This window comes from Rutilus rutilus (genome assembly GCF_951802725.1).
Source record: "Rutilus rutilus genome assembly, chromosome: 9".
Lineage (NCBI taxonomy): Eukaryota > Metazoa > Chordata > Actinopteri > Cypriniformes > Leuciscidae > Rutilus > Rutilus rutilus.
The window spans coordinates 23,212,330-23,500,687 of NC_140223.1; the positions used below are offsets into that span (position 1 = coordinate 23,212,330).

The 288,358-nt window shown below is 37.9% G+C and overlaps 7 protein-coding genes across 35 annotated transcripts in view; 5 read left to right on the plus strand and 2 right to left on the minus strand.

Moving 5' to 3' along the window:
• Positions 1 to 60,243: 60,243 nt before the first annotated feature.
• LOC311297669 (class A basic helix-loop-helix protein 9) lies at positions 60,244 to 61,162 on the minus strand (the record flags this gene model as incomplete). Its single annotated transcript, XM_084420055.1, has 1 exon — positions 60,244 to 61,162. The coding sequence occupies exon 1, from the start codon at positions 61,030 to 61,032 to the stop codon at positions 60,244 to 60,246; it is 789 nt and encodes a 262-aa protein (XP_084276181.1). The 5' UTR covers positions 61,033 to 61,162.
• Positions 61,163 to 74,326: 13,164 nt separating this feature from the next.
• Positions 74,327 to 84,314, plus strand: nufip2 (nuclear FMR1 interacting protein 2). Its single transcript, XM_084419527.1, has 4 exons — positions 74,327 to 74,718; positions 77,683 to 79,377; positions 82,384 to 82,416; positions 82,618 to 84,314. Exons 1-4 carry the CDS (start codon positions 74,574 to 74,576, stop codon positions 82,668 to 82,670), a joined length of 1,926 nt encoding a protein of 641 aa, XP_084275653.1. The 5' UTR covers positions 74,327 to 74,573; the 3' UTR covers positions 82,671 to 84,314.
• A 10,213-nt stretch (positions 84,315 to 94,527) lies between these two features.
• On the plus strand, positions 94,528 to 170,619 carry nlk2 (nemo-like kinase, type 2). Its single transcript, XM_084419768.1, has 11 exons — positions 94,528 to 96,255; positions 130,998 to 131,127; positions 131,356 to 131,411; positions 147,352 to 147,458; positions 147,978 to 148,063; positions 150,262 to 150,471; positions 152,943 to 153,044; positions 165,759 to 165,845; positions 166,539 to 166,737; positions 168,139 to 168,232; positions 168,959 to 170,619. The coding sequence occupies exons 1-11, from the start codon at positions 95,789 to 95,791 to the stop codon at positions 169,011 to 169,013; spliced, it is 1,593 nt and encodes a 530-aa protein (XP_084275894.1). The 5' UTR covers positions 94,528 to 95,788; the 3' UTR covers positions 169,014 to 170,619.
• A 4,103-nt stretch (positions 170,620 to 174,722) lies between these two features.
• On the plus strand, positions 174,723 to 175,763 carry lyrm9 (LYR motif containing 9). 2 transcript variants are annotated; one of them, XM_084418202.1, is made up of 3 exons: positions 174,723 to 175,027; positions 175,154 to 175,246; positions 175,333 to 175,763. In XM_084418202.1, exons 1-3 carry the CDS (start codon positions 174,731 to 174,733, stop codon positions 175,348 to 175,350), a joined length of 408 nt encoding a protein of 135 aa, XP_084274328.1. In that variant the 5' UTR covers positions 174,723 to 174,730; the 3' UTR covers positions 175,351 to 175,763. The 2 variants fall into 2 exon arrangements, with proteins under 2 accessions (XP_084274328.1, XP_084274327.1); XM_084418201.1 differs by having other exon boundaries at positions 175,154 to 175,701.
• Positions 175,764 to 177,746: 1,983 nt separating this feature from the next.
• Positions 177,747 to 190,302, plus strand: nos2b (nitric oxide synthase 2b, inducible). Its single transcript, XM_084418177.1, has 26 exons — positions 177,747 to 178,013; positions 178,956 to 179,032; positions 179,112 to 179,213; positions 179,380 to 179,528; positions 179,745 to 179,907; positions 179,998 to 180,089; positions 180,196 to 180,337; positions 180,537 to 180,676; positions 181,348 to 181,522; positions 181,624 to 181,725; positions 183,654 to 183,848; positions 184,007 to 184,089; positions 184,250 to 184,394; positions 185,054 to 185,158; positions 185,322 to 185,371; positions 185,457 to 185,631; positions 185,743 to 185,863; positions 186,201 to 186,279; positions 186,456 to 186,646; positions 186,728 to 186,894; positions 187,832 to 188,042; positions 188,180 to 188,267; positions 188,367 to 188,488; positions 188,591 to 188,739; positions 189,174 to 189,368; positions 189,530 to 190,302. The coding sequence occupies exons 2-26, from the start codon at positions 178,970 to 178,972 to the stop codon at positions 189,566 to 189,568; spliced, it is 3,243 nt and encodes a 1,080-aa protein (XP_084274303.1). The 5' UTR covers positions 177,747 to 178,013; positions 178,956 to 178,969; the 3' UTR covers positions 189,569 to 190,302.
• Positions 190,303 to 190,332: 30 nt separating this feature from the next.
• mrps23 (mitochondrial ribosomal protein S23) lies at positions 190,333 to 192,791 on the plus strand. 2 transcript variants are annotated; one of them, XM_084420208.1, is made up of 5 exons: positions 190,333 to 190,515; positions 190,808 to 190,987; positions 191,831 to 191,908; positions 192,000 to 192,123; positions 192,205 to 192,791. In XM_084420208.1, exons 1-5 carry the CDS (start codon positions 190,472 to 190,474, stop codon positions 192,346 to 192,348), a joined length of 570 nt encoding a protein of 189 aa, XP_084276334.1. In that variant the 5' UTR covers positions 190,333 to 190,471; the 3' UTR covers positions 192,349 to 192,791. The 2 variants fall into 2 exon arrangements, with proteins under 2 accessions (XP_084276334.1, XP_084276333.1); XM_084420207.1 differs by having other exon boundaries at positions 190,353 to 190,515; positions 192,202 to 192,791.
• A 31,466-nt stretch (positions 192,792 to 224,257) lies between these two features.
• msi2b (musashi RNA-binding protein 2b) overlaps positions 224,258 to 288,358 on the minus strand; it is a 265,052-nt gene continuing 200,951 nt past the window's right edge. Inside the window, exons 9-16 of one of the 27 annotated variants that reach the window (XR_014628590.1) lie at positions 277,039 to 277,153; positions 270,714 to 270,788; positions 254,807 to 254,872; positions 239,019 to 239,198; positions 234,090 to 234,244; positions 231,022 to 231,088; positions 230,831 to 230,907; positions 224,258 to 228,036 (exon numbers count right to left, since the gene is read on the minus strand). Coding sequence is in view for 20 of the 27 variants with exons in the window: in XM_084418187.1 (XP_084274313.1) it covers positions 230,866 to 230,907; positions 234,090 to 234,244; positions 239,019 to 239,198; positions 254,750 to 254,872; positions 270,714 to 270,788; positions 277,039 to 277,153 (690 nt within the window). In the remaining 7 variants the exon portion in view is untranslated. Of the gene's footprint in view, positions 228,040 to 230,830; positions 230,908 to 231,021; positions 231,089 to 234,089; positions 234,245 to 239,018; positions 239,199 to 254,749; positions 254,873 to 270,713; positions 270,789 to 277,038; positions 277,154 to 288,358 lie in introns of all 27 variants that reach the window. The other 26 variants (XR_014628591.1, XR_014628593.1, XR_014628587.1 and 23 more) reach the window with 26 other exon arrangements.

Here is a 288,358-nt window from a genome sequence, read left to right on the forward strand (position 1 = left end):
CTACATTTTTAACAGTTAAAAATGAAAACACACATCATGTGCTCTCTCTCTCTCTCTCTCTCTCTCTCTATTTTATATTGCTTAACATTTTGGTGTAATTGCGATCGATTTTTTTCAAGATTCTTTGACAAATGGTCAAAAAATTGCACTTCGAAAGTTCGAAGTTCGAAATAGAACTTTTTTTTCGAAATCACTTTTGATCAATTTAATGCTGTGTTACCCTGGACTTCTATTTTTTTAGTCCTTTGTAGTTTTTCTTGTTGATTAGCTCTTTGATATTTATTAGGTGTGTCTTGTTTGCCTCGAGTCTTGTCTTACACGGACGTATGTTTGGTGCACTCATTCTGTTCTCTGGTTCCTTGGTTCCCCATGGTTCCCTTTCAGTCGAGAACGTCAGACGTAGTCGACGTCGACTGAATAGGCTCCCTAGCGTGATCCCATTCAGTCGACGTCGACTACGTCCTCCGTTCCCTCCTTCAGGGAACCAAATCAGCATATTAGAATGATTTCTGAAGGATCATGTGACACTGAAGACTGGAGTAATGATGCTGAAAATTCAGAATATATATATATATATATATATATATATATATATATATATATATATATATGAAGAGTTCAGATGCAATTTTCTTCTAGAATGATCATTTTTATCAAGCTCGTATATTTAAGTTCAATAATTTCACTTAAATGGCAATGCAAATTACCTATTAATTGTCATTTAAGTGAAATTACTTAAATTAAATATCAGGGCTGCACGATATATCGCATGAGATTGTTATGCGCATCTCGTCAGTAAAGCCGGTTCCTTGATTAGTAGTAAATCGCCATCACCTGCTTTCAGATGGAGCGGCATTTACTACAAAGAGCCGTAGTTACTGACAAGCTGAGCCATATCGCATTAATTATCGCTGGCGATACGTCCGCGATATTAATGCGATATGGCTCAGCTTGTCAGTTAACTACGGCTCTTTGTAGTAAATGCCGCTCCATGAACACGCAGCGCCAGATCGGATATGGGAAATGGAATGAGATGGAGCATCAAATAATTATATATAAGGATTGATTTGTGAGGAAGAGGCAAGTGAGAGTGAAAAAAGAAAAAAGGAAAATCTGATTATAAGAAATCATGACTGCATAACAGCAAAGGTAGGTGGCGGTATGCACTGAGAATGCAATGCGCCAAAAAACGAAAGAAGAAGAAGAAGAAGAAATGCCGCTCCATCTGAAAGCAGGTGATGGCGATTTACTACTAATCAAGGAACCGGCTTTACTGACGAGATGCGCATAACAATCTCATGCGATATATCGTGCAGCCCTAAAGAGGCACTAGAGGCTTTTGCATCTGAACTCTATATATATATACACAGTACACACACACACACACACACACACACACACATATATATATATATATATATATATACATATATATAGCCCATGCATATCAAACAGACTATGTTGAAAAGGCCAGTTAGCAACCACAGAGAATACCATAGCAACCACATAGCAACACCCTGGCAACCACTTAGAAAATCCTAGTGTTCGGCAAGCTTTGCCCAGACAAGAACCATGCACATAAAAAAAAAAGGAAAAAAAAGGGTATTGCACCCTCAGGAGCCATCTCTGTCAACAGAACAACTGAATCCAACCACAGAAAAGCCAAAGCCTGCCAGTAGCACAACATATCAAAGGCTGACTAATTTAATCCCTAAACCTATTGTGTTTAGACTGGCAGCAGTCACACAAGGATTATCATGTCATTGTTCCACGATCTGTTCCATTATCTGCTTCTGTTGTTCTCATGCATAATCCATAATAAGCCGGGCTTTGCATTAATTACCTTACAGTGATCTGTAGCTTTAATTAAATTCTGCCATGTAAAACTATAAACAGAATCTTTAACTTTATGCATATTTTTTCTCAGTTATGAGTGTCTTTTTTTTCTGCAAATTAGAATACTGATGTTTCTCCTGAAGTTCAAAATGAAGCAAATGATATAGCTCATATTGCTCTGAATATTGATCTGATATGTTTGCTGAATAGTAACTATTTAATGGTATCTTAATCCTGTAGCTCCTTCATCTATAAATCATAAAAAAGCAATATGATTTTTAGCTATTCCTACTGAACTTGGCCCACTTTTTAGCCCAGACTTGTGGTAGTTGTAGTAAGCCTTTTATGTTCTGGATATTCCCATGACAGCTCAGTTTAGTGAAGAAGCAACTTCAGAGAATTATGGCTATTTTCAGACATACAGTAGACCTTTCATATCTGTAAACTGTGTTTCTCAATATGCAGACATTTTAAAAATGTATACATTTTTGTTAGCTGACAAAACATTATCTACTAAAACAGAATGTCAAGAGCTTTTTCGACATCATTATTGTTAGCCACTGATGCCCCACAGCTTCTCAGGAAGTGCATGTACTCTCAGCGCCATGCTCTGTTAAGCTTGGTTCACCCGCCTCGGGGTATCATTTGTAAGGCTTATTAGAGATGCTTTGTGTAACTAGATAAAATTATCCTGCCTGCACTGCTTTAGCAACAAAAAAATAAATCAGTATCTGCATGTCAATTATACCATCCTTGTGTGTGTGTGCGTGTGTGTGTGTGTGTGTGTGTGTGTGTGTTTGCATTAATTCCTATGATGCTTCAGGAGATTATATCTGTTGTTCTATATATAAATATATATATCAAGCAATGACTTTGCACACAAAGATACATATATTGGACAGGCTTCTGAGGCAGCATAACGGTTTGATGATCTACAACAAAATAGAGAGAGCTTGGTAATAACTGAGCGCATTTTTCATTAATATTTCATTAATCCTTTCTTATTATAAAAGCTGGTCAAAAACATACATTTACACACAAACTGATCACCAACCGCAGCTTTCAGGTGCCATCTTTATTTTTTAGTTCAACTGTCATGGAATCGCACACACAGATAGTGGGATCTTATTGGCTGCTAAAGATACATATGCTACCATCAAAAATCAGTGGACAGGATGTAACACGATCATTTGACTCGGACATGCCTTGTTGCCTTCATACCTTCGTATACACATACAGTGCAACAAGTATAGTCCGGTTACCTAACAAAAGATGAGCGAGCTCTTAACGCATTATAGACCTCCATGTCTATTGCGATCTCAAAATTCCGGCCAGTTGATATTTAGAATATCAAAATCAACTGCTGGCGGTAGATCCTTTTCCTATTTAGCACCTAAAACTTTGGAACAGTCTTCCTAACATTGTTCGGGAAGCAGACACACCCTGTCAGTTCAAATCTAGACTAAAAACACAAATTCTAAGTTGATATTTGACATAAACTCTTGCCAAGGTTTGTAATGTTTATAATGTGTTAATCAAAAAACATAACGTATTAAACATACTGGAGACATGCATCGACTTTTTAGTTTTGTCTATAGGCTATATTCAGGTTTCAGCAGTTCTCAGCTCAGCGCACGTATACTGCTACAGCAGTTCTCTGATCACCAGTACAGAACCGAGAACTGTTTCTTTCGGACACGTTCGATACAGAGAACCAATGAGCTGGAGATACTGAGCATACGTGATAGCACCGTCTCTAAACCGAACTTTCTTTCGGCCAACTGTATGCTGTGCTGATAGGCCTATATGAGCACAGGTGAACCGATGACTTAAATGAGGGGCCGAATTCGGCGAAATGTACGTTTATTTAATAACAAATAAAATAAAATTGATGAAGTTTATTCACTTTATAGGCTATCGTTTAGACATGTAAAACATCCGCGTTTGCACATCGCCTTCAGGGTTCATTTGCAAAGCGTAAATATAAGAAACTTATCCAAAATGATTATGACGATGATTACTATTATTTAAGTGACGTTATGATTGCAAATGCCTTTATCTGAATTTAGTTTTATCTGCCGGGATAGAATTGACGTCATTACATGAGGATTTGTTTTAACCTCTTCATTGAAACGAACTGTCCGAAAGAACCAGTTCGCGGAAAAGAACCGGACTTCCCATCACTACCTCCTTCCCTTCCCTTTACCTCTGTACAGATAAAACGTTGTTGGGATAATTCTGGTTCACGTGGCTACACGGAAGCGATAAATAATTATTTATTATAAATTCTTAAGGCCAGACAAGTAGTTTGTAGAGGGTTGGTTTGTAAAGAAGGACTAAACGCCCAAACGTGCATACCTATAGACTAAACACGTGATTCACATGTGCAAGCCGTCTGCGTTTTCGTGGGTTTGCGTTTTTTAGGTTTGCGCAGAGATAACCTTTTTTTCCCAACAATTTTTCAAGGCTTGCACCTTGGAATCTATTTCAGGGTTTGCGTTCTCGAGCCACCAGGCACTGTTTTGTGTGGATGAGTGGGCTGGAGTGCATTGAGTGTTTTCTGTTAGAGTGTTTTCTAAGTTAATAACTAATGATCTTTGCAACTGAAGTGAATCAATCAATCAAAACTAACTTTAGCCGGACAATAACTTTATTCTAGAGCTGCTGTAAAGCCAAAACTATCTCTGTTACTGTAATTTCCTATTATCACTGTAAAAGTGCTTTGAAATCTATATTGTTAAAAGCGCTATATAAATGAAGTTGACTTGATTTGACTTGACTTAATGCTGACATATAAAGCATTGCATGGCTTGGCTCCACATTATTTATCTGAATAGTTAAATTCCTATACCCCAAATTGTAGATTGTGATCTTCACAATCCAACTTGTTGGTTTGTTCCTCATACACGCTTAAGATCTTTCTCTTCATATGCTCCTGCCCTTTGGAATTATCTGCCTTTTGAACTTAGGGAACTTCATTTTTAAAGGTAGACTTAAGACATATATTTTTAAACTAGCATTTGTTTGTTGGTGTTACTTTTATTACTTGAGCTATGCATTGCTTATTTTGTGTACCGCGCTTTGAGAAGCTACTTTTAAAGGCGTTTTATAAAATAACGTTTTTATGATTACTATTATTATTAATTCATTGTACTGCAGTTGACTGTCTGTGTGGAGTTAAAGATGCACATACGCATTTTTTTAAAATGAACTAATTAGGCCTAAATATCTTACTGAATTGTTGTTTGTTTAGTTTTGTTGTTTGATTTAAAGTTAGTTTAAAATAAAGATAGTTAAATTAATTTAGATACATTTAAGGTTAGCTTAATTCTAAGAAAGGCTTGTAAGATCATTTGGGTGCCACTTAATTTGATATTTTATCTAATGCAATGACATTCCTACTATTGTAAGTGTGACTTAAGTGTATGTTTTTTTTTTTTTTTGCACACCAAACATATTTTGTTTTCCATTTTGTTTGAGCTCAGCTGTATGATCTGGTTGAGATTTAATCAGAAAAGTGATTCTGACTGTGTTGATCCAATCTTCCACCTGCATTTTAAACCCTCCTCTCTTCCTCAGAAGATGGAAATGGCATAAGATTTTAAGGCATTTTCGTATATGCCAAAGACCACACAATGTGCAGCGTGGCCCACTGTTTCCCTCGTTCCATATCTGTGGAGATCCACAATGTTCCATTAGAGTTGACATCGCTCTCCACTGTAATTCACTGCTGCTCCTTCTCGGCTCTCATCTCTCTTTGAGTGGGCCATGGGAACAACGTCTGAATAATACATACATGGAACACTTTCTCCTGTGCCACTGATATGCGCTTCTCAGCTCGTCAGGCAGAAAATGAAACCTCTCCTTTTCCACTGTCAGCTCCTCCTCGCGTACATAAGAACACTGGATTGCTGTGAAGGGCCTGAATTCTAATGAGGAATCATCAAACGTGAACGTAACTCTTGAAGTACTGAGTCCTTCAAGAGGTTTGCCTGAAGACTTGTTCAGCTTGACACTGACAATGTAAAAAATTATTAATAGCTTGTGACTCTAATTTTCCATTAACTTAGCTTGGTGTCACAGAGAAGTGTTTGTTTGCTGTGGAAGTTGTTTTGCCATTCAATACTCTATGTTTAATGGTCTACTCTAGACAGAGATTCGGTAAACCTTCCAAACATGTCTAGACCTAGACCCAACTTCCATTTCGTTTTGCACATAGTCACAAGGGCACTGGCAAATTAGCATTCTGTATCCTTGAGTCACGTAGGATGCTCCAAGTAATTAAAGTGAAATATTGCAGTGTGGAGGCGGAAGATGTGACGTACCCTCCTCTCCGCTTGAGCACAAATCCCTCACATTATAGACAGTGCAAGCTCCATTAATAACCCTGGCAACAGTTGTCAAGAATTTAGGTAGTCCTGTGGGAAAAGCTGGGGAAAAAAAACGTCAGGAAGACGGAAAGAAATAAAATGCAGACTAGCATTGATGTGCAGCCATATGGCTCTGCATATTTCAGGACGATAAAGTCCTCCACTGAGGACAGAATAATACAGAGATGTCTCCACTAAGCAGGCAGAGGCACAAGAGGTAATGAAAATGGCGAAGCCATGAATTTTGTTCTTCAAAGCAAGCATGGACTTTCCAGTGATACAGATGCATTAATGGAACATCATAATGCCCATATATATATATATATCAAGTTGTGTGTTTTGTATTTTATGTCAGCTGTTTAGATTCAGAACTAGTCTCATTTCAGAAGCTATGCCCTAAGGGTGGGTGATAGGGCAAAAATATCATATCACGATTTGTTTCAGGAAAATCACGATGCACGATTTTATCACAATTCTTTTTTCACGGACACCCGTCACAGACACACTGACACCGGCACGTACACTGGCACGGGCACGGACACACCGACACCAGCACCGACACACTGACACCAGCACAGACACACCGGCACAGGCACGGACACCGGCACGGACACAACAGCACGGACATCGACACTGGCACGGGCACTGATAAGGACACCGGCACAGCAACCGGCACCGGCACGGACACCGGCTCAGGCACGGACACACCGGCACGGACACACACCACCACACACACTGGTATGGACACACTGGCACGGACATCGACACTGGCACGGGCACTGATAAGGACACCGGCACAGCAACCGGCACCGGCACTGGCACGGACACCGGCTCGGGCACCGGCACGGACACCGGCTCAGGCACGGACACACCGGCACGGACACACACCACCGGCACGGACACCGGCTCAGGCACGGACACAGCAACCGGCACGGACATCGACACTGGCACGGGCACTGATAAGGACACCGGCACAGCAACCGGCACCGGCACTGGCACGGACACCGGCTCGGACACCGGCTCAGGCACGGACACAGCAACCGGCACGGACACCGGCACGGACACAGCAACCGGCACGGACACCGGCTCGGGCACGGACACACTGACACCGGCACGGACACCGGGCATGGACACCAGCACGGACACACTGATACCGGCATGGAAACTCGCCATGGACATCCAGCACAGACAGCGGCACATACACCGACACAGACACACTGACACGGAAACCCGGCAAGGACACACCGACACAGGAACGGACAGCGGCACGGACACCGGCATGGACACACGGACACTGGCATGGACACCGGCACGGACACCGGCATGGCATGGCACGGCACGGACACCAGCACCGACATACTGATATGGACACCGGCACATACACCGACACGGACACACCGACACTGGCATTAGACGGGCACGTTAGACACGCATGGACATCGACACACTGACAGCGGCATAGACACCGGCACGGAAACCCGGCACGGACACCGACACACTGGCACGGACACCAGCACGGACAACAACACACTGATATGGACACCGGCATGGACACTGACACCGACACAGACACACCAGCACCGGTACGGAAACCTAAATGTTTGCTTTCACTTCGTGGACACATCGACACGGACACACCGTCACAAAAAAACGTGAATTTGACTTGGTTTTACTGTATGAGACTCGCCAACATCTGTTACACAAACAAAACTAGGCAATATACAATGGAAGCATGAGGGTTATTTATACACCAAGACTAATGACTAATAAGAAACACCTGTGAACAATCAAGATGATCAATATGACTATGACATGCCCCCTCACATTTGTTGGCCGCGTACGTCATTGAGGCGGACTCATTTCAGTAAAGCAACTGCTATTCCTCAAGAGGGATAATTACTGTAATTTATTTCTTACTTTGGAATTTCTGAAATGAGACAGTCTTGATGACGTACTGTATGCAGCCAACAAATGCAAGAACGCAGCCTTCAAAATGACACACAGCAAGTAAAATTCTTGGGTAACTTGAAAACACTGTGATAGAATCAATTCAATTGTAATAATTTGGTATAGCTATGTTTTCTAAAATAGATTCAGTTACAGCTGACTAATTTTTATTTTTCATATTTGTAAAAAAAGAGCTTAGCATATGGCTTGTGGTGTGACTAGCAACTACTAGACTGAAGCCAAGCACTCATCTGGTAATTGAGTTGTAATCAACAATATGACACACGCTGTCCATAGTTGTATGTTTAACCCAGGTCTTAACAAAACCAAACAAAAACCAAACAAAAGCAGGTCACCAGAAGAAAGTGACAAGAGCGAGAGAATACAAATTAACGAGAATCAGAAGGTGAGGTGTTAGAGACCAGCTTTATCTTAAATGCTGACAGCGTTTAAAATGAGTACTTGAAAGTGTCTGGAGTTCAGCTTTCCTGTTAAGCTAAAAGCTTCTCACAAATAACAGTGTCTTTGTTGCTGATTCAGTGTCTCTTGGACAGTGTTCCATTGTGTTTCATTGAAATGCATGCAGCAAGAAGGAACATCCATACTGAATACTATGATGAAAAAGATGTATGTACATAAATAATAATGAGTTGTGTTTATCAATGATTATGCAGAAAAATCAGTCCTTTTAGCCATTTAAAAGTGAAAGCTGCTTGATAAGAAAATATGTATGTGCATGTGTATTGTGCTTCTCTTTTATTAATCCTCTAGAGGGAAAAAAATGTAATTACTGAACAATAATTCATACTTCTAAAGCTTATATGGTGTTGTAAAGGAAATTCATCTATTTATAGAGAAATGTCTATGGAAGATCTCTGAATGTGAAGCACCTGTAATGTCCATTAGCACAATCATATTCCAGTGTTTCCCATATGACTAGAGGAACATTTGCTGCAACCAGCTAACAACCATATGTTCTAAGAACGTTTTGTTAACGTTGCCATTAAGTTATGAAAACATTATTTCTGACTGAGAATATTGATGTAAAAAATACTGTGGCAAAAAAGTTATAGATAATATGCTACATTGTGCAGTGTTTTGTTTATCTCACTGAAACACAGTTGCTAAATCATTAACAAGTCAAAATGTACAATGTATCTCTACATGCTGTATTTGGATTCACAATTAAATCACATAATCATAACAGCAATCAAATATTGGGTACATTCTACAGCGAGAAAATCTGCCCACGTTGTGCACATCAAACTAAAAAGTAGTTTGTCTCTTCTACACACCCACACACAAGTAAACACACGCACTGTGGGTGGACCCCAAGGTAGTAACAGAATGGTTAAATTTATCCAACAACATCACCTCGTGGCAATTATATTTTTAGTATTCACTGCTATTCAGCCTTATTATTGAAGTTACAAGAATGCTCCGACTTCCAAACTCCTTCCAGTATTCATTGTGTAGTTGCTCAGTGTTGTTACCAGTAATATTTGGGTTCTTTGCCACCACTGCAAGTACACATGGGATTCGGCTTCTCTCTTAATCAGAATTTAGGTCAACATTGGAAAATACACTGAAAAAAATTTGGAGTAGGATTTACTTGAAAAAAGCTTGCTAAGTTTTTTCACTCAGAAAATGCTATTAAATTTACAAAGTTTGCCAAGTAAAAACCTAAACATATTTATCAGTAGATTTAATAAGAAATCTTTAAGTTAAATTGACTTGGAATATGGAATTAACTTAAGTAAACTTTACTTAACCTAGTTAAGTGAAAGTGTCAAAGAAAAAAAGTAATTTTAACTTGGCTAGTAAAAGGTTGATTAATATCGATTTAGTAGAAATTTCCTTTGCATTACATTTCACTTAAACAATAATATTGAATTATACCAGTCATTTATAGTATGTGGTTTACTTAGATTATCTAAGTAATTTATACTACATTATGTCAGATGTTAAGCCTCATGTGAATGCAAATACCTCAATACTTGGTAGACAATACACAATGACGGTAACATTTGATGGATCATTTTTGTGTTTGAATGTGTCATTTTGAGCAGAAGATTTACTCGAAATGTCACAAAATGGCAAGTTACTAATCCTGACAACAAAAGCAATGATAAAATAGTGTAAATACAGCTGGAAAACAGTGACAAATGAACCTCATTAATTATTCAAGGTCCAGTGCATGATGGGAACCCCAGTATCAGAAAAGTTGAGTAATTTTTACTTAATTTTATTGAGTTAATATTTACGCTTTCATTTCTACTCGCTTGAATTAAGTACTGATATGGAATTTACTTAGTTTTTATAATTCTTGCCTGAACTAACTTTTTCATGTAAATTACATTGTTTTTTTTCAGTAGTATTTACTTCACCAAAAAATCATTTTTTACAGTGTACACAAAGCAAATGAGATTAACACTAATCACGATGGAGGTATAGATACACATAAACATCTCAAATCCTCTAACTCCACCAAACTTCCAGCCTCTTTTCTTTGCACTTCATGCACATCTCAATTTGCATATTATGACTTGCACTAATTACAGGCCTCATTAAGGCAGCATTCCTCTGAGGTTAGCTGAAGCATGTGCTTGTCTGCCATTGTGAGCTGCCACTGAGAACCGCTCCTGCTAGCTTAATGATGAAAATGTGTCCTGCTTCATAATTAGACATAAAAATGATCTAGCGATGACAAAAACTCCACAGATGTGTTTGAAAGCGGGCATGAAAAATCACATTATGAATTATTTGTCATTTACATTTTTTATGAGGCATGAATCCAAATGTGTATTCTAATGAATTAACACAGCTAGATTGAGAAAACACAACAGAACAGCTGTAATTATAATGCCATCTTTCTAAATCATGTCCTCAAAGTTATCATTAGCATACAGGATTGCTTATGTTTACCGTAAGGGAGCTGGTTCACTCAGGAATGTGAATGTCAGCGGAGAGGATTCTGTAATTAATCTATATTTGCGGTTGACATTTTTTCATATTTCTAAGATAAATATGTTATTAAGAAGTTTTGTGGGTCCAGAGAAAGAAGTAATCCTGTTCAGTGGAGTGCAGCTGAGTCACGGGCTGCTGTTCAGCTCAATCTGTAATATCACTACACTAATGCTCCAAACTCAAACTACTCATGTTGTACTTGAATAAGCATTTATCTTATAGAACTGGGTCCAGACACAGATGAAGTCTAACCATTATTTTGACTGCACAACAGGGACATTTCATCAACAAAACAAATGCAGTAAAAGCCAACAAGTAAAAAAATTACTTATTTTACAAGGACAGTCAGTAACATTTCAATTATTAGCCTTGTTGAGCCTTATTAAACCTTATTATAGCCACAGAATAAAAAAAAAAAAAAAAAAAAACAAGTATACCGTTACACCTGGCATTCGGACTTGTCCAATTCTAAAATTATTGCAAGTCTAAAAACACATTAAGATGAAGCGCTGAACCAAACTGTCTCTATTATCCCTTCCACATCATTTGCTTTTTCTCTCATAATAGAGTTTAAAAGGCCCTTTGAAACATTCCATGAAAACATGTTATTCAGTGGCAGTTCATGCTGTCAAGAAAAAATTCTGAATTTTTAAAGGTTATAAAAGCTGAACTATTCAATGCACAGTTACTATATGGGTCACCCACACACTCTTTTTGACATTCTCTGTGGGGCATACAAAATATTTTTTTGAGGCTAGAACTCATTATCTCCCCAATGATGCAGTTAAATTGCACCTGTTTTAAATTCTGGTGTGATTTCTGCAAAATTTGTACAATTTGTCATAGTGGCTCCACAATTGAATGCTGCATGTGTTTGAGTCTATTCAAAGAATCGACTCATTAGAATCATTCACCAGGAAGTTGCACTACACTGGATGCGCTGTATGTTTTTGATTCAAAGAACTGATTCATAAGAGTCCTTTGTTCTAAATCCGTCACACTGGTTGCACTGTTTTTGATTTACCACAAAGAACTGACAAATTAGAAAAATCCGTTTTGTAATCAGACTACACAGGTCATGCTGTATGTTTCACATTCTAGCTTCTGTAACAGTGTTGTGTCGCTTTTCATAGAAGTATTAAAGCGCAGTCTTCCATCCGCATAGTTTCCAGTCAGCTGGTGTTGCGAGACGTCATTCTATGGAGGCGTGTTATGGACGGGTTTTAGGCTAGCGCTGCAGGACTTTGGCCCAAATGGGGAAACACAACTTGATTTTAGCTTTGGTGCTTGAGATCCGAGGCTATTGGCCCCGCCCGGCACGCTGTTAGCCCTGGCTCATACTGGCCCATCAGTGGAAAAGCGGCTATTAAATGTCTAAGTTAATCACTGTTTGCAGATTCCACAGAAATGAATGAGAATCGCCATAAACTGAATCATACCCGTCACAAAATTGTCAGTGACTTCTCTTATTTAATAGTATTTTTTAGGTGCAAACTCAGAATAAAAATAGATAAATCCAAAACAAATGTTTACAGGCAAAAAATGTACCGATAGGCTGAAGATTAATTTAAACATAAGCTGTTTTCCCACAAAAGCAGTTTATTCAACACAGTAAAGGTTCTCATCCATTGACAACCTTTAAAAAAATAGCCTCTGGTCTGCTTGCCTGCATTTACTAACCTTGAAGGCTTGCCTTAAAACGGCTTTGGGATAATGATAAAGAAGTTGCAATAGTCTTTTCTTCCCTATTGTCAAGAACATCGAAGTAAAACAGCTTCTCAAAAAAAAAAAAAATAGTAGACTTCATTTTGTACATCAGGAATTGATTGGACAGTTGTGGTTTGCTATTGCTACAATCTCATGTGAGTGACAGGTTGTCTTGCCCTCGGCTCGCACACATAAACACATTATCAGAAAAGTAAAGAGATGTCGCTGCAAGTGGGAGGGGAAGTTATATTATGAGGGCACATAAAAAGAAAAAAAGAAGAAAAAAAAGAATGATATCCAAGGATAAATCATTTTTAATAAATACTGCAATAGTCTGTTTAAAAAAAAAAAATTCCATTTTAATTTCATGGTGACTTTAGCAGAACCCAATCATTCACATTCACAAGGTAAAGTTACTCCACAAATTACATTCTAATTAAGTCTATTTCAATTTGCAACGTGCTGCCGATCTTATTTCAGCAGGCTTTATAGGACAGAGAATCAGAGTGAAGAGTCATTTCATCTGTCACCCCTTCCATTATTAATCAGTAAGTGTGACAGACCTCTGAGAGAGTCGGTAGGTTTGACACCACCCACTAAATGTAGTAGTTACTTTGAGTTGGCTATATCTTTATTGGTGAGAAAATAGAAAGAGAAATGACACTGAAAACTTTGTGAATTTAAACTAGAATTGCTGAGAGAGTTTTATTTAAATGAAGTTCCTTTGACCACCCCCTTTATCTGCTTGCATGACGTACTGCAAGGCTGTGCTTCTTCCGATTGGCAGTTCGACCTCAGAAGGACGAGTGAGCAGATACCGAAGCTGATGAGAAACAGCATTTAGCTGACTCCAGATCGTCTGTGGGGATAATCAGTGCTGAGAAATCAGGCAAAGTACCCATTGACTGCATTTTAATGGTCTGTCACTCAGATTGTGACCTCACCACAGCGCACTCAGAAGTCATATGCTTTCATGTGAATCACAGAAACTAAAATATCTCTCTATTTTAGTGGTGAGGCCAGAAATCGCCAAGTGGGTGGACCCCTATTGCCTCCTCTCAAATTTCATTTGAAATATTATTAAGTGCACCCCTTTCTTCAGCCTTTATGAGAATGTTTGCTTATTTTACACATTTATAAGGGCACACTAGAGTATTAATGCTGGAGGAAGTAGAACAAACACAATCCTGTTGTCCAAATATCCCTTCTTCTTTACTATTAACTCTTTACTTATATTTTACCCATTCATGTTAGAAAGCTATGTTTAACGCAGGTCTCACGATCACAAGCTAGCCAGCTTCGGTCACTAAACAGAGGTACTTGGCTATATACTTGAGATGGCCACATTCACGCTTACACAATCAAAGATACTTTGGTATAGCCCCCATGGTTTTGCATAGTACTTGAAGTTACTTCAGGCAGAGGTATGGCCACTAATACAGATATAAGTCGACCAATACTTATCTTATAATAGCTTTGGATTGGCCATGCCGTGGTTTCCCACGTACACTTATCTAAAGTAACATTAAATTAAAACAGAGGTAAGACACACCCACATTTAGGTTGGTCAAGCAGCATTTTTGCTGTCCTAAACGGAAATTCATTTCTTGTCTTTTTTTTTTTGACGCTTTTATCCAAAGCGACTTACAATTGCTATATATGTCAGAGGTCGCACGCCTCTGGAGCAACTAGGGGTTAAGTGTCTTGCTCAGGGACACATTGGTGTCTCACAGTGGATTCGAACCCGGGTCTCTCACACCAAAGGCATGTGTCTTATCCATTGCGCCACACCACCCCCTTTGCGAACCAAGTACACTTGAATTAGTGCCAAATATTAGTTGTCACTAATCTGACGCAGTACTTGCGGTAACATACAAATCCGTTTAATCTACTTGGGAAAACAATTTCAGAGTCAGTCAGAATAAAATCAAATGTAACAATTTATTATGTCAGGTACATGTATCATGCCAATTCATAATCAGTTCAAATATAATAATTACAAAACATCAAATCCTCTGGAATAAAGAGAAAAGATGCGAACCTGACATTAGAAAATACACTTATTCATTTAGCAGACGCTTTTATCCAAAGCGATTTACAAATGAGAACAATAGAAGCAGTTAAACTAACAGTAGGACAACAATATGCAAGTGCTATGACCCTTCTCGGTTTAGTCTAACGCAGTACATGTTAATTTCTCTCTTTTTTTTTAAAATAGAATAGAATAGATTAGAAGAGAAAGTGTTAGTATTACTGGATCAAGTGCTGTCATGATGCTGAGTGTCTTGCCCACACTCCGCATCACGGGCTAATTTTAGCTACAAATCGTGCTCAGCCTCTCATTGCATTTCTTTATATAGCCAGAAACTTCTTTCACAAGGAAACATTTGCTAACAATGGGAATTTGCATTCAGAGTTTACACCTTTTGGGCAGGATGCCATTTGCCTGGAAGACACAAAATCCTCTGTGTGCAAGTTATCTCTAAACTCTTAAGAGCTGTTTTACCTTTTGGCTTACTTTTTTGGGACAATGAGACATTTGTACCAGTCGCACTGAGACATTTCAAATGATGCCAAACATGTATAATACTGTATGATAATTATTCACATCAAACCATATAGATTTTTGGGTGAATTTTGGTGATCTCAGCATGAGAGAGAGAATGAATGGGGGAAGAGGTAAAGATATGTAAATTAGGATGATTCTGAGGTGAGACTCGCGTCTCAAATGGTGATTCTAACTTAACAAGAGAGTTTAGGCTAAATGTTAATTTCCTTTGTTTTCTCAGAGAGTTGCCCTCTCTTCCAGTCTTACAACTATATAGTATAAAAAATGTAATTTCTTATTATACAGTATATATGTAAGCAATAAGGTACGAGAGGCTGTGCTGTATCGTGAATAAGTCACGGCTGAAGAGCATTGTTGGGCCTTGACTTATTCATGATACAGCACTAGCCGGTCAGGGACTATTTTTTCCAGCGGAAGAAATGCTTTTAGTGATTTTACCTCATGAAAGTTGCATAGATACATATTTTTCGGCTTTAATATTTGTATTGCATGTGGTAACAGTTTTATAAAAGCAATAAGGTACTCGAGGCTAGTGCTGTATGTATCGTGAATAAGTCACGGCTGAATGGGTTGCTGAAGGGGGTGATCAATGATCAATATCATTGATCATCAACTAACAAGGACACATAAGTCTAGGTAGATTATAAGGGCCAAATTGTTATGGCAAGGTGACTGAGTCAGAGTACCCCCTATCTCTGAAATGGTAAGGTTTGTGGGTTGCTCCCAGTCAGCAGTGGTGAGAATTTACTAACAGTGGTCTGAAGAGGGAGAAACCACAAACCAGGCGGTGTCAGGGTGTTGGGCGTCCAAGGCTCATCGATGCACGAGGGCAACGAAGCCTATCCTGTCTGGTCCGAGCCAACAGAAGGGTCTACTGTGGATAAAACTTTAGATAAAAGCATCTGCTAAATGATTAAATGTAAATGTAGTACAATAGCGTACACATTTTAAAAAAAAGAAAGTTTCTAAATCATTTCTCATGCTTACCAAGGCTGCATTTATGTGATCAAAATGAAAACAGTAATATTGTAACTCTATTTTAATTTTAATATATTTTAAAATGTAATTTATCCCTGTGATGGTGAAGCTGAATTGTCAGCATCATTACTCCAGTCTTCAGTGTCACATGATCCTTCAGAAATCCTTCTAATATACTGATTTGCTGCTCAATGAACATTTATTATTATCAATGTTGAAAACAGTGCTACTAAATATTTTAGTGGAAATGACGATACTTTTTTTTTCAGGATTCTTTGATGAATGGTAAGTTCAAAAGAACAATATTTATTTGAAATAGAAATGTACAGTGTCTTTACTGTCACTTTTAATCAATGTGTCCTTGCTAAATAAACTTTCCTTCCCCCCCCCAAAAAAAACTCTTACTGACCCCAATTTTTTATATGTAACAGCTTAACCTGTTTCTAAGGACATTTCAAAATTGTACAAATAGAAAACAGGAATCATGATTTCTGTGTGAAAACGTTCCCACATTGTTTGTACAAATACATGCAAAGTTACTGAATGAGAAAAAAAAGAATGCTAAAATGAAAGCTCAGTGATACATGTACATCATATCAACCCTTGTGTCATTAACGTTTGAACCAGAGCCAAGCTATTCCTCTTTAACAGCACCAGACAAAGGCATCAGACGTCAGCACTGACTCTAGAACACGTTTGATGAGACAAGGATGAGTGAATTAAAAGAGGTCACTTTTGCTTTTTTGCTCAAGCACATTTCCCACAAACCCCCATGTGCATTTAGATATTGTCTCCATGGCCAAACCAAGCAGCGATATTCAGCCCGACTGCTGCCATATTTAGTTCTGTGCTGGATGTTTTTTTGTTCTGTCCTGACACTGGGTGTCTTAACAGATGATTAGCATGCCACAGAGATCTAACTTAATTGCAAATATTAATGTTTTACAACCTCCATCTCCTCAGGTGACACATTTTACTGTGTATTCCCTTCCTGTGTGCTGCAATTATTCACAAAAATTACGATGCTGTAAAGAGAATTTAATTACACATTCCTTTCGTCCTTCTGCTGGCTGTTGGACCACATCAGGCAATTATATAAAGTATAACTTATTGTATTTGTAAGCTGCAATTGCTTTAATGCTCGGCAGTCTTGTATCGGTTGTGCCCACCCTCCAATTAAAACATCACATTGAGAGAAGATTTTGCAAATGCCTGAACAATCTTGCGATATTGAGGCAGTCTGGCATATAATTGAGTATAACACAATTAAACTGAACACATCATTTATTTCAATGTTTAACAAACAAGTTCTAAAATTTGAGGCTGACGGGTTTGTAGAGAAATCTGTTTCTGCCACAGCTGAGTAAAAAATGTGATTCTGTAAATCATAATAATAAGAAAAGTTCTCATAATTATGATTTAGTTCTCATAATTGAAAAAAAAAACTATTTTTACTACTTATCTCATGAGAAACTTTCGCATAATTAGGAATAAATATGTCAATACTAAGAAAAAATATAATAATTAAGACTCATAATGAAAAACATTCTTATAATAATGAGTAAATTACATTGAGAATTTTTTTTTTGATCATATATTTTATCATATATGTGATTTTAGGTCATTATTACGAGAAGGTTTATGATTACTATAATAATGTCAAGTCATTATTATGAATATTAAGTCACTAAATATGAGAAAGTATCTCATAATAATGAGAACCTTTCTCGTAATTAGTAAATATGGTAGTATTGAGGGAAAAAAATCTTATAATTATGACCCACTATCTCACAATGAGAAACTTTCAAATATTGTTTTTAAAAAACTGAACTAATCTATATATCAATCTATCCAATTGAAAAATTAAATGCAAACATGCCAAGGGTTTAGACTGGTTTTGCAATAACATCTCTAATAGCTATACATGGTTTTGTGAGGTTTCTGAAAATAAAATTTCAGACTTTCTGCAACTTTTTTGCAAAGTAGGCTACAACGTGAGAGTGCAAGGCTGATGCGCTGTAGTGGATTCACACATACATGAGCGTCGCGAGGCAGTTTCATTTCGATTGAAAGTATGCAAAACACGCGAAACTGCACAGCACACTCCCATAATCTTTATGGTGCGTTTCCACTAGCCTATAGCGCGAGCAGAGAGAGCGTTTTCAGATCATAGACGTTTAGCCTCGCTGAAAGCTCAACTTCCACTGGAATTAATTGAAAACACTCGCTCTGCTCCGTGCCAATGGACACGCTAGTGTAATATGGGCGTTGAAATTAAATGCGCGTGCTCACGCAGTAGCCTAATGTGAATCTGGCGGTAGATCGCGCGTCCACAAAAAAAAAAAAAAAAAAAATTTAAATAATGAAAATAATAAAAGTAGGCCAAGGCTAGAAATACGTTTGAAAATGAATCGCTTGTTTTAAAAGAGAAAAAAATATTTGCGTGGTTCCCCATGGCACTTAGGCTCATAGATATCATATATAAACGCTAGATGTCTTATGGCGCAGTCACTTCCGGCATCATCGTTCGGCCATCTTGTGACAGTGCTCTGTGCATTAAGGTGAATGATCAGCACGCACACAAATCCTCTTATCTCGCTGAAATCTTGACGGATTTACAAACGGTTTGGTTTCTTACAAACGTTATTAACGTGGCTATAATTCCGAATGCTTGAACATGTATGTTATAATTTTTCATATGTATGCAGTGTATGTATGCAGTGTCATAACTACATCTCTGACGTTTATAACAAACCAAACCGTTTGAAAATCGGTAGAAAAATGAGCAAGTTATGGTTATTTAAATGTACATGCACCATTGAACTAGTGAGCGAGTACACTGTGGCAAGATGGCCGCCACGTGCGGACGTCGACCTCCATTGGCCAGCAGTGCGCACGAGACATCTAGCCTTTATATATGATATCTATGCTTAGGCTACCCAATTGCCCATGGTTAATCCGCCTATGATTTGGACTCACTGCCCCATTATGAGAAACATTCTCATAATCATGTTATGTCAATACTGAGGACAAAAATATAAGTATGATGACATATAGGCTACTTCATTTTGAGAAACTTTCTTAAAATGACTTAATATCTCATAATTTTGAGTCACCAAGTCATTAGGATAAATTTATGAAAAAGTTTATGATTATTAGCCTATAAGATGCTATGTCATTATTATAAGTTTCTCATTATTATTAGATGCTAAGTCATCATAATGAGAAGGTTTCTCAATATAATTAAATGCTTATTTATTACTATGAGAAAGTATCTTGTAATAATTATAAAGCTTCTGATTAAAATATGACTTGAAGAATCACATTTTTACTCACCTGTGGTGGAAATGGGTTTCCATAGGGTTGTGCATGCCTATTGTCACACTCTGCAGTGTGGCGAACTTAATTGCAGTGCAACACAGAAAGAATTGCCAGTCTATAGAGTGAATCATTTGTAGCCTGTAGCACTTGTGAGGTGTGGAAATCGCTCTTCTTTAAAGACTCAACTCTATATCTCTAATTATCGCTTCCCTTGTGAGCACTAATGTTTCTAATTAGTCAGTTTTACATTTTACGGCTCATTGAGACTATCGAACGCATGGTGCATGTGTACGGCCTCCATGATAGAGCAGATGTAGCGTTTCCCCTGGTGGTCTCACATCTGTTGTGTCACAGGTACACACACACACACACACAAATCAATAGAGGCACTCGAAGTGAGATGTTTGAAAATTGCACAATATTGCAGGCGTTTGCCAGTTACCGACATAAAAGCTGCCCTGTGGTGAGCATTGACCTGCCTGTTTGCTGACGGAGACAAGCAAGATAAAGTTGGCCAGGGCACCGTGACCTCATCTCAGAGGCTTATCTCCTCAACCGTCTGATGCCTGGGACTTTATTGATCAGCCATGTGGGGATCCATCATGCCTTGGGACCAACTTAGAGCCAACCAAAGAGGTAAAGATTGAGAGGAAAAAAATACAGAGATAAAGAGAGAGACAGAAAGACGTAGGCAGAGAGGAGAAGCAAAGTGAGGAGATTTATCATGCATCGCTGGTCACCGCTGTGTTTTGGAGGCTGGTTTCTAGCATATTGGTGTCCCTATCAGACTTCTTAACTAATTTAACGAGCCAAAAAAAAGAAGAAAATCTCTGAAATATATTTCTAATAGACGTGCACAGACCTCTTATGGGTATGGGTGACATCGCGTTCCGGGGGACACTGCAATATGACCGAAAGGGCACTTTACTATTAGCGATTAACCCTTAAACTCATAACTCGGGTCTTTAGTGACCCGGGACGTCATTCACTACCCTCCTCCTCATTCATTTTTTAAAGTTAGACATTAACCTTCTTAGTATTCCTCAATCAATTCATTACAAACAATACAACAAGAAAGCCTGTTTTCCCATTCATTTTTTGTAAAAATGGTATAAGGTCACTAACGACCCAAGATGCGTCACAGTGTAAGTATATTTTTTCTGCACAACAATAATTTCATTTTTGATGACTTTATTCCACAAGGTGGCGATGTCTGATACACAATGAAGTGATGTTTCACTCATAGTTACCGCTGGCAGAAAACAAAAGCATAGGAAGTATCATCAGCAAAACTTGAAATGGCTCCGCAATTTACAGCAGAGCAAGAACTGAATGCAATCAAATATTAGTGTGACTGTCACTTGATGGTGGATCTGGTGAAGAAGCTGTCAGCGATCAAAATATACATTTTGAAGAGGTTGAAAATGATAGTTTGGGAATATATTTTAGATCGTGAATATGAGCCAGATGCTGAATGTACTGGGAAATGAACTCTTGACGAGGACAGTGATGATGGTATAAACGGAACCCTTCCAAGCTCTAAAAGTTAACAAAATATGCTTTATGTTATTCTTCTGTAATTGTTACTCTAATATCAGGAGAGTTTTATGTCATCGCGACAGGTAAAGATCCATCCGTGTTAGATCGTATTTATGATTGCATTAAATTCAAAATACTCAAAACAAATTGGTCATAAGACACACGTAAGAAATGTTTCCTTAAATGTACACTATGTAACCTTTGACCCCTCTAGCGGACCCCACTACAAAACTGAGTGCATTCATCGGAAGAGTGTTGTTTTGGTTGCGCTTCGGCTCTGCGTGACAATCATTATGAAGTCATTTTGTGGTATAAGCTCCATATGCCTCCATAGCTCTAGGATGTGATGTGTCCAGCAATACAATATTGAAGATGATAACACAGCAGACAGAAGAAAGAAAATAGAAAATTCAATAGTGATATTGTAGACTACATTACAGAAAGTAATAACTGCTTCTCTGGGCTTAACACCGTAGCAAACATTCCTCAGACTAAATTGGATCGAGGAATGTAATCTTTCACAGTTCCTGGGTAGCTTTGGTTTTAAAGAAATCATTTGCTGCTGTTTTCCTGTTTCTCATTTTTATGTCACAAAAGATTGACATAATTTTTAAGAGTCTGACTCTTTATTTATTCTTTTAACTGTCAGGCAAAATATTACTACGAAAATAAAAAGCTTTTCTCAGTAATTTGGGGATTTTAAGGATCGCCATTCTCAGTTTAATGAGGCAAGAGAAAGGAGCGTTTGCAGACAGAGGCAGACTCCAATTATAAGTGAAGGACTAGGACAGAAGAGGTTTATCTCCACGTTAAGGTAGGTAGAAAACAAATGGACTATAACAAATGTCCATTGATTATGACAATTTAGTGAGAGCAAATTAATTCAGTGTGTGAATCGCCAGGATTTCAGGTGTTCCAATGAAAAGAGCAAGGTTTTCTCATGCTGTAAGAAATATTTCACACTGAATTTATGATGTTGGGAACAAAATCAAAGGCACACAAAGCCATTATTCAGGAAAACAAAAATTGCCTGACACATTGGAAATTTGTGCTGCATATTAAACTCTCTTGCAGCAATGTCTGCAAGAATGAACATTAATGAATTCTGTCATTTATGTAATAAACCTCCAATATTTACAAAATGTAATTTCCATTACATCTCAAATTATGTATTGAGTTTAATAGCTTTATGAGGTGGAAATGACAGTGATGGATACAACATTTTAAACATCTTTGGAACAAAACAACTTTGTATTGCTAAAGCTAAATTTCCTCTTCACTGTCACTGATGTCTTGTCATTCTTGTCACCACCATGAAAAAAAACATATTAGGGGCAAACCTGTTTGTAGTGCTGTAAATGACACAAATATTTAATAAAAATATGCACTGCTGTATAGCCAGATCCTATATATATATATATATTTCGACATTGATAAAAATAATAGATGTTTCTTGAACATCAAATCAGCATATTATGATAAAAGATCATGTGACACTGAGGGCCCTATCATACACCCGACGCAAAGTGTTTTTCGCTAGTTTCAGCCTGACGCGATTATAATTTTCACGTCTTGCGCCACGTTGTTTAAATAGCAAATGTATTTGCGGCTAGTTGTGCGCCCATGAGTGTGTTGGTCTGAAAACGACGTGTGTTCAGGCGCATTTTTGGCGCGTTGCTATTTTGAGGCAACTGAAATAGACTGCACCATTGCCCAACTGAAACCTGGTCTAAAGTCAATGGCGCAATATTTTTTTTATTTAAAGAGCGCGTTAGTAATGTGCGCCAATAGGCGAGTCCACAACGCACGTACACTTTGTCCCGTAGATGGTCTGCTTGCACGTTTTAATCTCGCACACGAGCAAATCCATTTCCACTCTAGAGAAGCGTTCAGTTTTTCCGCTTGCAAATTCCGCCATGTAAATAGCAAATCCACCATGGCACGAGCGCAACTGGCTTTTAAAGGGAATAGGAGATGAGACTCTGATTGGTTTATTGCATGTTATGCCCAAAACACACCCATTACTCATTAAGAGAATAGGGACAACCCTTTTAGACCATGGACCAAGCACGTCGACCATTTTTGTTGTTAAACTAGCAAAAGTGATAACACTTTGCGATGACGGCGACAGTGATATCAATAATAATAATCGCAAAGTGTTATCATCATCGCCATCTTTAGCATTACTATTATTAGATAAAAAAAAAAAAAAAAACTTTATTATTACTATTGTTGTTATTATTATTATTATTACTATTGTTGTTGTTGTTGTTATATTATTATTGATATAACTATTGCAATACAAAATATTATCATTATCGCCATATTTAGTATTACTATTATTACTGTTATTACTGTTATTATTATTGATATACATGTTGTTATTATTATTGTTATTATTGATTTTATCAATATCAATAGTATCTTTTTTTTGTGTTAGTATGAGTACCAATACTGTTATTTTTTATCATTATCAATGTTATATATTATTATTATTGATATTACTATTGCCGTCAACACAACTTATCACCATCCTTATTATCATTATTGTATTATTACTGTCATTGCTATCACTGATATTACTGTTACCGTCACCACAAAATATTATTATTATCATTATTATTATACATGCTATTACTATTTAAATACTATTTAATACTTCTACATATTACTATTATTATTTGTCGTTGCTGTTTTTTTTTTTTTTTTTTACTGTTATTATTACTGCTGTTTTATTGTTGTTTTTGTGTTCTGTTGTTGTGTTCTGTGTTTACCTTATGTACTGTATAATAATAAAAAAAAAATAAAAAAAAAAAAATTTGCAAAAGTGGATTCGGACACGCTCTAAGTGCACTTGTGCCGTGCGCTTTATGTGCTTAGATTGTTAAAATAGGGTCCTGAAGACTAAATGGTTGCTGAAAATTCATTACATGTTAAAATGTATTAAAATGTTTATTCCTAAATTATAACAATATTTTAACAGTTTTTATTACTTTTTTTTCTTGATCAAATAAATGTAGCATTGGTGAGCATGGGGTCAAAAATATTTTTGACCCCAAACTTTTGAACAGTTGTGCCAATATAAATCATAAAGATAAAAAAAAAAAAAAGTTGTTTTTTCCCCAGTGGATTTTCATATCTTTCAAAAAATATTCAAATTCCCCAGGTGGATCTGCACAGGAGGATTGTGACAGTAAAGATGACGCTGTGGTTGTGGGAGGATCGTGGTGAATATGACGACAGAGGAGCAGTCCCCACAACCCTCACATCTTTAGCAACAGCTGCTTTCAACCGGAAAGATGAGAGCTGAAGCCTGACTGAAGTGACAGCACGTCTGGAAAAAAAGCACTTTTCTGTGTCCTTGGGCAGCCGGGAGAGAAAAGTCCCTTGATGTCTGAGTAGGCAAAACTCATACTCGTGCACACTACATTGCTGTGAGAGGTGTCTAAGTGTTGCTCTGATCGCCCGGTTCCTGTGTGACAACATAAATATCATTAAAAAAAATTCTAGCATAAAGTATTTATCAGCCAAGAAACTAAACAACAACAGCAGCTCATTTGTACTTAAGAATGTGCGTTTCAAGGCTGCTTCTGTATTCCCGTGAACATCACAGCGCCTGTAACAAAATCTAAATAAAATGTGATTTATATCCTCAAATTTCCATTCAGACTTGCTGCATGTGGGTATTGGCATACAAAATGAATATGCACGTAATGCACAAAACAATCATGTTTCCATAATCTGGAATGGAAGATGAACTATTAATTTATCACACCTGATTATAATTTTTTTGGTGTATGATCACCTGTGGTGGCTGACAAAACAATAAGCAACAAGAGGTTAATTATAATGATTATATATTGATATCATTGATTAAACAATTTTTTAAATGAGCATTTGAATTCCTCACGAATAAAAGGCCTACATTTAAAATGTATATATTTGAATTGCATTTAAATTCTATTTGGATTACACATTTTAACATAAACAAATTAATAAACTTAAAGTATTTGTCATAAATGAAACAGGTAACAAAGATTTCTGTAATAGTAGCAAAAAACTGAATGTGTTTTAAATACACAATAAAGAGGATATTTATCATCATCAATATATCCAATTTCTTTCAATCTCATACATTTTAACTTACTGAAAATTGCTTGTTCCACAGCTAGTCGTATTTGAACCATTTTCATACTTTTTAACTGTAGCTATTTGAAGAATATGATTATTTACAGTAAATTAAATTAACTAGATCCAAATAGTTAATAATAAATATGCCATGATTTTTTTTTTTTTAATGTAGAAATCTTAGCTGTTTAATTTATGTATGACTGACTAATATTCACATCACATTAAGTTTATGTGTTTTTTGTTTTTTATGTTGAAACTGTCTAATCCAAAATGGATGGAAATTTTATATGCAATTCAAATACATAAGTCTTAAATTTAGTTGAAAATTAACTATGAAATGCTTTCAACATAATTGTGATATTTTATGTGAGTAACTGTACAATAGTTGTATTTGCCATTGCCATCCATAAGTGCACGTTCACAGCACAAACATTCTGTTGTGTTTCCTCCCCAGCTTTAGTTATTTGCTGTGAGTGGAGATGTGCCATGAGAGATAGCGTGCAGTACAGGAAGGCAGCGCAGATGTAATCATCAAACAAATCTCCTGCCTTCTGTTATTTCCTGCCTTCCTTTGATCATTTTCCCTATAAATATGAATGGATGTTTCCACACAAGATTATGGCGAATGGTATAGACAAGCTATCAAACACACTAACATATCACTGCCGCAAAAACGGTCAAAGCAAATGTTTGAAAACACTGGGGGTGGATTTGCAAAAAAAAAAGAAAAAAAAGAATAAATGATCAACTCTTTTGCATGCAGTATTTTGACGTAAAAATTTGCTTTTTATTGAATAATCGCATGCAATACAGTACAACCATGTGGTCTATAAACAATGACTCCAGTGCAAACACACTTATATGTAAATTAGGCTAGCTTGCATCCTATTCACAAGCACTATTTGCCTTGATGTTAGCGCCAGCAGAAAGCATGGACTGTTTGTGTACATTTTAGTGAACACGGCAGCAACAATTCATCAAATAATGATCAAAAGATGGAGAGCAGCATTATAGCTATTATTACTACATTATAACACAAATAATGTGAGAAAATAGCGATATTCTTAGCAGACGTGTTTTCCCTACGTCCACTAAGAGTATTTAGTCAAGGACGTATTAGTTTTAGTCATGTTTATTATGTGTCTTTATACTTCTATATTTTTTTATTCGTAAATTTTAATATAGACAAATACAAATGTTTTGTTGTATTTGTAGGCTATATGTTAACAGGAAGATCAGTACCAAGAAAAATGCCTTGTGTGTGCAAGCAAGCACACTTGGCAATAAAGCTCTTTCTGATTCTGAGAAAGGGTACACTCCTAAAAGTTAGGGGGTGCTGCTCAGAGGTGGCATAAATCCATTTACATGGCAATTATAACTGTAAACTTTGATACTAGGGGCTGAAGTGGGTCAGAGCAGGCAGCTATGTCAGTCTTTTATGCAGCATTATGTCTTAACAGAATTTTAGGCAGACACAGAGCAGCCTTAACTCAGCTGTGTAAATGTAACTGGTCCTACTCGAGCGGGACTCGAACTAGCGTCTCCAGCGTGGGAGCACGCTAAAGGCCCCCGATATACTTCAAGTGAAATCAAAGGACGAACCGATGTGACATAATTTCCAACAAAATCAGGCCGCGTTTCATTTGTTTAATGCGGTAAAGCTGCTTGATTTTAAGCAATCTATTGTATAAAGTGCGATAAATAAACATGATGTGACTTCACTAGAGTGCCGAATTGCAGCAGAGCTCGTGCAGACAAACATATACATGTTGCTATGATCAGTTGCTTTTCTTATACTTTATTTTAAATGCTTGCCGTTTTCTCAATTTTTGTTGGGTTTATTTTGACCTCGACTCGACCCGCTCCAAACGGGATTCGAACCGGCGTCTCTGGCATGGGAGGCAGACATGCTAACAAGGACGCTAAAGACCACAGCCGCTAGCATCAGTCACTAGCGCACCTCTTGAGGCCAGGGGAGTGAGGGCTCCTACTGGCCTACGTCCATTACATAAAGATACCTTTAAAAGAACCGTTTTTTTCTTCGTTTGAAGAACATTTTAATCTAAAGAAGGTTTTTTGTTCTATTCTTAAAAATTATTTAATGTTCTAAAAAGTTTTTTGCAGCAATGCCATAGAAGCATTTTTGGTTCCTCAAAGAACCTTTCAGTGAACAGTTCTTAAAAGAAGTGCCCTTTCGAATGGTTAGTCGTACTGCATCTTAGCTTAAGACGCTAAGGGAAAACTTTCTCCGAAATACTGAAGCCTTTATAAAAATAACGCAGTGCTATTGCACAGCCATACAGTGCTGAGGCTTACTCGCATGCTATTGGCTGGTCAGTGGGAACTGCGTGAACCAATCGGTGCGAAGCCCGCCGAACTGAATGCAGGGGAATCCCCGGGGGGATTCCAGGGGAATCCGCCTGTAAAAGATGCTCAAATTGCCATGGATTCAGATTTAATCTCCTTCAGCGACGATCTTCGGACCTTGCTGATCCTCTCTACATCGAAGACTACACCTTCTCGCCGAGTCAAGTGGAGGCTGCAGCGGAACAGCAGCGAGCCAGCAGCCGGCCTGATCCAGTAGCGAGCCAGCAGCCTGACTGATCAGCGCGCTCAATTGCCAGCAATCCCGCGAGCTGTCACACTGTCTCCCCTGCGCTCTCCGGCGAAACACCGGCGTATCCTTTTTCATTATAAGCTTTCACAAAAAGAGCAAATGTGGCACATGCAGAGCCTCTATGATTGTCCGCTACCTGAAGGGAGCCAGGAGGCTTAACCCCCCACGGCCCCCTACGGTGCTCTCCTGGGACCTATCAATGGTCCTTCGAGCACTGAAGGGGCCCCCGTTCGAACCATTGCAAACGGCCGAATTAAAACCACTTTCGCTGAAAACTGCGCTACTGTTAGCCAGTTAACTACTGTTACTGTGCATCAGTTAAGCGAGTTGGTGACCTACAAGTGCTCTCTGTGAGCGCTTCCTGTCTGGAGTTTGGCCCAGGTGACTCTAAAGTCACCCTCAAACCAAGACACGGCTATGTGCCCAAAGTGCTTTCACAGGTGATCCCGCTCTCTGCTCTCCCCTCCACGGAGGACGAGCAGCAGTCGCACCTGCTCTGCCCAGTCAGGGCTCAGAGAATACATTGAGCGCTTCGACCAGTACAGGCAGTCGGAGCAGCTTTTTGTAAGTTTTGGTGGCCACACCAAAGGGCTTCCGGTTACGAAGCAGAGACTATCTAGATGGTTGGTGGATGCTATCGCTTTAACCTACGCTTCTATGGGCCTGCAGTGCCCCATAGGCGTCAGGGCCCACTCCACGAGAGGCATGGCCTCCTCCTGGGCATGGTCCAGCGGGGTATCCATTGGTGATATCTGTAGAGCGGCAGGCTGGTCTTCGCTGTCTACTTTTACCAAATTCTACAGTCCTCTACGAGCCCAGCCCTTCACAGTTAGCCCTGTACTCCAAGTACATAACGCTTCACTAGGATGGTGGCTGGCGTCAGTGAGCCCGGCCCTTTACAGTTAGGGTCCATACTCAGACACCCCTGCGCTGCAAGCACACAAGCCCCTTCATCACGATTGTGGCTGGCCTCGGTGAGCCCGGCCCTTCACATTATGGGTCTTTGCCCCCTTATATGATATGTCAATAAACTCTAGCTTGGGACCCTTATTAGCGTCCCAACTTGGGTGGTGTACATGTCGTTGCACTCATCATAGCATGACGTGACTGAATAGGTTCCCCTAGCATCTTAAGCTAAGACGCAGTACGACTGACCGTTCAAAAGCCTCAGCACTGTATGGCTGTGCACTGCGTTATTTTATAAGGCTTCAGTATTTCAGGGAAAGGAGTTTTCCCCTAGCGTCTTAAGCTAAGACCCAGAACTCGTTCCCTTATCTCAGGGAACCGAGGTTACGTTAGTAACCGAGTACGTTTTTCTTAGTGTGAAGAACCTTTTTCCACCATAAAGAACCTTTTGTGGAATAAAAGGGTTCTTCATGGAACCATAAATGCGAAAAAGTAAGTTTATCTTTAAGGCTATGTTCAGACTGCAAGCAAATATCCTATTTTTTTGCATATTCCAGATTTTATCCAGATGGGTATTTGAAAATCTGGACAGCAAAAAACTAAAGAAAACAAAAACATGAAATCTGATTTGTAATTTTGTAATTTTTTTATCAGATTCAAATCACATTTGGAGGTGGTTTGAATTGCGATTCCAATCAGATTTCTACAGATGCGTGTCAGTCTGGACACTCTGGCTGTTTAAATCGGATTTCAAATGGTCTTTTGCATCACACTTAAGGTGACACACAACAACAATATCAAAACCGGTGATGGAAATGCGGGAAGTATTCATACATTTATACATATAAACATTCAGACAGAGGGGTTCTGCACCACAACTCGACGGGGCACATATTTGGAGAGTGAGATGATGCACTTCCATTTTTCCTGCATCCGTTTTGAAAGCCTCGTCACATATGGTACGTCTATGTTGTTCCCAATGCAACCCATACAGAAACGTTAGTTATGTCTGGACACGCATCTTATTTTTTCATTTGCAATTAATAGTGCAGACAGTCTGCCTGAAAAAAAAATCTGATTTGCCTGTAGTCTGAAGCTTTTATGCAATGGAAAGTTTCCATAGATGATAAAGGTTCTTCATGGAATCATCAATGCCAATTAAAGAACCTTTATTTTTAATAGTGTAGAAAGAACATCTAGAAAGTGCAATGCATTTCATAAAACAGTTCCACATAATTCTTCTGTTTCTTTTGCATAAATTTGTATGATTAATTGGGTATTAAGTTGTAAACATGCAAAATTTAATCGCATTATCTTCTTTTGTAGCAGGAAATTATCTCAAGCAGTGCACACATTATGAATCAGTTCATTTCCCATAATCCCCAGGTGTCCAAGAACAGTAGGAGCTTGATGTGGCTCCAGAAACTACCACAGAGTGTGCCAGTGGCTCATGGTGCAGCGCAAGCGTGACATGACAAGAGCAATTTATCAAACTATTACTCACGTAATGTGCTCTTAACTGGAAGCGGCATGTGCATACATATCGTCATAAATGTCTGGAGAGCGAGGACACCGCGTCTGCCATCATCACTGGAGGAGCAAGAATAACTACCCTCATCACTGACGAATACAAGACATTTAGATTTATGAGTCTGACTGAAGCTCTCTCAGGAATAGTGATGTCTTTGTGGAAATGAGTGGACTTCTGCACGTGTGAACGTATTCATGCGTTGCCATGTCTCGCTGATGCCATCCTTGTTTGCATGCAAAAAATGAGAAGCAAGAAAATGCAAGCCTGAGGACAAGAATCTGTTGTCCCTGATCATCTTGACATCCTGCTGTATCTGTAATGGTGTGATAAAGTAAGTGTTATGTGCCCACACTGATCTGATTATTAGGCTTTTTACAACAACAACACAGCCCCTGCTGTGAATCTGCTTTATTGTAATGATGCGAGTGAGAAGAAGTTTTGCTGATTTATATCATCTGAGAAGAGCTGAGGTGATGTTTTTTCTATGATGGCTTATATCACTAATGTTATTCCCCCCCAGCTGTCCTTTTGTTTCCGAACAAGGAAGCTTGAAACGGCTCCGTTCTCACTGTGGTGCATGAAGAACATCTGCCAGGACGTTCCCTGCCTCATAAAAAATTAAATGCTTCCTAGATGTTTTTCTTTCAGGGGTATCATCAGAAATTAACATTGACAGACATGTTGGCGTAGAGTAGAGACTGTAGAGTAATATTATAACTACAGTTTCAATGCATGCTTTTCAATAGTCCACGTCTACAACTGCCGTTCTGCTTGATACCACCTGTCAAAAGTTTCATCCACACACACACACACACACACACACACACACACACACACACACACACACACACACACATAAGCATATATACAGTGAGGAAAATAAGTATTTGAACACCCTGCTGTTTTGCAAGTTCTCCCACTTAGAAATCATGGAGGGGTCTGAAATTGTCATCGTAGGTGCATGTCCACTGTGAGAGACATAATCTAAAAAAAAAATCCAGAAATCACAATGTATGATTTTTTTAACTATTTATTTGTATGATACAGCTGCAAATAAGTATTTGAACACCTGAGAAAATCAATGTTAATATTTGGTACAGTAGCCTTTGTTTGCAATTACAGAGGTCAAACGTTTCCTGTAGTTTTTCACCAGGTTTGCACACACTGCAGGAGGGATTTTGGCCCACTCCTCCACACAGATCTTCTCTAGATCAGTCAGGTTTCTGGGCTGTCGCTGAGAAACACGGAGTTTGAGCTCCCTCCAAAGATTCTCTATTGGGTTTAGGTCTGGAGACTGGCTAGGCCACGCCAGAACCTTGATATGCTTCTTACAGAGCCACTCCTTGGTTATCCTGGCTGTGTGCTTCGGGTCATTATCATGTTGGAAGACCCAGCCTCGACCCATCTTCAATGCTCTAACTGAGGGAAGGAGGTTGTTCCCCAAAATCTCGCAATACATGGCCCCGGTCATCCTCTCCTTAATACAGTGCAGTCACCCTGTCCCATGTGCAGAAAAACACCCCCAAAGCATGATGCTACCACCCCCATGCTTCACAGTAGGGATGGTGTTCTTGGGATGGTACTCATCATTCTTCTTCCTCCAAACACGTTTAGTGGAATTATGACCAAAAAGTTCTATTTTGGTCTCATCTGACCACATGACTTTCTCCCATGACTCCTCTGGATCATCCAAATGGTCATTGGCAAACTTAAGACGGGCCTTGACATGTGCTGGTTTAAGCAGGGGAACCTTCCGTGCCATGCATGATTTCAAACCATGATCGTCTTAGTGTATTACCAACAGTAACCTTGGAAACGGTGGTCCCAGCTCTTTTCAGGTCATTGACCAGCTCCTCCCGTGTAGTTCTGGGCTGATTTCTCACCTTTCTTAGGATCATTGAGACCCCACGAGGTGAGATCTTGCATGGAGCCCCAGTCCGAGGGAGATTGACAGTCATGTTTAGCTTCTTCCATTTTCTAATGATTGCTCCAACAGTGGACCTTTTTTCACCAAGCTGCTTGGCAATTTCCCTGTAGCCCTTTCCAGCCTTGTGGAGGTGTACAATTTTGTCTCTGGTGTCTGGACAGCTCTTTGGTCTTGGCCATGTTAGTAGTTGGATTCTTACTGATTGTATGGGGTGGACAGGTGTCTTTATGCAGCTAACGACCTCAAACAGGCGCATCTAATTTAGGATAATAAATGGAGTGGAGGTGGACATTTTAAAGGCAGACTAACAGGTCTTTGAGGGTCAGAATTCTAGCTGATAGACAGGTGTTCAAATACTTATTTGCAGCTGTATCATACAAATAAATAGTTAACAAATCATATATTGTGATTTCTGGATTTTTTTTTTAGATTATGTCTCTCACAGTGGACATGCACCTACGATGACAATTTCAGACCCCTCCATGATTTCCAAGTGGGAGAACTTGCAAAATAGCAGGGTGTTCAAATACTTATTTTCCTCACTGTATATATATATATACACACACACACACATTCATACATACATATACACACACTTTATATACTTTATATATAAGCTGCATTTATATATTTTTATGTAAATGCAGCTTAAAGAAAAAAAAAATTCAGATTGAAAATATGTGATAAACCTTAAAATGACTAAATATATTATATACATCAAGGATCAAGAAAAAGAGAATTACATTTCCAATCTCTGGAAATTGGATAAATGCAAAACAAATAAATAATTGGACCATAAAAATATATTTCAGTTGAAAACATAGATACATTTTTAGTTACTTACATGTTCTAATATGTTTCGCCCATTTTCTATGTTAATATAGTTTGAATTATTTTCCATATGGGATGAAATAACTGAGAATTCTTCTTGATAATTTGAGGTTAAATGTATTAATTAAAAGTTATTATTAAAAGTATTATAATTGAGGAGAAAGGGAATTCTTGTCATTTTTGTCACCACAAAAAGAAAGATGTATCCTAATTTAAGGTAGCCTGGCTAACGTCAGACCTCGTCTCATTGAGACGTGGTCTGGGAACCACATGTTCATTTTCTCGTATTTGAGGCGTGGTTTACGAATGCCCAGAGCCGTTTATTGGGCGCTACGAATGTCTATCAAATGCGCCTGTACGTAGCTCATAGCCAATCGTTTCAATTATACCAGATGACGTATGTAGAGCGAAAGAAATTCGACGAGGAAGAAGACGATGGGTCAGAGATGTATGTGTACACGATGGCGTTCAGCGACTAAACTACTTAGAACACTATCTAAGGCTGCATCGAAAGGTAACTTCGCGTCTGCTGCCATGTTGGATCCATATAAACAAACTGCTTCGGTGTGTCGCATAGACGTCGTCATCGTCTTGCTGCTCCCTCCCCGTTCTGTGATTGGTTCCCTTTTTGAGGGGAAAATCTGGTCCATGGTGTCCAGGCTGCCTAGCAGCGTGAATAAAATCGCGCTGCGCTCAGGGCAGCATGGGGAAACCCAGGCTAAATTTAAGGTGTAAAAAGGGCCAAATTGTTTGCAAGTAGCGGATACATTCTGTTATGTATAGCCAACTATGACAGATCCAATAAAACATGTCAACTTTATTCTTCTCTGCTCATTATTTTTTCACGCCGTGGAAAAGGCAGTGATGGTCTGGATGAAATGCAAGCTAAAAGATTTGGGTGTCAGCCATTCCACTGTGTTTGTCCACTTGTCATTGTGAGTTAAAGCTCTCTGCTGGTTATCAGGAGAGGGGCCAGGCTATTTGTCATCACCTTTTTTGGCAAAATATCAGCCAATTTGCCAGTTCCACACTGTCTCGGACAATCGGGTCATGTTGTCCCTTGGACCTCTGGGGAGGGCATTAATGAAAACTCAGGGGAGTGCCAGATTAAAGTGCAGCCATTCTCCATCGCCTCCACCGAAATGATTTATCGGCGACAACACTAACCCCACAAACTCCTACTGAACTAATAGCCTTTGCAGGAAATAAACCATGTCTCAAAGTAGATAAAAATGCTTGTGGTGTCAGATAGCACTTTCCTATCTGCCAGATTCTGTGCATGACAAATATATCACTGCCTCAACAAATAACAGCCTGATGATAGCAATTGGTTCTTTGAAACGTTACACTCTTCCTCTTGTAACATCCTCTTGTATCTAAATGACATGTCAGCTGTGTGAGTCTGGAAGGAAAAACTACAATTGAACCCATTCACACCAAGGACGATAGCTACAACGAAAAATATATTGCTCTAAAAATGTTCTAAATGTAAAAGAATAACCACACCACAACTAACGGTAATGGCACAGAGAAATTATTTAGTTTGAATCACTTTCAGAATGATTTTTCTTCACCTGACGAATGATAAAAAATATTGACAGCCAATCAGAATCCATCCTACTTTAAAGAGCTCGAGCATTTAAAGCATCAGACGACAAAACTGCAGCGTGTGCTTATAATAAACTGAACGATATTGTCCACTGGTATGGATGGTAAAAGTTATCATTATATTTACAGTTATAGTGTGAACATTTTTACCAAAAATCCTCTCTACTCAGAGAGGATATACTGTACTGATACTGTAGAACTTCAGTAAGGACAACTACATTAGAGCTAAGATAAATTCATGTTGAAGACATAATTATAATTAATTAATGTGACCTGCTACATCATTTTGTATCAGTTTAACCCAGAAACACATTTTGAGACTTATGCACAAAAGTAAAAAAGAAAGTCTTCTAATATTTCTACTCCAACCCGTTCCTGAGATACAATCATTGGCTACAATTTTTCTTTTTACTTTAGTGCATAAAACACAAACCGTGTGTCTGGGTCAAAATGACTCATTGATTCAGGTCATAGAAGAGGTGCCAGTACTAGGGTTCACAGTAAATTGGTTGTAGAAACATTAGGAAGCAATTTCTTCACTTATCACTTGTAATCACTTTTAAATTAGGGTTTTCTCTTTTCAGCTGACGTGGGAAGGAAGCGTTTGCCTCTCCAGTTTTAATCACATTGTAATGTCACACTTAATTCCAGCCCATGTGAGGATCATGTTATCACTTTACGCGGTTTGTGAAAATCTCGATTCCTTCTGTACTGTAATGCTTGTCTATCCGAACGACAGTAAGAGGGTGGAGCTTAGCAAAGGGACGATTATGAAAATGACAACTTGGCATTGTGCTGCATGCATTCTATGAGAATCTGTACATTGTGCCAATTTTTGAACAGCGATAGAATATGTATTGAATTGCTCACTTTAGAGTCCAAATACATATCTTTGATGTTTGTGATAGAAAGCCTGGATAAACCTGAAAAAATTATATCTTGTTTATATCTCTACCATTATTTGGCAAAATTGAGCAATTTCACCCAGAAAGGTGTGATTGAGTTTAATGGGATATTACTGAAATGCTTTTGGACAATTTTCTCTCTCCCCCGCTCTAAATCCTGATGCACTTTTTATTTTATCCCATGTCTGGCTGTTGATGCGGAAAAGAAGTTGAATATAAAAATTTTGATGAAGAAGAAAAAAAGACCAATGGCGCCTGGTGTGCATAGAGAAATTAATTGTGTTGCTCAGCCAATCTCTGTCACTAGGTCCATTGAGCTGTTAGCAGCTAGCCAATGATGTCATCCATTCATTGACAGGCGCTGTAAAAGCTCTGGATTTGATGGAAATGCGGCCTAATTAATAACAAAATCCTTTGAAAAGACTAAATGCTGGCACAGGTTCTTAATCTTTTTATGAAATAACAATCATGTGTGCCTTTTTGTGCACTCTGACTCATTTAGTTTTATCAAAAAGTTCTTGTTATTGCTGCTACTGAATTGAAATCAAAAGTGTGTGTGTGTGTGTGTGTGTGTGTGTGTGTGTGTGTTTGTGTGTGTGTGTGTGTGTGTGTGTGTGTGTGTGTGTGTAAAATTTTACCTCTCGATTACATTTAAACCACTTTGTTTATCAATTCTTGAGTGAAGTGTTACATTTCAAAATTGAACAAAAAAAGTAAACTCGTTATGTGGACTGAACTGGCCCCGGTTATGACCAACGCTAAAGACATTATTTCTATACGCTTAGCCTCGGGACTGCCGTAAACCCCTGATGATGCAATCAGGAAATGACACAGACAGACAAAGACGATAAAAAACATGCCACAAAAGTAGTTGAACTGTGGCTGACGAGATCTTAATGACCCTTTGCACAATAGCTTTAGATTTCACATCCTAAGAGTTTACAAATGAGAAACTCCCTCTGATTGGTGTGAATGTTCCTTCTTAAAAAGGAGGCGTTAGCTTGCTGGAAAGTAAATGGGTGTAATCAAGTCTCAGCCAATCCATCTGTGCTGCTTGATGTATTCGATGAACATACACACCCACCTCTAAATATATGAATCAGTCTAAATGAAAGCATTGCTCTCCCTCTCACTCTGTCTCCCTCTTAGTCTCTTGATTTTGCAGATATTTCATCAGCAGCTATAGCCTCAGGTTTGTTTTAAAGATTTCCTCATAACTTGCATGCACCATGGTTATGGATATTAAATGACACTTTTTTAGGTTATTCACAGATCACGTATCCACATGTTGCTATAATTTTGCCTGAAAGCTGCCTATTTTAAATTCAGCAGGTGAAACACACAGACAGTTAGACAATTCGTCTGTGAAGAGGAACGATGTGTCTTTTAAAATGTGTGTGAGGTATTATATTCTTTTTTTTTTCTGACAGGGGCAATTTACATCTTGTTTGGAAAGACTGTTATTTGTCCATTTTTATATCCATAGTCATTTATCCATTAAACACAATACCAGTCAAAAAGTAATAAAAATGCATAGATACCTGTGGCCGACTGCGACACGGCAAGTTTGACGCTGAAAGCTATCTAAATAATAGTATAAATATAATATAGCTACTACTAAATGTTCAGTAAAATATACAGTCATTATCACAAAATAAAACCACTGAATAAAAAAATAAAATATATATATTATTCGAGTTGAAATTAACAAACAAATGAAGACTGCAACAATATTGCACTAATATTAGCCTAATACTGGAGTCTTCTGTGGTCAGTTATATGATATATATCAATATCAATAACTGATGTGTTTGAATGGAACAAGAGAGAGTGAGTCCACAGTGTGATACAAGTAACATTAAAAGAACACAGATTTCACAAATTGTCAGGGAATATCACGAAATATTTTACCTCCGAGTGCTGTGACTCACCAATCAGAATTCAGTATTCCAGAGAGCCATGTAATCATAATATAATAAAACAGATTGTGGTTTAAGCCACTTCTGTGCATCAGAATCTTCCGAACTGACTGTGGTGAGAATGGCACAAGACTACTAATACTATTACAACACAGACGTCTTCTTTATGAAACGGCCCTGTTCCTGACACATTTGAATCGACAAACAAATTAACAAGACCATCTTATTAAATTACATATTTTGCCAGTTCCTATGTTCCCAAGTACCTGTTTCATGTTAGCTGCTATTTAGAATCAGTATTTACTCTTGTGCCTGAAACCAAAATCTTGTACTCTTATTCCAAGACTGATGTCTTTCTGGGAGCATAAAAACATTTGACTTTGATATGCATCTATGTTTTTCTCTGTTTGTTTTTTATCACTTGCACATCATAAACTCTGCCAAATTTAGAGAACTTCACAAATGAAAAGCAGTTAAGGGCCCTAGGGATAAATAAAACACAAGAAAGGATCTATCCATCTAAAACCACTCTCCTGCAAGATACAGCTATTGAACCTGAAATCTTACTATATCAAAAACATCACACTTAGCTGCTGTTTATTGCAGTAAACAGGCCAGAAGCGCCTGCAACCACACAAGAGCTGCATACTCCCAAAATGAATGAGTCTGTTTACAGAATAATTAAAATTTAACTGCCTGATCGATGGCTCTGTTTGTGTGTTTGATAGGGATGGTCCTGAGGGGGGTTGCTGGAGCCTAGAGCAGCATGCAGAAACCTATGCGCCTCAGATATTAATTAATGCATGGATTTTCTGTCAGCCACAGCAACAGTATTATAGGAGCCCAATAATGCTTTTAAATACAGTATTTTACATCTCCATTGATCTCTGGGCTTGACTTGATCAGCAGAACAACAAACTTAAGAGTTAGGAAAGTTTTCACATTAGATGAGAGTATTTAGCAGGGGGGCAGAGATCGTCTCTGCATTGCAGTATCTTCTAAGGAAGAGAGAAAGCATTGATTCTGCACCATTTCAACATCTGTGCCTGTCCAGAAAATGGATTATGGCAAAGAACTATAGTATTATAATGACACCAGTGAAGATGGTATAAAACATCTGCTCAAACTGAACCCTTCCAAGCTCCAAAAGATAACAAAATATGCTTTATTTTATTCTTCTATAATTGTTACTGCAATATCAGGGGAGTTTCATATTATTGCGAAAGTTAGCGAACCATCCATGTTAGATTGAGATCCGGGTCGCTAAAGACCCGAATATGTAATAATGACTGGCAAAAACATTCATGCATTTATGGGTTAAATAATAACAATATATATATATATATATATATATATATATATTTTTTTTTTTTTTTTTTTGTGAACTATCCATTTAACTTATATGTTGTGCACATAACCAGTGGGTTTCAATATGAGTCCAATGAAAATCTGGGATTTAAAATATAATTTTAACAGAATTTTTTTTTTTTTACGTGAACAGACATTCTACACTAAAATAATAATAATAATAATAATAATAATAATAATAATAATACGACTGGGGACGGGCCAAAAAGACACCCTTCATGATGAAAGAATAAACTGAATCTAAAATATAACATAAAAATATTAAAGGGATACTCCACTTTTTTCGGAAATATGCTCATTTTACATCTCCCCCAGAGTTAAACAGTTGAGTTTTACCGTTTTAGAATCCATTCAGCCGAACTCCGGTTCTGACGGTACCACTTTTAGCATAGCTTAGCACAGATCATTGATTCTGATGAGTCCAGTAGCATTTCTTTCAAAATGACCAAAGAGTTTCAATATTTTTCCTATTTAAAACTTGACTCTTCTGTAGTTAAACCGTGTACTAAGATCGACGGAAAATGAAAAGTTGCGATTTTCTAAGCCTATATGACTAGGAACTATACTCTCATTCCAGCGTAATAATCAAGGAACTGTGCGGCTGTACCATGAGTGCAGCAGGCGTAATGATATGACGCAGCGCCTGAAAATAGGTCTAATAGGTTAGACAAACTTAGTCCCGGTCACGTTGGAAGAAGTTACCGAGCTGGGGACTATTTTCAGGCGCTGCGTCATATCATTACGCCTGCTGCACCCATGGTACAGCCACACAGTTCCTTGATTATTACGCCGGAATGAGAGTAGTTCCTAGCCATATAGGCTTAGAAAATCGCAACTTTTCATTTTCCGTCGATCTTAGTACACGGTTTAACTACAGAAGAGTCAAGTTTTAAATAGGAAAAATATTGAAACTCTTTGGTCATTTTGAAAGAAATGCTACTGGACTCATCAGAATCAATGATCTGTGCTAAGCTATGCTAAAAGTGGTACCGTCAGACCCGGAGTTCGGCTGAATGGATTCTAAAACGGTAAAACTCATCTGTTTAACTCTGGGGGAGTTGTAAAATGAGCATATTTCCGAAAAAAGTGGAGTATCCCTTTAAACATTCTACACTAATTCTAGGTCCAAAATGGGTCCAAAAGTAATTAAAAATTCATATCTCATAATGCAAGGGGTCTAGGTAGAAGCAAGGTCCCATATCAGCGGAGAAGGCCAGCAGGGAAATAACACTGGCCCAGCCTGTGTGGGCAATATCTCCTCACTGCCATCCAAAGAGCAGTCACATTTCCCAGTCCCCATCTGTTACATTGAAAAAGCCATTGGATGCAGGATACTGGCTGCAGTGGCTGACAGTGCGGTCCCATTTCTTTCGATCAGCACATTACTCAGATAGCTCATCAGGGTGACAACTAACCTGCTCGCAGCCGCCAGGCACAACAAGCTGAGACAGTGATAAAGATGCACTTTCAAATCCCTGCAGTGGTGGTCTGCGAGTAGAGGTCTTAGTTGTCATTTCACTGATGTTGATATACGGACTGCTTGTGTGTCATGTCTATTTTTAACACTAGGGACATTTTTTGAAAGTTAGGTCACGGACGCAGAAGGAAGGGTTGATGAATATGTTCCGCTGTTTATCTTCTCTGTGCGCCGCTGTGTTTTATCACAAGTATTGCATCTGGATGGGAATGCCTGAAAAGTCAACGGAGCTTTTGGGTCATTCTATAACACAGTGCCTTTCCAGTTTGATGAGGTGATTTTTAAAGTAAATGTTTGTAAGATTTAAAAAATTCTATAAGATATAAAAAAGAAAGTGTTTAAGTGTTATTAAATTGGTATGTGCCAACTCAAGCTAAATGTACCAATTATAAATAATTTCTATATCTGCTGGCACATAATTATGGTTGACAATTTTCCAAATAATATGTATAATTAACTATAAATTGCACACATTTGTGATGGTTGTGGAACTAAAAGTTGCTTCTTAGAAATAATAAATAAAATAAAATAAAATAATTGTTGCTGCATTTAGAAAAATGTCTAACACACTGTAAAAGTCATTTTTATACATGTATTTATGGGAAACATAGAATGACCCTTATAGCGTAAAAAGCAAACTTTTCCAAAGCTTACTAGATTGTTTTGTGTAGAAGAGCTACACAGCTTCTGCACCACATATACTGTATATGATCTATAAGAAGGACAAACACCATGACCTCCATCTGATTACATCCGTCCAGGCATTTCATAAGCTGCCTCTGCTATTTGAGCTGAAATTTCATGGCTGTCACTTTAAAATGACTTTTTTTTTTTTTTTACAGCATAAGAGGTCATCAACCTTTATAAGCCTGACTATTTTCCCAATGCCAAATCGCAGAGCCTGCATCAACGTGCAATGCTGAGAGAGCAGCTGCGGGCCACATTTCATTACAGCTGTTTGCGGAAACAATATGTCAAGCAGGACATATGATGGTGGCGGGTGCTATCTGAGAGCTGAAATATTCCTCTATCTTGGTCCTGTTGGATAAGTAGATGGAAAGGCAAGAACGTGTGCGGTGCATGTCGCAAAAGACATTAATGTAATGGAAGAAGTTGAGGGCCCTCTGTCAAACTCAGTGCTCTTCGCGTCTTCCTTTCCTGCTGCTTGTCTGTTGATTCATGCCAGATGAATTGCCTCTCTGCCAGCCTGCCCTCTCTAACTCGATGTAAAAGCCTTGAGCTCAGTGCATAATTCATTAGCAATGTGATTAGCTTCAAGTGCTACACTGATCGGTTGAACTGAGCTGGAGCTAGAAAAGAGCAAGGCAAGGAGACTTTCAAATAGCTCCAAGCTTAAACATTAAGCATGTTCTTCTAATCTAGGTCCTAACCACATAATTAACTAATGCAAGCATTTCAATATTTTGTTTCTTGATGCACGTAATACCAACATTATGGGATGGATGTTATTATACTGGTGCTGCTCTGTTTTGATAGAGGCCATAAACTATAATCGCTCTTGAGTACCAGCCTTATTAACCTTTTCTTAGATGGATTGGTACACAAGTCATCAATTTGCTCCAAGAAAACTTGCTTTAAGTTCGCCATCCGTCTTTGTCAGGAACAATCGCCCACTTCATCACTCAAGCCAGGGAGCCAAGCGAGCAGGATTGGCACACCGGTTCTTGTGCCTTTCTTACTCTTTGTTGCCAGATTTGGTCCTCTCCCCATCCTCTGTCAGAGGGGTTCCTCCAGAAGGTTGACAAGGGCAAGGACAGTAGCCATGCCCCAGTGATAACATTTCTTTGCCAACCCGATTATACACACTATCTGCAAGCAGTCAGGCCTCATCGGGGTGTCCTATCCAGGACCTCTGTAATCTGAATGTGTGTGGTCATTGATATACGGACTGCTTGTGTGTCAGTCTATTTTTAACACTAGGGAGATTTTTGAAAGTTAGGTCACAGACGCAGAAGGAAGGGTTGATGAATATGTTCCGCTGTTTATCTTCTCTGTGCGCTTTTTTATCACAAGTATTGCATCTGGATGGGAATGCCTGAAAAGTCAAAGGAGCTTTTGGGTCATTCTATAACACAGTGCCTTTCCGGTTTGATGAAGTAAATGTTTGTAAGATTTAAAGAATTCTATAAGATATAAAAAAGAAAGTGTTTAAGTGTTATTAAATTGGTATGTGCCAACTCAAGCTAAATGTACCAACTATAAATAATTTCTATATCTGCTGGCACATAATTAACAGAGAGAGGTCAGGCTTCAATGCCTTGCAGAAAAAAAAAAGAAGGTACTTTGGAAGAGACAAGCATGCTCATACCAGGGTGGTGGACTATTCAGAATTGTATTTAATTTGAATTTTTTTAATACATTTTGAACTGAATTTGAATTGAGCTAGCAAACAGGACACATAATTGGAATTTAAATGTAAGGAAGTAGAAATAAAATGATATCAAAGAAATCTTTAACTTGAATTAAACCATTGAAGGCTTATCAGCCTGATTACGGATGGGCGAATGGACGGACGGACGGATGGACTGATTGACTGAAAGGATGCCAATTCTTTCATTCTGAATTTTGTGCAACCCTGGAAGAAGGAAGATACAAACAAGAAGGAAGACAAATGCCCCAGTCATCTTTTTTCGTGCTCTCAGCCTATTGTTATTACAATCTCTGATTGAATGCTTCAGTTCACACCTTATTGAGTTTTGTGCAGTCTTTGCAATTTCCTGCAAAGTTTCCTCTCCCTCCATTTCACCCTGTACGAGCACGAGTCTGTCTGGAGCTGTCCATGGTGCTGAAACATGAGCTTTGCCAAGCTAAACTTGAAGCTTTCCACTCTGTTCAACTGCTTTTGTTTCCCTCCGCAAAACTCCTGGTGTGACTGCTTCTATTTTGTCACCAAGTCTTCTGGGATGACATGCAATACTCCTAACCTCGCCTTTAATCCACAGTGCAACAGTAAAGAAATACAACTCAGAGCTGCACTAAGGGCCAATTTACACTGAGTCTGACTCTTGAGGTTTTTAAGCTCGGGGAGCAAATGAGCCAAATCGATCAGGAATGCCGTCTTCTTTAGTAATGAGAAGACACAGGCCTCCCTGTGGGGAGAAGAACCTGGACTGCACGCAGGCTGGAAGGCAGCCTATTCACAATGAGATCCCCAGAGAAAAGACAGTGGTCCAAACAGCCACAAAGGGCTATACTGGAGACCAATTAGGGACATTGCAATGTCAGGTAGAAAGTAGGTGAGCTGAAAAGGTTTCATCTTTAAAATCGACAATAACAAGACATAGTGCATTTTTGGGTTTATTATCTTTTGACCAATGTCTATAGTTTGTACCGTGGATTTCGATCACTTAATACATCAGAATTAAGGCAACTAATGGAGTTTCGCTTGGGTTTTGTTTTTAGTTACCTCGCCGAGTCTATTGTCACAGAGACTAAAGCTTGAGAGGGTTACACTCGCTCTCCTCCACACCCCCTGCCATCGCACCGGTGGAGAAATCAGCAGGAGATGCCGGCTTTCATTTTCACATCCTCGCTATCTGACAGGCCTGAGGGCACTATGTTTTAATAACAAATCAATAGCTGAGAGAAACTCCATCCTAACAGCAGCCAGAGCTGACAAAGTATCAACAAAACCCAGTTTTCCTTTCAAACGTTAATCTATCCTAACATGTAGCACAGGAGGAGGCAGCTGAGAATACAATCTATGAGAGAATGGGTGCAGCGAAACAAGGTTATTCCATCAAATGTGAATGGGAGATGTAATGATGAAGATAGCAGGAAATTATTTCTATGCATGGGAAGCTTTTCACTCGCAGATATAATATGAGTGTTTAATTGAAACATGCAGCGCTCCCCGCGAGTTCTGCTTTCTAATCGATAGTTTTGCTTCAGGCTGACTTCACATTTGCTGGAGAATAGGGAGGTGGGATGGGGCAAAAGGGAAAGGAAATGTGCACGCAATTAATTATAAATGGAGCTCTGCAGATTGAGCAAACTGCACGGGTCACAGACTTCGCAAGAACGCAGTTCAGCTGCCGTTTCCCCCTGTAGATTGAAGCCCTCCATCTTGGCCATGGGCTAATGAACGGCCTGATTGCTTTCCCTAATGAGAACCACACTCTGGGAAATAGGTTCCTGCATCAGAATGGAACAGTGGGTCAAGAATTAAGAAGGAAAAAAAAAACTAATTTGTCATTGATACAAAATTGCATTACTTCCGAGTCTCCCTGCTTTGGATTTTACAGGCTAAAGCCAGGGATGCACCATATATCTGTACAGCCCGGTCTCACCCCAAAACGTCACATACTGACGCGTCTTGACCAAACGGCAATATACGACGAAAAGGGTACCCCTAAAACGTCCATATGAGACGAAGACATAAGCGCACCAGCAGCGCCTCTTAGCGGTACCCTAACGCATACCTAAACCTACCCATAACCCGAATAGTCACATACGGACGTTTTAGGGGTACCCTTTTCGTCGTATATTGCCGTTTGGTCAAGACGCGTCAGTATGTGACGTTTGGGGGTGAGACTGTGTTGATCTGTACCACATCTGACTGTTACTGATTTATACTAAATTAACATATCGGCTGATACTGGATATTTTATTGTGCATGAACATCACCGTATTACAATGATTTTTGAAGGATCATGTGACACTGAAGACTGGAGTAATGGCTGCTGAAAAATCAGCTTTGCCACCACAAGAATAAATGACATTTTCAAATATATTAAAATAGGAAAGTTAACTTAAATTGTAAAAATATTTCACAAAAATAGTTCCTTACAGAGCCCAAGCCTTTGAACAGTAGCTTACATTGCCATGCCTCTTTAATGTTAATCATTAAAAAATATATACTTTTACAATAGAACTCAATATCTCAATATCCAAATCTCAAAATAAAAATATTTTTTATATTGTTTGATTATGTTTTCCCTATATTCACTTTACAATTTAAAGCTATTGATTTGAGTGATTTTAGTGTTTTATTAGTAGAATATAATTTTTAAATCATACCATAAAATTACAGATCATCACATGAACATAATTATCAGCTTAACTGTATGGACCAGAACTGTCATTTCAGTGCATCCCTACAGGCAATCAATACTGGTAATGATTGACAAATGGGGACCCTACATTGGAATTGGGTGTATTTTGAGCCTTAGGCCCAAATAATATAACACAGATCTTATTGTCTTGAAAGTGAAGGTAATATTGGGATTTCATCTCTGGAGAGTCAGTTGTTTGTTCTAGCAGAACAATTTACCAGGCTGGAGTCATGAATCCGGTTGTGCATTAATTGACCTGAGAACACAAAAATAACCACACCATGTCTGCACTGGTTATTGTCAATTAGACGATTCTACATGACTGCATCTCAGTTCAACCTTGCTTACAATTACAGATTGTGTCAAGCAGATGACCACAACCCTTCCACTTGCCCTGTGGGTATTAACAAGCTGATTTTACTCTCTGGTTTTAATTAACAAAGACATACCATGCTGTAGACAGTAACTCTGGGGAACAGCGGCATTTCATGGATAGATGAGGCACAAGCTACTTTTCCCTGAGCGCTGCGTGTGCTTTACTCTATAAGGATGCAGTAAAAGTCAAGTGGATATATGTAGCAAATGCTCTAACATATCAGGCCGGGCACAGCACATGCAAATGAGAGACTGCAGGAAAATTGGATTGCAGAGCTTTGAAGGTTATCACTGCATGTCTGGCCACTGGCAGCTCTCTAGTAAATAAGCATTGAGAAAAGACTGAGAGTCTATCTTAGCAAGCAGGAAGGTGAGTCACTTGAATCTAATAAAGAGATAGTGTCAAAAACTCTCTTTTCTTGAAATGCATTGCATCATCTGCGGCAGCTGGACTTGTTCAGGGATTTATTTCTTAGATATCTCAAGGGGGAAGATTTTTATTTCTTTTGGCTTTTTTATCCGTTTTATCCATTATATAGATATAGTATACAGTATAGAGAGTATGGGGCCCAAATGTGACACTCAGTTTTCATTTGAAAAACTGATGAATCAATTAATAGCCCAATAGTGCACAACACAACAAAATGTACAAAGTAAACAAGCACAAGGCACAACACGGACCTGAGACCCATCAAATACTGTAGATAAATCCATCTAGAAATCAAGTGAGAAAACCAACACTACATCCAATCAAATAAGCAATCAGCACGTGGATCAATAGATGAAAGAATATGCAACTGGATCATCAAAAATAATACATTAATTAAAATGTAGACATTGTACGTTGTATTTTCAATCTGTTAATTTTCTGTTTTTAATACATTGATCATTTTTGATTATCAAATTGCATATTCTTAAATCTATTTATCCACAGCTGATTTCTTGATTTGATTTCTCAGTTTTCAGCTCAAATTCTTTAAAATATGCAACTACATAATGACCTCAACTCGTAGTTAAACGTGTGAATGTACACAGTTGGACATTAAAGAAGCAATGACATTGAAAGTTTAGTGATATTATTTAGTTTTTCAACTGCAGGCTGTTAATATATGCTACCCCAGTTGGCATATCACAGTTACAAATAACACCAAGCAGCTGGGTTCATCCCCTGGTGTTGCCTGCCAGGCAGATAGGCAAAGCTTGATGTCCCCAGGGAGGAAAAAGAGATAAGAATCTGCGCTTGAAGGGAGGCAGCAGGAGGCAGCACACGGCGCCTGAGAGCACTGGGCTCAAAACCTTTACACCTGCTTCCTCCGAGCAGCGCATGTCACCAGGCAGCCTGAGTGGCAGCTGATACAGTGGCCCAAAAAACTCATTAGTAACTAATAAAATGTCTGAATGTCATATGACACTATGGCTCAGAATTGCCTCGACTTTCCTGAGCCATTGTTGCAATTAAACCATAGTTGTCTATTACATTTATATTACAAATAAATGCTGTCCTTTTGAACTTTCTGTGCATCAAAGAATCCTGAAAAAAACATGTATCAGCTTTCCACAAAAATATTAAGCAGCACCACTGTTTTCAACATTGATAATATTAATAAATGTTTCCTTGAGTACTAAATCAGCATATTACAATGATTTCTGAAGGACACTGAAGACTGGAGTAATTATGCTGAAAATTCAGGGTTGCCTTCACATGAATCAATTACATTTTAAAATGTATTAAAATAGAACACAGTTATTTTAAATTGCAATAATATTCCACAATTTGACAGTTTTTACAGTGTTTTTGATTAAATAAATGCAGCCCTGGTGAGCATCAGATACTTCTTTCAAAAATCTTACTGACCCTAAACTTTGGAATGGTAGTATATAATAAAAATGTAAATGTAAAAAATAATATACATCTATATATATACAGTGCTGGTCAGAATTAATGGCACCCCTGGTAAATAAGATCAAAAATGGCTGTAAAAAATAAATCTGCATTGTTTATCCTTTTGATCTTTCATTCAAAAAATTCGCAAAAATCTTCAGTACTTCATTGAAGTAAAATAATTGAAAGTGGGGGTAAATCACATTATGAAATAAATGTTTTTTCTCCAAAACACGCTGGCCACAATTATTGGCACCCTGTTATTAAATACTTTTTGCAACCTCCTTTTGCCAAGATAACTGCTCTGAGTCTTCTCCTATAATGCCTGATGAGTTTGGAGAACACCTGACAAGAGATCAGAGACCATTCCTCCATACAGAATCTCTCCAGATCCTTCAGATTCACAAGTTCATGTTGGTGCTTCTTCTCTTCAGTTCACCCCACTCATTTTCTATAGTGTTCAGTTTAGGGCACTGGGACGGTCATGGCAGAAGCTTCATTTTGTGCTCAGTTACCCATTTTTGTGTTGATTTTGATGTTTGTTTTGGACCGTTGTCCTGATGGAAGATCCAACCACGGCCCATTATAAGATTTCTAGCAGAGGCAGACAGGTTTTGATTTTTTATCTGTTGGTATTTGCTAGAATCCATAATACCATGTATCGGAACAAGATGACCAGGACCTCCAGCAAAAAAATAGGCCCACAACATATAAGATCCAGCAGTATATTTAACCGTAGGCATGGGGTTCTCTTCATCCCTGTTTGCACCAAACACATCTGGTGGGTTTGCTGCCAAAAAGCCCTTTTTTTGTTTCATCTGACCATAGAATCCGGTCCCTTTTGAAGATCCAGTCATGTCTGACAACTGAATATGCTGGAGTTTATTTTTGGAGGAGCGAGGAGGATTTTTCTTGAAACCCTCCCAAACAACATGTGGTGATGTAGGGGTTGTTTGATCATTTTTTTAGGCTTTCCGACCCCCAAGACTCAAGTAATCTCTGCAATTCTTCATCTGTGATCCTTGGAGAGTCTTTGGCCACTCAAACTTTCCTCCTCACCGTCCATTAAGACAATATAGACACACGTCCTCTTCCTGGCAGATTCGTAACATCTTTAGTTGATTGGAACTTCTTAATTATTGCCCTGATGCTCAAAATGGGGATTTTCAATTCTTTAGCTATTTTCTTACAGCCACTTTCTATTTTGTGAAGCTCAACAATCTTTTGCTGCACATCAGAACTATATTCTTTCGTTTTACTCATTGTGATGGATGATTAAAGAAATTTGGCCTTTGTGTATAAGGTCATATTTAAACTCCTGTGAAACAACAAGTCATAGCTAGACAATTTCATGTTCCTAGTCACCCTGCACTGTAAAAACTAAAGGAGCCTCAAATATCCTGTCAGATACTCAAGGAACTTCAAAATGTAATTTAAGTGCCTCAAAGCTCTTTCTCCTATAGTAGGGTTACTGGAGGAGCATTGACAATCTTTGAGGTTCTTGCTGGAACTTATGGGATACTTTAAGCACTTTGTATTCAGTTCAGAGGTTCTGGAGTCACCTTTTCATTACCATAAGACCTCGAAGTGCTTTGGGGGAAAATAGAGGAACTTGAATGCGATAAAAGGGTTATTGGAAGATCTTTTAACATTTAAGTGGTTCCTGGAAGATCTCTTATGTTAAAGCCAGCATCTGGAGGAACCCAATGGTTCAGTGAGGCCAGAATATGATTATTATTATCTTATTATTATTATTATAGGCTGCTTAAGTTTGATTCAGTATACATACCCAGGTGAAAAAGACGTAGCCTACTATTAAATGTATTAAACATGTACTTGAGTGTGTTTTTAGTAGACCTAAAATACAAATATAGCCTACTGTAATGCATTTTTAATACATTTAACAGTAGCCTAAGTATTTTTCACCTGGGTAGCTTACATTAATTTAGTATAGGCCTATTTTATTGATTAATTTAAACCTTAAACAACAACACCAAATAATAATAATATTAATAATATGAAGAAGAAGAACCAGGAGGAGAAAAGTTGTATTCTGTCACGAAACTATTCCTCTGCTGTCGTTGCTTCAGAGTATATACACACATATATACTATAAATTTATTATACATTACTACGTTTTTACAGTGTTTACCACTCGTTTATTGCACAATGTATCTGGTATGAAGGTTTTAGCCGCGATGCTAACTACGTTGATCCAACGTAATGAACAAATGGAAATTATTGACTTATTGTCTTAGATTGATTTAGTCATTCAATTCAACATATTCTGTACAACTGTGTCTTCAAATTGCTGATATAACGTTAGCCTAACTAATTTAGCTGATTCCTGCTGTTGTCATTGGCGTTTGTTATGAATAACAAAAGCAGGTTAATACAGTTTGGTCTGTTTTTGTTTAGCCTAACTTAACTTCACCCACTACAGGTGCCCTCATTCTCTCAAATACCATTTTAAAGCCATTTACTGGTCAATAAATATGATGTTGTGAATAATCAGCTTTGTTCTTTTGTTTCCCCAGAACTACCAGTAACGTTACATTTCTAAAATAATCTGAACATTTCAGTGGCAACATTGAATTACAGTAAGTTACCTGCACCACATGCAAGTTCTTTATTACTATGAACTTTCTCTTTGTGAAATTGTATTGTTTGACTGTGTACTTGTGTTTTTTAATCAGTTATTCTCTGAAAATCTTCCCTCATGCTCTCAAATCTCATTCATGTTACTCAGAAAAATAATATCAGGTCTGGCGCCAATAATGCTATGCATTTTTTCTTATATCTTTATCATTTGCATTTGAATATAAGACATTTTAAGTCTGAATAATAACTTCAAGTTTAGTCTTTTTCAACAACAAAAAAAGAAAAAAAAAAAGCTATTATATGGCTTCAGAAGACTTACAACACAACCCATAACACATGAGTTGTGAACTCATTGATTATTTTTAGGATCTTTTTTGGGACATTTTTGGAGCTTAACCATTTTTACATAAATTGTTGCATTGAATTGAATTAGACAAGTGTACATATGAATGGTTTAATGAATGATTTACAAAAAAAAAAATTCTGCTTGTGTTTCATGCAATGAAATTGACAGGGGTTGCATTATGCCTGAGATCTGCTTTTGGGTTCCACAGACAGAAAGTCAAACAGGTTTGGAACGTCACAAGGCTGAGGAAATTATTAAAATTTCACAACTATCACTTTAATAACCTTACTAACAGTGAATTTTGTACTTTGCAGGGATCTCGGTAAGCTGAAATACAAGTTTGAACAAGAATAAAAGTCCTCCTGTAGACCTGAAAATCACTGAAGTGCCTGGACCATCCACCAGAAAAGAGGAAAAACAAACGGAAAACGAATCTGCTGTACCTTTTCACTTTTCTAACTCTTTAAGTACCTCACATGTCCCTTGTGAAGATTTTATTGTTGATTGCATTTTATGTTGCAGCGAGCAAAGGTGCGGTCACATTTTTGAATTTCGTGAAATTACACAGGCAAAAAAGTCCATTGACCATTGTCAGGAGTGTAGCGACGTAATGTATGAAGCACAGCTCACACAGGAGTCACTTTCAAGCAACTTTCTGTTGGTCAAATCTAGCGAATTCCAGTGACCACCTTGGTCCCATAGTGACATTTTTGACCACACACGAAATTTCTGATCGTGTGGATTCTTATAAATGACTGGAATTCACCAGTGAACATTCACAGAACAACAGATCATTTTACTGCACCTTAATACTGTTTCCGGGTCGAAGCCTCTACTTCCTCTATCTTGTTTCATACTCAACAACCATTTATGAACACTGTTTATTCAAGTCACACATTTAAGCTTTTCAAAAGACATTACAGTCTCCAGTCTAACGGCATCCCAGACTTCAACATTTTATGATTCAAAATGAATAACTAACCATCAGAGATTTCGGTATAGAGATAAAGGTTAGGATCATAATTTTCAGGAATATTACAGCACAATGAGTGTATATTAGCACTGTTTGTTTGTTTTTGGCATCTGATAGAGCTTTTGGACTTGGAAACAGTGATGTCAGACTTACCATCGGACTGAAACACAAATGTTTTAAAGTTAAGTGAAGATGGACATTTTTAATTAGTCAATACATTTTTTTTACATTGATTTATTTTGTGGAACATATGTGTTTCCATGCATTTTGTTGAAATGTCTTCTCTTGTATAGCCTATTGTATATACATGGTTGATTATTCATGTTGCTTATGTATTATACAATTTTTTTGTGTATTCATTGATATTAATCTATAATTAGCTTTTTTTCCCATGTGCATAGAAGTGTATGTATAAAAATGAATATAAAATATGTAATAAACAATTCTTATTTTGTATTTGGTTCAATTTGTTTATTATAATAGAAGTCAAAGTTACCATAGTAACAACATGAAATTAAATATAAAAAAAAATGAAATTTGGTTCCTGGAGGCACCCAAAGTGGTTCCACATAGTGCCTAATATAAGAGTTCCTCAGGAAACCTGTGTGGTTCCTCAGAGAACCGCCCCTTTTTAAAGGGTGCCTAGAGGATCTACAGACGGTTCCGCCGGTGTGGCAAAGTGAAGAACCCCAAAAGGTTCCTCCAGGCACCTTTTATTTTTACAGTGTGGTGTGCTAAATAAAGGTAAATATTAATGGGAATATACTTTCAAGGGGTGCCAATATAATATACTTAAAAAATTCAAGGGGTGCCAATAATTGTGGCAAACGTGTTTTGGAGAAAAGCATTTATTTTATAATGTGATTTCCTCCCCACTTTCAATTCTTTTACTTCAATAAAAGGTTACATTTTCGTGAATTTTTTGAATGAAAGATCAAAAGTATAAACAATGCAGATTTATTTTTTTACAGCCATTTTTTATATATATATATATATATATATATATATATATATATATATATATATATATATATATATATATATATATATATATATATATATATATATTACTAACAACTCTAATTCCTATGTATTAAGGTTTGCAGGAATAGTCAGATATTCAAAATCTTAAAACCTTTGTATGAGATATTATTTCAAAACTTATGCTTTTTTTAAAAAGACACTTGGTTTTATATTTTATCTAATGCAGTGACATTCAAACATGAAGTGTGGCTTCAATATCCAAATATTTTTGTACAAATATTGAATACTCATGCTATCTGAGTAGCTGTAAAACACAGAACTAAACAAGAACGAGCTATTTTGAGACATGGGAGAAAGGAAGAGAGAGAAAGGAAACATTAGATTCAAGGACGGTGCATTTATAGTTTGGACGGATGGCAAAACCTCTTAAATGCCCCTGAAAGATAAAAGGTAATGGAGAAAAAAAACGTAATGATATCAGTCAGGAGCTCTGGCAGGTTGATATAAGATCAGGTGTCAGCTTTCTTTGGAGCCACGGCAGCATCTTCCCCCTGCCGCGCTGCTCTGAACAGACTGTGACTGAGGGATGGATGACTCCGGCTGTCTCTGTGATTGAATCGACTAATGCTACCTGGAGCACAACGCAAGATCCCATAAAATGACTCGATGAGCACAATTTTCTTTCCTGAATCCTGTGCTGACGTATTTACTGTTGAAATGGGAAGATGGGACTTAAAGTAACTATGAAATCAAAATGGCTATTTTTTTATGGAATATTCCAGTTTATTATAAATGATTTACCCGTGCACATCAGTATTTTTTCTAATTATGTGCCCTCATAATCTTTAATCAAAATAACTTCCCCTCCCTCTTGCAACAACATCTCGGCTGTGTCCGAAAACGCATACTCTCTTGAGTAGGTGGACTACTTATTTTAAATAAGTAATTACTTCACGATCGCTAAAAAATTATGTTGTATATCATATTAATGCGTGTAAGTAATCCGGACGTACTAGATTAGCCATGTTGTCATTATCATGTGACCTACCAGTGTCAGTTATGTCGCCTCACTGCCATTCACAAATCCTCTCCCATGGCCTCATGGGATAATAAAGTGTCCATTATGCACACTTCAGAATCTCGCCAGAAGTAGAAGGTCATCCGGGTACTTACTCTTTTATGAGTACCGTGAATTCGGACATACTTCTTTTGTCACATACTGTTTTTTTGCCTACTATATAGTAGGGAAGTATGCAATTTCAGATCCAGCCCTCATCTCTTCTCTGATGGATGTGTTTACTGGCGCGAGGGCGGGATAACCTGTCACTCACATGACATCACAGCAATAGACAACAATCCAAACAATTCCTGATGGACAAAATCAAGTCCCACCCTACATTTTTTTCTAGTTTAAGAAGCTTCTTCACTCTAATGTTCTTCACAATAGAGAAAGAAATGTCTATCACAACTTCAGTTTAATGCCGACTTTAAATTAAAAGTGCATGCAATAATCTTTTATGCAATTTTTTGGATGTAAAAGCTCATTTTATATTAAATTGTATACCTTTATCAGTCTCTCAAAATGCTTCACTGCCAGGGAATATAAATTGAACATAATTTGCCAGACAATTTTTTTAATGCAAATGTGACGCTTTTGCGTTATTAATGACAAAATGAATTATAACTGATTCCATTGATGCTTAAACCAACGCTATCTCACGACCAATTCGTACGAATGATAAAAAGTTGGCTAATTCGTACTAAATCGTACGACCTCACTCGTACGAATTTGTACGATTTGTCTAAACCCACGTGATGGGTAGGTTTAGGGGCGGGGTCAGGGGTAGGTCATTCGTATGAATTCATACGAATTGGCCAATTCGTAAAATATGTACGATTTTGCAAAAATCGTACTAATTCGTACGAGTCAGGTCGTATGAATTCGTACGAATAAGCCACCTCGTAGAATTTGTACGTTTTCCCGTGAGATCGGGCTGGCTTAAACACATTTCCTCTACCTCCTCCTATATGCCTGCCACATCACACTGGCATTGGAATCACAAACCCAGTCTAAATTTCAAAGAATGAGATGTCATGTTGAAATAACATGCTGTCCGTTTCCCAGTACAGAGCATAACTAATTCATCCTGTCTGTCAGTCCAGATCTGACACGTCTCTGTGGATTGGCCATGTGTTTATGACACTGCTATTTAATGATAAACAGACCCTGTCTTTATTGTGATAGGCCACAAACTGGGCTTTTGTTGTGCTGACAGGCTCACTTATCTCTCAGTGAGTGATCAGAGGCAAGTGTAACGGGTGGTGAGTTTGCGACTATCAATACAATTTGCTCTTTATGTTGGACTAAGGCCTGTTGCAGAACGCATGCGAAAGCAACATGTAATTGCCTCCATTAAACCCGTTCACACCAAGAAAGATAATGATAACTATATTAGAGTCCACACCAATGGATAACAACATTCTGTTTATTATAAGCGCACAGCAGTATTGTCAACTGCCGCTTTAAATGCTCAAGCTCAGGCTTAAAGTCAGGTGGATTCTGATTGGCTGTCAGTGTTTTTATCATTCTATAACCCTCCTAAAACCAATAAATCTATAACCTATAAATCCTAACCCTACACTTAAACCAAGTTTTTAATGTAGCACGCTACTGTAAGAAAAAACGTTCTGTAAATGATTCCAACAATAGTGTTCCTCTGCATCATTTTCAATGTAGTTGTGGTGTGGACTTCTAATAGAATTATAAGGATTATTAAAACGTTATAGTTCTATATTGTTCTTGGTGTGAACAGGCCTTTAGCAACTCAGAAAATAAATAAACACACCAAAAAAAATAATCCATAAAAATAAGGCCTAATGTATTATGGATTACGGAGCCCCTAAATGGACATGGTGATGAAAAAAAAATAAAAAATTATGGGAGGAAAAAAATTAATTTCAATGCTTTTGCGTTCTCTCGCAAAGGTTTTGCGTTCCCCCGAGAAACTTTTTGTGCAGGCAAAGTTTCTCAGGGGAACGCAAAACAATCGCCTTTTTTTTCCACCTCATATTTTTATCCATTACCATGTCCCTTTAGGGGCTCCGTAGTGTGTGTACTGTACTGGAGGATTAGGGTTAAAAGAAATGTCCGTATACTTAATGGAAAATGTCCTGGCAGAAAATGACCAGTACCATTTTTCTACAGATTGTTTTTCTTACAGTTTATATGCTGACATGAACTTTAGACTTGAGTTGATATTATTTTATAATATTGCCTGTATAATATCTTAATGCAAAAAAAAAAAAAAAAAAAGAGTCTAAAACAACTTCAAAAGAAATCAGCCAAGTAACAAAATGAACACTGCAATAGTATTACAGTAATAATAATAATAGAGGTTATTTTCACTGTAATCGATAAATCAGGAAACGTCAGAACAATGAATGCCATGATTTATCAATCAAAATATAATTATTTTATTTATAAAAAAATAATTGATTCAAGTATCAAATGTAGTGTAATAATATATAATAAGAAGAATATAATAAAATAGATTTTGCATTTACTGATTGCATTTCTTTCTTCTTTCTTTCTTTCTTTCTTTCTTCTAAACGCAAAAGAAGATATTTTGAACAAAGTTTGTTATCCTTTGTTCCACAAACACACACACACACGCACACACATTTCTCAAAAGAAAGTCATACTGTTTCAAAATGACATAAAGGTGAGTGATATATAATAATAATAATAATATGTAATATAATATAATGTAATCATTTAGATGTTAGCAAGCTTTGCAAATCATTTTCAAAGCGATCATCTGGAAATGATAAAGGTTAATGTGGTCAGCAAAGGGTAAGATCTGGGTAGGCAGAACAGGTTGATGGGCATGTCACCTCCTTCTCCTTCTGTCATCCATCTAGCACTGAAAAGTTCTCTCTGCATTTTTTTTTTTTTTTTTTTTTTTTTTTGGTCTTAACCTCAAGGCAATAAATCAAAGAATTAACTATGTGCAGTGTGGGAATAACTGCTGATCTGTCACAGGAGCTCAATGACAAGAGTGACTTTGTGGGAGGTAAAGGAAGGACACACACAAAATATTGCAGCAGAACAGTCTGGGATTTTGTGTCAGGCTCTCACACAAATCTCCTGAATGGCCTCCACAAATGCGTAGAAGGGGAGCTGGAGGGGGGTTGTGAAAAAAAAAAAGAAAAAAAAAAACCCAGCTGAAAATACCTAATATCTCTCCATGGACACGCCACAGCCTTGTTCAGTTATCTCTCTCTATTCAACCATGCATTATTTTTGGAGAAAATTTCAAATTAAGTTAGACCTTGTGCCAGAACTGCAGTCAATGGCATTGAAAATACCTTTTGATTTTTAGGTGACCTCATCTCCCAACTGATTTTCCTTGATGCTTGTAATGTATTGTTAGCTTTCAAAAAAGGTCCCCCATGGTTACACTCTATTTTGATGGTCCACTTTAGACATAAAGAACTTAGCAATTACATTCGGTGTTGTTCAATTCAGTGGTTGCTCAGTAATTTGATTATGAATTGTTTCGCGGGGGGTGGTACACTTCAGGTTTAAGGGGTTAATGCATTCTTGTCTGACCCCAAACTTTTGAGCTGTAATGTGTGTGGGAAGAGGCAAATCATATAGAACAGTGAAATTGCTCACAGTAACCATCTTGCTTATACACTCAGCTGGCATCTCACAGGAGATAGATCACATTAGCTCCACTGACTTCACCACAGCAAATTGCTGCTCATTTGCATAAAGTAAAACATTTCTGAACTTTGTTGTGTCGTTGAACATGATCACAGGCGCTGTCGCTCATGTCCTTAGAAATAAACTCCTGTTCTGCAAAATAAACATAGCTGCAAATCCCTATCTTCCCTATATTTCCATTCAAGCAGTTTCTTAGCAGTGTCACATGGGTCATTTTCCTACTCTTGGGCTCATTAGACCAGATTGGACGAAACCGCCTCCTCTGTACAAGACAGTGATCATCTCCACTGTCACTGTGCAATCTGTCATTTAGCTGGCTAGCGGTTAGTCTTTGCCCAATCCATCAGGGAATGTGTGCGCTCCAATGTCAGCTGGACTCTGAAAAACGAGACTCGCTGCTCACAGGGTTGTTTATGCGCCGCTGGAATCATCGGTCTTGTGTGCCGTAGTAGCTGGCTTTTGTTAGCCTTAAACTGTTTATGCTCGCATTGACATGCTGTATTAGTCATTTGCAACGTCTGAAAGAAGGTGCTGAGAGAACAGACCTAAAACGAATTCATGGCAGAGACATGAACATATTCCACACTCGCATTTGATGGAATGATAATAAGCTTTAGACGTGTGGGGGAAAAATAAATGTTAACTGTGCTGATGGATTTTATGGGATTCAAGTGTGAAGGCTTAATACAAGTTAATGGTATAACTGAGGCATTGGTAATGGATTTTTGGGAAGGGGAAAGATAAAGGTCAAAGGAATAGTTTGTGTTCACCTCGTAGGCAGCGCTCAAACCTCATTGCTGTTTGTGTACATTCAAATAGATGTAACAGGACACGCTTTCACATCAGGTTTCATATTAATCACAGCAAATAACCTATTTTTTGTTCCAGATCAGAAAATGACATGAGGCTGAGTAAATTCTAACAGTTTTTTGATCCATCAATAGGTTAAGAGTTCAGCAAGACTAACCCAAAATCTACAAGTTAACTGGGTTTGTATTCTGCTAAAAAAAACTTTTTAGATAAGAAAACATCTGATAAATTCAGTTTTGACATTGCAACTGGTCTTGTATGTAATTGCTGCCCTCAAGTGGCCATTTTGTGCAACGACTATGTAAAAAAAAAAACATAGTAACCTTCAGCCTGCAAGTCAAAAAAAGGACAGATTTCATACATTCCCACAATCCTTCCTTGCAATTTGAACCTGTTATTAGTTCAATCTGACTGAACTTGAGCTCTTCTGACTCAAATGGCAAAGCTTTTGAAATGAAGTTTGGCTGCTAGTTCTGTCAATAACGAGAGAAGTGTCTCACATCATGTGATGGGGCGGAGAGGAACAGAATCTGACAAAGTTCCAAGGACAGGACGAGCTCAAGAGACACAGCTGAGTCATATCTGCCTTGAGGGAGCGCTGAGCTCCTCCCTGTTCCTGTTCCCCCATCTTACTGGAATCAACTCCCTCAATCAGTCCTGAGGGGGGAGAACCTCCTGAGACAGACTATCACTTCCCCCTTTCTGCTGGAATAAGTTCTCTATTAAATACATTACTTTTTTTTTTAAGACACTATTGCTCATTTGCAAATCTCAAATGGTTAAAAAAGGACTTTTGATAACACTTAATGAGTTAATAGCCCTGCCATGGCCTAAGGAAACTGGGATTGGCTCCACCCCATGACCCTAGAATAAGGTCGTATAAGGAATAGAGAGAATAAGGAGATCTGTTTTGCTGCTGAACGGCATAAATTGTCTTTAAAGTCAAATTTCTATTTGCTTATAATAAGTATTCTTTGCAAAGACGGACAACAAATCCTATTAGAATAATTACAGAACATTTTACAATAGAAACCTGATTGTGACACGTAGTAATCATTCAGTCATCAGTAATAAAGCTTTATACTCATTTATTTTAGGCTTCACATTTATACCATTTTGAATCTGTATTTTCATTAGATATAAGACTTGCTGTCATTTTCCATATTCAAACCATTGATTGCCTGCAGCCACTTTGTTCAACAGTAAATTTGGAAAGGTTTGCAATAATTCCAACTAATTCACTAGCAGAACTCCTGCTTGACTTAAGCAATAATTGATGTTGACAGCAATTATGCATGTGTCAGATGTTTTAACACTTCACAAGGAATTTTGCAGATTAACCAGTTTTGCTCTACCACCCACAAGAATTTCAAACTGCATTACTACCACTTTTGACTTTTCTACACACTGTAGTAATGCATGACATATGGAATCCACTATCACCTCAAAGTACTAAATAAATAAAACAGGTAATAAGAATAACTTTAAAGAAATACTCACATAACATAGAGGCGCAATTATGAGAAATAAAGTTTATGAAATAAAATCATGATTAGATATCACTGTAGAAATAATGTGAATCTGATTGAATGTTCTCATGGTTTAATCAAAATGAATCGGATTGCACTTAATACTTTATATCTCATTGGTAGTACATGAATTGCATTACATTTACATTTAAAAGATACTTGTACTTTTAAGGACAGTGGTTTGAAAAGAGCCAGTGTCAGTTTAATAAGCTGCTTTATTTGAGGGTTTGAGCATATGACAAAAACAAAAGGTGGTAACAAAATCTTGAAGCCAGCCTAAATAATTCAATTTCGTTTTGTGACACATTTTTCTTTTTTAATATTATTTACAATATACAATAAACTAAAAGACCATTTTTACCAGGCATTTGCTGTAATATACAGTATATTGTCTAACCTGAGAAATGTATCCAAATACACTCTTAATCTACACTATTATATTAAAACATTTCTAATGCTTTTCAACATAACTAGCATAAGAAAAGTTAGTGCATACTGAGAAACTGCTGGTATCCATGACATTGAAGGTAACTCAGCTGCAGAGCCAGAGACGGGTTAGCAGAATCTGCATAAGTTTCCATGTGGTTCTGATGACAGGTGACCCTTGTCCCATGTTGATATCCAGGTCCTCCACTGTAGCAATCACTGCTTGGGTCCTCCCAGTGGTGACTAAAGTGTCCCTGACTGTTGGTTGCGCAGTGGTTGTAGTGTTGAGATGGTGTCGAGTTTGATGAGTCCTGATACATCTCTGTGGAGACTGTGAGCTCCGGCTGACGGGGAATGTAGTTATCCATCGGTTCCTGGAAAGTTCCGGTCTTCCTAGACAGGGAACTGTTCTCTCCTGGCTGCCGGTAGCACTCCATATGGGTACACGGAGGTGCGTGTGGTTCTGTGGCTGAATGTGTCCTCAGATACAAAGACAAAGTTGAAATGTGGTGGATGGCACGGCGGAGCGTGGAGATCTTGGACAGGCGCTTTCCGCTAAGATCATGTTTGAGGACAGTGCGCAATGCATTGAAGGCCTGGTTGTAGTCCAGGATGCGCTTCCGTTCTCGGACGTTGGCAGCGACTCTCCGTGCTTTGGACCGCTTGGGCCGAGTACGGCTCTTAACTGCTTTGACGTCCTCCGCGTCACTTGGGCCGGATGACATTGAGCGCTCTGAACAAAGCTTTCCGGGGCTTTCGTCTTCACAGTCGTCATCCTGACCAAAAGGACAATCTTCCGTCTCATCCTCTGAAACTTCAGATTCTGTACTGGTGCTGCCCAAACTCATTGTTGTTGACTTTTGTCTACTTCAAAACACAAATCTTGGCTTTGGTATGAGAGATGAGATCTCTTACGGTCCGTGTGAACTACAAACAGTTCTTTTTGCAAAACATCCACATGTTGAAATCTTCTCCTCACCTACCAGTTCAGATCTGTCAGTCTCAGAGAGGGTGAGAGGGGTTTTTAAACGCAATCTGTAGATGTGTCACGTGAGCAAAGGTGTATTCTGTGTTTACAAGTGCCCTCCAGGCAAGCATACACATCAGTCAACAGGCTTTGACACACCTCCTCAACACACAGGATCTGATCTTTCCAACTGTGCCATGCCGAAAACAAGGAATGACAATTGCAGAGTTGACAGATGCACGTAACTGCGGTGTGTGAAAATGAAGCGCTTTATATTTGTTTTTGACGCTTTGACAGTTAAGTATTGATATTGCAGACATGATTCTTCCTTGTAAATATTATGGAATCACAGTTCATTAATTATTTATTGTAAAATGCAAAAACATCTCTCAGAGTGATACACTCTTAAAAATAAAGGTTATTTATTGGCATATAGTTCCCTGAGGAAACTTTAACATCCGTATAAGCTTTCCATTGCACAAAAGTTTCTTTATATATATATATATATATATATATATATATATATATAAAAAGGTTCTTCGGATTATTAAAATGTTCTTCACACTAAGACAAAATATCTTTTCAAAAGGTTCTTTGGAGATCCCAAAATGGTTCTTCTATGGCATCCCTGTGAAAACCTCCTTTTGGAACCTTAATTTTTATTATCCATTAATAAAAAATGAATGAATGACACTGGGGTGTGCAAATTAAGACAAAATATTTGGGAGAACTACATCTTTAGGAAAAAGGGTTCTAAAAAGAACAAGATGGCGTTTTTTCAGTTTGCAACTTTACCATTTAAAAGTTAAAGGTATAGTGGAGGATTTTCCCGAATTTTAGAAAAGAACCGCCCTCTCCACTTTTTGAAAAAATGCACATGCGCAACACTCTACCTGCTCCCGAGAGGGAACGCCTATTAAACGTGTGCACGAGAGAGCATGCACGAGCTAATCATAGCTTACATTAAATTTTACTAGCAGTGATTTTAAATGGATTTCTCCAAATAGCATGCCAAACTTTACCTGTCAAGTAGAAACTTCGCGACTGAGGCATCAGTGGGAAGCCCAACCTGTGTTTTGAGCGCACGCCATCGTGTGAATCGTGTGCACGAGCACGTACGACGGCCTTACGTAAACATATCACCAGAATGATTGACACTTAGGAGGACCAATAGTCTTGATGATCCACCCGGAAAAAGAAAATCCTCCTCTATACCTTTAAAATCTAGAGAGTGTGTTGACAGTTTGTGTGGTTGAGCTCGAGAAAACCAGTCAAAAGAAAAAAAAAAATTGACAGTTTTACAGATTTTAAAAACAAAAGGGCGGTTATAAAGAACCCTAATCCCCAACACAAAGAACCATTTCAGCATTCTTCAATAGAAAATGGTTCTACATAGAACTACAATTACAACAAGTAAAGAACCTCTGCAGAAGACTGTAACTATGAGTGCTGAGAAGCCTGTAGTATAGAATTCCCAATTCTGAACCATTCAAACACCGATCATTCATAATGCATAAATGACAACAGAGTAAAATAATTTCATTGCTAGTTTTCCTTCACCTTTATCCAGATAGATTGTCTAAGCCGTGTCCTGGGTGTTGAGAGAAAAATGGGAACATTTATGACAAATTACAGCTTTATCAGATAAGCCTCTTTTACCAATTTGCCTTTACACCTCTTCTCTGCCAGAGGGATGGAAAAACACTTATCATGTGTCACATAAACTCTGTATCTCTGATAAATCTAATGTGCGCTTCCTACGGGCAAGAACAGACAGTAGCCACCTCACTTCAAAGCTGGGGAAAAGGAACACAGATAATTTACAATTATTACCTGTGATGACTGTGAGTTAAGGGCTTTGGTGCTGTTGCCTTTTTATTCTCACTCGCAAACGGCTTGTGTATCCCCTACTTGAACTCTCGGGTTTGTTCTGTTTGCACTGAAAGTGGATAATAGTGTGAAATATTAATTAACTGATTCAGTATTTTGAGCCATCCATTTTAAAACCATCCAACTTTTTGATCCCTACCAAATTTTTTCTATTTAGATGCATTGACATTTTAATTTACAGTCCCACTCAGTGAGGAATATTGCACAAATGAATCCACAGGTTCGATGCTAATTAACTAGTACAAAGTCACAATCAAATGAAGAAGCCACTAGACAGACCGGTCATAATGGCAAAAGCGTTCCATCTTCTCATGGGCTGTGCCTATTTTACAGTCAACAAGCCTCCAGTCAAACCAATGGCTCAAGAATGCCATCTAACAGCTAAGATCATATCAGCAGTGGGTGGTGGTGCAATAACCTTTAAACTAGAAATAAGGCACCATTTCGGACATTGCTTCCTTCCTGACCAGCTTTTACTGCCTAGTTATGACTTCAGCCATCTAGGTTTATGGGTTTGACTGTCATTTTACAAACAATACAATAGATTAGCTCATATTATACCAAAACTACTGTGATAAAGTCATTTTCCAACCAAGTTTTTAATGTAGCACAATATTAGCAGAACAATTACCTGTACCAGGTCTATTCAAACATTCATCAAGACCGATCTTATTGCACCTTAATCTGCATTGTTAAATTGTAAAAAAAAAAAAAAACAGACAAAAAGCACCTGAAGTTATACAAACCCTTAGTTGCTGAGAGGGGTTAGTCATTTAACTACTGTATAACTGTAAAACTACTGTTTTTGGCCAATAGATGTGTTGACTTGATGCCCCTCATGGGCGTTGGGTGTTTTCCAGATACGCAGTGAAAGGCAAATCGGTTTTTGTTAGTGGAAAATATAGTTGCTTAAGTAGGAATTACAACATCCTCTTCCTTTTCTTGTTGTGCAATTATAATCCAAAATGCAGGTTTGTTTAAACACAGGGCTCTGTATTGTGTCATACTGCATTTGCTCTATAATTTGAAATTAGTTGTAAAATGCCACAACCTTTGCATGTTAATTATAGGCTGCTTTGGGATTTTACAGTCGAACAGGAATAAAATCAATGAGAATTTGGGTGTTGGACAGCGCTGTTGACCTGGTAAACATAATAACACTTTTGGGTAAAAACACCAAGGTTTAGTAAAGACGAAAACAGGACTGCCACAGCCAGACAGAGGGAGCGTGGGAATGTCAGTGTAATTGTTTTTGCCGCTTTTTCTCAGTGGTTATGAGAGAAAAAATTAGGGGTCATGAACACAGAAAGGAGAGACTGATGTATTTGGTAATTAAGGGGTTTGTTTGCAAGGTTTGGGAACTAAAACACTTAAAATAACCGGATTTTTTTTTGCAGGTACTACTAAAAATAACAATCACAGACCTTTTACCTAGATCTAAAATGCTTATTGAATTAAAAAAGTTACATTTCATCAATGTCCACTTTTTCTCCCGATATCTAAACTGTCAGCCAAAAAGTCATTTATAAATGGTAACTGCTGATGGTCGAGTCAAAGGTTAAAGAGCACCCTTGAGCTGGACACTTAACCTGAACTGCCCCTCAAAACAATAAGAATGGATTCCCAGCTCATCAAATCCATTATTAGCAAAGCAGGTTGGGCAAAATTCAGAACTGAATTGAGAATGCCTTTTAAATTGATTTTGAAATAAGTTAGCAAACAGGACACAGAATATAATTTAAACATAAGGAAGTACAATATATTAACTGTATGGCTGTAATAACTATAAAAGCAAAGTCTGAATGCTGGCATGCATGACAGAAAAAAAAGACCTGATATTTTAAGGTTTAAAGACTTTGTCCAGGAAGACGAACGGATGGACAGATAGATAAATACTTTTTAGCCATCATCCGTACGGAATTTCCTTTAATCCTAAAACACAACACAATGCAATGCAAAATTCAAAATACGAGTGAAACACCTGTGAAAAATCAATACATTCATATTAATTGCCTTTTTTTTAAGAGTGGGTTGTCTGATTCAACTCAAGCAAAAAAATAAATAAATAAATAAATACACTCAAATTAAAAAAGGAGACTGTAGTGAAGCAGTATTTGCACCAGGTCACAAAATAAATGTGTGTTTCATTTTCTCTACGACCTTGAATTTATATTTAGTCAGTTGTTCCACTCCATGACTCTGACTCTCTGCACTCCACAACCAGCAGTGTGTGATTCATTTGTAATGGAAACATTTGCACACTTAAAACACCTACTGCCCCAGACTAACTGATGTAGTCCAACACATAAACACTGGTGATTTACAAGAATTGTTGGCAGATTAATTGTCTTGTACTGAACTTCAAGCATACTCCTAAAACCCATCCCCATTGGGTGTTTTTTTTTTTTTTTTTTTTTTTTTGACGAATGGTTAGACACTAGTAATTATCAGTCGCCATGTATAAATCAAGGTCCTTTTAGATAGCCGTACACTTGCTGGGAGAACTAGAGATAGCTCGGCCATAACTGTGAATTGTCTAAAGATTTGTAAATCTTAAGTCTGAAGTTAGATAATGAGAAGCTGCTTTCTGGCAGTTATTAGAAGTCAGTGACACAGTTATTTGGATACATGGTTTTAAAGGGGTGGTGAGGCTTGAGAAGTATGCAGGGAAATTAGAGGTCCACGTGGAAAACATGAATTTGTTACAACATTCTTTGGAAAAATGTTTTAGCTGTATGTCACTGTAGGCTACTGGCCACTAATGCTTTAATGAAAGTGCTAGTATTTGTGCTATTCTATTTTTTTATTTGTTCACGCCTTTCACAACCAGTGTTGATAATATACACTGTTAAAGAAAAAAACATGAAAACAACTGGGAAAAACTGAAGCTAAGCTAAATAAATACATGACTCCATGAAGGTATTATACAAATTTAATAGTAAAGCAGCTTTAACCCCCAGGTGCTCTTCGGTCACTTTTGACCAGAAACTTTTCTGTTTTGAATTGTTTTTTAAATCACAGCTTCATCGGAATGGTAAGAAACTTGGTGACTTTTATGGCATTTGGAATGTGAACACACAAAAAAATTGAGGACATGATTCGAGCAGGCTAAGTGGTCGTAAATAAAATGACCGACCATATAGGAAATTAATGGGAAATCGACAAAAACACAAAAATTCTATCGCCCGCGATGCAGAAAAAAAGTAATCCGCAATGAAGGGGTGAAACTCTAAAACATCAATAGTGCAAAACAGACCCACCCACTCACACACACACATACTGTATACAATTATAAACAAAAATGCAGGCATCTAGTGGTAACACCATGAAATGACATGTTTTATTTTATTTTCTCTCAACAGATGGCGCTAATCTGACTTCAAAAATTGGATTTTAAAGGCCTAGTCAATAGCAAGCGGCAACATTCTAATCTGAAAAATGAAGCCTACCCGGAAGTGCGAAAAACTGCAATACATCGAAAATCTGCTAGGGGGAGGTCCCAAAAGGGAGCAAATGTCCATAGACCACCATGTTAAAATGTCCGTTTTCACAGCATAAATTCATGTTTTTACAGGTTGGTCCCATGGACTTTTATTGTATTTTTCGATAGGTTCCGAGTGCCTGACAACTGTGAGGGGGGTGAATTTTTTTCTAACTCATTAGTTTAGATCGTATTTAGATATAAAATGTATGACAAATAAGGGCCTGGTTAACTTTTATTGACAGCTTGATTGACAGCTGATAACGAGCATAGGCTGCTCCAAGGAGAATGACAACATAAGAAGCGCCATTTTTTAATATACAGTTGCAATATAATACTACTGTTTTTGTATCATGAAATGTAGTTTTAAGAGTTTTTCAGGCGAGAATGTAGTTGTTTAAAGCTCAAATCTGTGGTTTATTTATAAAGATTTATGAAAATTGTATCCAGGTTGTGAGATCCAGACGATCACCGGGCGCTCGGCGCGAATGTACCCCGTCTGGAACAGCCTTTCCTCGGCTAGTCGTTCTGACATTTGCCGCTGACTCTGGCGTCTCTGTAGTGGTTAAACATGAGATATAATTCGTCTTGTGTAGATCTAACGGGCGATTTTTGGTCTCGTGAATCTATCATTTGTTCCCTGGCCAATCGTTTTGGCTGAGGGGAAGTTTCATAACTTTATAAGCTATTTAACTTTACCGTTGTATGGTTAGAGAGCGCTGACTTTGTATGTTTGACTGAATTGTTTGCTTTATTTGTATAGCTTCTTGGTACCATTTACTCATACTTTTATAATGGCTAATATTGATAAAACTGAAGTTTAACAAAAAGAGACTGGGTTGAGTTTTGTCATTTTAAATTTTAATACAACGAAGATGATCTGTATAATGTTGTTTACTGCAACATCTGTTGTTTAGTACAAATAGACATATTGCCTGGACCATATTAAAATGTTTAATATTTTTATATTATATTTAAACGAAAAGAGGCAGGTTTGTGTTTTATATTTCGTTTTGTTAGGCAAACGTTTTATGCAGTGAATATAATCAATACGCGTTGCCTGAACCACGTTTGTGTGGCTATAATGTTTAAGATTTCTTTAAATGAAAACGAAAAGAGTTAGTATGGTGTTTTATAACATATTTCGTTGCCTAAAATATACATACAAAGATAACCGGAGTAGCAGAGCGAGCTGAGTGACGCGCGCTGTTCTGTACTTGGAATAACCGGACTCGCGTCCTTTACCCATATATGGATTGGCCAGAAGGTGGGCGGGGTTAGGATTTCCCAAGATTTTCCAAGATGGCGCCGCCCATACCCCCCATAAACGGCTTCAAAACCGTTCTTCAGAAAGTCTATGGGTGACGTCACAGACGCTTTGTCCATATTTTTTACAGTCTATGGTCTATAGTCTTCATCAACAACACGCGCTTTTGCACCACCTGCTGTTGGGGTTGACTAACAGCAGATGGAGAGTATGCTCGGTAATCTACTGCTTTTCCTGCAGTTCCTGGATGTCAATGTTGAATTTACTGTCGAATTTGAACCACTGAATTTGTGGAAGCGAATTTGCAAAGCGAAATAAAATGGACCGAAAAATGCCTGTTGAATATTATAGGTTGTATTTTTAAACAGTTTGAATATTTTGGAAGTGAAATATGAAAGGTGAATATGGATTATTGAGTTTTTAATAATAAAAATATGTTTGAAATGTTTACAATTGAAATATTCACAGCTTGTTGAATTTCAGCCCATAAAAATGCAAGCCCTAAAAATACAATGCATTAAAATGCAAGCATGGTTAATGCAATGCCTATTTTTTTCAAGTAGTGCAATTCAACTGGCTTTTTTGTTTCAAAAAACATTTGACATTATTTTACTTCCATACTAGTCTCTATATTAATCTGAAATGAAATACTGCATTAAAGGGTTAGTTCACCCAAAACTTCTGTCAGTAATTACTCACCCTCATGTTGTTCCAACCCCGTAAGACTTTTGCTCATCTTCGGAACACAAATTAAGATATTTTTGATGAAATCTGAGAGAGCTACTAATACTCTAATGAGAGTTATTTGACATGTAGTTGCAAAAGTAAAACCAAATACTACAACTAAGATAACTAAAAATAAGATAAGAGTCAAAATCTGCAAGGGGTTATAATGAAACAACAGGTTTAAAAAGTGTTGTTTTTTTCACTATTATTTACAACAGAATCTGCATTTTCATGGGTTTTAATAAAATATTTTTGTTATAAGAGACAATAAAAAACAACTTTGTGCATTAAAACCACTCCTTTCATGGTAAAATTTTTTTTACTTGATTCTCAAAAGTCAACGAATTTGCGACAGCCGAATGTAAAAAATTGTCAAAAAAATGTCAGTCTCTGATTAACATGTAATTTATTTAAGCCACAAAATAAACTTTATCCCGTAAAACAAGTATAATAATACGCAAACACATTTTGAACGTCTCTCCAGCATGTTTTATGATTACTCAAAACTCAAACATGGTTCACCCCTCACGCACATTATCACGTCCGTCAAAAACTTAGCCTGGCAGTCGTTTGGACTATATTCGAACTAAAAACATCGCCATAAACACACTCATGGGCATCAATCACTTCACTGAATAATTGCTGGCTAAGAAATAAATAAGTATTACCTTAAGATCCATCTGTTTTCAAATCCACATCATTTGAATAACACAACATCGATGTCTGTCAAAAAATAACGTACACAATACACTGTAGTATTTACGAGAAGCAGAGATTGAGGGAGTGCACACATTTCCTGGAAAACCCACATTACTGGAGTCTTCGCTTTCCGAGAAGAGGGTGAAAATTGTGGCCTGAGCGGCTTCAACATGCTGTCTGTCAGAGACAATACATAACACACACAAGTATTAATTTGTTCTTCACTCGCTGAAATTGAATCGGACTGATCGGGGAACTGAGTGAAATACTTCACACTGCATGCTAATGAGAATAAACGCCAATCCAATTGAAAAACTTCGCTGGGTTAGTGAACATCATTCAACGAGTTGGTTTTGACAGACATTTTTATGCACGAACTACACATTCTGATTCTGACATTCCTGATTTGAATATTTTCAGTCTTATTCTTGACTCTTTTTTTTTTTTTTTTTTTACGAATTTTGGCAATAGATGAACTGTTAAATGGTTGATCTTGAGACGACTCCCTGTAGTCATCCAATTTTACTCATATGCTAATGTAATATATTATAAACTTGACGTGATTTTTATAAAATGTAGTTTGACCACTATCTTCTCAGTTGTGTAAAAGACTAAAAGGCAATTATCAAAGTTTGATCAAATGTAGTTTTACTTTTACATGATTTGTTGCATTTAATTAGATCTTGGAAGATTTTGACTCATAAATAAATAAATAAATAAAATAAACTGACATCTAAACTAGAAAGCTCAGAAAAAGCTAAAACTAAACTGAAAATTTAAATTAAATCCTAAACTATAACCCTGCCCACAACTACCTGCAAGTCTATCTGGAGGACCAGGGCTTGAAACAAATGCATTTACAACATTTCATCCGCTCATATGCATTCCTGAAGCTTTAAGAAACATCACAATCGTTCTTTTACATTACAGTACAATAATTTCAGGGGGTTCCCAAACTATATTCTACAATCGCTGCAGGCGCATGTAACAGTGCAATGGAAATGTCTGGGACCTCCTTGGCCCTTCATTGAAGCCCTTGTAAAAGAGTACAGCAGTACATTGTTGACACATGCCTCTTGATCTGCACTCACCCTTGTAAGTTGGCATGGTTGCCTGAGGTTTGATGAGGTTGTGTTAGAGATGGGTGTTGTGTCTTGTCAGGGGAGGATGGGCTGATCTCTCTTCGTTCCCTGACTCACCATCCACAGCCCTGGCTGCCTGTGCTCCATCTACAGATGTAAAAGTAAGAGGCGGCCCAGAAAAAATGAATCACTCTCAGACGGAGTTAGAAAAAGGAACCAAACCGAACTAAATAAACAAGCTCTCATTCAGTCTTCTACCAAGACAGAGCTGTATGAATATATATTTTTAAAAGGCATTATGCACAATACATTACATTAACAATTATGCTCTTAGAAAATACTTTTATCCAAAACTTAAAACACAATTCGGCCCAACAATATTTGTAATATGTAATGGCAGGTTTATTAGACAACTATTATGAAGCAAGCTAGAGAAGAAGAGAAATGCAGAGAAGACACAACAGTTTTGTGTGTGTTATACCCTATGTATCGCTTTCAAAAGCCTTATTTTTTTAAACGTTCTGCTGTAAAACGAAAAATCTTGCTCATCAAAATAAATGCGCATGAAGACAATACTACCTGAATAAGATGAAAGTTGTCTCAGTCAGTACTGCTATATTTGTGATGGGCTTGTCTCCATGGTGACAGTCAGCGGGTGCAAGAGTCAAACTGACTTTTTACAGCCTGCACCTCATTTTTTCCACATTTAACATCAAGTAAACAACCCTAATGATTTCCCTTTCAGGTTTACCAAAGCGAGCGCACTTTAACATCAGACTACAAAAGCCTTCACAACAAGCCAAAGACATTATAATCATATAATCATGTTTGCATTGATTCATCCTGAGGCAAATGCTTAATATTCACATTTGTTTTTGAGAAGGTACCAGAACATTCCAGAAGAGTGAAATATGAGCTGTTAATGATACTAACTGGAGTTCAGATGAAAGCGTGTTGACAAGACACAGGGGATATGAAATCACTCGTGGCCTTTCAGGGGTAAGATGCCATGCTCAAGGCTAGTCGCCCTGATACCTGTATAACAGCATTACAGAGACAGAGGACTAGCATTATTTGAGCCAGCTCTCTGCAATTAAAAGAGCCAGTCTTTCACTCAAGTTTTGCTACTGCTAGATTAATAGAGCCGAGTTATGTGATTTATGCTCTGGCTGGAATCTGTTTTGACAGAACTTAAAATGCGATGACATGGCCTGTAGGTAATACTTGTTATGGTCTAGGAATGTAAAGCCGTAACTCTTTTCTCGTAGGTCAGACTGCCCTGAAGATATATGCATTATAGTAAGGTTCAAAAACAATTGTACCTACCTAAAACATTTCATCTTTAAGCATATTACATTTTTTCATCTTTCCCATGAGAATGATTTACTACACATCTAGATGAAAAGTTGTACATTATCTGTTTTCTTTGAAACTTATAAAACACATAACCTATTATTTTCAGCTGGTATAGTCCAAGAGACATTCCGACAAGCTCAGCCATAAAACAGTTTTTTGAATAGACTATTAAAACTGCTCATCAATTGCTATTTAACTGCTATTAAAACAAGTCACATCAGTGTCTGACAAACATAGAGTTGGTTTGCTCAAAGGTCCACCAATGCTGATTACACAAGCAGTACAGGAGGGCAAGAGAGCCCTCCTAAACATGTAAAAGAAGGGGAAATGCAGTTTACAGAGATTACGAAAGGGACATTTTGGTTTCACCTTGGAGAGGAACTTACAAAGTAATTATTTTTTGTGCTTTTGACAAGTAACACAGTGCAGGAGTTCAAACGCCCCCAGATGAGTTCACAGAGGCTGTTGTCCATGTCACTCTATCCTGATAAATCTGACCCCATCAAAGGATTTGGACGTTCTAAACATAGTTAAGGAATTTCCCCTGCCTTATTATTATGAATGGGATAACATATTAAATTTTTTTTTAAAACAATGTCGTTTCATGATTCCATGTTCTTAAAACTTATTGTATTTATATATATAACTACACTAAAGATACCGATTATCTTAACAGTGTTTGTCTGCCCCCCTCTGGTTAATTTCAGAGAATGCATGGAATGCAGGCTTGTAGTACACTATGATGCAAAAACATATACACTACAATTTATTATAAAGTAAATTGTGAGACTATCTGAATATTCAAGAGGTTACTTTGATGGTGCGCTACCGTTCAAAAGTTTGGGGTCGGTAAGATTTTTTAATGTAAACCTAGGCTGCATTTACTTGTTCAAAAATACAGTAAACAACAGTAATATTGTAAAATGTTATTACAATTTTAAATAATAATTTCTATTTTTTTTTTATATAGGGTATTTTAACATCATAGTTGTGCTGCGTAATATTTTTGTGGAAACTGATACTTTTTTCTGAATTCTTTGAATAGAAAGTTTAAAATAACATCAGATCTGCAATCTACCCCCACTCTGCTAAACGAGAGTTAGTCCAAAGTGCAACATTCTAGAAGGATATCCATGGCTATCTGTGGTTTATTCTATCCCCTTGACCTCTTCGAGTTTAAATAGACATGCAATTGCTTTTGATAAGCACACCGAGCGGTCAGAAGTTGGAGGTTCAGTATAAGATATGTGCAAGTGTCGACCAAACTACCAAATGTACCAAAACTGTACACACCAACAACCGTGTTGGTGTTTCATTTGTGAACAAATTTGTACTTTAAAATTAATATTTTAAGTTTAATATTTTAAGTTCCACGCATTTACCCCTTCACTGAACGAGTCATTGCTTATGTCGCCCACACACTACATGATTTAAGTCATGATTTTACAGTCGGCGACAGTGATTGGAGACAGCAGACAAAAGCCCGAAATTGGGTGCAAATCAGTGCTCGTTCACACAGGTGATGATCGACAAAAGACAGTTGTGTGGTGTGAAAAGAACAGCAATCCGACAATTTTGAAAGTCATGTAGTGTATTGGCGGCACTAAAGGGTTCACCCAAAAAAGAAAATTCTGTCATTAATTACCCTCATGTCGTTCAAAACCCGTAAGACTTTCATTCATCTCTGGAACACAAATGAGGATCTTTTTAATGAAATTTGAGCAATTTCTGTCCCTCCATTCACAGCTACGCAACTACCACTTAAACTTCAAAAAGTAAAATAAAAAAATAAAAGCCTAAATTAAATCTGTTCATCATATAAGTGACTACACCGCTCAATTCATATGGATTAGATTTAAGATCTCTTTATAACTTTTTGAAGTGTCAAAGTGGTAGCCTAGTTGTGTGGCTGTCAATAGAGAGTTGTCCGATTTCATTAAAAAGATCTTCATTTGTGTTCCGAAGATGAACGAAAAAGTCTTACGGGTTTGGAATGACATGAGGGTGAGTAATTAATGACAGAATTTCCCTTTTTGGGTGAACTATTCCTTTAAGCCGCCTTTCCACTATTTCTATCACCCTCGCATACGACCAGCATACGACTAAAGCATTTCGCCCCCTAGTGGCAGTCGCTTGGAACTTTCAAATTGGTCATGAAGCAGCAATTACCTTCCATATTAATGATTCTCACTTTGATTGCGCTCATTCCTTCGATTAAAATAAAAAAACATTTGGTTGGACTGCTTCATTCAGTTTAGTCGCAAAAGATTTGAAAGCATTCAAAGCTTAAATTTCTTCAAAAAATTCAACATACGCCACACAGCTCCCGTAGGCTACTACTCTCCATTGCTAATAAATGACTTCCGTTTGTGGTTTGTTTTTTGACAAGAGAAAAAGTAAACAAAAGTAAACAACCTAAATGAAATGAGACATCTCGTTCGTGCAAACTGAATGAACACATCTCACATGAACTGTTCAATTCATCTTATGAGTTGGTCTAGATCAGAACTAAGAGAGAAAGATGGCAGAAGAATTACGAATGTTAAAAACTATATTTATTACTCCTGACGGGAGCATTCAATAACCAATTCAATGACTCGCTCATTAAGTCGCCACCCACTGGCAGAAATTAAGGGGCACTAAACAAATAGATTCGAGACATTTCCAAACTCCCCTACAGTGTAATAACAGACAGGACTAACTGACACAGCACTGACTAGGGTGATTGCACGAGTTTGCGTGACAGCTTCCTGTGGCCTTGACTGGGAAGCATCCACGCCTTGTATCGCGACGCACGAAACACCGCCCGCCTCTCACTGGCACCCCCAAACGCAGGCTGTGATTGGGCAGTGCAAATGTCTCAACTCCCCTCGTCCACCGAGCACCGGTTGAGCACATTCTGTCACTTGCGCTAGCGTTAAATGGAGGAACGTCCCTGCGAAGGGGCAATCGGAGTATATATCAGTCATGGAGCAGAGAACGACCCTGATCGATCGAACATATCGGTAAACAATGATCAGAACCACAGTCAGTTCCAGAACGAGAAAACGCAGACGAAGAAAACAGGTTGGTGACCAGCAACGCTCATTGTTTTTCCTCTGACAAGCTTCAAATACATTTCGTAGTATGTTTGTTTGCAGTAATACAGCTTGAGTTAAGTCAAACGCGGAGCATGTTTTGCTGACGGAACTGTTTTAAATAGTTACATCCAGGGTTAGCCGCAAAGCTAACTAGCGTGAAGGGACATTGACCTTGTGCACCGGTCTTTCAGCACGCATTACACATTTCCCTGGCTTATAATTCATTCGCAAACATACCTCTCAGTTTGGGCCGTTTTAAGGGGAACGTGTCCATCAGAGACCCAGAATAGCCTGTTAGCTCTATCCTGGTGCTGCCACAGCAACATGAACCGGCTCCTGTGGAATGTTCCTGCTCGTAGCTTAAGCTTGTTCTGTTATTTCCTGTCCGCCATGATGGACGGCCAGATCTCACAAACTTCACCGCTGCCCGTTTTTCATGCAAAACCGAATATTTTGGTGATACAAATCCGGAAACGTAGTCAGCTCTGATAGCTTTTGTAGTCCGAGTCAGTATTAATGGTGTATGTTTGGCCAGCTTAACTCGAAACGCGGCCTATTGCTCTTTGACAGTCATGTGAGTGGGCCTGGCAGTGACTGCCTGGGCTCGCGCTCACCGCCGATTCGAACTCGACACCGAGTGGCCTGAATAGAACGCGTCGGAACATTCTATAACTGTAGTGTACTAATACAAACGTTCTAAAAGTGTAAAGAGATGCAGCCGGGAAATCCTATACATTAAATGCATAGGCTTGTATATTTACAGCATATATTGATCAAATAATTACATTTCTGTCATTTTTATATTAAAGTGCATTTTCTGACCCTGTTTAACCTGTCCTGTGTATGACTGTATGCAACGTCTCGAAAAGCTCATGGCGCCTTGCGACGAAGGCTGCCAACTCTATAACCCTCACATTTTCTATTTCAAACGAAGTGACATACAGCTTTATTGTGTGCATAGTGACCTATAACTGTGGGCATATGTGTTCAAACGCACCGCAAGCGTAGCTGGGTTAACTTTTGATATTAAGCCATTTGTTAGGTTCTGCTGGCTATTGTGACATGTAAAAGGTCTCACAGGAGTACACCGCTACACATCGCCGAAACTGTTTATATTTGATGGATAAAAACGCCTTGTGTGTTTTATAGCCCCTCTTGAAATATGTCGTTGCAGTTGTCACTTCACAAAATCGTTATAACCTATAAACAATCACAGCTACCTGCGGCTAATCATTCAGGCTGGCCACTTAGCATGCTAAGCTAGCTGATGACTTGGCCGGTTTGTTGACCGAATACGCACAGATAGTCAAGTCGTTCAATCTAAACAGAGTAAAATTGGTCTTTAAAACAACATAGCTAAACAATTTTGTAAAATATTTCATGGAGTATAAACGTTGCTGACTGCCATGTTGCGATTAAACATCCCACCTCAACTACTGTGGCTTTGCCACACAAATGAGAGCTCACGTCAGGCATGAAATGTGTTAAAGGGATTTAAGGTGTATTCAGCTCAGTGTTTTTCATTAATTTCGGCATTTTAAGACATGTACATCAATGCTGGGGAACTACCCAAATATGACTGAGTACTCCATTTTGACACGTCATACCTCCGGTTAAAAATAGGGCGATGCCAGATTTGAGCCGGCCGATGAAAGCACACTTGCATGGACTACTCTCTTCACGCCTCATATTTTCAGCCTCAAAGGACAGATGTCGTGCAGACCCGATTTAGATCTCAAACCTCTTTTTACCGCATTAATGTATTACAACATTGATTTGAGTGTTGCATTGTCCTGCTAACTTGTTGGTCCAACTTGTTTACATAAACTGTACGAAGACATATTTTCTCCTGTGTGAATTCATTTGAATCTGTATACCAGGTTGCCAGCCCAGAATGGTATTGTTACTGTCTTAAGTTCCTCTGAGGGCATTCCTTGAGCTGCCATAAATAGTTTCCACAGAAATCATGAACTCAAGCAGACCTTGCTATACACTTGCCTGACAAAGAACATCTATTTATTTTATTCCAATGACCTCCAATATCATGATCGTGTTGCTAAGGACCCCCATGTATACATACCTGTTTATTCTGTTTGAAAATAGTAAGCGAGTGAAAACTTATATTGTACATTGTCATGTTGTGTATATTTATTTCCACAGAACATTCACTTATGTTTCAATCCAAATGTTTTTATAGCGCTTACACATACAAAAGATTCTATTTCAAAAATAGATTTAAAAAATATTGTTCTTTTGAACTTAATGTTTTCAACATTGATGAAGAAAAAAAATGTTTCTTGAGCAGCAAATCAGCATATTAGAATGATTTCTGAAGGATCGTGTGACACAGAAGACTGGAGTAAAGATGCAGAAAATTCAGCTTTGCCATCACAGGAATAAATTACAGCTTATAAAACAGTTATTTTAAATTGTAATAATATTTCAAATGTATATTTGATCTGAGAAATGCAGCCTTGGTGAAAGCCTATGGAGAGTCCCCATAAAGCACATATTTAAGAGTGTGTTAGTGTGTGCGTGTACATTTAAAAAAAAAAAACAATTTGAAAACCACTGATCTCTGTTTTCAGTTTATTGCCAGCAGTTTAATTTTATACACTAGCTCTGTTCAGAAGATGTGGAATTTATGGCTATCAAATCACAGATATTCCAGCAGTTGAGTCATTTTAAACTGGCTTTAATTGGAAGTACACTGAATACTCTGCAAGTGAGCTTGTCATCTGCCTGACCCTGGCTTGGTTCAACTGAACATACCTAGTCTAAATATTCCTTGGTCTTATGCAAACATTGACTAGACTTGACCTGTTCTCTTACTGGAACTTGAGATCTGATCTGGATATTTGCCAAAAAATGTTGGTTCTGTAGATCAATTGATGCAAATGTGCCATTTGCATTCCACTTGTTTATTGCTTTTTTTCTCTTCTCTGTGCAGAAAATGGCAAAATAAATGGAACTTTGAAGGAGGGAGAGGTGACTCCCATTTCCTTTAACCCTGACAGCTCCCTGCACCCTGCAAACGGCAATGGCGACAGACACCTGCTAGACATTAACTTGAAACAGAAGCCCACTCGACGGGCCTTCACCACTGACTCAACTGGGGACAGAAAAAGTAGAAACACTAGCAGAAACAGAATGGACTTCAAAAATGACAAGTCCTCAGAGTTGAACACACTTGAGGGCAAAAAAGAGGCTTTGGCTTCTCTGAACGGTGTGGTGTCGCTCAACTCTGTATCACTTACCAACGGTTACCCTTGCAAACCCGGGGCTGACAATGATGGCAGTGGCTCCGAGAGTGGATACACTACTCCCAAGAAGCGCCGGGCCCAGAGGAATGGCAAATCCGGGGACAATGTGACTGCTCCTGCCCAGGGAAAAGCCATGCAGCAGGGCGGCAAACAAGACCACGTAGCTGTGGCACCGGAGTCTGCCTCTGGCTCTCAGGTGGAGGGTGGCAGAGCCGGCTCAAAAGCCGAGCTGCACCCAAAAGCCAAGGATCCACCTGCCTCTGCCACCCCACCTCCTCTGCCGGTGGCTGAACTTCAGCGCAAGAACTTGGACAGCAAAGCAGCTGGCAAACGGTTTGAGGATCGCTCCAGCAAGGTTAAGGTGGCTACCTCCACCAAAGAGGACTCATGGACCTTGTTCAAGCCTCCGCCTGTCTTTCCTGTGGACAATAGTAGCGCTAAGATTGTGCCTAAGATCAGTTATGCAAGTAAAGTGAAGGAGAACCTCAATAAGACTGCCCAAGCTGGCGGGGAGGCTCTTACTCCTGCTCCCCAGGTGCCTGGGAGACCACCACAGGTCCCTATGTCTGCGGTGAAAACCATCACCTCTGCTAGCTTTACCAACGGTCCTCTGCCGGGAGAAGGGAATGGCTGTCCCCTGCCTGGCCCCCATTTCAGCTCTGGTCCTCTGCTAGCGACCCCAGCTGTTGCCGCTGAGAATGTAGCATCACCCCCTGGTAGCGGCACTACGGCCATCGGAAGTTCCATCACCTCTGTGGCTGAGCCCAGGAAGCCCAGCCTGTTCGTTTACCCCGTCACCCCCTCCAATATGCAACTCTCACTCCCTAGTGGCCGCCAAGCTGATCCCCCTGCTGTTGCGACAAATCAGAAGTCTCTGGGGGACATTTTTCAGAATCAGTGGGGCTTGTCCTTTATCAACGAGCCTAGCGCTGGACCAGAGGGCGTGGCGTGCTGCTCGAACGGAAAGGACGTGCCAGTAGAGGTGAGCTTTCAGGGAGGCTGTCCTGCTACAGTGGCCACTCAGACCTCCAGTACCTCTCAGAGACCGGATCAACCACCCTTCCCCAAGGCTCACGAGCCAGATAAACGGACTAACGCTCAGAATCTTAGTCGAGGTGTGAGCGGCGGTGCCACGGCAGCAAGCAGGGCCGTACCCGAGATGCCTGTCTTTAGCTTGGATGCTCAGAGAGATGAGACTGGGGTTCATGGTGCAATAGTGTTTTGTTCTTCCTCTAAGGACATTTGTGCTGAGCTGCCTCCCACCTCCCCAGCTGCACCCAAGGTGGCTTCGACCAAGGAGCAGGGCCATACTAAGGGCTTTGACCGGAGGTCTAGTTGGGGATCATTTGATCTAAAAGCTGCTGTATATTATCACACTAAAGGTAAGTCACTATTTTATCCTCTTGCTAAGTACTTTCACTTGTATTACAAGTATATTCTTTATTATGAACAGTGTTGGGTGTAATGCATTACTATATAATTAAGTAAGAGATTACTCTTTAAAGGTTATAAATATCGTATAAATATTATAAATACTGTTATAAATAAAGTATAAATATCATCCAATAATTTACTCACCCTCAAGCCATCATAGGTGTATATGACTTTCTTCTTTTAGCCAAACACAATTGGAGTCATATCAAAAAATATCCTGGCGTTTCCAGGCTTTATAATGGGAGTTCATAGTAACTGAGATCAAAGCCCAAAAAAGCGCATCCATCCATCATAAAAGTATTTCACAGTGCTCCAGGTGGTTAATAAGGGCCTTCTGAAGCGAAGTGATGTGTTTTTGTAAGAAAAATATCCATATTTATTACTAGCTTGTGGTAACGTCCGTCCACACATTCACGAGAGGGTCAAGTTCTGGCGTATGACGTAGGAGTAGCGTAAGGTTTAGGTGAGAGTAGACGCCTCGCGTGGTTCAAACAAATAGGGCTGGGCAACAAACTCAAGCTCCTCTGACATTTCTCTTTAAAAAAAATCTTGTTTTAGACTTCTAATTCATGACCGGTGTTTTATTTTGCTTTGTCCTCTGCGCTTCCACGTTCGTTAATACGTCATACGTCGGTCAGAGTTCACTCTTCGGCTGAAACTCGACTTGCGTACAAAAATGCATCGCTTCGCTTTGAAGGACTTTATTAACCCCCGGTAGCCGTATGAATGACTTTTATGATGGATGGGTGGATCACAATAATCAATATATCGACTAATCGCACAATAATTGTACATGATCTCAATAGTTTTTGGTTATATCGCCTATTATGTTTACATAATGAATGTCACCAACAGCGATGCTCTGGCAGTTCCTTCATACACAGACCGGTCATCGACATGGTGAAAAGGGCGTCATTTGAGGCGTTATCATGTTTTCCTGAAAACTACAGACCATTTAGAAGAACTAGTCCAAATGCACTCAATTTCATCCACTGTTCCTCTGCAAATATAAACGTTAGAGCGCAAAATGGTGCACACTAAAAAAAGACAAACAGTTTTAGCAGCAGATATGGCCTGTTGAAGCTTCTGTGTCTTTGTTCATATGGACATCTGACTGCTAAGTAGGGTTTGTGTTTTCAGCAATAGTGTGCACCCTATGTGCACCTTTCACAGAGGACGGGGGAACTGGAAAATCTCCATAAGTGCCTTTTGTGCATTTGCAAGTGTGTTTTTAGGGCCCGAGCATCGATGGTGTGAGTACCCTATTGGAATTGCTCCGTTTATTTCTACTTGTTACTTAAAAAAAAAAAAAAGTTTATTTACTACTTATTCAAGTTTTAAATTTATTCACATTTTTTGACTCTTAAAGAAGTTAAAAAGTTGTTGTTATTTGAAAGTGTGTAGGCCTACTTGCATTGTTATGCTGTTACTGTATATTATGATAATATTTTCAGTGGCATAAAATGTTCTTAAAATGACAATAATATTGTTTAGCGCAATTATTTCTGGGACAATATATCGCACAACAAAAAATAGTTATCGTGACAGGCCTAGATGGGTGTGCTTCAAAATCTCAGTTACTATTCACTCCCATTATAAAGCTTGGAAGAGCCAGGATATATTTTAATATATGGCTGAAAGAAGAAAGTCATACACATAGAATGGCTTGAGGGTGAGTAAATTATGGGATAATTTTCATTTTTGAAAAGGGTGAACTAACCCTTCAATTACAGTTTCTTCTGATATAACTGCATTAAATACTGTATAGACTAGAACAATTCTATAAACAATAGTGGATTTAACATCAAAATTGAACATCTAGTGATAAAATGTATGTTTTTAATGTAACTTTCTCCCTTTAAATACTTTGGTCAGTTCAAGAATAATTTATGCAATTTTATATTTATTTGAGATAATTAAGAGTAGTTTCATGTCTATCCTTGTATTGTTCAACTGGTCAAGGTTAATATAGGATTTAGAAATTAGTGTAATACTTTTTTTTTTTGAAGATGTAATTAAAAGCTAGTAATTAATTACTTTTTTAGAGTAACTTACCTAGCACTAATTATGAATGTGTACTAGAGATGGATGTCTGATAACCAACATGCAGAAATTATTTCTAATTGTTTTATTTCTGATCATTAGACTACAATGATCAAACATTCATTTATTATATTTCACTAGTACTGATAATTGTTTATTTATGCCATTATACTATTGCAGAGTTGTTTGCCAAATTTATTTTCTTCTTTTTTTGATTGTCTGATTGTTAAAGTCAACATGAAATGAAAATTAATCCTATCTATTATGTAAATGCATGTCATAGTTCTTACTGTGAATGATTTATCCATGCATAGTTTTCTCTTTAAAAAAAAAAAAAATTTGATCCCTTAAATTTTAATCAAAATGTCATAAATCAATCTACCTGTGAAACGACAAACTTCTCTGGTGTCGTTTTGTCGGGCTTCTCTAATCATTTGGTCTGCTTTACCTTTTGTACAATCGACTGCAAGCTTGCATTCAGATCCGCCTCCCATATCTCAATATTCAATCAACAACAGACCGATGGATCCCGCCCTACTTTTTTTTTTTTCCTCTTGGATGTTCATCACAATTCAAAAGAAAAGGTCTGTCGTTTCATCGCGACTTTAAATTGGAAAAAAAGCGTGTTATCAGTTAGTGTGCTGCAGATAAATTGGTTTAGACTAGATCTAAAGAGTATGTTACTTAGCCTTCTCAAATTAGAATGTTACTTGTTACTCATGCACACAAAATGATACCGTGGGACTGAATATATATATATATAAATGTTTATATAAAGCAACAAAATAGCAGTATTTTGAAGCTTTCCTGTTAGTGCGAGTTGAAACGGCTTAGTTATTTAGTTCTTTCAAGTCAAATAAAAATGATAGATCTATTTTTACACTGAACTTTCATCTTTCTCTTCTTTGCAGAAATGGAATATATTTTGAATTTGCAAAAACAAGGTAAGCTTCCATTTACCTCTCGTGTTTGTTGACGTGGTTGTAGACAGTTCTTGCATCAGCATGTAATTAAACCCTTAAATGATTCAGCATTTAAATATTGAAACCCAGTGCCCCATCTGCTCACATCCCTTAAATATTTCCATATCATTTTGTTTGTGGTTTTTAAAGTTCCAAACTCTCACCTTTCTCACTTTTCCGTAGATCCAAATCGAGTAGTCCTCTACAGCGAGTCATGGGACGGACCTGCTCAGTGAAGCTGTGTCTGGACACTATATCTCAGATGAACACTGCTGCAAAAAGATGTGCTCGAGGAACCATGGTTGCTGCCTCTGAACATCCTGAATCAGAACCAATCCAATCTTAAGATGGTTTAGAAAGGACCTTGTTACCTGTTAACAGTCAAGGCTGAGCACAGAGGAACAGACGGGTTAGCTGGTTTTAGAATATTAGAACGGGAGCTGTGGAACTCAACTCTAATGCGGTCTAGCGGATATGTTGCTGAAGACAATTTAAATGACTTTGGGGACATACAACTCACACGTCAAACACTCATGATAACCCTGTCATGACATTTGGTTGGGCGGAAGCTTCTCATTTGAGTACTCACGGACCTAAAGAGAGCGTCCTGGAGAAAAGCATGTCACCATGTGTCCCCTCTTGAATTCAAATAATCATGTAGACTCAAAGTGGTCACATCGAATTCATTTGGGCACAAAACCGAAGAGTGTCGCTCTCCAGTGAATTAACATACTGTAGCCAGAGGAACTACATTGTGTGTTCTTTTTTCTTTTCTTTTTTTTTTGAGATTCAGGGGAATCAAGCTCCATATATGTGTGGGGGGCAGTTAGTTCAAGCCTTTGGGATTAATTAATTGTCTTAATTTAATTGCTGGACAAGATTTGGTCAGTCCTGTTCGTGACGCATCTCCATTTCTTTTGTTTGTTTTTTTTTCTTCCTTCTTATACTTTTCATTGAAATACTTAAAAACTCCAAGGGCAGGTTATGAGGTACACTCGGAATGGGAAACCGTACGCCCTGTAGTGTGCATGTGCAGTATGCTGCTCTGTGTGTCCTCTTTTGGAAGAGTTCAAAGTGCTATCGTTTAATAGTCTTATTGTCGTCTCTTCACGCTTCTGTCACCTGACAGCCGTTCGGGTCTCTTGCTCGTTGTGTGAGAGTGTGTAAACGGAGGGCAGAGATCGTGCTATACTCTTTTTCTCTTGAGTGTTTTATGTTTTTAATTTTTTAAGTAGCAGTTAGAACCCACAACTAATCGATAAGATGTGCCACACCACACAGTTGCTTTAACTTTAATGCTAATAAGGTACATTACGGATATTTTCGTTTTGGTTTAGTAATGTAGAGCTGCTCTTTGAAATGGAGAGCAATCGCTGGCAAACGATCTGGACTTTTTATTTTTGCTTGAGAGACTAGAAGCCCCTAGCTTTTTTTATTGAGCGCCACAATCACACTTTTATGCTTTTAATTTCCGTTGTTTTAATTTGTTCCTGTTTTTCCATGCTTATTGGTTAAGTTTGCTACAGCACACATGAGCCTCATCAATAGAACCGCTGTTGACAGGAATTCTGCTGTTGTGTAAATGTTTCTGTTTCTAATGTCAGAAAATGCATTCTAAACTTAAAGTCTATCCTCTGCTTTATCATTTCACAGATTAATTGATTTATACGTAAGAATCAGTAGCACTTTATGTATTATGTTCTTGAATTGTATTTCCTTAAACATTGACATATCAGTACATATTTGAAATTCTAGTTATTAATCATAGGCTACTAACTTTAACCTCTACCTAAGGACTGTCGGTCCACAATCTCAAAAGAAATGTATACGAAACAAAATGAAAAAATGTAAAAAATAAAAATAAAAAAAAAGTGAAAAAGGAAAGAAAATAAAAAGACACTCAGGTAGAATTAGGGCAGTGTTCTTCTATCTAACAAAAAAAATGCACCAACAGTGTTATTGCCAAAAACGAAATGAACGTCCCATGTTTGTACCAGCTGTTTTTTTTTTTGTTTTTTTTTTTTAAACTAACCTTTTGAGGGGTTTAATTTTTGACTGAAAGCCAATGTTTGCATCTTTACAGGTATCATTTGGCATCCATGTTTTCTGTACATGACCATGAAACACTGCCAGGTGAAAAGATTTAAGTACACATGGAAGAAGTTAACCACACTACGTATCTGTATGTCTTTCCTTTGCAAGAGTTTTCAGGTTTTAAATGCAGCATGTAAGGGTTTCCAATGTGGTCCGTCTTCTTCACGAAACGTGGGATGTTTTGCAATAGTTCTTATCTGTTTCTGTTCTTGAGGTGTCTGAAGCCTGTTCAGTGTCTTAGTTCAAAAAGATATTGGGAAAAAGAACTCGAAACAGATGTAAGGTTGTTAAATTCTGCTTCATCTTCTCTAATTCCGTTTGGATTCCACTTAAAAGCTTTGTGCAATGTAGAGAAATCATGCGATCGATAATTAGCTTGTTTCTTGGCTTTTTAGATGCACATCTCTTCATTGCTTCACTTGAGTTTTATTGTAGTTAGCTAAATTTTGTCTTTAAACAGCTCACATAGAGCATTTTTCTTTTTCTTACGTTTTTTTTTTTTTTGTATCCAAGGGATTTGCTTAAGGAGTTACTGATGTAAGCATAATTTATAACCATCTGTTATTAGATTAAGTTAATTATGAAATACCTCTGTGAACACATTGTCCCAGTATCCCTGTTTTCCCATTAAAGGGATTGTTCACATAAAAATGAAGATTCTGTCGTCATTTGCTCAACTTTATGTTGTTCCAAACCTGCAAGACTAAGGTCTCATTGAGTGAAAGTCAATGGGGCAAAGTGCTGTTTTGGACCCCACTGACTTTCATTATATAGACACAACCAGTTTAAATGGGTTTGGAACCTGAGGGTGAGTAAATAATGGCATGATTCTCATTTTTGGGGGAACTGTTCCCTTAACTCAGTTACATCTTTGTAAACGCTCTCAGCAGAATGAACTTAACCTGGTCTTTGTTTTCAAAACTCAACTCCAGGGTTCAAATGCACATATAGAGGTTCTATGCACAGAATGCAAACAGAACGAAGTTTATATTTTGGGGGGTTGCACATTAGCTTCATTTCCTCAATTTAAAATAAGCACTTACTACTCCACAAATGATATAATTGCAATATAAATTATTTACATAAATCTTAAATGGTGCCCCTTAGTGTTTAAAGCAATGACAGAACGTACGGATGGGAGAGAGGTACAGTGATCTTTAAATGGTGTGTTTGATTGCGAAATCTGTACCAAGAAAATGCATCGTTGTTTGCATATTCAAATTTCATGTGTTTTCTTGATGTATGAATGATTCTTGTCCTGTCCTGACAACTCAACTTATGCGTGTGGATGCATATGTGTGTTCGTGTGCAAGCATGTGTATTTGTCTTCATTCATGCGCTCAATTATATGCAAAGTTAATAATGTGAACTTTTCAAGTTCAGGGTGCCTGTGTTAAGTGATATATTAAACGGAATCACATCAGAACATGAAAAAACTCTTGCTTTTATTTTGCCCCCGTCCCCACACCCCCATTACCCCCAACAATCTTCAGTTGTGCCATGTTTTGACTGTTAAAAGTTTGAATTAATATGTCATTTTTATGTTGCTCTCTCTGAATTTCCTTGTGGTCATGAAGAGGGGGTTACATTTTGTCTCAAGAATCTTTGTCACTGCTAATAAACTTGTTGAAAAAGTTATTGCTCTCTTAGTCTTCTTTTGAATTAGTCTAATTAGTGTAATTTGACTTAAATGTTTTTCCTGCTTAAAGAAAGGAATATTCAGTTCACTTAAACATCAGAATCTGTGGCCAATGATGTTGATTACTTCAAACATTCATACAGATTACAGTGAGCACTTACAGTGGAAGTGAATGGGGTCAATTGGTAAATGTTTATCCTATACGTAAACCTATGTAAAAAATGATTTTAATTTTAATAAAATTGCTTACTAACAATTCCTGCGTTCATATACATACACATGGCTCCATTTAATTCCATTGTAAATGCCTCACCGTAACCTTGAAAAGGGACACTATTATGTTTGTGGTAGGCCTAATCGTTTTGCCGCCGCCGATGCTGTTGAACTCGGAATATTCCTTTAATACTCAAGCCATAAACTCCTTGGATTTACAGCAGCACACCCCACTTTCTACTTCCGTCTTCATTTTATAACCCTGACTTACTGTTATTATAACATTATAAACAGGACTTACGGAACCTGTGTTTTCCCAGGGAAGTCCCCGCACCCCTCTAGCGTCTCTGAAATGGCACTGGTGTAAAGGTGAGTCAAGGGAAGAGAATGCTGGAGGAGGTCGAGCTGTTTATGAGGGCATCGGGATGAGAACTAAATAAAACATTGGTGGCTTTTTGAATTGACTATTTCTTATCAGTCTACACATTTAGTTATTGTTTGATGAACTAAATTTAGAAACCATACAATTTAAGCCACCGCCTCGAGTTCAATGTTCTTGGCGTGTGCATTTGTTATGAGAAGTCCTCCACCTCCGAAGCAATTTAGATCTGCACCACCAGATGTCGCTGTTGGCCATCATAAAGTGCAAGATAAGTACATAAGCCACCATTCAAGAGTGAAAAGTGAACTACAAGATGATTAATGGAAGACAAATAGGCTTACGTTCAGAAATCCCTCTAAGCGTATGCAAAAACATTCCGCTATATCAAATAGAAATAATTATTTTTCAATCATGCAATCTATTTAGAAAATATTGGATGAACTTTGGTAACGAAATACAGCTAATAAACATTAACTCATTAAATGATATAATATGATAACTTTATATTAAATTCGTTATTCGTTTCATGGTATTACCACTGTCAACTTAAGTATTCTTGAAATGAATAGATAATAAGAACATCTGTGTAAAACTGACAGGATGAAGTGAGTGTTGCTTTATTTTGACCAATACTACAGAGAATCGGGTCAAACATAATGGGGTAGATTCAAACCAACTTTATTAAAAAAATCATTAAAAATGATCAACATTAAATACATTAGACTAAATGGTGTTTTTTGCACTCTATACGTATACATAGGCATCAAATATGCAGAACAATAATGGCTGTGTAGGAAAAAAAGTCCAGCATGATTTTGATTCTCATGCCTATAGGGAAAATCCACAATGAACTACATTAATGATGAAGGTACGAAGCCCCCAGGGGGTCTGATGTGTCCCAGCATCTCCTGTGAAGATCTGCAGATGATAAAAGTGGAACTTAACGCTTCAGTCTTTCTTAGTTTCTAATAATACCATTAAACATCGCACAAACCTACTTGCGTCGAAACAGCACTACATATTTGGACCGTGATTGACACGTCTAATAAAAGCAAAGCGTGCTTCCTCCAAAGTGATAGAATTGTCACAAACGGCAGTGATTTCAGTCTCCTACCCCCGTCCCCCATCAGAAATATGCCCAAGACAGGAGCGTAAAAATAGACAGCAGAAAGATTCCTAGTGCTTTAAATAGAGCTGACTCTCTGAGTATGAGGTCAGTGTCACTGAATTTCTTTGTAGGCTCTATTCTATGCTTCTGTGACTAAAGCCGAGCACATACTGCTCTCTTTCTCTCTGACGCAGGAATTAGAAATACTTCAGTCTCTCACCAGTGTAACACTCACAGCCTTTACACAGTGTGGCGAGAACGCAGCGTTTCCCTCTGAAAGAAGGCCTGAAGGCTTCTGTGACTGGAGCTGCATGAACGGTGACATTTTTTCATTATACAACCTGATTTTGCAATTAAAACTTGTACCTAGAGTATTGGATTCATTAAATCCAATCATGAATAATTTACGTGCATATCATTTAAAAAAAAGAAAAAAATCAATTACATACTTCCATGACATTCCTCATGTGGTCTTTTCTTCATTTCTTAAAGCCGTGTATGAATTATGTTCTTTTGTTCCGCTCTGTAATCTTTATGTTTGAACGGCTTACATGTACAATACTTGGTCAAAAGAACATGTACAAGCCATAAAACAAGAAGCTGGGTCCCCGACGTCAGTGCCTGACCTCAATGGGATAGGATCAAATCCCAGCTGCCGCTCCAACTTCTAGTGAAAATCTGTCCCATGAGAATGTTGGCGGTTATAGCAGCAAATGGATGACCAGCTTCTTATTAACGCCACTGGCTTTTAAATGAAATGTTCAACAAGCTGAGGAGTTGTGTTTGGGTGTCCTCTTACTTTTGTTAATGTTTTGTATAGGACAGATTACAGCAAATATAATGGACACACTGACTAGCCATCAGTTTATTAGCATTTCTTCCTAAAATCTTAATAACTGAGGTTTATCAGTTGAACTGTGGTGCTGATCGAACACATTGGGAAACAAGAACTGATCTGGTTCTTATTCAGAATCAGAACTGGTTTTAATTTTAAAAACAATACTCAAACCAAGCAATGTTCGGTTCTCTTAACAGTTACTGGTGCTGCAGTACTACTGAAACTACAGCACAACCAGTGCAGTTTGATGATAGAATGAATTACTCTTTTGAGGCAATTCTTTTTAGTGAATAAAAAACAAACAGCGCGATCAGTGTATTCTGACTCCAGAGCAATTGGCAGTTTCTTTAGTAAATAAAAACACAACGCAACCAGTGTAGTACCATTCTTGAATGCATGACTCTTAAGAGTCGGTTCTTTTTCGTCAGTCAAACACACACACACACACACACACACATGTCTGGTTTACTATCTTCGTGGGGACTCTCCATAGACTTAATGGTTTTTATACTGTACAAACTGTATATTCTATCTCCTTACACTAACCCTACCCCTAAACCTGCCCATCACAGAACACTTTCTGCATTTTTACATTTCCAAAAAAACTCATTCTGTATGATTTATAAGCTTGTCTACCCATGAGGACCTCTATTTAGGTCCCCACTGTGACACGAGTCCCCATGAGTCTGTGTGCATTCAGGTTGAAGTCCCCACCGGGATAGAAAAACAGGTACACACATCACACACACACACACACACACACATACGCACGCACACACACACACACACACACACAGTAAAATGTCCTCACTAGTCAGTTTTCGTAATATTTCACTATATAAGTGGGGACATTTGGCCCGCACAAGTGTAGTCAAACTTGTACACACACACACACACACACACACACACACACACACACACACACACACACACACACACACACACACACACACACACACACACACATAATACGTTTAGCTATCTAAATAGGGACATTCCATAGACTTTCATTATTTTTATATATTGCTACTATAACTATAAATATACTACTACTACAACTGCAGTATTTATAACTATTATATAAATACATTCATATCATATCTCTAAATACTACAACCAAATCCTAACTTTAACCCACACCCTAACAGAACATTTTCTGCATTTTAACAAATAATAATAACAATACTTAAAAAAAAATATTCACTTTACTTTTATACTATTTTCACAAATGAGAATGTCTCCAAATAGACTTGTCTGATTTGGCTCACTTTTGGATACAGTTTGACCCCAAAATATGGTTGAGTGGGTACGCACACACACACACACACACACACACACACACACACGCACAGAGCTGTCAACTAACTGCAAGACATAAATTAGTATCTGGTTGTTATTTATGACAACATGTAGTTAAAGATGCGCATTATAAGATTTGACATTTAATGAAATATGTTACTACGTAGGCTATGTTGTTTGTTTTGTTGAGTGGTGCAATGCCAATTATTGGTCTGCATTAATGCTAGCTGACAGGATGTGGTTTCAATGCTGTATTCACATGGTTAGAAAGTTATGATTAGAGTTTGGGGCTTAACAAAGACTGATTTGTTATCATTTCATTATTCAGAGGACTGCCTATATAAAGACTATAAAATGCCTGTGTAAACACATTTTGCAATTATTAAATGTATTTGTTTTTGCAAATATGAAATTGCTTCTCTTTTTTTTCAAATATAATTCTTTACAAGTACTAAAAGAATGGAACCGTTAATGAACTAGAACTGTTAAGAGGAGACGGAACCAAACCCATCATGTTCTTTGCGATTTCCATCCCTATTCATGATGCACCAACTCTCGGGACGATTATATCTACTGGGCTTCTCTGTGTTTTGATGTGTTTTCTTTTGCATGCTCAGGACCATCTGTTTTCTGCTCCACTTACATACTATGGTCTGCCTGGAGTTATTCAGCACTACATTCCTGCAGCTTCCCCTCCGCAGTGCCCCAAGCAGTGCTCACTGTCAATGCCAGGGTCTAATTAGGACACCGATTCTCTGTGCAGATCCACACGTCTGGGTTATCCTGAACCATTCACTAAATCCTTGTAGTAAGAGAATAATGCTAAGTGTCCACATTAGATTTATGTGCATGGGTACAAGCTTAGTATGGTCAAAAGTGCAATGATGTTTTTCTATTGCATCCTTTATTCTTTCATCAGTTATTTGAATCTCTATATGTGTCTGAGTAGCTGATCAAACTGAACGGACGATGAAAAATGCATGTTATTGAATTATTGATCTTGCGTGGTGTAGCAAATTATGGGCTACACACTGTTTTGCACTCTTATCTCAGTCAATATGTCAAACCTTGCTCTCATTAACAAAAAGTTTTAGCCCTAAAATGTATTATGCAGAATAAAGGAACCATGCACCCAAAAATATGCCTATTAACAGAGTATTTCTACAATGACATCAGGCAACTTTGCATCCGTGCTAGTACTGTAAGTGTCCATATAATATCTAAGACATCAGTAAAACATAAGCTGAATTCACATAAGCATACTACTCTTTAATTCTTTGTATTAATAGTATATTTAAAAAAAAAATGCATGCACCATGAAAAAAAAAGGACAATTTAGTCAGAATACAATTTTAAAAAGTTATGGGTGAAGCTGTTTGTTGCATTGTGCTTGCAAACGCACACAGGAAGACATTTTCTTGGCACGTGCAAACATCTAAAACAGATATCTTATGCATGCAGAATGTCCAAAATGGGCTGTGTAGCTCTTATCAAATGGACACAAGAGCTTGCTTTTTTGCATACCACTAAAAGGCAGTTTAATGCATTTCAACATGGTGCGTACATAATATGGTTTATTTAAACCACAATAAATACCAAATTAAAAGCATAAAACCAAGCACACATTCAAGATGTCCGTTAGTGCATCATTAAAAAGCAAATTCACATATCATAAATGTCTTAAAGGCATCCACTGAATGTCCTTACACTTTACTGAACGGTTTACAGACATAAAACAGCTTTTAAATGAAAATACATATCCGTCAGCATATTAGTGCTATGGGGAAATAAATGCCCTGTTAAACTATTGTCTCAGTACATATATTTTGTATTCCATTGCAATAAAAGCAAATATTACACTTTAAATCACTCCCTGAAAAAATCACACATATTGCGATGTGGAATTTATATTTGGTTGGGACCCCAACAGCGAGTCAAATTTAAGCTACTTTTGAATTTTACAGCATACAGTATATGGATGCTGGGTAATATCACTCCTGCTGGTGTGACAAAACGCTTCTTATCTCCCTCCTTCATTACTTCATTAATAACCTGCCAGCCTAAAAGTTATGTCAGGCTGAGATGCGTTCACTTAGGAACAACCATGCGTTCGTCAATCTCCACTTTTATAGTCGTGAAGTTTATTACAAAAGAAATCTATCAGGAAAAGCTTTTTTGCTGTGAAAGCTTAATAAGGGGAGGCTGGACGCGTCTCATTCATCAATGTAGCCGATGAGTTGACAATGTTAATAGCAGCAAGCAGCCTAAGAAATTGATGTATCTTCATCTGTATAGTAATAATAAGCAGGGTTCCACTATATGTCCTTTAATTCAGTTTATCAGCGCTCAGATGCTGCACTCTCAACCATAAATATTCACCACAATCCAATGGTTATGGAAAACCACCTAGTTTCAGGCAACTGAGAACAGACTCTTTCTTTTGATAGCGGCATATAATATTATGAAACGTACTTGATTTTTAGTGTCAGCTCTAGTTGTTTGCATTGACAATAAAGTCTGATTTTGAAGAGATAAAAGGATACAAATAAAATGATATGAAAATTAGCTTAATCTTACAGTGTTAACTTAACACAAATATATAATACTGTGAAGCTTTCGGGGTCATGGGTGAATTGTTGAACAGACAGAGATTCAATTAATTCATGCACGTTGTGGCCGAGAATGAATCAAATCTCTGGAAGTTTTCATGTGCCATACGCTGCCTGATGAAAAGATGAAGAGCTGAGAAAGATGACTAAGGCAAGATGCAGAATATGGGCATCATCATAATAGAGTATAATTCAAATCTAGCATTAATTATATTCAAAGCTCAATTTAATTTGAACAAATCGTGTTGTTCTTTTCATGAAAAGCTACATTTTCAGGATTCTATACCAACTGGGTGATTTATTTATGTAGATTACATGTGTGCAAGGGCAAATTCAGTACGGTATTTTAAATGAAAAGATGTAAGGCAACGTGGATGATTCCTTGCCATTATTGATTAAGACATTGCAGAGGCTACATTTGATTTTCAGAGGGGTAAATGTCCAAATCAATGAGGCCTGATTCAGTTCTGGGACTGTTAGTATCCTCGCGGACTCGATGTAGAGCACGTCCCACTCATCCATAAGAACTAGGCCTGCACTTAAAGGAGGATACCAGTTTATTTTGGACCTGAGCGAGAGATTAATTATTCTGTTTAAAATAATTCCAGTGGATAATTAGACACGTAGGCCTACTGCATTCACTCTGTCTGGAAGATTCTACAGCGAATCAATTTGGTTTAGTTTCAGACTTTAATGTCCTGGTGGTTAAATTCAGATGTAAACTCAGATGCATCATTGTGCATCACTACCAAAACATTTTAAAAGGCCTTAAAAGCAGTTTAAACAAGGTCTATAAGGTCCACTACCATGCTATAATTGTTGAGAATTAATCAAAGATTCTGCATTTCAGTGGACCCATGGTTGATTTAATGCTTAAACAGAGCATCACAAATAAACACCTGCATGCTTCAGTACACTGCCAGTGCTGTGAGTGTGAGATCCTGCTGAGATGAAGCATTTATCCTTATGCAAACACGTAAGACTTGAGGTCAAAGGTGTGGAATGTACAGCTGTAGACTCTAAACTGCTTAAGTTAACTTGATTAAGTTTTCCAGTCTCACAAACAAACCTACTCTAAAAAAAAGATGAAGAAAGGAAAAATGCATGTAAAATGTGCGTGCATCCTGCACATTAATTATTTAGAGCATATTACATTATGTTAGTTAATGTTTTAATAATAGAGGAGGCCAGGGCTAAATGTCACACTTTTTTTTACCATGAATATTTCTCACAATGTTAATTGATGTTTAGGCACATACCTTAACATCTGCAAAATAATCTGTTGACTAGGAGAGAAAAAAAGAGATACACTTGACCACATAGTTGGGCATGTTCTGCCCCAAGATGGAAAATATATACAAAAATATATATAGTTTTTGGCCAACAGAAACTGAAATGAATAAATTATAACATTTTAAACATTTAAAAACAACAACAACAATGTCACTAACATTCCTACAGATTTGCTAGGTGTTGAACTTAATGGTGAGAAACTGATTTTTTTATTATAAAGTATCCTACAAAATAAAAAAATAAAATAAAATAAAAAGCATTCTGACTGAATCATTCTGAAAAAAATATTTATAAACAATTCTCATGATGGACTGCAAAATTAAACTTTACACTTCATAAGTAAAACTTATTTGAATGCACTGTAACAACAAACTATAAAGTTTATAAACTGTTTAATATATTTCTATAATATACTGTATATTGTATAACGTTTGACAGTCCTTGTTACTGTGCATTTTTCTTCGATTTGAAAAACGATAGGACAGCGAATCATGGCTCTCCTTTCAGGCTAGGGACTCACTTCAATGGCAGGTGCTAATTGGATGGCATGTCTCGCGTAATAGCTCTGGGTAAGTGGGGCCCCTCGCTCTCCATTCCGGCTCAAGATCTCCGTAGACTGTCACTGTCTTTTACAGTATCGCGTAGCCGTAATGGCGCCAGCTTCCACATGCAACAAGGGCCTGTTTATTATGGCTGGACCTCCGTCTCTTCCTCTCGTCCGCTGATTGGCTGTGCTACTTCAGAAGCGCGACGTGATTGGTTCAGAGACCTGTCATCGGACGCGGACTAGACGGGTACCCAAGACGGCAGGGTTGCGCGTGTGCCTTCCCAGGTCCTGGCAGCACCATCCGGCGAGGGGGTGAGGACGCTGGCCGCCTGTTTTATGACTGCAAGAAACACTGGATGTTCTTATTTTGATTTCTTCTTCACTGGATATACATGCCCACGATACTGAGAGCAAGCACGCGGCACGCCGGTGAACGAGCACATCGTTATCGATGGGGAAAATAAGTTGAAAGCTTCGGAAGAATGTTTCCAGGAAAACGGATCGCTCCGTTGATCAGCGTGATGGGTGTTTCGAGGGGATTTTGACATTTGGAGAGGATCTGGAGGTATCCATCTACAGCTTAGAGCTCGAGCGCAACAGAGCGCCATACTGCAAAACAAGCTTTCCGGATCGATACAGTGTAGCAGCAGCCTTTTCATGCGGGGGAATTGTGCGTTTTAATGGAAATGTAAACAAGTAAGCTGGCGAGCAAGTACCAAGTCAGCAACGGTGGCCTGATTGAGATCCACGTAACTTCTGCAAACTGCATGCAGCCCTGGCGGTGGAAACAGGGCTGGATGAGCCCAAAATGGCAAATATGAGGAAATCTAAAAGATGAATGTTGCATTCCCCACGTAACTTGTACTATTCGCCTAATTTCCCTTTCCATACAAGCCCGAGTTCAGAGCAAAGCAAGGTGCTCCTCATGCCTCCAACATGAGGGAGATTTAAGGCCGTGCGGAATTGATTTATTATGGGGGGAGCGCATTATTTTGATTTAATCCCTCTCTCCTCTTTTACTTTTCTTTTGTTTATCCTTCGCGAGGTTTTTCTTGGATGTCCGCGATTGTCATTTTGCTAGTCTGGAACGTATAACGCAAAAGATCCTCCGAAGTAGGTCAGATCAAAGCTGGAGAGTTGTTAGTATGACACCTTTTCACACTCATCTTGATGTAGGCTATGCCGGACATTTATGCTTTGATTTTTTTTACCCGTCGTTTGGCTCTATGACAGCCAAATGAGAGTTTGACATCTTGGCAGCCTCCCTCTCCATCTCGTTCGCCTCTTTGTTTTGTTTTTCCACCTCTCATTTTCTGGCTGTTGAGTGAGTGAATGGCTCTGTGCGGAACGACGGCTTCCAATGCCGCGAAAATGATGGCTGCGTACAACGGCGGAACCGCGGCAGTGGCAGCGCATCACCCGCACCATCACCACCAGCTGCCCCATCTCCCGCCACCCGCCCACCTCCACCACCATCACCACCCGGGCCAGCATCACCTCCAGCACCCCGGCTCGGCCGCCGCCGTGCACCCCGTACAGCAGCACGCTTCCACGGCCGCAGCTGCTGCTGCTGCTGCCGCGGCGGCGGTGATGCTGAACCCGAGCCAGCAGCAGCCGTACTTCCCCTCGCCCGCTCCTGGTCAAGCTCCGGGGCCGGCGGCCGCTGCAGCCCCGGCGCAAGTTCAAGCCGCCGCCGTGAAGGCGCATCATCATCACCACCACCACTCGCATCACTTACAGCAACAGCTGGATATAGAGCCGGACAGACCGATCGGATACGGAGCTTTCGGTGTTGTTTGGTAAGTGATTAAATCACAGTGATTAAACAACTTCTGTAAATGAAAGTTAATCGTTTGTTGCTGCTGACGACTTTAATTTTGACTTCGAAAGTGCGCTTTAAAAGTAATGTGCAAATAAAAAAGTTACAAATAAAGAATGCATCTTTGGGAAGTATAATTAAAATGATGTACACTCTCATGAGATGAAGACTCGAGACACATCAGACTAATAGAAAAAAAAAGCATTATTCCACACAGAGCTGGTCTCCCCCCTCATGGGTGCCGCCATGTTGATGTCACATGACCAGCTGTGGCGTGCAATTGACCAATTTACTTACAGTAATGTTGCCTTCACGTGCCATCGGAATAATCGTAAATACTAGTTTCCTAGTTAAAAAACTGGACATGAGTGCTCTCGCAAGTTCGTAATCATGACTTCAGAAGTGACACGTGAAAGCAGCATAATAAACCACTAATACTGACAATAATTAATATGTCTAGTCAACTTAATCCCCAGAGAAAGCGTAACTATTTTACGGAATGGCGATTTTGTATGAATTTGTACGGAATTGTACGGTTTGATTTTTAGACAAAAGGGTAAGCATGAAGGCCAACCCCAACCCTTACTGATTGTACGAACATTTTAAAAATTAGATTGTATGAATTATTCACCAATTTGCAGAAATGTAAAATTGTTATGAATTGCCATGAGAGTGTGTTGGTTTACTTTATAAAATGTGTTACTTTATATATAAGTGCAATATAACAGCTAAAGAGTGATTGTATGGATCTGCATGTTTACAATTTATCAAATAGAATGAGTGGACAAATAGCATAACAATGATCATTTTGCCCATTGTAACTAGATCTGTCTAAACCTAAACCAAAACGTATAGAGTGCACCTTTAAAGTGTTTTACCTGTCAGGTTTGTTAGGATGGAGAGGTACCATATTTTTAGATTCCTGTGTGACAGTCCAAGGGGAATAAGGGACAGCTTTTGGCAAAGAATTTAAGATGTACACTAAGGGAACATCGCTCTACTTAAGGGATAAGCTGTCTTAAATGCTCAAGATTTAATTCATGTCAGTTTGAATGTCTTGAGAATAGTTCTCAACACAGGTGTTTGCTTCACTCCATGTATAAACCTATAGGCACTGAACCTATAAATATAATGTAGTAAAGTAAAGGGATCCTTCACCCAAAAATGGAAATTCTGTCATCATTTACTCACCCTCAAGTTGTTCCAAACCTGTATGAGTTTCTTTGTTCTGTTGAACAACACAAAATAAGATATTTTGAAGAATGTGGGTAACCAAACAGTTTCTGGTCCCCATTGACTTCCATAGATTTTTTTTTTATACTATGGAAGTCAATGGGGACTATCAACTGTTAACCATATTCTTCAAACTATCTTCAAAAAACTCCTACAGTTTGGAACAACTTGATAGTGAGTAAATGATAAAAAGAATGAATTTTTTTGGTGAACTATCCCTTTATGTAAGTGCCTAGTAAATAACTTTTGAATTTCTTCCTGCCACAACCAAACCAGTTCACAGGGCAATACAGACCAAAGATGAAAAGTTGAGTAATATGTGTAATTCTTTAAGGAAGGAGAGTGCTGGTTCTCAGAATGAGTTTGCAACTACAAGGAAATGCAATATCCTTTTAAAGCACACACCCTCCTGTCCTTGTAGAAGACTCAGCCACAACTTCTGTTCAGAGGTTAATCTGAGAGTTAATTCCTGGGACAAGCAATATATTAAGCAAAATTAAAATAATGGGCCATTTTCATTCTTTGACTTTTTCTAGCACACGTATCTTGGCTCTCTGTGTGTTTATCCAAAGGAATCGCCTGTAACTGGTGCCTGAAGAGGGGCCACAAAACTAGGGGAGCTCTCATCAACAGCCACCCTACCCCCGCCCATGCAATCTTAGCCTGACCTTTCCTCAAAATCGCTTCCTGTTGCTCATTGTCTGCTTTTAATCTGCACTGTTGCCTGCTGGTATATTTATAGCTGTCCTCCAGAGGCACGACCATAGAGGAAAATCATTTAGGGTTTGCACCCTCTTAAAGGGGGTGTTCAGACTGCAGAACCATGGGTAATTAAATGAATAATTAACCCAAAAAGTTACAAATTGACAATTCTGTAATCATTTAATAATACCTCTCATGTTGTTCCAAACCTGTATGACTTACGTTTTTGGAATACAGAACAAGATGTTTTTAAAGAAAGGTGCTATCTTTTACTTTTAATTACAATCAATGGAACCTGGAGCTTTCATGATTTTGCATGAAATCATGAAAGCTCCAGGTTCCATTGATTGTAATTAAAAGTAAAAGATAGCACCTTTCTTTAAAAACATCTTGTTCTGTATGACAAGCCCTTAATTTCAGTGCATAATAACTTGTCACACAAAGCTATTGTTTAGCTTCTCAAGGCATAAGATAAAGTCATATGCTCATATTTTTTTATACTTTATGATGCTTTTGCACCCTTTTTGAACTCGCAATGCGTAAACAAACATAATGGGAAATGTACCAACACAATGTTCTCTCACCATTCGTGATTTTTTAACACAGACTCGCAGCGTTCGTCTTGGTCTTGCAGCTATCAGCGCAGAAACGAAAGCTGCTGCTCTCTGTGTGTTTTCTTAAAACTCCAGGTGTAAACGAGGAAGTGTCTCCTTCATCTACTTGTGATCTGATCGGCCAAAACGTATCTTAATACCCGGTGTAAACAGGGCCAGAGACTTCGTAGGGATCCTGTCTATTGGAACGCAGATCCTGTGCTGGGATAAAGGAAGAGTTCAAAAAAGGAGAAGTGTGAACTTGGTCCTTGTGTTAGCTATATAGAAGGCTGTTTTGGATGGTGTTTTACATTCTAGTTAGTGCCCTTTCATTCGTGCAGCTGCAAAAGTTTAGATAAATTGGTTTTGGCCCGGCCACAAAGTGTGTGTGTGTCACATTCTGGTTCTGATGCAGATGGAGATGAATTGAATTATCTGATATTCTAACTATACATAACCTATATTATCTTTTTGCATTTGCTTAATTGCAGGAAAAAATGCTTTATTAAAGTAAGCATATCGTGCAGTGATTTTGCAAACAGGTTTATATCCTGTCTTCAGAATGAAAATGAAAGCAAAATGAAATGGAATAGAATTGGTGGTTTATGCTTAAGAGACCCTGCGTGTGCTAAGCGTTACTCGATCATATTCTAGTCTGCAGGAAATGAAGTGCAAACTGCTGGGTCTGATGCTTTCTGGGAAATATCCCATATCTGTCATTAATAATACCCTCAAAATTGTCACTCTAGTATGATTTTAATAGCGTGGAGTGCTTATGTGGAAGATATAATGGCATAACTCTCTCTTGATGCTCAGTCAAAAAGTTTATTTTGAAACCCCTTGGCCTGCATGTACGCTTGTAGTTTGAGATTGACTCATAGTGTACGTAAACAAATTTACGGGAAACAGGAGCGCTAAATGCTAAACCGCTGTAATTTTAGAAGGCTTCAGTTGATGGTGATGCCTCATTTGTGGGTTCTGGGAATTCCATGTGTGTCCTGTATTATGTTTTGTGTGCCTTAATGTGGCATGTCAGGTTTAGGATGCAGCTTTGGTCATTTCTTGCCTCTGATAACTTTACATTACATTACTTAACATTTACATACATTTTACATGAAAGAATTTGGCAGACAATTTTATCCAAAGTGACTTGCATTGCTTTCAAGATAAACGTTTTATTAGTTTCCCTGGGAATCATACTCATGAACATGGCGTCCAAGACAATAAGTCTTTAATTTTACATTATAGTGCATATGTATTTTGTGCATGAAATAATTTGTTTGCTATTCTCAACCTGTTCCCTAATTCAGAAGCCCCAGGGAGTTCTAAATTTCTAATGCTCTCCTCTCACTCTCAAAATTGTTCCAGTAAACTTAATTTTGCACCCTAGAAATTCCCAGAATGCACTGTAAAAGCTAATGATCATGGGTTTCTCAGTGTATTTGTTTACTGAAAATGTTGTAAAGTTATCAGAGGATAGACACAAGTGTATATATATATATATATATTAGGCTATATATATCCTTTACTTAAAAATGTGTTGGTAATGTACATGAAAGGGATTTTTTTTAATTTGATTTAATATTACGTTAAAATGAGTTTAGTTGTTTTGTATCATGCAGGATATCATACAGTTGTTAGATTTAAAGAACCACTTTGTTCACTTTTTTATATGTATTTGTTCATTGTTCAATTTGGTAATTCTTGTGCTGTCAATCAATTAAAACAAATTAACTAATTATTGCAAATTAATGTAGAACAACATAAAGACAGTATCTTTTAAATATTTGTTTAAGTCCAGTATATCACTGATACCAATACTTTTTCTCAATTTTAGCCATTAATTATAGCCATTCAACATTATAGTATAATTGAAAGCTATTGATTTTAACATTTATTAGGCTTTAAAAAAATATAACAACTTTTAATTTAAAGGTATAGCGGAGGATTTTCTTTTTCCGGGTGGATCATCAAGACTATTGGTCCTCCTAAGTGTCAATCATTCTGGTGATATGTTTATGTAAGGCCGTCGTACGTGCTCGTGCACACGATTCACACGATGTGCGTGCGCTCAAAACACAGGTTGGGCTTCCCACTGATGCCTCAGTCGCGAAGTTTCTACTTGACAGGTAAAGTTTGGCAAGCTATTTGGAGAAATCCATTTAAAATCACTGCTAGTAAAAGTTAATGTAAGCTATGATTAGCTCGTGCATGCTCTCTCGTGCACACGTTTAATAGGCGTTCCCTCTCGGGAGCAGGTAGAGTGTTGCGCATGTGCATTTTTTCAAAAAGTGGAGAGGGCGGTTCTTTTCTAAAATTCGGGAAAATCCTCCGCTATACCTTTAAGTGAACTTAAAACAATCGTCACACAAACCCATTATAATAAATGTCACATTTGCCTGTGCCCTTTATTATATCAGTGCTCAATGCTAAGAATTTTTTTCTGTTGGTGTTAGACCGGTTCAGATTTTTACATTCCCTGCCAAAATGCACAAAAAAGTTATTGTTTTTCTTTTTCTTTTGCTCATTAACATTAGCCTAATGACAGACAGCAGCAGGTTTATCAGGCTGCTGTCACTTTAAGACCTTTTGTACATGACTCTGACATGCATCCCATTTTCTCACGTTCATTTAAGACTTAATTTAACTTATTTAAGACTGTGCTTTTAAGGATACTCGACAAAACAGGCATGTTGGCATAAACTTGCGTGCACTGTCTGAAGCGGCTTTCTGCGCGCACAAGTCGTGTGTGTGTCACACCATGAATGTTAATGTTAATGTGATGTAAAATGAATGTTAATAATTTTCACAGCCCTAGTAATTTTTTTTTTTTTTTTTTTTTTTTTTTTTTTTCATAATTTTCACAGCCCTAGTAATTTTTAATTGTTCATTATTTGTTAATTATAATCTGCAATTTTTATTCTATTTATTTATTATTTATTTTCCGTTTTATTTGATTAATTATTATATTTTACTTTATTTATTTGTTTTAATTTATTTCCTTTGCTTAGAAAGATAAACTGCTTCACGACAAGGAGAACTTAGGAGGCGAGCGGAATGACACAGTCTGTTGCCAACAGTTTGCTCGTATTTATATTAACAAACAATACATATCATAAAAACAGATTTGTCCTGTTCAACCTGCGTCCCACAGGCCTCCTGCTGCTCAAACCAGATCCAAAAACAGAGACCTACCAGATAATCTCTGTCTCAATCTTAATCACAGCCCTCATGACTTACTTGTATTTTTACACGTGCGGCCTCCATCCGTGAGCTGTTAGAGCCAGTGCTGATAAAGACGAAATGCCAGAGACATGCATTCGCATCTCATGGGTCCCGTATAATAGGCTATTGTTTATTTTCCATTGGGAGTTTAGTTGATTTAAAAAAAAAATGCGTTGAACTGTGGTTCTCCACTATGCCCCCATAGGCCCCTGTCTCTCAGGGAAGAGGCATGGCTCTGCACAGGAATGTATCTGAGTCTTCGCTGTCCATTAAAGTGTCAGCCGGTCTCTGTTGCGCTCACGGTTTGATCTGTGCGGGGAATGCTAGCATGGTCACGGACAGCTTGAATTAGGCCTGATGTTCTTAAGATCTCGTCTGGCAGATTGTCTTTGCAAAAATATGCAAAGTCTCTTTCTTGATTGGCATCACTAAACATGACACTTGTCAGTAATTCTCTGAAGAGCCCTTATATATATATATAATATATATACACACACAGTGACACACACACACAAAACTGAATGGTAGTGTGTGTGGAATAAGTGTGGTTATTAGTAAAAGATTACGCAATAATATTAAGGCTTGAGTTTTAAAGATGTATGACTACTTTAAGATTGCAGATCTCTGAAGATCACTGAGTTTTCTTTTCTAGAAGTACATATGAAGTTGAGTTTTGGGAGAACTACAGGAAAATGAGCGCTAGCTGTAGCTGCTATTGATGTAATGATTAATGTATTCCCTTCTCCATTGTAAATGTACAATTTAAATGAAATGTGAATGATTAAAGTTGGATGTTTTTTTGGAGAGGAACCTCATATCCTCCTCGGATGTCTCCCTGAAATGAACCAAGCTATTTAGTTGCTGATCAAACATGCTTAAACAACATTAGAATATTAAATATGATTTATCATGCAGTGTGTGTTTTTTCCCAGTGTAATGAGCAGCACGATTGAACCCGAAACTCGTCATCTATTATCTAAAATCTAATAATGTCTTAATTAGTCTGATGTGATCATTTATCAATATGACCCCCGTAATTGAAAGAGTCATTACATGATTGTTGAGTAGATTTTAACTTTCTCTTTTCAACCCGTGGTTTTGGTGCAGCTTTGTGTGTGTGTTTTTTAGGCGAATTATAATGGCAGGCGGCCTGGTGCTTTTATACTCTGAACTTGAAAGGCTCACGGACGGGACAAGCTTTTTTTTTTTACAACCACAACAGTCAGAAGCAGCTCTTAAGAGGCTCTGGGCTTGGCAGATGCACAGACCGAGCAGAGAAACAGCTTACCTTTGAAGTGTTGGGGGTGAAAGAGTGCAGGAGTGTGTACGTTAACCCTTCACTCACCTGCCTCTGTCAGCCTATTCTGGGCATTACTCATGTTGATCTTGACTGCACTGCTGAGAATAAGTCTGTTTTGTTTTCCTTGTTGTTTGGATGAATGCCACAATGGAATGTGCGGGTCATTTCCCCCCTAAATCAAATCAAATCAAATCAAAAGAAAAAAGTAAGAAATTGCATATTAATTCATTTGTTAGTTCGTTCATTTATTCATTCCCAGAACAAGTTCTGTCAACATGATTGATGTATGCATACATGCAATTGTATGCAAATGTGCTTTCCAGTTTAACCTGCTAGAAAATCAAAGTGTATGTCTATGTCTAGCCAAGGTGTGTTCCAAATTTGAGGTTGATATCACAAACATTGAGCCCACCAAAAGGATTTAAATGATAATTTCCATGGTATCACAGATGAATTTGAAGTGTTTAAGCTTTCAAATGATGACTATTACTAAATATTCAATAGGGAAAAGCCAATAAAAAAATCGTACCAAGTCAAGTGTCCCTGTTTTTGATAACTGGACACTGACAGTTATCAGCCTATATAATATATCTTCTTTTGAGAATTACATTTTTTTTCCACATTACAATAGGCTAGCCTTTAGATCTGTTATACTGATTAACATGTCTATGGATTCAGTAATTCAGTTTCAATAATTTGCAATTTTGTTTTTGTAATTTATATAGTAGTAACACTTTACTTGCATATGCTCAGATGTAAAATAGCTATTTACAAATACTTTCTTTACAGTACTTGAGTACATTTTAAAGTCTTGAGTTGAATTAAGTTGTGGTTCTTTTATTTTTACTTGAGTTGAATAAAGATAAAGTCTTCAACTTCGCTACATTTATTTTTCACCAAAAGTACTTTGACAAAGGTGCCAACGGAGCAACTGGGCGAGCTGGCATTTGACAGGCCCTTTTCAAACTACTGTATTGGAACCTTGCGCTTCAGCCAATAAACAGACAGGTCTGACTCGGGTGCAAAACCAATCAAAACTTCAAGTTCAGTTGGGGAGCGTTAGGTCCATATTTTAGTGAATGTAGGTGAGCTGTGCTCATTTTCTGATTTTAAATTGTAATTTTGGCAGCTCCTGAAATGGGTCGTACCATCGATATTACCAGAGCACTGAGCAGTTGAAGTAAATAGAAAACCCGGCTCATACAAGGACACAGTTATTGCATGCATGTGTCTAAAATGCATGTACGCAGTTCAGTTTAATGGTAAAGCTTGCCCTCTTTAACAATTAAGTTAAACTAAATGCATGAAGCAAACTTTGTACAAAGCTGAAATAACCTCAACATTAGCAATAACGGTGAAATAAGATCGCAGGATTTATCTGTCAATCAGATACACTGTAAGTGTTGTTCGTTACTATAGCAACAGTCAGTGGACAAAAAAGAAGAGCATCATGTTAACACGTACCACACTTTATTTTTTTACTGGTACTCTTGTATTAATGCTGTTTTAAACCCTCATTTTGCCCTTCTTAAAAAAAATTCTAATGACTTAAAATGGACTTTTCAAAATTAGTTATAAAACAATCGCTCTTGACAACTGGGATAGCTAGTATATTTGTTTAGAACAGCGTCAAATGCAACAATTCATCATATTTTGCTCCAAAATCACTATTTATACATGTCAGTCGTGTTTATAATAACTTCTGTGGTCCTATGTTGCTTCTTAACACAGTGTGAGACAGAAAATATTTTATTTAGTAAAATTCTATGATACAGTCTATGTTGATTACCGTTGCATTACATCATTCTTATGAAAATATCTGCAATAATCTGCATGTTATTCAGCTGTCTATTATATCTGATGTCCATATAAGGGATTTCCGTCATAAGTTTAATACTTCTATGAATCTCACTTGTGGACGCCCTCTGGCTTCCAGTATGAATGAAACAAGTGTTTAATGCTTCATATTGCTAACATCTCCTCATTTTGGGTAAAAATAGAAAAATAAAGTACTTTGTAACGTAGTAACTTGAGTAGTTTTTCAGGAAACTACTTATTTACTCTTACTTGAGTTAGATTCTTTTTTATGGAAGTAAAATAATGACAAATGTTTTTGAAACAAAAAATCTTGTTGAATTGCACTACTTGAACAAATATGCATTGCATTAACCCTGCTTGCATTTTAATGCATTGTGCTGAAATTCAACATGGTTGTATATTTAAGATGTGAATATTTCAACTCAAAACATTTCACACACGTTTTCATTATTAAAAATTCAATAATCCATATTCACCTTTCAGATTTCACTTCCAAAATATTCATTCAGTTTAAAAAATTTCGGTCCATTTTATTTCGCTTTACAAATTCAGTGATTCAAATTCGACAGAAAATTCAACATTTGACATCCAGGAACGGCAGGAATATCAGTAGATTGCCGATTGATAATCTCCAAAGATGTTAGTCGGCCTCACCAGTAGGAGGTGCAAGTGCGTGTTGACGAAGAAAACTATAGAGCGACGGGTAAGAGAGTCATTCATTCATAAAAACGGTTTTACAGAAATTAAGCAAGCGGTAAGTATTTGTGATGATTATCAGGGCCAGTATATATATGTGGAAAAGAAGTCTTCGCAGTTAGTTTTGTACATGTAAGCAGCTTTCTCTACCGTGAACGAGATTATAATGTTATTCCCCGATGCTAATGTACAGATAAATCGTTAAATCTGAGGTAGTAGACATATATTTCTCTCGGTTGTTTAGTTTTCTTAACTTTATATTGCAGCTCTATGCTGCACAACTGGGGATTCCCTCAATATGTCATTCTCCAGGATTCCCCTGCGGTCAGGACACTTTAAGTAAAGTACTTTTTTGTTTTTTTTACCATGATTTTTCACATAATTTACCATAATACTTTTACTTAAGTACACTTTTCTAGTACTCTTTCCCCCACTACAAATTACGTTGTTGCGGCTTTCCTCTAATCTCACTCTCATGTGTGTTTTTGCAATATTTCAAACTTTTCATTGATTTTCCAAAATAATTACACTGTAAAAAGTGCAAATAACTTTAATTTAGCTAAACATCCCAACCGGGTGTACAAAATCTTACATTCTTTCAGATCTGTTGTAAATTTATGGTACTTTTAAGTGCTGGTATATCATCATGAAAATATTATCAGTGCATAAAATAAATAATACAGTTAAAATTTAGTGAAAGACTTAATGGTCTAAATATAGGCTTCATTTACTTCATGCATATTGCAAATATAATGTATTTTGATCTTGTGGTGAATATGACATTTCTTAATAGTTTTCAGTTTCGCCCTCTTTGGCTCTTTTTCGGTTCCTACCTCTATTTCTCTATGCTTATTAAAGTGTAAGTGTTTGTTGTGTTATTTCACCAGTGTTCCTCAGTCAAAACGGGAAACGCATGAGACTTTCAGAGAGGATGTGGCTGTGTATTGTGTCTGCTGTGGAGCAGAGGTCCAGCTGCTTTAGCTTTAATACTGTGAAGACCACCTCTTCCTCAGAGAGCAGAACTGTTAATTAAAAAGCCCTCTGCTCAGACTGAACCGTTCCATTTAGAGCTCACACCCCTGACACTTTTTGTGCTTATTTATAGCTGTCCTATTAGCTGCCCGGTCTCAATTCTGCCTAAAAGCTACCTGGATTTCTTCTGAAGCATATGTGTGTGAGTGTTATAGTGTGTGTTATAGATTTGATTTGGATCTCCCTCTGTCAGATTTGAATATAGAAACAATATCCACAGACAGGATGTCTTTAAAACAGAAATTTGAATATATTTCTGGCCATCTGTCTGGTTTGTTTGCCATCCATTCAAAACAGACTTGTGAAACACACCCTAAGTAAAACCAGCCCTGTTTATGTACCCTTCAAAATTCAGACAAACGCCTTGAATGTGATTTTTATTTTATTGTTTTGGTTTGAAAGGAATTTTTTAAATGCTAGGCACTAGTAGGCAGTAAGGCTGCACAGAATTGAAAAACACTGACATTACGATATCTTGTTTTTCTGCAAAACGTATTGCGATATAAAAAAAAAAAAAAGGATTTTTCGCTTTCAAATTACTTGGAGCGATATTTGGAAATAATTAATAATTTGTTAGGGAGTGCATAGAAAGAAAAAAACGGGGGGGAAAAGACACTGAAAAAGCAAACCATCATCTTAGGGTTGAACAATTTGGGAAAAAATGTCAGTGTTCACACTTGGGTTTACTCATTAAAAGAACCAACAAGTAACTAGTTTTAAAAAATACAAAAATCTCTTTCCACTTGATTTTTCATAGTCCACATTCTCACCATTTTTGACCCATTCAATATGACTTTAAAATAATATGATTTTTATTGCAAATTTTTTTTAAATAAACAAAATAAGAAATATATTGCAATAATACTATTACTGTACAGTCAAAAAGTTGAGGATTTAATAAGAATAATTAAAATAATTTTATTCTATAATTCAACTGTAAAATGTAAAACCTTAATTTTTTTCATTTTCAAACGATAAACCATCTAGCTTTTATTTCGAACGTTTGTAAGTTAATGCAACTTTATTGTGTTATCTTTATTGCTCCTTTTTATCTCAAATAAACCCAAACTGGCGGTTTTCAATTATCTCATTACTCTTTACATTTCACAAATATGTAGAATGTGAACAATATGATATAATTTGTGATATATGCGAAATCATGTATGGAACCGGCTATTTTTAGCGATACAACAAAACTTATGCAACACTGCATTATTTGAGGGATGACATCACTGCGCACACCAATTTATCAGTATAAGGCCAAATGGAAACGGGTTTGAGACAGCAAATTTTGCAAAAAATACTTTTTTTTACGCATTTTCACGTTGTCAAACAGGGCAAAAACTGGATTGAAACTTGGCTAATAATGCTAAAATAATACTGCTGCATGCGTGTAAATCAACATAGTGCCGCGCTTCACTCTGGAAACCAGCAGCACATATTTATTTAAATCGCAGACTTCGCGATCGCATTAAATGTACAATATGTAATTTTTTCGCCGCTAGGGGTCGCTAACCTCTTGCAATAACAAAGGCGTAGTTTGATGACGCAACATTTACTAAGAATTATGGATCTTGTCGTCAACACCAAGCCGACCGATCTAATAATGTTTATGGATGAGTAAATACATCAATGTTTTTATCATGACTGTGATATGAAGCAGTTCGGGATTGCTAAGAGACAGCTATCAGCTCCACACGCGACGCGAGTCCCGCGGATATAAAGGGAATATAGACATTTCATTCTACCGAACTACACGCAAGTGCAGAATTACAACTCACAGGTCAGTTTATTAGACAAATTAAACTTGTGAGGTAACGCAGCGCTGTTTCACTTGGTCTAACATTACACTAGCACACTAAACTGCATTTGAATGTGTTGAAATTTATGTTATTCTATGTGTTAGTTTGTATGAGACTAGCATAGAATAACATACAGATCATATTCTAACATTTTATATGTTGAACTATATAACATTGATTAGTTTTATGTAAATGTGCTCACCTGTTTAATAAAGTACATGTAGGAGCGGTCGAAGTCTCGGACGTGGAGCTCTAGACATCTCGAAAACACCGCGCTGATATTGATTCTCGTTTTAGTTCTCCTTTTTTATCCAAAGTCTGCTTGCCATGGTCCATAATGTTTGAACGAAACAACAACAGTGTGCAGATAGACATTACGAACTACACAGTTGTCCACGTCAGTCGCCTTGGTTACTATCAGAGGGCTCTGGTTACTATGGCAGTACGAGCGGAAACCAGGGAGAACCCGGATATGACGCCATTGACAAAACGGAAATAAAGAAACGGTCCGTGTCTTCGAATTAAATTACAAATTTCTCCTGGTTTGAAAGTTGTTGGAAACAGTCGGGATAATGTAAGTACACAACTAAAAAAAAGATATAACAGCTATAGTGATTTTTGCTATTTTTAGAGCAAAAAAACGACATATTGTACCTTTAAGGAGTTTGGAAGCAACAGTGGCTGATTTACATGAGTGTCATCCCAGTGAGGTTTTTTGGTTACAGGCTCACACCTGTAAGCTAGCTTTAGCTTGCTACTCTGAGCTGCACTGATGACATGGAAGCGCAGGCAAACGGTTGCTTGACTCAGGCTTGAGTCAGTCAGTGTTTGCCTTAACACTCTTTCTGAGTGTGGTGGCGAGAGGCCAGGGATGCCCCCACGCTGTGGGCAGTGGGCCGCTCAAGCATGACTGTCCTCAGGGCATCACCACTGTTTTTTCCGTGATCCTCAGGCTTGTTCTAGAGTCCTAATAGCAGAGATGCTCCGGGGGAGTAAAAGACGAATATCCGGGAGTGTTATTGCAGATGGGAAATGTGGTCAGGGACTGTAGGAAGTCGGGGAATGTATGGGTGGGAGTGTCTCTTTTGTCGTAATTATCTCTTCAGCCATTTCCTCAGCACAACAAACACCACCCTGTTTTTGGCCCTGTCAGTATACAGTTTGATTAAGAGCTCTGGCTTTTCTCAAGCTACTTCTAACTGGACTGAGCGTGATTGGTTCTTGGCGAAAGCGGGAGGAAGTGGCCACGGCATCTGCCATTACTGGAACCATCCTCAATAGGAGAACTCCCCGGATAATAGCATCCATTTGTCTAGAGCATGTTTTGGCCTTCCTAAGTGGCTTCAAAGGGTGATTGAGAGTATTGTTGTTATCTGGGCTGATTTGTTTTTTCTTCATTCCCTAAAATTAAATTAACCACAAACCTCACTTCCACGCATTACTGAATTTTTAGACTACATTTAGACCTGGTATATAACATTATAAAGGTAGAGATTTATGCATAAGAAAAAAAAAAACTGTTTCTGTTGTTAGTGGTTGTGGTATGTGTGTTTTAAATCAGAATTTGAGATTGTATTTTTTTTTAAATGTTATTTTTACTGTTGAGAGTGTTTTGTTTGTGTTTTGGTTGTTGAGGGTTAATTTTTAAAACCACTAATAATCTATTAAAATCAAATTAAAAATGAATATCCATTTTAACGCCTAAATTCACTTAGCTTTCAAAGCATTTAAAACAGTTGTTTATTGGGTAACACTTTATAATAACGTTCAGTTGTAAGTCATTTATAAGTCGTTAGTTAATGATGAACTAGTCATTTACAGAACATTCATAAATGATTAGCAAGTGATATACTAACATTTTATGTATGTTTTGTAAATTCCGTTACAAGTCATTTACATGTGATTAGTTAATGATTAACTAATTATTTACGAAACATGACTATGCGTTCATAAATGATTAATAAGTGATATGTTAATTATTGGATGTATGTTTTGTAGATTCAGTTATAAGTAATTTACAATTGATTAGTTAATGATTAACTAGTCATATACAAAACATGAATATGTGTTTCATAAATGTTGAATAAATGTTTGTTTTTTTGTATATATGTAGCAATTAGAGGGTGCAAAAAGTGTTGTAAATGCCTTGAATACACATACAGATCATTTGTAGGTATATGTAACACATTTACAAGTGATGAATAGTTTACACTTTAGATTAGGGGATGCAGAAAGTGTTGTAAATGATTTACAACACTTTCTTCATCCCCTAATCTAAAGTGTAAACTATTCATCACTTGTAAATGTGTTACATATACATTCGTAGATAACATTCGCAGACCTTATGCCTTTTTGATTCTTGAAGTGGTAATCTACAAATGAAGTGTAAGACATTTACAAGTGATGAATAGTTTACACTTTAGATTAGGGGATGCAGAAAGTGTTGTAAATCATTTACAACACTTTCTGCGTTTACACATCTATAACAGGTGTTGAACACTGTAGTGTGTAATGTAGTGTAAGTGCTGACTGGTGAGGGTATAGACAGCTGTCTTCTCTGAAACACATGGAGTCTTTAACCACTGTGCACCTGATGTGAGCAAAACATGCAAAAAAATGTAACATAATTTATTAAACATTTATGAAACGCATAGTCATGTTTAGTAAATGATTAGTTAATCATTAACTAATCAATTGTAAATGACTTATAACTGAATCTACAAAACATATAATGAACATCTCACTAATTAATCATTTATGAATGATTAGTCATGTTTTTAAAAAATTTGTTAATCATTTACTAATCAATTGTAAATGACTTGTAACACAATTTACAAAACATACATAAAATGTTAGTATGTCACTTGCTACTCATTTATGAATGTTTTGTAAATGATTAGTTCATCATTAACTAATCACTTATAAATGACTTACAACTGAACATTATTATAAAGTGTTACCTCCTGTCATAATACTGTACTATACTATTCAAAAGTTGGGGATCATCAAAACAAATTTTTTAATGTTTTTGAATGAAGTCTGTTATGCTCACCAAGCCTGCATTTAGTTGATTAAAATGCAGTAAAAACAGTAATATTGCGAAATATGTTTTGTTTTAATGTATTTTACAGTCTGATTTGTCGCTGTGATGGTAAAGCTGAATTTCTATCATCGTTACTCCATTCTTGTCACATGATCCTTCAGAATTCATGCTATGATAATTTGGTGCTCAAGAAACATTTCTTATTATTATCAATGTTGGAAACAGTTGTGTCATTTTTAGGATTATTTGATGAAAGGAAAGTCTGAAGAACACCATTCATTTGAAATAATAATGATAAAAACTTTTAATTAATGTCTTAAGTGTTACGTTTGATCAATTTAATGCACCCTTGCTGAATAAAAGTATTAATTTAAATTACTTTGATATCATGATATAAGATTTTGTCACACCCCCAACTTTAACCAAATCCATAAGTCTGAGTTGTGTGTAACCTGTCTTAAATACTAAACAGTTAGTGTCCATTTTTCGGTGTAGTCAGAATTCATAGTTCCTTTGGGCCTCTTTTCCAAAAGTTAGCCTTCACAGCTAAATGGTTTGGATATAAGAACAGATAAATGCTCATGTTTTAGCCATATCCTGTTGTGAATCATCGTTTCTATTATGCTTTCAAGGTTGGGATCTGATCTAACCCAGTTAAATACTGTTTTATCAGTTTATGACTATCCTTGTACTATGTCCTGTTAGCAAAGGCTCACAAATGGGATCTGGGATTCGATGTTGTGATGGTGAAAGAGTGTGAGCGGGCTCAAGTGTCCGGACTCTCCACCTTAGGGCGTGACCTAGGGCGTGAGCTTGTGCGAGCACTGCCTCTGTTATCAGCGTTCAACACATTCTCCTTCTTCGTCATTCACAGTTGCTGCACACGCAAACACACACCCACTCCAGAGCGTGGACAGATCTAGAAGCAGAGCCCAAGTCTTCGCTGGCACTGGGTCTAACGAGTGCTTGGGGCCTCTGTGAGGAAATTAACCGTGCAGTTTCACAGCCAAACAAGCCACAATCAGCCTCTGATGATAACTCATCTTTTAGTCTCTTTGCTTTCCCATGATGCACTAAAATGTTCCAGCAGTGCAGACTGTGCCTGGTCCCTGTATGCTTTCCCTTTTCTCTCCCAAGCTCTATTGGCAATTTGGCACAGCATGGTATGCTTTCTGCTTTGTTGGATCGTTGCACGCCAGACTATTTTTAATAACTGATTTATATTTGATTATTATTATTATTATTATTAATCATAATGTAAATCATAAACTGTTAGCCTATTATTAATGAAAATGTGTTATTTTATATACTTTATTATTGCTTTTTTTATTTATTAATAACAATAATATTAATAATATATTATTTTGTTGTTAAATAAAAACATAAAAAGTATATATACTTTATTATTATTAATAACAACACTGACAGTATAACAATAATAATGTATTGTTATTTTAGTTTTTGCTAAATAATAGTAATAATAATAATAATAACGTGCTTTTATTATTTTAATTGTATATTCAATGTATTTTTAGTAGTAGTATGACTATTATTATTATTATTGTATTGTTGTTGTTGATGATGATGATGATGAAATTCTGATAATTTTAATTTATATTATATTTAATTTATTATTATTATTATTATTATTATTTATTAACACATTTATCGACAATAATAATGTATTGTTATTTTAGTTGTTGCTTGCTACATAATAATAATAATGTGCTTTTATTAATTTAATTATATATTTAATTTATTAGTAATAGTAGTAGTACTATTATTATTATTGTATTGTTTTTGATAATGATAATAATAATAATAATAATAATAATAATGAACTTTTATTATTTTAATTTAATTATATTATATAAATAATATTATAGTTTATATTATATTTAATTTATTTAATGTATTATTGTTATTATTAGTAGTAGTAATAGTTGTGTATAGTAGTAGTATAAATGGGACTCCAAAAAGAAATATCCTATTTTCAAATATATTTTATATATATTTAAAAAATCTTTTTTTTTTTTTTTTTTACAAAGCCTAAAGTTAACATTCATTGATTTAAGTTCAGTATAAATAAAAGGCATCTGTTTAAGATGTGTATTTGTTAAAATAACACTGGAAGTGACATGAACAAAACAGGCCTCTCGTATTCCACCATGCACTTTTCTCTGTAGTCTGTGGCTCGCTTCGCCTCCCCCCACCACCTTCTTTCAACCTGAAAATCCTCTCCAAATCACTGCTGTTGTTAGGCTACCATATGTTCGTCTCTCTGATCCTATTTGAATGGGTTTACCTGAGGGGTTGAGTGGGGTTGGGGGCAGGGTGGTGTGGAATGTGAGCGGCTGGAGGGGCAAATGCAGGACTTGCCCTCAGCCTGGCACGCTGGTGTCCTTCTCATCGTAGGCATGTGAGTCCCGCAGCACAAACACATCACAGCAGAGCCGCCGGTTACTGCAGCTTGACAGTGGCCCCTTGGATGATCCTCTGCGCACACACACACACACACACACACACACACACACACACACACACACAGGAACCCTCAATGTATATGTAGTATAGCCAGAGGGGCCTGTAATTCAGAATCTGTCTAGTTCCACTAATGGGCTCGTGAAGGTTTCAAGCTTCCGGCTGACTGGAGGAAATGTCTAGATTGCTGGAGAACAGTTCTGATGGCAAAAATAGAATAATAAGCCCATTATTATGGCAAACCATTTATGAGTCAGTTAAAGTGATAATTCACCTAAAAATGAAAAATTGTCATATACTCACCCACTTATCGTTCCAAACCCTTCAGACTTTCTTAGGACACAAAAGGAGATGTTAGGCATAATGTTCATGCTACTGTTTTTCTTACATGGAATGGAACGGAATGGGGATGAACGCTGTCCAAATGACAACTTCAAGCCTTCTAAAGCCATATGACAGCATTGAGTGAGGAAGAGAAGATGTACTTTCATAGTGCCTTTTTGTCATTTGACCTTGAAAACATTCATCCCCATTCATTTTCATTGTATTGCAAAAGTGTCATTAAAAGATGTACGCCTATTTTTAAATGTTTTGTCAGTGTACACAACAGTACAACATATCAAACAGGCTGTACTTTTCACATATAGCCTCGATTCTGACTAAGGTTTATGAGCAAACTAAGGGCCAGATTTACTAAACAGGGCAAATTAGCATGAGAGCGCAATTCCAAAAAAATGCAGATGGGAGTGGAATGTTCTGCACGTGATCTACTGACGACGCGCAAATGAAAAAACACAGACACAGCCGAATAATTTCCAAAATGACTAACGCAATCTACCAAGAGCAGAGCAAATTAGTTTAAGACATGCTTTTTTTGGCCATTAATTAATGGCGCAAATACCGATAAATTGACGAGCGCAAACCTTTGTAAATCACCTTGCATGATTCATTTAAATACACTCCTACAAATGTATATGCATATGCAATAAGGTCAGCGGCAAAATAACCCTGTCCAAGCCTTTTCAATGCAAATTTTTCACTGCGTGTCTGAAGTAAATCCTGACAGAAGTTTTTTTTAACGCCAAAAGAAGGTTTACGCTGGAGCAAGCTGTTAGTAAATCTGGCCCTAAGATTGCATGATGGGAAAATTTCATTTCCTAGTCATGTTTTGCTAGTTTGTTGTGCTGTAGCGTACAGCACATGTTATAAGCTCAGCCATTGCGCATTAAGAGCTTTTAGAGATGAAGGATAGGTGGTTAAGTCGTTCTATGTAAAACGGCTCCAGTCACACTACAGGGAGCAGCGAAAGAGCCTCACATGTAAGACTTTGTATTTAATGTCTTCAGAGAGCCACTGTGCATATGCTCACTCACTCTGCCTCCCTCCACATGAGCTTTATTTTCTCATCCTCTGGGGTGCTTTGAAGAGAGATGAAATAAAATATTTGATTCTGGTTGGAAGGAACAAAACAAATAAGTACAAGTATGGATTAGAGAAGCACTTTCATGTCTCCCTTACTGTTAATGGCTCCCCTTAAATTAATACTTCCCCAAAATTTTCCAATGGCAGCAAGCCCTCCCATTGTCTTGCTGTGTATTTCAGCTGCAAAGCTGGAGGGAACACAAAAGAGTTGCACTATAATCCATTATCTGCCATCTTCCCCTTGGGCCTCCACCGTCTCCCTCTGATCGATTCTGACAGTGCCACTGTCGTGTGGACGTGTGTGTGTGTGTGTTTGTCAGTCTGGGTGTGTTTTGTGTGTTCTGTCACTGACTCGCTATACTTTAGTTAACTGTTTGTCCAGCATGTTTGTAGTTTAAAATTTAGAATTTGAATTACCAGATGAGGAAATATTGCTGATTTTACAGTTTTATCATAAATTATTAGTGATACACCAAAAATGGATGCATGATATATCGGTATTATATTCGTTACCGGCTGATATTTGAGTTTATGTGTATATGCATGACAGTTTCCATGTCCTTAAAAGACAGAATGCAAGATGCTCCGCAAATTAAAGCTACCTTTAACCACGGCATTGACTTGTTTATCAAATTTCAGCTTCGAATCAAAAATTACTCCAAGGTTCCTCACTTGAGTGTTGACATTAGTGGCTATGGGGCAAGATGTACAGAAAGCTGTTTGGCTAACTTTGGGGGACCAAAAATTACCACTTCAGATTTTGACTCAATGAGCTGCAAAATACTTGCAGCCAACCATGCTCTTATTTCATTCGAACACTCAAACAAAGTTGTGATGTTGGAGTCTTCATTACATCTCAGGGGCAAATATAGCTGGATATCGTCAGCATAACAATGGTAAGCCTCATTATATTTTTGACAGATTAATCCCAGAGGGAGCATATATAGAGAAAACAGAACTGGACTAAGACGTGAACCTTGAGGAACCCCTGAGGAAATAGGGTGGGAAGATGAAATAGAGCTTCCTAGTTCCACCGCAAAAGGTCTACCATATAAATAGGAGGAGAACCAGTATAAGGCAAGCCCCCTAATCCCACCCCACACCCCAGAAGAACCCCATTATCCACAGTGTCAAAGAAGATCAAGAAGCACTAAAACCTACAGACAGCAACAGATCATTTTTCACTTTGAGAAGAGCAGTTTCAGTGCTGTGTTGAGACCTAAAACCGTACTGAAATATATATATATATATATATATATATATATATATATATATATATATATATATATATATATATAAATACCTTTATTAAGAACCACCTTCTCCAATAACTTAACCAAAAAAAGGCAGTTTAGAAATCAGTCGAGATGTAGAAAATAAGATGAGACCATGTCTTCTACGAGGCTCTGATTCACAATGGACAAGATCATAGAGAGGATAACGTCAAGCGAACAATAAGATGTCTTAAGACGTTGAATAACTTCTAGCAGATAAGATAGAGAAACAGAAACAGGGGTTATTGCTGCTCTCCCTGCTCTTATCCATGCTAGGCTGCAGGGACTTCTTGCCCAGAACAGAACCATACCGCCAATCCAAACTGTATGCTAATTGTCAGTTGTATTTGACGATAGTGATCCTGACAGAATTAGATATATTTGCACTAGTGGCAGAGATCTAATCCACAAAAAAATTGCGAAAAGCTTCCACAAGCTCTCAGAATTATCAACAACAGCTGGGACAGTGTTCAGGATTGTATTTATGGCATTCTCTAATGCTCATCATCTAAACACTAATCATTTAATAACTGTAATATTTTTTTTAAAACATTGCATTATAATGTTGTGATGCCTTCTTAATTTATTATATGTTTGGTATTTTAATATCAGCAGTTAACTGGGATTTGCATCAACCACTTTTTAAAGGTTTTTTATTTATTTAATGTTACTATGTTTTACACGTATAAATATTAAAGTCCATTGTTTTGTCAGCTAACATTTTCAAGGTCGTAGTAGATCAAATAAATTGACAACTCAAAGTTTCTTCAAGTTTCAGCATGCTGTATAATTCTTTCAAGACTATTAGCAAACATTTCTTTTTCTCTGCCAGTGTGGAAAATGACACTTTAAACATCTTTTCAGAAAGGGCAATTCTATTCCTCAAGGTTTGTACTTCTACCGTCTCAGATCCACTCATGTTTATCTAAAAATACAAACCTGAAAACGCTAGGCTATATGTTGTTTAATCCAAATGGTCATTTATCAGGCAACATGGTTGAAGCCTTATATAATTGAAGCCATTTTTGCTTGCAATTTCCAATTCATTTAAAACACACTGAAGAGAACAAAACCGATTAATGAAACAAGAAAGACAGTCAGTGGTATAATTTAGCTGATTGCAGACTACACACTAACAAAACAACAGAACAAAGATGCAAATCAACTGAACAGTGCTTGAAGGTTTTCAGGTGTCTGACAACAGTATTGTGTAAACTTTCAGGATTTTTTTTTCCCAAAAAACAAAACGTACAATAAAACCACCTAAATAATTGCCACAGTCTCCACTTGATGATTATTGCATGATTATTTCATATAATGTTTTGCTGATTTGATGTTCAGTTTGATTGTGAAGCAGGTTTTCTTGTCAGTATTGTTTTTTGATAAATATAACAACAGACCCTTTCCAAAAAATTAGAATATCATGGAAAAGTTTATTTATTTCCATAATTCCATTCAAAATGTTAAACTTCCATAGATTATAGATTCAGGACCCACAACTTAAACGATTTCAAGTCTTTAGTTGTTTATTTGTACATAATTTGGGCTTCCAGCTCATAAAACCCACGAAAACAGGATTTCAAAAAATGTGAATATTACATGAAATCACACAGTAATTACACAGTGATACCATGGTCATTGAACCAGGTTTTGGTTATTTTGGCAGTGTGGGCAGGTGCAAATCCTGCTGGAAAATGAAGGAAGCATGAAGTGCTCTGAAAATGTCCTGGTAGACGGCTGCGTTGACTCTGGATTTAATAAAGCACAGTGGACCAAAGTCCTCTTTTCTGATGAGAGCAAATTTTGCATCTCATTTGGAAACCAAGGTCCCAGAGTCTGGAGGAAGAATGGAGAGGCACACAATCCAAGATGCTTGAAGTCCAGTGTGAAGTTTCCACAGTCTGTGTTGGTCATCGGCTGGTGTTGGTCCACTGTGCTGTCCACTCAACGCAGCCGTCTACCAGGACATTTTCAGAGCACTTCATGCTTCCTTCAGCAGACAAGCTTTATGGAGATGCTGACTTCATTTTCCAGCAGGATTTGCAATTACTGTGTGATTTCATGTAATATTCACATTTTTTGAAATCCTGTTTTCGTGGGTTTTATGAGCTGGAAGCCCAAATTATGTACAAATAAACAACTAAATACTTGAAATCGTTTAAGTTGTGGGCCCTGAATCTATAATATAATAAATAAACTTTTCCATGATATTCAAATTTTTTGGAAAGGGTCTGTATATATATATATATATATATATATATATATATACTTTTTAAATACACTGCTCAAAAAAATTAAGGGAACACTTAAACAACACAATGTAACTCCAAGTCAATCACACTTCTGTGAAATTAAACTGTCCACTTAGGAAGCAACACTGATTGACAATCAATTTCACATGCTGTTGTGTGAATGGAATAGACGACCGGTGGAAATTATAGGCAATTAGCAAGACACCCCCAATAAAGGAGTGGTTCTGCAGGTGGTGACCACAGACCACTTCTCAGTTCCTATGCTTTCTGGCTGATGTTTTGGTCACTTTTGAATGCTGGCGGTGCTTTCACTCTAGTGGTAGCATGAGATGGAGTCTACAACCCACACAAGTGGCTCAGGTAGTGCAGCTCATCCAGAATGGCACATCAATGCGAGCTGTGGCAAGAAGGTTTGCTGTGTCTGTCAGGATAGTGTCCAGAGCATGGAGGCGCTACCAGGAGACAGGCCAGTACATCAGGAGACGTGGAGGAGGCCGTAGGAGGGCAACAACCCAGCTGCAGGACCGCTACTTCCGCCTTTGTGCAAGGAGGAGCAGGAGGAACACTGCCAGAGCCCTGCAAAATGACCTCCAGTAGGCCACAAATGTGCATGTGTCTGCTCAAACGGTCAGAAACAGACTCCATGAGGGTGGTATGAGGGCCCGACGTCCACAGGTGGGGGTTGTGCTTACAGCCCAACACCGTGCAGGACGTTTGGCATTTGCCAGAGAACACCAAGATTGGCAAATTCGCCACTGGCGCCCTGTGCTCTTCACAGATGAAAGCAGGTTCACACTGAGCACATGTGACAGACGTGACAGAGTCTGGAGACGCCATGGACAACGTTCTGCTGCCTGCTTTCATCTGTGAAGAGCACAGGGCGCCAGTGGCGAATTTGCCAATCTTGGTGTTCTCTGGCAAATGCCAAACGTCCTGCACGGTGTTGGGCTGTAAGCACAACCCCCACCTGTGGACGTCGGGCCCTCATACCACCCTCATGGAGTCTGTTTCTGACCGTTTGAGCAGACACATGCACATTTGTGGCCTATTGGAGGTCATTTTGCAGGGCTCTGGCAGTGTTCCTCCTGCTCCTCCTTGCAAAAAGGCGGAGGTAGCGGTCCTGCTGCTGGGTTGTTGCCCTCCTACGGCCTCCTCCACGTCTCCTGATGTACTGGCCTGTCTCCTGGTAGCGCCTCCATGCTCTGGACACTATGCTGACAGACACAGCAAACCTTCTTGCCACAGCTCGCATTGATGTGCCATCCTGGATGAGCTGCACTACCTGAGCCACTTGTGTGGGTTGTAGACTCCATCTCATGCTACCACTAGAGTGAAAGCACCGCCAGCATTCAAAAGTGACCAAAACATCAGCCAGAAAGCATAGGAACTGAGAAGTGGTCTGTGGTCACCACCTGCAGAACCACTCCTTTATTGGGGGTGTCTTGCTAATTGCCTATAATTTCCACCGGTCGTCTATTCCATTCGCACAACAGCATGTGAAATTGATTGTCAATCAGTGTTGCTTCCTAAGTGGACAGTTTAATTTCACAAAAGTGTGATTGACTTGGAGTTACATTGTGTTGTTTAAGTGTTCCCTTAATTTTTTTGAGCAGTGTATATATGACTGATTTGAAAAGTTAGTAATAAAATGAACTACAAAGTAACACTACACATTTCATAGAAAAAAAGTTCTATTATTTAGCATTTTCACTTCAGCACTTAATGCACAGATCATTTGACAGTATCAGATTGTTTTTTTCAGCACAGCATTAATCAGAATACATCCTTCATCCAGGCCACTTGACATTTTGTCGCTCTGTGAAATTGAGGCTGAAATGGGTAAATGTACTGAGAATAGCTTGCGAGTCAGTGTGTTTTTGTTGTGGGTTGTGAGTCAGTCATGGCCTGGCGGTTAGTTAACCTGCTGCAGGCATGTTGAGCAGTAGTGCTCATGTAGGAAACGCAGGCTTGAATCCAGCCTGCAACATTTCTTCTTTCTCAGCTGTAAAGTGACATAAACGAACATAAATGAGGCGAATTAGGAAGTAATATTGGAAAGCTGTTACCTGCAGATAATGTATGCTTATTTTTAGAGCATTTGATTTGAGTTTGCTTCAGAAGCCTGTGAGAGAGAATAAATGATGTGACTCTTCAATAATCCCGTCTTCTCATTTCTGCTTTGATGTCACTCGCGTCGCTTCTTTTTAATATTCTTTATCTGTCACCTAAATTACCTCTTTAATCTGATTTATGTCCAGATTAGATTTGAAAAAGTGAGTCTGCTCTGTTCTATTGGGCATGCTCACATCGTTATGGCTCTAACACTTTTAATTTCCCAAATAACTGGGTCATCGACCTAAATCTACTGCCAGCCAGCGAACGATTTGTCAAAGCCACTATCTGCATTCTAAAACCCCTATTTAAATAGCGGAGGTCGAGGATTGTGGGACAGATGCACTGATGTGTGTGCGATCTGGTTATCACACATCTTTTGTGTGTGGGTCCTCGGCTCATACAGTTTCTTCAGCAAATCTGTTTCTCTTAGAGTCAAACTGACATTTGAAAAGCTGGCATTATATAAAGATGTTGGGTTATTCAGATTGTGTGTAATTGGGTAGTAAGTGACAGTGACATGCTATACTTCTTCTAAAACTAGTTCAAACTGTTTTTCAATTCTTTTTATAATTACTGGTTATTCATTTACCAACTTTTCAATGTAAGTCTGAAATTATACAAGGTTACAAGACATGTCCCACTATTCATTATAAATATAATTTAAGCATAAACCTTTAGATTGAAAGGCTTTTAAATTCAGTCAAATTTGTCCAAACTTTTGGACGAATTCAGATCATATTCTAAAGTCTTGAAGTTGAAAATAGGAGTTCTTTCACATTCTGTATTTATTTCAATATACAAATATAAATTTGAGCTCTGTAACACTGTGTCTTGTAACAGATTGCAATTCTCCCCATGGGAGTTTGACAATACAGGTCTTTATTTACTCACATTTAGAGCTAAAATAAAGTTTTACCTCCTTTTTCAGTAAAACCAAAAGTTGTTTTGTCTGCAGTGTGAGGAAGGTGAAGTTTCACACTGGCGCTGGTGGAAGTGTCACATGAATCGTGCAGGGGACTTCAGATCGTCTGACACGATGTGCTGCTTTTTGATTCATTATGCAGGCATATGCTAATCCTTGCTAGGCTAATTCAAACACAAAGTTCAGACCCCCCCCACCCGACACCTCCAGGGGACCGGCGTGTTAAAACAGTCAGCGTGCGTAACAACTCTGTGACGCAAACCCTGACTGACGTTCTGGTTTGAGCTCGCGCCCGCCGCTCCCCTCGACACCCCTCTCTGACAGGAAGTGTACATCAGTGGATCAGACGCTGTGTTATTTGAGGTTGAGAGGGAAGAATCTGTGCAGAAGGCTGGAAAAAAGGCCGGGCTCTGTAGATTAATTAGGAAAATCAAAGTGGCTGGGGACGGAGAGCTGTGTGGCACTGCCAAAAACCCTACAATCACTCTATCCTCCCAGGGCTCAGAATGGAAAAGCCAGATTCTCTTAGCGCTTTTCCTCTGCGACTGCAAAAAAAAGGCAATGTATCATAAATCAACAATGTCTAGTTCCTCATCAAAATGTTGCCCATGAAGTATTCAGTCTGTGATTTCCTGAGTGTGTGCACAGCGTCTGTCATCTCTCAACATGTAAGAAGCAATTAAGTATTAATGCAGTTAAGTAGTTTATTGTCAAGTGACTCTGCATGTGTTTTATCCCTGCCTGCTTTTAGACCTAAGGGTTCAACATCTTGGTCCTATGGTCCAGGATGTTGACGTACTGGCCCAGTCCTATGCCTTATGACCGAGAGGATTTCAGACCAACAGATTGAACGGTCACTGTCCATTCAGTGCTGCACTGTCATCTTTTCTTGCATTTGTTGACCGTGTTTTAACGGAACTCTTCTTGGTTTTCATTTGGATTTCTGAAATTTAGTGCAGTTAAAGCTGCACTGAAATGTGAAAGTTTGTGCAGTGATCCATTAAATCTTTTTGTAATGCTTTCATTTTGGTGTTCAACAAGTATGAGATATTGTTTGTTTGTTAGTTTTTTACAATATACTTTGCCGTTCAGAGTTTTGGGGTTAGTAAGATTTTTTTTTTTTCCTGTGATCAAAGCTGAATATTCAGCATCATCAGTCTTCAGTGTCACATGATCCTTTAGAAATCATTCTGATGTGATGATTTGATGCTCAATAAATATTTATCAACATTATCAATGTTGAAATCAGTTGTGCTGATTCGATTTTTCTCAGAATTCTTTGATGAATAGAAAGTTCAAAACTACAAAGTACAAAGTTTTTTATCTATTTACAGCCATATTTATCCCTAATTTCACAGTCACCAGATTTGTTGCCCAAGGTTTTGATTAAGTATATACACTCACCTAAAGGATTATTAAGAACACCATATACTAATACTGTGCTTGACCCCCTTTCGCCTTCAGAACTGCCTTAATTCTATGTGGCATTTATTCAACAAGGTGCTGAAAGCATTCTTTAGAAACGTTGGCCCATATTGATAGGATAGCATCTTGGAGTTGATGGAGATTTGTGGGATGCACATCCAGGGCACGAAGCTCCCGTTCCACCACATCCCAAAGATGCCTTATTGGGTTGAGATCTGGTGACTGTGGGGGCCATTTTAGTACAGTGAACTCATTGTCATGTTCAAGAAACCAGTTTGAAATGATTCGAGCTTTGTGACATGGTGCATTATCCTGCTGGAAGTAACCATCAGAGGATGGGTACATGGTGGTCATAAAGGGATGGACATGGTCAGAAACAATGCTCAGGTAGGCCGTGGCATTTAAATGATGCCCAATTGGCACTAAGGGGCCTAAAGTGTGCCAAGAAAACATCCCCCACACCATTACACCACCACCACCAGCCTGCACAGTGGTAACAAGGCATGATGGATCCATGTTCTCATTTTGTTTACACCAAATTCTGACTCTGCCATCTGAATGTCTCAACAGAAATCGAGACTCATCAGACCAGGCAACATTTTTCCAGTCTTCAACTGTCCAATTTTGGTGAGCTCGTGCAAATTGTAGCCTCTTTTTCCTATTTGTAGTGGAGATGAGTGGTACCCGGTGGGGTCTTCTGCTGTTGTAGCCCATCCACCTCAAGGTTGTGCATGTTGTGGCTTCACAAATGCTTTGCTGCATACCTCGGTTGTAACGAGTGGTTATTTCAGTCAAAGTTGCTCTTCTATCAGCTTGAATCAGTCGGCCCATTCTCCTCTGACCTCTAGCATCAACAAGGCATTTTCGCCCACAGGACTGCCGCATACTGGATGTTTTTCCCCTTTTCACACCATTCTTTGTTAACCCTAGAAATGGTTGTGCGTGAAAATCCCAGTAACTGAGCAGATTGTGAAATACTCAGACCGGCCCGTCTGGCACCAACAACCATGCCATGTTCAAAATTGCTTAAATCACCTTTCTTTCCCATTCTGACATTCAGTTTGGAGTTCAGGAGATTGTCTTGACCAGGACCACACCCCTAAATGCATTGAAGCAACTGTCATGTGATTGGTTGATTAGATAATTGCATTAATGAGAAATTGAACAGGTGTTCCTAATAATCCTTTAGGTGAGTGTATTTGATACCGAAATGCCAGATGCTGGTATCATACCAAAACCAAAATTTTGGTATCGACAATCAATTTACCGACACTACAATCATCCCTTCTTAATCCTGAGGGACAGTTTAAGATCGACGGCTATGTCGATTTCTGCCATAGTCAGAACGACAGTTTCAGTTCAAGTTCAAACAACTGCATTGTTTGTGGCTTGAAATGACTTCTTCACAGTAGATGACTTCTATAAAGTATGTTATTAGGAAGTCTTGAATACACAGAACATACAGCTTTATTTTTTCTGTTCACAGAGTTCTGTTTTGTGAGCAATTTCTGGGACTGTTCGCAGTTTGGAGTTTAAGCTTTTATTCTCACAAAGCACTGTGCAATTTACCAAACACTTAAGGACAGTTCCTTTAGTGACAGTATAAGCAAACACAAAGTTTTGCTCCTCTAAATTGGTCTGTATTTGTTGTCCGTTAAATAAGCCTTTTGGAAAAATACATCCTCTCGTCAGCGGCCTGAAACCTTGTTGGGTTTCTGAAAATACAGTTGTTGTTTTTTTAAACGTGCCATTGTCCCTCAGTACCAATATGAATATGGTCGATGTTGAATTATTAACGACTGAGGTAAAATGGCTGGCCTCAGATTACAGAGCGATCGCTATAGGTTTCTCACAGTTCAGAAAGCCCAACCCAAAGAATAACACTCCAAGAGAGAGGCTTTTAATCACAAAGACATCCTTCAGCAGGAATTACCCACTTATACGTGACTCCCGTTCCCCTGGTTAGGGGCAGATTTTCATCAGCACATTGTTGTATCCACTAACTGGTGTTATATAGATACAAAACACAGCAATCTGCCTGCGATACGAATCCGCATGTGTTAGCCAAGCAGAATCAATAGCCTTTGAGACTAAAACAAATCTTCAAGGAGTGAGACTCGGCTACGCGAAGTGTATTCGGCTCTTGTAGTATTCATGAGATGATCTGCTTTTTTTTGGGCTCATGGATTTTTCGCTGGCTTTGAGGAAAAGCAGAATTCACCTTGAGTTTGGCTTTGCACCAAAAATGTTCTTTTAGATTTTGCATTTGAGGTTATTTTAAAAAGGTGGGAAATTAAACAGTCTACACTATTTTTTTTTTTTATATATATTTAAAGTACATTTCAAAGTTTGGTGTTGATTTATTTATTTATTTTACAAAAAATGTTTTATTGTTATTGTTACTCTTATGATCATCAAGGCTGCATTTATTTTAACTATAGAAAAATACAGTAAACAAGTAACGTGATGGCAAAGCTGAATTTTCAGCATCATTACTCCAGTCTTCACATGTCACATGATTATTCAGAAATCATTCTAATATGCTGATTTGCTGCTCAAGAAACATTTCTTATTATTATCAATGTTGAAAAAATTTGTGCTGCTTAATATTTCCACTATTCTTTAAGGAGTAGAAAGTGAATATAATTTTTTCTGGGCACAGTTATTTATTTAACAATATCTTTATTATCTTTAATTAGTGATAAATGATTAACAGATCATTTATGAACAGTCAAATATATATGATTATATACGGTACATGTAACCTGTCAAAGGCTGCGTTTATTTAATCAAAAATACAGTAACAACAGTAATATATATATGTATATATATTACTTTCATAACCATGAGATTTATATGTATTTAACTTTTTTTTTTTTTTTAATAATGCTCTTTAAATGTTATATAAATGTGATGGCTTTTATCAGTGATAGTTATTATAAAGGGATGATGAAATATCTTGTGTGAGGAGCTCTTAAACCACCTCACATTTTTTACTGGTGATATCTGTGTACCATAATTTATGTTAAAGTGAAGGCTTTGCTCATGAAAATAATTATAGTACATAAGGTTTGCCCATAGGCTTAACTTACTGAAAGACATGTTACAATATGTGTACACTAATTGCATGGCATGGCTAATTTTTGCATTCGAAAATATAGACAGCGTGCAATGAAATGGAACAAAACACAACAATCCCGAAAGGTGATTAAAACGTTGAATTATTTTGAACTTAAAGAGATAGTTCACTTAAAAATGAAAATTCTGTCATCATTTACTCACCCTCAAGTTGTTCCGATCCTGTCTTAATTTCTTCCTTCTGCTGAACACAAAAGAAAATGTTTTGAAGAAAATGGTTAACCAATTAGTTGCTGGCCACCACTGACTTCTATAGTAGGAAAGAAACTACTATGGAAGTCAATGGGGTCCATCAACTGTTTGGTTACCAACATTCTTCAAAATGTCTTATTTTGTGTTCAGCAGAAGAAAGAAAGTAATACAGGTTTGGAACAACCTCTAGCTTACTTTTTAGAACGTCAAACAAGATGTTAAAAGGAGACTTTTTTTTTTTTACTTTTTTTTGGAGGACATGTTCATGTGCCCTTAGAGAGAGAAAAGCCATGTTTGAAGTACATGGATAATATTTTTCCTTTTCAGAAAGGCTTTTCATCTTTGAATAGCCACTGATTAAAAGTGGATGGGGAGAGAGAGTGAGAAAGAGATGGAGCGATAGACAGAGAGTGAGAGTGCGGCATATCTTTCTATTTTAGACGTTTTGCTCCGTTATCTCCAGGAAGTAGGTCCTGTGTGTGAGTCCTGAAGAGCGTTCCGGGATCTCGGGTCCATGCGTCAGGCGGGCTCACGTGGCCTCGTGTTGTAGTTTTCTTTGGCACCTGGAGACGGTTCAGGGAGGGATTTTGCGGCAAGGCTGCTGACACAACTAATGAGTTAAATTAGACGACTCCCCCTCATGCACGTCTGTGAAATTAAGCCTAGAAAGACACAAAAGATAACAGAACTAATAACAGGTTTTAGCACAATAAGGCAACTAATTTACATCACAAATATGATTCATATATATTTTTAGCACCATATTTTTATATTCAAAACTTTGAATCTGAAGTGTTTCCACTAGCATCAACAAACTGAATTGGAAAAATGATTGTTTTCAAACAGTTTTTAAACACTCCCCAATCTGCCCCCCATTGGTCAGACATACAGATAGTCCCGCCCCTAAACCCACACTATTGGACGAGTCAGTGTTGCTGTGACAGGCTGGTCAGGATGTGCAAACAAACTCAATCCTTGTTGGCCCTGGTAACTTCCTGTGCAAATGTTTCTGTTGCATTATCAGTCACATACAGTTCAGTGTGTATATCTATACTGAGTCTGTCTTTCTTTATTGCTCTATTTTACAAGAAACTTGTCTTCATTTCATGCCTCCTGCTTTAGTGTTTGTTTTGATACTGAGGAGAGATGGCAGTGCTGTAGCGATTTGCCTTTTTATCAAAGAAACATCTCTCTCTTTCTCTCTCTCTCTCTCTCTCTCTCTCTCTTTCCTCCCCCTCTCCCTCGTGCTGTTGTCTAATCCAGCTTGTGAATCACATGCCGTGACCAGGCGCGTGTGTTCGAGAGTGTTTGTGTGTGTCATTGTGCCGACCCAAGAGACTCCGTTAATCATTCATTTTACCGATCAATGTTTCTTCATAACCTGAATAAACACCTCATTTGTTTTTGTTCCCTAATATATCTGCTAGAAATCTGTTCCACCTTGTCTTACTTTTCCCCCATATTGTTTCAATAATTGTATCAAGCACATTGTGTGATATTGTTTGAAAATATTGGGATTATATATACATTTAATAAATAATATATAATATATTTTGCAAGGATGTATTGCATTTGATTAAAAGTGACATTGAAGACATTTCTATTTCAAATAAATGCAGATTTTTTTAAAACTTTCTATTCATCAAAGAATCCTAAAAAAAAAAATGTATCCTAAAAATCCTAAAAAACTTTTCCACAAAAAAAAGGAGCAGCACACCTTAGCAGTAACATTAACTGTGCCCAGAAAAATTCTATACACTTATTAATCATTAAAGAATGGTGGAAAAATGTATCAGTTTTCCACAGAAATATTAAGCAGCACAAATGTTTTCATGGATAATTTCTTGAGCAGCAAATCATCATATCAGAATGATTTCTGAAGGATCATGTGACACTGAAGACTGGAGTAATGATGCTGATAATTCAGCTTTGCCATCACAGGAATGCATTACATTTGAATTTTTTATTAAAATAGATATTAATGTAATTACATTTCACAGTATTGCTGTTTTTACTGTGTTTTTGATCAAATAAAACAGCCTTGGCTATAAGAGACTATTTGGATAAGAGATAATTGGTACTTTAATAAGCATGTTTTTCACTGTCAACCCTTTAAGACCTGTCGTCATTTTCTCCCCCTTCATTGTGATCCAAAAAACTTACTCTCTTATGGAACACATAAGAAGATATTTTGAAGAATGTTTCTTATACAATCAAAGTTAATGACTTTGGTTTTTCTATGGACAAAATGTAAATATATATATATATATATATATATTTAAATATCTTCTTTTTAATCTGTTATTATCGGGATTACATGAAACTGTGGTATGTTTCCGTGAGCATTAATTGTTTTTCAGTCAGAATGTTCCATTCTGTTCCAGGTGAGGTGTACAGGGACACACTTACTTGTGTACAGTGATCACACCTCTGAGGTTTATGAGCCACATTTGAGACAATTATTATAAGACAAAAACAGCTATTAATATATATAACGCCCTAAGCATTTTGTGTTGTGAAAAGCCTATACTGTACATACATTTTATGACAGGTCTATGTATTGGTTTGAGACTTAATGTGCACTTTGTAGTTTGCATAAATATACACAAGATGCATTTCAGAATCATTACCATAATATTTCCCTCTTGAATTGATGTAGTCAATGCATAAAAATGAACAGGCATGGTTGCACAGTGGCAAGTTGAAATGACTCTGTATGCCGAGGAAAGGATAGTTGCATTTGTGTAATGTGTTTAACATTGCTGTGGAAAATGTGTTACTGTTCAGGGAAGAAGGAGAGGCACTTATAGCAATTGGCATCTCTCAGTAAGGTCACATCAAGCTGCTCATAGCAGAGTGACGACAAAAGATGTTCACAAACATTCAAGGCCATTACTGAGGGCCCCTCAGCGCTTGCCTTTTTATCAACAAATCATCTCTCGCTTGCTCTCGTCTTCTTTTCGTGTCAAAATTCAACAAAATGTATGATTAAATCGCAGAATAGTTGTGGGCGATATATCAAATATTCACACTGTACTTGCAAAGATTTTGCTGACAAAAATAAATAAATAATCAACAGTATGAGTATCTATTATTTCAATGCACGTCTTATTTGTACATGTAGAATGTATCGTGACTCCTTGTATCGTGACTTCCAAGTATTAGCATTGGATTTCATAGATTCAATTCATTTTTATGAATCACTTCAAACTGTCCATTTCAGTGAACTGATTCAAAACAATTAATTCGTGTCACCAACAATGTAAAAAAAAAAATGTGCTAAATTGTTTTGTATTACTATATATTGTGTTATTGGTGAAACTGGTCACATTTTATTGCTTTCGATCATTTGAGTATAAAAATCAGTGTGGAGAACAAGCCTTTATTATATTTTAAATATTGTTTTACTTTATTTTACTTCTTGTATTAAACATTTTGAATGATGGTTACAAACTTATATGTATACATATATATATATATATTTATATATATACACACTACCGTTAAAAAGTTTCGGGTCAGAAATATTTTAAGAAATTAATACTATATTCTGCAACAATGTGACAGTAAATACACAGTAAATACATGTGACAAAAATTGACTGTAAATAGTTTTTATATTTAGAAAGCTTTATATTTCAAATAAATGTTGTTCTTTTGAACTTTCTATTCATAAAAGAATCCTGAAAAAATGTATCAGTTTGCACAAAAATATTAAGCAATATTTTTAACATTGATAATAATAAGGAATGTTTCTTGAGCACCAAATCAGCATATTAGAATGATTTCTGAAGGATCATGTGACACTGAAGACTGGAGTAATGATGCTGAAAATTCAGCTCTGCCATCACAGGAATAATGAAATAATGATTTAATTATATAATTAATTTGTAATTATATTTCACAATATTACTGTTTTTACTGTATTTTTGATCAAATGAATGCAGCCTTGTTGAGCATAATAGATTAACACACTACCAAAAAAGAATGTAGACATACATTTTGGCTATATCACCCAGCCTAATCACTTATTTCTCATCTTTTACTTTTCTCCTCAGGTCGGTGACAGACCCCAGAGATGGCAAACGTGTGGCCCTTAAAAAGATGCCCAATGTCTTCCAAAACCTCGTCTCCTGCAAAAGGGTTTTCCGCGAACTGAAGATGCTTTGTTTCTTCAAGCACGACAATGTAAGCTCCCCATCCTCTGTTTCTTTTTTTTTAATCAGTTAGTGTTACCTAACTCTCGCTATCTACGTGCCGTCCCCATGGTGCCATTAGCGTGAGCCTGGCTAGCTCTCGCTGTCCCTGGGCTGCTGGTGCCTGGGAAACGAATGTCATGTGAAGGCTGGTGTCAGTGCCCACGTTCTCTGGCGTCAAAGCTGACCTCTGGCGCGCTCTGTCTTTGTTTCTCCACAGGTGCTGTCAGCTCTGGATATTCTACAGCCTCCACACATCGACTACTTTGAGGAAATGTATCCTAAACAGAAAGCTACTTTACCAGCTGCTGATTATGATTATGATCCAACCAGTTTGGATTCCAAAGAATTCCAAAGAGTAAAAAGTTCGGCTGACACAATAATTATTTTGGATCGAATCCGGTTTCTCCCTAAATATAACTATTGTAATATTTCTCTGTAAAATAATGAATTTTTTTTATATATATAATGGTGTTTTGCAGTACAACTGTAAAATTCCAACACTAATATTTATGGCTGCCTTAATTTTTTTTTTTTTTTAACATTAAACTATCAAGCTTTTGTTTTGAGAACTTAAAGGGATAGTTCACCCAAAAATGAAATTCTGCCATAATTTACTCACCCTCAAGTTTCAAACCATAGAATAGTTTTTTTTTTTTTTTTTCATATTATGGAAGTCAATGGGGTCCATCAACTGTTTGGTTATCCATATTCTTCTCTTATCTTTTGTGTTCAGCAGAAGAAAGAAATTCAAGGTTTGGAACAACTTGAGTGTGAGTAAATGATGACAGAACTTTCATTTTTGGGTGAACTATCCCTTTAAGCTTCTCTTTTGTTCTCAACAGACGTATTATAAATGCTTCTCATGCAGAGATGAGTTCATGTGGAGCTGCATTTACTGAGAACCAAGCCGCTCTTAGACACTAAAAACACTGGATCATGAGCTGCTCGTGTGTAAAAGAGCACAGTGCTGCGATACACTCAGAATCACAAAGTTGATTTGATTTATTTAATTCAATCACGGCATTTGCGATTTAGTAATCACACTAAACCATATCACAATTTTGGTTTTATTTCAATTAATCATGGAGGCTTATTTCTTTGTTTACCTGTTTTTTTTTTTTCCAGAATCCTCAAGCTTTCTGTTTATTTACAGATTTAAATGCCATTTTAAATCACAGATTTTCTTTGTGGTTTTTAGACCTTGAAAGCTAAGAGCTTGAAAACAATTAAAAAATTGTAAGTAGCTGAATGAAACAATAGCCTGTAGATTTACAGAGCTCTGGTGTGGAAAGGGCATCTGACGTCTTATTTTAAAGTCTTAAATCGCGCATATGCTTTTTTTGTGCCTTTTGTGGTTGCTAAAGTGGGATCAAGCTGAACACTATGTTTAGAGAGGTGATGGCTTGCCTCACGCTGTGCTTGAGTGTTTTTGATGGCAAGAGATCCAGTGTACTTATGAGAGTTAGTGTTCCATTTACATTATAGACAAAACAGGTCTGATTATTCTCCTCATTCTTTCCTTTGCCTAATGGGTTTGTTCTAGTGGAATATGGATAAAGTTTCATTTGGATTTCAGAAAAAGCTGACATGTTATTTTTAAGGCCTTTTTTATTTTTAACGCTTTCTGATATTTCCTAGATGTGGTCTGCAAGACGCTAAAGGCAACCCCAGCTTCTTAATTTGGTATATAATTTAATAAGTGGAATTACACGCTTTCCCCGTTTGCCGCTCTTGCCCAGTCACCCGATATGCACTCTGTAAGCCACTTTTCTGAGAGTTTTTTTTTTTTTTTTTTCAAATACCAAGAGGCTTTCTATGATTTGAGCTGGAGAGTCTTCCTCTTAAATTAGCTGGATTTTTAGCTTTTTCAAAATCAGGAACAAAAAAAGGCTTTTGTGTTAATTTGCTTGGAGATTTATCCTGCGCTTTTGTATTTTTAGATGTTTCTCATGCAGCGTGACCGCTGGCTGTGGTCTGGATCGGGCTTCGTTTCACAGTGTTTGGAATCATCTAAAAGACATATAACATTACTAAATAATGCTGTGTGTGAGTAAATCCACTAAAGAATGGATGAACATGCCAAGCAACATACATTTTAAGCTCTCTACAATGATAGATTTTTTTGGATTTAAAAGTGCTTTGAGATGTAATGCACATTCAATCATATTGCATGCTTGCATTTCTCCATTTCGGCTCCAGGATTAAGGGGGACATATCGTGGGAAACAGGATTTTCCTTGCTTTTTTAAATACAAGAGTTTAATGTTATAAATGTGGTAAAAATAACATGAAATGAAGATATTAACATATGGTTGGCAAAATGAGTGTAAATGTAAACTACACCAGTACACAGAGGTTAGCCAATCATAGTAAGTGGTCATTTACATACTGAAATGCAAATGCTGTTTAATTTTAAGGCTCAGGTAGAGGAGGGAAAAATATCACATATAATTTAAGACCCAGGGCCCTATCTTGCACCCAGCGCAATTGACTTTGTACACCGACGCATGTATCATTCCTATTTTGCACCCGCGCACAGTGGACTTTTCCCTCCACAGACGCACGTCGGTAAATTAGGGAATGAACTTGCGCTCCCGGGGGCGGTGCAGCGCAAAGAGGAGGCGTGTTTCGGCGCAAACGTTCCCTGATGCTATTTTGCAGGTTTAGAAAACAGCGTTGCACATGTTATTCAGATGCTATTTTAAGGGCGCATGCTTGGCCATAATCAATGTAGCGTGTGCACAACGCGCATACACTTTGATTCTCTCATCTACACAGCAGCAGTTTTCATCTTTGCAAATCATACATTATTACAAGGAAAAATATTAACACACGAGGGAAATCATTGTTGTGTCCATGAAGATGTGAAAAATAGGCATAAATCTAGCTTACAAATTTACCCAAATTATTATACGCCTGTTTAACGAAGCTAATTTGTGTGGGTTTCTCCCATCCCCAATGTAACTTCTCTGTCTTTTATGGCCCTGACGAGAACGTCGGTCTCCTCGGCTGTGAACCGCTCCTGGCGTGCGCCTGGCAAATCCGCCATTATAATAGCAATCCGCCATGGAACAAGCGGAAGGGAATGTGAGATGTCGCTCTGATTGGTTTATTTCACGTTACGCCCAAACCACACCTATGAATAATGAAGCTACTTCAGACCAACCCATTTTAGATTTGCGTCGGACGCAAGAGTCATTTATCCCGCCGGTATAATAGCAACAGCGCCCAAGACCCGCCCACAAAGTTACTTGCGTTTCGCGCTTGATACTTGCGTTTCAGATCGTTAAAATAGGGCCCCCAGTGTTTTTATATACAGTGTTATGATATGGCTATAGTTATTTTACTTAATTGAAATAAAGCTGAAACAATATAAAGTATAAATATTAGAAATTACAAAAGCACAATGAAAATATATGCAAAATTAAACTTAAATGAAAGCTGAAAATATAAAAAATATCACATTACGTTATAAATATTCATATTCAAAATATTAATTATTAGTATAATTAGAGATGCACCAATTGCAATTAATTGAAATAAACACAACTTTAAGGTTTTCAGGTCGGTATACAGTATATTCAGGTAAGAAATTCTACAGAAATGAAAGTAATCAAATGTAAAATAACACTGAATAGATTTTATTGTTAAAATTAAATACAGATCAATGCTTACAATTAGTTACACAAGTTATTCAGTCAAGAGCAGAGACAGAGAGTGATTTTCTTTGTCTTTTGTTCTTTTATTAACATGACAGACAGCAGCAGGTTTATTAGGCTGCTGTCACTTTAAGAGCTTATGCACGGAGCCAATATACTGTTACACAACATTATCTCTCCACTATTTATTTTCCAAAATTGACTGTTTAACTGAATACTCGCCAAGACGGGCATTCTGGCATAATTTTGTGTGTATTTAACCATTTAAGCGCATTTAAGGCTTATGTAGGCTCCACTTACTCCTTATTTACACGTGGAAAATCAGCTGATTCCGGTCCCTGGCCAGTCGATCGGTGCATCTCTAAGTATAATAGTATATAAATAATACTAAAATAAAACTTGACCAGGCCCACAAGGAGTCTGTGCACACAAAGTTTGAATGCTCGTCGTAAACTTTGGCAGTTGTGCAAGAAATATAATGATTTAAAAAAGTGCAATATGTCCCCTTTAAAGTAATAAAAAGGGAGAAGCTGTGTCTCTAAAAATGTTTCGGTTTGTAAAATTATCTTCATCCTTTACAGTGTGGTGAAGGCTTTTGCATTTTCCATTATGGTCTTCTACAGAAGCAGCATAATTAGAGATTGTAAACACTTATAAACACACACACACACACACACACACACGCACACACACAGGTGCAGAGGAACATTCATATTCTGTGTGATAGGCTAATATTCCCCCTCAGTGCCACTATCTTTGTTCTGCTTAACGTATTTATTTACTCAATGGATTAAACAAAAAATCATATCCTTCTGCTTTCGCACAGCACAGTAGAACCTTTGTGCGCTCATTTGAATGGATTAAGAAACAAAACATCAATGCGGTCGGCTCCTTAGTGTCGTGAGTCGTATATTCGAAAACCGCTCGGTTAGACATGCAAAAATGTGTGATCCTTAACATGTACATGTACCATTCACACACAAATTTAATAAAAAAAAAAAAAAATGTTCTAGAGCCTGGGGTTCTGGCTGGCCCTCAGCAGACCTGTTTGGAAAGGTTATTTCATACATCACTGCCACTGTGTATTCCAGGCTAATTATATCTTTTGCTGAATTGTGTCTTTCTGAGTGACTGATGTGTGAATTGTGCTCGATGCTCCTTGTCATAATGGCTGTTATTTCTTTATTTGACTGCTCGACTGCAGTTTCATATACGCTGCATTTTACCAGACGCCTGCGGTGAAAGCATTTCGGTTAATCAGTCACTGTTTGTGTTATAAACGTTCCCTTTCTCTTCGGGAATGTACTTTTTGTCTCTTGCTCTTTTTCAAAACCTAGTGTGCTGCCTGCAAAGGGAGCATTATAAGGCATATAGGTGCACTCACAACAATATGAAGGCTAAGATAGGCAATTATATGCTAATTATATTGCCTAGGATGCATCATTTTGCACAAATTCTGAAGTCTGGTATACACTACTCAACTTTAGCCATGATTTGCAGTCTGGATGAGTCAATGCTAGTTGCCAAAAGTCAGAGCCAGTCTGCAGATTCTGGACAGTCCAAGTTGACAGATTTGACTGAAAATCGCATAGTGACTTTTTTAGTGATTTTTTCCCCCGATTTGTTTTCACATGTTTCTGCTTTAATTCGTTATTTTCAGAACGACTTAAAAGTCTGGTAGTGTGTGATCCTCAGTCGTTTAGTCCACGATGCCCAGTTTTTTTCTCTAACCAAAAGTGAATGAAGCCTTGTGTTTTAAAACCTGTTCAGATTTAAAAGTCATGCAGTGTTTTCCAACCTCAAGCAAACAATATATTTATTCTTTGTAAAGAAGAACATCCGTTAAAAAAATGTGTTGGTCAAGATGAGAGAAATGTCAATTCTAAATAAATTTATGTCATTGAATACTTAAAATACTTAAAAAAAGCTTAGTGTAAATGAGCTATTTCACTCAATGGGCCCTATCTTGCACCCAGCGCAATTGACTTTGTACACTGACGCATGTATCATTCCTAGTTTGCACCCGCGCAAAGCGCGCTTTTCCCTCCACAGAAGCACGTCGCTAAACTAGGGAATGAACTTGCGCTCCCCGGGGCGGTTCAGCGCAAAGAGGAGGCGTGTTCCGGCGCAAACGTTCCTTCATGCTACTTTGCAGGTTTAGAAAACAATTGCGCCACTAACCAGGAAAAAATTGTTTAAAGTCAGTGGCGCGTTGCGCATGTTATTCATATGCTATTTTAAGGGCGCATGCTTGGCCATAATCAATGTAGCGTGTGCACAACATACACTTTGATTCTCTCATCTACACAGAATCAGCAGTTTTCATTTTTGCAAATCATACATTATTACGATAGATAGATAGATAGATAGATAGATAGATAGATAGATAGATAGATAGATAGATAGATAGATAGATAATTTATTATAAAAGCATACATCTAGCTTACACATTTACCCAAATTATCATACGCCTGTTTAACCGAAGTTAATTTGGGTGTGTTTCTCCATCCCCAACGTCCCTGACGAGAGCGTTGCTCTCCTCGGCTGTGAAGCGCTCCTGGCGCGCGCCTGGCAAATCCGCCGTTATAATAGGAATCCGCTTTAGAACAAGAGCGCCTGCTCTTAAAGGGAATGTGAGATGTCGCTCTGATTGGTTTATTTCACGTTACGCCCAAACCACACCTATGAATAATGAAGCTACTTCAGACCAACCCATTTTAGATTTGCGCCTGGCACAAGAGTCATTTATCCCGCCGGGAAAATAGCAACAGCGCCAAGACCCGCCCACAAAGTTACTTGCGCTGTGCGCTTTGACACTTGCGTTTCAGATCGTTAAAATAGGGCCCAATATTTATAAGCGCTCTATTGAAATCGGTAGGACGTAGCATAGAACTGTATTTGTGCAGACTTGCTAAAATGGTCACTTATGCGGTTACATGGCCTTTGGAATCCCTATAGGCAGTTCACTAGATTTCGCAACAGAACCGACTCTTGTTTATGTGGTTTTATGGTGCTTTGAATAGGTTGTTTTTTGTTATATTTGTGACTTTCTTCTACTGTTAAACTTAGCTTAGCTTCAAAGCTCTTTCAGTGGTTTAGTTACATGACCTGGGTTTCACACTCAAATATGCTTCAACTATGTACAGTATATGAGAGCATTCTTCCCTATATTTTATTCTATATATACAGTATGCTGTATAAGTAGGAGATTTTTTTTGCCACAGTACATGTGTGGGTACACGTGCTCTTGTGTTCTTGTGTCATAACAGAATCCCCAGGGATGGGATGTGCTGGCTCTCCTCCACTGGAGCCTGCGCTCGCTTTTCTGGAACACGGTCCTGCAGGAACACACACAAATGCATCAGGGATGCGCATTTTGGTCGGTTCGAGAACTAAGCGGATAAATCAGCAGAGTACTCGGGGTAGGACAGGGGGGCGATGGAGAGAGTTCCATCTGCGCTTATTTTAATTGTACATGTTTTGGACAAACATCTTTTGTAGTTGCATTGTGACTTTTTCATGAGAATCGCTATTTAGAGTCTAGTATTGTAGATCAGTAAAGCTGCGCATTCCTAAAATACCAGGGTTCAACTGTATTATTTTTTTTTACATTAAATTCCCTGCCAACGTTTTCTTTGGCCGCACCTTAAAAATTGTGCTTTTAATTTCAGCAGCATACATGATTTTTTAAAAAAGTGTCTGAGAATAAAATTTACTTTATTACTTTTAATGATTGTTTCCTTTCAGAATAAAATGACAACAAATACATTTGTATTTATTTGCACCTGCATTAATATTATAGGTGTGTAAACCTTTTGTTGAATAAAACAATTGTTTGTATTCAATTACTTGTTTTTAAAGAACTTAACATTTAAATACATAAAATGTGTTGCTAAACATAAAATGTGTCAACTTTTGTGGTGGAGCCAGTGGTAGTGTTGGCTGGACAGGCAGTTTGATCAGTTTGATGCTATGATCAGTAGTAAAATATCCATACTTCAAGCAGTGTTCAGCACAACCTCTTTCACACTGAGGGCGAGTGGACACCACTGCTGTCTTAGCAGGCTATTTATAGCAAGAACAGTTCTGTCAGTACCTGCCAAGCTACTCGCTGCCCTATCATGCATCTATTATTGAATAAGCTGAGAATGTCAAGAGAAGCAACCTTTCGAGTTGTGTGCTGAACACAAGTCAAGCTTGTTTTTAATGCATCTGCAACTTTCTTGTTTCATCTTCCACGTCTTTGATACAGTTGTCACGAGGTTGCTAGTTTAGGAGGATGTGGATTTCTCTGTGGTATGTCTAAAAGAGTGCTTTTTAACCAGTGCCAACGCCACACAAGGCTGTTTCAAAAAATTTGTAACAGCATTTAGATGAGGTGATTCTGAGTTTGGTCGTTTTGGTACAGGTGAGACAGGTACGTTTTTAAAGGAGAATTTTATTTCATTGCATTATTTTATTTCGCATGTGAAGCACGGTACGCCAGTGAGCATTTGTGTGGTATGATCTGAAATGTTTTGGCTGGGCATCATGCGGCGGGTGTTTTTTTTCTTCTTCTGGGTTTCTGGGAAGGTGTGAGAAGTCTCAAAAAATACAGATTGCTTTCATGATTAGTGAATGAGTCATGTGTGCTTTAAGGACAAAGACATCGATGATTCAATTTTATTGCCAGTGACTGAATTCGCATGGCTGTTTGTGATACGCCTTTTAAAGTGCGTTTGGCATGTGTCTGCTTTGTTACCTACCATACAGGTATTCCTCATCACTTTTGACATCTCTATAGTCATCTGTGTTTTGTTCTGCTGTTCTGCAATGATTCCTTAGAAGCTTAAAATGTGACTTCACCTGCAGAACCAGTCCCGTTTCTCTGTGGCTGTTGCTGAGGCAGGAAGTTCAGGATGTGGAAGATAAAAGGCTACAATGGCCAATGGGCTGACAGAAGCAAGGTGCGCTGGGTTTAATTACCGAAAAGACTGTAGCAGCAGAATTAGCACTACCCCCCTCCCCCCCAGGTCTCCGAGCAGGTCAATTAACACCCAGCAAAGCTGTGAAATACGCCTCCCTCCATCTGCATCTGGCAACGATTACACCTAGCTATTATGTGAGGGGACTTTGTGAAAGCCGTGTTCAGTCTCGCACATGGCCAAGCCCCCCTTTCTGTGTGTGTTTGGTGCGTGTTTTTACGAATTCACGAAGCTATGTGTGTGTAGGCCTAGTGTGAGCTGCATTTGTATGTGTGCATGTGCAGCATGTTTGTGGGTGGGCTTGTGTGTGTGGCAGAGAGAGAATAGTCATATACCATGTTTTAAAGCATTAATAATGATGGATTGGTGTGTCTGTGGACTGTGAAATTAGAGAGACATTTGAATAGCTATGAATTGTTCGTTGAAGAAACATATCGTACACTTCTATTTTTTCCTCGAAGTTCACTGCGCCGGAGAACTGGCTGTTTGCCTTACTGTACCTTTAAGACATCTTAGTGTAAATGGTTTTATGATAGGCTAATGCCTTTGCATGTGAAGACACAGTACCTGCCATATTTAATGTGTTAAAAAAATAAATGTATTAAATCATGCTAATACAGTGAGCAAATATTTCACTATACTATACATTCGACAAATAGCCTTCCAAATATAGTCAAAATACACCAGCTATAGTATATTTACATATAGTATTAAGAGTCTCATGTTTATTTACCAAGATATTTTCTGAAAGCACACAATGAAGCATTGTGAATATTAAAGTAATTTTTTTTATGCATTAATTCTGATTTCGGTCTTAATATAGCAAAGTGTGTATGTGTTACACTATACATGCAGGTGTCTTTTTGTTTACTGCTACTTGTTTAGTAGAATCACTCCACTTCCTTCTGTAACCCTCAACTGTCAAGTTAGTCATTCTGAAGGGGAGCTCCAGACCACAGGTGCCTCTCCACCTCTACCCACAGTCAAGCTGTGCTAGCTGGCAAAGTGATCCGGCAACACTGGTTAAATGCTAATTTAGTGGGAGGGAGACAGAGAGAGTCACGGGAGAGAAAGAAAAAGTCACGGGCCACAGAGAACCGACGGAGTGCCACAGACTTCACTCCTGTAGTCCCCATTCATCTCTTCAGTATGTGTGTGTGTCTGCGGAGAACCGAGCTCGGAGGATGTGTAATTTGCATTTCAGTGAAGCAATCAAGCATAGCCGTCATTTGCATGAGGCTAATTAGGCACGTGACAAAAGCCCTCTGTTCTCAGGCGATTATCGAAATATCGTGTGGAGGTCTGCCTGGAGCTCTCCGCAGATCTGCTTTTGAAAAACCCTACCTGGTTAAAAAGTCTCAAGGGTGTGATTTTTAAAGGGATTGTTCACTCAAGCATGACAATTTGAGCATTCATTTACTCATACTTATGTCATTCTAAACCTGCAAGACTTATGCTGGGTTCAGACTACATGATATAAGCCCGATTTTGGCGCTGTCTGTTTGACATGGGGTGTCTTGGTGAGGCTCGACACACACTTGAAGATTTTTTGCTCAATCAGGAGGAGGAGGGGGAGCCTGAATATGTGGCCTGATTCAAGGCTTGTCGGAACCAAATTTTTATCCAAGAAATTCCTCAAATGTGTGGTGTCATTACAATTATTTTACTGCTCCCAATCGAGTCGGTGCCTTCCCAATCCCAAATCGTAAATATCAAACATGCCTCCGATGGGATACCCGCAATAGCCAATTAGAGAGAGCAAGCTTCACCAACCAGATGATGTGTGCTTTTATAGCTGAAACATGAGAGGAGAGGTGTCATGCCCATTCAAACCAAGGGGCACGTGCACCCTCAAATTTTTGAACAAGATGGATTTTGAATGCAGCTTCCAAATGACAAAAATCTATATTTTCACATTTGACACGATCACACAGGTGTGATTAGAACGTTCAGTGCATCACGTCATCAGCTGCTAAATTTAAATCTGTGTTCGCACTTTTGTTGCCGCTGAGCCAGATACGGACGCTCTCACTTGTCATGTATAACAACCACAGATCACAACTGCTCTGTGTTTTCAACTATATCATGTTTATTTTATGTTTCTGATATTTAAATACACATAGTAGGCTACTAGAAAAAATACAAAATTACACACTGATTTCTATATGGAAACGGCAATAATAATCCTTTAGTTTCAAATACAATTTGACAACGTGTTTTATTGATATCTGATGTAATTCAAAAGTTTACTCTATTCTTTTCCCCACCGGCCACTTACTTTGAAGTGGCTGGCTACATGTTGTAAATCCCACAATTCTGATTCTGAAACGCCTGTAATAGATCAACTACATACAGTTGTAATCTAAATCATTCAACCCCCACTGCAAATCAGGTGTATTGGCAAAATGTACAGACTTTCAGCTGTTTGCAGTGAACATATCAAACAAAATTCATTGAAATAGCTCAACACAACTGTTTAAAGTGGATTTCCCAAATTGAACTGAAAAAGCAACGTTTAATGACTTATGCAGTCTCAAAATTATTCAACCCCTTAATGGCAAGCATCTTAAGTTAGAACACTAAGCATTTAGCATACTTAGTAGAACACCATTTTGCTGTTATTACGATGATATCTTCTCTAAACTTTTTGGACCATTATCTTGGCCATATTTCTAACATACAGTCAAACGTGACACTCAACAAACCTAGCCAGTTCAGGTATTTCATGTGTTCTAGCTCAAGCAAACCTGGTGCAACTAATGAAGCCCTTTATTAGTTGCATCAGGTGTGCTTGAATATATGAATAGTGATTAATTATTTGAATAGTAATAAGATGAAGTAATGGATTTATTATAATGTTTTAGTGGTTCGTGTTGTTTTTATAGTGTTGTCTATTGTATTGTCTATGATATGAATGAGAAACAGCCTGAACTTGTTCACTGAAACCTAATTTACCTACGGGTATAAAATAAAGGAACCTGAACCTGAACCTATTTTACAGATTTGTGCTGTTGTGAGGGATTCTATTCAGGGGGTTGAATAATATTGAGACTGCAGAAGTCACTAAATTTTTTTACATTTTTTAGTTGAATCTGGCAAAACCACTTGTATTGAGCTGTACGTGTAGTCTGACGTGTTTCATGTCCACGACATGACAAGAATTTAGGAGTCAAAATTGCATAATCTGACACAGTGACTATCGTAACAGACAAAAATATTGTGTAGTCTGAACAGTTTTGTGTGTGTCCCTCATGTAAAACCATAAGGCTTTTTTATTAACCACTTTTGAATACTTTTGTGCAATTCTTTTGTCCTTTTTAAGCTTAAAAAGCCCTAGTTCTCATTCACTATTGTCATAATATTGAAAAGAGCTGCGAGGATATTCTTTAAAAAAAACGCCTTTTGTGAAACCACCACAAAAGAAAGTCAGTCACATAGCTTTGAAACAACATGAGGTTGAGTAAATGTCAGAGATTTAATTTCAGGTGAATTGTCTTTTCAACATTGAATACTATTTTACCTGCTGTCATGCAGTATAAAGTAACTTATTTTTAGCATGCTGTTACTGACTTGTTAATTAGTAAATGGTGTGGTTGATAAGTTACACCACGTCTAGCAAGTTACTAAGTTTACTAAATACTCCAGAAATCCATTTTGTGTAGCTGCCCTTTTGCAGTGTAGTAATGTTTTATTACCCAACAAAGAGCTGTGAAACAAATATTGCTTTTGTTTAATAGTGGATGTGAAAATCTCAAATAGGAAAAAGGGAGAGAATTGGCTATTTATAGTCCATAAGCTGTCAAATTGTTGGGACATAACTAGATTTTCTGAAGAGAAGGTGCCGCCACAATGCTAGTTTTCTAGTTTTTTGCTCAAGTATCCTGTGGAGTCTAAATTATTCAGTGTGATCACATTAGTGAAATGTTGGCAAAATTTGCTAAGAGCAAAAAAGTGATTGTCAGATGTTAAAAGTGTAGTGATATATGAAGCACAGCTTGCAGACAATTCTCTTTCAAATCAAGCAACTTTGTGTTGGTTAATGTGGCAAATTTGTGTGACCAACCCATTACAAAATATCGCCCTCATGCTAAATTCCCGATTGCGTGGATTCCTTTTGAAATGACTAGATTTCGGCTGCAGTGTGACCACACCTTTATTGTAGTGTTTTAATAAAGAATTTAATTAATCTTTCAATTTATTTTAGAGTTTGTTAGTTTTAACTCTTAAATTGTTAGTTTTGATTAGTTATGTGCTATCTGGTGTTAAAAAAAGTTTCATATTGTTAAATTTAAACAAAAATGATTATTAAAAACTAATTTGTGGCCATTTTCAATTTATTTTTGTTAATTTTGGAGTTATGAAAATGGTTTTTAGTTTTTTTTAGTTATGTTGCAGGATGTGAATGATTGCAAGATTAGTTACTTGCAAGTTTATTATTTTAAAACACTAAGTCCTGGTTTCACAGACAGGGCTTTGACTAAGCCAGGACTTGGCCTTAGTTAAATAAGGGCATTTAAGTAGTACATTTTTAAACAAACAAACAAAAAAACATTACTGGTGTGCATCTTGAGACACATCAATGACACTGAAGTATTTGAAGGTATATTAGTGCAAATTGCTTTCAGTTCAGAAAGCTCAAACATGCATTTTAGACTGTAAAGCCTTGTCTGTGAAACAGGGCATAAATGTGTAGAGAGCACTTAAAAAAAAAAACTGCCTAAGAGACACAAAAAGAGGAAGAGAGATGCATCCAAGGCTGCGAAAAGAAGCCGTGTCAATTTGCAGTGACACTGTGAAAGATGGCATGAAAATACTTGTGACACTTGTAGCTGAGAATCTTAAGGGGAAACCGAGGGGTGGGTAGAAGATGAGCTTGTCCCAGCAGACAGTCAATCAAGCAGTCCTGCATGCTCAGCTGTAGTTATCTCACACATACACACACACACACACACAGGAGGGTTGCCTCTGCTGACTCGGCCACAGTGTAGATGACTGGATGGGCTTTTTTTTAACCACAGATCTGCATCTGTCAAACCCTGTGTAGCTTCGTGTGCATGACTCTCTACCAGCGAGTGCGAACGCTCAACTGGACCGAGTGGCAGAGAACGGCTCATCTTTATGTGTTTATAAAAGGAAGATCACAGGCGGTTTGTCTTTGCTGGAAGTCCTCCTACGCTTTCTCCATCACTCGTATTTTCTGACAGCAGACGTGTTGAGTCTGCGCTCATATGTGTTGATTGCCGAAGTTGGTGTTTGTTTTGAGAGACTAGTAGCTCTGAAGCAGATAATTGCTCCTTGTTCGTTCTTTAGCACATGAATGAGTCATAATGTGTGTCTCCAGGTGAAGATTATTCAACATAATATTCATATTATGCCACATAAAGGTCAGACCTAGATACTCGCAAGTGTCAGTTCTCCAGTTTGTGTTTATTAGCTGGACCATATGTCAAAGAGTAGCTCATCTTTGTGTGCTTTATATTATGGGAATTATAATAGAGGTCTTATATGTTCTTTTGCCCTTAGACATGGAAATGCCACGTTTTTTTTTGAGCTTTTGATGGTCACAATGAATTATAGTAAATGTAGTTGTGTTGATTGGATTACATTCTCTCTTGGATTCAGCTCACTCATTGACTGTTTTGTAACACTTTCCATGTGTGTTTTCAACATCTACATTCATCACTGTGTAATTGCCACATCATCACACCCTGATGTTTCTGCGAAACCTCCCAGTGCCATGTGTTTGGCAGAACAGGTGTTAGGACCTGCTGTCCGTCTTCAGAAGAATGTAATGCCACTTTCTTTTTTCTGCAGGTGTACAATAGCAATAATGATACTTGCATTGCTTGTTGTAAATTCAAAGTAACTAAACAGTGTTGGAGATTTTGTTCTCAAGAATAACTATAATAAGATGATAAAAAAAAAAAAGTAAATTATTAAAAAAATCCCCCCCCCCAAAAAATACTTATTTATATTTTAATAATTATATTTAAATATATGTTTTGGGGTCATGGTTCGATACAAGTTTGGTACAACAGGAAAAAGCAACAAATTCCCAATGCTAGGCTTCCTTTCATTTATTTTGAACAGACAGTAGTGCAAAATGTATTCCACCTAGCAGCATTTAGTCCCCCTGAGGTAGTTGGTACAGTACAGCCTCATATAGTGTATATAGAGTGCACTATACAGAATGCACTCTTGCATAGTTTTTTTTTTTTTTTTTTGTAGGGCAAAAAAAAAAAAAAAGTATTTGGTCACAATCAGCTCCAAACCTGAAAAGCATCCCATGTGTTATAAAAGTACAAAATAAATAGAATAATGAAACTTAAAACTTATGTAGAGATTAGTTACTAGATTAGTAACATGCGGTGGCAATGGCAGATGCACAAAGTTCAATATTATGCTTATTCAGGAAATTACAGAAAGATGAGCTAGAGAAAGTGCCATCTACATCTGAGCCTACTTCACCTTTCCACAACACAAATCGGCAAAATGCCAAATGATTTTGTCTCAGGTCATACAGATAAGACATCATTAGAAACTGTAAAGGGTCTATTTTTATTTGTGTACACTCACAATAAAAACAAACATTGTGCTTTTTTTAAAATAAAGAAAACCAACACGATCCAGCTTTCTACCGTCCCAGTTTCCTTTCCGTGAAGTTTTGGAGGGCGTCACAAAAATGAATAGAAACTCAGCGTATAGGCTACTAGCAAGCTCTTGCATCTGAACTCTTGTTTTGGGTTGCTTTGGGTTTAGATTGTCTCTTCTTCTGCTTTTTTTTTCCTGTTGCGGTGGTTAGCAAACAGCGTTGCATTATCATGCGCTTCTGGATTGGAGTGTGGATCGCCTGAGACTGTATTTGCCTTCTGACTGTATGCTCCGAACCGCGACGTCCGTACTCCGTACCATGACCATTCGGAATTAATACATGTACCGTTACACTCCTAGTCTGTGTGTATATATTATAAACTTTGCTGAAAAGTTTTCTAAATATTAAAAGTAATTTTCGTATATATTGACACATATGTAGTTTTATTTAATGATTAATTGATGGCTCACAAACCATCCAAAAAATGATTCACTAAAATGAAGACAATGACATGAATGACAGAAAAGATCATTCTAGAACAGGGGTCTGGTCTGACATTTTGCCATATTAAACTGTAAACTAACAAGTTTAACAAAGAAAACAGTAGCTTGTTACTGTTTTGAAAACAGTTATTTTTTTATTGCTGGTTACGCCACAAAGCCGCAACTAAAGTCTACTAAACAGCTCTAAAAAAAATGGTGTTGGAGTATAATGTATGCCTCATCATCATATTTTGCATGTGTAAAATCTGTGATTAAAAGAAGTAGCAATGTGTGACTAATACTCCTGACTGTGTGCTCCAGTTTAGGAGAGGCGCTTTAGACAAATGCTAGTCCTCTTCACATTCACCCTCTCCACTTCCCCATGACCTCCCTATCCATTGGCTCTGTTTTTAGATGAGTGCTAAAACTGCCTATCATTCGAAGCGCTGCTGGTACTGTATGTGTGAACTTCCTGCTGTTATTTTTGGCATGGTTGTTTCCCTTGACATAACCGCAGTTATGTGGTGACGGAGTTGATGCAGAGTGACCTCCATAAGATCATCGTGTCTCCACAGCCCCTGAGCTCTGACCACGTCAAAGTCTTTCTCTATCAGATCCTCAGAGGTGAGATACACACACACACAAACACACTCACTATGCCCTTTATTTCAAATCTTCAAACTTCACCTTCAGAGGTCAGACACACATTCTCCACCCGAGTCTTTTTTCACCAAGATCTCATGGGTAGAGAAACGTGCAGACAATCACACACACTTAATGTTCCTTACTATCATATTCTCACCAGAGACATTGAGGAGGAAGAGTGTAAGAATGGGAGTGGGAGAACCAATCAATCTCCTTCCTGATATTTTGTTTACTGTAGGACAACTGACATGTTTCAAAGGGACCAGTTCACCTTATTCCTAATGAATCACATGAAACGCGTATAACAGTGTTTTGAAGTGACACAAAGCTCTATTACATCCTAGAGTGAAGTTACCACCATAGGGCACAAGTCTGTTTATATGTAAACTGGATTAGATTTCAAAGCAAACAAGAAACCTGCACAGCATATGCTTCATATCAATACAGTTTGTGTCCACAAAATGTCTTTGATGACTGATGTATATGTTGTGTCCACAGGATTGAAGTATCTACACTCAGCTGGCATTTTGCATAGAGACATTAAACCTGGTAACCTACTGGTCAACAGCAATTGTGTGCTCAAGGTTAGTGAAATACTAGTCAAAATGTACATTTTGTCTTTTCTGATAGTTCAGCTTGGATGTTGGATTTAATTTATTATTTCTGAAATTTTACGCACGTTGACCCTGACAGGTAGTCGGACTCTTAAAGGACAATTTCGGTATTTTACACTTAAAGCCCTGTTTTCAGATCGTTTCTGATGAAATAGAACGGTTAAGATTGAAATTTGTTTTAGGAAGGATTGTTCCAGTGCACCTATGCCGCCATTGTGGAGGTGGGGGGGGGGTGCTACCACAGAAACCGAAAATTCTCGGGCCAGCAGCATGTGTCCAAATTTGAATCTTAACCGTTCTATTTCATCAGAAACGATCTGAAAACAGGGCTTTAAGTGTAAAATACCGAACTTGTCCTTAAAGATAATTGTTTATAATAATTTAGTGATTTCATTTTTATAAAAAAAAAAGTAATTAATTGTTCTGTCATTAATCACGATTAATCACACCTAATATTCATATTAATATTAATTATTTTCACACTGAATCTCCAAATTAATTTAGCAACAACATAAAGATATTATAGATGAAAACCAGTATCTACCAATTCTGCAACTAATGTCTCTATTAAATGGATTATTTGGTCAATTTCTGAGGATGAAATGAGTAATTATAGCCTTTCAACATAAAAAGCCATCATTAACTTAAAACAATCTTTACATAAAGCACTATAATAAATGTCACATTTACCTGTGCTTTTACGTGTAATATACTTTTTGTTGGATAAATATGAGATTTTGACTGTTTAAGCTCTATTGCACTGGCTTCTTTTGTCTCTGTGCTTTCCTGCTATTTTAGCATTATACACTCTAGCCTATGGGCCTTGAATTCTGCTTTATAATTCCTTTCTTCCGAGGACGCTTCATATCTATCTGGCCAGGCCAGGTCTACAGCATACACACACACACACTAACACACAATCTCTGGCTCCAGGGGGTCAGGGTCCTCTTGGGATTGATTCATCTGCTCAGTTCCTGACATAAATCTTCATTTTGGATCCCATAGCAAGAGCTCAGCTACAAAAGAGAAAGCAAAGGTGATATGGGAGATATAGGAAGAGAGAGAGAGAGAGATAAAGAAAGAGATAAATTCTCGATGTATGTGCGTGCTGACTTCACCCAACAGCAAGAGAAGTGCGCTTGAGGGGAGAGCAGGAATAGATTATGCTATTGGACCACAGAAAAGGATGCGTTGCTTCATTTAGTCCTTAATCCCCATTTCCGAAAATCACATAAAAACTTACTAAAACTTATCAAAAGTAAAATGAAAACTGAAAATATAATTCAAAATATGAATAAATGCTACAATGGTAATAAATAATGAACTTTTGAGTGCACATCTAGGAATTTATTTTATAAATGTGTTTCGATCATAATTTATGTGTTTTGACATCTAGCATTCTTTATGCGATTTCACTTAAAATACATGGATGGAGTCCTGACTATAAAATGGGAAACACAGGCTCTTTTGACTTAACCACCTAGCAACCACATAGCACCGCCTTGTCACTCATTCAGTGGATGGAACAAGAAAAAACAAGAAATCATTTCAATAAAGTGCATGTTTTATTGTTTCTTGCAGGATTTGAATATGTCTTATGGGAAGGCCTAAAATTATCCCACTGGGATATACTGGGTGGAGCTGCTTGGGTAAATTGTTAGTAATGCATGTTAGGCTCTTATGTGCCTTCTTTCTGAGAGAGGGTGGAGAGAAAAGGCAGAGATATTTTTCTCATTTATTTATTCCCCATGAGCACTCAAGCAGCTCAAGATGATGGAAAATTGGGTCTTGTGTTTATATAGCGCTTTTAGTGTTTATCTTTTTGGTTAAAACGTGAATGAGCCTCTCCACCTAATTTCCTCAATCTGAATTTATTTATAAAGCTCAATTAAAAACAACCACAGTTGACCAATGTGCTGTACAATGTTCTAAAAAGAATGATAAATTCACCTAAACCAATAAAAAAAAAAAACAACAGACAACGAAGGACATCATGTTATAGGCTAGAGTGAAGAGATACTAGAGTAAGAGGTTTTGTTTTTATTGCTTGATTTATTGGGGAAAAAAAAGAGCATTTTTCAACATCTTCTCCATCCCTGTCAATACATGCACACTGCAGACTCCACGTCAACCTAATAAGCGTGCGAATAATGGTAATATGCACACAGATTTGTGACTTTGGCCTGGCGAGAGTGGAGGAGCTGGACGAGTCGCGTCACATGACCCAGGAGGTGGTGACGCAGTACTATAGAGCACCAGAGATCCTGATGGGGAGCAGGCACTATTCCAACGCCATCGACATCTGGTCTGTGGGCTGCATCTTTGCCGAGCTGCTTGGCCGACGCATCCTCTTCCAGGCCCAGAGTCCCATCCAACAGGTATTCACCTACGCTCATGCTCAGCACACGATCTGTAGGCAGGAACGGGCCCTTTCACACAGCTCAATGTGATTTATACAAGTAGAACATGTTCCTGTCAACATTATTTATTGTTCTTGGAACAACATTCTTATCAGCCAAATAGAGCTTAATCTAGGAACATATTCTACTCACTTTGTGTCTTTTGACTTTTTCCTCAGCTTACAGTCTGCAGTATTACATGTTGTAAAAGGAAACTTCTAACTGCTCTCATTGCAGTATGATTGTGGATGATTTGGCATCTCAGATGTGTGAAATAGAGACGAGTTCAGCAGCATTTGCCAAAATTGACTAGGGCGACTCTGCGAGTAAGCAAAACATTGGGCAACAGGTTTCCAACAGGTTTGGCTAGGAACCGCAATGTATTGTGTGGGTTAAATTGCAAGAACCTTCAAAACAAATGCATAAGAAACTCTCTACGAAAAGATCCGTGATTGTAACAACTTGTGTACATTCTGACGGCTTTTACCTCAATGGAAAAGTTACTATTTAAAATGTACTTTATAGGATATTTTATTCTACTGAAGTCATGTGTTGACACGTGAAATATTTCGGTAACACTTTACAATAAAGTTCCATTTGTTAACAGCTAACTACATTAGTCAACATGAACTAACATTGAAAAATACTTCTAAAGCATTTATCATTCATTTTAACATTTACTAATACATTATGAAAATCGCAAGTTGGAACTGTTAATATTATTTAATGGGCTAACATGATTAGTTCTATTTTTATTGACTAATGTTAACTAATGGAGCTTTAGTAAAGATACTTATTGTAAAGTGTCACCAATATTTGTCACATTAAGTCACTAAAAACGTTGTGCATATGATGCTGCTAGTAACAGCAACTGGTGCTGTTTTTCACAAAAATGCAATGGTGAAAATATATTTTTTTATTGCAGAATACAGTTTTTTAAAGATTTTTGCCTATACATTTATTCAATCCAATTCAGTTCAATTAACTTTTATTTGTATAGCGCTTTTTTACAACACAAAGCAGCTTTACAGAAAATGTATCTGCCTACATTACAATTTTTAAAAGTAATTTGTTATCAGAGATCAAATGGTATTATGGTATTAAATATTTATTTATTCTCAATTCACTTACCATTCATTTTGCTATTAACCTTTGCTATATCCGGTACTGTTTTTGAATGGAAAATATATTGTATCTTCGTTTTTAAATTCTAAAAACAAAATTTAATCAAATGGATCGGTATTTCAAAATTCAAGAAAAGTTACATTAGTAGTGTTATTATAGATTCCCAGCTTTGTAACATTATTAGTGAAAACAGAAAATCCTGGACACTGATGTTAAGCGTGTGACCTTAACGTACAGTTTTTTTGGCAAATGAAGTACTGCCATGCTAATGAGAGAGTGGCGGCAGCTCAAGGCTCTGTTGTCCTGAAGCCCCAGTGTGGCCGCGACCCAGAAGCCCTCTGTCCTTGAAGGCTGTGTGCAGGCAGAAGCAACACCACCACGGCTTAGACAGCATGTCTCTAGCATGTACACGGAGGCCTCTATTTTGTGTAGAATCTCATAGATCTCATGACATATGATGGAGTAACATGAAACAATGTCTTGAGAAGTATGACTATAGATACAAATTTCACACAGAAAATTATAAGCCATGCGTTCTAATAATACTGGCCCTGCAGTGTGTCAGAGGCTCTGGGACTGGTTGTTCCTCTGGCTGTGTGTGTGTGTGTGTGTGTGTGCGCGCAGCTCCGTCCCCACAGCCCTGAATGTGCACCGACAGCACATCGACATTCCCTTTAAGGCTCATTAAATTCTCTCCAGTAAAGAATTTGATTTACTTGAACATGGTTCTGCTCTAGTTTGTTTTGCGTACAGATCATGAACATGGATCTAGTCTCATATTTTTCCCTTCGTCCTTCTCCTCCTCTTTTATTAAATTGAGTTATTTTCTGTTTTAAATCAGGACTTTCTATTTGTAATTTATTTACATATATGTGTATGCTTTATCCTTCTGAGATCCGTAATAAAATGTGTTACTCACTCTCTCTCTTTAAATAAATTTTGCTTTAAATACGATGTTGAACATATTTACAAATAAGAACAGAGGCCATTGGCCTGATGAGTGATCACTTACCCAACATGTTATGTGATTGGTGGATGCCATACCATCTGACTTTCTTATTGGTTATTTAAAAATTTGAATTTTGTCTTTGCTTGCTTAAATGAGTCTTTGTGCTCCTTCAATCTTTTAGTAAATCATATACTTTTAGATAAATTAGTACTTAAAACAACAAAAATACTACAGTAGCTAAAAACGAATTCCTGGATCTCAGGTGTGTATTTGCGTACAAAGAGCTTGTATTATGTTTGCAACTTTTACAGATGCTGTTCTATAGTCATTGTATATACAACACTTATCTACTCTTCTTTTCCTTGTTATATTCTAGCTGGACTTGATCACAGATCTGCTGGGGACTCCGTCTCTGGAGGCCATGAGGACGGCGTGTGAGGGGGCCAGAGCTCACATCCTGAGAGGACCACATAAACAGGTGAGTCTGACATCGAACAATGCTCCAAAAACCAGGCACAGGTGTTCGAAGCGGCATCGTGAAAGACAGTGACTCGTTAGTGGATTATATGCTGTGCAATTCTCCCTTGCACTGATATTTTCGGTCCCAGTAAGCCTGATTATAAACAGGCCCTGTGGCGCTGCCATGGTGACTCGCTGTTCCCGCTGAGTGACGGAACCTATTGACCGATCCTGCACCTTGTTTATGGAACCGAGTCGCTCCTGCTGCCCCCCGGAGCGCAGAAATTTCCCGTCAGCCTTTGCTCCAGGATTCCCGGCACTCCACTCGCTCCGGCTCCCTCCCGCAGCCTCTCCATTTTCTGCCCTGCATCATATCCACTGACAGACTGATTGATCAGTTGGTGAGAGCGAGGAGAGAGAGACAGGGAGGGAGGGAGGGAGAGAGAGCCATGACAGCTATCATTGACATATTTGTGCACAGCAATATTTTATTAAAACAGAAATACTTGTGATGAATGATATAAATTCCATATTGGTTATCAGCTGAAATTAGATTACATTTTTTATTGATCAGGATTGAACATTTCATTGTACCACTACTTATTTATTTATTTTACATTTGCCATTAATCTGTAAAAGCACAAATAATATAACACTGTTAAATGTAATTTTTAGCAAACCTCAAAATGAACATACAGTATATTATAATGTTATATAATATAATGTAAATTTGCATGTAGCATTTACAACAATTAATTTTATTTCTAATTATTTTAAAATACTAAATCATTTTAATGTCAGCCATTTGTTGGTTATTGGCCATAACGTAATTATTGTCAAGTCTGTGGCTTTTTAAGTGTTAAGACACTTTCTCCTATCCTAGAGACACTAGGGCGGGACTATCTGTTTGTAGAACCAATGACGGACGAGGGGCGTGTCCTGGAAACCTGTTTAAACAAAAGTCAATATTTGTGCAATTGTGGCTCAGAATTCACACACTTCAGATTTTATCTTCTGCTGTATTCCTTCAAGATGTCTTTATTCATTTATGAAAGGTTAGAAATAGTGCCTTTTGGTCATTTGAAAAACTGAAAGGCTGATGGTTTTGAGTACATAGAGAGTTGTTCTCGGCGTGTGAGTGTGAATATGTGCGTGTTTGTGAGGGTGCATGAGTGATTTGGCGCTGGGTGTTGGCTCTGTGGCTCTAGACAGCTACGCTGAGAAGGCGATACCCTGCAGAGAACAGGAACTGCAGCGCAAGGGCTGTGGACCTCTGCTTCCTGCTTTGCATCGACCTGATGCCTGGCTGCTCACCAAGAAGCCCGCCTTCTTTGCACACACACATACAGACTCGCACCTGCTAGATCTAGTCTTTACCATTTAGATCTCTATGTAAAGAGGCACTTGTTTCTCTGGTCAACATTCACCAGTCACAAGTAATGCAGTTAACGCACCCACACACACTCATGCTGACATTTGGCTGACCTTGTCACTCGACGCTGCCTCCTGTGTGTGGTCGACAGGCCCTAGAGCAGGATGTTTTAATCATGTTAATCAGCTGAGCTTCCTGTTACATGTAACAGGCTTTGGAGACTGAAAGAACAGGGGTCTCTGATGGGTCTGTGGGCTATTGTGATGAAACCCCTCTATGTGTCTGATCATGTGTCTGGGTCAGTGTTTTCCAAAACATTCCGGTTTTAGGTTGTTGGCACATAACATTGATAAAAATAATACTACTTAATACTACTTGTACTACTTAATTATTATTATTACAAATATTATTATTAAAATAAAGAAAGAAAGATTATTTTTTTTTTTTTTTTTACTATTTAAAAATATATAAATATTTCATGCTATGTAACTTATTATATTTCTTTTATTTTTTATTTGAATATGTATCTTAAACAACTCATTGTCAAGTAAACCTTCTGTCAGTATGTTAACTGCTATCACAGTTTCAGCGACTAATTTGTTAGACTGATTGAAACTGGTGACGTGTGAATCTTTTTTGCTAATTCAAAGAAACTGCTTGTAAGAGTCATTTGTTTGTGAACTGGACTCTGGTCATACTGGTCATACCTTTTTGGTCTGGTGGCAGATGGCACACTTATCCTACAAGCTGATATAATCACTTTCCTCCTGACTGATCTCCTCGCTATCTTCTTTTCTCTCGAACATGGTAGATGATGATGATGTTGATGTTTTTTTAATTTTATTAACATTAATGACAGGAATATTAGGTTGCTGTCACTTTAAGACCGAATGCACGGACCAAATATACTACTGACACACACATCCGGTTTCTTTCTCAACTGTTCACTTATGACATAACCAAGAGAATACGTTCCGGGACAGGTATTTTGACATAATTTTCTCTGTATGTTCAAGCGCAAGTAAACACGAAAGAGGAATCAATTTTGTGTTCGAGCACTGTCTGAAACACACCTCTCTCTCTCTCTCTCTCTCTCTCTGCGTGCGATCTTTGAGTGTGTTCGGCTGTGCTCTCAGATAACAGTACGTGAGACGTGCACCCTATACCCTACACTATATATATATATATATAGAAAAACCTGTTTTGTTCTCTATACATAACTGCTTTTAGTCACCATTTAATGGGTGAATGTTGGAGAAGTCAAGGCAATGAAGTACGTTTAGATGAGTTGAGATGGCTTTACGATCAGAGTCAGTGTTGGAGTCTTAATGACTGGTTAACATGGCACACCAGACCTCCACCTCCACTTTTGTGAAGGTTAATAGCTTATCAAGATGGCTTTTGAGTGAAAAAAATGGCAGTGAGAGGAGCCGATCTCCAGAGAGTCTTGCAGAGGGATTTCAAGAGGCATTTCTGTGTAGTTCTCAACACTGGTGTTGGGGGAGATGCGGTATGCTTTAATGCCCATGCTCAAGATAGAGACAGTCGCTCAGGATTTGGCTGAGTGGATAGGTGGAGGAAGAAAGAGTCAAGAGAAAGCAGTCCAAGTCCAAGAGAAAGCAGGACTTGAGAGATCTAAAAAGAGGTCTGACTCTCAAGATCAACTTGGCTTCCTCCACAGGGGACCTCATTACTTCTATTAATTTTGCAAGGCTCTTACCATCATTAGAAAGAGAGGAAGCTTTTAGCTTCCGCTGGATTGGGAGGATATAAAGAGACCTTATACCTTAGATGTCATTTAAAGACAGGTTGGAAAGGAAGTGAGAGGTTTAGCCCTATTAAAATGTTCGGTGTATGTTGTGTTTTGGATGCTAGTGTGTTTATGTCCTTACCAGGCTTCTTAAAGGGTTGGTTCACCCAAAAATGAAAATTATGTGATTAATGACTCACCCTCATCTCGTTCCAAGCCCATAAGACCTTCGTTCATCTTCGGAACACAGTTTAAGATATTTTAGATTTAGTCCGAGAGCTTTCTGTCCCTCCATTGAAAATGTATGTACGGTATACTGTCCATGTCCAGAAAGGTAATAAAGACATCATCAGAGTAGTCCAAGTGACTACAGTGGCTCAATCTTAAGTTTATCAAGCGACGAGAATACTTTTTGTGCGCAAAAAGTAAACAAAAATAACGACTTTATTCCACTATTCATTTCCTTCTCTCTGGGCCTCGAGTGAGTTCACGTAGTGTAATAGCGCAGCGCTTCTGTGTTGCACGTCACACGTAGGCTCACTATTGGCCGACGCTGGTCATGTGTGTGATGCGTGTGACGTACAACACAGCTATTACACTACGTGAACTCACTCGAGGCCCAGAGAGAAGGAAATGAATAGTGGAATAAAGTCGTTATTTTTGTTTACTTTTTGCGCACAAAAAGTATTCTCGTCGCTTGATAAACTTAAGATTGAGCCACTGTAGTCACTTGGACTATATTAACGATATCTTTAATAACTTTTCTGGGCCAGCCAGTTTCAATCCCTTAGAAGCCTATGGAGGAGTGATCCAGCTCTCAGATTTAATCAAAAATATCTTAATTTGTGTTCCGAAGATGAACAGAGGTCTTACGGGTTTGGAATAACATGAGGGTGAGTCATTAATGACAGAATTTTCATTTTTGGGTGAACTAACCCTTTTTTCAACCAATTTTAAAGGAAAGACCAACTTGGTTGACCAAGAAACTCTTGCCAAGGAGTGTTTTCCTATAAGATCTCTTTAATATGTCATTTTTGCTTCCTTCGCAACAATTAATTACATTTTGAGATTAAATGCAGACTTTTGTATTAAGTCAACGTGAAATTACAGTTGACCTATTTAGTTCACCCAAAAATGAAAATTACTATAATAGTAAACGTTATTTTCTATAGTGCCTTTAAAAGAAGCATCTCAAAGCGCTTCACAAGAATAAGATCAAATAAAACAGACAATTATACAAACAATCCATAAATGAAAATGAAATACAGAATACCAAATAAAAACATGCTATTATTGAATAATATGATAATATATTGAATAATCTAAAGTATTATTATTATTATTATTATAGTGTATAATAAATATAATAATAATAATAATTGTATTATTAATCATATTGGACAGAATTGATTCTTGAAATTGATTATGCAAGTGCAACCTCTGCCCATTAAAATGTTTTGTAGTTGTTTTTGTAGTTGTAATGGTTGCTGCAAATATATAATAATAATAATATTTCTTCTTATTATTATTATTATTAAATTATATAAATAAACAAAAAAATTATAATTGTAAATAAATAATTTTTTTAAGGATTTGCAAATTTATTTTTTTATTTATTTTTTACTTTTTATCATATATAAATAACCTATGCTATATAACTCTTTTTTTATATATACATCAAAACACTTTTTGATGAATGTCTATCTTAAACTATTTATCAACACCCTGTCAGTAAGTGTGTCAGATGTTAATTGGGTAAATGCCATGACAGATTTATATGTTAGATTGATTAAAACTGAGGACTTCTGATGAATCTTTTTGAATAATTTATTAAAAGAAACTGCTCAAGAGTCATTTGGTTGTGTTGTGAATTGAACTGCACTGGTCATGCTGTATGTTTTATTTTGTGTGCATTCGAGCGAAGACAACACAAGAGAAACACTTTGTCTGTTCAGAACGCAAACCTAGGTAGAAGAAACATCTTGGGCAAAATTGATACTTGCAGTTGATTATGCTCATTAAAACTTTCCTCTGCTTTGTAGTTGTAAGTCACCACCTGAGTGCTGTGTATGTAAAAGCCGGCAGGGAGCTCTTGGAAACAGATGTATGCTCGGGTCCATGCTGATTTTTCCGCCTTAGCAGAGAGGCAACATGATCGGATCAGATTTCCGCCTACACGCTCTCTCTCACAGGACACGCACACACACTCGGGTCAGAAAGTGATGACCCCAGTGCTGGGTGGGCTTACAGTAAAGGCTTTTAAAAAGCAGGGAGAATGAGCAGAAGGGGTGTTGTTTAATGGCTTTAGGGGGTCTTGCATGCTGACCGTGTGCAGAGCCGGAGCAGATGTGGCCCCTCCCACGTCGGTCGCCAGGGGCCGTGTAGCCTGATGTCTGCCCCAAACTGAACTCCATGGCACCTGCTAACAGATGGCGTTCGTTTTATTTTCCCCTCTCTGTGCGACAGCACCGCGTAATAACCCGTGTTCGGTTATTGAGGCAGGCACTGGGGTTTTAGCAAATTCATGCTACTCAAGTGATGCATCATTGGCTATTTCCTGTGCAATACATAAATACAACGGGGATGGAAAGTACACTAAAAAAAAATCAAAAAAAATTGTATATATTATAACTTATTTAACTATAAATACATTTATTTTACAAAACCTTAATATTGTATAAAGGTTTGCATATTAGTTGAAATTGTATTTTTTTCCAGTAAAATTTCTAATAATGCTTAATAATATTAAGAATATAGTAGGCATGCATATGTATAATAATATGCACTTTTATTAATATTGTTTAAAAATAGCCTATGAGAAAATAAATGTTTAAAGATTATTAATATTCGTAATAACATTTTTTTATATATTTATATTTATATTTATATGTTTATGTTTAAACAAATAAATACATTTGTTAATAGATACTTTTATTACATTAATTTAAGTATTTATTTATTTATTTATTTTAAATGCAGTGGATGCAACTTTACAGTGTCTTGTTTTCAAGTAAAATGTCAAAAATAGTATTAGGATTATATTATATTAATATTCTAGTTCTTAATATAATAATATTCTTATTAACATTAATATTCATATTATAAAAATGTTAATTTAATGTTGCACTCATAAATGGAAGGTGTCCTTGACCTCATTAGAGGCTGTAATGTTCCTCTTGTCGAAGCATATGAAGTTCTGCTCTCTTGCCGAAGATACAGACCTTGTTTTGACGTGGTGACACTTTCACAGCTCTCAATATTCATTTTAAAGACCAATCATTAGTGTGTTTATCTTGATGTTCGCATCAATGTGGGAGGCCTCAGACATTTGTCCCGTTCCTGTGCTATAAATAGAGAAGATCTGATTTGGGCTGTTTTGAAAGGAGATCCTTCAGGAGCTTTAGGGATCTTCATCCTCACCGTATCGGCTCTAACACTTAGCCAGATTAATTTGAGCATCTGAGTGCATCTGAGAGATACGGTCTTCAACTATGTCTCCACTCCCGCTCGCAAACCGGTGCTAAGTGCTACCATTCAAACTGAAACCGGAAACAAATATGCTTTCTCACAGCCTGACTGTGTGTTTTAAGAGGTGGAAGAGTTACACCCCTGCCCTGCATGAATGTTATTCTATCTCAGAGCGCCACTCTGCTTTATAAAACTCCACTTCTCTGCCTTGTTTTCTTTCTCTTTCTCTCTCTCACCTCTTTTTTCTCTTTCTCTTCCTCTTTTTTGTTTTTCTCACAATGGGTCTCATTCAGTAACATCTTAGTACAAGTGTTTTTACTTATGTGCACAAAAAAGGTTTTCACACAAAATCGCATGGTGTATTTATTAGTGCTGTCTATCGATTGAACAATAACGAATTAATCGCACATTTTTCTGTAGTTAATCACAATTAATAGCACCTAACATTATTATATTGTGACCATACATGTAATCTCCAAATAAATATTTTCATTATTGGCCCAGTCAGACTGGTTCAGATTTTTACATTCCTTGCAAAAATGCACAAAAAGGTTATTGTTTTCATTGTTTCTGACCCATGTAACCTTGTAAACAGTGCTTTAAGATTTTCAGGTAGAGCTAAGAGCTAGGAAATATACTTTGATTGAATAAAGTTATCACGTCACAGTCTTCACTGAATAAATTGTAAATTAAATATGGATTAATCCTTATTAAAGCTGCAAAAGTTATTCAGTCAAGAGCAGTGAGTGACGTACTTTTATTATCCTTGATGACAGACAGCAGCAGGTTTATTAGGCTGCTGTCACTTTAAGACCTGCCGTGGATCTTACACGAATAAATTCTGACGAATTAAGGAACTATTTAACTCATTTGAGACCGTGCTTTCGAGGATTCTCGACAAAACGGGCATTTTGGCTTACTTTTGGGTGTATCATACGATTGTGTGTGGAGATAGGAGATTCACAGACACATTAGTACAGCACTACGTTCTCTTTTGTGTCGTATTGCGCTTGAATGGTTTAATTTAAGCACTGTCACTTGATGGTAGCCTGGAAATCCAGACCTAAATCTAAAAGATTAATGGTCTGGCGTCGACTAATGAAAATCGGCGGCAAGCTCGAAGGGCGGCACCAAGCGTGCATTTGAAAATCTCACTGCACGCAATTGGATAACACTACGACCAATCACAACACGTTATCGCTTAGCTACCAGGTCCAGCGGAGCTAACTGGTAGATTAGACTCTTACCGTATCCGGTCGGCAAAACAACAAAAACGCCCTTCTTGCAAAGGAACGATTCGAGCGCCGTCTTCTGTTCCTCTTTTAGAGAAAAAGTCGAAATCTTTCATTGTAGCGGCCAAAGCCGTTTCAAACAAATGGTGTTCATCATCCATAGCCATCTTGCAACGTTTACTAATGACTTCGACGTCGCAGCGCTGTCGTCATCTCGCCTCTGGCCCGCCTATATCAGATAACCCGATGTGATTGGTGCAGCTCAGATCGAGGGGCATATTTAATGAGCATCATTACTCGACGCCAGAGTAACTCGCTGAGCAAATTCAACTTGTGCTCTCTCGAGAACTCTGGATTACCAGGGTAACTTGATGGTGGATCTGGTGAAGAAGCTGTCAGCGATCAAAATATTGATTTTGAAGTTGAAAATTATAGTTTTGAGAATATGTTTGAGAAAGACCCGAATATGTTAGAATGGCGAAACGTTCATGTATTTAAGGGTTAAATGTGTGCAGGGCGACAAGCTTCAGTCTTGTGGTGAGCGCTTGGCATTAGTGAATGAGACCCAATATCTATTACACACACACACACACCCTGTTCAGATTCTGCCTGTCCAAGTATACAGAAGGCAGTCTGTTAACTGCTCTACTGCTCAGCGTTCTCTGGAATCACTGTTGTCTCTGTCAGCGTTCGCTCGTTTAATGGCCTGCTTCTATATCAGCTCCCCCTCCCCCTCTCGTGCCCGTAGGAAATGTGCCCTGCTTTTTTTTAGCATGTTAACTACAAAAATAAACAAACAGACAAGTCCTATCCACCTGTCTGTCCTCGCTTGGTCCGCTCTCTCTGCACTTGTGGGCCTGAAGGGCTTTGTGTTGTTTTGCTGCCAGGATGATCAATGGCTTGTTTGTGAGACTGGGGAGAGATGGCCCTGACCACACAGCCGCAGCGAGCGGGGGGAGATTATGGTGGAACGCTGGGCCGGTTGGGGAACGCTGTAGCCTGCACCTGTCGCTGAGTGTTGCTGGGGGTTTAGCTGGGCCAGAGGGGGCGGTCGGACATCACGTGGGCACCGCTTCACAGGAAGCCGAGGCTTGTTTCTCAACCTTATCATGACACGCACCTCCTCCTCCTTCCACCCATAGCTGCGGCCTGGGCTTGTGTCACCGGCCAGGAAGAGGATAAACATAGCTGTTTTTGTGACAATCATTTTGATTTTTAAAAAAGGAATTTACCACTTGTATTCAGAAAGAATGCGTTAAATTGATCAAAAGTGACGTTATAATATTTTTATATAAATGATTTATAATAATACAATTCATTCTGTTCATCAAAATATCTTGAAAAAAGTAACGTGATTTTCAGAAAACAATATTAAGCAGCACAACAGACTTTCACATTGATAATAAGAAGACATTTTTTCTTGAGCAGTAAATCAGCGTATTAGAATGAAAATTCAACTTTGCCATCACAGGAATAAATTACATTTTAAAACATTAAAATATTAAAACACAATAATATTTCACAATATATATTTTTTTGCAAATAAATGCATAAGAGACCTTTCAAAAACATTTTAAAAATCTTACCAGCCCCAAACTTTTGAATGGTTATGTAAAGTTATTTTTTCCATTTTTAAGTAATGTAAATATGTATTGTAATGTGTTTATTTCTTTTAATAAAGTTGAATTTTATGAATTTTCATTAATTATTTCTAAAAATATGTTTTGTTTCTTTTAATAAACAACCCATTTTTTAATACTTTTTTGTGGATTTTTATTAAATATTCTGTAAAATACGTTTTTATTTAATATACATTTTTCGGCGGCTCAGTAAATATTGTGTAACATCACAGGGTTTGTTTCATTAGAGCAGCTATGTGTATAACTAATTTGTTATTATAATTTATACATAATACAATTAATGTATATATTTGTATTATGTCAAACATTGCTCACCCTGCTCTTTAGATATCACAATAGTACCAGCCATTGAAAAACCCATATTTGTTGACCACTATTCCTTTAAATTATGTCTTAACCAATGTGACATGTTACCCTCTTCTGTGTAAACCTTTTTGATTTGGTCCTCTTATAAATTTTGCTCAAACCATCTTTACCGAGTGACAGACTGTATCTTGGTCTCTCAGATGTAGCGCCTCCACCGATTAGCCTGTCCACAATAAAATCTCAAATCTGAATTCTTCGCTTTAACCGAATATTAAAAATATATATCAAAATGTGTTGCATCTAGCAACATTTCTGCTTATGTGAACAGGCAAATTACTGGTCACCTGAAACATTTGAGAAAAACACTCCACCAATAAAACTCACATGTCACTTACATACTGAGGCTCAAACCACTGATACTGGCTCAAGTTCAGTCAAGTTCTCTGTGTAAGGTCTAAAAGTGTGACCTGTCTGACTCCACAAAGCTTGTCAAGGATTTAAAGTAGCAAATTTGCTCAGTCCATTGCTCCCACTGTCAGAAATGTGAGGGCAGAACATGAGCTGCCTGCGTTCTTGGGATGACTGAAAGACCAGGCTGATGATGTCATGTGTCAACCTTCCTGACTCATCATTTGTCTAATTGAGCTTTGAATCGTGGGACAGGGAGAGGCCCTTTCCCTCCCTTAACCGTCTGATTCCACATTCCACTTTAATCCTAACTAATACTGCCTAATTCTCCAGCACACGATCACACCACCCCAGAGGCCATGATTGTACACACACCATCAGATAAATAGCTCACACACTGTGCGCTACGGCCAACTACTCACCAAAAACTTGCCCACTATGGTTCCTTACTCACATACGCTCACGTAACCCCTCCGCGTTGGTACATCACTGCACCCTGCATGCTTCTTGACTCATAATCGCACAGGCATAGTTTCGGCTCGGCCCACACAGAAGCTGACCCACTGGGTTCAGACGCCCATCATTTGATAATCTTTCAGATTTGTCAGAGGAGCCTAGCGGTTGGCACACGTGCTCCGACACAAATAGGGAGCAGCTTCTTTTAGTGTTTCAGAAACATACGGCATTCCCGAATGAATTTCTGTTTTAATGAATCAAATCTGTACTGCGCAGCAAATGTGGACCGATTCCCAAATAAATGACTCTTATGTGTTGGTTCTTTTAAGTAAGTAGAACAAACACTAAGGTTTTTTTTTTATATATATATATTGCATTTTACCATTTTAAGCAGCACAACATTGATATGATGTGACACTGAAGAATGGAGTAATGATTCTGAAAATTCAGCGTTGCCATCACAAGAATAAATGACATTTTATAATATATTCAAATAGAAAATAGTTATTTTAAATTATAATAATATTTCACAATGTAACAGTTTTTACTGTATTTTTTAGTCAAATAAATGCAATATAGGTGAATCAGTGTGATTCATGTGACAATATGTAGTTGGATGGAAACAATTAGTTTTGTCAGTAGTATTTTATAAACATTTATTATTTTATTTAGTATATTTTGCTTTATTTTTATAAATTTTTCAGTGTTATTGGCATTTTATTAAATGTATTATATGCGACCCTGGATCACAAAACCAGTCACAAGTCGTACATTTGTGGCAATAGCCAACAATACATTGTATGGATCAAAATTATTGATTTTTCTTTTATGCCAAAAAACATTAGGATATTAAGTAAAGATCATGTTCCATGAAGATATTTTGTAAATGACCTACCGTAAATATATAAAACATTTATTTTTGTGAGTGAATGCAGCACAATCGCGAACATAAATGCGATTTTCTCAGTGTGATTTTTATTTTATTTCTTTGCACCCTCAGATTCCAGATTCCAGAATAGTTGTATCTCGGCTAAATATTGTCCAACCCATACATCAATGGAAAGCTTATTTATTCAGCTTTCATATGATGTATAAATCTCAATGTCAAAAATTTTAACCATGTGACTGGTTTTGTGGTCCAGGGTCACATTATTAGTATTAGTATTTATTGAAATCATATTTTGGGAATGGAATGGGAAAAAAAGGCAGTTGCCTTAAGTTTTCCATTCAGTTGCTAAGGTTTTCTGCATGTTGCTATGCCGTTGTTGTGATGTTCTGAGATGTTGCCAACCTTCAAGTCTTCATGGTATTCTAGTCCCTAGATATGACTCAGATTCTTCCTTCAATGAAGGTCTGATCACTTAAAGTAATAGCACACCTCGTTTCCGCTTGGCTGTAGTTATGGCTGAAAGAATTCATTCCTTTCGCATCCTCTTCCTCCATCTCTCGTCCGACACCTTCACCTCCATCGGCTATACAGCCAGCCCTGACGACACGTCATCCCTTTTTAAAGGGTGAATCACCAGCCATAGTTCACATCTGTTCTCAGCTCATAGAACCTAACCAGGGAAAGCAAGCAATTACCGGTGGGCTTTTTTTTTAAATCAACTCTTTGGCGAGTCAGCTGGGGGGCTTGGGATGGGGGGAAGGTGGGCGGAGGAGATAATTAGACATGGTTAAAAATATCCCAGCTCATTGTCTCCGCTGTCCCACATCCTCAGATAAGTCTGTGGCTATTGGCGCAAGGATCATGTGCTACTGGGAGGAATGTTTTGAATGCTTGAGATTGTTACGTGCAGCTGAACGGCTGCTGAGACTCACATGACCGGGGTCGACATGCTTAGAAGAAGCTGTTTCTATGTTTTGACTGCTTCTCAGAACAAGATGAAAAGGCTAAGAGCTGGCCACGTTTCTAAATCATGTTCATTCGCACACTTTACACATGCGTTTTCACATTTGTTTGATCCCCAAAATTTTTACTTGTAGTCCCTCCAAATATTGAATCACTGATACATACTGTAGTTGTTTGTTTTTGCCTATATCTGGATATGTATAAGGTTGGTAAAAGAACAATTACTTATACAATTTCCTGTTTCTGCAGCCTTCACTTCCTGTCCTGTATACTCTATCCAGTCAAGCAACCCATGAGGCCGTTCACCTCCTCTGCAGGATGTTGGTCTTTGACCCAGTAAGTGTTCTTGATACTCTATTCTCTTAAACTGGAAGATTACAACAACATTTTTTAAAAATGATTTATTTATTTGATATATATATATATTTATTTTTTATATATATATATATATTTTTTTTTATAGAGACCTATAAAAAAAAAAAATATATATATATATATATATATATATAATATATAAATAATATTACATGAATAGTATATTTCAGATTATTTGTATAAAGCTTTGTATTTTTTATTTTTTAATGTATAAATTTAACATATATGTATATAATATAGCTACATGTGTATATATATATATATATATATATATATATATATGATTATTTTAATATTATTAAAATTGTATTAATATTATTACATTTATTATTTAATTTAATATATATATATATATAGACATTTCATGTTAAAATATAGGTAATATATATGTGATTATATGTTATACAATTTTTACTTTATTTTATTATATAGATTATAAATGTTTTAATATACAAAATATTATATAAAATAATATATGATTATTTATATATTATTAAAATGAAACTTTTTTTTATGTGATTAATAATTTAAAATATATTTATATAATTTATATTTATTTGTAATGTAAACATTTCATTTTCAATTTACAACATATCAGTAAAATAGATTTAGAAAAGGAAATTTCAATCAGAACAATTCTGTTCCCCAATCCAGTCGAAGCGGATCTCTGCGAAGGACGCCCTGGCGCACCCGTATCTGGACGAGGGGCGTCTGCGGTACCACACCTGCATGTGCAAATGCTGCTACACCACATCCTCTGGCCGCGTCTACACCAGTGACTTTGAGCCTGTCACCAACCCCAAGTTTGACGACGGCTTTGAAAAGAACCTGACGTCAGTTCGGCAGGTCAAAGGTTAGCGCGGCGCTCTCCCCTGTTGATGATGATTCATTCGGCTCTATTACGCATTGTGCTGATCACAGTGCATATTATACAACACGTGAGCCAAATATTGTAGCTCTATTGATTTACGCTTTTGTCCTGATCCACCTTCGGTTTGTAAACGACGTGTATAAGAGCTAAAGATCTTAATTGAATTGGCGCATGGGCCCATCATGCCACTGCATGTTAATCAAAAGTCCTGCTGGGCGTCTCCTGCTCCAGATCCCCTGCTGCTCCTGTTGTTTTCGAGCCTTGTTTTCACCCTTCATTCGGGGCCCCTGGATCTGTGCTTGCCTTCCACTGTCAGTGGGTATTAGTGAGAGTCTGTCGCTAAAAGCAGGCTTACTGTGCTGTCGGCTCAAAATAACTCTGCCCTTCACCCTCCCTCCTCATCCTCCATCCTGTGTGCAACGTGTTTCCACTGGAGGATTAATCTGTGCGGATGGAGCCGACCGCCTAGAGACCTAAAGCGCTTTAGGGTAGGCAGCCGTGTTTGGAATGCGAGGGGAACCCCTTTTGGATCGGCACATGAGGAGTTTCCACGTTGCCTGAGCTAGTTTAAGCTTAATAGCTCGTCTACTAAATTAAAGAGCACAGCGGTTTAGAAGATATTACAGATATTAGTCCACCTGTGGAATATTCCTTCAAAATCAACTCTTTGACCTGTAATTTTACTGCTAGAATAGATCTTCACTTCATTCATAGTTTAGATTTGGAGTTCTATTCTGGAACGAGTGTCATCCAAGCCAGTTACATCGCTCCACATTTCTTTGTTACAAGGAATGATGACAAACTTGTCATTTTTGTTTAAACTATGCCTTTAACAGGTAAACAGGTTTAGCTTGCTGTATACTTCAGTCATTAATTACTCACCCTCATGACGTTCCAAACCCGAAAGACCTTTGTTCATCTTCAGAACACAAATGAAGATATATCTGATTAAATCCGAGAGCTATTTTAACAATGTCTTTACTATCTTTCTGGGCCTTGAAATTGGTAATTATGTTGCAGTCTATGGAAAGCTCTCGGATTTCATAAAAAATATCTTCATTTGTGTTACAAAGATGATCGAAGGTCTTACGGGTTTGGAATGACGTGAGGGTGACTAATTGATTACATAATTAAATTTTTTGTGTGAACTAACCCTTTAATGAGATTAACCTAAAAATGAAAATTCTGTCATCATTTACTCACACTCATGTTATTCCAAACCCATATTTTCTTCGACATGAGCACGGGAAGAAATGTTAAACATTTTTGTGAACTATTCTTTTAACCATGATTGCATGTAACTTTTAAACTGTTATTATTTACAACTGTAACCCGTTATTATTGCTTATTTCTCATCATCCCTCCTCTTTTTCCCCCACATAGAGATCATTCATCAGTTCATCCTGGAGCAGCAGAAGGGGAATCGGGTACCGCTGTGTATCAACCCCCAATCAGCTGCCTTCAAAAGCTTTATCAGGTGAACCCTTTTTCTGTACATACTCTTTAATTTTATGCGTGAATCTCAAGATCAAATGTTCAGGTCATATTTCTAAAAATAGCATAAAGTAAATGAAGTCTGTGTTTTGGTCCATAAAGATTTTTGCTTAGAATGTTTTTTTTTAGATGTACTTTATGATTTAAAAAATAATATAGTTATTTAATTTGTATTTAAATAATTTCTATTTTTTATTTATTAGAATTATTATTATTTTGCATTTCAGAAGTGAGAATGAGATTTTTCAAATTACAAGAGCTGCTGATAATTGTGAGCGTGATCAGTTTTATGAAAATAATGTAACAGTGCAAAGAATTCATTTTTATTAGAAACATACTTTTTATTTAAATTTTGTGATATTCACCTTCATGTCCATGTTCCTAACCTCAGGGTTAACAGACTTGACATAAAAGCCAGTCAGCGTGAATGTCATGATTTTTTTTAACCATGTTTTTGCTTTGGGTTGCCATTGCCAACATGCAATTATTTAATATTTAGGCAAACTTTTTACATAAAAGAGTGTTTAATGTCTTTTCTAACTATTATTGGTGGTAACTACTGCAACTTCAGATGTCCTGATGAATCTAGTGCTTTTCAAGCATATCTTGCAACTTATTTTCCAGTGTCTCAACACTAGATGGAGACATCACCTTATCCTTAAAGCAAGACATAACAATCCTTTCTTTCTTTCTTTCTTTCCGTCCACAGCTCGACAGTAGCTCAGCCCTCTGAAATGCCTCCATCTCCTCTAGTTTGGGAGTAGCTGAGGATGGCGGAGAAGATGGCGTCGATGTGGCGGAGGACGTCCCTCCCGTGTCCACCCTCGCCCCCCACGGACTACTGACCCCCAGGCTTCCCCAAACCTGCGTAGCATTTCACTGGAGTCTAGGACTAGCCATGCGGCTGATGTGTGTGTGTACTGTAATACTTACTAAATGGGAGTTTATAGAAGCAACCACTGCTGATGAGTTCAAGCGGGACACGGGAAGGGTGGGCCTGGTCACGGGGGGTCCGTTCGTACATACCCACTGCTCTGTAGTAGTATACTGAAGGTTCGCGCTCGTGAACCCGTACTTTCGGCAGACGAAGTCGACCCCTGTGGACTTGAATGTATTTTGAACAGCAGGGCAGCAGAATCTGCGCAGTATCCCTGAAGGAAAACTCTTCACGACTATGTGTGCGAGTAATCATGCTTTATTTATTCATGGAAACAGAAAGTGCAGTGCTTCATGTAGTATGGAAAGAAAATTTTTTTTCACACGCTAGCACCTTACTAAAAACCAGGGCCATCGTCTAGGGTGGAAAACCGCTGTCCCGGCCCTCAAAGGTCCTCTGTAGTAGCCTGTTCATTAGGCCAACCCATATAAATTTGTCCCGGGCCTTGTCAATTTTAGCGACGGCCCTCGTAAGAACTGTGACCACTCGTTCGGCTAGAGTGAGCTGCTCATTGCGTTTATTTCCTGCAACAGCGGTGTGATTTTTAGGACTTTCTTCCATTTGTGCTGTCATCTGCACTCTTCCTTTCTTTCTCTATCGATCTATGTTCGCATCTCGCTTTCCGTCTCATATTCAACTTTCGTCAGTAAAAGCAAATCAGTATTCTTTAGCGCAGCACTTGGCAGAGATACTGATTCATAGATACTGTTTCATAGGTTTCTCTTAGTACTCCTTAACGTGGATGTGATGTCAGTATTTAGTACTTCGGGTGGGTGAGTGACTGAACGGCACAGCGGTTGAGGATCCAAGGCATGCGACATTGGCTCGAAAACGAAATGCTCGTGCCTAAAGGGTTTATTTGAAGCAAAGGAGACTTGGTGTGTGTGTCCAGAAATCTTGCAGGTGCTCGTCTCCTACCAAGACTGAAAACCCAACTAGCATGTAGCGACATAATATAGGGAGGTTGTTCTCAGATGACCTTCGAACCCTGCTATCCCTGATAGAGTATCTAGAATAGCATGCAAACCAAATTAAAAGCCTAAAAACTAAAAAAAGCTACGAAATTAGATACATAATAGGTTGAAGTGTTGGTCAACCAAACCATTCCTTAATTGCAATGGTATATTACCAAACCTTGTCCGTGAAGACAAGTGACGAACACCATTGTGAGTGCATGTATAGACCCGTGCATGTTTATAACTGACTGTGGCATCACGCCAGTGATCCTGTGTATGTCAGTTCAGTGTCGTCTTCTTTGACCCCCCCCCCCCTTCAAAAGCTCTTTTTCTGTTGAAAGACTTGTGGAGAGGATGGATCTGAAAAGGGTGCCTGGGAATGGCATATGTTGTGTGTCCGGAAAGCAATTGGAAGTCGTTTTCACTCACTGTACCATGCTTAAATTTCCCATAATGCTTTCTGCACTCTCTCAGACTAAAAGAAAACAAATGGAAAATATTTAATATATTTTTAGATAATTATTTTTATTTCTTCCTCAATGTGCTATAGCATGCTTTCCCATGATCCACTGAGTATGGTATGTAAATAAGCGAGTAGCAGGTAGATTTCAATAGAAAGACAAAATCTACAAAAAACAAAAACAAACGACGTATAAAAAAAATATCAAAAATCGCCAAACAAAAAAAAAAACGATGTAATACTGCTGTATAGAAGTTGAATTAGCCTGCACATTTTTAGGGCTGTGAAATTTTATTTTATTTTTGAGACTTGCATATAATTGTACATAATTTTTTTTTCTTCTTTTTATTTTCCCCTGCACTAGAAAGTGTAGACAAAGAAATAATCCAAAACAGTATAAGTACAAAAACAAACAAAAAACACATAACCAATTATGTTAATTGTGTCTTGTGTGCTGCAGAGCTGTGGATATGAGTATTGAAGTAGAGCCCTTTTTTAATTATTATTATTATTATTATTAATTTCCTTTAAAGAAACACTGAACTGTTTGTGTATATGTATATAATGGATTCACATTGTTGGTCTCTACCTCTCGAGCTCAATGACTTGGTTGTTTACCTCCACGCTTTTATTTTTATGTGGAGATTTAAAACTTGAATGTCCCTTCCGACTTTTATATTCCTATCAAACCCTGTATAAAGAAATCAAAGTCATTACAATTGCGATTGGTTGGAGTTGGTTCCCATCGTCATATCCTTGTACAAAGTACCATATTCTCACCCCAGTGTTCTCTGACTGTTAGATCACACAGCATACTTGTCCTGCGAGACAACCTAAGATAATTGACACGGCATCCTTCACCGAGAGACAGCGGATGAGATAAACGTGCAAAATGAGTGGCAGTTTTAGAACGTGCAAGCAGGCGTATCTGAGATAACGTGCGGATTCAAACAGAACCTGTGAGACGAGACTAACACGCAAGCTCCAATGGGCCAAAAGGGGAAGGTACTGCACTTGCTGTCAAGTTTTATAAGGAAGTTTGAAGTTTATACTCAGAGTTAATGGTATTTGAATACATTTTATGACATATATGACTATAATATAACATTTGCATTCGATGCCCTGAAAGCGGAGGAGGTGATTCTTAGGGACCGGAAGGACTCTGTGGATGTGTTCTGTGTTTTGAAAAATCGCCGGTCTCTTTTCAGAGTGTAGATTTGAAGTACAGTGGTGAAGCTCATTAAATGTTGACATTTAAAAAAGCAAGCTGTTTCTGTCCTTATTTTACTTGCAAATATGTGGATTTAGCAATCGATTTTTAAAAGTTCTTTACTGCATGTTTCATGATCAAAAAATGATGACCAAGTTAAATTGAGCTAACTTCAAATGCCAGTATTTGGAAAGGTGTTTAATTTGTGTCTCTATCTGGTTTAAAAATGAATTTGCTTATGTGTTTTTTTCCTTCAGAAAGGTGCTATGGTCACACTCAGGCACTATAATGTTTTTGTTTAACTTTTATAAATTATGATTATATGCTTATGTACACAATGGCAATTGCAGAGGATGTCCCAATAAAAAGGGATTGGGTGTAAGCTTAGATGAGGGTAACAACTTAAGGTTAATTATGATATTAACCATCTTTTGAAATTTTGGTAATATCATACCAAAGACAATGAAATTTTGGTAATATCATACCAAAGACAATGGAGTGTTTTAGAGTAAAACAAACCAACTAGTATAATTTGTTAATACTTACTCATGTTTGTGCTGCTGTTTTCCCACCAAAATGATGCCACTTCCTAGGATGATGTCATTATGCACATGTTTTTTTTTTATTAGTGAGTGGGATTTTATGGAAGAAAAACAGAATGGACCATGAAATTTAGTAAAAAAAAAAAAAAAACTTAGAAATCAGGGAGTCAAAAAAAAGTCTAAAAAACATTCAATTTTTTTTTTTTTTTTGATTGGATTAAAAGAGAAACGCTTCTAAATATTTATTTAAAAATTCCCTTTTTTCAGGCATGTGCTCATTTAATTGTAATAAAAGAAAACTAATGTCATTTCTTTAACATAAATGCACTGAATTACTTTATTACACAAACGAAACAACAACAATTATGAATGTTTGTAAGTTCATGCAACATTCTTGTAGGTTTCGTTGAGGTGTTAATGCAAGAAACATGTTCTGCTGAGATCTAATCAAGACGTCTAAATGTGACCAATGGAAAAGTACAAACAGTTTAGGAAATATGGGGGAATGTTCCAGAAAGTTCAGCTCATTAAAGGGGTTTACACCTCTTTCAAATGTAACTTTGTAAGAAATGATCTTTCATTCACAACTATGATTTATGAATCTTATTTTTAATCTACACTGCTCAGCGAAGATTAACTCCCGGTTTCACAGACGAGTCTTAAGATCGTCCCAGTTTGAGCATGTTTTGACTGAAAGCAACTTGCACTGACATATCTGAAAATAATCAGCCAGTGTCATTGTTTTATCAGAAATGTTTTTTTGTCAGGGCACTTTTTTAAAAGCTACTTTAATGTCCCAATTGACCTAAGGCCTAATCCTGGCTTAATCTAAGTTCTGTCTGTGAAACCAGGCCTCAATGCTAATCTTAGACTTCTAAGCATCAAATATAACAACTATGATATGAGAAGATAAAGTTAGACAGTATAAAGGCACAGTGTAAAGATGTGTGGATTCATAAACGATGACTAATATTAATCACTTGTTGTTTATGACATTTTTTGGAAAGTTTGTTGGGTCATTTATCTACAAAAAAAAAGCATTCAATCAGCCCACACAGCATCAAAAGCAGTCTTAACAGAACTGTCTTTTGTTATAAGGTCAGGATCATAGACTCTAATGTCTTATTATGAGATGTGTTTGACTTTTGGGTTTAATATCTTGAAACCTCACAAAATGTTATCGCTGATGCATGGGGAATTCTTCATATGCGCAAGTACACACGCACACACTGTAAGAATGACTTTGATGCTGCTGGGGCTTTTCTTTCTTAAACAATAAGCGCTTTCACTGGCGTCTCCAGGTGAAATGAGGGGATTGTGGGCCGTCATCTGAATGCTGTATTGACTCGACGTGCGGACAACAGGACAACAGGTTCTCAGCACCTTTCATTTCATTCAAAGTTCAAAAGACAAACATAGGATAAATACACCATAAGGTTGTTGTTTTTAAATCAGTAATAACTACATTGATCTTACAAGAAAAAAAATGTAATAATACAATAACAAGGAGGTGCAGTGTACAAAATATATTTTGAATGCTACGTAGTAGCTTGTTGGTCTTTGGTCATGAATTACATTAAAAGAGGAACCTCAACCTCTATTTCTATGAATTATGAGTGAATGTAGTAGCCTACATTGCAAAACTGACAGTGAATTTTCCGAGATGTTGTCATTTTGAACAATGTCATACCTGCGTGCACAAATTTTCAGGCTATGCACTTAACTATGTGTCATACAATTATGTCATACAACTATGTGTCCTCAAACACATTTTTGTAATATTTACATATTTTTGTAATAAGACAGAACAATAGTTACTTTTAGATTACTTTTAACCTAACTCATTTATCACAGTGAAATAAATAGGAGACCATATTGTAGCCATATTGATATAAAAATACAAAGAGAAAGAAAATATATTCCATTCTGGATTGGAGAAAAAAACATGAAAGTGCATTAAACATTACATTACATCAGGGTTTCCCAAACTGGGGTGCATGAAGAAACTGCAGAAATTGTTAATTCAATAATAAAAATAAATTAGGCTTATTGTTAGGCTAATTAAATAAATCATTAATCAATAAAAATGTGTTCGAAAGACAATTTCACAAAACTAGAAGACTTTCTGAATGCACATTTATAAGGGTACTGTGTTAATAATTTGTAATGTAATCAATAAAAAAATAACTGTAGTCTAGTACTTAATTTTTGGACTCTGATTATGTAATCCATAATTACATTATGAAATCAGTTGGGCTACTACGTTACCCAGAAATGTTTGAAAAATAATCAGCATCATTTTACTGAACAGATTATAGCGATCTTCAACAGAAGAGCGATGACTTTTATTATGAAATAACTTCAGGTTAGCAGTCGATGAGGAAGTGGTTCCTCTGTTATGTGTATCCTTCACCTTTACATTTCAAACTATGTGCATGCGACGAGTGTTATACGTCTTATTATATAGTTACAACTCGAAATAGGCCAGATATACTCAATGTTATTGTAGTGCTTAGACTTCGAAAAAAGTGCAAGTGCCAGCAGAACACAGACCCTCCTCTCATGACTGATCTGATCCGCACGCCGGTGCAGCTTTACCGCTTTCTGCTGCGCTGCTGCAAACTCCTGCCATCAGCAGCCATGCAAAAACACTACCAACACGCCATCAGACAGGTACTTTTAGAAACCTCAAACCGAGCTACCTATCAGAATATAAGCAGAAAATAACCCAAGAAATGGTATGTGCAGGAGACGCACCTGTTTACTGTCAGGTGTCAAAGTGACTTTCTTTTCTTTCAGAGCTACAACAGTCATGCGGACGAGGATGATCCAGAAAGGATTCAGATGATCATTCAAAGAGCTATATCCGACGCTGAATGGATATTAACTAAAGTACACGCTTCTTTGGCACCAGAGAAAATACGAATCTTCATTATTTGATTCACATTTGATTATAACGTTTTTATCTTCTTTCCTAGTACACTAAAAAGAAGTGATCACCATGGAAAGTATACAGCATGAAGCTGACAACGGTCATTTAGCCCACAGACTTTTGCTGCTAAACATACCAAAATAAAACTGAAATCATACCCATAGATTGAAGATCACCAAATAGTCATACATACAAGTATAACATTTGGCTGTTTTTTACTTGATAAGTCCCGTTGAAAAGCATCCTGTTATGTTCTGAAAACTTGGATGTTTTATATAAAGACAATAAAACAAGGCCCACACCCTTAGATTGGCCTTTTATTCACTTGGGCTCCTGACCTGACCGTAAGTTTAGGTCGATTCTGGGTCTTTGGGTTGTGCTTCCTTTGCAAAGCCATTACAATGATTGATGCATATGAAGTCATATGCTTGCAAGTTAACTTGATATTGTTTTTTTTTGTGTTAATAAATGTATTTAACGTTACATTTGTCTACTTAGAATTTTTTTCCCCACCAAAAAATTCGTTTGAGATAACAATAGTTGGCAAACCCCTTTAAAGCAATTAAAGAATTTTCTTACTGATCAATTTATTAATGTGAAATAGTAAATTGGCAGTGCAGTGGGATCAATTTGATCTTTGTAAAAAATAATGTTGTTCTCGTGACAAAGCAGGTAACGTGTTTCTGTTCATGAACATGATCATCTGGTTTGTAACACCTGGTTATGTAAACTTTTCTGATAATGTAGGTAATGAGGAAGAATTAGAGTAACTCATTTAGCATATCAAATGTGCCGATAGATTATGTAATGTAAATCATTGTCCAGGAATATCTGATCTTTTTCCTTCCCAGACAAATAATCACCAGTAATTCGCAGAAATCATTGAATTTATTGTTAGCTACTGGAAGCTGGCGTGTAAAAATTCGTGTTTATGACAGGTCAGATGTTCCAGACAATGACTTTATTTTGTTATAATAGTAAGTTATTCTGTTATCATCATAACATAGTTTGTAAGGTGATATAAAAGACAGTAAAGTAGTGAATGCAACAGAATAAAACCAAAACTAGTCATCATTATGTTACTGTATTTAATTTGTGCGTTTAAATATAAATTCAGGAGTTGATTATGAATCAGATGACCTGCTTTGCACTCTTGGTTGCTGTGTGTGACATTCATTAGTTGCCAAATAAATGGATGGAAACTTCATTGCATAATGCAAAATCGAAACTAGTTAGATCATTTCAAGTTTTAATAGCAATGACATCAATTTGCGTGAATCAAGCACATGTACAATGCATGTGCTCCAATATATTGTTCCATTGTTCCTTAGCCAAGATTAGATATGATTTACTTTCATAATAAAAGTGATGATGGGAACCCACTGATTGCTTTATTATAATATTTTTGCAGTTAACCTGTAAACTGGCAGCTTTATTATTTGGAAACAATCAGATAATTATGTGATTTTTCTAAATATGTATGTAATGTACAGAAATGTAATATTAATTGTTCCTTGTATATGGGATATAGATCACCATCAATCTCAAAAGAAAACTCTAAACGTTGCAGACTTATTCGATTGTGACGTACATGCAATTTCTGTGAAAAAGTTTGATGTTTCATCTACATTGAAGAGCTTTCAAAATGAAAGAAGAAGGAAGATTTTCTCATGTGTATTTGAGTAATTTATGGAAGTCTTGTGAGCAGTGTAGTAATAGAAGGGCGTCCTCTTTTCCCTAATTGCTAAGACAACACATTTCTGCAAGATTAAACACTATCGCATATTGTGCAAACTTAAAACTTATTTAAAACAATAATCTTAAATCTAATTCAAACTGAGTCCCATACAAGCTTTATAATGAACAGAAACACTGCACACTGAGATTTATTGAACACAATAGGATCATAGCCTGAAGTTAATATAATCAAGCATGGCAAATTTGCAATATAATGTACAGTAAATACATGAATGAGTGGAATGAAAACTGCAAAATCAAAACATTCACAAGTGCAATTATCATATTTATTATGAATGAATTGGAATAAAATCTGTAATATACAAATACATTATTTCTATTTTGTTCATTCATCCATCCAAAGGTCATCCGCTTCACTTTATTTTTATTGAACTTAAAATTTAATTTAGTGGAAGATTATTAATGTCTCAGTGTTCTACGGAGCGATTTAGAAGTTTTTTTTTATTTTTATGAAGTTGTTTTATTCTTTGCATGTATTGATTTGCTGTTTTTAACGTTCAATTGTCTATTTGTGTTGTTTGTAATGTGCAATGGTGGCAAATGAGTTTTTTGAAACTTGTCAATGAGGAAACAAAATTGTCAATGAATGTATTGTATTAGATTAGATTAGAAAACAATAAAGTTTTCTAATCTAATCTAATACAATACATTCATTGACAATTTTGTCAAAGAGTAATAATACAGATCTAGATTTATCATATAACCTGTGAGGTGTGGTTATGGTTTTCCTTTCGATTCATCAAACTGTCAGTGTTTTACAGATGTTTGAAGATTCCAGTATGGGTGTAATACATGTGGTCAGGCTGTAACCGTCACGGTCAAACCCTCCTTGAGGCACAATGCCAAGACCATCACAACTCTTGACCTGCCCTCGCCAACAGGCTCTCTAGGTTGAGTATATAAGCATGTTAAAGTGGGAAAGTCACTATTGAAGACTGAGAGAAGGACTGCCTAACACCTGGCGCGAAGGTAAGAAACTAATGTTGTTAATGAAATTCATTATTGCATATCATATAATAACAGATATTAGATGCATGTAAAAGCATATATTAAAAATATAAAATACATGTATCTTTAATTTATATATTATTAATTTATTTATTATTTTCTCATTTATGTTTTATTATGTGGTATTATGTACATCACAGCAAAATCCGTGGTGTTAAATTAACACTGCTGGGTGTCTATATGGGTCCACTCTATACAGTGTTGACCATAATTGATGATAATTCTGATAACTGCTGTTAACAAGCAGAATCACTGAAGGAAATATGAACAAGAACAGAAGGGAAAAAAAGAGACGAGCAGAAACACTAAGAGCTACAACTGACTTCCAGCCACTGCTTTAGATGAAATCAACTGAAGATAAAAGACATTAAATCTCTCAAGATCTCAGCCGAGGATGATTTACTATTACTATTCATTACTAACCAGTGTGACATACTGTATGTGTACAAAAGCTCTTATTGAGAATGAAGTTAACACTGATGTTTTGTAGTTCAAACAAATAAAACATACACATCTAAACCTCTGTAAACATATGAGAAAAATAAAGTCAAACTGGCTAGTAATAAGTGAAGCTGGTAAAGCTGTTTTTGGAGTTGTTTAATCATCCTCTTGCTGAGATCTTAGATTTAATGTAGTCTTTTATCTTCAGTTGATTTAATCTAAGTCTGTGGCTGGAAGTCAGTTGTAGCTCTTCTGTTTCTGCTCGTCTCTTTTTTTTTTTTCTGTACTTTTCTACTGTTAACAGCAGGTATCCTCAATGGTCAATCATCCCTTAAATAATCACTTAATCATCTAATTAAAATCAAGACTGCTTTAGTGTTACTTTTTAACACTCTGTTTAACACCCAGCAGTGTTATCAAAAACAGTACTTCAACATTTCATTGAACTGATTTTCCATTCAGTATTTCAGGGAGATATGGGGAACCAGGCCACTAAAGATAAGAAGGATGAAATACTCCAACAGATTAAGCCGAACATGGTGAGCAAAACTTCAAATGACGTGAAATGCAATGTCATAAATGAAATGCAATATCCTTAAGTTCTTTCGGTTTGTCTAGCAATGGGAGAACAAGGTAAATCGATGCCCATTTTCCAAGCAAGTGAAGAACTACCAGGATAGTTCGTGCCATAAGGATACATTACACCACAGAGCAGTTAAGGTGAACAGATTTATGAGCCTGTCCCACTGAAATGGTTTCGTTTTTTTTTTTTACTGTATGTGTGTAAAGTTTCTCATTGCCTGCTTTTATAGAGTCTCATTTTAAATTAAGTAATTTTGGTAATTGCATGGGATGATGAGTTTGAACTTTCCCCCCTTATCTTTAGAGCCAGGTTTGCATGTCTAAGGTCTGTGAAGGCTCTATAATGACTCCAGAGGCTCTGATGCGCTGTCCTTCCTCCACCCTGCCAGGCTCTGATGAAATCCTCATGCAAGCTGTTGACTTCATCAATCAGTACTACAAGTCAATTAAAAAGTAAGAACCTATAAGTTCATAGCCACCAGAGACAATTTTTGGTAGATCAAAATGGGTTTTAAATGGTTGATGGTTAGTATTTGTCCACTCTAATACTGAATAAGTGGTTACGTTCTTGGTTTTCGTTTAATGCCATAATAAAGCAGACCATGAACTTGCTTAATTCTGAAGAGTGAAAAGGGTAGGCAATATGACTGAATTATATCTGTTATTCAGCTCAAAAATTGAGGAGCACCTGTCTCGTGTGGAGGAAGTCGCTAGGGAAATAGATGCTACTGGGTCATATCAACTCACCACAAAAGAACTGGAATTTGGGGCTAAGCAAGCATGGAGAAATGCACCGAGATGCATTGGCAGAATTCAGTGGGCTAATTTGCAGGTAGTTTCTCTAGTTTGGACTAAAACATGTATCATATGTGTAGTCGTATACTCTAGATCTGTTTACATTATCTCATGTTTTTCTGTTCAGCTGTTTGATGCACGTAAATGCAGAACAGCTGAAGATATGTTTCAGATGTTGTGCGATCATATTCAGTTTGCTACCAATGGAGGCAACCTGAGGTAAACCAAGAATGTGTTATTTGAGCTTTTTAATAAACCATCCCATCTTCATTGTCTTTGTAAATTTGATGTGATGCTGTCACAATAAAGAGATTTATTTTCACAGGTCTGTCATCACTGTGTTTCCTCAAAGAACTGATGGTCAACATGATTTCCACGTGTGGAACAGTCAGCTCGTACGATACGCTGGCTATAAGATGGCAGATGGTTCAATAATAGGAGATCCTGCCAGTGTTGACTTCACAGAGGTAGATACCAGTCTATTTTCTTTGTAATAGATATTTTCTTTTTTAGAATATCTATCTACAGTATATGTCTGTCTGAATACTACCAAATACAAATATTCTTTTTAGTCTTATATTTAATATGAGGTCATAAAACCGTTGATGAAAGATATATTTATAATATATACCGCATTAATGTCTTGTCAATACCCATATTTAACAGATGTGCATCCAGCTTGGGTGGACACCAAAGTACGGTCTATTTGATGTGCTTCCACTGGTGTTACAAGCTAATGGAGAGGACCCTCAGTTATTTGAAATTCCCCAGCATTTAATTTTGGAAGTTCACATGGAGCACCCACAGTAAGTGACATGGAGCTGGGAAAACATCACTATGCATCAAGGGTTCTAGTACAAAGACTCAAAGTCAGACATTCGGTCTTGTAGCTTGTCTAAATTTGAGTGCGATGTTGTTTTCACAGACCACCAGAGCTCTTGACTGAGCTGCTCAGATTTCTGAGATGACTTGCATTCCACTTGATTTTGCAGCAAATCTGTTTGCTTCTTGAACAGAAAATTATGCAAGGCTTTTCCTTTTAAGAGCTCGTATTGAAAGGACCTTTAAAATCAAATGCTCCTAGGCACTTAAAGATCAGGCTAGAGTGGCAAAGCCATTCAGTCCTAAAACAGCCTGTCTCTATGCCACATTCTTTCATCCAGACCTAACAAATGAGTTTAACCAGTGAGGCCTAAAGTCAATCCAGACTCACTCCAACACTTCCCATTAGAAAGCTACCTAATTAGTAGTGAATTTGACTGAAGTGCTGTTTGATGGGCTCCAGTAATGGTGCAATCATGCAGACCTAGAAGTGTTATGGATTTGTGTCAGCAAAATGGATGAAAATAAGAGGGTTTTTTTTAACTGAAATATTGCATTTAGTAACACGGTCAAGGGTTTGTTTGAACTGGTAGCTAAATATATGCCAATGCATTTGCATGCCATTATAATTGGATGGATTAATTCACTTCTTCAGATACGAATGGTTTAAGGATTTGAACCTCCGATGGTATGCGTTGCCGGCAGTGGCCAACATGTTGCTGGAGATTGGTGGTCTTGAATTCCCAGCATGTCCTTTTAATGGTTGGTACATGGGCACTGAGATTGGAGTGAGGGACTTCTGTGATGCCCAACGCTACAATGTTCTTGAGGTGCTACAATTTTTCTTTCTGCTTAAAATATTTACAGTCAAGAAGAGAAAGTTTAGAGGATCTGTGATACCAATTTTCTTTCATTTTATTATGTCCTACAGCGGGTTGGCCGCCGAATGGGCTTGGAGACGCAAAAACTGTCCTCGCTATGGAAGGACCAGGCCCTGGTGGCCATCAATGTCGCAGTGATGCATAGTTTTCAGGTAAACAAAGCAAATAAGTGTAAAACACTTGTGAGAGACAGAGGATTTTGTATAATTATATTAATGTATTTGTCCCGATTTCATGAGAAAACCTAACTACAGTAGTCAACATTTGAAGTGGATCAAAACTTTCATCAAAGTTATACATGAATTTTGAACAATACCCGTTCTTGTCTTAGGACAACTTTTTTTGATCCACTTCAAATGTTGACTACTGTATTTTAAATGGTGGCAGTTTCGTATGAATTTGTATGGAAACTTGTGATTTTTAGGACCCACTGAGGGTACGTTTACAGTTACACGACAATGATGTATGAAAAAAGGAAAAGATTTTCCTTTGTTTTTCACGTACAGACGACGACATAGTCAAAATGATCCCTGTTCCCACGGATCTGTGAAAGCGACTAAAAACTCTGTATTATTTATGCCAGTCCAGTTGTTGTCACGTAAAGAAACACTACGTTCCTATAGACTGAACACTTGATACGCATGCACATGACGTCACCTTTTTTGTAGTTTTTGTAGTTTACACGGAGACAACAACGTTTTCAGGCCCACAAAATGTTAATTTACATGAATGTAAATGAACGGCCAAAACACTTGAATCAATCTGAATCTAAATGAATTCTAATCTAATCTAAATCTGACTGGTTTGTGACTCATGTGACTATCACTGTAAACTGAGACCCGCACAGCATTTGTTCTCTGGATTTACAGAAATAATGAAAAAATTTTAAGAATTATTTTCTCAACATTGCATATCTAATCAGCTCTTGATGAACACATTAATTATTATTTGAATGATCACTCAGGGAGTCATTTACCATTACTGTCTTTGGAAGGCTTTTGTCTTTCAAACATATTAAAATGTACAACTTCATGTCATTTCATATTTACATGCAGTGCAGGGTTTCCCCAACTTTTTTGTCAGCTGAACCACCTGAGACTTTAAGAGAATAAATTAGGATTATCAAATTAATGTAATGAACAAGTTAGGTCAAAAGTAATCTAAAAGTAATCTAAAAGTAGTCAGGTTATATGGATTACGTTACTAACTACAATTTTGTCATGTTATTTGGAGTCATTAACCAACTACAATTTGTAAGTAATCTACTCAGCACTGCCAATTTGTCAAAACGTGAAATAGTTACAAAAATATTTTTATTTTATTTTAATTATTTGCTGTTAAATGTAGACCTATTAAACTCATAATTCACTGACTTGAAAGTTTGTGAATCTGAAAAAAAAGTTGTGGAAAGCCCTGGAATTTTTTTGCAAATAAACATACATAGATACAGGTCCTTGAAAGTGCTTGAATTTATTTTGTGCAAGAAGTTTTCTGGAAAAAATTCCATATTATTCCCTCCATTCCGCTAATGTGTTATTTCGCCAACACTTCATTGCCTATGCATATTAGCTTGCTTGATTTACGTTAGTTACGCGCTACGTTAAGTGTTTCCCTTGTAAGGTACTTTGTGTTGTACATTGCCATGACGTTCACGCATGCACAAAACTACTCTACGATGGAACCTCAACGTTTGTTGTTCGACACATTAAGCCCTCGAATGGTCCTTCAATTTGAAGTTAACCAAGGTGTGGGAACCCTGTATATATATTGATAAATTATTTAGGAGACAACATGTGTGAGAAGCTAAATCTTAATGTAAAATATTTAAGTCAAATTAAATTAATAGAAGAACTAGAGGTGGATAACATTCTAATATATTATATTTTTATTAAATAAAAAAAATAATAATAAAAAAAAATATTGGGAAATTATTGGGAAAATTTATGGGAAATGATTCACATTTATGCTCATCATAAAGTTATTCTACACTGGAAAGTCAATATAAGGGTTAAGATGACATTTTACCTTGTTAAATGTTTATTCACAGTTTTATGATTTTTTTTGTCTAACCGACATACAGAAAAATAAGGTCACCATTACTGACCACCACTCTGCATCAGAATCCTTCATGCAGCACATGGAGACGGAAGTGCGTCTGCGTGGAGGCTGTCCAGCCGATTGGGTCTGGCTGGTGCCGCCAATGTCTGGATCCCTAACTCCTGTGTATCACCAGGAAATGCTCAACTACATCCTGTCACCCTTTTTCTACTATCAGGTATCATCCTAAATATCTATTGTGCTTTCATCAGAAAAGCTGCATTGCTGGATTATTCTCGAGTCTAGTGGTATAAAGCTATGTGAAGTATGATGATGTCCAAACTAAAGTTTTGGGATGTTCTTGCCTTAATGTGTCTCATCTGTTTCCATTTAAAGCCTGAACCGTGGTTGACATACAAGTGGAAGGACAAGAAGAGAAAAGCGAGGAGGTGTACAATCAGCTTCAAAGGATTGATCAGGTACCACAATATCATATTCACACTTCCTCAACCAGAACAACGCAGTGCTGTTCTCTCAGAAGAGATCTGTCTGCAACAATGTAATGAATATTTGAAAGGTTAGCTGTGGACATTTGGTGAGCAGCCAGTATAGCTTCTTGTTTTCTTTTCTCTCTTTTAGAGTAGTGCTCTTCTCTCAGACACTCATTAAATCAGTCCTGGCCAAGAGGGTGCGTTGCACCGTTCTCTACGCCACAGAAACAGGGAAATCACTGACTTTTGCTAAGAAACTAAATGCCATGATGAACTGTGCCTTCAGCTCCAGGGTAAGAGGACCATCACCCCCGATTCATATGTAACTTATCGCATCATTACCAACACTTGTGGCATATGTGGCACATTCATTACAATATCCCACTCTAAGGTGGAAATTACCCAGTTTCACTTTTTTATAAAGTCCCCCTGAAGTCAATAATGTTATCCCTGAACTCATCTTTGATCACCAAAATGACATATGTAAAAAAAAAAAAAAATTCTTGCCTTAAAATAGCTTGAATGTAACTCTAAACCCTCATTTAGTATACACGGTTCTATGAATATGGAAATTAGCCCCGCCTCCACTCACTCACACCAGCTCAAAGATCCACTTGTTGACGATCACACATTGACGTGATTGGTTACAAGGTAGTTTGTGACGTCAGAAACGCCACATTTTTGAGACTGTCTTTGGTTCACTGCAGTTTTAAAGAGAAAATACTCAGCAATGGTGTTGACTTATGCATTTGCACATGGTTTGTCTTAAAGCATATTAAAAACACCACATATACATATAAATATTAAAAGCTTGATTTTCAGCACAGGGGGACTTTAATATGCTATATGTAATAAATTATTAAAAGGAATACTGTTCAATTAAACACTAAGATTTGACACTGACCTTTTAGTTAACACATATATTATGTGAAACATTGTGTTATTTATACAGGTTGTTTGCATGGAGGACTACAACTTCAGTGAACTTGAGAAGGAAAGTCTCTTAATTGTTGTCACCAGCACCTTCGGCAATGGAGACTGTCCAGGAAATGGAGAGGTGTGGATATTTATGCATAGTGACCTACTGTATTTTAATGAAAAACCGTTACCACAAAAAATAATGCTGAATTTAGTATGTCCGAATGAAAAGGTCTTCAAGAAGTCCACAATAACACAAAAGATGTTTGATAATTAGAATGTGATTCTTGCTTTCTTCTCAGAGTTTCAAGAAGCAGCTTCTCAGTCTGAAAAGCCTCAGAAACAAAGTCAGGTCAGTATTTAAAATCCTCTACATTTATTTTCTCTCAACTCCTGTGTTGAATATATTGTTCGAATTGTTTCTTTCCCCCACACAGGTTCTGTGTGTTTGGTCTTGGCTCTCGAATGTACCCACACTTCTGTGGGTTTGCCCATGCAGTGGATGATAAGCTTGCGGCACTGGGAGCCGTCCGCGTGTCATCCACAGGAGAGGGAGATGAGTTGAACGGACAGGAGGAAGCTTTCTCAGCCTGGGCCTGCACAGCCTTTAAGGTCTAAATAAAAGAAATATAATTAATAAAATAATCATTGAGCATCCTTTGTTTTCTGTACTTTGGTGAACGGTAAAATGAATCATGAGATGTTTGTTTTCTGTATGTAAAGGATGCATGCAAGGCGTTTAACATTCAGGGTCAGCTTCCAGGCAGCGATGGTCTGGCAGATTCCTGGGATCCGCAGAGGCACAGAGTTCAGAATGACAGCTGTACACTTGACCGAGTCGCAGGTACATTTAATACCATTTTATTTCTTTGAAAGAAACATCAAGGGGAAATTATGGGCAAAGCTTTACAAAACCTGTATAAGTAATTAAAAAGCTAAGCAAAAAATGCTATATTGATAATATTCTCGCCATTTGTCATTTTTTTTAAATGTTGCATGACAGAATTATATACAGTGCGATATCATGTAGGAATATGGAAATGCTTAGTGACATTATGACATTTTAGATTCAAATATGCCATTTGGCAATCATTGTAAGAAATGAGTACTCAAGAATCATGATATTAACAGATTTGCAAGATTTCTGCAGTGATTGATTATTATTTGGCTTGGTTTTACAGCTCTATCAGCTCTCCATTCTAAAGCTGTGGTTCCCATGAAGCTGAAAAGAAGGCAGAATCTACAGAGCCCGAAGTCAAGGTTTGCTCTCAAACCAACTTATATTTGTGCATCTGCATTTAATTTTTTTTTTTTTTTTTTTATTATTATTTAAAAGTTATTATTATAAGCTTTTTTTTTCTGAAACAGGTGCCTTATGTTGTTTGCCTTGTTTTCTCACACAATATTTAACAGTATTTATTTTTACGTGATCTCAGTCGGTCTACAATATTGGTGGAGCTGGAGATGGATGGGAACACTGAGCCCCTAAACTTTGCCCCTGGAGACCATGTGATGATTTTCCCAGGGAACTCACCTGAATTAGTAGCTGGCATCCTAAAGCATCTTCCCAGTGCCCCTCCTATCAACCAGAGCCTTTGCTTGGAATTCCTCAATGATTCCTACCCTGGTACTTAACCATATAACCTAATTACATAATGGAAGTCTTACACATAATAACATAATGATACCTAATAATGTTGTCCTGCAGATGGTGAAAGGTGGCAGAGAGATGAACGAATACCACCGTGTCCTCTTGCCCAATCTCTTACTTACTATCTTGATGTCACCAGCCCACCCTCACAAAGCCTCCTCCGCAAACTCTCAAAGATGGCAGGGCAGGAAGATCACAGACAGCGCCTCTTTGCACTAGCAACAGTAAGTAATTTTTTGACAATCACAGATGTTTCAGAACTAAGGATGAGAATTCCACAGAATTTAACAACTTGTTACCTTTGAGGGTCTTTTAGTAACTTTAACGGATAAATATAGAGGAAAGAAATGCATTTCCCATTGCCATATGATGAGGTATTTTTCATAATAAATAATTTTTTACAAATCCTTATAATGGGCACATTTACACAGACTTTTTAATACATTTTCGAAGTCATAGAACGGACCGACTCATTCATTCAGGAATCAGACTACAATGACTGTTTGATTTGCTAAAAAAAGTCTCATTGGAATCGTTCATTCGTGAGTCGGCCAACACTGGTTGCGTTGTGTTTTGAGTTTGCTAAAACGAATTGAACTATGCTGGACTATACTGGTCAGGCTTTATTTGATTCACTAAAAAAGAACCGACTAATTTTAATCATTAATATGGGAATTGAACCACACTGGTTTTGCTGTGTGTTTTTGATTCGCTAAAAAGAGCCTGCTCGTCAATCGTTAGAACGCCATCCCGAATGCACGTGCGAGAACCGTTAACAGACCCGAATGTCATTCAGTTCAAGTTAAGTTAAAAAGATTTGGAACCAGTTTAATATTGCATTTATAAGGCAATATAGTTATATATAATGTCTTGTGTAAATTAATTATTCATGCTGAAAAATCCAAAGCAGTATGCTAAAAGTGTTATTGATAATAAAATGCTTTACATTTAGTCCATGTTAGAGTCTTCATAACAATGAACTTGCATATTAATGAAACACAAATTCTTTCATAAAATGTCCCATTATAGCCTATTGAATGCGGCGATTTACAAAATAATGGGTTCATGAATGCTTGTGCTCATCTTTCATGAAAAATGTCTATTGTGCGCAATTATCATGAATTGTTTTCAATGGAGTTTAAATACATCCCTCTTCTACAGGACCTCCAGGTTTACACAACATGGAAGGAGTTCCACAAACCTACCTTCCTTGAGGTGCTAGAGGAGTTTTCCTCTCTGGAACTTTCTGCTGCCTTTCTCCTCAGCCAGCTTCCTCTACTGAAGCCACGTCTTTACTCCATCAGCTCCTCCCCAGACCTCCACCCTCAGGAGCTCCACCTCACTGTGGCAGTGGTCAGCTATCACACACAGGGTAGAGGAAACCATATTCCCAAAGATTCTCTGATCATTTATTAGTTGATACCTGAACAGTGGAACTTCCTAGACGTATAACTTCTAGAATCATTGAAGAAATGTATTTGTTGTTGTCATATGTCCTGCGCTGTTTAGAGGGAAAAGGTCCGCTGCATTTTGGTCTCTGCAGTACCTGGCTCAATACCATCAAAGAAGGAGACATGGTGCCATGTTTTGTCCATAGGTACCTTTCATTTCACATTCTCATGATGTTCCTGAGAGAGAAATGCAGCCCACAGTGTTTTCCCTGATCATAATTAACTAACTTTTCCAACAATTCCAGCTCTGGCGGCTTCCACCTTCCATCTGACCCTAGTGCGCCCTGCATACTTGTTGGAGTTGGGAGCGGCATTGCTCCTTTCCGTGGCTTTTGGCAACAGCGATTCTATGACTTGAAAAAAACAGGTATTGAATTTGATCCCTGATCACATTCAAGTCATTTCAAAAAGTCCACTGAAATGGGCTTGCCTCAAGTTGTTGACCCTCAAGTTGTGTTATTTCTCCAAGGTCTGAAAGGGAGTGCAATGACACTTGTGTTCGGTTGTCGGGATTCAGATACTGATCATCTTTACAAAGAAGAGACTCTGGACATGAGAGATAATGGCACTCTAAGCAGTATCACAACAGCTTATTCTAGGCAGACTGGACAACCCAAGGTAGACAAACACAACTGTAGTTATATATATCTTGAGTGATATCTATTAAGTATTACAATTATAATCTATAATAATAATAATATTGTTTTTATTATTTATTGTTATAATTTGTCAGTCTAAGCTTTTTGTCGTAGTATGTCTTCTTCAGAGGTGTAAAGTCCAGGTTCAGAAAGTAAAAGTCATCCTCAGTATTTTGTTCCAATCACCTGGATTTGCTAATTGGCACAGTTTTTCAGCCAGGAGATACTAATTAATGAAATCAGCTGGCTGAGTTCATGGGTGGAATAGACATGGCAGGACTTTCTGACCTCTGGTCATTTTTGCTGATCTTCATAACAATTACTTTTTTACTCAGATCTAAAAAATGATTCTGAATGGCTGTTAACATTCTCTGGTCGTTGCTTATAGACATTCTGCATTTGTTTTTGGTCCAGGTTTATGTCCAAGATATCTTGCGAGAGCAATTGAGCGACAAGGTCTTTGAGGTTCTGCACCATAATCCAGGACATCTGTATATCTGTGGAGGCATAAACATGGCTCATGATGTGGCCGCCACTATCCAGGAAATTTTAGTCAGCCGGCTGGGCATCACTCTTTCACAGGCTGAGGAATATCTGTCAAGGCTCAAGGTGAACCTTCAGCATGTTGACACATTTTATATCTGCTTCAGATAATGTCTTACAGCATTTATGCTCCTATGAGGGCTCAGTTGCCCTGAAATGGTGAATTGTTTACAGTCTGTAATGATATATGGTCAATAATTTTAGATGGTTATGCTTTTTGTTCACAGAATGAAAAGCGTTACCATGAGGACATCTTTGGATCCTAGTGGTCGAGATCACTTATACCATCTTGAGCTTTTCAATATCCAAACACACCAAAAAGGGGGACATTTTAATCTTTTTATTTTCATACAGTTTCCAAAATAATGCCAAAATAATGCCAAAAGTCAAATAAATAAGAAATCACAAATATAAACTGGAAACACACACAAAAAAGTATAGCAGCAATGTATTTAAATGTGGAATGTACAGTTCTAATTATAGAGAGCATTTTATTTCCTACTTGTAAATAAACTTATTTGTTATTTATTTATTTTAATGTATTTTTGATTTGTTTTTGGGAAGACTGACCTGCACTTTGCTAGCCTTTTGAGTAGTGCTTTTTATGGCTATAACTAATTGCAGGAACAATTCTTTTGGATTCTACATTTGCCACGCTCAATGACACAACAGGAATCACCTCTATCTGACCTTTTGAACCAAAAAGTTATCATGTACATGTTACAAATGCTTATATAATCAGTCACCTAAAAATTGTGCAACACACTAAAACATGTTTATTTTCCTTGGGTTTTACTTTCTGTTTGTCTATGCTTAGCTTCACATTTTCAGTTTAAACCATGAGGCTATCTTTAATTCACTGAGTTTATTGTTATATATGCTCCTGTGGCTCATACTTTCTTATATAATCACCTCTCACAGTGTTAAGTGTTGTATAAAGTTGTAAGTGGATGTTTATGGTAAATATTGCATCTTATAATAAAGTCAAGTTTGTACTACTAAGACACGGTAGTGTTTTGTTTTTTTTATTCGCGTCCTAGTAGTTTGTCTATGATGGGTATCCGTAGTAACACCGGAAGTGGTGTATCCATGCTGCAGCAGTAAATTTTAGTCTCTTTTCTGTTTTATATATTGATATCTAATTAAATTTGTATTATCGAATAGACATCATGGCTGGAAGTCGACTTGAGAAATTCGGGACTGTATTTACCCGGTAAGCATTGACAGCATGCTTTTTAAGATCATTTCAAGGTTAATGATAAAAATGTGTTTTAAAACAAAATAGATCGGATTACTTTCAAATGAAGGTGTAACGTTACTATGTAAAATCGTTTTATAATTCCGAGAAATGATAAAACAAAGACATGGTGTATATATAACGTTAGTAATTGCTTTTGGCAGTTGAATATCGTTTTGCAGCAGTTTGCTGACACACGCATGTGCTGCTCGTCATTCATAACACTGTGTATTTAGTCCGAGTTCTCATTGTGATGCTGTTTGCAAAGGGTTCGTGATTTAATGCGAGCTGGAGTCATCAAGCAGGAGGAAAAGCCCATCTGGTTTGATGTGTATGCTGCTTTTCCTCCTAAGAGAGAGCCACTCTACGAGAAACCTGTGAGACCACTGAAAAAACATGCAGAAGATACTGTACCTGAAATCTTATACAAGGAGGATGAAATACGAGCGTAAGTCCAAACAAACCCGTATAAAATCTTCGCTTTCAGCAGTATTGCTCTCCCCATGGTCATTGATACATATAGAATATCTTATGGTCACTCTGTGCCCTTCATTTGTACTTTATATATTTTTTCCTCCCAGCTATTAATGTTTGTGCCATCTCTGTTGATGAATTAATTATATGTAATGCCTTTACTGATTTTGTTTTTTTATTTTGATATTGGTGCTATATACACTGCTGTTTAAAAGTTTGGGGTCGGTAAGAAATGAATACTTTTATACAGCAAGGATGCCTTCAATTAATAAAAAATGATTTTTTGAACTTTCTATTCATCAGAGAATCTTGAAAAAAACTATTTCCACAAAAATATCAAGCAACACAACAGTTTTCAATATTGATTTATGATGAATATATGAAATAGCACCAAGTATATTAGAATATTATATTAGAATGATTTCTGAAGTAATGAAGACTTGAGTAATGATGCTGAAAATTCAGCTTTGCCATCACTGGAATAAATTACATTTAAAAATATATTAAAATAGAATAGTTACTTTAAATTGTAATAATATTTCACAATATTACAACATTGCTGTATTTTTTATCAAATAAATGCAGCTTAAAAGACTTTCAAAAACATAAACAATCTAACCAACCCCAAACCCTTGAATGGTAGTCTACATATAACTTAAAATTCCCAGATTTTACTGCTGTCAGACCCTTTTCGGAAAACACCTCCAACCCATTTTTGGGTCACGGCCCATCAGTTGATGATAACTGCATTAAACTTGCGTGCTTGCCGGAACCTGTACAGTAAATCTACATGACTTTTTTTTTTCTGTGATTGTAGGAAGTTCTTTGAGGTTTATGGTAATGGCCCCAGAGCTTTTGAGCTCCTCAAGCCCAACTTTGTTTCTTCATGTCAGAGGTAAGTTTTATAGTGGGAAACTAATCATATTTTTACTGTACACTGAGTGTTTTCTGTGCCATTTGATTTAGTTGTGTACTTTATCATTCAGGTTTGTGATGAAGTACAGTGAATTAGAAAGCAGAGGGGATGTCAAACCTGAGCTTCTGTTTGAAGAGACCGCAAAAGCACTGCTCGCAGAGGGAGTTTATTTAAGAAAGAGAGGAGGACCTGGGGTGAGTCCGAGTCTGAGAGCTGAATTGTTCTTTAGCCTACTTGTCTCTTCAATGTCCATCATGTTTCTTTGTAACCAGCAGGTGGCACCAGAGTCTCGGAACCCTTTGCTGAACATGAAGTTGACTGACATGTTGGCAGAGCAGCAAAGAGACACAGAGACGATTGTTCCAGAGAAACAGCCACAGGCAGAGACAGTGAACCCTGACGGCCAGACGTCATCATAAATATACCACTTCTCCTCTGTTAGGACAACATAAGCTGCTCCTGCCTCCAGCACACCAACATGCCGCTCAATCACGCATTTTCGATGCGTCAAATACCGGGACACAGATATTGTTTGTTCTGTTGTGGACACTATGCAAACCCAGAAGAGCAACGTGTGTCTTTTCCCCTCTTTGTGTCAAATGAGTGATGTTGAAGACACGTTTGCACAGTCAAAATGGTTTTGGCTTGAGGTCTTTATAGCCAAGCAGAGACTTTATAATACAGATCTAGTAAGCGTTTCGTTTCTGTGAAAGTGTCTAATGTCTGTGTAATAAAATATGTGGAGTGTTTAATGAAAGTACTTTCAAGTCCATTAACGACAGAAGTGGTAAAGTATCTGCGCTGTAAATCAGTGTTTCATTTCCAGTTTTCAGAGACTCTATAAACGTATGATTCTTATTGATTCTTATTCTTTTTTCTTTTTTACTGCATCCTTGTTACCGGTGCACTCTTGCGTTTAAATACATCCTCAGCACAATCTTAAAGAAATTTATTATAAGAACGTTTTTCTTGTGATGTTTCAGCTATATAAAATCGATGGAGAGCTGATCTGCACAGACATTACATTTCAAATGACTTCACAAATGCCATTGTCTTAAACTCCAAGCATTTTCCCCACTCTTTCAGAGGTAATGTTAAACCGAAATATTTTGATGTAAAGAATTACTGACAATTGCTCATTTGTCATTTAAACATCACTTGTGTTTGTAGCATAATATAATAATAATTAGAGACAGGCAAACAAACACTGGAACACGGACAATGACCCAAAAATGAAGAAATGATTTGACCAATGGAAGGTTAGTATTTTGTAATTGCCTAGACATGAATTAAATAAAAAATCTGTGGTATGAACTGAAGACACGATCTAATTTAGCAGAACATTGATGTCTCAAGCAGACCTCTTTTCCCAAATGACTGAAGGCTTTATTAGCTGCTGAAGAACATGTACAATGTACTGAATAGTTACTTTTTGTAAATTAAAACTATTCAATACCATTTACTTTCAATATCCCACAAATGGCCTTGTGGGAATGTCATTGAATAGCTATCGGTTAATCAATTAGGAATTTGTTAAATGTTTTCGTGTACCAGGAAAAAATGCGATAATTCAAGGATGTGAATAATTTTTACAGCAGTAATTTAAAGACACCAAAGACATGACTCATCAAATGAGCATGCACTTGATTGTTAGTGTTTGTTTTTGTCTCTAAAGACACTTCAAACCGCAGACTTCATAAAAGCACCACTTAGAGACCAGAAATGCCATTAGTGGGTAAACGTTTGCTACTGACTGAGCATCGGACCCAAACACATTTCACATTTTGTGCTCAATGATGAACAACAACAAAAAATATATATATTTCCTTATTTTGATTATGCCTTTGTCACATTCTAAAGAACTTCAAGTTTACATATAGCCTATTGTGGCTACTAATTTCAAATTTTGAAAGATTACTTAATCCAGTCTAGACATAATCTCTTCAGGTTCAGGCAAAGACCTTTCCTTCATTGCTGTCTAAGAGTAAATGGCTTTAAACCATAATTATGTCAATACCATTTCGTATGTTTCTCTTTTTGTGACGCTAGTTTCCTGAAAGGAGTCATTTACCGTTGACCGCTAGATGGCAGTAATGTGATGTCTATTGACTGTTGATATCTGGCGGCTGTTTGTTCAAAACGCAAAACACATCTTGGATAACATTTTACCCAGAAGTTTTTTTCTTTCTTTCTTTTTTTTTTTTTTTTTTTTTCTTTCTCGATGTTGCCGTTTAATTTGTGTAATTTTTTCAGCTTTAATGGTTTTTATATGTGTGTTTTCATGTGTGTGTGTTGTGAAGGACCCAGATGCAGCTGAAATTAGCGAGGGAGAGGCGTGTAAGTAGTAAAGGCAGAGGCGCGTGACGGACGCTTGGAGGGTGAGGACTGCTCCTCAACCTTAACACAACAACCGTTCAACAATTACCATGGTAACTAACCATAGTTCCTCTCTAAATACCATAGGTATTGTTACTGTCATAAAAAACACAGTAAATTAATAATAATTTATTTCTTGGCTAATAGTTAGTAGCCTATGACTGCCCCAGCCAAGTTAAAGGAGACCAGGGCTAGTTATCACGAGTTGTTTTCTGGAAGTTATATATAGAGAGCCTATATAACGTGTTCTAGTCGTGGTTTTGTTAGTTTGTTTTAATACAAACATTATTATAAAATAAGTATTATCAAGAAATGAAATAAAGAAGTGAACACTGCACATTGAGGTAATCTTTTGACTTCAGTTAAAAGTAGTTTTTCTCTTGCACAAAACAATAACGATTTTAATTAGGGTGACAGCTACAAACATAAATTTATACTAGATTAATAAAAAATTATATAACTGAAAACAGTGATAAACAGCAGTAGGCTATTTAAATATCTTTTGCTACAAAAAGGTTAACATGCCATGCAGAGAGTTTCAGGAACACTGAGTGATTATTAATTAAATTGCTGTTTTTTAACCAGTAAAAAAAAAAAAAACCTCTCTAAACAAACATGTTCTATATTCGAGAGAGAGAGAAAGAGAGAGGTTCTAGTAGAGCGTGTTTGATTGCTTCAACTTGTTCCGTAGAAAGGCTGCAAACAGAAACAATGCTTTTTCATGCTACAAAGCTACACGATTGTGAACAGTTTAACTACTACTTTTACGCTACTGCAAATGTAGTTTAGGTGCGTCAGTACTTTGCACACATGATAACCAAATTTTCATGTTAAACAACTGACTCTTTGAAACAGTTGCTCTTTGACTTAACTTGATGTTTTCATTTTGAAGTAACATACCTTTTAATCAAGAAACCCAATCAAACAGGACTTTCATTCCCCATCATGCTTTGCAAAGGGGAGAGTAAATTAGGAGAGTAAATGTTGAAATAAAGTGTTATTTTATGCAATTTTTTTTTAGCAAGATGAGAAAATAGAGAGACTTTTTAATGTTTAATGTTCTATTATGTTGGTGTTTAAAAGTTTTTGTTATGTTAGCAGCATAGTTCGAATTACGGGGGTCCGACCCCCCTAGATGAAACTTGGACCCTCCCAAAAGGGATAAAAATAATAGTGTGTGTGTGTGTGTGGCTGGTACAGCCCAATGACTCCCCATTGGGCTGTACCATTTCTCTGGTACATTCAGACTGTGTTCTTTGCTAATGGTTCTGATATCACTTCACTAGCTGTCAAAACGTACGTACCGGCTACGGGCGCAGGCGCTGGTGTGTCAGCGAAAAATTAAGAGTAATTGGCTGAATCAACTTTAATCTCTGCCTATGGTTTTTACTGCCATGTATATCATCATGCCTTGTGCTTTGTGGTAAATGTTATGAGCAGCTCGTCACATAGGCGTCACTAGGCCCTTGGGCTTCAGATTGAATCATGTTCAGCCAAAAAGCTCATTTTTAAGAGTGAAATATTATAGAACAAGGAATACTAATACGGTTTTAAGGTCCTCACTTCAGAATAGATCTGGTTCATTTACACATACGGTTTTAAATTTTAATGTCCTGAGATTACAACCGGCTTATTTGAAGTGTCCCTGGTTATGTCTTCTCTTTTGTTATGTCCTGATAATGAGACATGATCTGTACACACTAGATGTGCACTACTGCTTCTGTCTGGTGGCCAAACAACCCTTTGAGTGCTCCATCACCATAATCAATGGCAGGTTGAGCCGGCTGGGGTTTGAAGACCTTTACACAAACACTGTTTGTTTTACTTCTCCACGGCCACGGAGCTCAGAAGAAAGGCTGCCATCCAGTTGCCCTGGTCATGGTATCGATTGGGACCTGCTTGTTTGTTGTTTTATTTATTTATTTGTTTATTCAGCACTGGAACTCTGGGATTCTCCCCTCTGCATATGTCAAGGGCATTTTTCTCATCTCTGGCCTACAAAAACTTCAATCTGCTTTGCAGTGCAGGTCTGCTGTACTGATTAATTACATAAAGATGCCTGATGGTTTAAATTAGCCTGGTATATTACTTGAGAGACCTGAATTACTGTAGTTGGTCTTCCTCTCTCTGCTGAGGTCTGCACAAATACAGGCAGCTCACAATCCTTAACCTAAAATATGATGCTCTCCAAAAGTCCCCAGAGAGTGTATGTGAAGTTTTAGCTCAAAATACCTCACAGATTATTTCTTATAGCATGTTAAAATTGTCCCTTTTTGAGGGGGAGCAAAAACGTGTCATTTTGTGTGTGTCCCTTTAAATGCAAATGAGCTGCTGCTCCCGGCACAGAGGGTGTGTTATCAGCTCAGATTACCTCACACAGACACGCACTAAAATGTCAGAAACTGTTCTGCCTTTTATGTTTAACCCTCTGGGCTTCTTCGCCCGAAAACGGGCGAAAACTTGAACGTTTCGAATTGTTTAATTTCATCGGATGGGGGTGAAACTTGGTGACTTTTGTTTTATTACCTATATGAACACACAAAAAAATCAAGGAGATGATTCTGATATGTTAAAGGGTCGTAAAAAAAAAGTCACACTTAGCTTCCTCCCGCCCGAAAACGGGCGACATAGGAAATGAATGGGAAATACGAAAAAATAGGAAAACTCAGAGAAACTTTTGGTGGTACAAGCTACAGATCAGCCACTGTGCTGAAAAAAAGTGTTCAGCAATGAAGGGGTGACACTCTAGAACATCAAGAGTGCAAATAAGACACCCTCCCCCCCACACACACACACCTACACACACAAACACACACACACAGAGAGAGAAATGAACTGGTAAGACTGAAACAGCAAATTTTGCCCCAAACTATATAAAAATGATATAATCATAATAACTCCAAAACTATAGAAAGGATAGTCAAAAGGTAGGTATCGTTTGAAAGAACTCTTTTTAATTTTTTTGAAAATATAAATTACATTACATTTGGACATTGTCCTGCCAAGAAACAGCGGATAAAAGACAATATATATATATAATTTTTATTATGATTTTGCATATCTTTCTTATTTGTCATGGAATAACTCAGGAAGGAAATAAGGTAGGAGGAAAATTCTTTTTTAGTGAAGTCCCCCTACACGTTAGCTGCATCTGGATAAAAAAAAAATAATTTTTGGACAAAGGAATCAAAAGTTACAGCATTTGGAAAAGAGATAGCCTTTTTGTACAATCTTTGACACCCCCTCATGGGCATTTTTTTCTCCATGAAGAATATCTTGTCATAAAAGCAATAGATTATGTTAATTTTGGGCTCATTTTAATTGTAATAATATGCTGTAAAAAATGAAGTGCCATTTTCAATTATCTGAGAATGTTTCATGAGCTGTATGATGTTTTTGACACATTGCAGTACATTATTTTATAGATTATGAAAAAAAAGAAATTCTATTTATCAGCAAATAACTCAGCAATACTTAAGAGTTTTTCAAAGTGGATACATTCACTGTAAAGTTCAGACTCTAAGCTTTCAAATGACATCAACTTTGTGTTAATCAAGGCAAGATTTTTTAAAAATATGGTAAAGAATATTTTCGCAGCTAGGTGGCGCCTGCTGGCGGTACACTCGGTTTTAGAGGGATTACTCAGCACTCGTTAGGAGTTAATAAATGTAATTAGATGCATTAAAAAGCTGAGATCCTAAGCTTTAAAATGATATATAATTGGTGTTGTTCCATTCAGTGGGTGCTTAGTAATAATTTTTTTTCTTTCCGAATGGGAATAAATCAAATAAATAAATAAAAAAGCTATAGGCCGCCTATAGGCGGTTATAGGACATGACACAAATTAATACATTTTGAAGCCACTAGATGGCGCTCTTCTCAGTTGAATTTTTTTTTTTTTAAGGCCTGCACTCTATTTTGATGTGAAATGTTGCATTTATTGAAAAATAAAAAAAAATAAAAAAAATAAAAAATAATATATTAATTCTAATGGAAAAAATAGCTCATAAAAATTATATAATTAATGCAAAATATCATAAAAAATTCCAAAAATTCTAAATAATAATCAGAAAACATTATAGAACAAAAATATATTTGATTGGTTATCCTGGGAAAAAGAAAAGTAAGATTTTAAGGCTTCGCCCGTTTTCGGGCGGGAGGAAGCTAAGTGTGACTATAATACGAAGAAGCCCAGAGGGTTTTAAACTGTAGTCGGACAATGATGGAGAGACTCAAGAAGTGACAACATGTAGAATGCAACAGGACATTTCTGAATGGTTAGTTGATGAATTTATGTTGCTGATGTGGAGTTAACTATCTTCAAGTCTGAATGGCATATTCTGTCATGATAATATATAAAATCGCTCGTGTGGGAACTGTTATAAGATGCCTAAAGAGTGTGTTACGTACTGCATTGCATGTGAAAAGACGGATGCGACAGCTTGAGCATACTCACAAATGTGCTTTACTACAACAACTATTCCTCTTCTCAACATGGACTGTGTCGTGTTCCCAGGGGCGGGGTTTATGTAAATTTTAGGATTTGTGATGTCACTAACCCGGGAGGAATGTCGTGTAGTCCCTACCAGCCTTTTGTTGTAGTCCTTAAAAAATTATTTCTTTATAAGCAAATATCTTCCTTTTCTTTGAACTTTGAGCATTGTAACTTTGCAGATGTTGTTTATGCTCAAACAGCAATATTACACACTAACTAAAGTTAAAAAAGTGAAATCATAATCAACCACCCCTTTAAACACTCACTATAAAAACCTGGGTTTTACAGCCTGATGTCAAATGATAAAAGTCGGAAAAAGCTAGATATAATTATTCAGAATGTACATTATACACTGCATTTTTTATTTTCTTAAAGTCCCCATATAGTCAATAATTGTATCCCTTAAAACTAATATTTGGTCACCAAAATTACATATTGAAACTTTTTTCTTTTTTTTTTTGAAAAAAATTATTTCATGCCTTAAAATAGCATGAATATATCTCTACACTCTTGACTCATTTAGTATATGCTGTTCTATGAATATGCAAATTGGCCCCGCCTCCACTCACTCGCACCAGCTCAGAGATCCACTCGTTGACGATCACACGTTGACATAATTGGTTACAAGGTAGTTTGTGACAAGATTTCAAACTGTATTTTTGAGACTGTCTTTGGTTCACTGCAGGTTCAAAACTCAAAACTTTCTTGTTATTCCAAAAACTGCTTTTATTGAAACCAAGGCCAGCAAATGACAGGATCTAAAAAGTAGAGACTTGTGACATAACACTTCAGCTTTCGTTTCTCTTAGTAGGATGAAAATAATCTTTAAATTATACAAAGAAACTTTAAGTTATATAAAGAAAGCGATCAAAGAATGCTCCCTTTCCAATTGCTCAAGCTGTCAATCAAACAGCCAGAGTTTATCTGGACACTTGCCAAAACTCGTTGAAATCAATCATCACAAAATCATGACACTGTTACAATGTACAGTACAATGAAGCTTTTACTGTATTTACATTGTGTTTGTTATTTGGTGAAAGCCAGAAGTCTAATTTCATACACGATCAACAGACTGTCTGTCATCTGCTCAGTGCTCATCACTGCAACCTACTACCATACTTTTCACAATTCCTTAATCTCGATTGCTGTTATAGTAAAAACGTAGTAAACATTTTAGAGAGAGTTCCACATGTAATACTAGCTATTTCATATGCAAACATGTCAGCCAATCACAGCAGTGGGCGTTCACACTGAAGTCTCACAGCCAGGGCCGGATTGGGACACATTTTCAGCCCTGGAGTTTCATGCCTTAGACCGGCCCACTTTAGTTCCCAACTGACTATTAAAATAATGTAATTAAACCCTCAGTATATAAGGCCCAATCTTTCAAGGGCTATCTGGCACTTCCCCCAATATGAAGCTTGTTTCCGCCACAAAATAAAAATAAATAAATGATAATTGCGACTTTTTATCTCACAATTGCGAGTTTACATCTCGCAATTCTGACTTTATTTCTCAGAATTGCAAGATACAAAGTCAGAATTGCGTGAAATAAAGTCGCAATTGCCTGTTTATATCTCGCAATTCTGACATTTTCTCAGAATTGTGAGATATAAACTCACAATTGTGAGATATAAGTCCTATTCTAAGGGGGGAAAAAAGACGGACTTTTTTTTTTTTTCTTTAGAATAGTTTATCTCACAATTCTGACTTTATAACACGCAATTGCGACTTTATATCATGCAATTCTGACTTTATATCTCCCAATTGCGTGTTATAGGCCTAAAGTCAGAGTTGCGTGATATAAAGTCACAATATAAACAATATAAAGTCACACACGTAATTATAATTCATCGTATTTTTCAAAAATATCATTTTCTATTCAGTGCAATATCAGTACACAGGGTTTATACAGAGGTCCCAAAAGTGATCTAGGGGGTTCGGGGGCATATTATTTTTCCACTGTCATTGGCAAAGAACATCTGACTGTGTTAGGAATCCATTGTAATAAAGTTATTCTCATTATTATGCAGGCTATTGCTCTACCTGCTCTCCTCTCTCATCTCCATCTCCTTCTCTCGTTCTTCTCTCAGTCTCTTTATCTTTACCTGTAAATCTCCCCTTCCTGAAGATGAGCTTAGATTGATACAGTCTTTGTAAAGTGATTATTTATGTCGGTCGTTTAAAATTTCTATCGTAAAACAGCTGTTTAGTTTAACCACTTGCACCTTATCTCGTGAAGCGTCGCGTTGGGATTCGCGCGCGGCCGCGGCTCGCGCTTCTGTGAACTTAAATCCCGCTTGCTTTGATCGGTCATCTCAAACATTTTGCCATTGCCGACGAGCGGTGTTTGAGTGCTGATCAGCTCAGATGATGAGGTCGGTTATCGTCGCGATATGCGAATCATTGCAGCAGGTAATATTAGGCAATTATTTCACAACGTTCATTATACACTCAGGAAAAATTACCGAGGTCCGGATCTCGGAGACCTCAATGGTCGGTACGGCCCTGACTCGTAGGCTATTTGGCCGCTTTAGTTTCTAGAGATATTTTATTATTCTGGCCTTTTCAGCGCCGCCTTTGCGCCTATAGGCTATTATCCATGTTTTGTATCTCTTATTTTTTGTTCGCACATCTCTAACAAAGTGACTTTATTTTAATTTTTTGTGGGGCTGCGATAAAATAATAATAAAAAAAATTGTGGGGCTGCGCTATGACTGGACCCATAAGGAAAGCATTCAACCCAGTGCCATGACAACACCGGCCCTCCTGGCCAATAAAACAGACCGGCCCACCGGGAATTTTCCCGGTTCTCCCGATTAGCCAATCCGGGCCTGCTCACAGCAGACACGGCCCTTCAAACAGAGCGTTCAAATCAGAGGCTAAAATCAGGCTTGGAAAAATGCCTTTATTTATAAATTATGACAATTTTTGATGTTAAAATCATACTAACATTATAAGGGCACCCCAGGAAACATTATAAAATAATAAAATAATCCAGTCTATGACCCCTTTAATAAAAGTAACAGTTTTAATGCTTTATAATACACCTTTAATGTATTATAACGATTTAAATGCTGCTCACATACTTTAAAACAGCTTTAATATAGCTGTTAATCATATATGACAATATAAAAACTATTTGTAAGATATTATCAAACATTTGCAGTACACATTATATAAACCTTTCTATTCTTTACGAAACATCATCATTTGATACTTTAGAGAGCTCAAGAACCAAACAACCTTAATCTTAAAAGAAGCATAGCCATCTCAAAAACACTAGGCTTCTGGATATGCACCATTAAAGATTTATTTATTTACGAAAATAATTGAAATAATTTACGTAATTTATGAATAGCTTAAAAAAAAAAAAAAAAAAAAAACATTTAGAAATGAAAGAATGAACCTGTTAACTAACTGAAACACAAAAGAACTCCAGTGCTGCCTTTCACATGCTGCTGTTTATATCACAGTTGTGCTGTCGGGATATACAATAGCCTGTCTAAAGTCATAAGAAAGACATGAAAAATACAGTATTTAGGCCAGTTTAGTTCTCCTAAAAGCCTCAGTTTAAACTGTCAGGCATCTCAGTTGACCAGGCAAAGGGTTAAGGCTCTCCCACGGAGTTCTGCCTCTTCCCCGTCAACACGTGCGATCCAGGTCAATGCAATTTGCTCTGCGGGCGAGTTCATTTTCACATGGCATTGAAATGCACGGCCACACGCGCTACCCGCCTGCATTGCCTCAGGTCTGTTTCCTCTCTTCTGTCACCTAGAGCCAACCTTTCACATGATACAATTCTAAATAATTTTTGATAATTAATCCTTGTGAAAGGGTTTTCTAACAAGCCTAAATTGCATATAAAAGTCTTTGACTTAAGCTGTGCTTTAAAAAAAAAAAACAGAGCTGAAAGCTCACAATTAAAAGCCTGGGGGATAAAAGGGAGCCCAAAGAGCAATTGCACCCATGTGGTGCGTTCATGTCATAACTTGCCTCATCCTTTCCGTTTAGATCCTCATGTTGTACAGTTCGGAAAATAAACACTGTGATATTTCAAAGTGAAAACATAGAGATTTTTGGAGTATGTGCTATAAGAAATGACCATTTCAGTCTTTCTACTTCAAAATCTCACACTTCATTCGATGTGTTGCTTGCTGTATCTTTGTCATTATTTGTGAAATGTAATGGCAGTTCCCAAGTGAAAATTGTTATAAAGTAAATACTGCACCATTTTTTTTTTTTTTTTTGTACTCGTTCAAGCATAAACGGACCACACAGGAGTCAGCGGTTGGTATGGTCGAGGCCTTGGTTGTGATTCACAACCTGTTTTTGAGCCCCCTACAGGGTCTGTGAGTTCTGCTATACCCTACCCCAAAGGTACAGGTGAGCTCAGACTGATCTGAGATCAGAGACGCAGCCACGGGCGAGCCCTCTTACATGATTCCATGTCCTCAGGCTATGAAGTCTGAGCCGAGCTTTGGAGGGGCAAGAGGTGTAAAGGGATAAATGGAAACTGAATTCAACAGGCTGCCGCCAAGCGTGGTGTCATCAGCTGATGCCACAAAGGCGCTTTTTTCTCCCTGACAGGAGCTGTTCAAGGCATTTTTTCCCCCTTTATCATCTTCTTTTTTTAATCCTTCAAGGACAGGAAGAGCTCTAATGGGAGACCAAAGCATGTGACATCTACACATTTTAATGCAAAAAAAAATGAACATCTCTGCTTGAGACTTTTGAAAGAAGCTTGCTTTTGTGGATTTTTGCCAGTCACTCTCAGTTCTGAGAGGACAACTTGTGTTATTGACACGACAGACACCTTTCTAACCCTTCAACACACTCATTCGGATGTGCGAGACCAATCACTATCATTACGGCTGATTCCTTTAATATGATTTTCAGACTTTCATTTAAAAATTTGGGCTTGTACATTTAGTTTAGGGAATCCGATTGTGTTTGTTGCACAAAGAGAGTCGCTCGTGCAACCAGAGCTGTTAATTATGATTGGTTTGTTATTGCTCACCAGAGCATAACAAATCGCCATTATGTTGTTTTGCTGAGTCTAATTTAATTGTAACAAAAGTAATTATCTCTCATTTATATTGATACCATAAGCAGAAGTAAGAGAGCACCTGCTGCCATACAGTAAGCCAGTTGTTTACTAAAAATAAACCAGGTGAAATCTAACCTCGTGTTCTTCAACGTACCATCCATCAAGAGTGAGTTGTTTATGCTCAGTATGCGTTTTATTCTTGGGTGAGCTATATAAAAAAATGTATAGTTTACTTAAACTTTCTTTTGCAAGTTGTAAATTTCAATGGTATAAATCAAAAAAGTAAAATCTACTTATCTTTGCAACATAACATTGAATAAAGTGAGGGAGTAAACCTTTGCAAATCTTTTGCTGTGGCACTTCAAATAATCTAATAACAGTCAACTGAATAACATTCATAAGTGCCAAAATATATTAGATTTCAAACAACCCAACAATAAATGCATGCTCACCAAAAGTGAGACAAAAAAGCATGTGAAGAAAAGGTCTGCATCCACTGACCTCAACAAGTCCTATTTATCATGATATATGCATATGCAATATTCTCAACTTCATGCTTGAACTAAGTTCTTTTTTGCATTGCATTTACCACAGTCTTGTTTCTCTGTAAAAAAAAAAAAAAAAAAGATTTGAAGTTCCTTTAGAGAGCATCATTGAATTACTTCTGTACATAAACTTTTCCCTGTGGACATGTAACTCATCCGGCATATCTTGACCGCGGTAGAGGAGAACGAGCCAGGTCTTCTCTCGTAATGTTCAGTGAATATCAATGAAACCTACATTTCTATGAGAAACGTACAGTAAAAATAGACAAACACCTGAGGCTAGTCCATTTGGAGCGCCGCCAATTACTACACCCACCAAGGAGAACAACAGCGATTGTCCCTGAAAAGTTCTACCCATTCTTAACAATGATTTGTATTCAGTGTCTTGACTATTAGCCTACTCAAGTATGAATGCAGAGGACATCTTTCCGTGGCACCGTCTTCGCCCAGGGGGACGGTTGAAAGAGCCCGACGAATGCGGTGAATGCTATTTTTCTGGGCATCGTTTCCTCTGACGGCCCGCCTGCCAAAACGTTAGCGGTCGAAGTGATATGACAACCCCCACCCCGGAATCTCTGCAACATTTTGCCCCTGCAAGATGTCAATAACAGGCTCCAATCGCCCAATCTTCAGGCCCGCCCGGCTCTGCAGGCTTTTTCCGGGAATGCATCCTTCAATGTTCATTCTATATTAATGTTTGTCAGGAGTGATTCTCGTGCTGTCTGGGGTGGAGGATTGACTGAAGACACTCGGAGAGCTGCATAATGAGAATCTTTAATATCGTCTCCCTGTCTCCCTCCGCTGCAGATGAGATTGTTTGGGGCTAAACTAGCGAATGCGCTAAAATACTATTTATTTTCTGATGGGCCTGTGGCATCTCTCGGTTTCTCTCTCTCTTTCTCTCTCTCTCTCTCACTCTCTATTTTCTCCGTCCGTGAGACCTGAGTGCTCATGTGAAAAGTTTGCATCGCTAAAGAGGAAGAGGGAAATAACCTTGAGGAGTAATTTGACTCCGTCACTTGTCTCCGTCTGACAGAAGAGGCGATTACGGCCTCGCTCTCAAAACTGGAGTGTTTGCAAATACAGTATTCACGTACAGTTGGGCTCGGGCAGCTGTGTAATCACCCCCCTAAGTAATGTGACACTTTCTTGCTGCAGTAATAAGGGAAGGAGATTTGAAATTTTCTCTCTCATCCCCCATGAATAACATTAAAAATGGAAACCGTCCGAAGCGGAGGACGGTGATAAAGCCCCTCGTATTAATTATGGCTTTAAATAAATAATGCATCCTCATCTGGATCTATTCTCTTCCGCTCGTTCATCCGGCCTCTTCATCACGCTCTCATCCACAGTTCAGCACTTCTGATCAATCCTTCAAGGACAGTGGAAGATTGGAGACACACTTTTTTTCCGGAGGCTTGGGAATTTCAGTGGAAGTGCTTTTTCTCCTTTTGTTCCTGGCATTACCACAGAATTGATCTGAAAAATGCACCAATTTCTCAAAGAAAAAACAAAGTATTGGCAGGGAGCTCTTCTCAATCTTTTGCTCAGCATCAGAAACAGTGCTGAAAAACAAAAAAACAACAACTCTGAACTGAATGAAAATTCCCAGTGATTTCAGCTGGATTAAAAATAGGAAAAAATTGTTAGAATTACCTTTCACATTTTCCTTATTATAGGCTAAAGTTTGAGCACAGTAAGAGTTTTTTTGTTTTTGAAATAAGTATTTTATGCTTACCAAGATACTCACCAGATATTGCGGTTTTTACAGAAGTTTTGATCAAATTAGTGCATAATTTGATCAAAACTTCTGTAAAACCAGCAATATCTGTGAAATATAATTTAAAATAACTGTTTTCAGTGTCACATGATCCTTCATAAATCATTATAATATGCTGATTTGATGCTCAAGAAACATTTCTTATTATCAATGTTGAAAAGAGTTGTGCTGCTTAATATTTTTGTGGAAACCATACTTTTTTTTGCATGATTTTTTTAATGAAAATCTTTACAATATAATCGTTACATTATGAATGCTGTATATATAAACTTATAAATGTCTTTACTGTCATAAATGGCTGAATACAAGTATTTCTTAAAAAAAAAAAAATCTTGCTTACACCCAGCCACACACACAGGTGTAAGTGTTGTAACGAATGGCCTTAATCAAAATGACCTAGACATCAGAAAACCTTCCCCCTCTCCCCTGTTGTCATCGGCCCTAAAACCAGTTCTCTTATCACCTCGGCTCCACTGAACGATCTCAGCAAGAGACTGTGTCTACAAGCCTCAGAGACAGCACAGGAGACACTAGCCATTTGGTTAAAGACTATAGAGACAAACTCCAATACACAAAGGACACTTACTCCATTCTTACCCACAAACTTTTCCCAAATGTTTATAGTATTTCTCCTGTGTTTTATGCATGTCCCTATGTTTTATTAGCCTAGTTATGATTCTTTAGTTAGAGTAACTTCCAATCTTGATATCCAAAGATGATGTATCACTGCTTTAATGTCTTCAGATCCCCTCTTTCTTAGTATCAAAATAATCCCCTTTTGATTTTATAATCAATGGTGTACAACATGTTTTGATAAATTGCATCATAAATATTTGTACCATACTTTTGTGTAAAGACTGCACAAATTCTCCATGCCAGCATGAACATGCAAATGGAGATAAGATGGAACAAAGACTTTCTCCAGGTCATCTTGGTCACCTCAACAAATGGGTGTGAACTGATAGGACCTTTAAGAGTATCTGATTAGTTCAGAACATTCTCTCCTGTCTTCCGGCAACTTCATCGTCAAGTTAACTTCTTTGGATTCAACGTGGACCACCCCAAGAACCCAAACGAACGCTTCAGCGCACTCCTGGCAAAATCATCAAGAATCTCAAGAATCTCCTGCATCTGGACTTGTTCAGCAACTTGTCAATGCAAGTACCTCGCAGCCTTTAGATGTGTTGTTAAGTTATTGGGCCCCTTCAAGGTGACCCTGATTCTCTGATGTTTCTCGTAGGTTGTGGTTAACTGATTGTAATCTTGCCATTCTCTTTTCTTCTCTCTCTCTTTCTTCACTTTTCTTTACTTTCTTGATTTTGTATACAATCTTTGCTTAGTTTAGTTGTGTGTGTAGCCTACCCTAGTTTCATTTATTAAACCATTATATCGACGCTTTATTGTCTCTGTTTGCCATCTCATATTTTTTCCATCACTATTTCCCTTTAAGGGCTCCGTCCAAATTTGTGAATAAACTGAACAATATTTTCTACTGTGGAACAATATTTGAAATCTCAAGATAAATATCTGGTGGTGGGGGTGGGTATGAGGGGTAGATTGTCAACTCTGTTTTAGTTTTCTTTTTCATTTTGTCCCTGAAGTTGAACAATGCATGTGAAAAAAAAAAAAAAAAAAAAACATTAATGCTATTGACAAAAGTGCATGGAATGTGTGGCTTTCATCACAATTTATATTGATTTGATTTGATGTAATGTTTTATTTTATGTTTATGGGCGTGGGGTGTATACTCAAGGAGAGCTTATATTGTAATAACCTGTAGCTTTCGCCTACACACACACACACACACACACACTGGAGCTAAGCAGGGTTGATCATGGTCAGCTAGTGCGGCCAGCAGGGGGTGCTCATCCTGTCACTGTGTGGATAATGCCCCTGTACACAGTAGTGATGATAAGATTATACTTTAAAAAAAGTTGAACTGTTCAACCTGTGGGTACATACTGAATTTTTGTTGGTTCATTATAACGTCAAGTGAAAGTTACTTGTATACAACACATTGCAATAACAAAATCCTAACAGTTTGCATTTACTCTAAGAGATTTTTTTCCGGTTTACTTAAATTAATTTAGTTAATGTAACTCAATTTATAAAGTACCACCTGAATCCAAAATAAAGTAAATCCAACATCCCATATGTCTATTAGGTTTTGAGGTCATCTGTATACTAGTGTACTTTTAAAAGTTGACTAATACATTTTGGGCCAATAAAATGCTCCCTATGTTAGCTCAAATCTTTTGACTATTGAAAAAAAGAGTACTTAAATATGTCCCGCTCCAACAAAGAAAACAGATTTAAAGGTCAATGTTAAGAATTATGGTGGTGATAATCAATAAACATTTTCCAGCAAAGTATTGGATAGGCTTAAATCAATGTGAACATTGTTAGACCAGATCTACAAGATTTCCCTTTAAACACTTTTGTGATTCCAAGCTCTCTGTACAGATTGGCTCGGCGTGTTTTTCCATTTTTCACGTCTATGTCCTTGCTTTGTTATAATTCTCCTTAAAGTGCTGTTGATGTCAAGCCTTAAATCTCCCAGATTTATTGTCAGATAATGCAGGAAGGTCTTTGTATTTGGCTGTCAGTGTCTGCAGTCAAAGAGCCGGCCCTGTCTTGACATATCACACGTTCAGCCGCTCTGCCTTCAGTGCAGGGAGGGCAAAAGAAGACAGGAAAAGGCTTGTCGTGGGCAGAACGGATAAAGTATGAAAGAGAAATGAATAAAAGAGTAACCGCCTCCTCCTTTCTCTTCTCGGCACTGGTGCAGAGTTGAGGTTGTCTGTGATAATCTTATCGCGCTATGATGGCTAGCGGACGGGGACAAAAGAGGCCGAGGCACGTTGAAGGTCTGATGGGTTGCTGATTGCAAAGCTGTCCAGCGGAGAGACAGTTGCCATGGAAATGATGAATGACATATGTCCCACCTGATAGGACAGGCAAAGCAGTAGAGTGATGAATAGGAACGTTTGTGTGTGAGAGAAGATGAACAGCTTTAGTGCTTTTTGGTTGCAGTTTTCATACCCTCCACACACACACACTCATAACAAGTAGCCTACTTTAATACCAAGTGTGGGCAGTTCAAAAGTTTTAGTAGATGACCTTAATGTGGCTCTAAAAAATAATCATTTTGCTAAATAAAAAAATTCAGCTCTTGAACATTTGCATAACACGTCTACTGACTTTTTAGGTTAAAATGAATATAAATGTATGCATTTTAAGATGTATAATTGACTTTTGTCCTTCAAAATAAAGGTTCTTTATTGGCATCTATGGTTCCATAAAGAACCTTTAACTTCCATGGAACATTTCCATTGTACAAAAGGTTCTTTACGGTGGAAAAACGTTTTTAGGTTATGAAAATGTTCTTCACACTAAGCAAAAACTGCTCAATGAAAGGTTCTTTGAGGAACCAAAAATGGTTTATATGGCATTGCTGCAAAAAAGAAAAAAGAAACTTTTCAAACCTTTATTTTTAAGAGTGTCTCATTTTAAACTGTTATTTTCAAAAGTACAAATAATCAATGTAGTCTCTCAATCCATATAAGATAAAAAACACCAAGGTCATGGGTTTGATTCTCAGGGAATTCATGAATGGACAAAAAATGAATGTTAATGTTAATTTCTTTGAAATCATAATTTTTAGTACTTACCAAACATTGCATAATACTATATGACTTAACATTACTGTCTGGCACAAAAAAGATCTTGTTATATCATATAACCAGAGAATGCAGCACCAGATCTCTGTCTTTTAACATAAATCTTTCTCATTTAGAAAGAACAAGGACAAAGTGATCGGGGGAAGGTGTGAAACGAGGGTGTGTTTGCTAATACAACAGACACAACATGGCCTCCGGTCGCCTCCTCAGCGCTGACTGTGATAAATGAGTCTGGAAAAATGTGCAGCTTCACGACAAACTCACTCACAGCTGCAACTTGAGGAGGACTTTTCAGGTATTTTTAGAGAGCTTTTCTCCACTCTCTCCTCATACTTCTCTTAGTGTCTCGAGTGTTTATCACCAGGTGTGGAAGCAGGTTCGGTCGCAGACAGTGGCTCAGCTAACCGGGAGAAAAGCTCTCTCTTTCGCACACTGAACATAAACTAATTTTGGGCTCACTTGAGAGAATTGTTTCCTTCATTAGGGAAGCTAAAGTGTGGTGTTCATCTCCCTCTGATTGCTCTTTGGAGGTGCTTGAGGGGCCCAGACTCCCATTAGCCTGATGAGGAGCTTACTCTGCTAACCCAGCTATATGGGGCAAATTACATACATATGTGGGTGGCTGGATTCATATATTGGGCTTCAATGGTAGATTACAAGCAAGAAAATCAGTGTGTTGTACTGTTATAAGAGGAAATGAGTTCTGAGCTTGAACTTGTTCTTTCTTATCTTAGAAAGCTTACAAAACCACAATCGCTTGAAGGAATGTTCTGGGTTCAATACAAATAGAGAAATCTAACAAAAAATAAATAAATAAAAAATCTGGGTTACAGTGAGCCACTTCTAATGGAAGTGAAGTAAATGTTACAATACTCACTGTTTTACTAGTATAGCTACTAGACATGAGCAATATGCCTGTTAGCATGAATTTAAAAATCACATACTAAAGTTATCTGTGCAAAGTTGCATCCATTTTTAAAACTTTGTTGCCATGACCTCAAAACCCATCAAAATGAGAACAATTCAGCTCAAATAAAATACATGTTTTAACAGAACAATTGACTTACACTGAACAGTAAGGTTGTGTTCACACTTGTCTCGGTCTGCTTCCAAACGAACTCTGGTGCGGTTCGAATGAAACCGCAACACGGACCAAACACATGTAGAAAAACCCAAAACAGGACATGATGTCACAAGATGTCACCCTAAAAAGGACAGAATGCTCATGCATACCTATTTATTCTTGGCATAGTTGTGATGTTTCCCATCCCAGTTCGGTACAGGCATCAAGTGTCTCCTCGCAGAAGATCTTCGGAGGGATCCCTGCCGATGTTTTGACTCCTTTACACATTTTAGAAGCTCTTCACGAGTTCTCAGTTCCATCATATGTACTCACGTTTAGCCCAGCACACAGCATTGTTTTGGATGTGCGACAAGTTCCGTCCTAAAATCATAAAATCATTTTTTTTTTGTATCTTTTGGTTCGGTGTTAAAAATGACAGTGTGAATGCGAAGCGAACCAGGACTAAATGTAGAATTTTCTTTTTTGGTCTGTACCAAAATAACCAGGAGAACCAAACTTCAAGTGTGAACACACTAAGTGACACACCGTAACCTTAATTTTCGCTTTTTTTAGTGACAAAGGAAAAGTCAAAAATGTCTTTTTGTGGTAATTATGCAGTTCATTATGCTGCAAATGACGTTGATTGATCGTAACTGGTACAGGACCTGGAATATTCCTTTTATAGATATTCTTAATATAGAAATTAATTAAAGACTAAGCAAAACCATTAAATTGAAATAAAGACTAATAAGCTGTACAATGTTCTTCATGAACTGGCCCAGAAAGGGTTGGTATCCAGTTTTCAGCACGCATTGTTGACTGTTCTCTTCATTGCAATTCCTCTCCTCAGACTTCCACGCAGGATCCGAAACTGGCCCATCACATCCGATCATTACTTACGCCGGCTCTGGCACGAGCACACCGGCAGACTGCAGAACTAGACTCCTTGAGTATCTTCAGGGTTGATCAATATTTAATGTGGCCTTTAACAAGATCAGATGTAGCAAAGATATTCTGCTCTCCCTCTTGCACGAACATTGCTGCTCTGGCCTTGGGGTGGAGTAGGGGAGGAGAGGTGCCAAGAGCCCTTTGGGTTTTATTAATATGAGTGCTTGACCTGTGTCTGCCCGACACACTATGCTGAGCTGGGAATACATTTTTCCTTTTTAAGTCTGGCTCTTGCTTGAATTCCAGGGAGCAACAGCAGGAGTATTTGTTCAAAAAGAAGAACATGTTTGACTTCACTGAATCTTAATGATAATTTCTGTACCTGTGACATTTTCATAACCATAATGAGTCTGACCGTAATGGAGTCCTCAAAGCGTCTGCAGCTTGAACCTTAATCATCTTCGCAGCACTCTTTTTATGCAAGCTAGAAGATAACTAAAATATCTGGTAACTGTACACTCTAAAAAATGCTGGCTTGTTTCAACCCAGATTTGGGTCAAATATGGACAAACCCATCCGTTTTTTTATCATTTTGGTTGGTTTTGTACATATTTGACACAAATTTGGGTTGAAACAACGTGGGTTGAAACAAAGTGTGTTTCTTCAGACACAAGTATATGGAAAATACAGGCTTGAAAATAATACAAATAAAATGCCCACACTTTACAATAATGTTTCATTAGTTATTGTTAACATGAACTAACGATAAACAATACTTGATAAACAGCTTTATTTAATCTTATAGGTAATGTTATTTTTTACATTCTAATACATTATCAAAAGTTGTGTCTGTTAACATTAGCTAATGCACTGTGAACTAAAAATATATTGCGCATAGTTAGTTCATGTTAACTAATGTATTAACCAATGTTAACAAATTAGACATTACTGTAAAGTGTTACCAATAAATTCAAATGAAATGCAGAGTAACCTTGTACAAAGCCAAAACCCATCATAAATTAAATCAGATTAGGGTTGGACCTGTTAGGATAAGTCCCCTGACCCTTGCCGCACAGCGTCACCCCTGGAAGAAAAGCGGAGACATCTGTTTCGCAAAGCCAGCGCTTCACATTCATATTCTATTCATAAAGGTAATGCAGGCCGCCTGGCTCTTGATGATCACCTGTGGCCTTCTGTATAGAGCAGCGAGGCAAAGGCGGGGGTACGGAGGGGGGTGCCACGGGAAGGTGGGGTGAGATCAAATTTGAACGTGCTGATGCCTCCTCCGTAAACGAATCACCCGCCTCGTCGATCAGACCTTTACACAAATAATACATCCATCAGCTTGTCGTTTCCCCTGCCCTCTTTACCGTTATCTCCTCCCGAGGCGGTCAATATCCTCGGGGCCCTGATCAGATCACAGCGGTTCCATATTTAATAAAGCCCTCCCAGCAGCCGGGCCTCTGCCTCATCCCAGACCCACATTCATTTCCATTATAATTACCTGAGCCTCTTCCCAACCGCCCGCCCCCCACCACAACCTGCCCGAGCCCTTGACCAGAATCCAATCTGTGCCATCGCCCACAGTAAATCTGCCTGATATAAATAATAATGTGCGTGCAAATGAAATGCGAAAGATTACATTTGGTCACATGAAGGAGGGTGGAAGACCTTAAGGGGTGAAGGCTCGGCGGTGTATCCTGGATCGAAGACATATCTGAAGGTTAATTTGTTTTGATGCCGCCGGCAAAATCTTTGGGGCCCATCTCATCGCGGAGTGACATCTGTGTCGCGGTTAAAGGGACGGGGGACTAGCAGGTGAGCTTAATGGCAATGGTGCGGCAGATCAGCATCTGGACTAGATCAGAAAATGAAAACTATTCAGTATGAGCTTAATTTATCTATTAATATATTGGATTAAATGTCTGATAATGTTATATTTATTAAATGATAATAATTATGTCAAAAGAACAGCATTTATAGTATTTAACATTATCAGACATCTATACAAATGTGTTATATAGTTGTTGTGCTTATACAGCTATGTAATGTCCCTTCTTTGACCCTGTATGTCTAAAAAAAAATGATATGACCATTTAAATGTAAAATAAATATACAAAATCAATTTGTAGTTTAAAAAAAATCATGTCACAATGAAGGACCATTTAAAATGAACTGGTGAAAGCAAAATGGTGATTCAGTATTCAGAATAAATACACACATTCCCTTGTACATTCATATAAATGTTAACAAAAAATCTTGATGTTGATTTAAAAAACTCCACGGACACATTATGCGTCTACAACGCCAGATTGCATTCAATTTCAGACTATAACAGCTGTCAATATAAAGCACTTTGGCCCGAGTGGAAGCTTTCTAAATAAACTGTTTATGTCTATCCAAACGTCTGATCCCTGGCAGGCATGTTTCCTTTCCTATAACAGTTCATCTTAAGAATGCTATTGTAAACATACGGCCTATGGTCTCCTCTCCAAAGTCAATGAACTTGTCTGTGTCAATCCTGTAACACACCTTCCTTGTTTAGACCCAGCAAAATATAAACACACACATACAGCATTTACCAAAACATTCTGTAATTGCCAAGTCCACGGCATCTCTTGTGAAATATTGATTGACCCTCGCAAGAGTTATTTAGTCTTTCGACGTACAAAGCTAAATCTCTGGTGCAAAATGCATTGCATTCCCCAAATCCTTTGATTGTGAAAGAATGATTCTTTATCCTAATGATGATGTTGGATACTTTTACACAGAGATTTCGATAGATGAAAGAGCGCCAGATAGATACACGGCGTGTCATATGATTAGCTTTTATGTGTTCTTTTGTGACCAGTTTATAATGTGGCAAATCTCTACAGAGAAACAGCATCATGACTTTGGATCTGGCTTTGTGTCAGCGATTCCTGAAGTCTTGCAATCAAATGCCAAACATGATTAATACCCTGAGTGGTAGAAGGAAAGGTGGGTAGACAGAGAGGAGAAACCGAACGAGAGCGAGAGGGGAGAGGGACTATCAGTGCTCAAGATAATTTACTTGAGGGACAACCGGAATCTATTCAGGAAGCGTTGCTGGATTAGTAGAAACTGCCTTTAATTAACAGTGACACTGTGCAACCTGTTCCATACGAGCGGAATACCAAATATTTAACTCTCTGATCTCATTATAGAAATAAACACATGGTGTGCACATTGACAACGGCTGTTGACTGTGCCAAAAACGTGTCCAATCATGGATCCTATCCTCCACAGAGTCTTACTCATGCAAGCATTCTCTTTCCTATTATAAATGCAACTACAAAGCATCACTAATGGCTTCTGAATTATTTACTCCGGATACATTTTTAGCTCTCTTATAAAGACTAGGCAATGGCTGTTCTGTTTTTGCAGATTCTGTAAATTGATTTTCTTTGACTTGTTTTCCTTGAATTGCGTTGATTGCTTAGTGTCAACTGACACCCACGTCTTTCTTTAGACTTTTTGCTCTGTTTCAGCACAATTTTGTAGGTTAATAACGTAATAATGTACATCATCTTAGTTCGAAAACCTGCGTCGTATTCACTAATCATCTGCAATCCAGTTTAATCAGGTGCTAAATAGTATAAAATTAAAGTCGTCATCTTTTCAGCACACACATGCCAACACTTTATATGCAAATTACACACATTATAGGTTGCACTTCATTCACAGCCTGAAATTAACCTTGCACTGCCAGCGCAAAGCAGGTAGTAAACTGAATTTGGTTTCAAAAAGATGTTTATGTACATTTTTTAGCAATCACTAATTGATCAAATGATCATATATCAACCGTACAGATGAGCACACGTTTCGTATCCAGGTGTCTACAAGTATATCCCGTCACAATAAAGTATGGCATGTAATGCCAGCAAGAAGTGGAATTGATTTTGTGGGCATGTTTGTGTTGTTGCCTGATGATTTGCATAATTCCTTTAGTGAATCACGCACTAAAACAAATAATGCAGATAAACATTATCATTCATTCATGGTGAATACCTTACTGGATGATCTCTCATGGTAGCTATGCAATACATACCAGCCATATTGATTGAATGTTTTTTTTTTGTTTTTTTTTTTTAATAATTTGACAGTAAGTAATGATGTGGTACATTAATTCCTGGCACTACTAACCTGAACACAGCCCGTGTGTTCCCAAAGTTAACATCTGCCAATTAATTGAAAATTGTCTTGATTACAACAATTATTTCAATCTGGGTAGCTTTTTTGGTTGCTGTTTAGTGATGTGATAACCCATGAGGATGAATAATTGTGTATGAAACATCATCTTTCTTCCCATAAGGGGAAGGATTCATTTCTCTCTTGTCAGGGAATTACATTCAGATGATTGCGAAGGGTCGAGGTCTGGCTAGTTCGCCCCCGCTGGTACATGCTGTAACTACAACATCTGGCTGCAAAAAAACATTCAAAAGTAGCCATACTCTGATGAAATGCAATTTTTGCAAAGCAACATATAATTTGAAAATGACATTTATTGGCTCTAAAACAGTGCAAAGACATCAGATTACAAATCAAGTCCTTTGAGCAACTGCTATTGAAAAGAATGGGAAAATTGAGCTTACCACTGATCTAATAATTGCTCATCTACAAAAGATTACTGTTATTTTATTCAAGAGATGCTGTGTAATTCTGAACGTCCTTTAGAAACATGCTGAGTTAATGCAAAGTGTCACGAACACACCACTGACTGACATGAGAACTAAATGCATATGTAAATGGACAAGTCTTCAGTCAGCGATTTTTCTCAGAATCACACAGTCTAGGTCTAGGAAAGTCCAAAAATAACTCTCTTCTGTATCAAGCACATCTAAATGTGTTTTAACTTACAAATGATGTTTGCCAGCGCATCAGCATACTATTTCACAGGCGCTAATGAGAGCTGAAGAGAGGCTAGAGGGGCTTTGTGGGGTCTAACATGCCAACTGTGGAATATGCAAACTAACCCCGAGTCAGGAGCGCATCAGATTGGCCACGCACAGCAAATTTGCATGCGAGGCTCGAGCAGCGCTGCTCTCGGGTTGCTGCGACGTCGCCCACCGTGCCACTGCAGTCCCCAAGAGTCAATGTAGCTTGATTACACTTCATACTCACCAAATTATAATGCAAATAACGTTCCAGCCATTAACCATGCAAACCGCTTGAAATGTGCACGTGTCCCTACGGTGTGTGATGTAAATTGCTATGTCACATTAAAAGTGACACCGGTAATTCTGCACATTGTGAAGTTATTGGGTGCCAGATCTTATGAGCCGTTGTGACAGCTATGCAGATGAGTGCATTTTGCCGTACAGAGTCAATTTGACACAGTCACAGGAGAGAGATTGCTTTTTTTAAGCATAATGAAACCACACAAATTAAGAAATTACCTTTGAGCAAACCCATCCCTCCTACCCATCTTACCGGAAACCCTACAATTTCCAGCGAGTCGGAGTAGCTTATTAGTCCGACTAAGAATTACTTTACGTTCACGTTCGTTCGTTTCTCATTTAACCAGAACTGAATGATTTGAATATGGCCAGCTGAGAGGGTTTATTAGAGGTTTGGAGAGATGATACATTTACTTCAATGAATTGTATGTATAGATTTGTATTGTTTTAGACCCAGATATTCTAAAACTATAACAATCCATCAAACACAATACAATAAAATACAAAACGATACATTTTTCCAGTAATTATTTCCACCACAGGAACAATTTCGCCACTAATCGAGTTAGTGTACTGTTACCAAGGAGACAACATTCGTGTCAGTGAAGTGCTTGAGGCTGACAAATCAAGGTCAATATCACTTTAAATATCAGTGTTTTTATTGTGCGTCATTTCCAATCAGGCTTTAATTTTGCAGCATGTATACGCTGTTGGACAAATTAAACCCGAGAGAGCTGGAAATGAGTGTTTTAAAAGTTTTCCGCAAGAGTACATGCAAACAGGCTATGAAAGTAGATGTTAATGCAAAACAAAAGCACAGTAACAAGTTGCGTTTTGACTTTGAACAAATCATGTCAATAATGCCAGTCCTCTCTCGTTGGCGTTAAAGGGTTAGTTCACCCAAAAATGAAAATTCGGTCAGTAATTATGTAAGACTTTTGCTCATCTTCGAAACACAAATTAAGATATTTTTGATGAAATCTGAGAGCTGGCTCACTCCTTCATAGGCTGCTAGGTAATCGATATTTGTCATCCCAGAAAAGTTAGTAAAGACATCGTTAAAATAGTCTACGTTCTGACGTACAACCCAGAACCCAGGGACTACGGGTGGAAATGAGCTCTTGAGCTAAAACCTGGTACTATGCATCTCTCCCCTTGAGGTTAATGTTTATTGTACGCTGTCCCTTTTTAAAAAAAAAAAAAGAAGCTGTTATACGTGAACTCACTCAGAGGCCCACACAGAAGAATTTTTTTATTTTTTTATTTATTTTTTTGCACACAAAAAGTATTCTCATCGCTTGATAAACTTAAGGCTGAGTCACTGTAGTCACTTGGACTATTTTAACGATGTCTTTACTAACTTTTTTGGCCTGGCAGATGAAATTACCTAGAAGCCTATGGAGGAGTGAGCCAGCTCTCAGATTTCATCAAAAATATCTTAATTTGTGTTCCGAAGATGAGCGAAAGTCTTACGGGGTTGGAACAACATGAGGGCGAGTAATTACTGACAGAATTTAAATTTTTGGGTGAACTAACCCTTTAAGAGGCGGACGACTGTGCGACTATAAAAAGTGTCAGGAGCGTTTTGATTTCCCTCCATCTGTCTGAGTGCTAGTGCAACTAGGTGGGTAAGCCCCTCCAACATCACACCTCGCCTGCAATCTGAGCTCATCGCGTACTCCTGCTTTAAACACACACCATTCAGAAGAGGGCTCCTGAGAGGGCTGATTGGCTCCTAATTAGAGAGTTTTGTTAATGATAGGTAGTGTCAGATGCTAATGAGGCCCTGATTGGAGTATTGGGGGAGTGGAGATGATTGGGATGTCTAGCAGTTAGAAGTCAAATACACATCAGCTAAGACAAGGGGCTGAACAGGTTTCTAATCCCGAAAAACTGTCAAGGCTCATTCAGAACGGGACGGTCTCCATCTCCCTGATCGCACTTGATGTTAATGCGTGATCACATCCGAACCCTCACGGCGCTCCTGACACCTTAAACGATTGCGGATATCCATTCTGTGAAAGCCGCAGGACTCTTTCGGTCATCGATCGCTTAGCCGAGAGCAGCGAATGATGAGGCTGCCATTATGTTTTTCATCAACAACCCTCTCATAAAGTGTCATCTGCTAAAAATTCGGTTTCCCGTGTGGATATGAAGAGGCATAGTGGGTGGACAAACTCTAGTGAAAACGATACGATTTTGTCAACTTTGGCCTGCACATTTACAGTGACACACTGCAATAAGATCATTTATCAAGCACTGTACACCTGCCAGCAATTAAAAGCCCTGCTGTTAATTACAGTTTGATCATGCATTGAAATTCAATCAGGAGAGGTCTAAATAATGGACCACAACCAGTATATAATGCTGGTCATTATCACAAAATAAACCCTGACAGCGTGAACAAGTCTTGTATCTCCCTGAGAGAATAATGATACAGAATAATGATCAGCTGACAACTTACTGTAGCCTACATTATTCTCCTTATTAAACAGATGCAAAATAAATACATGGAAATGAAATATGAAGTGATTGAGTTGAAATAACTCCATATGAGAATCGAAAAGAGCCATGTAGGAAATTATACCATTTAATTTTAATTATATTAATGTAACACTAGCAAGGCATTGTTTGTCCCATTGTATGTTGTATGTAAGATATATAATATGATATTGTTTTTATATAGTTCGATAAACAATTTTATAGCGAGTACCTTACATTTCAGCAACAATATTGGATCCATGAATTGACACCTCTCAACGCAAACAGTCCCAAACGACGTTCCGTTCCTGAATGAATCGTGTTTTGGAACAAATCAGTGGAGTAATGACTTACTGATTCACTCACGGACAGCTGCTGCATCCATATTTGCATACTATCCGTCTTAAATGGTAGGCCTATTTGAAATTAGAATGAGTGTGTCCCATATCGTAATATAATTAAATTAATATCCCAAAGGTACCTGGATGGTTCACCATTTCCAGTGGAAATTTGAAGTTCTGATCCATACACACTCCAATGGTTAGTTTTACCCACAACCCAGCGTTAGATGAGGATTCAAAGCTTGCCTGCTATTCTGCTACACACTCAAAAGTTTGTACTTTTTCTTCCTAAAACAGTACACAGCCTACTTTTAGGGCGTATAAGTAGGCCAATTTGGATACAGGTTATCACTTGTGTCACGTGTGGACTTCCCTACTCTAATAGAATTAGAACTGTTATTAACACTTTACCTTTACAGTTATTATCTTTGGTGTGAACGCACCTTTATACAGTGAACAGTGATTTTGGACTATTGCTGCATTCACACCATGTCGTAATTACCGTGAATTCGAGATTACAACATGACGTTCTGTTCACATCCTCTGGCTCAGAATTATGCATTACTATGCAACGCCTAAATGAATCTGCGGCGGTCACGTGGTACAGGGGTGAACTTGATTTCACAAAGTACATGCTACTGGATCAACATCTTTGTGTTGACATTATCAACCAATCAGATTTGAGTGACAAGTTTACAGTTTATGTCAAGTGTTGGCTTACCACCATGGTTAGGTGCTTCTACATTAGTGTTATTCACCTATCATTTCCCTCTGATTTTAAGGACAAGTTATGGGTAGGATTAAGTTTAGGTGTAGGGTTAGGACTTTTTTTTTGGGCAGGAATATTGTTCTAACATGTCTTCCTTGGCAAAATCCCAGTGATCATGGTACAGGTCAGAGCTCTCAGAAAATTCCCAGTTTGCAAGTTGTAAATTAAGAGTTCTAAGAAAACGTGAACGCTTTTTACAAGTTGGAATCTCAAAAAAAAAAGAAGAAAAGAAAAACAGCTATTTCTTGTGTCGATATAAAAGCCTTGTGTAAAGCAAAGTTAGTTACTAAAACACTTCTCTGGGAGGCTTTGTGAGTGAGCAGAGGGGAGCCTGTGATATTTTTCAGCCCGTACAAACACACCGGCAGACCTTAAAGGTAGGACAGCTCTGTCTTAAATATACACCAGAGAACCCAGAACTCTCCAAATGAGTTCTCTGGAGATCGCTCCTGACACCTACAGTCATTTTTCAAACGATTTAATTGGTGTACTTAAGTCAGCTGATACCTACGGCAGTGCTTTGTTGCTAGGCATCATGACACAAAGGTCTCCAGGTACAATTGACTCCATTGTGGCATCGCGATGTACACACAGTGTTTTCGGAAAGGACCAACTTGTGTATACGTATATCGGGTGGGGGTAATGTTAATTCACTTGCACTTTATGCGAGGGTAATGACCGGCTTCTTTTCCGTACTACCACTACAAGTAGCAAACACCTGCTGGCAAGTACATATACGACACAAAGAGATTCCCCCTTCCTTACTATGAGATACACGCACGCTTTCAGAGGACCTGTTTGACAGAATTGTGTTTTTTTTTTTTTTTCTGCGATTGAACAGGTTAGGATGCAGTGCTGCAGCTCTCCTGTCTAAGTGGTCTCCTGATAAGAGGGAAGCTGAGATTTCTCTCAGTATTTCTCTCCTGGCAAACAGTGAACACAATGAGTCATGACACTATCCAAGGGCTCCAGTGAAGTATGTGGGTGGACAGCTACAGTGATAGTGACTGTATGAAGAGAGCTTGCTCATCCAGGACGAGAGAGAGAGAGAGGAGGCAGGGTGGAAGATGGATTTCCACACATTTATAATAGCTGTCACACCTTACATTCAGCAAGGCAATTTCACATTTGAGAATGGGACAGCGACTCAAATTAAAAATGACATTAATTTCTGCCAGCCTGCACACATTGCATTTTTCATCCCGGTTGAAACACCTCTTGATTAGGCTCTGGGAAGACACAAACGTTCCACACAACAATAGGACTGTCTGATTGGATTCTGTGTACAGTATGTCTTGGGAAAGATATTTGAAAGGGTTTTGTTTCTGGAATCATGTCCCCCCTCTTCCCTCCCCTCCCCTCCCATCCCAAACATTCATATATTTGTTTCCTTAAATCTTTTTAAATCATGTTCTCTAAAACATTTCTAATTAGGAATCCAAAGACAAAGACAGTCCAAATCGAGATGTAGCTTTTCGAAACCATCTTGACAACCAAAACATTTAGCACTTTAATTTCAGTGGCAAAGCTTTCTAAGGCAAATCTTTTCTAAGACTATTTTCTAAGACTTAAATGTGACCTCTTGAGCTTTATTTAAACTAATTATACCACATGTTGTCCTTTGTTGGCCTATGGCGTTACATAAATGACTAAAAAAAGAATTTCGCATTATTCTCATTATATTAGTCTCATTATTCATTTCAAAACATCTTATAAATATCACTACGGCAATCAATTAATTTAATTAAAAAATCTTTTATATTTTAACCTCATGGGTTATAAAGCAGATTTTACAATGGACATCAAGTGGAGAGCCAACACGGTACAAGAGTTTTTAAATAGTTTTTAATGTTAAAAAAAGTTCTTAAAATCAGAAATGTATTAATACCATGAAGTGCACAGGCCCAACAATATGCAACATGACTAACATAAAAAAGGACAGAATTTTAAACCCGCCAGTTTTGTATATTCATAAACAACAGCAGAAATGTGACTTATAATCATTATAGTTGGACTGTTTTCTTTCTAAATGTCAACTGGATTTGGTTTCTTGCTCTTCACAGTTATTCATTCACAGCACATAACACAATGTGTTGTTTATCCTCTTGGCAAGTGAATGTGTATTTAACGTTTGGGTTGTATTATCTTGCATAGTTTTGTTTATGGTTATCAAGGATGAGGGCATGTAAAGCACCCTGTCTGTGTTGGCATCTGTCTAATATAACGACTTCTACCAAGTAAAAGATGAATTTGTGCCAAAAATACAAGAGTTTGAATGGGCACAGACTTTGAAATCAACAATCCCTTTTAAGCCTACTTATGTTGCTACTCTATATGCACAATTATTTAGCTGAATTGTATTATTTGCATTAAGTATTGTTTTTGTTTGTGACCCTTTCAGAACAGATTTGCAGGCTCCCCAGTGAACAAAATATTGCTCTAATGAAGTATTTCTACAATTGTCTAATATATATATATACACATATTTATATATAATGTAAAAAGTGATCAGTTGAACTGAAGTGAGGAAACCCATTGACTTAAAACTATTAAGTAAATAAACAATGCGTAATTGAAAAAATTAAGTTATGTGAACTTGACAATTCCAAGTTTATTTACTCATTTTTAAGACGGGTTTTAAGTCGCATTTTACAGTGTATATATATATCTCTCTTATGTGTGAGCCTATATCAAGTCATAATCCAATTTAAAGATGTAAACAAATGTGAGAATGAAAACAAACTTACACAAGAGCTTTTGGGCTCCGTATTCAACTTTGTGCATTTTAATCGTTGTGCATGTTCTGGCATACAATCTTTTGCAGGTATATTCATTTCCTTTGAAATCACAAATCAATTGCTTGAAAAAAGTTGAAAATAAAAACCATGAGTGAAATGGTTCAAAACTCTTTTATTTATTTTTATTTTTTTAATCTTTTCCAGACAAACACATTGATTTCTGGACCACAGTAGAGGATGGAAACCTTTCACAAACATTTTTTATTATTATTATCATTATTATTTGAAAATACAAATATAAAATTATACTTTCCACATCTGAGATGTGAGAGACCCCCATCCACTTTAGTTTATTTTACAACAGGGCTTGAGCAAGCCATACAAGAAGACCTGAAAGATGCTTTCAGACGTCAGTCCGTTCAGTCAGTTCTCACGGTAAAAAGTCCGTTAACATTAAAAAATGGGCAAGTGTTAGGAATGGGCAAGGCAATCAGCGAGGCCTAAACCTCAGGAGAAAATGGGAGACAGAGTTCCCAAAGGACGTGGCAAAAATAAAACCCTCCACCTAATGACACCGTATTGACCGTACCGTCCCCCATTGAGCTACACGTCCTCGTCAGGTTTACGCGACACATTCTGCAGCTGAACTACTAGTGCTGCAGCTCTTACACAACACAGCCAGTGAAACAAACAGTGTGAACTAGCGTCAGTTCGCCTATGATGATGATGATGATGATTCAACAATTTAACAAAGAGATATATACACTATACATATATATCTTGTATATGTATACAAGTATGCTGTACATCAGACATTACAGTGTAGGACGTTTTGCTGCTTTATTAGTGGGATGATCGTTTTGGCCATTGCCTAGCACTTGCCGCAAAATTCAAGTTTAAATGGATACGGTAGTTCACTCCCAATATCACTCGACACCTTCCAGGTCATTTTCGTTTTTTTTTTTTTTTTAAACCAACAATTTTCCAATGATTTAACTAGTCTAGCAAGATGTGTAACATTCATCCGCTGTAAACTGCTGTCCATGGAAAACAAAATGGTGGCAACAGAGCCATGCTACCTTAAAGTCCAAGCTACGAGATCAAATTACGGGGAAAAAATAGGCTAAGCTAACGACGCAAATGGAAAAGATTGCCAGCCTTCATTTTAATCAGCCTTCAGTCACACTCTTATTTGACAGCAGAAGGGAAACGTGCTTCATCTGCTGTTAAACATTTGCCTTCGGCTGTTTAGTCGAGGATCATCTAAATCTATACGAGTATCAAGACCTACATGGATGCTGGATACTCAACTTTTTAAGAGACAACTAATGTTACAGTTTAAAAAGATGTCATCAGTAAGAAAATGCTGTGCACGATTCATCCCGACAGCACCTTTAAATTTAGCTCGAATGTATTGAATAACTTCAATTAGACACCTTTCATTAAAAGTTGTGCTATTTACTGATCATAACCCGCTAGTGTTACAAAAATGTCCTTTGCGAAGGTGCTACATTGACTCATGTTTGATATCCCTGAGAAGAGATGTGATTCAGGAATACAGATTCAGTGTGACACTGGATTCACACTCAAGTCAAGCTAATTAGTATGACATCAGAACAATGACGCTGTCTGCTATCGAATGTAGATGTTGAATTAAAATGAAAAGCTGGCAATGCAATTAAAAAGCACAAACATGTTCCACATGACTCAAAACTAAAGTATGTATTCATCTTCTAAGTAGACACGATAAAAAAAAAGTAGCGCCATATGCCACTGGGATATTTTTTGAAGAGTAGAAACATCAAAACCTATTAGTTTGATCTAGAATGATTAGGCTATATCATCATCATTACTTTGTTAGAACTTACTAAAAAAATATTTATGAATTTCTTCATAATTATAGCTTGCATCCCCCTTAAAAAAGAATGAAAGTGAAAACGGTTTTGCATATCTAGCGTTAGCATTTAAGGTAGTATGGCACACACCCCTTTTAAAACATTCAAGGGTGGGGATCCAATTAATGCCTTGATTACAATTCAGTCGTACAGCAATTTCTTTCTCCTAGATTTCATCAGTGAGAGCTTTGGTTAGTTGAAACCATGTGAGACCAGCAAAACAGTGGAACAAAAAAAAGGAGAACAAAAAAGAAAGAAAAAAGGAAAAGAAAGGAAAATTACTATGAAAAGAACGCTCAGCATTTTTTGTCTTTTGTCTTTAAATGATTATAAAGAGAAAGTTCTATCCTTACTGGTCCTACAATTGCTAATGAATACGTCTACATCTTAACATTAAGTACATAACATCTACGACTACTCACTAAAGAGAGAGTGTGAGATATAGAAAGGGGAAAAACGACAAAAGGAGAGTGAGAGGGGAGGGGAAATGTGAAAAATACCAACCAAGAAGTGTATAGACCACTACACTGGCATCAAGACAGCACTCTTTTACAAGGTAAAGTCATATTCCTGTATTTTTTTTTCTTTTTTTTGTTTTGTTTTTTTACACACTACTAAAATACAATGATCAACATAAGATTACTGAATGAGGTGACAGGGAATGAAGAGAAACAATTGATAAATACAGTACATAATATCTGTATTATTGTCATTGTTATATTTAGTATAATCATTAACATCCACAAAAATATTGATAAAAATCCATCCCTATTTAAATTGAAAAGAAGTTCGGGATCATTTTCTTTCTTCTTTTTTTTTTTTTTGTACGTTTGTCTTTTTTGAAACAGCTCAAACAGTTAGCACAAAGTTCTCCTTGTCTTTTTAAAATCATATGACTTTATCACGTCTTTCTTGAGAAAGAATCCAGCATTCTGCCTCACCTGTTAGTTTAGTGAAATGAACAAACGGAAAAACTAAACAAAACAAAAAAGAAAAGCAAAACCCCCAAAAATAAATAAAGAGAAATCAAACATTTTCAACAAGATCGAAAAACAGCATACATCAGTCAATTCATATTTCTAAATGCCATTTGTGTCTCATCAAATCCAGTCCCCACATGTACAACAAATGTGTGTAGCAGCTACTGGTTTCAATCAGTTTCAGTGTTTCTGAGGAAATGAACTATTGCTACCAATAAACTCATCTGTCATCTCTGATATTCTAGAATAAAATCCCTGGAAAGAGATCATTTAAAAGTACAGTCTTCAAATCAACGCAAGCCAAGACTCGAGATTTGCAAGTGTTATCCTGTGTGGAAGGAAAGAAAGAAACGGCTTCCACGGCGGTCCTTCACATGACCCATGTTAGAGACTGTCAGTTGACATGTGCAAATAGAAAATGATAAATTCTCTCTCACAGTGCAATGATTTACTTAATTTCAAAACAACACTTTAATATCTTTTTCAATATCTGTCTCAGGCTAAAATAAATTAATTTGTAATCTCCTTTAAAGTAACTCTCACAGGACTGAGGTAATGGTATAAAAGACTTGGTTTTCCTAATCGTAGAGCAATTTCAAAACATTTGTAATATTCGAATCGTCCGGCGCACGGGAAAAAGAAGCCCACACTAGAACACCAAATGAAACGTTAGCATGAAATTGAAATGTCTCGACACGGTTTGAAATCATAACTCTGATGTGTGCTTTGGATTTTGTGGTGATTTCTGTATATTGTCTTTGTAAGCTGTGCACATCTTCTTAACGTACTATCTAATCCGTATGCTGGTATGAAACCTGCACAGTTGTAAAGCCGACGGTATTTACAAAGCGAGCTAACAGTGTTGGATTGAGTTTCGTCCGTACTGGGGTAAATCACGGCCTTTGTGCTACAGGTGGACCTCGGTTACTGCATTGAGCCTCACTGACATATTGCGTCTTGCGCACAATACAACCTCTATGACACCGTCACAAAAATATGGTTCTCTCTCAGAAACAGTTTGATGCAGTGAACAGAATAATATTTACAGGTTCAGAATTCTTTTCTTTTTAAATCTCATTTCACAAAGTATTAAAAGGAAAGCTTTTTCTTCTTCTTTTTTTTTTTTTTTCTCTCATCGACAACAAAAATGACATTTATAAAAAAGGACTGTGAAAATATTGTAGTCCTCTTATTGCCCAAAATAGGTAATCATGGTTAACAAGACATCACAATAAACATAGAACAGAGCTACTAAGATTTTTTTTTGAGTTACCCACTCATTGCGGTTTAGGCTTGAATTAAAAATGTCTGAGTCATCTCGATCCGTTTTCTTGCTCGAATGAAATGAAACCTGAAAACGCGATAGACGAGGACTGTGAAATGAAACTGCTATTGGAAAATTACTACCTCAAAAAAACGACAAAAAAAAAGACATTAGTTTATGTTTACATGGTCGCTCTCATCAGAGAACTTTCAAGAACAATGAAGAACATCTAGAAACTCAAATGAACGTGTACACAATTAAAGATGACTAAAAGGAAAGACAAGAAAGGAAAAGTAAAATCCTAAGTCAAGGTCAGGGCTACACTAGGATAAAATATTCAAAAGCCAGGTTTTCAGTATAGTACAGCAGATTTGTTTTGTTTTTTTCTTTTGTTTTTTTCTTCTTGCTGAGATGATTCTGACGTTTGGGTTTGTTCTTCGTGTGGCGCCATCTCAGCTTTAGATTCCCGTTCAGCGCTGTAGTGCTTGAAGTTTAATGGCCTTTACCTGTACACAGAACCAATTAGAAACTCCGGCCAGTCTTCCCCGGGCCTCCTGATAAACTCTGCTGAAGCAAACAGACGAGTGTATCAGATCTCACACATATACTTCAGGAAAAAATGGTGTGTAAAATGTGCTGCATCTGAGCCTTACTGCAGGTGACAATCATTTTATGTCTGTGAATTGAACTCCATGAACCTTGTCACGGACACATTTGACAGCGGCATGTGTGTTTCTCATCATAAAGGCAGATTTGTAGATAAAATAAAATAAAAACATGGGGTCGATAAGATTTACTTTTACTACTTTTATCCTGCAAGGACCCATTCAATTAGCCAAAAGTGACAGTCAAGACATTTACGTTGAGCACAACTGTTTTCAACATTAATAATAAGAAATGTCATTTGAGCAGCAAATCAGCATATTAGAATGATTTCTGAACGATCATGTGACACTGAAGACTGCAATCACAGGAATAATCAGGGATGCACCAATATGAAAATTTTGGCCGATACCGATAACCGATAATTATTTATATTTGAAAGCCGATAACAGATATATTGGCCTGATTACAAAAACAAAAGTCTCACTATTAAAAGCCATGCCCCAAGCACACAATTATAATGATGTTTTCATTATAATTTTATGTAGCCTATATGACAGACTTGCACTGCACATGTTGCACTGAACTGTATTTTCCTTTTTTGAAGTGATTCCAATCATATTTCAGGCAATTCATCATGGCATCAGCTGTAGGAAATAAACCATTATTTATTGGCTTTAATATATCGGCCAAATTTTCTGATCGTACCGATAACATTAAAAACGAACATATATCGGCCGATACCGATATGGTGGCCGATATATTGTGCATCCCTAGTGAAAATACATTACAATGAAAAAACTGTTCATTTAAAAAAAGTTTGAATATTTTCTAGCCTAGTTTTTTTTTTTTTTTATCAAATAAATGCAGCATTGGTGAGATTTTAAAAACAAACAAAAAAATCTTACTGGCCCCAAATATTTTAACAGTAGTGTAAACTGTGTCTGTGTATAAATGTCTTTTCAATACCTGGTTTTATTTTTTTATTTAATATTAATGTTATTTATTTATTAAATGGGTGAGTTGGATCGGATAGTGAAGCAAAAGCAGCCCGCAAGTGTCAAGCATGGAATTAAAGTCCTTCGATACTATTTAAACTGCATCACTGACACCTTTGATTTAGTATTATTCTAAAACATGAAAAATAGTAATGAAGAATTAGCAGATGTGTCCAAACTTTCAACTGGCAATGCACTTCAGTTCAGTTTTTTTTTTTTATAAAAGTGAGCTTTTTAAAAGCATGCATTGTCTTTGGAAGTGCAGTGTGTTTGATAAACTGATGCTTCTGATTGTACACAGTAAATCTAGTGTAAATATAAAGTGTGTATCGATTCAGTCCGGCTGAAAGTTTGCTGCTGACAGCTTTAAATTGAAGTAGAGATGTTATATCGTTCACTATCAGAATCACTCCACCGTCAGCATCTTTTCATTATAAGCTTGGGTCGTGTAGGCTCAGATACAGAACACATCAGCACTTTTATGAAAACACATCTCATCTACATGGAGTTCAGACACATGTGTTAGTGTTTCAAGCATGCAGAAACTCTTCGGATGTCCATCCAACCAGGAAATGACAAGTTAAGAACCTGCTTGTCCGCTGCTGTTGCTTTCTCTGACTGCTGATGTGTACTTCAATCAAACGTTTGGAGAATCCATACAGATGGAGCGATTCTACCTACTCATTAAATCAATCATCCGTTTTGCCTCGAGGACAAAATGAGAAGCTCTTTAGGAAGATTATGGGCAACAAACCGCAGTCCGCAGGCCTCTTATCCAGACGACAGGTCACAGGTAAATGCCACGGAGCCACGGAGTCTGGCGTAATCGCAACTGAAGCATCACCGTAGGAGATAAAAAAAAAGGCTGGGTGCAAATATGAACTAAGTATAGGGGAGGGATTTTGACCAAATAAATGTGCATCCACTTATCCAGACACAGCGCATTTAAATAAGCGAGTCATCATCGATTTAGCTCTATCTGGCATCTCAGCATATACTCAAAATCACCTTTAAGTCCTTAAGACCTAGCTATACAAGAGAAGTGATTACGGAAACAGCGCCTTATCCGAAAAACCTGATGAATGACATCAGATGGCACCTAAGTCAACAGATTCTCAGCAAAGAGTGCTCACTTCCAGGTGCACACTAATCAAAGCCGCAACACCTGTGCATAATATCCAAATACAGCACTTCATGGAGGATACGAGTCGACGCGCGGCGCAAAAGAACTCTGGCAGTGAAAGAAAGCAACTGCGCAGTTTTGAGTAGACCCGCTCGCAGACATCATGCATGAAAGATCAGTCGAATGACAGACAGGCAGGCGGAGGATAAAGGAGGAACTAGTGACAAAGAGTAACGGGGAAAATGTGTAGCCTCCGCGCTTACGATGTTTGAGAAGCGGGAGACACTTTTAAAGGCTTTTAAAAGGCTTTAAAATGAGGATTTAATAACATAGATGTTCAATGAGAGATAAGACTTTTGAAATCCAGATTGTTGCATGTGAAGTTTAAATTCCCTTGTCTGGGACGTAAAAGCCCTTTAAAATGCCTTAAGGTGTTGATGAAAAAAAAAGAAAAGAAATAAGAGCACTACACGGATTCAACGTAAACTCATCTGAGATCAAAAGGAGAGGGAATCAAAATGAATAGGCAGATGGAACAGGAAGATAGTATGGTGAATAGATGCATAATTATGATGCACAAGTAAAACAAATATATATATATATTTATATTTCATAAATGGTACGGTATATCTACCTCAAATGAGATGGCAACCAACCACCTGTTAGGTTTCAATGGTATCCATTTGTAAAAGCTGTCGCAATCAAAGGACCCTAAAAGTGTACAGTTAGTAATGGTGTCAGTATGCATTCTGAGTGAAGTGATCACTCGTAAGTCATTTCAATCATTGCATGTGTTGCTAGCATGAATGAATGTTATCTATCAACCTTAAAGATCAGTCCACATCATTCCCTCAGTCTGATCTAGGTGAACAGCAGGAGAGTGCAGGAATAACTGTAACACATAGTAAATGTAATTGGTCATAACTTAATGCACAATACACACCGTGGCCATAAAGATATTTTAACACCTGAGTGGTGGGTGCATCAAACATCAAACCCTATTTGAAAGAACAAAATCCTGTCCACTACCGTAGCTTGCAATAGGAATCAGTAATATCGCAACGTTTTAGTCACGTGACGTCCATCAGACTTTTAAAGGCCGCATAAATATTGATTGCTTTCGCAAGCTACAGTATAGTGTGGAAGCAAGTTCAGCAAGAAAGTTGTTGTAAACATAAATGTAGTCGTAATCATACTAACAATAAATCAAATAATACAACCTTTTAAACAATTCTCTCTTTTTAAAGTTAGGCCTGATATATATATAAAAAAATCTTTTTATAAAAACTTAAAACAGACAATAAAACTTACAGACTAACAATTGCAAACTATAATTATTCACATCATATTAATTTTTCATCTGTTACATTTATCGCATATCAAATTAGTGTCTGAATTCAAAGTGTCTGAATTAAGATATGGGCTGGTATTAAAGATATTTGAGGTTCAATTAGGCTAAAATGTTGAGGAAAAATTAGCAAAAAGCTAAAAGTATTACATTTATTCCTGCTCTCCCCTTTTAAATATTTTTGTGCCAAACAATGAAGCAAAATGGAAAGAGATTTGTACATTTCAAAGAAGAAGAGAGAATGGAAAGTAAGAGAACATAATTTTTTTTTGTTTTTGTTTTTGTTTTTTTAACAAAGATCAAGTAATTGAATATAATCATTTACATTCATGCCAACAATAACAACATTAATGAATTCATCTGAAATCACAATTCATGCAGCAAGATACAAATGCTGTCAGAAATCACATATAAGCCTCAATCTGAGCAGCAAAACTGTGAACTTCACCAGCGTCGGGCGCCGGTCCAAACACTGGGGAACAAGACGACTGGCGAGATGTATACATTTATAGAAAAATCTTTTCTTTTCAGTTTGTGAGGATGCTACAGAGGCTAAGAGAAACAGCAGTTCATGTCAGGCAGTGAAAAAAAAAAAAAAAGAAAGAAAAAAAAAACTCTTTCTGCCTCCAGAACACTGTCAATCACAAGCGAGATGTTCTGAGGGTTTGAGGCCAACCTAAATTTGACTCTATTTAGGTTAGAAAAACTCAATCTGAAAGTCAAGCGCAAGGTGACATTGTTATTCTGAAAATCCCGTTTGGATTTATGAGTGCCCGGTCTGTTTAGCAAACTGTACTTAAGGGCAGAAGAGAGAGAGAGAAAGAGAAAAAAAAAACTTATTTGCTTTTCCTCCCAAACAAGAGATTGGAGGGGCACTGAAAGCAGAATGAATCAGAGGTGTGTGCAGATAGGCAATAAACAGTGTCCTCACATACAAAAGCTCTTATTCATTTTTCCAGCAGATCTGGACGGCGGTTGAAAAACCGTCTGGAGCCGGTAATTCCCTCGGCAGCCTGTGATTTAGAGCGGACTCCCTCATCAACCCCCCTGCGAGTCGGCTCCGGCTCCTTTTCTCTCACGCCCAAATCCTGCTCCATCTCTCCGCTCCGTTAAAGGTTAAAAACGAATGCACGGAAGGAATAATGAATGCCTATGGCTTCAAAGGGCAAGACAACATATTCTTATGACAGGGTTTCTCACAAGAGTTTATTATCGCCTTATTGATTTACATATGCACTTTGTGTGGGGGACCTTTCAAAGGCTGCCTCTGGTATGCCCATCATCTGCTGGAAAAATAAAAAAGCCATTGTGTGCGGGGAAACAAAATACCGGGTTGAAAATGAGAGAAGAACTAATTGTGAGATTTCTGTCCTCCGGGCTGGCACATGAACAAAAGCACACTGACACATCACACTGCTGCTGACAGCCGGTACAAGTTCACAGTTTGTTATCCTGAAGTTGACAGAAAGAGAGAGACAGAAAGAGAGAGAGAGAGAGAGAGAGAGAGGGGAATGCTGGTGGGAATGCAGAAATGTTAGCAATGCTAAAACCAACGCTATCTAACTTTAGCTATTTGCCAGGGCACCTGCTTTGCACTAATGAGACCGTGATTTCACATTTTTCAGCTTTCAAATGAGAGATGTTTTTATAGCCTTGTTCCTGATAATTAGTATCAGTAAAACATGCACATCTATCGCACCTTTGGACCAGCCGCAACCTATTACATCTGAGGTGATTTATTTAGCACATAACTTCTTTTGATTTCACGTACTCGCATATCACACATTCTTTTAGTCCTATTAGTTGTGTTAGAAAAATTCATTCTTTCAGGACAAATTCAATTTTGAAACTTTATTAGCTAATTAATTTATTAGCTAGCTAACATTATGGAGGGAATTCATTAAAAAGATGCACCACATTTGTAGAAGGTATTTCAGTGCAAAATTCTTCATTCTTTCTGTACGAACACGCCTCCTTTCTATGAACAGAATTTTATTTTGTGGGCATTTTATAATGATGGAGAACATAATTGTAACCAGGCATGCGCGGTTTCTACATGCTACCGAGCCAATTTAGGTGTCTGGATCAAGTTAAGTTGATCAAATTGTGGTAATCTGCTGCATTTGGGACTGTAAGATGGTGAATTGTGCCATGCAAATTGTGCTCAGCACATATTTTGTGGGGTATTTGGACTGTTACCCAATTAGGTGAACTGGAGGCTAAAACAAAGCTGACAGCTAGTGCAAATACGCTACTATGCTACAATTCAGCAATTCATTTTTAGTGAATTCCCTCTTGATGTTTAAATGTATCCAACTAGTTTATATGTCAATGCAACTTTATTCTTCTACTGGTGAGCCAGTGGCTCGCTCTCCAGATGAACTTTCGATCTGGTCTTTTTTTCTTAAAGCACGGCAAAGAAAACGCACTCTAAAAACTAAGATAGCAGCTGCTAGAGTCTAAAAGCGCTAACTCTGGCAGGGTGGAGTTAGCATTAGGTGGCAGAGAACAGAGAAACTGTAACGGTGGTGAGCAGGGTACTTACAGCAATGCTGTGTCCGAAGCCGGAGCCGGGTTGGGGACTAGCAGCGCTAATGTAGTTGCCCACGCCGGAGTCCTGGCTGGTGGGGCCGTACAGGTCAGCCACTGGCCCGGGGCTGCTGGCTCCAGGAAAGGCTCCAGGCCGGGGCGGGTTGGTGCCTGCCGGAGAAGTGGCCGTGCCAACAGTGATGTGAGCAGGGTTGCTAGTCAGGACTGCTGGTGTGTAGTTTGACTAACAAGCTTAGCAAAAGCATGCACTATAAGCACAACATGTCATATTTTGTAAGGAAGTCTTATGTGTGTATGTCTACACAGCCTGGGGTGTTTTGGGAATAGCAGCCTAATGTGTTCTCATCCAAAAGGTATGAATTGAAAAATAAAGAAACTCTGCACATAGACACACACACATCGCACAAAGCAAACTAGTCAGCTCTACTTTAAGCTAGCGACTGCTGCAGCAATGTATCTCATCATTCATGCAGATGAAAGAGCGTCCGGACGCACATCGCCCGCATTCACATGGCATGCGTGCCGGTCAAGTAGGTTTTAGGCAAGCATAGAGAGCTGGACTGCGGTGTGATGAGATCTATCTGATTTTTTTCCCCTCTGAGGGCATCTGTGATGTTTAAAAGTGCGAGTCGCTTCCTTGCAGGTTCCTTTCATTATCATAACCTCACCCCTCTCATACACTCCCTTTCCCCCAATCTCATATCAAGTGCTCTACGCCCCATCCTCCTTCAAATTTGACTGCCGGTTCTCCAGTCCCTTTCTGAAAATTGCATGGGGGACTTTGCCACAACACCCCCTATCTAATCAACACCTGTCATTGAGAAAGTGGTCTTTTTTCTTTTTTTTTTAATATATACAGCAGTGATTATCTGGCAGTCAACGTCAGGGGGCTATCGGGCCTAGCAGCTGAGGAAATTGCTGAGGGTGTCTTGGGTAAAAAGGTTGAAGACTGAATCATGGAGTTTCCTCTCCACTGCAAGTGCAGCTCCACTTTTGCTAAAACTACATTTGGGTCTGAAAGCAGAAACCGTTAAAGATGATGCCTGGGAGCCGAAATTAAACACTCGCCAAGCGCAAAATTCTGCCTTTGGTGAGTAAATAAAATGTTGCCGGGTAACTTTATTAGGAACATAAAACAGTTTAAGTTGAATTGTAAGAATGGCTGTGATGTGTGCGTCTTCTAATGACAGAAGTGCATCAACTGTGCTTAAAGTTCTTTAACAATGCTTACATCGTCACTAGAAGTAAGGTTCACAAACACAAAACAAATCTACAGGAAATTATGTCTCGTCATTTTTTTTTTTTATGTCAGATGCAGTTTCAACAAGAAACATATGTTTATTCAACTGTCAAAAGGATTAATAAAAAATAAAAACACAGTGTCAACTAAACCTGCTGAAAATATTTGTGTTAATTGAAATAAAATAAAGATAAAATATTAGGTAACTTTAACTAACTGAAATGAGTTTAAGATGAAGCACTAAAATGACTAATAAATAAAACCTAAACCTGAACAAATTATGGCTAAAATAAATATAAATAAAAAGCTATATAGTAAATAAATAATAAATAAATCTAAAAAATTCAACTAAAATTAAAATGAAACCTGCTTATAAAAAATAAAATATATATAAATAGTAAATGAATAATACTGAAATAACACTGAATGGCAGACTCTGGCAGCAAAGTTTGTTTGTCGAAGTTAGAACCTCTAAACACAAATTCACGGAGCAGAAATACTGACAAATGTGTGAAAGGAGCAAGGAGGGGATGGAGGGGGTTTTGGGGGGGATATTACAATTAGACTATAATTATATCAGACCACTTGAGCCATGGCTGCTGTCATTCGCAGATGACCCCTCCATTTCATAGCTGTTGAGAGGCGAATTAAGGAAAATAAAAACAAATGCATGAATTAAATTAAATGAACGCGCTCAGAAACTTTGAGGCCCCTTGCTGTGCCCCGCTCATTTTTCTCCTACGCACAGCCCTCTATGACACTTCCATTAATAAGCGAATATTAAATCAAGTTCCTCCACAGGCGGAGGCCTTCAGATCAGCGCCCATTGAAGAGGGAGTCTATTACTGCAGCAGCCTCCAAAAAACTCAGGAGGGTAAAATATATCTGTATGAATGGAATATTAGCCCGGAGGGATCGGGTAGGAGAGCAAATACGTTAGATAGGGGGCAATATGCCGCCGTGGGTAAACTGAACGAGGTAGACTCACACAATCTGTCTGCTTTTCACATAAATGAGGACACAGACAACAGGAGAGGTGAGCGGCTCTACAGTCAGAGCTCTCACATCTAAATGTCAGCGTATCAAAATAGCGTCAGCTACTTCTAGGGATGATGGGAAAGCGTGTATTATCCGCTGCTAGATTTGAGTGGAAGGGAAGATGGCTGTCACTGGTGTACCACCTGTCTGCAACTAGACCACTGTAATATGATGCACAATTAAGCAAGGGAGAACAAAGTGACCAAATAACTATTTCCCATTTCTCGGAAAAAGAAATGGGTAAAAAGTGCACAAATAATTTAGTAAATCAGTATTTTTGTCTTGATTTAAAATTCAAATAATAAAAGATTAGAATCTTTAAAAGAAAATATATTCACTTCAGAAGCAAAACTTATTTAAAAAATAGGATTATTTTAATAATAATAAATTAGATTAAATATAAGATTATTTTCAGAGAGTATTTATTTATTATTACTAATATTTTAAGCATTAACCTTTTCAAGTAAGATTTATGCTTAATGATAATAATAATACCAATTTTATTATTATTATTATTGGAAAACAAAACAAAAATACTGATAAAGGTGATTTAGGTGATCAATATTTAGAAAAACTACATAGATCACAGGTTCTCCTAAATGTTAACTCGCATCTTGAAATTGTTCTCGGAAAGATCTGGATCACGAATCCAGATCACCAAATCACAAATAAACCCTTCTAATATAAGAGGGGTGAAACCAGCACACTGTAAGTGACAGCCCTGGTTAGCATCACGTCCTGGGCTATGACTGGCTTCTGTATTCCCAATACGCCTCCGCTAATAAGACACAGTGATTCGCTGTCTTTTATAGCCTTCAATGGGGATGTGCTCATTAACAGAACAAGAAATTGTTTTTGTAGCTCAATACTGCTGTGAAACTAATTCATACACATTAGCAACTATTATGGATTTATTTCAAAACCCCCCATTAAGTGCAATGTGTCTAAGAGCATGCGATCATTTAAAGACCAACTTTCATTTAAAGAAAGGGAAAGCGTCGTTATAGGTCATAAGACATCTTGGAAGTTAAGTACATTGCTCACAAGGTTGAAAGAAACGCAGAACATTAAAATCAACAACCGCCAATACCGTCAACATTCCTTGGCATTCCATAACTGGGATCTGAACCATAAACAGTCTGGTTGCTGGCGTGGATGTCTAATCCACACATGCCTCAATGTCTGCAAGACAGTTTACTAGTCATTACCATGGCTCTTGACAGCACTTATTTTTCTTTTTTTTTTCTGCTTAAGACGTGTCTTGTTTACTGCCAAGAGCTCAAGACCGCCTTCCTTTGAACTAGAGGCTACTGAATATAAAGTGGAGCACTACTGTTTTTAAGAGGACCGAACGTCAGTTCAGAGGTGCACTACCATAAAGCATTACAAAATATGCCAAGAGTTTGGGAATAGCAAAACTCTTCCCTTTAAATATGCTGTCAAAACAAGACAGGGGTTTTTTTTTTTTTTTTACCATGCTACACACTCTTCTCAGTTTCACTCATTAGTTTATGTAATTCTACATACAGCGGCCAAAAAATGTATTTGAACACTTAAGCCACATTTAAAATGTCAGAACTTATTTGCATGAGAAAAAATATCAAATTATCCTGCATATTTTTTCTTGCTATATCTAAAATGTCTATATTCCACTAGCATTTGACAACCAGAATGGGCCATTTAAAACCTCACAAACGTATGTTTTATGCAATATTTTACTTAGAAAGTGTGCCTGTGTTATCCTTTACAGTAAATTACACTTGGTTTGGTATTCTGTATGCATTGCAATGACATTCGTTCATTTTAAAGTGTGACTTTAAGGGATAGTTTACACATAAATGAACATCTGTCATCATTTACTTATCCTCGCGCAGCTCCAAACCTGCATGACATTTTCTTTGTCAGAACACAAAAAGTAGATCCATGCAATAAAAAAAGGATCTAAAATGACACCAAAACAACCCACTTTTGTGTTCTACAGAAGACAGAAAGTCACACTGGTTTGGAATGGCATGATGGTGAATAAATGATGGCAGAATGAACTATCTTTTCAAGTGTCTAAATACATTTCGGAGCCACTGTACTGTATACGTGAACAAACAGAATGAACACATAACAAAAAAGTATGCAAATAAAGGAATGCATGAACAATTTATCTCAATATGTGATACTGTGTCCAAGTGCGGCAACTAAGCGATAAAATCAACTTCCAACAAATGGCTTGTCATTTTATTCTCAAGTACATGAAGTCGGATGTTTAGATATCATTAATCACATGCCAGCAGGCTGACAGTTGAGCGGTATGGAGCCAATGGGTGTGTGATACATACATACGTGCCTGAGTATGTACTGCACAAGATATGAACGCATTAATTGAACAGGGACCGTGACCGCAGCCAAATCCCGCTTTCCCGGATATATCTCCGCAGTACATACGCATGTATACGTGCTCATGTATATACACTCCCTCAAATCCACAGGCAAAATGACAATGCTACGACACTTCAAGCAAACTGCAAGGATGCACAAATCCCTCGCTTTCCCTTCTCATCTGTCCACCCCTCTCTCGTTTTAATGAATGGCAGGGTGATGAATAAACGGCATGAATCAAATCAATCATTGAATGAAGGAGAGGCGGGTACACACCTGGGCTCTTATACTGATCCGGGCTGGCCAGGTGCTGGAGAGGGGAGTTGCAGGCTGATGTGGCATGCTCGCTTTGCAGCAGCTGAGCCGCCTGGGGGCCCAGGGAGCCATAGTCCGCAAAGGAGAAGGGGGGCCCCCGTTGGTCGCTTGGCGAGGAATAGAAACCGTAATCGGGGAAGCCTGGGAGATACAGTACAGGGGAGGAGGAGGAAGGGAGGAGGATGAGGGGTGGGACTCCATCATTGGGGGAAATAGGACTTTGCATAGTAATGTTATGAAGCAATGTTTACTATCTGACTTGCATGGTTGTACAATGCAGCGCGCACTGGGAAGATAGATAGATAAATAGGTGAGTTTGTAAAGCCACATCTCGCTGTTTCCCCTGTGTGTGTGTGTGTGTGTGTGAGAGTGAATGTGTGAAGACTTACTGGCCGCCACTGTACAGTACACTACTATAAACACTTGTGTTTGCTGCAGACGGAGGTACTGGCACACTACACATCACATAAGCATACGGAAGTCATGGTTTTAAAAACTTTTGATTGGAGATTACATAAAAACTGACTGACCTTAATAGTTCATCTGAGAAAGGAACGCTCTTTATTTGAAATGCTAATTTGCATTTCAGCATCCACAAATAACAAGCAGGAAAATAACTAGAATACCACTGTCTACAAACTCCTAACTAAACCACAAATCATGTGTTGCGTAATGTCATCCTCTTTAAAAACAGCAGATTTATAAACGTGAATAACTTTTCTTTAATATGTGAAAGTATTTGGAAATCATTGTTAAAATCTAAGGGTATGTTATTTGTTTTATTTTATTGTGCTCGAGTGCATGTGTGTGTCAATTTATTATCCAATCTATTACGAGTGAAAAGACGCTTTTACATATTGCATTGGAAAGTTTTTTGGAGTCACATAAAAATGTATGAATGTCATTTCATTAGATATCACAATATCAAATCAAAGTGCATTTATTTTAAACTAAAAACAACTAAAATGTTTCCCAAAAGATATAACATTTAATATAAAGTGAATAAAACTAAATTTGCTAGATTTTTGTGTCCATACCATGCCACTTTGTTTGAAATTTTGTATCTAATGATGCAATGAGATTCAGACATTTAAAAGTGTGACTTCAGTGTCAAAATACTTAGTATGTGTGTTTGTGCGTGTATACAGTACCTGTCAAAAGTTTGGAAACATTACTATATTTAATGTTTTAGAAAGAAGCCTTTTATGCTCACCAAGCCTGTATTTATTTGATAAAAAATACAGAAAAAAATATAACATTGTGAAATATTATTACAATTTAAAATAAAGGTTTTCTGTTTTAATATACTTTAAAATATAATTAATTTCTGTGATGCAAAGCTGAATTTTCAGCATCATTATTTTAGTCTTCAGTGTCACATGATCCTTCAGAAATCAATCTAATATGCTGATTTATTTTCAATGTTGGAAACAGTTTGCTGCTTAATATTTTTTTTTATAACCTGTGATACTTTTTTCAGGATTCTCTGATGAATAAAGTTAAAAAAAGAACAGCATTTATAAAAAAAAAAAAAAAATCTTTGTAACAATATACACTACCATTAAAAAGTTTGGGGTCAGTAATTGTTTTCTTTCTTTCCTGAAAGAAATGAACACTCTTATTCAGCAAGGATGTGTACAGTTAAATTGATAAAAAAAAGTGATAGTAAAGAATTATGTTGCTAGAAAGATTTCTATTTTGAATAAATGCTGTTCTTATTAACTTTTATTCATCAACGAATCCTCAAAAAAAGTATCCCAGGTTCCAAAAAATGTTTAAGCAGCACAACGGTTTCCAACATTGATAATAACTGAACATTAAATCAGCATATTAGAATGATTTCTGAAGGATCATGTGACACTGAAGACTGGAATAATGATGTTTCATTTATTCAGCTTTGAATCACAGATATTTTAAAGTATATTAAAATAGAAAACCATTATTTTAAATTGTAATAATATTTCACAATATTAGTGTTTTGTAGTTTTGATCAAATAAATGAAGGCTTTGATGAGCATAAGAGATTTCTTTCAAAAAACATTAAAAATGGTAATGTTTCCAAACTTTACACACACACACACTTTTTTTATTGTTTTCCTCTGCCTTAATTAGTTTCAGAGGATCCCAGATATACCCAGTAGAACAAATGAGGTCTATGCCAGCCTACATTTAAGAAGAGTATAGGGAGTGATAAAGAAATATAAATAAAATAAATGAGAAAACAAAAGGAACGTTTATTCTCTGATAGGCTGTAGCTGTGTTGCTCTGGCCTTCTCCAATCACTCATTAATTATCCACATCTAGTCTGCTGACTGCTCACTTCAGCCCAAACCTTGAGTCTGCTCTAATGCCTGCGGTTTTGGTCGCCAAACACATCTATTAAAGACCCAGAGATTTGTTGGTATTGCTTATACTACATGGCCTATACTGAATGTGAACACCAGTGTTAATGTCGAACAAAGGGTTTTTAAATTTCATCAACATTAACAAAAAATGTTTGTCACACTGTGAATACATTTTTTTTTTTTTTTACAACTCACTAAACCACTTATTATAATGTCATTTTTGGTCTTCACAACCAGGACTGTTTTCAAAAGTTGATTTTGTTAAAGGGACACTTCACCCATTTGCATTAAGCTTTGTATTGTTAGAAACCCAGTCATATATTATAATAAACGTGGATTTTTCATTAATTTTTCCCTGAGATGGGAGAAATAAGGATTTAAGTGTTTTACTTCCTGCTTATTATGACGTAAAAATCATCATTTTGCGTCATAATAAGCAGGAAGTCACATTTCATTGAAAAGTGTAGAGACTACAAACACTAGCTCCTCATTATTCCAGGGGGAGGGACCCGCGCACGCTACAGGCCTATTACAGATCAGTGGGTGGGACTTCACTTTCTGAAACTAAAAGCAATATCCTCCATCTTGTTTGGAAGCTAAGCTAACAGGCACTGTGGAGCAAGCTGTGAAGATATGACAATAGCGGAGGGTAACGTTACTCAATATGATGTAGAAGAAGAGGATTTCGGAAGTCTGATGCTCGAATCAGGTGTTTGTGGCTACCTTTACAAGCCGCATAGCGAAGAGCAGCCGAGGCAGAAGACCTGCCTGTCGCGGACGAGAAGCCCAGACTGGCTCGAGCTGGGGGCGGACTGGTGGCGCCGGTGATCTCACTATGCAACTACGAACCGCTACGAACACAGAGATAGAGTCCGTCTGCTGCAAAGAATTTAAACGATGCCAATTTCTCCTGGACGAAATCTCTGAATCAGACGAGGACACGGACGTTTGTGTTGTGAACCATCCTAGTTTCGCACCGCATCTGACTGAACATCCCGGTAACGTAACCATGCAATAATTCACCACTTCGAAAGAAATACAAATGAGGAGTAATTCATTAATGAGTTCGCCAACTAACTAACGTTAGACATTTTGTGTGAAATGAATTTCAAGCTCCGGTGGTAGCTAGCCTTATGGACGGATGAGTGATTCATATGCTGTTCTGGATTAGTGGGAGTGGCTTGCGCAGCTGTGCATTGTGGGAGTTACTTTCTTTCTTTCCTCGGTCAAGAAGGCACCAAATTCAAAATTTATTTTACATTTCGACTACATATATGACCCACTTTCAATAAAGATCAATGTTCCCATGGGTGAAATGCTCCTTTAAATGTTGATACATTTTTAACTATTTCCCAGCTAGTGTTGGTTTTTTTTAAGTTGCCATCCACAGCGATTTTTATCATTTTCACAAATCTTTCATGGCCCCCAGAATATTTTGCAATATATCAAAAGAAAGAACAGAGCCTCTGAAAAACAGAGAAAAACAAAACAAAAAAAGTTTTATTCTAGCTTCATTAATTATTTCATCATTAACACCTGAATGTGGGTAAGTTTATTAAAAAGCAACATTTTGGACAAAAAGCTGAGAAAATTGTGTTGTCAAAGACTACAACGTGCATAAAGCTTCAATCGCTTGTTTCTGCTGCTTCTTCGCCTGTGTTTGATCTATTACGAACTCTTTCAGAAGATGCATTGCACCCTCAGTCAATTTCAGTCAATAGCAGGGAAAGAGTTAAATTTATACATACAATTTCAATATTTGGTTTATGCAATTTCAAATTCATACTGGTGTAGAACTAATTAGAACAGCTAATTCGCAAGTTTGGTTATTCCATAAACTCATATTACTAACAGATGCATAAAGACAAATATAGTCATGCAATCTCATTCCATAAACATATAAAGTAGAATGAGGTGCACCAAAGCAAAGTCCATAAAAAATATGGTTTTAAGGACTCTGGCGTGGAAAAACTTGACTGGCTTGCAAAAACCCCAAACCTGAACCCCTATTGAAGACATTTGAGAGGAATCAAATCCCTGCAACCCGAGGAGCGGATGCTGTCAGGAAGGATTAACTCCTCATTAACACCAGTGGTTTTGAAATTAAATTTTCAACAAGCACATACAGGTGTGGAGTTTGCTGTCCACACATTTTTGGCTACGTAATGTACCTTTCTCAGGCGTCTTTCCAAGAAAATGCTAAATGAAATATGTGTTAAAAATTCCTGTTATTCTATTCTGTTTCAGGGACTGCCAAAAGAGAACAGTGAAATTCACAGGCACAACTACTGAAAAAATGCTTACGATCAGTAAACAGAAACGAGCATGAAAATCCCCATCCTGCCAGTACCTACACTCCCAAAAGCGAATAAATCACATATGCATCCAGACGTTCGAGCTCTCTCCCGCTAACTGCGCAAAAACGAAGGAAATGCCTGAGGTATGCTCAGAATCTTCAAGTGTTTCGGATTCTCGGAGAGGAGGGGAAAGCCCACTCCAGCGCGCACATCTTTAATCATTTAAGGAAAGCAACCAAAAATGCACTTAGGCTGAATCCATTTTTGATGGGCCTCTCTAATAGATGGGCGTCCTTGAGGTTCAAAGGGAACCCTGGACGCGCCTCTTAATTAGACAAGCTGCCATTCCGTCCTGTTTCCCCTCATCCTCCTAATTAGATCTTTAACAACAAACAAATGAAGACCTTTTACAGGCGTGTGCAGCATGACCCGCCTCGTCCCCGCCAAAGGGTGGGGGTTCAGAGACGTCCTTTTTGTCTAACACTCCCCGGCCCCGGCGTGTGCAACAATGGCTGAGTCCTGCCGCAATCTGCATAAATATTCCGCCTAATTTCCGTGGAGCGGGAACGGCGGGACGCAAAATACGACATTACCGCACATACAACAAACACACCTGGTTTCTTTGTTAGCAGTGACATAGAAAATTAGACCTGAAAAGCTGTTCGTTTTAATGCTGTGGCAGGAAAGGTCTTATCTAATAACGGCCTGCAGAAATTATATTTATTATCCAGGTAGATCACGTCCAATGACAGTGCTATCTGAAGCAGAAACACGGAATAAAACGCAGTTAAAAACTGCCCATTTACTGTCTATAGAGAAAGCCATCTGGCGGAATAGGGCTGCTTGATTACCTTCGCCGGATAATTCTCTCTCTGAGCGCATGCAAATGATTCACTTTGACCAAGTGGAAGTGAAAAAAAAAAAAAAAAAAAAGTGGAGCTAAATTAAACACTGCCTTTTTTAAACATCAAAAGTTGCCACAATAATGGCTCCTCTGTGATGTTCCATGGTATTGTACGCTGCCAATCAGACAGAGAATAGCACTCGGAATGTTTTATGCCTCTGTGAATAACTCCGGGATGAACGAGGACGCAGGGTGTGAGTTTTGTGTGTTCTTCCATTAATAGGCACTGTGAACACTTTCCTTTAACTGCAGCCCCACAGTTAAACTACACAGAAAGCTTAATATCTTCTCTTCTGCTTCCACAAAAAAATATACCGAACTGTGTTGTGTACCACGGGCCTCTCCCCTTCACTCAAAGAGAAATCTAATTACTCTATAATGGCAGGTTTGGGGGGAGTGTGTGCATCGTTGACAGGTGATAGATGTTTAAACTCACTTCCCCCGACTTGATGAATAGTGGTATAGAAATGTGAAGCGCTCGTTCACGGTGGGTGTACGACAGCACCTCGTCTATTCATCATTTCGCCTCTACGAGCCGCACGGAGGCCCGCAAACACACTCTGAGGTCGTGTCTGAACAGCTGGGAGTAGGTCATCCAGATGTGCCTTTGTCTGGGCAACATCTGTACTGAGCCCAGACCCCCCAGCAAGGGGAGGGACGGGGGGGCTGACATGGGAGCGAGCTCAGAATGGATGCACTCTGGAAGGTTGTCAACCGCACCATTACGAAGCCCATCTGGGTGCTTCAGAGCTGTTGCTGAGATGAAAGCACTGGTTGCTTTTTACCCCCCCCCACCCCCCCCACCACTGCAGCTTTGTGTTGTTATACATAATATCTGTCAGAGCAGCATCAAGAAACAGATACATAAATACATGAATACGTAAATAAGAGGCCCTTTTATCAGCTGTTTAATGAACAGAGAGTGGTAATTTGTCACTGCTAAAGGCACCAACACAGCACTGGATAGTCTTTTTTCTAGTCGCATTAAAGTGAAGGCCGCATCGAGTGACAGCCAGTGCAAGATTAAGACACGAGCAAGATAATGAGTGGTCAAAATGATGCTCGAGTTAAAAATAATATTTAACAGCTGCTTTGTTAATATTTAACAAAGCTTTTATTAATTATACGATCTGTTTAACACTAACAATGAGGGAGTCATAAGTAAGGAATAAAAGTTTGACAGCAATAAAAGGTAAGGTGGCTCATTTCTGGTAAAACACATGCCGCTCAGTTCGTATCAGACTGAGACTTTCTGTCCTGAATTACTCCTTATTTGTCAAAATGGACATTAACTGTGAACGCTAGCCCTACAGGATGGTATTACTGTGCCTCAGGCAGTCATCTTTCCTTGTACACGAACATCTACTTGGCTAACATTGTTTTTTGGACAAATCATGCATAGGCCTGCTTGTATTTATCTGTAAGGATATGGTGAATGTGAAGTGCTAAAGCTCTAGATAGGCATAAGATACATTTCTGTTTGAAATGTTATTCACAGAAAAGCTGAAATCTGTCAACATCTTACGTCATCATATACAGTAAAATCAAGTATCATAAAAAATACGCCAACACAAATCAAAACAAAATGACACCAATATCCAAAACAAAAAAAGAAAGCAAAAATATAAACAGATTGCAAACAAAAAACAATGAAAAGCAAAACAAAAAAAGCAAAGCAAATAAAAAGCAAAGCAAAAATATAAATAGCAAAAAAAAAAAAAGCAACAAAATGCAAAACAAAACAAAATCTAAAAAGCAACAAAATACAAAAAAATAATAATCAAAACAAACTACAAAAAAATGTCCAAAACACTAAACAAAAAGCAAAATTGACAGCAAAATAAAAAGCAAGCAAAAAAAAAAAAAAAAAAAAAAAAGCAACAGTTCAGCTTCTACCTGTTTGTTTTTGTCTGCTAACCCATTGCTTTCTGCTTGAGAGCAAGTCAAATCAACATCTTATTTAACTAATTGACCCCTAACTTCCACATCAGACCACCTCCATTGAGGACTCTTGGGTCAAAACAAACGATTCAAGGACATTCTTGAGATGAGCTCTGTGTTTCACGGAGACACTGAAATTCTGTTCGTCCAGCAGAAAAGTCTTAGTAAAACTAAAATGTGTTTGCAATGCAATTTAACATTGTTGCTCCGCTACTGAAGAAGCTAAAAAAAAAAAAAAACTCAACGTGGATCAGGCTCAGCGCAGTCAGTACGGCTCACACCTGACCTGTCAGCAGTCTATTACCACAATTAGCCTGCTGATGTTAGCGAAATACTGCCATTTACAGAGTCTTTTCATGGGGGGACGATGGAAAAGCTGACATTTCGCAATGTGACTTTCAAACACTTCTTTAAAAAAAGCTCAAGGACTGTGGCCTGCCTTGGAAATAGCATTTCACACAATCATCTACTCCAGGCAGAAATGTCAGTCGCAGAGAGGGAATCCGTACACTCGAACAAAAACACAGACTGCTGTTCTATAAAAAGCACTGACCCTGCAATTCCATACTCAGAGACATTACGTTTTATCTCTCGGTCTCTCAATCTCTCTCCACTCGAATAAAGCCGGTAGCACTCTTCCTCTCAAACAAATCCTCTACTAGGTGTCAATAAACTTGTCAAATGTGCCTCCAAATTAGCTTTCGAAATTTCCGAACATCCACAATTAGCTACCTCATTTCCACCTATGTCATTTTTAAAGAATTACAAGTGCCCTTCGCCGCCTCCACAGACAATCACTCTCCATTCAGAGATGGTCTTTTCTAGTCGTATATTTGAGTAATTATCATTACAACATGTCCCTTCTAGCTAGAGAAGGCATCGCATAATTCGTCTGCAGATAATGTTTCAACGTTAAGCCTTGAAAATAATGAAAAACCCAGTTTTGCGACTAGCGCTCACACCCCTGAGCATAGGGCTGGACATAGGTAGAGCTGTGGGAAAGCGGACAGCTAACCGCAAGATGGTGAAAACATACATCTATCTTCATCAGGAGCGTGACAGACAAGTATGAAGTGCGTTTCATATTTGCAGCACGGGCGGCTGGCACCGTAGAGAGGCTGGCCTAGATTGCACCTGTGGACACCACAGTGAGCGAGGCAGACACAGCTGTAGTCCAGGGCCTGTCTGTCAGGATACCACAGCTAATGGAGAGTGACACAGGTTTTCTGTGGCTCCCGCTTCTCTAACTCACACGCGAGTGCACACTTTCACCTCGCTGAAGAAAGAAGAACAGATGGAGGGAGGGGAAAAGGATGGAGAAACCAGAAAGAAGTTGGAGGGACAAGTCTCGCCCCAGGGAGCCCGGTGGCCCTTTGTCCCCGGCCCAGGTGAGCCGAGGTGCTGAGGTTGTCAGGTCTCCAGTTCTAGGATGTGCTTTTGCGAGATGTGCAGTGTCAGATAACTTCTGAGAGTCATCTCTCTGCATGTGCCAAAGAGCTGAGAGGAAGTGGGGCGGCGCTGCCAGAATGTCATTCGATAAACACCCGGTTCACTCTGACACATGCTGCAGGAGGTCTCAATAAGTCAGATGTTGTTTTACACGCCTCCTCTGACAAGTATCTTCAAGCCGAAGGAGTGTAAATGAGAAAAAGTACTTGCGATCCACAACACTAAATGTAAAAAGCAGAAGATCCAAAGAGAAGAGACGTAATGCATTCTTTCCAAACACAAGCTAACAGACATGTACTCAAATCTAGATCTACGGTTTCTATCAGGACCACTAGAGAGGCATGCAGTCAACTAACAGACACGTATAGGTCCAAGAAAATGAAGCAGAGAGAAATGGCAAAGATTGAGGAAAAAATTAAGCGAGAACAAAAAATAATACTTGAGGTGGGCGGAATAAAGAATGAAATATTGATGAGTGTTAAAGGATTAGTTCATCCAAAACGACAATTCTTCGTCATTTACTCACCCTCAAGCTGTTCCCAGACTGTTAATGGGGACTGGAGCGTTTAAGCTTTAAAAAGGGATGGAAAAGCACCATAAAAGTATCAAAAAAGTGGACTGTGAATGAATCATTCTGTGAAATGGATCAACTGATTCATTGGAGGTTCAAAAACAAGATTTGTTCACAAAAACCAGGGTTACTGGTTATATATATAAAATATAAAAATATATATATTTTTTTATAATTTATGTTAAATTGAAACAAAGCTGAATTAAAATAAAATAGAAATATTAGATGAAAAAACAAACTAAAGGAAAATTAGAAATGTTGGCTTCGCAACATAAATACATTTTAGTTTAAGAATGTTGTTATACAGTACATCATTGACGACAAGCCTAGTGCAATGGTTTATGGCATTAAAATGGAATAAAAAAAAATAAAAAAATAAAACTAAAACTGAAAAAAATAATAAAAATTATAAAGATGATAAAAGAACATAACAAAATTAACTAAATATTAAACTAAAATGAAAATCTAAATATTATAAAAAAATATATATATATTGCACAAAACTCACATTTCTACTGATCTCAGTACCTCTAATGAATGCACCAAGGGCTGATGTCAAGATTTTCAGTAAGTCGAAACTGAAATTTCAGTCTATGTTTTACATATGCATCACTTTTAAGTACATTTAAGTACATACACATACATTGTAATGGAAAAGAGTGAATTTCTCCTTTTTTATTCATCTGAAAAAAAGAGTCAGATTTTAAATAACATGAGGGTGAGTAAATAACAGAGTCTATTTTTCTGAACTATCCCTTTAAGCACTGCAGGTTGCACTATGCAAATATGGAATGAAAATAATACTAAAACTCAAGATAGAGATATACATAAATAAGAGGACACAGGATGAAGGAGAAAGAACAAGGGAGAGGGGGACGTACAGGAGCAGGGACAAACCTTCCACTGGAGTGTGACCAGAGAAGAGTGTGTAGAGAGGAAGTCAACTGGTGCAGTCTTTGACTTACACACACTGGCTTTCAAGCAGGACCAAACCAAACAAGAGAGAAACAACAGAAACACGACCATCGGCCCGGCGTCCTACTATACACCAGCACATCAACACGGTTGGTTTGTGGGTGTTTGAAAATGAAACGTTGAAATGCCACTTTCAAGTACTAGATGAAATCTGGGGTGCGGATACATGCTATTTCAGCAGTATGTACTGGCCTTAACAAACATGCTGTAATATCTTTAAGTAAATGAATGGTATGTAAATTTAACTATCATAATCAGTTTAAAACGCTAAACCAATCTGAAAAGAAGCTTGTAATGAACATGTTCCAAGACTCTGAAATAATATCTGCTGATCAGTCCTTACTAACTGAAGCGTAATGCTCTATCGCTACTAAGTGATGAACTGTTTCATAGGCCATACTGACACAGAGAGGTCAGGACGGCTCGGTCTATAAATAATGAATCCCATTCAAATCACACACACCGTTTAGCCTAGCTAAAGTATGTGTCTCATTTATTTTATTACCTCACTGCCAACCAATAATCATGAGATAGAAGCTGCTCTGGATGACTCAAGATCAGGGGTTCTCAATCTTCTTCGTTCAAAAGTTTGAGGTCAAGATGTTTTTTGATAGAAATATACATTTTTTCAGCATTAAATTGAATTGTATTAAATTGATCAAAAGTGACAGAAATCTTTTGTAACATTATAAATGTCTTTACTATTTCAAATAAATGCTGTGCTTTGAAATTTCTTCACATCAAAGTATACCAATCCTTTTTTTTATATCAGTTTCAACATTGATAATGAGAAATGTTGGTAACACTTTACAATAAGGTTTACAGATTTGGCAAACGCTCCAGTGCGTATTTGTGTTCGCTCTTTGGAGAATGTCAAATGTTTCTATTTACAACGTGATTTTGCAGCGGTAAGCAATATCCAATCACAGACTTTTTTTTTGATCACTTGAAGGCAACGGCCAATCAGGGGTGTTTAATTTAGTCAGAATCCACAGAGTCGCAAAACCTCTCATTAACAAAGTGCAGACACGATGTAAGTAAAAGATTCATAGTGCAGTGCAGACAGCTTCATTGATTAGAACGGAAGTTTGTGAGATTGCAGTGAACTAACATGAGTGACAGTTTTTTAATGATTATAAAGGGAGCGGTCTTTGCATGCTTTCTAGACTATATCATTAATTTAGAATTTGAATTAAAGTTTTGTTTTTCATGCTGCTAACATGGCAACTACCACATATAAATGCAGGATTCAGTCTCGAAATTGCTATGGATGACAGTGATAACCATAGCATGGGACAAAAGTATGGCATGTCAAAATAGATACGCATTAAGGAAAGTAAATGCTTACTAATAAATTAACAGAAAAAAAAAAAAATGTGTATCAATATTTTAAAAAATTCTATTCTAATCATTTGTAAAAGTAATGACTTGTAAATAATCTTAAATGTCTCACTGCACATTGCTATTCTTGTTATGGTGGAGCCATTTCTTACTCATTACATCTGCACTCTCACTAACTTTAGAAGCAGTGATTTGATTCTGGAACCGGGTCTGTCTAGGTTGAGAAGAGAACTGTAATATTGCATCAAGCAGGTGGAGGAAGAGCAACAGCTCTTGGATGATTGACGGAGATTATGCAGCGATGAAGATGATCTGCAAGGGCCGCCTGCAACATCACCATTTTGCCAGAGAACTACGCACAATAAAGTGCGACAGCTCGTCTGTCAGAGCGGAGCCTCTGACTTTCACCGTACCCTTGCCGGCAGGTTTGCGCAGGAGTTAACTGACTGACAGTCGGCACGCAAACACATCTCATCCTCCGCCTAGCAGCAAATGTATGCACAGCAGGGGTGTATAAATTGTGCTGCGCAATGGAGATCAGTTGGGTAATAGATGATGAGGTTCTCGGAAAAGGTCATCCTTAAATGTCAGTGCTCTGTCTCAATGGCTTTCTCACTTCTGTCACAACGCAACCATAGAGCGACTCCATCAGTCACAAAAGAGTGCAACTGTGCCATCAGCTGAAGACGCTAGCCACGGGGGGTGGGAGGGTGGTAAAATAACTACACTGGCCTAATAAACTTGGTCCAGTGGGCCACGTCCTTACCTAATCACATTCCTCTCCAAAACACACAGTATAACCCAAGCTTTCAATGTTCAAATGAAAATTAAGCTCACTGGGTCTGAATTTCACAATGCGAGCCTCGTGTATGACTTCTTCGACTCATTTAAAAGTCTGTAGACGCCATCAGCTGAGAGTTATTTCTCATGTAGCTCTCGTTTTAAACTCAGAGCTCGCTCCAAACAAGCCTGGTATAATTCACACACATTAAACAGCAACGAGATGCAGAGAGCTATGTTTTTTCAGGCTAAGTTGGTTTCTTTAGCCGAGTGCTAATCAGAATCAAACTCGTCTGATTGGGTGGAGAGGCATGACTGATTGGCTCACGCTCTGTCGACTGCACTCCTTCAAACCATGCGCTGAGCCACTTTTACGCCTGTCTGCCAATTACACCGGGGTGGATAGCTGTCTGCCGGAGAGCAGGTGTCAATGGAGCAAACTCGAGTATGTGCACGAGTCAAAATATGCAGTAAACGCATGCGCATCAGCAAAAAGGTGTGTACACACTATGTCAGTGCACTGTAAAATAATCTTTCAATAACTTTTATTTTGGCAGATAACCTCAGTTTTAAAGGTTGAATTAATTATCAAATGCAGAAAATGCGCAAAAAATGTAAAGTCAATTTTTACTGCATTTAGTATAAGCAACTTAACTAGAATATTAAACTTACACTGTCAAATTTGGTGGTGAGGCTGCAACTAGCAGACTTCTGAGCATGCTCAGTTTGAACACTGATGATGCACTTGAATAATATATACAGTACACTTCAGGACTTAATTATATATATAATCAAATCCGTGGTCACAGTTTTGCAATTCAGTTTAGAAACCATACTCACAGATTCTTAAATTGTTCCCTCGGTTTATCAAATTGTGCCCAAGGATTAATGAACTGTACCCACGAATTTCCAACTTGTGCGCTCAGATTTATAAACCGTACTTTCAGTTGTTCAATCTGTACCAACAAATTCATAATCCATGCCCACGCTTTCACAATCCTTTCCTACAGTTTTGCAAACTGTACTCACGGATTTGTGGTCCATCCCTCATTTTAGAAATCTGCTTCAACTATGGCTCACCTATCGATTAAATTGACTGCTAATGTAGTAATGTAGTAAAATAATAATAATAATAATAATAATTCATGATTTTTCCTGGGTCAAAAATGGTCTTTGGTGGTGGTGGATGAACACGGTCATTCACACACACAGCAAGTACTCTACCCATGTGAACTACGAGCCCAGTACTGACAATAAATCCAAAATACATGCAAAGAAACAGTTTATAATAATAACTTATCATATTTATTCATGAAATAAAAATAATCACAGTCAGGACACGTTTTAAAACAAAGTACTTAGAACTGTTTTATATATTAAAATCTGTACATTTAAATGTAAAAAAGATTAATGATTTCAAAAATGAACAACAAAGTAACACATTACATAAGAAAAAGTGCCAGGTCTATTATTTAGCATTTGACAGAGAATCAGATTGTTTTGTTCCGTCCACTGCTACGGTTGTCTATCGGATTCAATCGCGTATTTAAATATGGTTGTCAATGCAGAAACTTTGCAATGTGTAGTTATCCGTCCCCGCAATAGCCAAGAATTTAAGCATGCAGTTCAGACAGCTGTATTCACTTTAATAATACACAATACCACGATATACAAAAAGATTAATTAACAGAAGAGTTAACGAATCGGGAGCTTGTTCTGTTCTTGTGTCGGTAGACTACAGATTCCTAAAATGAGGGACGGAAAACAAATCTTTGCAAAACTATAGGAACGGATTAAAAAAGCATGGGCACGGATTTAGAATTTTGGGGTATGGATTGAAAAAATGAAAATACGGTTTACAAATGTTATTCATTTTTAATTTATTTTTTAAGGTTTATTAATCCGTCGGCATAATTTGTTAAACTGAGGGAACAATTCAAAATTTTGTAAGTACGGTTTATAAACTGAGGGTAAAAATTGCAAAACTATGACCACGGATTAGTGGGATTTGTTTTTTTTTCTCCTACAGGTGACTTGCTAGGCTCTGTAGTTTTTGGTCAAAGCATGGGGACTTAACTTAATGCTCAGCTTAAGGTAAAATACTAGCTTATTGAATTTGGATCCACAAGTAAAAACCATTATTATTTTTGAGTTTTGACTACTTACATTATGTTTGAACAACTCTAATTAAGTTGGTACAAAAAAATAAGTTGAATATACTCAAAGTCAAGCTGGTCGCCTAAAGTTTGAGTTTTCTGAGTTTCGGATTTTTTACAGTGCCGTATGTGTGTAAATAAACTTGCCACCTGCTATGGAATCACTTTCTGATGGCCAATTAGCCAAGGCCATCATTTCCCATTGTGCTAAAGGCCAAACGTCAGTGAGAAGGCCGAGGGCTGTTCCTCCCTGCTGTTTATTTATTTAAGTATCCTTGCATCTTACAGACAAAGTCAGATTGATAGATTAAGCTATCCAGCCTCCGGATCAATAGTCACAGAGGAACGAAGAAGCGACTGGGAACTGTTTAATGTGCACACACTGTGTTTTCTAGTCAAAGCCGAACAAAATTTGTCCGAATGACGGAAGAAGGCATTAACGACCAAGAGCACCAATGATTAAATGTGAAAACCCGACAAACCATGAGAAATGAAAAGGCTCCCACGTGTAAGTCTGTTTGTAATGGTGTTTTGTGTGTGTGTGGGGGGGGTGGAAGGGGGGTTAGCGAAACAAATACAGCAGCTACGGTAAAGTACAAATGGCAGCGAGAGCAGAAGCCGGCCCCTGTGCCCTGATCTGTTACCAGTTTCACCGACCATAATCCTGACATTAACTAAATTAAGAAAACGGGGGGAATAAACGGTCTCGGACCAATGGGTAGTGGGCCAACTTCTGCCAGCGCCATAAATCACATCTACAACAGGAAAGGAGGGGAAGAAAGCAGGAGCCTTGAGTCCTGTCCTTTCCTTCTAACTAAAGACTGTGTGTATTTGTGAGTGTATATGTGTGTGAGAGAGAGGACAGAGGCGGCTAGAGTTAAGAGCAGCATGAAGAGAGCAGCAGTCACACAGATCTACGGCCAGAGCGTTTACCTGGCCCTGTGCTCTGAGGGTATGCTGCGTAGCCGCCTCTTCCACGGGCCCCCCTACCTGAGCCACGCGCTGCCGCCACTGCTGCCGCCGCCGCTACGGGACCGTACGCTGTTGCCGGGAAGCCTGTGCGAGGGGTGGGGGTGGGGAGAGGATGGGGTTGAGGAAAGAGGATAGGGGATAGTGGAGGAGAAGGCAGAGGGATTGAGAGTACAAAAAGAAGGAAACAGGACAGAAAATGAGGAGGATTGATGAAATTAAAGGCGAGGAACAGGGTGGAAAAGGGGAGTAGAGAAGGAATGAGAGGAATAGAGAGTAAACAAAGATGGAAAATGGTGTAAAATGAGTAATAGTGAAAGAGTAAGAGGAGAGTGGATAGTGGAGGAGAAGGGAATGAGAGTACAAAAAGAAGGAAAGAGGACAGGAAATGAGGAAATTATAGGTGAGGAACAGGGTGGGAAAAGGGAGTCGTGAGGGAATGAGAGGAATAGAGTAAAAAGGAGGGAATAGGGTGTAAAATGAGGAATAGTGAAAGAATAAGAGAAGAGTGGAGAGGAAACAGGGTGGAAAAAGGGAAACGTAAAGGAATAAGAGGAGAGGGGATTAAAAATGAGGAGAAAAATAGGGAACAGTGAGGGAAGAGAGGAAAAAGAAACAAGAAAAAAGGATGTAAAAGGAGAGTTGAGAATAAAAATAGGGAACAGGGTGGAAAATGGGCATTAGTGAAGGAATGAAGGAAAGGAGAGAAGGAGAGAAGGAAAGGAAAGGAAAAACATGGAACAGGGTGAACAAAGTGTAAGGAGAAGATAGAGTGGTAAACAGGAGTAGGTAAGGAACAAGAGGACAGCAGAAGAGGGAAGAGAAGAAACAGGGAGGAAAATGAGGAGTAGTGAAGGGAGGAGAGGGCAAAAAAAGGAGAGGGAAAATGAGAGGAGAGGATAAATTAGAAAAAAAAGCAGGATCAAGCTACCTCACAACATTACTGACTCATAAAGTTGCTGCAGTGTCGGTGCAGGTTCTGCAGGCTGCTGTAATACACCGTTTACAGTGGCCGTCTTCCAAATGCGGAGGAGACTGCAGTGGCCCTAATGCACTCTGAGTATTTCTGCATGGGTGACCACGCTGCTCCTTTGCTTATCTGTTTGGAGCACACAGCAGGAGGGCCACGGCCGAGCATCAGACTTTAGGATATGCTACTGAGCTTGTGCGGTCAAGTTACTGTGATAAACTAATTAGATTTCGGTTTTGATACACATTTAAAAGGACTAGAATGCTTTAATGGTGGAAATATAACACTGCAGTACACCGTTATTCAACAACCTAACATTAGCCTGAAGAAAACAACTCACTTTAGACTGAAAAAACAACAATAGTGAAAATGAATCCTTTTATTTGTTGGAATAAATTCAATGTGGGACTGTAAGCTAAATATGTCAGATTATATTAACATCCTGTTGATATGTTTTGACATCAGTGGCATATGAAATGTCTAGTCAGTAACACTTTTATGCACTCAAAATGTATTAAATGGTCTTGCTTAAGGTAAAGTGTAAAAAAAAAAAAAAAATCATACAAAATTACATTAATTTTTATAAAAATATGTGACTGATGAAAATGAAGAGTATTTTTATGCACAAAAAATATATATATTTTTTTACATTGCCGTATAATTTACATTGGCCTAATTTCATAACATTTAGTCATTAAGGTTTGTTTTGTTGTTGTTAGCATCACAACACACACAAGACATTCATTCATCAAGCAAATGAGAATTTTCTACTCATGCAGCTTTATCTTCCATAACACCTCGTACAAATCACAAATTCACAGTCTTTAAAGAGCTGAAAAGAGACACGAGACCAGGGGCGAGTCAGAAACCACAGCTCGACTTCCATAAAGGCAGAGAGGAATGAAATCCGGCAAGAGCCAAAAAGATGATCCAGCGCAACACTATAGGGTTAACTCCAACCATGACCGGCATCTGCAGCACAAAGGCGATATGGAAATGGCTCCACGCTCCCAACACTTTGTAGTCCACTTAAGTCACTTATCTCTGTGCTGCCGCTTATGTTTGGGCGGGAGAACGAGGGAGCGAGACAGAGACGGAGAGTCGTAAAGCCGAGCAGGCGAATCGTCCTCCGGTTTATGCCTTGAAACTCAATCAATCAGGAGGATAATTTGGTCTCCAGGCAGTGTGAACTGATGCTACAGCCACACCGGGCCCCTGGTGCTGCACGGGCACCGTGATTTGTGAGCAGGGCTGGATCTGGATGAAAGAGTCTCCATATCCTTCCCGGTTTAGTGGCTCTTTATGGTGTTATTACGAGATTAGGCATCAGGGATTAATTGCTCGCTTCCAAGTGCCCTTTAATTCACTTTAAGTGTGTTACACAGGGGAAAGTAACAGGTACTGTATGGCATGGCAGCAAGGGAGAGGACGTGATGCATGTGTGAAAGTAAACCGACTAGGTGAATGCACTACAAAGTCCAAGTTTCATGTCTACAAGACATTGGCTTGATGGTTGTATGCATGACTACCTTCCACTGACAACAATAGCTCTGTTCCAAAGCCTAGAGAGCTGCCTCTTTGCCTAAATAGCAAGCTGCCTTCTGAGGCAGCATTCTAATCATCATGGAAACTCATAAGTGACTGTTTTGGAAAGGGGATCAATCCTGGGATGTGTTTGCGTTCACACAGAAGGCACTTTAGCAAATCTATGGCAATTTTTTTGGATCAATGCTCTGTGTGAAAGGGCTACAATAGAGTCTGATGTTAGCATGTTGCTAAGCTAAGGTCACGAATACCAGGTAAAATAACTTTAATTACCCAACACTATTTTTTTATCAGTATTGAAATAAGTTATTCCTTAGAATTTGAGAAAAAGAGGTAGTTCACCCAAAACTGAAAATGATATCTTACGATATCATACAGCTTTGGAATGACGACAATTTTTTGGTAAACTGTTCCTTTAAGGCTCATATTGCCTTAAGCAAGCAGCTCACTTGGTCTTTGAACTGAGCAAATGAGCACTGTGGCACTATTGTACATGGCGGTAACATGTCTTGTCTTCTGTATTTGTGTGTGCTTGGAAAAGAGAGCTAGAACGTGAGAGCATGAGTGTATGCCCACGTGTGCGTGTCAAAGAGACAGAGAACCACTCAGCTTGCTCAAATCTGCAGTGTTCAAACATCATAATTAAATATTATCATTTTAGTGAACAATGAAGGACATCCACTCAAACGCTTCGTCAAAGTCATTATTATAATATAAATATAATTATAGAGCAGCTCTCTAATTAAAACACACATCTTTGGCTGCAGCGGTCCGTTCATGATTGAAAGCCAATAGACAATAAGTGGGTGACACTGGCAGATGGTTGGGTTCACATAGAAGGATGGATGGTAATTAGCCCTGTCTCTTACGGGTTCCCTCCTATTCTTCAGCACAGACGCCCTCCAAACCCTCATATTAGTGGCCTTAATAACCTTTCATGTGCTGCTAATGCCTAATCAAATAGGAGTCTTTAGGACAAGATTAGCTGTAAAACTGAACAATGGGGCCGAGTGCTTAACATCCAGATAAATTAAAGTAAAGCCTATATAGTAGCTAGTGTTAAATATTTCAGCCAACAATTAAATTTCTAGCGCCTGTCGATTGATGATTCTTATTCAAATGAAACAGTTGCTTCCAGTTAAGAGCATCACCGTCGACTTTGACAATGTGTTTTCACAGCATTTCTGAAAGAAAATGCGGAAACCCTGAATATGCTGCATGTATGAGACAACCAGACCTTAAAAAAGCAAACAGATTAAGACAGATGTGTATGTGTGAAAACATATCACTTATACACAGCGTTGGGGGTAACATGGTAGAATTGATGCACATTAATTTACTTATGTTGTCCACAGCCAACAACACTGCTTCAAAACAGAACAAAAAATAAATGCATTACTATATATAACGTTTTATATACAGGAGGGACTCAATAAATAAAAAATAAAAAATTACATCTCTACAAAGGCAGCAGGAAACAAACATCTTAACATGTCGCTAAACTAACACAATACTCTAACAATACATTTTAATCTAATTATTTCTGATCAATACTTTTCAGGTAATAATGATTGAGTTACTAAAAGTGAATTACTTTTAGTATATAAACTTAATAGTTTGCCCTAAACTAATTTTCTCACCCTCATATTGTTTGGACCCCACTGACTTTGAAAACACCTTCTTTTTATGTTCCACACAAGACAGCAAGTCATACTGGTTTAGAATGACATGAGTAAATTATGAGAGAAGTGATTCATTTTTTAGGTGAACTACCCGTAAGCATGAAGTTAATTCCGCAACATCACACTGAGAGTATTCTGCATCATCATCTGAGAGGCTGCATTTCACGTACTGTAAATATTAGTTTTAGTCCCACTTATCAGTCTCTTCAGAAAAGAACCGGCTCTTGACATGAGTAAAACATCTCTCAGACAACATGCACCCTGCTGTGTCCCGTCAATACCGGCGTTAATTGCGGAGCTGCTGAACTCTATTTTTGATTTTATTTTTCCTGAGCGGGTACCTCTCCACCCCATAATCATTTGTTTGATGTCAATATTATATGCGGATGCCTGTGTGCTAGAGATCTAGAAAGTTCTGGAAACAAATGACCTACTCAGAAAGCGCAAATTAAGAAAGTTAATTCACACATCTCGTCAGTGCTTTGTTCCTGAAGAGGGTCGGCGGGGCGAGAGAGGGGGACGTGGGGTGGAGGGGTGAGTGTTATCCCCTAGGAACAACTTGGCAGAATCAAATCAATTTCATGGCCTCTCTATTACTGAGGACATAACGCCAATATTTAGCTTTCCACTTTTACCCATTTTTCCAGCCTGTTTGCTCTGTCAGTGGCCGTGCTCGGCTGGGCCGGATTGGCCTGGAGTAGGGACAAGGACACATCTGTTCCACCCTGGAGCCCTGAAGGAGATGCCGTCCTCACTCGTCCCCTCTCTCTCTCTCTCTCTTCCACGCTATTTCCTCCTGCTGCCCCCACACTTCTTTTTCTCTGCACCCTGAAGTCTTCTCTCATACATTTTATGAATCTGCAATTTTTATTTTACGATCGCTAATGCCTGTTTGTTCTTGCCAGCAGTCCTCTGGAGACATTCCAGTTTGGACCGCGCACCGTTTGTTTTCTTTGCTGAATCTGTGAGTCATAGACATTAAATAATTAGACATGGTCGATCATGATTTTAAGTCATAATGGCCATTAAATGAGATTAGCGGGGCTGCTAACATTAAACAGAAATGGCAATACATCTGATGAATTTGATATTGAATGCATCAGAACATCATTTAAACCACTAATGAAACTGAATCAAAGAACAGGAACAGTGCCCTTGCTTTTGAACCACACTCAAAAAGCACTATTAGTTGACATAGGCATTATAAAAGACATTCAAGAAAGAAATGAATTGCGCAAAAAAATGCGAGTGCTAAAAAGGAGGATAAAAGAAAAGAGCAATCTCGCCAACCATCTTTTCAAACGAGAGGTGAGTCATACTTCTCTAGTAGAAGCCCTTGACTTGAATTACTTTCAAAAGGGCCTTTCTGCAGAGCTTTCAAAGACTGCCGGGAGCTTGGGCAATGAGGCTTCCAAATGCACAAGCCTGAGTGGCGTTCGCCAGCAGAGAACTCCTCCGTATTACGCCCTCCTGCTCACATTTACCACTAATGAGGGTGCTGACGGCGAAGGAGACACGAGATATGTCGCCGCTCCGGAGTGTACGGCTTCGGGAATTACAGGTGTGAGAATCGTGGGTCAACGCTGACTGTAGGGGTTCAGTTGCTTGTGGCGGAAAGGTGTGAATTCAGCAGTGATTATTTAGATGAGGTGAGCGTTTACCACATTCAATTACGGTTACAGAACAATTACACTCGTGTCATCCAGGACCATAAACAAATGATGATTTGAACACCATAAATGTTATCGACATGAATGATACCTTAAATCGCGTACTATGTTTACGCTTTGTGTGTACATATTGTTTTTGTGGGGTTTTTTTTCACACGGTGAAGAATAGAATAAGGTAAAAAATATATACCATTGACTAATAATGAAAGTGCGGCAGATCTACATCAAGGGACAAAAATATAATACTAGGCAGAATATTCACCCAGAATGTTCTAGCAACCAACACAGCAAACACCCAGAACAGCCTAAAAAACTATAGGCGAACCAATGAGATCTGTTCTAGCGCGTCAGACAAGCACATTCAAGCTTCCGTGTTTAAAGGGATAGTTCACTTTGAAATTAATTTTTGATATGTTTTAGCTTACCTCAAGGGCATCCAAGATGTAGGTGTCTTTGTTTCCGCAGTAGTTTCAATTTTGATATTTTTAGGTCAAACCGTTCTTGTCTGTCAGTCATATAATGCAGGTCTATGGTCACTGTCTCAAAACACAAGCACAGAGTCCAAATTAAAACAATTCCCCACGTCCAAATGAAACAATTCCCCATCATAAGTACACATTGATGGCCTAAGACACGAAACGAGCGGTTTGTGTGAGAAAACGAACAGTATTTATATCGTTGTTATCTCTTGAAAACAGCACACGTCCAAATGATCTGACGGCGCGGGCGGGTATAGATATATACATAGATGTCACCTTGGCTACGGTTTCGTTCCAATGAACTGCAGTAGCGAAGGCGACATCTAGTGTATACATCTATACCCGCCAGCGGGCGGGTATAGATATATACACTAGATGTCGCTTGGCTACGGTTTCGTTCCAATGAACTGCAGTAGCCAAGGCGACATCTATGTTTATATCTATACCCGCCCGCGCCGTCAGATCATTTGGACGTGTGCTGTTTTCAAGAGATAACAACGATATAAATACTGTTCGTTTTCTCACACAAACCGCTCGTTTCGTGTCTTAGGCCATCAATGTGTACTTATGATGGGGAATTGTTTTAATTTGGACTCTGTGCTTGTGTTTTGAGACAGTGACCATCGACATGCATTATATGACTGACAGACAAGAACGGTTTGACCTAAAAATATCAAAATTGAAACTACTGCGGAAACAAAGACACCTACATCTTGGATGCCCTTGAGGTAAGCTAAAACATATCAAAAATTAATTTCAAAGTGAACTATCCCTTTAACAAATCAGATATGCACTTTTGTAACGAAATACTGAAAAGTAAGTTATTTACTGTTTTTTTTTGTTTTTTTTTAAACCATCTGAGAGATCATAACACATTGCTATGAGTTCGTCTTGTTTTGGACTTGACTGACAGATTGGCATTCTGGCACTGCAAAGCTTCATGCTTTCTAAAATGAAATCCATTTTTTTCTTTTTGTTGCAATTATTCTGCTTATTGTACATATAATATAAAATAAGTTTATACCAGTCCAGTAGTCCCATATTCATAATTGTGACCACACAGTCGGTTTACAATGTCTACCATTGTAACACATGTTTAATTCTACCAATATATAGAGAGTATCTTATTAGAATTATATACTATATGTACAGTATAATTACTGTAGTAATAGTTTGGAATTACTTCGTAGTGATAGATGTCCCTTTTTTTCATTTGAGCCCCTGAGCACCCTCTGCATATCCCTGTATACATTGGATTGATTTTAATAACTTTAATGTTCTTGAAGTGTGAACCATGCACTAGTAAAATACAAGTATTGGATCGAGACTCGCGGTATTGGCAGATACTCAATATTCAATGACTCGGATCAGATCAGGGACACAAACAACTTGAGCGGGAGTCGGGACATCCCTATAAAAAAAACGTATACTCAGAACACCCTGGCAACTATCTAAAACACCCTCGCAACCACCCAAAACACCATCTGACAACCACACAGAAAACTCTTAAAACACCTAAAATATTTTAGCAATCTCTACAAACCACATAAAAATCCTGCAATTCTTAGTAACCACCTAGAACACCGTAGAAAGGAGGGCTGTGCGATTAATCAAATTTTAGTTTTTGGCTTACAACGATAACGGAAAAACAATACTCAATATAAAAATGATTATAGAATAATCTATAGATAAATCTATAGATATAGATAAAAATGAATGCTTCACGCCAGCATTCAGTTCCTTTACAGTGGTGCGCTTTTGCTCCTTCATAAAAGGCCAAACTTAATGTACAAATCAGTCAAATCATGTAATACTGACGTTCATACAGTGCATTCTATTGCTGGACTGTGTGCGAGATCCGAGAGGAACGGAACACATACAACCAAAGTATACTTTGAGCTTTGGGTACATGCCTACACGGACGAATAAAAAAAATATTAAATTCAACATACCGTGTTTGGAGAATACTCACGTAAACAGTTGCTTATGTCTTAATTGAATGTGTATCAGTATATTGAACCCATGCATTAGGTCTTGAAGTGACAGCAGCCTAATAAACCAGCTGATGTCTGTGTAAAGTCATTTCACTTGGCGGCCATCTTTGAAACGGGCAAATATTTCAGCCACGCAAGAGCAGCTCCGATCTCTTTGAATGGGTTCTCCAAAGCTCTTCACCAAGCTTACAAATAAATTTCATATTTGAAAACAATGAAATCTGACAACAACTGTCTCATAAATGTGGTTTCTTATGTCAAAATAGCGTCAAAAAGATAATTAGTTAATTTCAGGCTCGAGCAGCCTAAGCGCATGTCTCAGAGCATTGACTGTTTCTATAGCAACTAGAGCTATATAATGACTTTTCCAATCAGGGATTGGCTCTTATATTCAAAAGGCGGGACTTATTCCGCCATATTGCACTTTCTCCCATTAATAGTAATATGAGTGCATCGTCTTATTATGTCTTTGTCACTAATGTTAATCAAACAACAAAAGAAAACAAGAGAATCACTCACTGTTCTTGACTGAATGACTTATGTAGCTTTAATAAGAATCAAAGCAAGTTTAATTCATACAGTAAAGACTGTATATTTTACATTTGATTATTCAATTTCTGTAGAAGGCGTAAGCTATTAACTGAATACTGATTTAGACTTGCATGAAAAACATAAATCCCTGTTTATTTCATTTGTATCTTTGTCCTATTGTTTGTAATGAGCTTTTTAACTAAATTACTTTTGGTCATATCGCCCACACATAATCGTGTAAAATATTCATGATTATAATATTGACCTAAATAACCATGATTGTATTTTTTGTCATAATCGAGCCGTCCTAATAGAAAGCACAAAAACACACAGAAGACCCTAGCAACCACCTAGCAACCACATAGAACACCTAAATCCACAGTGAGTATAATAAAACATAATACAAATCAATAAAAAACTACATAATATAGGAGAAAGTAAGTTTACAAGAATTATGATTACCTTTATATCCACTCTGAAAAGTGTGAGAATGTACTATGGTCCACTCATGATCAGAGGTTAAATAAACAAGCAATGTTTTCATTGATCTGAGAAGCACATTAAGGGGAAAAAACACCGGAATATATGAACGGCCACAGGGAGCATCACATACAAGCTGTGAAGCTGTGTCTGACTAATAGTGCATCTTATAGAGCAATTTCTGAAGGCAGAAGGCATGACCAGATTTTTCTAGTACATCCATCATCTCAGGCCTGTATAAAATAGGCCAGGAGGGCTTTCTGAATATCATCACAAAACAGCCACATGGCTGGGTACTATACATTACAAAAGATGTGACATTAGCAAAGGATGTATAGCAAAAGCTAAGTGTATTTAAACCTTACAAGCTAGGCTAGTTATTATACATTTGCATACAACAGTCATTTCACCTGGTTTACATATGCTTAAACTCTGAGTGGGAAAATGGTGGATGGAGGGGTTGGAGGAAGACGTATGTAACTGTACCCAGGGGAAGAAGCTGTGCAAGGGGAGGCAGTTCAGAGAAGACGCCACTTTACACGAGCCAATAAAACCTACAACCACTCAAAAAGAGAGACATTTTTTTCAAAGCGGTAATGAGCAGCAAAGAAAAATACATACCAGTTCTGGTGCACAGAACAAATAAAGTAAAATAATAGCCTGACACCGCTGCATACATATTACTGATAAAGCTTTAGCTAAGAAAATGCAAGTCAATGCCTAAGAATACAACAGGGAATGCAAAGGGCTAAGTCACCGCTTCTGAATGTCATATTGATAAATGTCCAGTGATGTAACCAGCTCATTAGTTAAATACAGAAATGTGTAATGCCATGTGCTCGGCAAACAGGATCTTAATTCAGGATCTAAAGTTCAACTCCAATCGAGAAAGGAAGATCAAAAGGGTGAACAATGCAAGAGCTGTGAACTTTGTCACTCTGCTGAAGATCACGGCATCAGGGATTTGAAAGATCCGGATCTGGTCGGCCTGCTAATGTCAGAACCTGCCTAGACATCAGTGAGACCTCATACGGCTAGAGCAAACCAGTCCACCTCCCCCGCGGCTTCCTGGCCCCCTGGATTCAGGTCCAATCACTGCCATCAGCATGAGCACATATAATGAGACTGAGGCACAGGGACAGGTCTCCTCCACTGGCCGCCTCCTTGATGAGGGCAATTACTGGCCAGACAAATACTATATCTCTGGAAGAGGGGCATAGGGATTATTCCAGGGGGGGAAGGCAAAGTCACCCACTCATCAGGCCAGATTCTTTAAGAAGCTTATCTGAGGGCACTGGACTTCTCATTGATGACCATGTGAGAGGGGGCAGATCTGTGGTTAGTACGAGAGACAGAAATGGCTAATGCTAATCTAATTGTATAGTAGTGCATCTATCCATACATCTTCTAGGCTGTGCTGCAAATAATTCACATTTCTTTAGGGATATAGTGCTTGTAAGGCAGCATAGGTGAAGTGCTAAAGTTCTGCAAAAATTATCTGGCCAGAGGAATGGGAGACAGTGAGAAGTGGCCCCAGCTGTCAGAAAGTGGCTATTAGCTGAAGCTGGCAGGCCAGGAAAAGCATCATCACTGACAATTATTTTATTTTAAGTACTGACTTAAGTCAGTGGGATACTATCAAACTTTAATCTTAATTTTTTTTTAAGATATAAAGTTTTTAAAAATGTTTGAGAAAGCAAAGTTTGAACCTAAACCAGGTAAGATGCGGCAAGTATATTGCAAATAATTTGTGCAAACTCAATGCGAAAATTCTACATGACAAAATAAATAAATAAATAAAATAATACATAAAAAACACACAATATAATGTAACAAAAAAAAAAACTATATATATATATATATATATATATATATAAAAATTCATAATATAATGTAACAATAATAACAAAATACAATAATATGATAAAATAAAAATGTTGTATTGTGGTATTAATTTTATATCTGTACAGCACATTGGGCAACTATGGTTGTATTAAATTGTGCTTTATAAATACTAAATAAAAAAACACTTTAATAATGTAACAGAATAAACAAAAATAAATAAATACAATAAAAACATAACAGCATAAAATAAATACATAAAACTAAAACAACAAAATAATAAATAAAAAAACAATTAAATGTAACAAAATAAAAAAATATATACAAAATAAAAAACAACATTAAATAAATAAATAAAAACACTACATAATATAAATTAAAATGAAAGAAACAAAGAAACCTACTAAATGTTCTGTAGCTTGTTGCTTGGCGTAGTAGGTCAGGACAATAAGCAGCTGTTGCGTTGTATCTGGTTAGGGCACTGTGTTTTGCAGAAGTAATTATAAGAATATTGTGGCTAAATCAATAAAGGAAGGTTGATCTTAAGTTCTGTCTTAACTAACCATGTCAAACAATGAGCTATAGGACAGTAGTGAAATCGTCTCACCGGTTCAAATTGCCTCTCCACTTAACTGTACGTTAAACGTAAAACGCGTTTTGATTGACTGTGATTGTGCAGTGTCATGTGACATTTTGCAGAGCTTTCCTAAAGGCAAAAGAAGGCGCTCCATTCAGAGTTCCATGTCTGAGTTGTGGATCTGATACAAGCTGATAATTAAACCCGTACTGGTTAAACCGCCTCTGCAGTGCAGAGTGGGATATGACAGGGATTCAGCCTGACTGTGGGGAACAGCGGATGAGTCATCAGTGTGATTACAGCAGGCAGGGCGCATGAGACAGGCTGTCTAATCTATCGCTATGAGGCCACCTCCAAAATGACCTCTGCCACCATGCAGGCAGTTTACTCCGTAAACACACACAACATCTGCCCACCGCAGCCCACGTCAGTCAAGAATTACCCCTAAATGAAGCGGCGGGATGCGTTTATAAGAGCCATGTGTGTGTGGCGAGTGTGTGTCCGGCTCAGCGGTCCCCGTTTTGAGCATGTAACATGGTGAATGTGTTTGCCTCGTGCCTACTGAGTTAATAAGCAGCCTTTTCAATTAGAGCTAATTTGGGTGAAGAGCTGAATGGGGTAGCACAGCTGCAGGAGACTTCAATGTTGCCTATTCATCCACTTTCTCTCTTTCTCTTTCTCTCCTCCTTTTATGATCCTCTCCTTACAATGGGTCAGGGAGAAGAAATTGTGCCACTCTCTCCTAAAGTCTGTTGGTGCTGCCAAGCTCAGCGGGGCAGGGCTCATATCATACATTCCCCTCAGCAAGTGCCGCTCGCAAGTTCTCCGTCTCCCTCGCCTCCACACAAAGAGTGTCTGTGGTCAGCCAAAGCAGCATCTTTATTTATTTGTTTGCACTCCAATATCCTGCAAGCCTGATCGTGTTATCTGTATGACGGGGCCGGCGGAGAATAGAGAAGGGCCCCGTCCCTGACAGCCTCTGTGTTTGCATAACTGATTGGGCCCTAATCAAAAGTGAAGCATCAATTCCAGCCCTCTCTCTTCTTCCTCCTGAGAACAGAGGGATAAATGGAGGAATGAGAGCTAAAGGATGGTATTTTAACACGTTGTTTGTTCCGACTGGGCCGAGAGGGGCGGCGACCTTGATGTTGGAACATCCTTCAGTTCTCATCAGTGCCAGCCGCGTCAAACGCCAGAAATCGCGGAGGAACAGAGATGAGGAGAGATGATTCACCGCTCGGAAAACCAAAAGCGGTTGACGGCTAGCGCGGGGAGAGATCAAACAGAAATAAAAAAAACACAAAACGTCAACAAAATCGTACTCAACAATTATCTTTGATAAGACCACCTCTGCTTGCACTCCTCTGGATCAATGCAACTTTAATCTACAGATTTACGGGAAAATGAGAAGATCTTCTCTCACAGCTTGGGGAAAGTCCGATGGATCCACGGGCTTGCAGGATAGACACTGAGCTTTGGATGTGCTTCTCGTGGATTTATAGCCTCTGAAACACCCTTTTCAGTCTCATAAAATGAGAAGAACAATGTGTGTGCGTGTGTCCTGGTGAATGGGGAGATAACAGTGAAGGTGGCCTGATGCTGTCAGCTGTTTCTTATCTTATCTACCAACCAGAGGATGTTAGTATGAAAATGACAATGGCAGCAACACTTGCTCAGGAGCTCTGCCATAGCACCATTGGTTGTTTATGCCTGTATGTCTTTGAGGCAAAGAAAACACTAAATCCATCCGTGATCAAAATTGTTCCCGGAGGAGGACTAGAAAGGTACATACGCTGTATATCGATCATACACACACACGGTAGCATTACAGGGCTTTATTTTTACCTGAGTGCCATTGATAAGCAATTTATGGTTCTTGTTTTCATTAAAAAACAACACAGCAACACGGTAACTTGCATACATGCACAGACTGAAAAAATGTGCGCCATCCCCTGTGACCTGTTACAAATCCAGTCACCTGCACGGATTACAAGAAGTGCCTTGAAAAAAATTACCTTTTCTCTTTTCAACAGTCAATTTCTAACCTTCACTGCAACCAAGCTTATAGCAAATCCCAGGTGCTACAAGCGGTCTGGAAAAAAAAGCTTTTTTCACCCTATATGTTCAACACCAAGGTCATTGACAACATCTGAAATGGAAGAGTGAAGGGACCCTTTTGGATTGGCACTGGGCAGATCATTTTACAAGAAAAGCTGGGGGATTAAATGAGCGGAGGAAAAAAAGCACCTTTTTGCACTAGAACTGCAGTTTAAGTCAAGCGGTTTGCAGCCTATTTTCCAGTGAGTCATATGCCAGCAAGACCTTCAGCTCTATATCCAGGGTCAATATCACTAAAAATATGCATTTGATACACTCGATTGCTTTTCAGCTAGTGTTATGAGGCTTTTGGCATGGGCGGACCGGCATGTGTTTATTCGTTCAGTTATTTTTAGCGTCAGGTGGGAGTTTAGCGTTTAGATATAGGCCTACACATATATTTGTAAGGGTGACTTAGTTACGTTTGCTAGACTCAGAACTGTTGCTAACATGGCACTAGGCTAAGACTTCTTGCCGAAAAGAGTGAGCCCACAATGATGTTTTAATCCCCCTAACCAGGCTTAGTCACAGAAGCTCTTCCTCAAGCACCTGCCAATTTACACTTCCTCATTATCCATTACTCTAGCCCATCACCCCCCCCACCCCCATTTATTTATCTTGGTCGCCACTGGAATATTCTGTCTGCACTCAGCGGTTAGTTTGGGACGCCTGTACAGATTGTTTGAGGTTAATTTGTGCGCTGGCATCAAAGGAGAAGACAGCTAAAGTTTCTCAATGCAACAAACAGCCACCTTTACGCTTAACAACCAAGTCAACAGAAGAATTTCATTGCCAGTAAGGCCTTTTGAGTGACTGACAAACATGATAAATTTATATACATAAATAAGGTTGCAACCCCTCCTGAAGATACTCTGATTGCACGGAGATGAGAGAGGCTACATATACAGCTACATGTACAACTGAGGATCAATTGTGTAAACAAAATGTCGCTTTGAAATTCGTCAAGAGCCGTGGTCTTGTGTTTATGAAGAACATTCATTTGAAGTTACTCTAATTCTATAATTATTCATGATTATTACATTAATGCAAAGCATCAAACAGCAGACACGTCAACATGGACTAGTGCTTTCCCTGCTGAAATTGACAATATATCTGCTTGGACCAGTCTAAAATTGTTTGCTGTTTTTGGAAAACCAGTGTGACAAACTAATGGGTCCAGCCACTAAATCACGTCTGCCTAAAAGTAATACATAAATATAATAAAATTAAATTCTGGCTTTCAAATGGATACTTCCTGGGGTTCTAAACAGACTCAAATCTACAGGCTGTGAGACCAAATAGACCAGCTTAAACCAGCTAACCAGACTTGCTTAGACATTTATTTATTTTTATCAGTAGAGATGCAAAAATAAACACATGTATCAGAAATATATAAGGTGCAATTAAAGGAGATTCACTGGGCAGTATTAGCTACAAGGTGTCAAATTAAGTACACTCAGTAGTACCAGATAAACCACTGAGCAGAACATGATAAGATATACTACGCACGTTTCAGACCAACAGGTTACCAAAGGCCAGTTCTGAGAAGTGGGCTATGAAATAATAGAGCTGCTTTGCCACATCACATTTATTCCTGACAAAAAAGACCTGTCTTTGTCAGGATGGCCTAAAACCCTGCTGAGTCAAGATTTTGCCGATTTGCTGAATTGTATTGTGTAGTATAGTTGAACGTTTGAATTATCTGTGAAAGGAGCGAAAATGAGAAGGCCATGGGCTCGTTTGTAGCTCCCACGGATTTTAAAAGCATCACGTATGGCAGTGTTATCTGCAAAGCTACAAGCATGTGGATGTGGGGCTTCAGCGGGGGGGCGAATGAGGCAATATGTGTGTCTTTGTACATCAAGATGTATACTGTTTGAGTGTGTGAATGTGTATTTAAGTGTAAAGTGCCACGGTAAAGTTTTTCAGCATTGGGGTGTAGCGAGAGGCAGGGATGGGTGCGCATTGATGTTTGTGAGTTTGCCGGTCAGCAGGGAGGCCATTACCAGACAGCAGCAGGAGAGAGAAGCACCATACAGAGCTTAACAAGATGGAACTTACCAGGGAATTGGTAGCTGTAGCTTGGGGCGAAACCAGTGTATCCGCGGCCATACGTTGCTACAATGTTTGGATAACCTGTAGGGAGAGAAGAAAATCCAAGGATGTGATAAACCGCTCAGACCGCCCAGAGCTTCCCTATCACACCAATAAATCAGTATGCCATTTAAAACACACATACACACAAGAAGCAAGTGAAAACAGCTCCTCTTTCACCACATAACCGCAGCCCTCCCCGCAAGGCCACAATGTAACAGATTAGCTGGCTTGCAAACTTCAGTTTGCAGTGATGAACAGCATAAACATCACAAGACACAATCTCGCTTCATTCCCTGGGGCTCATCCCTCTTTTTCCCCTTGCTGAGGGAACGGACATGTCTGCGGCTGTCATCTCTCTCTCCCTCCCTCCTTTTTTTCTCACCTCTCCACTGTCATTGATCGATAACCCTTCTTTTATAGCCCGGGCTAATCGATCATGAAGGACACGACAGCGCAAGACAATGGCAGGCTGATAGTTGTGGCAGGACATCACGGATTAAAGTCCCTACGTGCCGTGCAGCCTCAGCCTCCTGCGCGCTAATACTGACAGGATGGCACGAATATGATTGAGCGATTGCAGAAGTCATTCGAAAGTGGAGCGAAACACTGCAAAAGCATGCTAAGGCCGCAATTTGTTTTTTTTAGCCCACCTCTTGTCGTCTTTGCTGAGGCAGAACTTTTTAATGATGACGCTCGGGCGAGTGAGTTGGCTTCCCCTTGACTATTTTATTATCTGAAATACATCTTGTTTGAGAGTGAGGCGAAAACACGCCATCAGCAGCGTTTACAACACTGGAACGCATCCTGCTCGTGCTGTTAAGAAAAAGTGGGATGCGACCCAATGCACATGCTAAAGTTGTCTCGCTGCCAGCATTTAGCGGCGGCCCGCCGTGTGTCCCTCTTTACCAGGCCAGAGCCCAAAGACCCATTGTTCTTATTCTGTCACAATGGCTTATTACAGTGTGAGCCTAGACACTAATTATCTGGCCGGCATTCAAACAGAAGGAAAAAACGTTTTCCAACGCAATCGAACATATCAGCCATATTGTTGCAGTGAACGCCTGAGGGAGCAGGCTGCTATAATCGCGTGAAAACAATATATATAGACACTATTGTGTCGTCACCTTCTTTAGGACTCTACAGAAAGTTTGTTATTTGCCATCAGCCCCATTTCTTCCCCCCCAAACACACCTGAAAGATCTTGCTAATAGTTATTGGCTGCGCACAGAGCGAGCTTGCACCAAATGATCGCTAGTGGCTTATCCTTGGCTCTCGGCCACAAATGTGAGTTGGTGAAGAGAATAAATATACTCCACCGCAAGTTAGGCTAGACATAACACAAATCAATTCAGTTTGACATTGCAGAGGCAGACTGGTGGGAAGTAGTCTATGTGAAGCTATTGATCCTGTCAAAGTTTCTTTGGTGAGGGTCAGCGCTATAGTAGAGGCTTAAAAGAAATAACTTGCTTTTATGAAGTTTTCTGTCGTTATTGACTGCTTCTGAAAGGAGGCTTTTTGTGCCGTTTGCGGTAAATGCTATGTAAACCACAGAGTCAGTTTTAAAATCAAAGACTATTCTTGAGGAAAGTTCATCTCTGAGGGAATCAGAGCAAGGAGGAGGAATGGATAAAAGTATTAAATACACTACTGCCAAAAGTATAGAGAAAAATGTTGCAGAATCCATCTTCCTTAAAGGGACAGTTCACCCAACAAAAAAAAAATTGGTCATCATTTACTCAAATTCATGCCATTCCAAACCTGTCTGAAGATATTCTGAACAATGACTAAGTCAAAATGTTTAAAAGAGGATATTTTAAAGAATGTTTAAACTATTTTTGTCTCTACAAAGAAAGTCAGTGTGGTCCAAAACAACATTGAAACCCACTGACAAGAACAGTATCTTCTTTTGTGTTCTGCAGAACAAAGTCATAATGGTTTGAATGACATTATGGGGAGTAAATGAAGACAGAATTGGCATTTTTGGGTGAAACGTTGAAACTCAATGACAAGTTTTCAGGATATGCCAGTCTCCATCTTTTCTGCTCCATAAAAAAAAAAAAAAAATTCACCTAGCAATATTGCCTCTGAAATACATGCTTGTATGTTCTGCAGCAAGTTGGCCATCTTTAACTTTGCTCCTTCCAAGTGCTGTATCATATGTTTACAAAGCCTTAATATCTGAGCTCCTCCGTCTCTCTTGAGACTACAGTGGCTCTGTGTACTCTACTCTTACAGAGGAGCAAATGCCAGATGCCCAGACTAAATATACATGACATGGGCTTTTCCTGTGACATTTAAAGAGATTACTTTAAATGTAGAGGGATGGGGTTCTGTTGACAGTAGGGGATTAACATACTGGTAGGGCCAACACCTATGGGAACACAACGCAGAAGAGAGAAATCAGCAGTGCTTCCAGGCCGTATGCAGAAAAGAGACTCAGGTGCAAATAATACATAGAAAAATAAAAAGCTCACAGGAAATAAAGCAAGCATTGACTACAATGTAATCAGTTATTCACATTTTGTTGATTCTCCCTCGTTTTTGATTATAGTAGCCATTGACCTGAACTTTGTGCATGTGTCATGCTTAACTTCTTTCCAAACCTCCTCAAGTTTTTCCCAAAGTTGAGCTTCATTTGAAGACCTGCATGACTTATCACAATTCAATTTTATAATTTCCCAAAGGTTTTCAATGGATTTAAGGTCAGGTGACTGAGGAAGTCACTTGATGACTTGAAAATGCTGAGCATGAACACTTTTATTGCATGCACCTTTGTTGCATTTGTGTGTTTGGGATCGTTATCATGATGGGAAAAAACACATTTGATCTCCAAATACATGCTCCATACGTGATTACATTGTGCTCAACATGATTCCCAAGTATTGGTCCATTTTCAAGGTGCCAGCAACTGTGTAGATCCTTCCAACACCTGCTGAAGACATGCATCCCCAATACCATTATGTTTCCCATGCAGTGCTTAACAATGCAGTGCATGCATATGGCATTAAAACACTCCGGTCTCCTCCTACGAACATACCTGACACCATCCAATGCTAGGTTGTTACATTTTGACTTGATGCCACTTATCTTCCATACTCTATACGCCTTATGTTCTTTGGCAAATGCAAGGTGTTTTTTGCAGTTGATAAAACTAATTAATGGTTTCTTTACTGGTACACAACCTCTCAATCAAGTCTCTTGTAGCAATTGGCTTACAGTTCAAAATGAAATTGGGGGTTCCTCAAAATGTCTATTTTGCTTACCAAGGCTGCATTTATTTGCACAAAAATACAGTGAAATAGTATAACACATAATTATTCTATTGTAATATATTTTAAAATGTAATTAAGCAAATAAGTGTGAAAATAGCCGTAAAGCAAATAGCCACATCTGCAACTTCAATCAAGAATAATGGTCTGCTGTGAAGTGTGAACAGTCTATGCACACAAAAGCTCATAATAATGCTTTATTTGTGAGAATACCGGGAAAACAAAATTTGAACAAAAAATGTTTATGCCACTTTTGGCTCAGCTAAACAAAAAACAATATTTTAAGGTACCAATTTTTCCCAGACACATTCATCCACCACCTTGCGAAAACTATTTAGCTACATTTTCAGACCTAAATGGCTCTCCACTGCGTTTAATGGCCAAGCTGAGCCTAAGTGTCGAGCTGTGGGCTCAAGAAAGGGGCACACCAAGAGACCAGCACCAGAAGCACCAGACTGCCATACCTTTGACGTTCAATAAGTGGCAAGACTGCATGTCGCAGTCACGGCCCCTTGCGGGAGACTGAGCCAGACTAAAGGAGGAGAAAGACAGGTACCTGAGCCCAGGGAGAAGACTCATTAAGCCACGCCGTCACCACGGTAGACACCTTCCGTCTCCCGGCAACGCTGTAAATAAAGACTGTCACTTAATCTGGCCTAGTGCCGTTGGCCTCGCCCTCTTATTTGCGTTATTAATATGCATGCTAATGTGCCCATTTTATGGCTCAACAGTTTCGATTCACTGTAAAATCAATTATCCATCTGGTAAAGCTGCACTTTGCGCTGGCTGAGATGTGTATTAATTTTAGCAAACATACATGAGGCCCAGCACAATAAAGATAAATAGCCCGATTAGGTGTGGTAAACACCGTTGCTCAGAGCGGGGCTCTAATGAGATTTCGGCACATAAGGAATTGAGGTTCCTTAAATAATGAGCCTTGTTGATTTTTGTATGCAAATTACCAAAAGGAATGTTTCGCTGTCCTGCTTTCCAATTTCATTTAGATAAGACGGTGTTGCGATCGAGTGAGCGCGACCCCCTTTAACCGGCTCTCTGCTCCCACTGTCTCAGTCTTCCTCCCTTTCGGTTTGTTCAACACTGATCTGCTTTAAACCCTAATAAGCTCATGACACCCACTTGCGGCGTAATTTCATCAACCTCAACTCAAGTCAACTTGAGCTGACATCACACTGTTGGCACCGTGAAGCTGAATGATATCATGGACTACTAAAATGCCTGGGGGCACCAGATGTTGGTGCAAGGTCTCAATGAGCTCTTGCATACTCCGAATAACTGATGAATTCACCCCTCCTTTTAGGTCAGATTGTTGAAATCATGGGTTCATAACTCAACATTACTTACATTTTCCTCTTCATTTAGCACTATAATGCGGAGCCCTGCTCTGGTGAGGGTCGGTTAGGGATTTGGTGGAGCTGGAAGCGGATCTGGCTGAATATCAATAGCATATTTCATGCGGGCCCGGCGAGGATGCTTCATCAAGTCAAATTACGGGCAGGACGACCTCTCCTGCAGCTTCACCCATTAGCTGCCATTCGCATTCTGCACCAGGCATCAAACGATTTATTTGCTTCAGTTACTTTCAGCAGACGATCAATCTCACAGTAATTATCTCTTGTCACTGGAGCTGGTTGGGGGGGGGGGGGGGGGGGGGGGGGGTTGAAGTTTGAGATGGGGGGGGGGGGGGGCTGATAGGTGGGTATTCTTGTCTGATTCTACATTTCCTGTCCTCTTGACACACATCAAATCTACAGAAAAACATCAAGACAAGCTCTTGCTAGTGTCGGGATGACGGCTCTGGTGTTTGACGGGTTCCAGTGCTCGTCTCTCTAATAGCACGCACGTGTCGTATCCGTGAAGACTCTGAAGCGGGGCTCCCAGCAGAAATAGAGAGGAGTTTCAACTGCCATGGCAGTCGTAGAGCCGCTAGCAGAGCGTGACGACGTTAACGCGAGCACCGTGCCAACATCGGAGCTCCGGTCCCAGTGCTCTCTTCGAGGAGCTCTTTCAATGGGCTGTTGCCTCTCCCTGTCTGCCTGTTCCAACATTATGAGTTGCCATTTTGTTCTCTGAGTTTACAGTGATGCACTTGTTCCACGCCATCAAGCTCAGCATCTATGCTTAAAGCCTGAACAGACATATTTACAAGTATCATTCTGAAGTGACCATTTGTCTCTGAGGTCAGCATGAAGACAACATTTGCTCTAAAATCACACCCAGTGGATAACTAGATCTCGATTCACATGAACACCGAATTTCCTAACAGCAGAACTCATTAATAAATGTGTTTTCACCAATAACATATATTGCAGCAATATATTGCAGCAATATGTATACATATATATACATATATACATACATATATATATATATATATATATATATATATATTATTATTTTATTTTTTTGTGTTGTGTAGTTTGAGTTGGTCATTTTATCCTACGTTTATAAAAAAGCATTGTGAATTTGTTTGATGAATAAATAAAAGTTTTCTGTATTTTCTTTACACAAAAATACATGAGTACACATGGTTAGAGAAACAAGAACCAATTATAAGGTATTTTAAAAGTCAACATGAAATCAAATTTGACCCCCTATTTACTTTTGTAATAGTAATTCATTAGTGAGCATTATTCAAAGAATAAAAAGTTTGTCTTTTTATGAAAATGTAGTAACTTCTTATCCTCTAGTATCCTCTTATTTTTCAACCCTTCCTCTTTAATCACCAGTCATATAAAGACTGTACATATGCCGGTCCATATGTACATCAATTCCCACTTTCAATCCAATCAAATTCCCGATGGATAAAATAAAATAAAAATGATTTCCGGCAGCTTATCTACTTTCTCCTAGGAACACATCAAATTAAAGAAAGTAAAATGGGCTAAATGCAGTTTCATGCTGATTTCAAATCAGCATCCCAGTTAATAATCAGATTACAGCAGTGATTGACAGTGTTAATGTATGAATAATTGTAAGCAGGAAATTGAGATGACACTTACTCAGCATGCCCATTCCCAGCATAAAGGCGTCCATGGTGTAGGGCAGACCTCTAGCTCTCCCCCGCGTCCCTGGAGGAAACATCACTTCCTTCGGCTGGGCCTTCTTACATTCTACCTGTGGATGGAGCACAAAATATGTTGTCTCAGTGGTCTAGCTACTAATAAGACCATTTATTGTATCAAGGAACTGTCCAACTCTTACAAATGTCCAGCCCACAGGACATCAGAACAATGTTGTTCATATTTGGCTTGTGTCACCTTGCAGACATAAACTATGAGAGCTCTCATAAGGATAATACATCACTTGTTAGAAAAATGAACGGGAATAAAACAAACACACTGTGAAATCACAGTGTTTATGCATCTCAGTTGGTAATGTACTGCCTTAATGTCGCTGTGGTTTTTTGAGAGAGCGTTTTTTGATGTTTGTGTGTTTGCGAAAGCATGCCATGTTCTGTCTTCAGGCAAAAAAAAAGAAAAAAAAAAGAAGAAAAAAAAAAGATGAGTTTTCTATAAAAAAAATAAATAAAAAAAAGTTGTATTTTTTATTTTATTTCCTCATCATTCCCCTAGCGTCTTGCCACTCCAATCTGGTCCTCATCATTGAACAGTTTCTACCCGGGGCACTTCCCCTGATCACCCCCCCGCACCCCCAACCAGCTCCCAGACGCCTTCTACTGATAATTTTCCTGCTGTGCTGACTGACATTTCGCACTCCTCCACAATGCACGGTTAAGAGTCTGCTCATGACAGAACACACAGAGTGGGCGTCAAGAGTGACAGACCAACAGCAAACACCAGCATCAAAATTAAGTACAGCTCCGGAATGAAGGATCCGTGGGTTTGTGGTAGTGACACGGTAAGAAATACCAACCATAACATTGTGCACGGCATCGTGCACCCGATGTGTCAACAAAACCTCAACCACATGAGAGATGCAACCGTGCTTTCTTTAAGCCCAAGGAAAGCACAGATGACCGGCAGGGTATGTAGTGTTTGACAGACTGATTACTGGTGCATGTATACACACTCCACCGTGCACACAGCGCCTAGGGTAAGTATAGTGGTAAATGCACACGAAAGGCTTATTGAAATTGACTATGAGCACTATGAGGGGCTCTGGTAGGGCAGAGTAGACAATATTCCCTGACCGTGTCAACCTCTATTTGTCCATTTATATTACAGCTGCTTGCCTGCTCTTCTCTGGAGCTTCAGTTCAACTGACTAAAAGCAAACGTTCATGTTTTAAGTATGAGATTTAAACTGCGTGTCTATGAATGTCAGGGAAGAGAATGACACAGGGGTTTTCAAACTGCCGACCCCAAAGGGACTGCATGTACTTTCGTAAATTGAAAGAAATTGAAAGAAAATAAAACTTAAAAGCCCATTGAAAAGGTTGAAATAAGTTGAAGTTGAAGAACTAAAACTACTAAAAGTAAAATTGAAATAAACAAAAAGTACTAAAAATTACAAAAGCACCAAAAAAATGACTGAAACTAAAATTACAATTGAAAATAAAAAGCTAATAAAAGCTATATGTAAATAATACTGAAATTACACGGTTTCTCTCAGAGTAGAAATGGATCTGTAAGCATGTAAATATATAGCAGCCTTTATACTTTTAAGGAGGTCCCCTTGAAATCAAATTTGGGGCTCCTTGACATCAAAAAGTACATTGTATGACAGTACATTGACCTTGATGTTAACTGCGAGGGAAAATAACCTTGAATTTCATCACCGAAAGATAAAGGAAATCCAGATATCTGTTTAAGATAATGCTTCCTTTCTTTCAAATGACCTTACATGTCAACAAAAGCGCTAAAAGGAAGCTGTATTTTCACGCTTTGAGCGGGCTAACAAACTTCAGACACTGCAACGCAATGTCTCTTTTCCAAAAAAATGAACACATAAAAACCAACAAGCACTGGTAATCAGTATTCAAGTCCTCAGGACTTCTCCAAATACAACATGCCTTCATTAAGCACTGGCACTAAAGAGAGAGCGAGTGTGTGTGATGCGTGTAATTATGTCAGTGTGTGGTTTCAGTGATGAGGCCTGCAATCTCTGTGTGTTGCTAATAGGCGAGGAAAGCCTGGCTTCCGATCTGACTGTCATCAATGGGCATTTAAGAGCCATGACTACGGCTCCACATTATTACTTAACTAATTACCCTCGTCAGTCGAGGTAGGCCAATGATGAGCTCCCTTCCCTCGTTAATGAAACTACGAAGGCCCGTGGCTAATGACCTGAGAGCACGGGGCAGCTACGTTATCACTCCTGCAGGAGGAGGAAAAGGCCAGAGGAGGAAAGAACTGTTGATAGATGGACGTCTGCACTTTAGGACCAAATCGGAGCATTGACTTTGAAACAAAGCCCAAATGTGGAACTCGCTACATAATGCAGTCTTATTTGTGTGTGATATCTAGACTTAATGATCTTAAGTGTAACTAAATAAAACAATGTGACAGGAAATCAACAAGGTCAAAGTTGTGGCGTAGTGGTACCCTGGTAATCCAGAGTTCTCGCAAGAGCACAAGTTGGATTTGCTCAGCGAGTTACTCTGGTGTCGAGTAATGATGCTCATTAAATATGCCCCTCGATCTGAGCTGCACCAATCACATCGGGTTATCTGATATAGGCGGGCCAGAGGCGAGCTAAACAGAAGACGACAGCGCTGTGACGTCGAAGTCATTAGTAAACATTGCAAGATGGCTATGGATGAATACCAGTTGTTTGAAACGGCTTTGGCCGCTAAGATGAACGAGTTAGACTTGGCTTTTTATCTAAAATAGGAACAGAAGACGCCGCTCGAATCGTTCCTTTGCAAGAAGGACGTTTTTGCTGTTTCGCCGACCGGATACGGCAAGAGTGTAATCAGAGAATGTCTAATAAGGTTAGCTCCGCTGGTAGCTGGGGTTTATTGTTGTGGTAGTGTTATCCAATTGCGTGCAGTGAGATTTTCAAATGCACGCTTGGTGCCGCCCCTCGAGCTGGGAGATTTTCATTAGTCGACGCCAGACCATTAATCTTTTAGATTTAGGTCTGGATTTCCAGGCTAGCGTAGTGGTGCTAATGTTGGGAAAAAGGTGTTTGAATCTGCCATTTCCTGTGATTATTCCTTCTTTCAACTCTCTTCTCTACTCTAAAAAGTTAAATAAATAAAACATTAAGATACATTTCATATTAATTTATTAAAAATATATTTAACCCTTTAAAACCGGATGTGTCGTCGACGACACAGCCAACCAAGTCAACCTGTATTCATGTCACTGTAACTCTACAACCGTTTGCACTATCAAGATAATTCAAATAGTTCCTGAAAGTAGACATTGTGCGTTTTTCGCCAATATACGGCTCATTACGGTAATGTCATGCTTTCCGTCTGCAAATGACGGCAGGTTAGAGTGTTTTGGATTGCATAAAATAATAAAAGAAACGAACAAATACATGGCGAAAGAAGTGTTAGACAGCAGAAGAGGGGATTGGGATGATTTTTAATGTAATTTGGGAGGCGGATGGCCGTTACTCTTTCACGTATCTAAGCATGTGGTGCGTGCATGTGTATGTGTGCGTGCCTATGAATGCGTGCGTGTATGAAAAAAAGTGTCCTTAATGAAAACTGTGCAACCCAATGTAACAAAAAGACTTGTATATATGTATTATAGTTCATTTTTCAACTTTAAAGTGTTAGTTTCTTTCGTTCATGATTTTTTCTGTTTTTTTTCTAAATAAATGTATTCTCGTTTTTTTTTATTTTTGTCTATTTAAATTCTATTTACAAACTCACCACACACAATAATGGTCAATAACTGTAATTTGTTGAAAGCTTATCTTTTTCTGAAAAAGATGACACCTTGCACATGAAGATAACACATTGTTTTAGAATTTTACAGTCAAAAAATCTAATTATGTGAAAAACACCTATTTTAGCTTCAGGTTCTAAAGGGTTAAAAGGCCTAAAACATAAAAAAAACTTAATCACTTTCATTAGTGAAAAAGAATTATGATTAATTTTCTAATAGATTATAATTATGAAAAGTTTTCATTTATATACACATTTAAATGTACATGAACTTCTGATTTGTTAAGCATTTTAAAACAACTTTAGGCTTCACATTGTATATCTTACAGTGGAAGGATGACACAGAAATGTGCTTAATAAAATACAGTTTTATGTCAATTTGTGTTCTTAGTATTTTGTATTATATAGTACTCTTTTCATAACAGCAATAAGACACTTGTGAACATGTTATATTGTGAAGTTGCAGGCAAAGATTCATAATAACACTTGCATTTCTTAATTATATTATGTTTCAAATTATTTATATAATGACTTATTAATGAAGGCCAAGTGTTACTGAACATTTTATTTGTCCATTTAGTCTTGCAACCTGTCTAATGACCGGACTGCCACTCGGAGCCCAACAGAGACTTCAAGGTGTTTGTGTGTGTGTGTGTGTGTGTGTGTGTGTGTGTGTGTGTGTGTGTGTGTGTGTGTGTGTGTGTGTGTGTGTGTGTGTGTGTGTGTGTGTGTGTGTGTGAATGCAATCAAAACCCCATAACATCTCTCATCTACCGTTCACCCCAGAGAGCAGGTTAAGTGGAAGTCCAGGGTGGAAAGGATGACAGCCGAGATGAGAACAGGGTGCGTCCACTCGCCTCGCTAATTGTCGGGAAATCATGAGCGGGAACACTGTACCGGTGGGCTGGAGCAAATGTGGCCATTAGTGTCCATGTCCCTGGCAGAGCCAGTGTGAGCGGGCGAGAGGTGTGAGACAGGATCGATCAGCTCCAGAGAACACACACGCGGCTTATTAGCTGGCTGGTTAGGGATAGATTAGATCCAATCTGCTAATCTGCTTCCCTGACCTTGTGACAAGAAATGTCACTCGCATTAAAACTTCAGCCACCTGTTTTGACTTTGAAAAGGGGGTTGTTTCACAAAGGTTCATTTCTCAAAGACCACAGGCTGCATATAAGGCCATCTTTCATGACTGTAGAGCAACAAAAGCATTGCACGCACATTTTGGCTTTTTGAGCAAAGGCCAAATACATCTTTCAAAACAAAAATATACTTGCATTACTGATTGCACTCTTATGAAGAAGCATTTTTATATATTACATAATATACAAAAAATACTAAGTTGTTTTAAAAAGTTTTAATTATACAGTTTTTAAAATAAAAAATAACAATTATATATAACACTAAATAACCAAGAAAAAAAATGATTTGCATCATAGACTGAAATTTTGTGTTTTGTAAAAAATAAATAAATAAAAAGCAGAATTGGTTTCTTATCAATAGAAAAAATAACAGAAAAAATAAAATAAAACATGATGTTCCAGATTAACTCTTGAAAATTAACTTCCTCATATTTAACTGAATCAGAAATATCATAATCATATTCCAATAATAGACTAGCATGTGTGGGAAACAAAGAGAATCAATAACCTGAAAAATCACTTTGAAAAATCCATTGTGTAAAGAAAACCTCAAGAGTATCTGCAAAACACTAGACAGTTAAATTTTATTCCTTAAAGCAGATTTGCTTCTCTTTCAGCTAGAGTGAGAGAAAAAAAGCATTCTCCTCTGACAAGGAGGATAAAGAAGGATGAATCAGAAAGCTGATTCATTCATTCTAACTGCAAAACACCGGGCCGCCCGCCTCACTCCCGAGAGTTCGGGATCACATAATGCCTGATATGAAAGGCACTTAGCCAACTCGACAAATAAATATGCATTTTAAACAGGCAGGAACCCAAGAAACAGGGCCACCTTTATGAGCCCTGGCGCGCTGAGATTGTCACAATGATGGAGTTAGAATTCCATGCGCTTACTGTATATCCGAGGTGGGCTGCCTGAGGAATCAGTCTTATTTCCGCCCTCCAACCGCTGTAGATCGTTCATAAAGCCACAGAGAGGCATATCGACTGGACCTCCCCTCACTCAGACGTCCATTTTTTCCATCTCTGATAGTGAGCTTGAAAAACACGTTTCACCATCAAACATCTAACTTCAGGTCAAGTGAAGAGGATTTCAATGCCACGAGAACAGTTTACCCGAGTTATAATGTGAGCTTGCAGTCCATATTGAATGTGATGCAAGAAAAACACCCTAAACTGTAAAATAATGGCAAGGAACATCTTTCTCTTGAGTTGTCCTAGAGGCCTACAAGCCAAAAACCACATCCAATGTGACAAGTGTATACCGATTCACAAACAGACGACTCTTATGAGCTGGTTCTTTTTAGTGAATCAAACAAAGTGAACAGTGTAGTCTGAGTCCCAAACGAATTACTCTTCTACTGATGAATAGTTAAGACAAATTATGGGTTTAAATTAGCATGATGAGTCTTTCACTGAACTGAATCCATCAGTCTTCAATCAAACATTTGATTCACTTACTGAACCATTATATTCAGTTGAACAGGTGTCAAAATGAAATTTGTATCAGTATCATTACATTATAATCTATGCATGTCATTAAAGATTCACATTTGCATTTTTTTTGCAATAAAAACTTATATAGGCTAATAACTATAACTAACTATAGGCTATATATATATATATATATATATATATATATATATATATATATATATATATATATATTAAAGATTATAATGTTCAATAAGATTGTGCATATGTTCTTGTTTTTGTGTTTGCTAGCCCTGTAAGGATGGGAATGTGTGATTTTTGCAGCATACGGCATGCACAGGGGAAGCAAACTCATATTTAAATTTAATGTGGAAGCAACTGTTTTCAAGTATGTAGATTTATACGCATCCAAAAACTCAAGCTGTCTTTTGCAGGCCCACACTATACTGTGTGTGTGTGTGTGTGTGTGTGTGTGTGTGTGTGTGTGTCTGTGGTCTCCCATCAAATATAGCATATTTAAATGTTATCACAGCTCTGCCAGTGAACTCCTGTTACATCACTGCACAAGAGGTCATGTCATACTGTACGCTGCATCTTGTTTGTACAGTTCCCAGAGATAAAACAGACATGAGAGGAAAGGGAGAGAGAAAAAAAGAAAACAACCCCCTGCTCTTTTGCCCAGAGGCACCAGAATTCTCGGCTTAACACCGAGGCATAATTCATCGCGATTTGAATTAAATTACATCGGAGACTTGGGGCTCCCGTACATTATTGATACACTTACAGCTATTCCATCTGACACAGAAATCTATATTCACCAACAAAAAAGAAAGGCTGTCAGAGGCTATTTATGCCTCCCAAACAGAATGTCTGTTTCAACAGTTTGTTACAGTGGGAACCTCTGGTAAGCACATACAGATAAAAAAAAAAAAAACTCAGCAGACTGAAACAACTTCACATTTAATCATGGCTTTGCTCTGGTGTAATTTAAACAGTAAAACACCCTTACACACAGGCTCGTTCTTCATCTTTATCACACGTTTACCTTCTCATTTATATCAATGTGTTCGCACCTCCTACTTCGCCCTACCTAGATATACAGACCCTTTCCAAAAAATTAGAATATCATGGAAAAGTTTATTTATTTCCATAATTCCATTCAAAACGTTAAACTTCCATAGATTATAGATTCAGGGCCCACAACTTAAACGATTTCAAGTATTTAGTTATTTATTTGTACATAATTTGGGCTTCCAGCTCATAAAACCCACGAAAACAGGATTTCAAAAAATGTGAATATTACATGAAATCACACAGTAATTGCAAATCCTGCTGGAAAATGAAGTCAGCATCTCCATAAAGCTTGTCTGCTGAAGGAAGCATGAAGTGCTCTGAAAATGTCCTGGTAGACGGCTGCGTTGAGTGGACAGCACAGTGGACCAACACCAGCCGATGACCAACACAGACTGTGGAAACTTCACACTGGACTTCAAGCATCTTGGATTGTGTGCCTCTCCATTCTTCCTCCAGACTCTGGGACCTTGGTTTCCAAATGAGATGCAAAATTTGCTCTCATCAGAAAAGAGGACTGTGGTCCACTGTGCTTTATTAAATCCAGAGTCAACGCAGCCGTCTACCAGCACATTTTCAGAGCACTTCATGCTTCCTTCATTTTCCAGCAGGATTTGCACCTGCCCACACTGCCAAAAGAACCAAAACCTGGTTCAATGACCATGGTATCACTGTGTAATTACTGTGTGATTTCATGTAATATTCACATTTTTGGAAATCCTGTTTTCGTGGGTTTTATGAGCTGGAAGCCCAAATACAAATACAAATAAACAACTAAAGACTTGAAATCGTTTAAGTTGTGGGCCCTGAATCTATAATCTATGGAAGTTTAACGTTTTGAATGGAATTATGGAAATAAATAAACTTTTCCATGATATTCTAATTTTTTGGAAAGGGTCTGTAATTCCCAAACAATAAGGTGTTTGACAAGGTCAATTAAGAAGTGGTGCATTCCATAAAATAGTGTATATTTATTTCAAATTACCGCTTAAAAGTTTGGGTTTAGTAAGATTTGATGTTTTTGAAAGAAGACTTTTATTCTCACTAAGGCTGTGTTTATTTGATAAAAAAAACAGTAAAAAATAGAAATATTGTGAAATATTATTACAATTTAAAATAACTGTTTTCTAATTTAATAGGCTACATTTAAAATGTAATCTATTCCTGTGATGGCAAACCTGAATTTTCAGCATCATTACTCCATTCTGATCCTTCAGTAATCACTCTAATATGCTGATGTGGTGCTCAAGAAACATTTATTATTATTATCAATGTTGAAAAAAGTTGCTTAATATTTTTGTGGAAACTGATATACATTTTTTGGATTCTTTGATGAATATAATTTTTTTTTTTAAACAGACCTTTACTGTAGTGAATACATGTCTAATGGCAATCAATCAATCATTCAACCAATCAATCCACCAACTAACCAACCAACAATACAATTTAGAAGATAGAAAAAAAATTAAAAAAATAAAGCTTCTGGATTTTTGATTTTGTGTTTACAAAAATGCCTATTTGTCAATTATTTATTGACATTTATTACATATTATTAATTATATAGTCACTGTTTTCACATTTTAAATAGGACCTATTATGTCCCTTTTTACAAGATGTAAAATAAGTCTCTGATGTCCCCAGAGTGTAAAAGTTTCAGCTCCAATTTTTTTGGGAGGCTGAGCAAAAACACGCCGTTTTTGTGTGTGCCTTTAAATGCAAATGAGCTCTTGAAGCTCCGCCCTTCTCTTTAAATGAGGTGGCATTTAAAGAGAAGGGCGGAGCTTCAAGAGCTCATGTAACAACAAAACAGGACAATCTCACACACTGAAAATGTCAGAAACTGTCAGTAGCGTTCAGTCTTATATGTTCGAACCGGAGTCGGACGATGATGCCCACAGAGCCAGAGAATATATGCTGTATGGAGATAGAACAGGCGTAGTTTACTTTAATTACGGTTATAACTTACTGTTGTCATCTTGCTTTAATCCACTACAAGCCTGCTGTAGCGGACCCTGTCCGAATGATGGCCAAAACTTTACTGAGGAGTTTTATGAAGTTTACTGTACATCACACAAAAGATGAAGCGTCCGTTTTCACTCTAGAAAATCACCGTAAGAACTGAATAAAAGAGGTGCGCATTAAAGTCTTATCCATACACTCTCTCTATCCCTTTCATTATCATCAACATACACAGTGAATTATACAAAAACACTCTTTACAACCAACAGTAAACAAATATATACAGACATTATGCTTTTTTCGGGGGGTGCTTAATAAACGCGTCAAATTTACATATGTAAATCAACTCCGATGAATTGTAATAAAGTGTGCGCTCTCTCTTTCATTACTGCCATGACCAGTATCACTCCAGAGACCTGGATCACGAACAGTTGGTACTGATCCATCCTTGAGTAACAACTTTGTAGCAAAGCCTGCTTTGTTTTGACCCTCGTTCACAAAGCAGTCTGGAGCAAAATGATTTGCTCAAAAACTAATTTAGGTATATTGGGGGGCACATTCCTTTCAAAAACAAAAGTAATCCACTGCGTCTTCAGCGGCTCTGATTGTTCACTCTTACATCCAACAACAAAACACCTCAATCTCTTACGAGACATTCTTGTCGCTACATCCAGCATGGAGAAAATGGCAGACAGTGTACAAATCGCTCAGGCCGTAAACTAGTCCATCAGCAGTCGTGGACGGGGCCCAAGCAACGTGACGTCAAATTGCTCAGAAAATGAAAACGGCTTGTTCTATGAGACTGTTGAGGTTTTATGGGGATTAAAAAATATATTTTTTATCATTATAGGGTGGTTGTGTACACACACTGCCAACAAACATTTCTGTACCCTTTAATGAGGAAACAAAAAGACACAATTTATGTGGAATGACCCTGCTTTCTTATTCTTATTATAAATTTTACACGCACACACACATTCACACTCTTTTTCCTTTGGTTTTTTCCGCCCTTCTATTTAAGTTGTGAATGTGCTGAATCTCCTCCTTTCTTTGTTGTGACATTTCCAGATCTCGGAGAGCTCTCCGGAAACAGCCTGCTCCATTACAACCGGCTGAATTACTGTAATCTTTTCAAATATCACAATCCCCTTCCATTAGCCCAACCTACTCTTAAGATACTGTGACAGGAGTGTGTAAATACATCTACAGTCACCGCACACAAAGCGAAAATAAACATCTATTAGATAAAAAGGGCTAAACAGATCTGGGTGATTAGAGAGGGGGACAAATAAACAGACATACTTTGAAATGTGCTTAGCTGCTATTTACAAAAAGAAAAAAGTAGCAAGTCCTATAAAGGGTTTTCACACATGCTTTGGTTAGTTTACTTAATTTCTTTACTGTTAATATCATTTATAAACACATTTCCCAATTATGCTTGTGTTTTGCTAAACATTTTGTACAAATAATTCTGCAATGACTTTCTTATGTGGAATATAAAAAAATATGTTGTGGCCCAACTGTGGGCGGTGCTTAGACTAGTTTCACAAATTAATGCTTTAACACTGGTCAAAGTAGACTGGCCTAATTTGAACCTGAAAAGTAAGACTGATCACCTCTTGGCTAACGCTAATTTTTTAAGAGCTGAACTCCATACAATGAAAGTCAATGAGGTACAAACAACATTGGTTTCCAATATATGTGACCCGTGCTAATTACGAGCTACAGGCAAAACAAGTGAAAAGTGTCAATTTTGGTTGAATTTAACATTTAACATTTTTATTTAACATTGCATCACAAAAATGAGTTCATTAAGCCCTCGTCTAGCGATCTCAGTGCTCTGCGATAGACACATTGCAGGATGTGCAGTATGGGATTGTACTTGATCCGTACGGGTCAGCTGCCTCACGGT

Excerpts from the sequence above, each read along its gene's own strand:
- nufip2 (XM_084419527.1), top strand. The coding sequence starts at position 74,574 with ATGGAGGAACGTCCCTGCGAAGGGGCAATCGGAGTATATATCAGTCAT. Across the intron at positions 74,719-77,682 it reads AACGCAGACGAAGAAAACAG|AAAATGGCAAAATAAATGGA; the intron begins GTTGGTGACCAG and ends TTCTCTGTGCAG. Across the intron at positions 82,417-82,617 it reads TTTGAATTTGCAAAAACAAG|ATCCAAATCGAGTAGTCCTC; the intron begins GTAAGCTTCCAT and ends ACTTTTCCGTAG.
- nlk2 (XM_084419768.1), top strand. The coding sequence starts at position 95,789 with ATGGCTCTGTGCGGAACGACGGCTTCCAATGCCGCGAAAATGATGGCT. Across the intron at positions 150,472-152,942 it reads CCCAGAGTCCCATCCAACAG|CTGGACTTGATCACAGATCT; the intron begins GTATTCACCTAC and ends GTTATATTCTAG. Across the intron at positions 165,846-166,538 it reads GGATGTTGGTCTTTGACCCA|TCGAAGCGGATCTCTGCGAA; the intron begins GTAAGTGTTCTT and ends TCCCCAATCCAG.
- lyrm9 (XM_084418201.1), top strand. The coding sequence starts at position 174,731 with ATGAGGAAGTGGTTCCTCTGTTATGTGTATCCTTCACCTTTACATTTC. Across the intron at positions 175,028-175,153 it reads ACCAACACGCCATCAGACAG|AGCTACAACAGTCATGCGGA; the intron begins GTACTTTTAGAA and ends CTTTTCTTTCAG.
- nos2b (XM_084418177.1), top strand. The coding sequence starts at position 178,970 with ATGGGGAACCAGGCCACTAAAGATAAGAAGGATGAAATACTCCAACAG. Across the intron at positions 179,214-179,379 it reads TACACCACAGAGCAGTTAAG|AGCCAGGTTTGCATGTCTAA; the intron begins GTGAACAGATTT and ends CCTTATCTTTAG. Across the intron at positions 186,647-186,727 it reads CCTCAATGATTCCTACCCTG|ATGGTGAAAGGTGGCAGAGA; the intron begins GTACTTAACCAT and ends GTTGTCCTGCAG.
- mrps23 (XM_084420207.1), top strand. The coding sequence starts at position 190,472 with ATGGCTGGAAGTCGACTTGAGAAATTCGGGACTGTATTTACCCG. Across the intron at positions 190,516-190,807 it reads TTCGGGACTGTATTTACCCG|GGTTCGTGATTTAATGCGAG; the intron begins GTAAGCATTGAC and ends CTGTTTGCAAAG. Across the intron at positions 190,988-191,830 it reads AAGGAGGATGAAATACGAGC|GAAGTTCTTTGAGGTTTATG; the intron begins GTAAGTCCAAAC and ends CTGTGATTGTAG.